The 288358-nt window shown below is 32.0% G+C and overlaps 2 protein-coding genes across 2 annotated transcripts; both read left to right on the top strand.

Moving 5' to 3' along the window:
- The first annotated feature begins 58638 nt into the window (after nt 1-58638).
- LOC129217283 (probable G-protein coupled receptor No9) lies at nt 58639-206326 on the top strand. Its single transcript, XM_054851556.1, has 3 exons — nt 58639-58927; nt 136003-136126; nt 202721-206326. Exon 3 carries the CDS (start codon nt 203421-203423, stop codon nt 205224-205226), a length of 1806 nt encoding a protein of 601 aa, XP_054707531.1. The 5' UTR covers nt 58639-58927; nt 136003-136126; nt 202721-203420; the 3' UTR covers nt 205227-206326.
- On the top strand, nt 66786-69482 carry LOC129216512 (uncharacterized). The gene has a single exon (XM_054850726.1). The coding sequence runs from the start codon at nt 66786-66788 to the stop codon at nt 69480-69482; it is 2697 nt and encodes an 898-aa protein (XP_054706701.1).
- Nucleotides 206327-288358: the final 82032 nt, after the last annotated feature.

Here is a 288358-nt window from a genome sequence, read left to right as displayed (position 1 = left end):
TTCTAAAGACGTCACGCATGCTTCGAAACTTGAATTATTCATTTAAAGACTCGTTACACATTCTCTCTTTGTAAAAGATTTAACTACGTTTCATTTAACCTATTCTACAGTGCCATTTGATAAAACGCAAAAGTCATTCTAATTTTGGAATCACATCCGGACACAGACTTCAATGATTGAAATTAAATTACAAACGGATCGGTCCGAGATTGAAGATTCGATTTCAAGTGAAATAACTGAGATGCGTCGCTTTTCATTAAAATCGTTTTAAATGAACAAGTTGCTTGTGGAAATGATTTATTACCGTAAAATTAGAAATGTCGTGCTTTGGATGCGTAATATGAATGAGATTTACTTTTTCTATAATTTAAGAATCGACAGAGTTGACATTAAATTGCAAAACTCGAATAAACTTTAAATGCAAATGTAGTTACATCAGTTCTGATGTAATTTATTTTATAGGAACTGCATCTTATTTATTTCCTTTGAACTTTTATGAATTGAATTATCTACTATATGCTAATGTTGCATATTATAAGTGTACTAGATAGACTGAAGAGGTATAAAATGTGACATCTAAAAAATCGTGTTTGATTACTTCAGCAATTAGTACTAAAGTTTGAGTTATTTTTTACGTATTCATTTTTTGAGTTTCAGCCATATATAAGCATCTAAGATATTTTGTCCCATAAAAGAGTTAACTATGGTCCATATCTCAAATGTTTTTTAAAAGGACATTTGATGTTTGGTGGATTAGTTTTGCGGTTTTTGTGAATTTAACTACCCTCACCAAATTATATTTTTCTTTCTATTTTATTCATAACAAGACAAAAAAATTTGACAAAACTTTCTTCACGTCTCTTCTTTAGTTTCATTAACATTGCAAAAAAAAAAAAAGTAAAAAAAATGTGTTTACGTCTGGACAGGGGGGGGGGGGAGTACTGCATCTTCGTTGCTTGAGGAGCAATCGTTGACGTTTCTTTTTCTACTTCTTCATGTATGAACAAAACTACGTACTGGTGTCAAGAAATGTATGTTATGAGTTCATTTGGAGTTCATTAATACGTATATACGTTCCCTTAACCACGTAGCACGTAATATGTCTTCATTGCATACGCAGTTTGTGCTGTTTACATAGCAAAAGTAAATAATTCAGCTTACAGTTTTTTGAGTAACGTGAATTGTTAAATTTTATGAAAGTGCTGCGAAAATCTTACATCACCCAGAAAAGGAATTATAATTATCATTCTTTTTAGCAATTAACGCTTCTGAAAATGGAAATTTGCCTTGTAATTAATGCACATATTTCTGATTTATAGTATAAATAATGCATGAATCTTTTTTCTTCTGATTGAAATGTGCAATTCATTGCAACTAACAACTGATGATTTTCAAAACTAGCAAAATATTACTGATAAATGCTATAATTTTTTAAACAATAGCGTTTTTAAAAAGCTTAAAAAGATGATTGATAATTTTTTTTCGCAGTAAAAGGGTAATGTGAAATTACTTGTAACAAGTCAAAATAATCAATCTTTACTGCGCTGACTTTTTACTCATGAAATTAGCTATTGATGTCAACAAGGCAATAATGTAAACATTTCCGGTGCCATTGGACTATTTGAGAAACTTCCTTAGTTTCCTTATTAGAAGCAACTTGTTGATGAGTTACCCTCCCAGGAATAACGTCCAGCATACCACTTCAGCTAATGAATATGAGCTTGCTCTAAGTTATTCTCCGAACACGCATAACTTCGAATAGCTCTCTGGTTTTCAATTATGATTCGATTAACCCTTAATATTGATGATCAGAATTGATTCACGTAATAATTTTCGGTGTTTCGTATAGCCTGATTTTAAATGTTGAAGACCCAGAAAGCAAAGTTTCACGTAAAGTAATAAACAATTCCACTATTCTATTTTACGATTGGATTCAAAATATTCCATGGAAAAGCCGCCATTTTGTCTCGCTTGCCTGGTAGTATGTTTAACTAAAAATAAATAAACAAATAAAAGACAATGAGCGCCATTTATTTCCGAAGAAATCACTCATAGGTTTGTGATTTCTTAAGCAACACATTTTTGTACATTTTTTAAAAAAAATATTTTATTTAATTAAATAAAAGTTGACAAAGATGGCCGTTTTTCAGTGGAATGACAAATCTTTTATTTACTCGTTGATTTGACAAGCGCTGTATTCGCTGTATTTGAATACATTATTCGATACATGAAAAAGTCTTAACCAGCTGTATATGATTTTTTTCCCTTTTTAAGCCGCATTGTCTTGTAAACTTATCAATAACATTAAAACTAATGAAAGTCAACGTGAGTTACAATCAGACGGTTCTTGATAATGGTTTTCTTGTTAAAACCAGGAATTAAAACATTAATTTTCACATGATGATTTGCAGTAACAATATAAAAAAATATTTTAACAAAACAAAGCATCGACTTTAATTTGTTTTGTTAACTTTTTGAGCTTTGTTTTTATGTATATCCTTCAAGGATGTAGGTCCACTAGTTCCATTTATTAGTGTGTTGTGATAATATTACTAAGGTCGTTGGATCGATTCTTCTCTCTACCATAAAATGTAGTTTTGACAAAATAATTTTCCTTAACTGAACTCTTAATTCTAACATGGTGAATCACAGTGCCATATATATTATTTATCAATGGGGTTTTTTCTTTGGCATGCCATAATTTTCTTTATCAAATAACTAACGAGTTGACTGTTCTATGAAAAACTAACCATAAAACGATCGTATTTTTCAATTATCGCCGATGAGTGCGAGTGCTTCGTAGGGGTCTGCTAGTTCTCTCTAAATTTCATTTTAGTGGATTCCTATTACAAATAGCAACTAAGATTACTTCTGTTTTCTCGAGTAATGTGCTTTGCTGTAACCTAGTTGAGTCTCGGAAGAAGATGTTTGTTTGTACGTGCATTGGATCCAGTTTTTAACTGCTGGAATTAGTATCTGCTCACGGTAAATTGGTGTCATGGGCGCAGATCAGTACTTCACTTGAGAAACGTGCTTCCTCTTGTGTTCTGTTTTCGGTACCAGCACTTAAATATCCACCAATGCCTGAAGCAAATAATCTGGAAGATTTTTGCTGTTGCGGAAAAAAATTCATAACGTTCATCAAACCTAGAAAGTGTTTAGCAGCCAGTTTGTTGGCACTCTCAGCTTCAATGAGATGACAACTGACTCCAGCTCGGTTATTAACTATTCCTGACTGAGCAGTTCTAATAAGAACGATTATGCAGTTTCAGAATGTGATAACCGGGCTGTCTGGTATATTGCATGTAGTTCTGCCCCAGCCCTCGCTTAGGGGTGGTAACTTACTGCTAAATACCCAAGCTTCAATTCACGAGTCGAACTGCACTATGCTGCGAACAATCGCTGGTGAGATTAATTCACTTTATCTACCAGTTTGTTGGCACTCTCAGCTTCAATCAGATGACATCTGCTTCCAGCTCGGTTATTCACCATTCCTGACTGAGGAGATCTAATAAGAACGAAACTACAGTCTCAGTATGTGATAACCTGAAAATATGTTCGAGTAATATAAAAGCCAGTAGCAAAGTAAAACAAGATATGGTTTGGTAGACTTGAATTTCAATAACAGTAGTAACAGACAAAATAATAATAAAAGAAAACAGCTGCATCTATACCGGTTACGGTGAATCAAGTATTCCGTACTCTACGGTACAAAAGCCGCAAACTATACTGCAGTGCTTAGCGCAAAATTCGTATAAGCATCTGAGTTCAAAATGAGAAACAGTCGTTTTAAGTTGTGTGCCTCCATGTATTTGATACAGATGCACCTATTTCAGAGTTTTTTAAAAAATATTTCTCGTTCACAAATGACCATAAAACATTCTATTCAGGTAAGACAAGGAATCATTTGGGGACCGTAACTCAATTTTGATAAAAAGTACAGATACAACTTTTGTGCTTAGTACAGCAGTATAGTTGCCTGCCCTCGTATTGGAAAATGGTGCATTCATGCACACAGTACTATATAAAAACCCTTAATTTAGTTTTGACTTTAAATTCGTGCATAGCACATATCCTGTTAAAAATTCAGGAAAATTTTCTGGTAATTGTTACTGTAAAATGGTGGACTTACAGCATCGCTGATTTTTACGATAATTTATACCGGAGAAATAAGCAATTCCAGCTCCAATTGGTTGCTGTGGCCTACCGAGGAAACCGTAAAATTTTACTGTAACATTTGATTTTTACGGTAATAGTTACTGGCAACATGGATGCCAGTAACAATTACCGTAAATTTTCCAGAAAATTTTTAAGAGTGTATATTGGGAATTTAATTGCAATCAATCTATAATTACAAGAAATTCAAGATGTGTGCCGTCTATCCCGGAAACCGTGCCTCTTCCGGATTTATCCGAAATAAAACTATCAAATACTTTTTAAACATAAATTTAAAAAAAAAAGAAAAAAAAAAGAACTAGGTAGCTGAGGATAATATTAAGAAACAAGTGTCTTCTTGAGTAGACTTTAGATTAATGTGTCTGGCTGTCTGCTCTCTCTGTTAAATTTTTAGATACATTTTATTCAATTTTTTTTGGACTTCAATCGCATGTCTTTTGGCTGAATGATTCTTCATTTAATTTTGAACTCTTCAGAAAATACAATACGCTGCTTTGGAAAAATTAAATCCCTTCTAATGAAACATACGCATTTGGATATGAGAAAATATACCTGTACTAAGTTTGATTTTTCTATCGATTTGTTTTTTCCCCTCTTATCACCTTGAGGATGTTTTTAAACTGTTCAAAAATAGTTCTATTATGAAATTATGATTGAATGAAATTCATGCTAAAGAACCATAACATGCCAAGCGATATTAGCAAAAATATTATTTGTTCTTTCCCATTAATAAAGGAGTTCAACAATAGCATAAAAACATAAATATATTTACTCCAAAATATTTGCAATATCCTAAGATTGTTGTGTTATAAGGTTATAGGCATGAACCCAAACATAGCTCTTTTTGATTGCTCATTATAAGAAATTGTCTTTTCTGTGAAATTGTAAGCATTAAACATTTAATAATGCTTTACAAGCGAACTGACATCCATTCTAAAATACAATAGTTCAACAGCTATATAAAGAAAATATTTTTCCCATTAAATTCAAATAGTGCACCACATTCTCTTTATTCCTTTATGGTTAAAAACGATGCTTAAATCCAACAGGTATTTTTGATTTTTCCAAGACCTTAATTTACATTTTTTCGTTGCGTAATCAGCATAACGTTCATTTCCATTAAAAAAAGGAGCATGATTAGCATTTATATTACTTACTGGTGAAAGCAAAGGCGAGTAGTTCTTTACTAATTTATGCAAAAATAATTTTAATCTATGTCATTTATACGCGATGAAAGACTGAGGTTTATAAACTTACTAAAACTTAATGTTTAAAGATCTCTCTATTTGTCAATTCAGTAAAATTTTTGCTTATACGTTAGCCGAGATGTTAAGTAAATGCTTGTTTTAATTGAAAGTAGTTGAGATTATTTAGATACGTTATTGGTGTATTAGTTAAAAGTCATTAGTTCAGATGGAGGGGGAAAAAAACTCAATATCTTCCAGTAGTAAAATTTAACATGTTAAAGAGCGTGGTCTTTATGATTAAAAAGATCATTAAAAAAAAAAATTTCAAAAAGAGGTTTAATAGCTACCGATAAAATATTATTCATAGTCTCTTCATGCATATTTGTGGTATATTTTTAATTCCGTAACGCTTTTAAAGTTTTAAGTAAAAAGCTTTCAATTTTACCTATAAACAATGACGTCAAGCACTTTTGAGGGTTAAATAACAATGTCAAATAATAGAATATTTTAGAGGGTATTTGTACAGGATGTTTTATATTGAATAAGACAAAAAGAATTGCGCAGAACAAATTCTGAAATTGATTAGTTTTTGCACAAAAAAAAAAAAAAAAAAAAAATTAAAGCTAAAATCATGCATGTTTCAATAAGTATTAGCAAAAAACATTGTATAACGAAATCATCACAAGAGGCATGTTCAATGAAAATCGCACCATCCTCGCAGGAGAAAAACGTTTTGTGTTTTTCTTAAGAATATATTAAAAGATCATCGCTTATTGTAGTTCAAAAAATTGTTTGCGCGAATATTTCTAAAATCTGCCCCGCAGTTAGAGCATCCAACAGTAGGTCAAACAGTGTTAGATTGATAATATACATTATGGCCTGCCTGGTCGTGCTGAGTCAAACAATGTGCCATTGTTGTGTTTGCCGTCAGGATTGCAATTTCGGAGAAAAAATGACCCACTCTGACTTTGGGAATTTGGCAGCCTTCGACTCCGACTTCGACTCCTTTACCCAAAAATCAGTCCGACTTCGACTCCTTTACCCAAAATTCAGTCCGACTTTGACTCCGACTCTGCAAGCACTGGCTGAGTAGCGGAGCTTGAAAGAAAATAACCGTTTATGACAGTTGGAATTGTAAAACTTCCACTCCCGATTCCAACTCAAAACTCCTTTACCCCAAAATCAGTTCGACTCCGACTTCATGACTCCTACTCCGACTCCACAGTCCTGCATCTAACTCCTTGTGGGTTTTTTAAATTAAATTTTGTTAAAGATAAAGTATCTATGCCTCAATTTCTAAAGGATTATCACCTGTGTGTCAGGGGGAATGAGTGCAACATGCCAGAGTACCGGATAAGTGAAGTGCTCACATCATTAGCTATAATCACTCTGTTATGAGTGGGGAAGGAACTGGAACATAGCTTAGAGATATTTGCCATCCCGTCAAAGGAGCACACTGCATATCTGATTAAAATAAATGTGTTAAATACAACGTTCAAAGAACTGCTTTCTTTTTGCCCCATTCAATGTGAAACACTCTATATGTCTCCGAAATTTTCTTATGAAGGTGTCTAAACTAAAGCTTCCCTTTTTATGCACCACATAAATACAGTCAAATTCATTTATAATGACCGGGAAAGGACTATAACATTGCGTCGTTATAACCGAGTGCTCATAAAACACGAGGTAATGAAAAAAATCGTCAAATTTCATGCACACTTGTAAGGCGTTTTTGTTTTTGTACAGTACCAAAGAAGTTGGATAATTAGTATTGAGCTGTCTTATAGTGTTTTTTCTACTGGAATATTTATTGTCCTAAAACATTGTTCATTTCCATCCCTAGCTTTAAAAAGGTTTAAGTTTATTTTGTTTTACAAATGGCATTAAGTATCTTGCAGATTGTCTTGCTTCAATTGTTCACATTAATATGTCGGTATCGTTTTTTTCATTATAATTATCATCCACATTTGCTTGATTTTGAGCTACTATATCCTGTTAAGTATATCCAAGTAGTGATAACATTGTCTTCGACTTTTACTTTTGTGTAATTTCCAAATACTTCTCTACTCCACAAATTAAAAATAAGGGCAGTAATCACTTTTTCTCAGGATGTATGAGTCGTCACTAACTTGCAACTGACTTCGGAGTGCTAAAGAAATTTTCCAAGAAAAGATAAGCTCAGTTGAAAGTCAATAGAAATATTATTTTCCAAAGAATTTTGCTTTTAGTTTTCTTATTAAAAGCACGTTATGCTCACATAGACTTATTTTTGTACCAACAAAATATTCCTAATTTTCTCACTAAATCCGGGCTCTTGTTAAATCAGGGCTCGTTATAAGTTAGTTCGACTGTATAAAAATTTTATTTTCCTTTGAAGTAAGATTAAAGTCTGTTAGAAAAAAATAAATAAAGAGAAAAAAAATGATTATAATTGCTCCAGGGGAAGTTTTAAGCTTTAGAAAGAGATATGTCGGATAAGAAATGTTTTGTTCAAACAGGGATTGGTCATAATAGGGATTGGTATCCGACTACGTTGAAAAGGCGATTTTCGACCAAAATTCACTTTTTCTCAAAATAGTTTTATTCAACAGCCCCATTCTTTAAGATTATGAAACATTTTGGTTTTATAATCTACGCGAATTAGAACTCACGTTATAAGCATTTAAATACTAAGCATCTGCAGTATAACGCGTGTTAAGTCGAATCTTTACTTACGTTTTTTGAAGAATGCAATTATTTCTCGATACTGGCTACGGAAAACATGATTTTGCAAATTCTATTCAGTATTCAAGCATGAAATTTGGCATGCCTGTCTTGTAAGTACTTGTGAGTGAAATAGACCACAGATTATGTAAATGATGAAATATTTTTTGATTTATAGCTTTTTTACCGAAAAAAGGTGACAAATTTTTGAGAAATTTCTGGATAAAGTCACTTAATTTGTCATAAATCTTAAAATTCTTGAAATATTTCTCAACCTGCGGTCTGTTTCATGTGTAATATTTATACATGTGAAAAAATCTAAGCAAATTGTTTATAGCTAGTTAATTTTTATTAATACAGTGTTTCTCCTAACTGGTAATTTTCAGTCATTTTTGCCCAAAAATCACCCATTTAAAAAAAATTATTGATATCATGGTTTATTTTTAAGCAAAATACATGTTTTAAGATCATTCTGCTTCTAAAAAAACATTAATATTATTTCATAATAGTGTTTTTAAAAAAAACTGCTCCGAACCTAGTCGGATACCTTTTAAGTATGTCGATGTGTAGAGAGAGATACCGATGAATATTTTTTTTTTCATCTCAAACTCTATTTTCAATTTTTTAATTTTTCTCTTCAATTCTGTAATAGTTATTTTTTTCAATAAAAAAAGTTTGTTAATAGTATTTAAAAAATATAATGAATTGTAAAGAATAGAGATAAATATTTTTTTTTCTGATTTTACTTTTTTTGGTTGTAATTTTTCTTTATTTAAATAAAATTTTAATTTCTTAATATTAATCTATATTCTATTGAATTATTATACAAGCAAGACATTTCACCAGTAATGTGATTAAAATGAAATAAATGTTCTTAGTTGTTTATTTATTTCTGCTTCCATGGGCATGAGATTAAATTAATTTTAGCAAATTGGTTTGTGTTAAAAATGTAACTTTCTAAACGTTCCTTAAACAAACATTTCGCAGCAGTCATTGAAACGAAAAGTCGAAATGACTCTTCAGAAAAGATACTTCAACCGTATTCCCAAGAGCGCTTCTGAAAGGTAAATGTTTCTAGATGTGATTCCTAAGAGGTTATTCTTATCGATTCGTTCATTTTTGCACCAAAATGGAGAACACAGAAAGTAAATTGAGTTGAATATTTTCCCTGACATTGAGCAGTTAGGTAAAGAATATCATTCTTGCAGGATGTTGACACAGACAGCTTGAGATATGATGGTTTTGGGTATTAATTTTGCTAAAGATTTTTTTCTTACAGTTTTATAAGATACTCGGTGTACTCGCACGGCTTTTCCAGTAGTGGAGAATAAAAAGGTCATTTGGTTCGCCTATATATTACAAATAAGGGATGATAAATTTCTCGCCAATTTGCTATGTTCATTTGCTCTACCATGTTACGGTTCCACGTTATGATAATCTGGTAATTTACTTGTCCACGTTATGATAATTTGCTCGGTAAAATGTTCTTAGAAGTGAAATAGAAAAAGAACAAAATCGAATTTTCGAAGAATCTCTTCAAGGTTAACACCCCCATGCTACAAACTAATTCTGTGCCGAATTTCGTGAAAATCGGCTGAATGGTTTAGGCGCAATGCACGTCACAGATAGACATCCCGACAGAGATCCAGACAGATATCCCGACAGAAACCCAGTCAAACTTTGAGCTTTATTATTAGTAAAAGTATACTTAAATTAACTTTGGGTATTTCGTTAAGTGACATAAGTTATTTGAAAGTTAACTTACACATCAAAATATTAAAATTCTGGTTTTTCTAATCCTTCACTCATGTGCAAATAATCGACACATTTTTCTTCATCAACCAGTTGCTTAATCTATTGGCTATTTTTATTCCCCTGCACCCTACCCCTTTTTGAGGAATAGATTGAGCACAAATGATGGACCTGATTTCAATGAAACAAAGTTAAAACACAGAGTGAGAACAAATAATGGACCTAATTTCAAAAAATCATAGATTCTAAAGTACTGCACGTATTACAATAAGTGATAAATTAATTTAAAGAGAAAGATACCAAATGTTTTTCTCCATACAGTTCAAATGCACAAATGCGCAATTCCAAAAGTTTAATCAAAAATGATCAGTGTTAGGGTCTTTTGTTACACAACAACATCAAATTTATAATTCAGTTCACATATTTTGGAGTATCACCCTGTCAATGGTTCTAATGCTGTACAAATGCGTTCTTAAAGTTTTTACAATGTTTTCAGCATTTGGGTTTATAAAAAGTCGTTCCCCGTAAAGTGTAACCCCATAATAAGCCCGAAATCACACGACGAGTGGAAGAACTTAACCCGGGAGCACGCGCGCTTCCTGGGGGAACGTTAAACGCGCAGGAGTCATTGAATGACCCCAAATTAAAATCTAGTCCAACGCTAATAAAAACATTATATATCTGTTTGTTTACTGTTAAAATTGTAACGTTTTATAAATTTCGACATTAAAGTTTACTTTTAGGCATGAGTGCGATTCATAAATGAGCTTTATATCGCAGTAATAATCAAAGGATTTCAAAATTTTTTCTCTAAATCAAGATCATAGACACGCTGCAGATTATGACGCTTTATGTGAGTTTACATATTTTATAACAAATATAATGCTTTTACTGGTATTTTTGATAAAGAAACTTAAAGAGTTATTCTAAAACTGCCTTTTTTTTTAATTAAAACTCAAAAAAAAAGAAATAATTTTTATATATTTAAGACAATCGCGTCTCATTTTACTCCGCTTTATATCATCTTTTTCAATTAAAAAAAATGGAGTTTTACACTTCATTTAAAGAATCTCCATTCTTTTCCATATACAATGACATTTTAATGATGTAAAAAATTAACTTCTAAGCAGTTTTGAGCTTTATTTTTTCATTGATAAAACAATCATCTGATTCAATTTCAGAAAAAAGTGTACGTAAACGACCTGTTTCTTCTTCGTATGGATTTGACATTGCTACAGTGGTGGACAAAATTATAGACTCAATTTTTTTAAATTTTGTTTCAATTGCAACATGACTCAGTTTAAATTATTTTCATTGAAGTAAAGATGAATAGTTGAAGAAATAGTTATAAAATTAGTATATCTTATCAATTAAATTAAAAAATTCATAAAATTAGAAAATTTGCAAATTTAATATTTTATCATTACGTGAAACCTGGACATAAGTATAAACTCAAAGGTAAAAAATCCAGGATTACGAGAAAGTTTGTTTCGAAAATGTTAATTTAACGCCATAGAATGAATAAATGTTGCCATCAGTGATTGCTAAAAGTTTTGTTTTTGGAAATTTATGAGAAACATATAAATGCATCACTGAACAAAATTATAAACTCATTTTTTTTTTCATTTTTTCAATCATAATTTAATTCAGTTAAAAAAATTTTTGTTCCAGTAAAGATAAATAACTCTCTCAGCGTGGTAAAGCAGGATTGGCATTTCTTAATGGAAGATAGAACGCTGAAGATTACCAATTAATACTGGAAGATCATCTCTTACTTTTTTGCTCATCTGATTCCTGGAGGTAACTGGCTATTTTAGCAAGATAACGCGAGTGTACACACAGCGAAAGGTAGAAAAGAATGGTTCAAGCGCTGGGGTATCAAAGTTACCAAATGGCCAGCTCGTAGTCCGGATCTTAATCCGATTGAAAATCTTTGGGGCTAGATTTAATGCAGTGTTAATTTTTAAAACATTTCAACTATTGATTTTTTTTCAATTTATCCATGTTAATAGCAAAATTACATTTTCCTAAATCTACGCTTTGTTTTACTGAAGTAATTACAAATGTAACTTAATTAAACTCAAAAAAATCAAAATTTTGTTAGCTTATAATTGTGTTTATACAGTATTGTAAGTTTGTAATTTTGTAATTCAGCATTGGTTAATTTTTGGACATTAAATGATTAAGTATTTGAATAAAATTCTACCAAACTTCAGAGTTTCTTACTTTTGTGAGTTGATACTTTTGTCCAGGTTTCATGTATTATAAAGATATTAAAGTTGAGATTTTTTTAATTAAATTTTTTATTTCATAAAGTTTATGAGTTATACTGAATTTAGGACTATTTAGTCAGTTATTTATCTTTACTGGAACAAAAAGTTTTTTAACTGAATTAAATTATGATTGAAAAAATTAAAAAAAAAGTGAGTTTATAATTTTGTCTAGCGGTGCATTTATATGTTTCTCATTAATTTCCAAAAACAAAACTTTTAGCAATCACTGATGGCAACATTTATTCATTCTATGGCGTTAAATTAACATTTTGGAACGACACTTTCTCGTAATCCTGGATTTTTTACCTCTAAGTTTATACTTTTGTCCAGGTTTCACATAATGATAAAATATTAAATTTGCAAATTTTCTAATTTTATGAAATTTTTAATTTAATTGGTAAGGTGTACTAATTTTAGAACTATTTCTTCAACTATTCATCTTTACTTCAATGAAAGTAATTTAAATTGAGTCATGTTGTAATTGAAACAAAAGAAAAAAAAATTGAGTCTATAATTTTGTCCACCACTGTATATACATGGAAAAACTTCGATGTAGAACTGATGGAAACAGTCCGCGCAAAATTTTTGGTCTGCGGAACAAATTGCAGGGTCATTCTATTACCCTAGTAACCAGAAGCGGACTGGTCCGCCGCGCCATTCCATCAGTCCGCAGGTCGATGCGCCCTCCCACCTGTGCGCCTTCAAGCGCCCTCTGCGCGCCTTCGTTTTTTTACGCCTTTGCTTTTTTTTTTTGCGCCTCGTTTTTTTTTCTTCCTTTCATTTTTACTTTGCTCCCTTGAACCTGAGCGCCTTCTTTTTTTAAACCCTCGAATCTGCGCCTTCGTTTTTTTAATTCTTTGTGCCCTCAAACTTATCCGCCCTCGGGTTTTTATGCGTCCTTGATCTTTTGCGCCTTTTTTTTTTGCGCACTCAAACCCGAGTGCCTCCGGTGTTTTGTGCGCTGGAACCTGTGCACCTTTTGAAAGTGTCAGATTTGGCAGTCAGGGAGTGATGATATGTACTGGCATCTCCAGTGATGGGCGCATCGATCTCCATATCATTCGAAATGGAGCTCTGACCGGTTGCCGATGCAGGGAAACAATCCTCAAACCCCTGGTAGTCCCTAACGCTGCTACAATTGGAGAAGAATTCATATTGATGGACATCGAACGCAAGTCGCTTCGGGCTAACTGGTAAGGAATCCTTTTGGAGGAAGGAAACATACGAATGGAATGACCAGCATGTTCTCTGGACATGCCCCTGGTTAAGCATGTTTGGGACATTCTGCGCAGTCGAGTTGTTAGACGCCTACTACTCCTACAAACTCTGCAAGAATTGAAAAGAACTCTTCTGGAGGAGAGGAACAGAAAGCAATTACCCCTCACACACACACACACACACACATTAATGGCCTCATTGACGTAATGTACAAAATATATTCAACGTTGCTGGTAGTCTGGGGAAACCAGAGCCTCTACTAAAAATGATTTTCTTTCAAGGAAATACCTTTTTTCATTTGTTTTTCTCCCTTAATGCACAAATTGTTTTGTTTACCTTTTTTACCCTGATGTTCGACAAAAGGCATTTTTTTTTCTACCAAACAGATGTCTGTTGACGATGAATGAACCATCCAAACAATTACCCAGGTGCAAAAATAATCTTCTACCTTAATATCCTTTTAATTTTGAGCGGCGTAGTATATCGACTCAGTATTAATGTACATTTTGTTTTCATAAAATTTAAACATCCATAAAAAAACGAATGGATTTAAAGTGTTATTCCTAGAAAATACATTTATCTTTTTTTCCAACAACTCATTCTTCTTGTAAATATTGACTTTAATGTTGTTATATGAATAATTCAATATGCATTTGAAGTTAAGGTGTACAGAAAATATTATTCTTTTTCGCAGGTATTTTACAAAAGAAAATTGTTTACGTACATAATAAACGTTTACCAAACATTTTCATAATTGATTAAGTTTTTTTTCGGATTTTTTTAAATGAATTTAAAAATATATTTTATTTTATCCTGGGATAATTTCCCACTAATTCAATGCTATGATTCTAACATTTATGCATCACTTGTGTTAATTAGAACACAATCATAAGGAAAAGGGTGGGTCGAAAAACATTTTTTTCCTAATTAATTTCTAATAGCGCGGAAAACTTGCGCATGGGCATCCTAATAACGGGTAAAATAATAAAAAAAATAAAATAATAATAATAAAATTTAAAAAAAAATGAAATCGCGCAAGAGCCTTCAAGTTGAGAAAAAATAGAAAAAATCGGCAATTTTTAAAGACGTGTATTTTTTTTTTTTTCAAAAAATAATCTATTTCGTATCTTATAGTATAAAAATACATTTTGTAGTTACCGAAATGTATAGAAAAAACTTGGGGGACTCATTGTCGATCATTTGAATTCGCGCAGAAAGCCTTAAAATGTCATTTTTAAAGTAAAAGTCATATCATTTCAAAAATTCTTAAGCTGACATAAAGCTATAAAAATATATTATTAAACATCCACTTTTCTTTTTTACATACATTTCTCGTATGCTGAAATAACTCAGGACTCACCACGGTGCAGGCCTGCCATTTCAAATTTTTCCGGGGGGGGGGGGGGTCAAAATGTGCAAATTCAATGGAAGTGTCAACGGAAAACAGAAATACTCACGCCCACCCAAATGTAAATAGATTTATTTCTCAAAGCCGTGGTGTGCGGGAGGGGAGGGCAATGAACCACTCACTCCCTGACCCCCTTAATGACGGGCCCAACCACGTGGCGGTGGCTGCAAGTCGAGTCCCACTCACCACCTTACCCAATAAAACAATCAATTTGGATGTCAATCAATGGTGAAGTTCTTTAAATTATAAATTCGTATCAAATGTTCTTGATCTGATTGTTATTTCCTATAAAAACCTTCTCGGTTTCACGTTTGTAATATTTTCTTTCATCATATGTCACAAGTTTTGCTCACCTCTCTACCGATTGAGAGTGGTATCAAATATTCAAGTTATGACAGGGCTTAGGCTTTCAATAAATATTAAGCATCCGTTTTAATGCTTTACCTAATTCTTCATTACGTTGAAATGAGTCAGGACTCACCACGTGGATCTAGCAGTAAGTCGAGTTCCCTCCTCCCCTCCCACACACAAACACCCTACCGAACCAACCAACCAATTTGTGTGTGATTTTTCTGTTTAAGTTAAGAAAAATTTGACTTAGTATCAATTTTTTCATCAAAGATCATCATCTGAAAGTTGTCTCCTTAGTAAAACCATCTGGGATTTCATGCTCACAAACTTTTTCACCAGCCTCTGTCACAAGTTTTATACATATCTCTACTTACTGAGTATGGCACGAAAATTTCACATTTTTACTGAAATTTCCATACTCCGAGCACAGAAATTTCAACAAATGATCCAGAATTAACTGTTAAAAATCTCATACTCCTCAGTTAGTCCCATCGGTTAACTGTGCTAACTGGGTTTTAGGACTTTAACGCTTCCCAAATTAGTTCAACAAGCGCAATGCAGATACTGGTAAATTATAGTAAAATTATAGTTAAGACCTACGGTCCTGTTTGGTTTGATACTAAGATGCATTACACCGTGAAAGATGGACCGAAGCATACACTGCAAGTTAATCAAACAACAAGACATTTACCGAATAACATTTAAAAAAATCCTTGATCCCGTCATTCATAGAAACTCGTTCTTTTGTCATCCAGAGAATATGATGTGGCGATGATATTGGACTACACACAGAACATTCGAGAATTCGGCTAAAGGAGAGTAGTGAAAGCCTGAAATGAGTCACCAGGATTCTTCAAGCTTTCTTTAATTAATTTTCAAGCCGCAGATTATCCTGAACTAATTGATCGGCTGAAGTGTAGTTGATATCACTACCATTGCTGTTAAATATGGCAAACAGAAGATTTTGAACTTCATTGAAAGTCAAAATCTTGCCATAGAATGAATATTTGATACCACACTCAAACGGTAGATAGAGGTGCAAAACTTGAGACAGAGGCTGCAAGAAACTATTGCAAACATGAAAACCCTGGAGGTTTTCATAGCAAATAGCAATCAGATCAAGAACATTTGATACGAAGTCAGAATTTAAAGAACTTGAGCATAATAAATCACACTCAAATTCGTTGCTGATTGGGTAGGGTGGTGAGCTGGACTCGACTTGCTGTCACCGGTACCGTATAAGGTCCGTCATTTAGAAGTTCCAGGGGTGGTTTCCCCCCCCCCCCACCACGGCTTTGGGGAAAAAATTACATTTGGGTTGTCATGAGTTTTACTGTTTTCCATTGAAACTTCCGTTGAATTTGCACATTTTGACCTCCCCCCCCCCTTTTGGAAAAAATTGAAATGGCGAGCCTGCACCGTGCTGACCCCTGAATTATTTCAGCATAACAGAAATGTATCTAAAACATTAAAGCGGATGTTTAATAGTATATTTTTATAGCTTTATGTCAGCTTAAGAATTTTTGAAATAATATGACTTTTACTTTAAAAATAGTATTTTAAGGCTTTCTGCGCGAATTCAAATGATCTACAATGTGCCCCCAAGTTTTTTATGTACATTTCGGAAACTATAAAGTGTATTTTTTATACTATTAGAAATTAAGTAAATTATTTTTTGAAAAAATATACGTCGTTAAAAATTGCCGACTTTTTTTCTATTTTTTCTGGAATTGAGGGCTTTTGCGGGATTTCAATTTTTTTAAATAATTTTTTTTTATTGTTTTTCCCGTGATTAGGATGTCAATGCGCAAGTTGTCCGCAATATTAAAAAATTGATTTAAAAAAAAAGTTTTTCGACCCACCCTGATAAGCAATAATTTTGGTTATGTTAAATTGAAAGAAATCAATTTAAAAAACATGACACGACTCTTAAACAAAAACTTGTTGGAAAAAACTAAGAAAATAAATGCTATAAAACTAAATGAATTCGGAAAACAATTAACTTTCATATCACTTTTTATTTATATTGCCAGTGGTACGTATTTTATTAGAAAAGAAAAATACAACTTGAAGTAAATCGATGTTTTTCTGTTCAATAATTTTTTGAATACTTGATCATGATATAATCTATCACGAACAGCAGTTGGGCCAATTCTGATTATAGATATGTAGATAAGGGTCCGTAAAGGTCCGGAACACATTTTGAACACATTTTTATTCAACAATTTAGAGTTTTGAAATTTTTTGCACAGATTCACTATCCATTTAATAAGCAAAATCATAACATAAATATTAAAAACAATTTTTTAAACTTAAGTTTAATTAATTAAAAAATGAAGTTGCTTTAAACCGCTAAAACTCAAAATATTCTTGGTCAATTTTTGTAATTAGTTCAAAAAAAAAAAAAAAAAAGCAAAAATGCACAAATATCTAAGCTTTAATTTTTATACTACAATTTAAATAATATTAATTCAATAAAAAATAGAAAATGATTGAAGAAAAATTTCGAAAAATTCTTAGATGCTTTAAAAAGTAAAAAAAAAATCACATTTTTTGCAGTAAAAGTTTTTTTTTCAATTTGCTGAATAAAAATTAAAGTAAACTGTTTGAAAAAGATATGCTCCAAATTTCTTTACTTTATCTTTATCAGTTCTTGACTTATAAGAGTTTGGATGCAAACAATCGGGAAAAATTGCAACATGGACAAAAACGTGTTTGAAGTTTTAAAGTTAAAAATAATTCAAATTAAATGCATGCAACAAAAATAATTATATCTTTTGTTCTAATTAAGATAGAAACAAGGTTTAAACGTCATTTTCAGCAGAAAAAAAATGAGAAGTTTTTTAAATGGTTAAAAAACTGCAAAATTTGACGATTTTTGTGTCTTGGATCCCTTTAAAAATATTTTTATATTGTCTTATCAAGTACATGGACGAAAGGGACAAAATTATTTTTGTTAGTATGTAGTACCCGTCACCGCAATCAATAATTTGATGACTAATTTTGACTTATTTTGAAATTAGTAAACCTCATTTAAGATTTTTTTTTAATTAACAAAGCAGAACATTATTATCCTTTCCTAGATAGGACATGCGAGTTTGCGTTAATTCTTGCGCGCAGTGTATGCATACACAGTTTTTCCTCCAATATTCATTCAAGTCCCTTTGAAATTTAACACAATCCCTGCATCTACAGTGCTGACCAAATTATTAGATTAAGACTGTTTTAAAAGCAAATTCCTTATTGATTACATAACTATAGGCACATTAACGAACAGTGAAATTTATCTAATATTTAGTATGCATCCCCTTATTCTTGATGAGCACTTCAAGTCTTTTTGGCATACTTTTCACAAGATTTACACCAGTTCTTAACTTTTTAAAAAGGGAGGTAAAAAATTGCTTATGCTCACTATTATATATACTCACATACACATACTAATTACCTAAAACTAACTTTAAATATAACATAACACACTAATAAAAAGAACCAATGAACTGTTTAAACTGACTGGGGATATGTTCCTGGTAGGTAGATAAACGAAGAACATAAACAAAGCAGACAGTGCTGCCAAATGCAGTTTAAATTATGCTAAAAAAACGTAATAATCAGTGTACAGTATGTACTGTACTTTAATAGTAAAATAAATAGTATTTTAGTACAAATAGTGTACAAAAAACAAAACAAACTCTTTAGTCTATTAATTTGGCCAGCACTGTAGTCTTCACCAATACTTCACATCAATACTGAATTCATTAAAACATAGAAATGATTTAATTTATCTCTTATAATACGAAGTGCATATCCTTCCTCACACACTTGACTCATTTCCGAAGTCATTACGAATCTTAATTACATTACGGCACATTTTCAAATCATTGAATTGTAGCAGCGCTAGCAAACGTAAAATTTAATAAGTTTTTCCATCAAAATTACATCATTAGTTTCATTTTTAAGTGCGTGTTGGCAGTAATTAAACAGTTTATAATCGAAATCTAAATTACTGGTTGTCTAATTTCATATTTATCTGATCAGAATTCAGCACTGTGAAATAACTTTATAATTTTCAAGCAATTGAAGTTAATTAGACATGCAATATTCAATGGATGAAAGAGAGCATTGTTATGAACATAATTTCAGTCCACCAATGTTTTATAAATCTTTATTCATTACCTATTTCGTTTTCAGTAGTTATGTGTGAAACTTGCTGTGACTGACCATAGTTCTTGTATGAGAATCAAACTCGGAAATTAAAAACTTAAATGAATCGGAACGAAAAGGTGTTTTTTTTTTCCTAAATTATTACTTTTATATTACCATAAATAGGAGTACAAAATAACAAAATAATATATGACTCATTTAACGGTTTTGTTCATTTTGCGGTAAAAAATTAAGAAGTTTGAAATAAGTCAGAACTGATGCGTTTCTTGTTTAGATCCTGAACAGAAAAAAAAAACGTGAAACAACAACAAGTACAGTAAAATAAAGATGATTGTTATGAATCTAGGGGAATATGGGTTAAAGTGAAATAATAATATAATTCAGCTTGCAGCACCAACCATTGAGCAGAACTTTAACTATGTTCGAAAACAGACAGTTTGTTTCAGTCACAAAATAAATTGCTGTAAAAACAAAGTATATGATTCACAGGGCAACAGTAATTTTGGTGCTGGGGTTCTTGGAACTGATTTCGTATAAATTTGTCACCCTGAGTTCAAATATGACATCAGTTTTTGCCCAGAAGCTCAATTTTCTAAGATATAACATTTAAATATACATACAACAGGTTGAAATTACATCTACAGATCAAATAAAACACAAAACAGGGATTTTTTTATTCCTATTATATTGTACAAATAATAAGAGATTGATTACCAAACAGTCCAATCAGGCTCTTGGACATGGGTCCCTAATTTTTAAGAGTCTCAAAATGACTAAAATTGTAGTAGTCTTACTTAAAAAACTTTACCTCAATTTTCTTTCATTTTCTTAAGTTTTCCCCTTTATTTATTTACCTTTTTTATGTGTACTTAAGTATAGGATACTCTGTATATAAATTTAGTCATTTTTAGTCATTTAGACTAAATTTATAACCATACAAAAATTCGTTCGTGCAGAAAAGAGTAATTTTATGACTCAAAATATGAAATTAAACCTCTTTGGGTCGTTTTATAATTCGAAAAACCCGCCTATATGAATTCCTGAGCAACAATTTACCTTTGTGCCAAATTTGGAAGAAATCCAACGAAAACTGTGGATTTGTATAAGGAACATACACACATACCCACAAACATACATCCATTTTTATATATATAGATTTACTAATTCATTTGCTTTCTTCATTTATTAATTCACTTATTTATTCGTTCATTTACTTACTGTTTTTGTTCAATCTTTCTTTTATTTTCACATTTGATTTCGCATTTTATTAATTACGTCATGAGTTCAATTACCTGATCATTTGTTTTCCATTAATTATCCATTTATTAACTCATTCTTTTTTTAAACTCATTTATTTGATGAAAAATATTTTTATTAATCAAATAGGAAATGTGTCTTTTGAAAAACATTTCATTTTTCATTTTGTCATATAAAAAAGAAAAATAACCCTTTTCCATTTTTTAAAGGAGAAATTCACCTTCAGAAAAAGAAAAAATAATAATATTTCAATTCAGTTTTATTGTGTAATGCAGTTTTCTTGTAAAGAATATTTTTCACAAATGTGAGAGAATGCATTCATGCAACTTGAAACAACTCAAGACACTGCTCTCAAATATACTTGTTCTGAAAGAAAATTGGTTGAAATCTGTGAAATCTTATAACGTTACCTAGAAATAATGTGAAACATTTCGGAATATTCTTACAGTGTAGGTCAAGTAGAGTAAAATGATAATAAATTTAGCTATTTTAAGCTTTGCTAAGCCAAAAATCTTTTTGGCTTAGCAAAGCCAAAAAGATTTTTGTTGAACTTAATTGAACTCATGACGTAATTAAGGCTTTGGCTTATCAATAGTTTTGGCTTATCAAAACTATTGATAAGCCAAAAAAAAAAAAAATCGGCTGGTATCAAATATTATACTGTCTGAGAGTAGCTGCAAATTTTTAATTTCTTCTTCTTTACTAATAATAAAGCTCAAAGTTTCTCTGTCTGGATGTCTGTAGAATGTCTGGATCTCTGTGACGCGCACAGCGCCCAGACCGTTCGACTGATTTTCATGAAATTTGGCACAAAGTTAGTTTTTAACTTGGGGGTGTGCAACTCGAAGCGATTTTTCGAAAATTCGATTTTGTTCTTCTTCTATTTCAATTTTAAGAACATTTTCTGGAGCAAAATTATCACAAGATGGACAAGTAAATTACGAAATTATCATGACGTGGAATGGGAGAGCGAATGAACATAGCCAATTGGCGAGAAATTAGTCATCCATTATTTGTAAATATACAGGCGATCCGAATGATCTTTTAATTTTCAACTACGGGCAAAGCCGTGCGGGTACCACTAGTTTTCACATAAAAACTGTTTATTCATTGCCTCTATTTGGCTTGTTTTTAGAATTATTTTGCCTCATAGTGTGTGGTATTATCTTTAATTAACTACGTAATTTTTCTTTTAGATTTTACGTTTTAAAAGCACTGAAGTTTAAAAGTCTAGCGTTATTAAAAGTCTAGCCTCGCAGTTTATATTAACTCTTCTCTATCTTTTCAGTAATCAATACTAGCTTACTAGTGTGAAAAAATAATCGTTATTAAAGAATTTCTATTTGATTCAATGAAATTCCCAGTGATGTGACGCAAAAACCAATTCAATGACCAATGATCTCGGACGCAGAATTGTGCCTTACAAACAATAGGATTATTATTAACCTACTCCATTTTCTTCCTGTTCCCAGAAATAGACCTAATATAAGCTTCTTTAACTTGTGTAACAAGCTTGCTTATTAGAATATCGGTTAAAAGTATGTCCCTCTTATTGTAATACATTTCCAAGAACCAAACCGTTGTAATCTGTTATTTGGATCCTGGATAATGGAATATCCCGCTTTTTAGAATAATTTACTGTGGCAAATTGACTATTCTATGAAGCAGGTTTGACTGTACTTACGGACTTCTTAGCAGATGATTATTTAATTATTGTAAACAGGTGATCATATCTACATAGTATAAAATGAAGTCTCCAAAAAGCGTCTGTTTGTTTGTACGTGCACAACTCGGGAACTACCAGACTGATTTCACTGGAATTTTCAGTTTGTTTCTTTAAACTCGGAAAAGGTTTGCAGAACAGTTTTAAAAAAGGCCGAGAAGGAGTTATTTTTTATTCCAATTTTACAGCGAATTTCCACATTTATTCCCGAATATGGGGGTAAAAAATTACTTGCATATACACAGTCCAGTCACATTAATGTGACCATCTGTCTAAAGCCAGAATAACCACCTTTCGCCGAGCGGACTGCTGCGAGACGTGCAGGAAGAGAGTCACTTAGGTCCCTGAAGGTGTTCTCTGTAATGTTGAGCCATGCCGACTCTAATGTCGTGCCCAGATGCGCTAGATTACGCGGTTGAGGATCCATGGCGCGAACAACTCGATCGAGATGGTCCCACACATGCTCGATTGGGTTTAAGTCAGGTGAGCTTGCTGGCCAGGGAGGACGGTAAACTCATCCGGGTGCTCTTCGAACCACGCACGTCCACTGGCAGCTGCATGGCACCTCACATTTTTCTGCTGGAAGATGCCATCATCCTGAGGAAAAACTGCGTATGTAGGGGTGGACATGGTCCGCAAGGACAGATGCGTACTTGTATTGATCCATCGTGCCTTCCACAATGATCAGTGAACCCAGAGAATGCCAGGAAAACATTCCCCAGATCATAATGCTCCCGCCTCCAGCTTGGACCGTTCCGGCAATGGTTGCAGGGTGGTTTCTTTCAGAGGTTTCACGCCTTATACGCCAACGTCCATCTGTCCGATGGATCATAAAACGCGATTCATCTGAAAACGCTACCTGTCGCCACTCAGTGGACGTCCAGCTGCTGTACTGGCATGCAAATTCTAGCCTTCGTCGTCGATGAACAGCATTCAGCATAGGTGCACGAACCAGGCGTCTGCTTCGGAGGCCCAGACGCAGCAATGTTCGCTGAATAGTAGTTTGGGAGACACTTTTGGTAGCCCCTTGGTTCATTTTGGTGGTCAGTTGCTCAACGGTAGCCCGTCCCGAACGCATCTCCGCAACCGTCGTTCGCCTCTGTCATCTATGGCCCGTGGTGCACCACATTTGCCATGTCGCTGATTTTGGATAGTCCCATTTTGCCATGCACGGTACACTTTTACTACGGCGGCACGCGAACAGTTCACAAACTCAGCCGTTTCGAAAATGCTTCCACCCTTGGCCCGAAAGCGAATGATCATGCCCTTTTGGACGTCGGATAAATAGCTTCGTTTCTGCATTACGCCAACGAATGAAATGTTTTCCGAAGCCCTCACACACCTTTTATATACGCTCAACTGCACTGTGCTGCCACCTGCCTTCTGTGATTGGTTATTTAACTCTGACGTGGAAAGTACGTGGTGGTTACATTAATGTGACTGCACTGTGTATATTAATATTATATATCGTTGGAAAAGGCAGATTTTCTTGAGCTCTGTGCAATTTGTTTCAATTCTCTAATTTAATTATAGCGGGAGTTATTCCTGTTTTTACCTCGAATTTTTCAAGGTTTCGCTGGATTTCAGAAACTATTTTCTTCCTTAAAACTATCAATAAAATAATAAACGAATTGTTCCACAGTTTTGTTTTTGACACCATTGGAAAGAGCGGCTTTTTATGCTGCAGATCCCTCTCGACACAGGGTCGAAGATTCAACCTTCTATCTCAATTAGAAAAAAAAGTGATACAAGCGAATTAACTGAAATTCCAAAATCTCTTCTCCATTCAAATTATGATCGGTTTTGTGCTACAATGGTTACGCGTTTTAAATCCTTCGTTTCTTTCTTTCTTTCGTATTTCAATTTCTTAAAAGTAATTTATTTCATAGCGATACACTCCCTTGCAATGTTAATTACAAAAGCGTCTTAAGGGAGGGAGGGGGGGGGGGTGCTAAAAGGGGAAAAAAATATTTCTTTTTATGTCAGAACGGGAAGGAAAATTTATATCTGCTCTAAGAGCTTTTTATTTATTTAACTTTACAGTACGAGCAGAGCTGTGCGAGTACAGCTAGTTTAGTCTTAAATAAACGATCGTTTATTGTTTCGCTAAAGTGGATCTTTTGGCTCAAAACTAATAACTATTTAATTCTATAGACATGACCTATGCATCAAAATAGATGATTAATCTCTCTTGCGATTTGAGGATTTACATAAATAGTCCTTCCGCATTGAGCCAATTATGCTTGTTAGTAAATGTATAATCATTTTGTTCTAAGAACATAATTTTATTTTTTTTGGATGTGATTATTTAGTTGTAAACTGAACATTTCTAATCAGTTGATTACTTGTATGATTCTCAATTCATTTTTTATCCTTCAGACGAATAATACTATTTAGTTTTTGCTTATGCCCATTAAATAGGGAAAAAATGTAAGGGAACATGGGGCAAAGTAAAATAGCGGGGCAAAGTGAATGGTGAAATAGTTACTCTGCTTTTAACTCAACCTATATGTTATTACTTTAAGTATATAGTACCATATGTAGTCTGTTCCAGTCAGGAAAGAAAATACCGCTGAATGTTAACGCATTTGGTACTACAGACAATTTATTTTATTTCACAAATGCCGGGTACATTGACCATTAGGCCATAAAACCGTGGACTCTCCAATATTTCTCGACAACACAATTAAAATTGGTTAGTGCAGAGCAGTCATCTAGATGAGTAGCGTCCATGACTTTTCCAGAGTTGCATAAAGTGCAGGTCAGGGAATCCTTCAGTTGAAAGCGGAACAAATAGGCATTGAGACAATCGTGTCCTGTTAAAAGTCATAAAACAGCCACAGCAGCAGCTGGAGGAGAATTTGGGATACAGTGGGACTCATTGCACAGTCTCCCCCAGGGTTTACCCTCAGCAGCCCGGGAAGCAACACCGCGAAACGCATCCCTATGCACCCTCTTGATCTCCAATCCAGCAGAGTGGAGCGACAAGGGTCCACGAGAGCTTTGGAGAATATTACATCCCTTCTTGGTCAAGAAGTCGGCTTTCTCATTTCCAGGCAGACCACAGTGGGATGGTACCCACTGAAAAGCCACAGTTTTCTTAATACCCCTCAGGAGTTTTTTACAGCTCTGAATACGAGATCCCTTACTTTCATGGTTATTACTACACAAAGCCTGTAAAGCGGAGGTCGAGTCTGAAATTATTACTGCTTTTTGGAATGGATACAGATGTGAAGCAAGTTGTTGTAATGCCGCATTAATGGCTTCAAGTTCTCCATCGAAATGGGTTGTGAAAGATCCAACATGTTGATAAAAAGAAAAATAGTCACAAAATATTCCAGCGCCGGCACCCTGGGAAAAATCCAACAGGGACTCATCAGTATAGATGTGAAGCCATTCGTCAGGAGGGAAACGAGTGTTAATTGTTTCCAAGGCAATAGCGCAAAGTTCAGTAGGATTTAGGTCGCGTTTTTTTGCGTCCAGAACCAAGTCTAATCTGACATCGAGTTCCAAATGGTTCAGTGGTTTCGCAAAAGACAGAAGTTCAATGGGAGCATTATAAATGTCATTGTATTGGGAGTTCTCACGAACACATTGAATGAAACCTCTCTGAGTCTTTATATTACGAATTCCTCAATGACTGTAATCTCTCCAGAAATAGTTTGGCAGTTTAGTTAATCTATTATATAGAATGGTTGCATTTCTCTGCATTAAATTAGTCATTGGTTGTTGGTTACAAAGTAATTGCATGGAAAGCACAGGAGTAGTTTTAATTCCTCCCGTAATCATGCGGAGCACTTGGTTTTGGAAGGTGTTAAGGGGTTTCATGACTTTTTCCGAGGCTGTGATTAAAACTTCATTGCAGTAATTCAGAACCGGCTGAATATAGGTCGTGTAAGTTGTATTCTAAGTTCCTCTACTACATCCCAATTTAACTCCCACTAGTCTTTTGAGAATGGAAGTCTCTTCCTTGATTTGAAATGACATGCTCAACATGTTTAGCCCAATTCAGTTTACTATCAAAGATGCATCCAAGATAAGTTGAAGCATCCTTATTTTGTAGGATAATACCATTACCATTTCAAACATTTCTTAGTGCTTACTTTTTATAAAAGTATATACAGATTAAACACAGTTTTCTTTACTAATAATAAAGTTGAAAATCTCTGTCCGGATCTCTGTCTGACAGGATCTCTGTGATCCGCATAGCGCCTAGACCGTTCCGCCAATTTTCATGAAATTTGGCACAAAGTTAGTTTGCAGCATGGGGGTTAGTTTGTAGCACTTCGAAGCGATTTTTTGAAAATTCGATGTGGTTCTTTTTCTATTCCAATTTTAAGAACAAAATTACCATAAGATGGACGAGTAAATTACGAAATTATCATAACGTGGAACCGTAACATGGGCACAAGCCAATTAACGAGATACGAAATTATCGTAACGTGGAACCGTAACATGGGTACAAGCCAGTTGGCGAGAAAATTCTCCATACATTATTTGTAATTATACAGGCGAACCAAAAGACCTTTCAATTTTTCTATTACGGGCAAAGCCGTGCTTGTACCACTAGAAATATATAAACCGAAAAGGGTGAGAACAAATGACTGACCTAAGTAAAATTATAAAACTAAGAAATTTATCATATAAAACAATAATAAAGAGCACATGAACAAATGAATAATTGATGAAAAACTATTTTATGAAGTAATTATCTACTATCGGCAAAATTATTTGAAAGTATTAACTTTTAAAATTGCATTTTTTTATTCCAAAAGAAATATTTTGTTAAAATGTTTACTAGCTGCAGAAATTAAAGCAAAAATATGTTTCTAAAGACAAATATTAATATCACAAGTGAACGCATTTTTTTTCAGAAAATTACTTAGTTATAAATTCTTCTGCCTTGACAACGCAGAAAACATTATACACTGGAAAGATGGGTATCACTAATTTGAAAGTGACATTCATTAGTTAAATTAGCATGCAAATTGTATTCTTGGCAAAATGTCATTACATATTATCTTTACAGAAGAACGTAAATGAAAGTGCAGGTTCAGCAACTTTGTTAACTGACAATATAGTTATTATATACGCTGGATAATTTTAGTTAAACTATTGTGAGAGTCAGCTGGTATGTGAGTCAGGAAAAGCTTACGTTCTTAGCATGTAGCACACTGTTGATGGAAATAGGATGATTTTAAACAATTGTCAGTTAGTATTATCAATTTAAACTAAAAACAGGGAGAACGGCATTTTCAACGGATTTCGACAAGCAAACATTTTTTGCAATGAAAAAAGTGTTCATTGATACCTTAAAACCCGTGTCTGCAATTTATTGCTAATTTGTGCTTAAATTTGTATTTACCACTGTTACTTTGCTTCACAAATGCATTTTTATTCATTTCTAGATACAGCATGAATCGAAACCCTTCAACCAAAAAAATATGTGGACAACAATAGAATGCTTAACTTTTACTATCTTTAGAATGTGTCTTTTTATCAGAATGTTTCTATTTTACCACTGACAGCTAATTGCAGTGAATTTCAAATATGACCTGCAACTCTTGCTACAATGGGGTCATTTCCGAAATTTTTTAAGTATTTTTTTTCTGGAAGAGCATGTTTTAAAACATAGGATTTGACCATTTTTTAAATGATTTGAAAAATTTACTATTTAAAGAAATATATTTAAACTGGTGTGCAGCCTCAATTTATTTTTTTACGCTTCTGCGCATGACATCACAAATGATGAACTGCCATTAATGCAGAACGTATTATTTAATCTGCATCTTTACTCACATGTAGTGGCAACGATATGGTTGATAGCAAGCGTAGAGCGCAATATTAAATTCGCTTCTGAATTATGATTACCTGGAAACGCAGTAGACAGCAAGTGTTAACATTCAGTGCGCAAGTGGAGTAGCGCCAAAGTACATCATTTGTGACGTCATAAAGACAACACCTTATTTGAAAAATCGGACATTTTGAAAAATTAATTAAAAATCATACGTTTTGAAAATAAAAGATTCTCCTTGCTCCATGTTATTCTTTTTTGCTCATTCTATCAACTTCAGTGACTAAAAGTAGTGCTTTTGACTAATGGAAACAACCCCATGGCTAATTTGTGCTTAAAATTGTATTTACTACTGTTACTTTGTTGCTTAATTCAATGTATTCATTTCTAGATACAGTATGTATAGAAACCGTTCAAGGAATAAAATATGCGGACATATATTAAATGCCTAACTTTTACTATCTTCAGAATGTCTCTCTTTATTAGAATGTTTTTATTTTTCCGCGGACAGAAAATTGCAGTGAATTTCAAAAATGACTCACAATTCTTGCTACAATTCTGCTCCAATGTACGTTGCGTGCTAGATACACCCAACCCGGTTTTTATGCGTTGGATAGGGACCGTATAAAAAAGTCTCACGTAAAAAAACCCAAAAAAATATCTTTAAACGAAATCAAAATAAACCAACTGATGATAATTTTGCCGAATAGTCGGACAAAATTTCCCAAATAAGGAAATTTTTATAGAGGCCACAGTGACTTCCCATCGGGATACCCCTGTCGTTACTCGGAGATACTATCTCGCACCAGTTTAAAAAAAAATCCCCAAGTGAATTCCAAACTAATTGAAAATTTTATACTCCGTACAAAAAAAAAAAAAAAAAAAAAAAAAAAAATGAATTTTGACATCTGGAATTTAAATTATGTTTTTCGCAATCACAAGTGTGTGTGTGTATGTGTTTATGTCTGTGTGCAGGCATGAGTGTGTGTATGTGTATTTGTGTGTGTGTGTAGGTGGGTGAGTGTGTAAGTGTATGTAGGTATGCTTGTGGGAGCATTGGAGTGTGTGTGTGTTTGGGTGTGTGTGTGCTAAGGTGTGTGTGTGTATGAAAGTATGTGTGTGTGTATGAAAGTATGTGTGTGCGTAGGTGCGTGTGTGTATGAAAGTATGTGTGTGCGTAGGTGCGTGTGTGTATGTATGTACGTGTGTGCGTAGGTGTGTGTATGTGTGCGCGTGTGAGTAGGATATGGACGCAACTTGGAGACGGTTTTCTCTAGAGGAGCAGCATCGGGAGGGGCTGGTCGACGGTGGTGCTGTAGGGAGAAAAGAAAATCATAGGAATTCAAAACAGTCAAGTAAGATCAATAAACAATGTAATTGCTCAAAAAAAAAAAAAAAAAAACCGCACAAAGGAAAAATTGCCCAGACAAAAATCGCACGAAAAAAAGACCGCTGGGTTGCGTGTATTTCTGAAATTCAATAAAAGTAAAATTTCTTTGAACGGTTGAGTCAGCAGTTGTCTCAAAGAGAAACGGGAAAGTATACTTTCTGTATGGCATCATAGAAAGTATTACGAGAGTAGTTACTGGAAGAATTTGGCGTTTTCATTCGTGTGTTCATGATTTGCAATGCAACGGTCCCCGCAGCAATCATTCTATAAATAGCTTTTCAGCTAATGACATTACTGGTAAATTGACAGCTGAATAATTAGCAGGTTGGAAGCAAGGTTTTCAGGCAAGAAAATATGGCAAAATCAGATTCAATTTGTTGATGAAAGAGATATGTATCGTGCGGCAGATTTACACTTATTGCTTTTTATTTTCCGTTGAAATGCAGTAAGCCATTTTTAATGTCCCATGTGTATGTACAATGTTTCTTTAAATTATGAAAAAGTGTTTGTTCTTATTTAACAATTATAAAAAAGAAACATTTTTCCACTGTTTTTGTGCACGCTCGTTCTCTTTAAATTCACTGACAGAATATGGTTCGTTCAAATTACACTGTGTTTATAAAGTCTTACACTGACAAAGGCAACAACAAAAACTATTTACAAAACAATAACAAAAACTATTTGAGATATGTATATAATGATTTTTATTTTGTCCTAATATTATCAAGTCCCTACCTATACTAGTACAATATGGGCTAAAGGCATCAGGTGGCGCTAAAGTGAAAAACTGAAAAAGTCGTCGACGAAACAAAAGAAAAAAAAACTTTCAGAGACACCTCAAGGGGTTTTGAGGGTCAACCGCACAGAGAAACCTTGGTTTTAGTACATATTGCCAATAATAATATGACAGTTTTTATCCATATTAGGACAGTTAAGACCAAAGCCTTACTTCAAAGACCTAAATTTGTGGCTGCGGTAGTACCTAGCTTGAACTTGAATATTGTCTAAATTGGGTTAAAGCTACGAACGTTACACACGTAGAAACGTAGAAGAGAATTAACGTAGTGATAAAACTTTTTAAGATGGCGGTAAAAATTTAAAAAACAAGGATTTTGGTTAAGTCTGGAGCAGTATTTTAAATAAATTTTCTTTATTAGTGCACAGCAAGACTTCATAAAAAATCTGCAGATTAAATATTGTATTTTTCAAACCGTCACCAATTTTCATATGAAAAATTTTTACGTTTCTTAAAAGTGATTGTCTTCTCTCCAATTTCCCCATTTGTATTGGCAATTGTGTCTATTTCTTTCTCATGATTTCTTTTGCACGTATCATTTAATTTTCCTTTTAAAACTAATGCAGAAACAAACTGAAAATATAAGAAATAATGTAGCCGGTTTTTCATAGTTGAAATTTTGAAATCTTACGTGAACAAATACGGTAGAAATGATTTTTTCAGAAACATCTTCCCAACGCGGTAACTGACAAAAGACGCAGTTGAATGCTTACCGAAAAATCATAGCTGTGGGACTGAATACTAAGCAAAAACCTAGCAAAAAGGTTTTGAAGTAAACATAACAGAATGTGCATCAAAAAGAAGTGGAATGTCTTCCGTGGGCAAACAAATTTTTGGATATCTTATGGGGTGAATTTATATCCCACTATTCTCCAGCTTGCTGAAGACACCTTTCACAGTGTTTTATTTTTGTAGTGTATGAAAGGAAAAAAAAAGTGTTAAAGTTTTTTCAAAGCATCTTACGTTGTTGTTTTTTATTGAATTAAACCTAAGTTTTATGATGTGCTTAAAAAATATGAATTGGACGAATAGGACTATGAGAGGGAGGGGGGGGGGGTACTGTGGTGAACTAAATGCGCCAAATGCTAGGTTGTATTGGTAATAGCTCCCATGAATTTCTTTTAAAAGCATGTATGCTGTATGAATCAATTAAACAATGTTTAGATGCACAAAAATTGCACATTGCTGCAGACGCGTGTTTCGGTGTTTCAAGGAACACCTTTTTCAATTGAAACAAGTGTGAGATTTTGGATGAAAAGTTCTTTCCTTGGATGATTCTTCATCCAGAAGCCCACTCTACCCTGCACAGAAAAAGGTGCTCCTAGTAACACCGAAACACGTGTCTGCAGCAATCTGCAACACTCCAGTGCCTGAATGCGCTGGGCCAATTCACTCATTAAAGTTTCACCACGAAGGTATTTATTCGTAAAATTTTTAATTGTTTTTGAGGTTACCAAAAAAAAACTGCAAAAATTATGAGTTATAGGGTCAGTCTCCCAGAAAACGTAACTTTTGAACGCAAATATTTTTCAATTTCAAAACATTTTCTTTTCTTTTTTTTTTTTTTTTCATTCTTTCATGAAAGTGTTACTTACTAGCAGTAACCATAAACAACGGCCCAGCTAAGTTCCAATTATTTTACTCACAAATTTAAAAAAATAAATAAATAATGCCTTGTTCATGGAAATAAAAAAAAGAAAAAAAAAACTTTTAATGTTTAAAAATCGAGGACAATTTAATATTAAAGTAGTAATTTTGTTAATTGTGCAAACAATCAGCTATTTTAATGATTAGTGGGAATAAAATATTAAGCTCTATTATTAAAAGTACGGCTTAATTAGTAGTTTCAAATGTATGTTAAAAAGAGTATTTAGTAAATTTGAGGATATACTGGCAATTTATAATTTTGGTTGAATGCCTATTATTGATGCATTTACCATCCATTTTTTCACTTGAGAAATAACGACATTGATAAGGTCTGTCACTGAGATGGGATTCACCGAGGTGAGGAATTTTCCATTAATATAGGCCTAATACATACATTTTTCAGGGAGTTTTTTTCTTCGTTGCTACAATCTGCACATGTTAAGCAAATGAAAACATGTTCACTTCTTTTTTACATTAATTTACATCCCTGAAATTCTAGTTCACGGAGGTGAGAAGTTAGGAGTACCCCACTAAGTCTTTTAGACCGGGATCTGAAGGGGGTTGAGCATGCATGGAGAGGCTGACGCAATATTATTTCTGATTATTGTTACAGGCACGATGGTGATTATGAAACCACATGTCGTCGCCCCCCTGGGTGGTCGACAACCCTGGGGGAGGGGGGAAAGCAGTGGGGGAGCCGTTTACTAAAACACTCATAACTCGCGAACCATTTGAGATAAAACACTGAAATAAGTGGCAATCGACGCAACAAAACAAGGGCTTCATAAAAGCTAAATATGATTATGGATCTATCTTTGTTGGTTTCTGAGCAAAATTCCATTTTTCGCAAGCAAGCAAAATTTTTTAATAAAATGCGCAAAGCAAACTTTTTTTCACCAAAATAAATTCCAAATAAAAATTGTTTGATTTTTTTTTTCAATTAAAGATCTAAATATCATTATTCAGTTTGTTAAAACTATTTAAGTACTGTTAACGCGTTGAAAAACAAAATGACAGTAGCAAGCTCGAACACGATTTGCAGTATAGTTCAGGATCTGAAGGGGGGTTTTGAGCATGCATGGAGACCTGGCGCAAAATTATTTCTGATTAATGTCACAGGCACTATAGTCATTATGAAACCACATGTTGTCGCCCCCCCCTGGGTGGTCGACAACCCCGGGGAAGGGGGAAAGAAGTGGGGGGAGCCGTTTGCTAAAACACTCATAACTCGCGAACTATTTGAAATAAAACACTGAAAATAGTGGCAATCGACGCAACAAAACAAGGCCTTCATAAAAGCTAAATATGACTGTGATCATATCTTTGTTAGTTTCTGAGTAAAATTCTATTTTTCATAAACAAGGAAAAATTTTGAATAAAATACGCATTTTTTGTTTTCAAATCATCAAAATTATTTAACTGCTTAGGGAACCAATAAAATCTAAAATATCATTATCCAGTTTGTTTAAAATTACTTAATTATTATAAAAGCGTTGAAAAGTGAAATAAAAGCAAGCCCAAAAAGCATTTGAGGTAATTCACAAAAAAAAAAAAAAGAAGTTTGCGGAATGTACCTTGAAAACTCGACATAAACCATAGAAAATTTTGTGGCTCTCCTGTTTTGGCGGTTTTATTTCGTAATATTATCAAAACAATGTCCCAGTTAAGTAATTACTTAATTATTTAACCTTTAACGCATTATAGCTGCTTAGTATGGGGTCACAAGGGCACTTTTTAAAAAATTAAAACATGCAAGTTTGCAAGTACGAAGTAATTACGGAAAGGATAAACTATCAGGATAAACCTTTTGCAGATTTTACACCTGAGTTATGAAACATAGTGAGCGAGCCTATTGCCACATAAGCAGCATCAAAATTTTAGTGGAACGTTAAAGAAAATGTGAATGGTCTCTTATCCAGAGAAGTCCTGCAATGACAATGTCTTCTATTAGCGACTGCAAAACAGCAAAAGAAAACCAAAAAAAAAAAAAAAACATTTAACCTGGGAAATGTTAGCTCAAAAGTGATGTTAGTACATCTAAAAATCATTCCCATACAATAAGCCCAATGCTAGGTTAGGTTTATCAGAATGGTTCACTGAAGCAAAGCGAGAGGTCCGATTTCGAGAATGTAATTGAAAATGATACTTCTTGCAGCAAAACTCTAGAAGAAGCACCCTATTTTAAGAACAAAGTTCACGTTATCGATGGAATGACTCTGGTCCATAATGTCCCAAACACTACTTTCGAATGCAGCAAAGATTTCGCAGGTCTCCAAATAAAAAATAATAAAATTTTCTCCCCAATAGTCAAATTACACGAGTGGACCTTAAACACGATCGGTACATCACACTCGTTTTCATAACTTGAAAACCAGAAGTTCATGAGAGTCTCCTTCGCTTATAAAAAAATCACTAGGTACCAAACCAGTGGTTTTGTGTCATAGCCATTCTTGAAAATAAAAAGAACCTTTAAAAGTACATTTCAGAGTATGTAATATGTAACATATCCGTTCCTGCATCCAATCAGCTTCTGGTGTCTGGTAACTCTGAAAACGAAAATGAATATTATTTAAAATCTGAGAACCAAGTAATACATTTCTCTGAAATGCCCGAATCCAACCAGGACGAAGCACGCAACAAAATCCATCTTCCTGCATATGATTCAGTGCAGAATAGGGGAAAAAGTAACTAATAGTTTATAGATCAGAAACTAATGAATTCTTATTGGCAATCTTTGTTAAAGGACAGAGGTTGCCATTTCATGTGCTGTTGTTGTGGATAGGAAAAGAGCTTTAGGATGACATCTATCTTCAGGAGCACTTACGGAAAAAAAACATCTAAAATTTAACAAGCTTCTGATGCATTTTCCAACTGCGATTCAACAAGTAAAACAGGAACAAAAAAGTATGCTTTCTCTTTACCAAAAAAGTCGGAAACTGTTTTTTGCACACTAGAGTTATCATTAAAACAATATCTGAGAGCTTCAGAATTTAAACTGTTAGAAGCTGTAATATAAAAAAAATTGTCAAGAAAATAGGTATTTCTTTGAGAATGCAACCATTACACACAATAATTTCTTGTCATTTCCATCAGAAATAAATATGATATCAGCTCTCTACCATGCTCCTGCAATTCTTTCCAACATGCGCTAAGAAGTATTGCTCAACTGTACTATTGAATCAATTCCCCTGTACCTTAGCAGTGCCTTTAGATGTAACCAAGTTTGGGTTTCACTTGAATGAAAATAAAACAATAAAGTCCCACACTTTATGATGCAGCCAGTGTTACCACATAGTTTAATTTCACCCTGCGCAGGCAAGAACTGTAAATAATCTTGTAAATGTTTTATTAATAATTCATCTTGCTGTAAATACTGTACTATTAAGACTAAAGCAAAAACCCATTAACTACAAAATACTCGGAAGAGAACGATTCAACAGAACAATTACAAGTCAACAAAAAAGAGTATCATCTAGCTTTCAGAATTTCTGATATATTAATGCTTTATGTATGCATATTGATATTCTGCAATTATTTTTTAATACACATTATTTTACTAATTTTATTTAATTAGTTTTTTTTAGAACTCTAGTGTATAATTATATATTTATATTCGTTTCCATAAAAGCTCAAAGATGCTTCTCATTTTTTATATTTATTTAGAACATATTATTTCTTGTATCATTGTTCTTTGTTGGGTAAATTATAAAAAACAATATCCGCAAAACAATACCCGCAATATTTTTTTGTGCAAATTAAAAATATAAATTAACAGAAATAAATAAAAATTACATTTGAATTGAAACTACTGTGGGCCTGGTTCCCTAGTTCCTCTCAAATTTAAAGCAGTATGTAACAAAATTAAAGCCATAATTGAATACTTTGCAATTAAGATAAGTTTGTAAACTGAAGAATGAATAGTTCGTCATAAGGATAATTAGGCTATTTTTTTCTCCTTAGCATACTGCCGTTTTATTCAATGCGCTAACTTAGGCAGGCTTGCATTTTCTATTTCGCTTTGTAACGCTCACGTTAGTAATAATTAAGTAGTTTCAAACAAACTGAATGACGAAGTTTCAGATTTTCTTGATTCCCTAAACGGTTAAATAATTTTAAAAAATAACTTATCTTTGGAAAAAAAAGCTTTTCGTATTTTATTCCAAATTTTTTCATGGCTGCTAAAAAAGGAATTTTACTTATAAACCAACAAAGATAGAACTATAAACATGTGTAGGTTTTTCAAGCCCTTGTTCTGTTGCAACTGTTGCCACATTTTTAGTGCTTTACCTCCTACGGTTCGCGAGTTATGAGTGTTTTAGTAAACTGCGTCCCCCTACTGCTTTCCCCCTCCCCCGGGGATGTCGACCGCCGAGGGGGAGACGATGACATGTGTTTTCATAATCACTATAGTGCCTGTAACAATAATCAAAAATAATTTTGCGTCAGGTCTTCCATGCATGCTCAAAACCCCCCTTCAGATCTTGAACTTTACTACGGATAGTGTTCGAGCTTGCTACTGTCATTTTGTTTTTCAACGCGTTAACAGTACTTAAATAGTTTTAACAAACTGAATAATGATATTTAGGACTTTATTTGAAAAAAAAAAATCAAACAATTTTGATTTGAAATTTATTTTGGTCAAAAAAAGTTTGTTTTGCGCATTTTATTCAAAAATTTGCTTGTTTGCGAAAAATGGAATTTTACTCAGAAACCAACAAAGATAGGTCCATAATCATATTTAGCTTTTATAAAGACCTTGTTTTGTTGCGTCGATTGACACTTTTTTCAGTGTTTTATCTCAAATAGTTCGCGAGTTATGAGTGTTTTAACAAACGGCTACCCCCACTGCTTTCCCCCTCCCCCGGGGTTGTCGACCACCCAGGGGGGCGACGACATGTGGTTTCATAATCACCATCGTGCCTGTAACAATAATCAGAAATAATATTGCGTCAGCCTTTCCATGTATGCTCAATCCCCTTCAGATCCTGGACTATTTAAAGCAAAATCTATCTTCTTGTTCTTCGACAAAAATCTCACAACTTCAACTATGGCTGAAAATTAACACCCTTACATCATTGAAAATAAAATTTGATGTCATTATTGCCACGTGTTAATGAGGAATGGCATTTTCTGTTCAGGTAACGGAGGTGAGAATTTATTGTGTGACATGACTCCTTATCCTACTAAAGCGAACTAAAACACAATAGTAAAAAAAATAAACATATAAAAAATTAATATTTAAGACACTTGTGTACTTTTAATTAAACAAGTTATTAAACAACATAAACAGTCACACAAGCCACGGAGGTAAGAATTTATATGTTGTGAATCAAAATAAACTAAAATAAAAATTGTTATAAAAATTGTTGGCATGTTTAAATAGATATATGTTTGATAAAATTAAAAATCATTATTAAATGAATTGTTCCTTAACGTTTTTGCATTAAATAGCGCGTGACACAAAAGTTATACTTTTTGAAGAATGATCCTATACCACGGGCACCCATATGCAAAGTTTTAAGGGGGGGGGGGGGGCTCAGATATTTCCCTCACGGAAACCGATTTCAGTAAAGATTACAATCATTAAAGTTTGACGTTTTTAATAACTTATTCATTAATGGCTGGAGAAGAAATGTTTTTACATTTTTGCAAAGAAAAAAGTAGTAAAAGCAAGGAAGTTCTAATTTCTAGGGGGGGGGGGATTGAGCTCCACTTGCACCCCTTTATGGGCACCCTTGTCCTATACCAAACTCAGGACTAATTTTTCTGTAATTTATCTTTACTTCAACGAAGTAACAGTAAACTGGTTTAATTCAGAAATAAGCAAATGTTAAAAGTTCTTGAGTTTATACTTTTATTCAGAGGTGTATTTTAATGGTGGTCATTAATTTCAAAAAATAAAATATTTAACGATCACTAATGACAACATTTATTTACTCTATGGATTTAACACTAGAAAGACGGAGGGGCCTGTGTGGCCCCTCGCGTTGTTTGTTGTTTAATAACTCGAATAATATCTAACGGAACTTAATGGAATTTTCTGACTTTTCATCATATGACACTATTTGAATGCTTGTTTAATCATTTAATCATTCGCCTCATAGTACTGTTAATCTTGATCCTTATACCAAGAAAGACGGGAGGGGCCACAGTGGCCCCTAAGCATTTTGACGATTAAAAAATTATTTTTTTTTCCTTTCTCCTAATTGTTGTAGCATAAAAAAAATTCCATTCACTCTAGTTTAACCTGTAACTTCCTCTTTATGCAGGCGATTGGATATCCAAATGCTATAAACAGTACCGACTGCTTACCATCCTAACGGTGGCCATTGCTCTTAGAAAGGAAAACTAATTCAACCTTTTGCCCAGTATAGAGAGAAAAACTAAAAATAATTAACTACTAAGTTTTTATTTAGTCATGAAAGAAGGTATATCAGACATGTGGACTCCCTCAGGAAGAATTTTTCAAAGAATTCACTCCAAAAATGGATAGGGGCCACACTGGCCCCTTCAGTTTTTCTAGGTATACAGAAAATGTCAGTCACGTTCTAGTGTTAAATTAAATTAGTCGATCAAAACTTTATCGTAATTAAGAAACTTTTACTTTGAAATTATACTTTTGATCAGGTTTTATGTAACAACAACATATTAAAGTTGCACATTTTTTAATTACGTCAGTTGTTTAAATTCATTGATAAGTCATACTGAATTTAAAACTTTTTTTTTATCCATTATTTATATTTAGTTTAATGAAAAGATGTTAAACTGAGTTAAGTTATGATTTATGAACTTTAGCCAGTGTAACAGAGGCGTGCGAAGAAAAAGGAAAATTTTAGTTCCGAGTTCAGAAAAGTAATGATTAGTGCTAATGAACTACCCCAAAAAATAATGATAAAATGAAATAAAAAAAAATGGATGATGCATTCCGATTGCGAAACAAACTTGTATGTTTAAAAAAAAAAAAAGAAAAAGAAAAAAAAGACAAATATTTACGGATGTTCTTTTTCTGCCTTTGTTTTCAAGATTTTGTGTGATCAAATGGTTTTTCTTTCTCTTTTCTCTTTTTCAAACGTTATTTGCCGAAAGCGTTAAAAAAGACTATTTTGCAAAACAGCTATTTAAGGGTTTTAGTTAGAGGACTGTTTAATTTAGATTTGGCGGATTACTTTGCTCTTAAATAGCTTAATTTAATTTTCCAACAAATTTCTCATTTCAATGTCACTTTTTATGTTACTGAATGGCTTTTTTTAAATTTATTTTTTAGCAAATAATTTATAAGTTTGTGGGGCTTTTCAAGTTTTTTAGTGACTTAATTTATTTATATGGCGAAATTTTTCCACATTAGTTTTCCTCATAATGTGTTCAATTTGTATACCGTTTACATTTTTAACAGGTTTGATTTTATATGCTTTAACTGTAATTATTATTTTTAGTTATTTATTTTTTAAACGTGCAAAAATTTTGTTCAAAAAAAAAATGGAGGGAATTTTTTAAATTATTTTTTTAAGTGTGAGTTGGAAATAGGTTTATAAAAATCTTTGTATGAAAAGCTGCCATATTTTCATTTTTTGAAGTTTATTATTGACATGCTTTTCTTGGTAAATTCATTATTGTTTCAATGTGATTTTAAATGATTTAAATTCTTGTTATTTAACATACAACGTACTTCTTAATGATTTAAATTGTAATGCATATTGATCAATACTAACGATCAGTTTCATTGCTAAAATTTTATTTGATATGTTTTCTACATATTTTTATTTCAAATAATTGTATCTCTAAGCTTTTTTTGAGCTTTTTATTAATTCTTATTGTGAAAAAATATAGACATCAAATTGAGCGATTCACCATTTTCAGAATATGTCTTTTTAAAAATAACTAATTTTGATTTCAACTTTAAAGTAAGAAAAAAGAAATTACTAAAAGCTTTTTGAATGTTTCCATAAATATATTTATGAATTAGCAAAAATACCCGGCGTTGACAGGGTCGATAATAATTATGAGAAAAGACCGCTACTTTTATTTGTTTTCTGCTGTAACTGATAAATATATATTTATCAGTTGTGCTTGATGAAACATATGCAATTAATTTTTGCATAATAAAATTTAAAAAAATCTATCTATCTATCTATCTATCTATCTATATATATATTATATATAAGATGTGATGCTTGATTTTATAATCTTACGCATAATTTAATCCATAACATAATTTTCAATGCTTTTTTTTTTGTTAATTGAAATCGGAAATTAAACCAACCTCCCCCTCCTCCCCCCCCCCAAAAAAAAAGAAAAAAAAAAAAAAACAGTATAACCAAAACATTTTCACATACGTTTTCAAACAACGAACTTTTAAAGCTCGTTTGAAAGTGTTATTTGATGTACAAATTGCAATAAACAAGAAACGATCAATATGCAATATCACTAACTGCTTTTTATATTTATGAAGGCTTGTAGTTGCATTACTCAAATAATTTAAAAAATGCTTCATTGCGAAATATTGGAATAGTTTATTACAATTTTTTTTATTAACAGAATTTTACATTGATTTAATTAGTACTAAATAAACATCTTCCTCAGCTTAGATTCATGTGATTTCGTTTTAAAATCTTAATATTTCTTGAAAAGGAAGTCATATTTTTTCACTTTTTACCTAAAATATCTTTTCACACACTTTTCTTTGGGAAGAAAAAAATCCGCTTTTAAATTAACTCGAACATTTTTGAACTCAATTTTGTTGTATATTCACTTAAAGATAAACTTATCTAATGTTTATATAGTTAAAAGTTGCCACAAAATCCAACAGATTTCGCTGGAGTCTGACCGTGTTTTTTGTTTGATTACTTGATTTCATACTACAACTATTGTTGAAATTACTGAGTCTGTTAAGACGCGTATCAAGTGAAGCCTTGGTTGAACGTATTTCGACATACTGCAATTTATAAGTTCAAGTCGTGAATGAATGCGTAGAACGTTCAACTGTTTTTTTTTTTTTAATAAAGTTAGAAGGATGATGCAATCTTTCGCAATAGCTTGCGTCATGTACCGATTCCAATCGTGTTATGTGATGCAAGAACCGTTAAATATTTCATAATTACTTATAAATGCTAAAAATATTTGGATTTCGCGGATGATGCATTTTTTTTTACCACTGTACATACATACAAGATAACATTACAAGAGAAATATTTTTAAACATGATCAGAGAGTTTGAAATAAAAAGTGAAATTCAACAACGTTAAATGAACAAAAGTTCCTTAAAAAAAATACTTGTTTCGTTCTACCATTGAAAGCCTGAAAATATACCACGAGCAATTTAATGCAGACGATCTTTTTACGGGGACATATTTTTAACAGCAGAACTTAAATGTCTGCTTGCATTAGAATAACTATTACTCTGTGCTATTAGGAGTGAGTTTTCCGTCTGATATTTGTAGTTTATGGCAAGTAAAAGACGCGACATGTGCTGGGTGTTGTAATTCACTTTCTAGACATTTTTTTTTTAAATCTTACTTGCGATTAATTTTAATTTCAGTTCTTAATATTTGTAGAAATTTATTACCAAAGCTTATTCCTAGGATTATGAAGTTTTTTTTTTAAAATTTGTTTAACTAAGATGTTTTGTTTCACTCATTTCGAAAGATTATAAACATAAAATTCATAACAGTCATTTCGTCATATCTGGTGGTGAATTGGTAGAAAAATATTAGCAACCCACAGTCTGAATCATTTATGTTACTAGGTTGATTAAGTTTTGAAACATCTTTTATGTTTTAGTCAACAGTAAAAAAATAGACGGTACTATAAATACGTATATATGCTTTAGTATTGCATAGAAAAAACGATTAAAATACAATTCCCGAAAACTTCTTTTCGGCAATTAATGCTTTGGAAACTTTCGCGACTGTGTTCCAGTTTCAATGCTTAAAATATTTTGATATTCCTTGAGAATTTAGTGATTATTTTTCGTGTAGATACATTTTAGACAAGGACTTATAGGCTTTAAAAGGTTAACTGATTAAACTGAGGAATAGCTAGATTATGATAAGAAAGTTTTGACGCCTGAGATTATGCAAAAAAATATTTATTCGTACAAAAATAAGTCTAAGATAAATCTATTGGATCGTAGATCAATGGAATTATTTAAACGATTATATTAGTTAGGGATTAGTAACCATGTAAGTGATTAAAAAAATCATGTAGTATTTAAGGGAGAAATGCAAAGTTGCCATACTATGTGATCCCAGCTATTGAAAATGTCTACATTGATGTAGATATTCAACAAGTTAAATGCGGTATCCATACACATGTACAAAACTTTGACAAATTTTTACTTTCCACATTGCAAAATTTAAATTTTTTGACTTTCATTGTTCACTTACTTACACTACACCATACATAATTGTTACATAAAATGTTTGTTCGTAAATACGTTTCAATTTTTACAATTAATGATGAAATTAAATGAAAAAGTTTGATTAACTTTTTTTAAGCACAAGTTTCTATAGAACTGCACTCACGTTTAAAATCCCAGAGAAAGAAACGTGTCCTCTAGTTCTAGAACTGAGCTTTCTTCTCTACATTTCTTCAGAACTTCGCTTTTAAAATTCAGAAGTCAAAGACGGCGACGGAAAAGTTTGGAAGAAAAAATGTACTTTATGAAACTTTGACACAGTTTCTTGGGTTCTCTTTAGCATTTCAAATTGAAATATCTAGCCCAGATTTAAAAAAGCTGCATAAAAGAGCAAAGGATATCCAGTTTTTCTGCTTTATGAATGAGTCAGGACGTTTTTGGAAGGTAAATAGCATTGTTCTGAGGTGGGAGTGAAGATTTCTCTCATTTTTAGTGTACTGTAGTAGATCTTGTACTATGTCCATTTCTTGATTTTTTTGAACACTCAAGATGTATAATTTAAAATTAAAGCTGCAGTTGGCATATCTTTTTATAAGAATTACGTACAATTTCAATAATGTCGTTTCACTCTAATTAAGACATTTGTAGAAGTGTATTTTTTTTATCATTCCAATTTAAACGACAAATGCTGTCTACACTTTATGTTCATTTAAAAATAAGTTTTTAATTAAAAAATAGTTCAGTGAATGCAAAATATTAATTTAAAGCTTATGTCGATTTAAAGCTCTATAAAAAATGGTAAATGAGTCAAAGGTGGCCACAATTAAGCGTGAAAGAGTTTTTTAATTTTCTCGTTGCGTGTATTTGCGCGGATTTTAAGACATATACACTTAAATGTAACGTATGTCACGCGTATTGTTTCGTTTGATAAAATTGTAAATATTTTTATAATACAACTTCAAAGTTGTAGATTGTGGGCCAAATTTGAAGCAAAATTTTCCAAAGGTAGCTAATGGGTTTAATTTACTTACAAAATGAAATAAAAAAAAAACATTATAGGCCACATATTTTTTATTTTATACAAAGGAAAAAAATAAAACAGAGAATTCTAGACGCAAAAACTTACGTGAATTTTGGAAAGCATGGCAAAAAATTGTGCAATGTTAAAAAATTATGTAATACACTACAGCAACGAAAATTGCCTTCCTGCATTAGTTTACAAATATTTTGAATACATGCAGATGGTCTTCTTTTTCAAAACGCAACATATATTGAATCATGGCCCCACTAGAACGTAAGTATTCAGTGGGTCCAAGATTTAATCTGTTGAATTTATGAAAGTTGAAGTGAAAATGATTAAAGAGGAAAAATAATCTTTTAGTAAACGCCTCCTACTCAAAGTTCTAAGAATTTACGTACATATAAATTGAAAAAAATTCTTACTTGGAAATTACAACTTTCCTCTTTAAAAGAGAAATCACTTTCTACAATGGTGACTGACCAAGATAATCTCTTTAAGTTCAGTCCTTTGCACTGCAGATAGGGGAAGAGGAGGATGGCCCAAAGCGGGAAGGTTAACGAAGAACGCTCAAAAGTTGCAGATTTTTGGATTTCCATCGGCACACTTTCGGTTTTATTTCCTAGCAATGTTCTTGAACTTCAAAATAAAAGGTGATGTTTGCATTATTTCAAACGCAATTTTTATTTCTTATTAAACATTACAAACTTTTAAAACACCCGCTTTGCCCTACCAGTAGGTCTAAAGTATGTAAGCCGTTCGGATAAAGAGGGTAAGCTTAACTAATTGTGGTTTGGTACATTTGCCAATCAAATATGAAGTTATAAATTATTAAATTAATTGCCTAGCTAACTGCTATTATAAAAAAAACGAAGTTATACTTTTCCAATTAAAATTGAAAATCTCAGTCATCACGTTTGTTAATAAAACAATAAAGAAATGACTGATTCAATAAATAGACTAACTAATTGCCGTCATAAAATCTAACTTTTTAAAGTTATACTTATCCTATTGAAATAGAAAATCTAAGTCAGCACATGTGTCAAAATATGTAATTAAATCTTATACCCAATTTACATTACCTGATTTGTCCAAAGACACGTTTGTTATTTCAATATTATAACTATAAATTAAAAAAAAACGATAGAAATGACCATCGTAGTTTGTAGGTGGGTGTATTAGAATAAAGAAATATTATTGATATTTAAAAACATAAACTGGCCTTCGACTAATCACAAGTTACATACCTTCAGTTGTTTTTAAAGATATGTGTCATTTAAATTTTTTTGACCCTAGTTGCGCCATGCCACTTCACTGCTGCTTCGCTGTGGCTGATTGAAACTCGGGGGGGTGTTCGGGTAAACACGACATACGCATGCGTCCTAGCTTGCACAACATGCGGTGGCACACGAAAGCCTACCCCTTTTTGGGCCACCCTCCCCTATATGTTTAACAATGCAGTTTTGCATATGTGTTAACAATGCAGTGATAAAACAATTATATTAGTACTATTTTTACGGGTGGTCCGCAAAACTAGAAGGCTAGTAACTACTAAAGGTGACCAGTGCTCCAATAATCTGCCATAAAAACACTGGCCGCTTTTGCCTCGCCTATCTTATAAGCTTGATTTTCGAAAACTACAACATGAAATCACAAGTATAGAAAAAAGTTCAGAATCATGGAAAGTTAGTAATAGTTAAAATTTAATTAAAAGTACTACTCACTTGAAATTATTGTTTGAATATTACGCTCTAGATTAGACCAAAGTAACCAAACGGAAGACTAATGTTTTGTTAATTGCAATAATTTGAAACAAAACTAGTTTTATGAAAATTTCACTCTGCTTCAGAATTCTAGAGAGACTGAGCCAGGGTGCCCCTTCCGATTTTTTGAGTGTATTATTTTAAAACTTCTTAACGAGCGAGTTCACATGCGCAACGTATCTTGTATAATTACTAAATAATATTTGATTGCATAAGAAATGAAACACTACAAAAATGGGTAAGTTTATCATTGCTAATGAATGCAACGTTACGCAACTTCTGCAGTGTGTTGTGTCGATTTTAAGAAAATTCTACACCAGTTATATCAGTTAAATTACTTCAAAACAGTAGAGGCAGCAATGCTGCCGTCGTTTTTTGGAGTAAGGTCACACCAAATTTTAAACAGGAATTAAGGTTATATTTACACGTCAAAACGTAGAGTCAGTTCCTTCTTCGAAGATCAATGGCTACTGTTAGGTGAGAAGTCGGTAGTGTTTTTGACTTTTTGAATCGCAACCAGCTGTAGTAAAAAGTAGAGTAAAAAGAACACTGTGATGCCATAAAAAATAGAATAAAGGAACAAACTACCAGTTTTTATTGTAAAATACCTTCGAAGACAATGTGGCACCTCTCGTCTTTTTAGGCATAAGGTTCAATATTTACTGCTGTGGAAGTAAATGACTAAATGAATAAATAATCTCTCAAATAGAGACAAATTATGAAAAATCTGATAGCTTCATTATGCTCATTTGATTTCTCTTTGATTTATTGAACAACGATCCATTGGAAGGGCCACATAGGCCCCCTCCATCTTTCTAGTGTTAAATCATCCATTAAATTCAATGCATACATGCCCAAACACTTATCTAAACTTTTAAGAAATTTCACGATTATTTAAAAGATCGAACTGTACTGTAAAACCAATGGGGTTGTTTCCTTCAGTCAAAAATAGCACTTTTCGTCACTGAAATTGATAGAATAAGCACAAAAAATAACATGGACAGAGAAAATACTTTCATTTTTCCAACAGTTATTTTTCAAATATTTTTTTTAAATGTCTGATTTTTCAAACAAAAGGCTTGGTCTTGATGACGTCACAAATGACGCTCTTTGGCGCATCTTTCTACCACGGATCCACGTTATGATAATCAAGAAGCGAATTAAAATTGCGCTCTACGCTTGCTATCAGCGATATCGTTGCCAATACACGTGAGTAAAGATGCGAATTAAATATTTTGCACTGTGAATGGCAACACTGAATGGCATTTTATCATTTGTGATGTCATCGGCGGAAGCTTAAACATAAAAGTGCAGCGATTTAAGTAATTTTTTTAAAAATATTAAACTTAAACAAATTATTTAAAAAATGGTCAGATCCTATGTTTTTAAGCATGCTCCTTCAGAAAAAAAAATACTTCTAAAATTTTAGAAACGACCCCATTGAATTTGAATGCCACTTTCAAACTTTCTTCATCGTTTGTTGCTGTTTATCTTCCTGACAAAGGTATTTTTTTGATTGAACATAGCTGGAGTACTTCAAGCATTTGTAATGGTATTACAGCTTACTTTTATAACGTTGTATTTAATATTTTGTCTCTAAAATCATCTTCAAATCTCTCATTACAATGACCACAAGTGTGATCACTTGTAATTGTTATGAATTCCAGTATTTTTATAAATAATTTTGAACCGTTCTTTTCCTCTATTTGCCTTTATCTCTCTCCCCTCTTCCCATTTAGCTCAGACTCTCAAAAGAAAATATATAGTCACTGAGCTCAGCTCAGTAAGACGTTCTTATAACAACTGAACCTATAAGAGAGCCAAACAAGAAATATAAACTTCATCAATTTGGATTTCGAAAGTTAAGTATTGTTAGTTAAAGTTTCCTTTAAACACATGAAAAAAAAAAAATACTCTGACTCCCAGCCATTTGCGAAAAGTGTCTCCTGATCAAATATCTACATTCAAAAACGTACAATTTAGAGCAGTGTTATACATCTTTTCCCAGCTGCACAAATATAAAAGCAGCTGGTTTTAGTAAGGAAAATACAGCAAGATTCAGATATGTTTATAGTTTTTCGTCGATTATATCAAATCAGTTTTTATTTTAACTTTTGTTTCGGGTAGGAAAAACAATTTTAAATATTAGTTTCATATATACTTTTGCATAACTGCACCAGGAAAAAGTTCACACAGAACGAGACTGAGTATTTTCGCGTAAAAACGTGCACATGACGTTAGCTATTTCATTTAAAACTTATTAATTAAAGAAATAACATGATAATTCTTACTCAATAAAACGAAATTTGAAAGCTTGAATATTTATTTAGTAGTAAAAAAGAAATGGGGCTATTAGGAGGACCACTTTTGGGCAGAACGAAGTAATATTCGTTATATTTTACTTTTCGGTAATAGTTTCGGCCAGCTAAATAGTTTGTCTTATTATTTATTAACAGTTAATAATGGGTCATTGTATGCATATTCTATATCATAAAGTCATTAAAATAGAAGGCAACTAAACGTTTTGAGTGAACTCAATTCAAAGTGATAATGTAATCTAACAAGTGAAAGACACTTTGGGGGAAAAAACATTTAAAGAATCATCTAAAGTATGTTTTACAGTAAAGTAACGTAAAGTAAGAACGTCTAAAAAACACAAATTCGTAGATTACTGCAGACATATGTTTCGGTGTTTCAGGGAACGCCTTTTTCAATGCAAAACATAGTGGCAGTAATCTGCGAATTAGTGCTTTTTAGACGTTGTTACTTTACGTTACTTTACTGTTCAGCACAAAGGTATTTATTTATCTTATCTTTTACAGTGTATTACATAAGAACTGATGCTGATGGCAATGCTTCCGAACTTTGCCACCGTTATGTTAGAATAATACATTTAATTCAGTTATACATATCCTGGAATTATACTTCGAAAATAATTTTTAAAATTTTCAAAAACAGTAGAAAATTTGACCACGGAAAATGCCTTGATGTAGTTTTTCGATTACCTAGCTCTATTCAAGACTAAGAAATAAATAACCTTAAGTGTTACTCTGTTAATATTCTTCCACGTACACATGAAACTTTTCGTGCGATCAATACATGTTCAAATCGAAAAAATAGTACTACATATTAATCATGAAAGAAATTAACTGTCAAACAAAATAAATTAGTATATTATGTATAGATCTACGTTCCTTAAGTAAATAAATAAAGCACAGGAAAACCTATTTTGTAAGAGACAGCAAAATTCCTTACCTGCATCACGCACTTGAAGATGCCATGAAAATTGCTGTAAAAAGTTGGTGAAAATCTAGAATGTTTATTTTTAACGGGAAACAGACACGTATATTTTGTATGCATAACCACGATAGGTTTCGTTTTTTCTTGTTTCGTTTTCTTCAAACATAGATTTTAAGATTTGTTGTTCAATACTCTAAAAAGAAATTTAAACTGAAAATGTTTTTTTTTGTTGTATTTGAAATTAATGTTGAAGAAATTAACAATTAATAAGTTGTTTTTTTAGACTCCTCTCCCACCCTCGCCGTTCAAAAATGATCCCCTTCAAAACCAGAAGCGGGATCTGCCCGTGGACCTAGCTGGTGGCTAGTTCCATGAGTGACTTATTGAAATAGTGAGCTAAACCTGAATATTAAAATGACCATGAAAATACTATAATGACAAAAAATTGAGATTTACTAGTTGTTTTACCTTGATTGATTTTTGATTATATATCCTATCCATTAAATTTGATCCATTTCATTGCCTATTCTGTGCACATGGATAAAACTCGGTTGTGACTCACAGTACACGAAAAGTTTGAGTTGCATTGTGATAAGTACAAAAACTCTTGTTTCCTACCCTGATGAGTAGATAAAAAATAGGTGGTTGTTTCTTAATGATAGTACTTCCCTTTTATATTGCTAATAGATTAATGAAACATATAATTAGTTTATAACATGACATTTTATATGTGACTCACCTACATGACCAATAAGACTTACACTACAATGCCCCTACATATTTTTATTAACTATAAAACTAAATACATAAAAAATAAATCGTTCTTAATGTTGCATAAATATTAGAGTTGAATCTATTATGTAAACAATTGTTTAAAAAAATGAATAGAAAAGTAAAACCACAATTGTGTTATGGTCTACTTTGTTATGGAATTAACCTGTTATCATCTCGATAAAAGAAACATTTCAATGATGGCAAAGACGACTACAATGATGTATCAAGTTCGTATTTCCGAATATATGTTTGTGAAACAATTAACACTTCCCTATTGCAAGCGGCTATTAACTATGTACGTAATGAAAACCAAACTAGGACAACGAAAAAAAATATTATTTTTTTCTGAATGATTACAAGGTTTATTATTATAAAAATAAAAGCTATTATTATTATTATTATTATTATTATTATTATTATTATTATTATTATTATTATTATTATTATTATTATTATTATTATTATTATTATTATTATTATTATTATTATTATTATTATTATTATTATTATTATCATTATTTTATCATCATCATCATCATTATTATGCGTAAAAAGGGAGTTTAAACTCTTGTGCTTTTTCCCTTGCTCGCCCTATAGATAATTGCTAAGTTCAGTTCGTTTCACAAGCATTATTTACTGTTGGAAGAATATTCAAACAATAATGGTTAATAAGGTTTGCTGAGATTGTGACACACGAAACATTACCTTTAAGAAAGGTTGTTGTTTGACATGGAAATTCAGAGCTTAATTTACACAAATTAGAGCACTCACCCAAAACAGAAATACAAGAATGACATTGAATGATATTAAAAAGAAAATTAAGGATTAAAGTTCATTGACATTTTTTTAATAAATGTATAATGTAATCTACAGTCTAGTAATAAAAAGGTTTTTTTTTCAGCCTATTTCAATTTTATTGTTTCATTTAAATGCTCTTAGGAACGAGTAGTTGTAGTTCGTAGCCTTTATTTATAATGCACTGTCTAGGCATCTCGCGTGCGTTTAGGCTATTATGCATATAAGCAGTTTTACCCTAAATTATGAAAACCAATACAAACTCTCTTATCACAATGAAACAAGTAACGAAACGGCTGATAAATACAATTGAAAGCAAAATATTTGTTAGACATTCGAAATATTTCATGGTTTAATATTGCGTTCAAAATTTACTTTTAAAACTTCTTTACTAATAATAAAGCTCAAAGTTTGTCTGGATATTTATCCGGATATCTTTCTGTGACGCGCATAGCGTTTAATCCGTTCGGCAAATTTTCATGAAATTTGGCGCAGAATTAGTTTGTAGCATGGGGGTGTGCACCTCTAAGCGATTTTTCAAAATTCAATTTTGTTCCTTTTCTTTTCCAATTTAAAAAACATTTTACCGAGCAAATTATCATAACGTGGGCGAATAAATTACCAAATTATCCTAACGTGAAACCGTAACATGGTCAAGCAAGTGAACACAGCAAATTGGCGAGAAATTCATCATCCTTTATTTGTAAATATACAGGTTAACCAAATGTTCTTTTAATTTTCTATTACCTGCAAAGTCGTGAGGGTACCGCTAGTTAACTATACAACTGAGAGAAAAATCATGAATGCATAATTATTGTTGTTATTTTGCAGAGACAAGCATCAGGAAGAATGATAACTCATTTTTGAGTCGGAAAAAATGGATTTTTCTGCTGCTCTTGTGTTTGTGGGTACATATGCACGTACTGTTAAATGCAGAAGTTAGCATTCATTCGGGGTTGAGTAAGTTGCAAATTTGCTAGGTTGAAAATCAAACTAAAAATTTCTCTTAATCACAATACTTAAAAAATGATTTTCAAAGGTTTGTGAGCACATTAAAAGAGTTTGACGTGATTATTTCACTTAAAAAGTAGTTTTATTTGTTTTTCTTCAAATTACTTTTTATAAGCTTTCAGCACAAATAAAAAAATAAATAAATAAATAAAACAGAAAAAGAAAAAAAAAATAATAAGTTTGGAAAAGAGAAAAAATAAAATAATAATAAAAGCTTCCCTTGTCTAAAAATGTAGTTTTCATTTCCATTTTTTCCCAATCTGTATTTATTTTACAGGTTTTCCGGAGAAAAAAAAATCCTTAAAAAGAAAATAATAATTATAAAAGCTTTATCAACAATGCTTCAAAATGCGTTACCTGACATTCTTAACTAAATCTAGCTTAACTAAAAAGCCAAAAGTGGTACAATTCAAATTCTTCATTTTTTAGCAAAATTGTAAAAAATGAAAAGTGTTGCAGAGAATCTGAAGCGTATCGGCATATTTTCATCGCAACAAGCTGGCTTAAGCTTTCAATTTTCCAATAGAAGAGAAAAATGTCATTTTCTTTTCCTGACAGTCGAACCAGATTTCTTTTCAAATTTATTAAAGATCGTTAGCTTTTTTACTTATGCGTTGCTTTTTGAAATTTCAAGAAAGACTCTCATTTTAATCTGATATTCACCTTTTTAAGGATACAATTTTTTTTCAAAACTTACTAAAGCTTCGCGGAATTTAATTTATGCATAATTTCAGCATTTACACGCATTCGTTATCCCCCCCCCCCCGCACTCGTTTTTATTTATTTTTTAATTATTTTTTTTCAAACTCTAAACGACCGAAAACCTTCTAATAAACAAAGCATTTTAAAATCTCAGTGGAGTGGCCATCTCAGGGATGTCCATCCACTAAAAAGCGATGGCTCATCCCTCTTGAATACCACGAAGCAACCCCCAACATCCCCCCCCCCCAAAAAGAAACAATCACGTAAAAACATTATCCCAATAAGTTGATTGGCGCAGTCCAGCCCCCTCTCATGAGCATCTTTACACATCCGAAGGCAAACTTATAATGTTGTTGAAACCAAATTTTTAAAACCTCAAAATTGAAAAATATTCTATCCATTATTTTCGGGGATATAGAGAGATCCTTTCTCAAAAACAAATTGCAAAAAACATTTTGAGATTCCAAAAGATTAAAACTTTCGATCTCTAAACCTAATAACTCTGAGAAACGTGTAAGCAACATTTTTGCAAATAACGAATAAAGACCTTTGTTGCTTGAAAATTAAATGAATCAACTAACCAATGTTTTGATGCCTTAAAATTGCAAAGTATTGCATACACGTGTTTCGGTGTTAGTGTTTCGGTGTTAAAAGGAACACCTTTTTCAATACAAAGAAGTGTGAGCTTTTGGATTAAAAGTCATCCGAGGAAAGTCCAAAGTCAGCTTTCCTCGGATGACTTTTCCACCAAAAGCTCACTTCTTTGCATTGAAAAGGGTGTTCCTTGTAACCCCGAAACACGTGCTGCAGCAATTTGCAATTTTTTTTTACATCAAAGCGTTGGTTGATTGATTCATTTAATTTTGCAAAAGTCTGATTTAATTACGTTACTTTTATTATGTGTATGGTTATCCATTTATGAAATGAATTTATTTTTATTACTAGAAAATCGCCCGTCAATGTATGCCGGGTGAAAATTGCTTCTACATTTGAACAAAGCAATGGCCTGTTTGGTGGTATTTTGATAGTTAAAATTTAAACTCTCACTCCAGTGAATAAACCCTAAACTGCAGTGGAGAGTGTAAACTGTTGACCACTTTTTCGTTTCTTCATCCTCCTAAAATTACAGTTTTACCAGTAAAACAGTTAAATTACCGGATGCAGTTCAGCCTTATCAAAATAAAGCATTTCCCTCCATGTAAAACATTACCAAAAAAAAAAAAAAAAATCAAATTATCATGCTATGGTGCGAGTTTCATTGTAGATGACTTTTGAGCATTACTCTATCTGTGAATTCTCTATTATTTATATACTAGTCGATCCGTGCGGAACTCCGCACTGTGCTTCGAATCGTTTCATAAGGCATTTCGCTCTTTAAAAATTTCAAAGGAAGAACATTATGAAGAAGAACCGAAAAAAAGTAAGCGCAGAAGAGAAGACATGCAATTAAAAGACATCAGTAACAAAACCTCGTTAAATACAACGTTGTGATAATTTGATCATCGCTCACCTTTTGGTCGTACATGTTTTCAATGCAAACATAAATATCATTAAAAGTGGCTGACTAATGACAGGTTGTGGCAAATACAGTCCTGCCCATGTGAGCATCTGACAGCAAAAAAAAAAAAAAAAGAAAAAAAAAACATTAAAGGGATATTTATTGCCACGGATTCGAATTGGCGCCATTCTGATTAACAGCCCGACACCCCAACAAACCTAGCAATTGCACCTTCCTTTTCGAAAGCTATTCATTGAAGGAATGCGTAGTAAAAAACAGCAAAAAAGCTTTTTGACAAAAAAAAATAATAATAAGATCATGCTCCTATATTTTGTCATTAACCAGCATGATACGATTTAAAATTATTCGTAAAGCATGGAATTTGATTAAAGAATGACGAAGATCTCACGTAGCGATTGAAATAAACATTCTAGAGAAGTAATAAATTAGATTAAAAATAAGTGTTTTTATCTTTGAATATTAAACTATTTCACATAGAAGGTTGCTTTAACCGTTAAGGCTTAAATGCCCGCACATGTTTCTCTTTTAATCGAACACTTAAAATTCAAAACCAAAACCAGTTGAACTGAGTCCGTTTTTTAAGTGTAATTTTTCGAACAAAGAAGACAAAATTTATTTTTTTTCAGCAGAAAGCAGAGGAGTAGAAAATGATTTCTTGCTAATGAAGTTGATAATAATTTTAATGCTTTATATCGTATTCGCGCGAATAAAAAATTAAAGGTTTACTGGGTGAAACTCGTAGTTTTAATTTGGCGTAGTATTTTTTCATTTGTACAAAAGGTTGAACACTGCTATTAGAAACATCTACATTTCAACATACAATGAAAATTTTTTTCTGCACAAAAAGGATTTCCTTCAGGTAAATCTAATACTTTTTTATGTTTACATTATGCTGAATGGTCTGAATGTAGTCAAAGCTTTAAAAAAAAAGGAAGAACACTCTTCTATTAACAGTCAACTTATCCGAATGATAACTGTAGCCTGCATAAAGGAGTCGAAACACCAAGTAGCATTCCCACTGTATTTATTTTATTACGTGTGTATGTTATGAGTACATGTAATGCGTAACACTAATATAAATTTGATATTATGTCGGACAGCCCAAGCTTGCCCGAAGTTCAGATAGTTTATAGCCGAACGCTCTACCGAAAAAAACTTATCAATTTAACCGAACAACTAAGTCCAGTGCTTTTAAGCTTTATTAAAATATGAACACACACACACACACACACACACACACACACACAGGCTATATATATATGTATATAAATATATATATATATATATATATATATATATATATATATATATATATTTTTTTTTTTTTTTTTTTTTTTCCGAAAGCGACGTAAAAAATAGGAAAACTGCATTAGAACTTTGCTTTAAAAAATGCATAAGAACTACAAGCTGCATCAAGGTTTTGAAACATCAAGGGGCGTTTTCGAAAGCTTGATTTTTCGACCGTAAGTCTAGTTTTCGTCATTAGCCAGCCTGATAAGTTTTAAAAGAGAGGGGAATAATATATAAGATAAGATATTAAAGAGAAATGTTTTTTTATTTTTTTTGAAAATTTTTACACTTTGTTACCGCAGGCTGCTTGAACCGTTATGGATTAGATGGCAGCACATGTTCATCATTTAACAGCACGGTTAAAATACAAAATAAGTTGAACTATGCTCTTTTTTAAGCGTAGCTTTTCGAATGTAGTAAAAATGTGATAAGCTATTTTTTTTTTTGCAAAAAGAAGAAGAAATACATATTTTACCCTTCAAATTGAGGTAGTATTTTTTTTATTTGTACAAAGAGTCAAAAACTCATTAGAAGAATATATATATTTCAATATAAGATTTATTATTTTTTTCTGAACAAAAAACAATTCTATTGTAGTCTAAAATCTTAAACCTGTTACTTATATTTTCGCTTAATTATTTTCGCTTTAATTTTCTTACCAGAGCCAAAGCTTGAAAAAAAAAAGAGTACAATTCAGAAGTAAGCTCGCACAAAGTCACATCAAGTTTTCATAACAGCAAGGAGCGTTTCCGCCTCATTTATTCTATTCCCTCACATTCGTTATTCACTTAATTAAGTGTTCATGCAATGCGCGATGTTTCTCTATTTTTTTGATGCAGATTGTCCGGATGTGGGTCCGAACACTCATTCTCCTGGTTACGAGAAGAACGCTCTGCCGATCAAGCTATTCAGCTTTGTCGGCCATACTGCAAGTTAAAGTTATAAGTTTAACCGAAAATCTCATTCTGGTCCTTTAAAACATGTTTTTCGGCTGAAAAAAACAATTTTTAGACCGTAGGTCTATTTTTCGTCAGTAGCCAGCACCATAAGCTTTAAAATAAGGTGTAAATCAAAGAAATCGATCAAGAATTGAGGAAAATCTGGCGTAGAGACCAAAAACAGGCTTCAGAAATAATATACAAGGATGATGATTGTTTATTCTGATACGCTTGGTCTAATGCTTCATAAATTCATTTAAACGATAAATTAGCATTTTCCCTGAAAGTTACAGCATATCCATCTAAAACATTTCGTAAAATATCTGTCAAAATTGAGATGCCTGTATTACGTGACATTATGCCATTTTTTTTCAAAACACCTGTTTTTTTTTCCATACATCAAAGCTGTGTAAGAAATGTGTCTATTTCTTGCTTAAAATTCTATTAAGTGGTTAAAAATGTAATAACAAACAAAAAATACTTGCATAAAAAGTTATACTCAATTTTGTCATAATTTTAGCTAGAGGTTATGTATAAAATTAGAATTAATTATTTTTCAATAACAAAGTGGTTTTTTTCTAAATTAAAAATGGTGTAAAAAACAGTTTCTACACTCATCTAAATGAAACTAATATAAACCGTATATAATTAACTATAAAGCATACAAACATGAAAAAATGAAAATGAAAAGCATCATAATTGTATCAATATATTGCATATAACTATTTTTAGCTCTTTTGCAGCAACAAATTCCGTTTTTTAACGGAAAAGGAGTTTAAAAAAATCATGTTTATAGAACCACGAAGCAATTCTTAAAATATCAAAAACAATTCTATAAGTTAATAATTAAACAAACTCAATTTTTTGTTTAAGGGATACACGTGTGTAATTTGTTCAAATATTAAGACGTTAACTTTCGTACATTTTTCTTTTGGTCAAACACAAATATACCTACGGATGGCAGAACTTATAATTTGAATTTAAATCGGAAGTGAGAAATATTGTGTAACGGTTGACAGTAAAGTTCATTTAACTTTCAATTGTGGTATTCTTGAAACGTATTTCTTCACGATGCCAAAAAATCGAAATTTTCGAATCACGTCAATCAACGTGTATTTTGTCCTACAGTCTCGTTCATTGTCTAGCATATAGAATTGTTACTTCAAAACGAAAAAAAAAAACTAAAAGGGAAGGAGACGATGATGGAAATAAGTAAAACAAGAAGTTCGTCCGATACTAAACAAGCGTATTATTCCGTAATGCAAAATCAAATAATGTATCACTATTTCCCTCTCTGTCGTTCAGTTTAATTGCAATCTAGATTAATCTTAATTGTACTTTTTAAGGGTTAAAGCATTTAATAGGAAAGCCAAATAAATCTATTTCAATAATTTAAGCGAAAAAAAAAAATGGTTATCTAATGTAATATAAGCGGTATTCTATGGTTTTGACAAAACGAACATGGCAACATCGTAATGTTGTAATTAAGTTCTATGTAGCCTTCACGATGCTTCCAAGTTAGGTTTTCCCCCAACTATAATCTTTCTTTAGTCCAAACAAGGTTTTGAAATGACATTCAATGTCCAAAATTTCGTAAAAATATATTGTATTAGGGATTTTGAGTTTTGGTCCAGAGATACTTTCACGCCTGTGGACATCCACATATGCTCAAAATTTTCAGAAGTTTAAATATTTATCAGTATAATTGTCAATATTATAGTTAAGACAAACCAGGAACATTTTCTAAAATGTATCAAGTAAGCCTTAACAGTTACCATATTTCTTATTAATGTGAATGCTTAAACAGTCGCATTAAAAAATAAAGTTGTAATTTTGTTTCACGGTGACAAAAACAAAAAGAAGGGAGAAAAAAATTTGTACCATTGCTTACTATCGATCAACGCTTCTGATGGCAACTTAAAAAAACTTCAGCAAACATATAAGAAGAGGAGGAAATTTCATATTATAAGATTGGTAATTTAACGAAATTAACAAATCCAAACAGTAATTTAGAAGCAGTAAGAATCATTTGCTGCATAGAAAATGAAGAGCGTGGGTTTGTTTAAACAATTCGTATAGCACGCCAATAATGTTCGCAGTTCGGATTGCCGCTTCCATTTCCTTCGCTTCAGGGTTTGAGTTGGCGAGCAAATCTAGTTTTAAATCCTACTCAGAAATAATTTATTAATCATACACAATTGCGTGGTCACTAATATATAAATGAAACTGGAAAATTAAAATTTCTTTTTTCTAGTTTCTATTCTTTTTCTGCAAATGACGGAAAATTTTATTATTTCTAAACTTTTTAAAAGATTTAAAAAGCAAATGTTTCCTTTTTATATCTTCTTAATTTAAAAAACTTTTAATTGTGTGCCATCATGTATTAGAGATGCGATGTCGATAGAACAACAACAACGTTTCAAAGCATCGACGTTAGAAATTAAAGCAACTATTGGGTCGATATTTTGATGCTCTGAACGCTAGGGATTTTTAAAGTATATTTGTACGTAGTAAACTCTAGCTTATGTTTTAACGGGATAATTATATGATTTTTCATATAATAATTATCACAGACTGAATTTATTTATTCATCTTTGAGATTGTTGAACTGGCAAAGAAAGTTAATTACAGTGATACTAATAGTAATACTGCTACTACTACTACTAACAATAATAATGCTAATAATATAATACTATTACGTATTATAATTCAAAATGTAAATAACAATGATGATAATAACAATAATAATAAAAGTAATAATAATAATTATTATTGTAGGTATTACTATTATTAATAACAATAATAATGAAAATTATAAGTATTAATACTATTATTAGGATAGGGAGGAATGATATCCAAACATCCCCATATTTTCCACATGAGTATTGTAAAAAGTAAAAAAAAGTTATGTAATGATTAATCTGAATCAGTTAGAGATGAAATATTTTCTCAAACTAGATAACTCAAAGAAAAAAAAAATACCCCCCCCCCCCAAAAAAAAGGAACAAATAATTGTTCTATTAAGCTTAATTCGAACGGTACTACGAAGAATAATTTTTAAAATCATGTTTAAAGCACAATTTATGTTCACAGATTATAAAATGGAAAAACAACTTGAAATATGTGCTACCAATAGTGTAGTATTCAAAGCAAAATTATAATTTAAGTATTTAAATAATCGACTTTTAGATTCTTCATACTGTCTTGTAAACTGACATTTTAAAATCTAAGCACCTGTTATTTGCTAGTGCCCAAAACCGTATTCGTAACGATTTCTAGCTCACAGACCTGACCTATGAATAACGTTGCGTATCTTCCCCTTCCCTCTCCCAATCTTTAGCGCGCAGGCGCGAAAAGCTCTCTCACTGAAAAGGTAGTCTTCGATTACTTGACAGTTTGGGGCCCGCTGTCGCACTTACTGAGCGGGACAGCGAAGTTTCGGCACAATATTTTATTTATTCGTAAGTTAAAAAAAATTTGGAAAAAAATAATAAATGTTTAAACTGAGCCAAGAATTTTTTTCTTTCGCTCCTAAGTTTTGGCATGGAAACATTTATTTTGCTTCAAAAATCAAAATGTCTCGTTTTGATAACTGTTGCTATTTGCTCCAGCAATGTCGTGGGACTTTTCGATGAGTGTTCCCGAATTTCGGACTTTCTCATAACTTTTTCAGTTACTTAAATAATGGTAAGTAGCATTTTTGTTAGTAGTTTTAGTTACTCTTGTACAATAGTAAACGTAAAATTTTACTTTTATCCCATACTTTTCCGTTTTTAATAAGCTATTTTTAAGTAACATATGTGTGACTTTAAGTAAAACATTTTTGAAATAATGTTTCCTTAATTATGTTTTTATTTGTACCATTTTGTTGGTACTAATCTTACTGTGATTGCGAAAAAAATATGTATATTTTATACAAATTACAAAGCACTTTATCTTTTCTATAGCAAAGCTGCAGTGAAACTAAATTAAAAAATTACTTGGTTGAGGTTGAAAATGTTAATATAGTTATACATTCGTGTTTGTTGTGTTGCTAATTTTGGGTTATTTTTGTGCGAGAGATATTACAGGTAAATAATTTTAAAATTATGTATAGTATGGTGCTGGGACTAGAAGGTGCAAAAAGGAGCCCTTGCCCCTAGTGAAAACTTCACGGGGTGGAAAAATCATCTTATTTCTTGGGGTTTTCCATTGATACTCGATATAAAAACTTAAAGAAAGATGGGAAATATCGGCAACTTCAAGTTTTTTCCCGGTTCGAAAAGGTTGTAGATCCGCCACTGGTAGAGTGCAAAAAAAGTATGAAAATGTTGTTTCAACTGTGCAGATTCATTATATATATATATATATATATATATATATATATATATATATATATATATATATATATATATATATATATATATAAGAAATATATATATATATATATATATATATATATATATATATATATATATATATATATATATATATATATATATATATATAAGAAAAAACAATGACTTATGGGATCATGAACATTTCATAGCATTTTTTTTTTTACAATATAATGCATTTTAACCTCAGTTTCGTATCTTAATCAAAGCGGTTGACCGCTAGTATGGTAGGTACGAAGGGCTTTTTTTGTAATTTGATGAAATGCATTGCAGCATTCAACCCTGAACTTGAACTTGAACCCCTGATCTTTCATTATTATTATTATTTTTTTTTTTGTAAACGAATTTCATTTCACCCACAACTAAAAATTAATTATTTTAATGACTCATGAAAATATCATTGAACAACAAAATTTCAATTGTTACAGAAAATCATTCAAAAATTGCTTTGAGAAACCCGTTTGAACCTAAAAGTTTGTTACATGAGATGTAAATCTGCTAATTCCTGAAATTTATTTCAAAATTTCATTAAAAGCCTTAGAATAAAAAAATTTTCAATCATAAAAGATCCTGCGCTGATTTTTTTTTAAAATATAAATCGAGCTTTGGATGATCGGGTTAGCTTTTTTATGGACTTTTACAGGTATATACCGTATTACCTCGAGTTAACCGGCACGCCGGAACTAACCGAGGTTGACCAACATTCCGAGAAATTCGAATTTTCCGCATAATGTTGGATAATTAAAGGTTTATTTTGCAAAGAAACAAAAGTAAATTTCCCTATTCAGTTAAAATCAGAAAGCAAACCACTGCAAGGAAAAAAATAAATAAATCCCTGAAGTAACCTTTTTTTTTTTTCAAAAAATGTGTATTGCATATAATATGTGCTTGTTATGCATGGTAGGTCATTGCAAACGGATTTAATTATATGCCAATAAAGTAATCAATTCAGAAACAATTACTGTTACTGCGATTCCTCTTTGAGAGGTAAGTTTAATTTTTATTTATTAAATTGCTATGGTAAATTCTTTAGCGGCAATTTTATTGGTTTAGAGGCGGTAACTTACTGCTAACATGTTTGCTTAATTTTAATTTAATTTCATGAAGTTATTCGTTCTTAAACAACATTTTTCCTGTAAAAAAAAAGACATTGTTAGTAAATATTTTTACGAAATTAAATTGTTTATTAATACTAATAAAATATATATAGAACTTATATTCATTTTTAAGCTGAACGTATATCTTTTTAATTTTTTTCCTTACCTCAATTTTTCCGGCATGCCGGAAAAGACCAGGCAAGTGTTATTGAAAATCTGGTGACCCCCGAATTTTGTGGCATGCCGGGTAATGCGGGGCAATAATACGGTTAGTCGTTTATTACGTTCACAGAACAATTGTTGCAATGAATTGGGCCACTTACATTTGAGAATTCAAGTTTTAAATTTAGGAGTCGCTAAAACTTTTGTAGTTCAAATCAGTTAGTTAGAAAAAATGTTCTACCAAAAATGTCTCAATTTGTAGCCCAAACATCTCTTGTAGTATGCTATCATTAAAATAATTTAGTAGTTGGAAGAGAGAGAGATCGGTACCGCCGCTGAGCCCGCACTCAAATGCGTTGTTAGGGCGATGCTGAAATTTCGGGACTTAACATACATGGAAAAATTAGACAGCTTTTTTCATGGAAGTTGTCCTTTGGTGCTCTTTCTTACTTTATCTACCAAAGAATCTTTGAATAAACGATAAACCCTGGAAAATTGCATGTTTAAGTCAGGTTCTAAAGTTGCCATATACAGATGTAAGCGAAGTGATAATTTAATATCTCAAAGACTGTTAATGAGCCAAATAAATCAAATGATTTTTACAATAAAATAACTTTAAAACACTAAACGAGTTTAATTTAAAATATTTTCACTTTTTTGGTGGGTAAGATGTTTTTAAATGCCGTAGTTAATACAAGATTAAACGTAAATATTCCTGAAACATGAAATGTGGTACACACATTTGATTACGAGGTATTACCATTCCAAAGGATTAAAGTATTCACAAAAAAAAAAAAAAAAAAAATGTACATGATAGGGTTATGTATAATACAGCAGTAAGAAGGCAAAATGGGGGAAAGTAATGAAGGTAAGAACAGTATCAAAAATTTTTCATTTAGCACATTTTTCATTTTTGTCTTGTTTGTTTTATGCTTTATTGTACCTTCTTGAACATTTTGTTTACGTTGAAAATAAAGCACGAAAAGTATGTCCAATTTCAATTTTTTTTCTATTGATTGTGGGGAATCAAAAGGGCAATTTCTCAGAAACTTATTTTTGTAGACGCTGCGGTTTACCTTCCCAAGGCACTAAATTACTCCCTGGCTTTACTGGTAAATAAGCACTTTTTGTCGACATTAATAATTATTTCGCATAATTGTGGTTGAACTTCACTGATGCAGTGAAATATCCTCCTTCAATGAGTAAGTAAGTGTGAGCTTACATACATTGACATTTGACTTTAAATAACCCCATATAGAGGAACCCGATAGTGTTGAATCAGCTGTTCTAGAGGGTCAATTCCGTTCACGAAAAAAAAGAGAGTGCGCAATCAGGAAATGCCTTTTTACAGTGATTGGATTGTTCAACGCTGAAAACGCCTTGTTCTTTCGTGCAGTGGTGCATTTTCTACTAACCGTGAACTGTCAGCTCTCTCTCTCTCTCTGTCAAAGGGTTTCATTTTTTCCTTTACTAACACAAAACTAATTAATTTTCTTTTTAGTGCAAATTTATCTCAAAGTTGGAAGACGGGATGATTTATTTCATAACTGCATTGAAAATGGTCTCTTAATGTTTTATGTGGCTTCGGCAAGAGTCAAATTACAATATTTAAAGTAAAGTTTTAGTGGAAAAATTGGCAAAGCATTTGACAGTCTATTTGAAATCATCACAGTTTACACAAATCAACATTTATCAAAAATATGATTTCAAAGCTTCATGTAGTAAGTGTAGCTAGTATTGCGGGTTACACTTCTAAAAATGTACATTGATACTAACAGGCGTTTTTTGGTTTTTAAACAAATTTATCCGAGATTAGGTTGTATTTAAAATTAACGTTTTAAACAGAGTTTTATAATATAGTAAACTATTTTTAAATTTATCAGAGAAAAATATTTATGTTTGATGAAAAAAGGGTATAGGCCATTCCATGTCAAGTGATCCTAAGTTTCTTTCCTCACATTTTCACATCGATTGTACCCTTCGTGGTTATTAAAAGTTTAAATTTTTAGATTTTTATCTCTTTAATTTTTTGATATGAGACTTTGAATTTGGCAAAAAAGCCGTGCGGATACCGCTAGTTACTTACATAAACAAAACATCATTACACCATTTCTAATGTATTTTTAAAATGTAATACTTTCATTTATTACCTGCTTTTAACTGAAAACTTTAACTTATTTTAATAGTATTTCTTCATTTAATAAACAACTTACAAATGTGATCATCATGTTCTTTGATGTAAAAGAAGAGCTTCTGTTCAGTGTAATTGACCTTGCCCACGTGACCAAAAAATGCGCCTCGCGTTCTTTCCAGAAAGCTTGAAAGCATTTGCATATTTAAGTGGATATTATCTAGTGTTCTTTACGAAGTAAGACAATTTATTGCTATGTGTTCTAGTAACTGACTGAAACTTATCCTTTACATAACCGAGAAACAGCAATTTTCATATCCAAAGGTTATGATCTCAGATACAAAAATAGATGTCATTAAAACTATTTCGTTGAAAAATGCTAGAACTTTTATGTTGTCCAAGTATTATGAGACACATAAGCTAACATAATTGGTCTCGGTAAATTTTTTCTTGTGTCTCTTCAGGTTAAATTTAACGCAACTAAAAAAAAAAAAAGAACCCTGATTTTTATTAAGCAAAATCTCAAAATATGGCCTCATAAGATCTTCTGTTAGAAGCTATATAAACACTCTGAGACATACACCGTGACCAAAACTGCTAATTTTTGTTTTTGTTCATGGATATAAAAATGCATGATTGCCTGACTCTTGCATTACACAAATAATTAAGTATATTAGAGAGAAATGAGAAAAAAAAAAGACTTGTCATACATAGGGAGCGGAAATATTGCATATTAGACAAAAATTAACGTGAGAAATATATTTTATTCAGTTTGGAGTTTGAGCTAAAGCAAATGAGCCCCAAATTAACCAAAGTTTGATGGAAATAATACATTTGGTGGGTTATTTTAAGATTTTCATCCAAAAAGCTAATAAGGGAAAACCATACAACGACATTGTGATTGTTTTTTTTTTTTTTTTTTTTGAAAGAGGAAGGAATACTATAACTAAATTGACAGAGAAATTGCTTGGTGTTTTTGCAATGTGTGGAAATGTTATTTGATATATTTCAGACAATTTTCTATCAGATGAAGTGAAAAAGATGAATATTGAAGACCTTAATAAAGAAAAATTCCATTAAAGAACTAACCTTCCAAGAATGTAATGAATGTGACAGATAAAAATGTCACGAGTTCTATTCATATTTTTAATGTTTAAAATGTGCTGTAATTTGTATTTAAAAATATAAAATTAAAATGATTTTTTTTTAAATTGCAATTTTTTTTTTGCCCAATTTAATCCTTCCAGTCTCCACGATGCCATTTTTTAAATTTGAAATAACGAAGCGTGAAGTCACACTTGTCTAAATTTTCGAGGCCTATTACTGAGTTTCAAAAAATATCTGGCAACAAATACCGGACGAAACTTATATCAGAGGAACATCACAAATTCGTTGACGAGTCAGGAACCAGATGCATTGTCCAACGGCCGCGCAATCCTTACAATTCCAGAATCTTGCTCTTAGAAATACAGCTGTAATCAGTTATAACTTTCCTGTAAAAAGGAGACCTTTTGAAACATAGTTACATAGTTAGCTCTCTGATGTTACGACACAATGCAATAATTAATACCGGCACAAAGAGTGGATGTTTTTTTTTTTTTTTTTTGTAAATAGATCTTGGTTTTGCAAGTACATAGGATAATTTTCTTTAACATAAATTTTATTCTTCTGTTTTTTCTAAAATTGATTTTTTAAATGCGTCATACCTTTTTGAGGCATCCCATAAATCATTAAAGATGTCATGTGTATAGAAACAAAATGTGTCCTTCTAGAATTAAAAAAAAAAAGTGCCTCTTGTCAGCATTTTAACTGATTTTTTTTTTTTTTGCTCTTGATTAAGTTCTCTTTGAAAGGTCAGTTTTTTCATAAATTTTTAATGAACTTAAACAGTTTAAATATTCAATGAAACTCATTACTAATAATAAAGCTGAAAGTCGGTCTGGATCCCTGTGACACGCATAGCCAATACCGTTCGGCCGACTTTCATGAAATTTCTTGCAAATTAGTTTGTAGCATAGGGGTGGGTACCTCGAATCGATTTTTCGAAAATTCGATTTTGTTTTTTCTATGTTCCAATTTTAAGAAAATTTTACCGAGCAAATTATCACAACGTGGACGAATAAATTACGGAATTATCATAACGTCGAACCGTAAGATGGGCAAGCAAATGAATACTCGTATAGCAAATTGGCAAGAAATTCATCATCCATTACTTGTAAATATACAAGCGAACAAAATGATCTTTTAATTTTCAACTACGGGCAAAGCCGTGCGGGTACCACTAGTATTTAATAAAGTTAGAAATATAAAAGATATTTTTACTGTCATGTATCAACATTACATTTGCAAAACTGAAATCATAGCAGTAATTCAAACTGCTAATTTACAAACGAATGTTTTGACATCATTCGGTTCAAGTTTCATCTATACAAATCGTTTCAAATTTCTACTCCTCTTTATCTCTTTTTAAATTCAGACATTAATGTATTTATTTTCTTCATCGGTTGCTGACACATATTTAATTATCTTCAAATGTATTTTATAAATTTTGAATTTATTTTGACTTATTGTGACGTTAATTTGAGACATATTATTCAATTTCGGAAACCTGATTTCTTTTCAATATTTGTCATATTTATCGTCGACGCATTTAATGTTCTATAATAGAAAAATTGTCAATTTAACCATAAATACCACTGTCTTTCTTCGTCCCAGAGGTAATTTGATCAACGTTAACTTTTGCGTTTCGTTTATCTGTTTTTCCAATAACTATTTCTTTCTATTCCCTTGCATTTATTCACTTGCTTTTTAAAATGTTTTTAACTATTTTTCATCTGTCGAAATTTTTTAACTAATAATAGGTGTGCATTTTTTCATTCACATTGCTTCAAGTGTATTTTTAGAACCATTTCCCGGAAAATGTTTAACGTTTAATTTTTAAAATTAATTTTCATTCATCCTTGTTTTTTTCTTCTGTTTTGTCAGAAATAATAGTATTAAGAATTGGAAATACATTTGTACTCAATATTTATTTATTAAAAAAAACTGTTAAGAAATGTCGATCGTTTCTCTGCTTGTTTTTGAAAAACAAAACAACAAATTTCATAGAATGTTTCTTAGTAAGCTAGTTGTCGAATGGGGCATTTGTGGGAAATTACATTTGTTTATTCATGAGTTTCGTTAAGGGGAGTCAGTACCCCCTATACCGTCAATGTTAAATTGAAAAGGTTCATGTACCTTTCTCTGAAAATCTATTTAAGATACATTTATGAAATTTTTTTCTGTACCTTAAGTAGACTGTTTTCTCTATACTGAAGTAATATTTTGCAGAAAGGAAGCTTAGTTTTTTTTAAAAAAATTCTAATGTGTAAGTCACTGTATTTTTTTCAAAAAATGCCATTTTGCAACCCGAAATCAGCTCTGTTTATGCAAATTAGCATAAAATGCTGTAACCGCCGCTACACGGCCCAATGTTATAGCTGATGGCTAATTCAGTCTGTTAAGTTCAGATCTGATCTTTGAGAGAGTAATGTGTTTGTGTTGCAGCGCCAGAGTGTCGCTAATAAAGGTGTTTTTTTTTGCACAAGGTGTTAAGTGCTTTTTTGGGTTAGAGCTATCGAAGTTGGTAAATTTGGCCAACAAATATGGTCCGTCTCACAGGAGCTGTGTGGATATACGCTCCTAAGAATCAGTGAAACTCGAGTGATACAGTGCATTTAGTTGCGAAAGTATTACGCGTATATCGTTATAAGATAAGTGAACGTATATACGATTGTACCATGTCTGAAACTCTTAAAGAACTATTATCGAGAAAGCGAGTTTTCAAAATACAACTTACGAAGTTCAAACAAAAGGTCTCTGTAACAGAGTTTGAAATTAGTGACTTTGAACTATTAGAACGTAAACATAAAGATTTAGAATTGGAATTAAAGGAGTGTTTTAAATCTATTTACGTTGCATGTAATGAAGATGCTACTGAGTCTTTTGAAAAAGAGCAAGAAGAAATTAACGATGTTTTAGATGAATTGGCATACGAACTACATCGAAAGCATTCAAAAGCGAAAAGTGACTTGAAGGTAAATTCGAGGGTTGAATCGAACTCTAATGCCGAGACAAATGTTAAGTTACCTAAAATGAACTTACCGCTGTTTTCAGGAAATTTGCACGAGTGGCTTTCCTTTAAAGACATATTTCTAGCAAGCATTCATCAGAACAAAAATTTATCTGATGCAATGAAATTACAGTATTTAAAATCATCGTTAAAAGGCGATGCTTTTCGGATTGTTCAATCGATTTCAATTGTAGATAGTAATTATGCAGTAGCTTTGTCTCTGTTAGAAGAACGTTATTCAAATTCCCGGGAACAAGTTTATGCTCATCTAAAGCGCTTTTTTAGAATTCCTGCAATTCAAAATGAATCTGCCGCAGCAATCTTAAATTTAATAGATATAAGCACTGAGTGTGTGAGGTCTTTAGAAATGTTAGATCAAAAGGTAGATGGTTTTTCGTCTGTAATTCTAACTTTTATTTTAAGTCAAAAGTTAGATTCAAACACTAAGCTATGGTGGGAAAGGAATCTGAAAAAAGATAATTTGCCGAAGGTATCGGAATTATTAGACTTTTTGAAAGATCATGCGCGTACGTTAAATGCTTCAAAAACAAATGTAAATGTTAAGCAAAACCAGGCTAAAACGGCCGCAATGGTTTCCGGTGTAGTAGATCAAGTTTTGCAAAAGTGCATAATTTGTGGTAAAGGGAATCATAACATTTCCTCTTGCTATCAATTTCTTAAATTAAGCGTAAGAGATAGAGTAAAAGCTCTTAAGAAGCACAATTTATGTTTTCTGTGTTTTGATAGAAATCATGCGTCAAGAAATTTCGTTTCAAAATCTATGTGTAATATTTGCAATAAAAAGCATAATACTTTTTTATGTTTTGATACAGGGAAAAAATCTAATTTGCTTACTGGTTCGCGAGGTCAGTTGAACGCAGTGGAAGTAAATACTAACGAAATTTCTCAGGGGGTCGTACTAGAATCAAACATAAATCTTTTGAACGTAGAGGCGAGTCCGTTTGAACCAATTAATGACAAGCAAAGTTTTGCAGGGTATTCCAACGAATCGTTTCAATCGAAGAGAGTTTTATTAAGTACAGCGATTGTTTATATCAAAAGTAAGGTTGGAAATTTCTTTCCTGCTAAGTGTTTGTTAGATTGTGGCTTGCAGAGCCAATTTATGAGTTGCGAATTAGCGGACAAATTAGAACTGAGAAAAGAAAAAGCAAATGTTTCCGTATCTTGTTTGACTGGGGTGTCAATGAATGTTAAATTTAAAACGTCAGCTGTGATTCGTAACAAGGGTGGAGGTTATTCTCGGGTTTTGGATTTTTTAATTGTTCCGAAAATAACTCAAATTACTCCTGTTAGTCATGTAACTATCTCGGAGATGGGAATATTTGAGAATGTTAACTTAGCTGATTCTGAGTTTAATAGGCCAGGGAAAACTGAATTGCTACTAGGAGCAGAAGTGTTCTTAGAGTTATTAAGATTTGGTCTATTGCATGTACCTAATTCAAATTTAGTATTGCAAAATACTGTGTTTGGCTTTATTGTGGGTGGTAGTACTAAAGATAATTTCCAGCCTAAAGACTTGCATTGCGGGTTAATTAATGAGGCCGAATTAAGTAGGGAAATTAAAAAATTCTGGGAAATAGAAAGTATTGACGAAACAGATCAATTTACAAGTTCCGAAGAAATTGAGTGCAATGAGCATTTCTTAAAAACTCACAAACGAGATCAATCGGGAAGGTTTGTAGTTCAAATGCCTTTTAAACAGGATCCGCGGTTATTAGGAGATTCGAAACAAATAGCCATAAAAAGGTTAAATTCTTTATGGAATCGATTGAACAAAAATCCAAAGCTCGCAGATTTGTATTGTAAATTTATGACTGAGTACGAACGTTTGGGTCACATGGAAAGAGTAATGGAAACTAAAGACCCTGCTCCATGTTATTATTTACCTCATCGCGGTGTCTATAGGCCTGAGAAAAACTCAACAAAACTTAGAGTAGTGTTTAATGACTCGCAGATAACTTCTACGGGGGAATCGTTAAATTCCTTGCAAATGAATGGCGGAGTTATCCAAGAGGATTTGTTTTCTATAATTTTAAGGTTCAGGACTCATCGCTATGCATTTACTGCAGATGTCCGAATGATGTGCAGAATGATTAATGTGGATGAAAGTCAACGTGACTTGCAAAGGATTGTATGGAAAATTTCTAAAAGTGAAGAGGTCAAGACTTATAGGTTATGTACGGTAACATATGGTACAACAAGCGCACCATACCTCGCCATGAGATGTCTCAAGCAGTTAAGTGTAGATGGGGAACAGCAATATCCAAAAGCTTCAACCATTGTGAAGTCAGACTTCTATATGGACGATGTTCTGACCGGAGCGGCGGATTTAGAGACTGCATAGGATCTTAAAAAGGGGAAATTATAGAACTGTTAGGAAGTTGTGGAATGCATCTTCACAAGTGGTGCGGCAATCATCCAGAGTTGATTGATACATCATCAGATGCAGATTGCTACGATTTTGATAAGTTGAGGGACACAAAAACTTCAGGACTGTTATGGAAATCACAGAATGATGTTTTTGCTTTTAATTTATCCTGCGAAGATCAACCTAAAGTTACGAAAAGAACTGTCTTATCTAAAATTGCGCGAATATTTGATCCATTGGGGCTGCTTGGCCCCATAGTAACAAAAGCTAAAATTATTCTTCAGCGCTTATGGAAGTTAAAAGTAGACTGGGATGAATCTCTACCTAAAAAAGAAACTGAAGAATGGCTTCGGTTTATTCATGCTCTGAAGAAAATTAGTTACGTTTACGTCGACAGATATGTTCTGACTGAAACTCCAGTTTTCAAGACAATTGTCGGCTTTTCCGATGCTTCAGAATGTGCGTATGGAGCTTGCGTTTATATGGTTTCGTCCAATGCAAGAAACTCATCCTGCTCCAAATTACTCTGCAGCAAAAGCAGAGTTGCTCCAATTAAAACCGTTACAGTTCCACGGCTGGAATTGTGTGCAGCAGTGCTATTAGCGAAGTTGGTGACAAAAGTGCTAAGAGTTCTCAAATTAAAGGATAATTTGATTTACTTATACTCTGACAGTACTATAGTGCTAGCGTGGCTTCAAAGATCACCATGTGAGTTAAAAACTTTTGTTGCTTCACGAGTAGCTATAATTCAGAGATTGACAGATATCAATCACTGGTTTCACGTAAAATCGAAGGAGAATGCGGCTGATTTGGTATCGCGTGGTTTGGACCCTGAACAATTGATAAATAATGACTTTTGGTTTAACGGTCCACCTTTTCTAAAGCAGGACACTCTTAACTTTCCTTTCGATCATGAAAATGTGGAACTTGGTGATGAATCTTATATAAAAGAGATTAAATGTTTGACTGTTGAAAACCAACCTACTGTAGAGTTAAAAAAGGACTGTGATTTTTCTTTTGTAAATGAATTTTTAAAATTAAGTAAAAATTATGACAAAATTCTTCGCATACTTTGTTATGTTCGTAGGTTTATTCATAATTTAAAAAGTAAAGATAATAGATTAACTGGAGTTATCACTTCAAAAGAAATATGTGATGCTGAAATTTTAGTTATTAAAGCAGCACAATTATCTTTAAATGATGGGTGTAAAACAAAAAGGGCAGGTAAGTTATGTAATTTAAATCCATTTATTGATGAAAATGGTGTCCATAGAGTAGGTGGTCGGCTTGAAAAAGCATCTTTGCCTTTTAATCATAAATGTCCTATTCTTTTACCAAAAAACTCCAAGTTAAGTGAAATTATATTTTACACCTATCATTTAAAATTATTGCATGCAGGTCCGCAAGCTTTATTAAATGTTGTTCGTACAAAATTTTGGCCTTTAGGAGGTAGAAATTTAGCTAGAAAATGTGTTCATTCCTGTGTTACTTGTTTTAAGTGTAAACCTATTTTAACATCTCAAATTATGAGTAACTTACCTAATCAAAGAGTAAATATTTCTTATGTCTTTAATTACACGGGTTTGGATCTATGCGGTCATTTCTACGTTAAATTTAAAAATCAACGAAAGGGTGTTCTGAATAAAGTTTACATTTGTGTATGTATATGTTTTGTAACCCGAGCAATTCATCTTGAATTGCTCTCAGATTTAACTACAGATGCCTTAATAGCAACTCTTAAAAGATTTTTTTGCTAGACGCGGAAAGTGTTCCAAAATATTTACAGATAATGCGACCAATTTCGTAGGAGCCAATGCTCAGTTAAAAAAGTGGTATAGTATGATTAATTTTCCAGATGAAAAATTAGCTTCATTCTTTAATTCTGAAGGTATTGATTGGTCGTACATCCCTCCTAAATCGCCCCATTTTGGTGGACTTTGGGAGGCTGGTGTAAAATCTGTTAAACACCATTTGAAACGGGTAATGTCAAATTTAAGACTCACTTATGAGGAATTTGAAACTGTTATTATTCAAATTGAAGGGGTTTTAAATTCGCGACCTCTTACTCCTTTGTCAAATGATGATGATGATTTTCAATGTTTAACCCCAGGTCACTTTTTAGTTGGTAGGCCAATTTCTGCAATAGCAGAGCCTCAACTAATTGATATAAATGATAATAGGTTAAGCCGCTGGCAAAGAACCACTAAGGTAGTCCAAACTATTTGGAGAAAATGGAAAACGGACTATTTAAGCACACTTCAACAACGCTCAAAATGGATGTTTGCAAAAGATAATGTCAAATTGGGCTCTTTAGTTTTGATAAAGGAAGACAGTTTGCCATGTTGCAAGTGGTTAATTGGTAGGATTGTACAACTGCATAAGGGTTCCGATGATAAAGTTAGAGTTGTGAAGATTCGAACTGCAAGAGATGAACTTAAAAGATCGGTAAACAAGATTGCTCTTTTACCAATTGAAAATTGATTTGTGCTTAGTGTTATTTTTGTATTAGTGCTATATTATTGTGTATTTTGTGAAGGACTTTCTTTTCATTGATTTCTTTATGAAGTTTTCTTTAATATGAATGATTAACTTTTTGAAAATTTTGTAAAATTTATCAAGGCCGGCGGTATGTTTATGCAAATTAGCATAAAATGCTGTAACCGCCGCTACACGGCCCAATGTTATAGCTGATGGCTAATTCAGTCTGTTAAGTTCAGTTCTGATCTTTGAGAGAGTAATGTGTTTGTGTTGCAGCGCCAGAGTGTCGCTAATAAAGGTGTTTTTTTTTTGCACAAGGTGTTAAGTGCTTTTTTGGGTTAGAGCTATCGAAGTTGGTAAATTTGGCCAACAAGCTCTATAAAAATATTTTTGGAATATGAGAAAGATTTTACTTACAGTATATGCAATTAGATGTATGGAATAGGTGGTAAAAATTTCAAAGCCCAACACAATTTAGTTTCTGAAAGAAAGGAACATTTAGTTTCAAAAATACCATTTCTAGATATTGCAATTTAAAGGGGAAAATCATACCTTATCAACATGCGTTTAATTTTTTTTAAAGCTTATTTTAACTTACTTCTAATATGAGCACGCTGAAGAAATTTGTATTATTAAAAATGTATTGAAATGGAGTTTCAAAACATATAAAAATCAAGAAATCAAATTTTTGAAAGTATTTAGGGTACTGACACCCCTTAAGACCCTTACTGTAATGATCGTACTAAGTCTTTTTTCACTCAATTAATTTAATTACAAAAAAAATTCCTTTTGGCTATAATTTCGGAATTAATAGCAATGTAAATACATTCATTAGAAAAATTTCATTCAACATTTTGGCAGAAACACAAGTGTTAAAAACTTTGTTCCATAAGTACTAATATTGTCTCAATGCTTTTTTCCGAGCATTGAAAATGATATAATCTAGTAAATGTTATGAACGTATCACTGAAAAATAATGGTTTGGTATTTCTCTGCATTCAAAAATGTTTGCAACGTACCATCGTATCTGTTTACCGTAAAACGTTTGGTACAAAAAAGAACAATTTAGAGTCATTTCGGAGCACATTTTAAAAAATTGTTTAGACATAATATAACTATATAAGTTTTTCAATAAACATTCAAATCAAAAAATGGCTAAACTAATTTTTGCATATAAATTTCTAATTAGAAAAATATTTATATAATTCGGACATTTACTGAGGAGAAAAAGTATAACTATGCAAAATTTGCGTACAAACAAAATAAAGAAATTGCGTAGTAAATAAACAAATACGTCGGAGCCACAAATATACTTTTCCGACAGCCCCTTTGTGACATCCAGATACTGAAATATCACCGTATCACCTTTAATTTGAACTTACCGGTTTGAAATGACCATTGCCGAGCTGGAGTCAATTGTCTCCAAGTAAGCAAAAATTACTTTTGTACAAGTAGCTAAAATTAGTTTAGCCCTCGAGTGAATTTCCACAAGCACGGTGTGGCCCAACACACGAAATAAATGTGAAAGTTTAGGTAATAAACTTACTATTAATTTATTACTTCATACTGGTAGCGAAACTTAATTTTAAACACCGCTGCGAAGGTAATTTTCGTTTCATTGAGAGGGCACGTACCTTCAGTTCGGTTGTAGCTATTACGGACTAATAAGCTCAAAACAAGAGTAAGCTGTAGGCTCAGGATGTTGTACCCGGGATACGGTATACATTCTTCTAGTTCTGTCTCAGCCCCGTCTTGAACGTATGTAACAGCGAATGAATAGAGCGTTCGAAACGTTTAAATTCCATAGACAGCATTCAAAACATTTTTAAATGCTCTACAACAGCGTTTCTTAATTTCTTTCATAAGTGGAACTCTTTTTAATGTGCACTTCTTTCGTGCAACTCCTGATAGTTCTTCTATAATATAGTTTAAATGCAATATTCTGAAATGACTTACTTTATCTTCTTTACCTTTACTAACAAGCAGTACCCGCACGGCTTTGCCAGAAGTAGAAACTTAAAAGGTCATTTGGTACGCCTGTATATTTATAAATAATGGATGATAAATTTCTCGCCAATTTGCTATGTTCATTTGCTCGCCTATGTTCCACGTTATGATAATTTGCTCGGTAAAATGTTCCTAAAATTGGAATAGAAAAAAAACAAAATCGAATTTTCGAAAAATCGCTTCAAGGTGCACACCCCTATGCTGCGAACTAATTTTGTGCCAAATTTCATGAAAATCGGCCGAACGGTCTAGGCACTATGCGCGTAACAGACATCTAGAGATCCAGAGACACAGACTTTCAGCTTTATTATTAGTAAAGAAAAAATAAAGCTAAAAGTCTGTGTCTCTGGATTTCTGGATGACTGTTACGCGCATAGCGCCTAGACCGTTCTACCGATTTTCATGAAAATTGGCACTGGTGAGCACTGCCAAGCTTTTTTTTTTTTGGAAAATTCGATTTTGTTCATTTTCTATTCCAATATTAAGAAAATTTTACTGAGCAGTTATCATAATGTGGACGAACAAATTACCATAACGGGGACTAGTCAATTACCATAACGTGAACGAGAAAACTACCATATGCGACCATGAGCGTGAAAATTAACATAGACTTGGCAAATTGACGAGAAATTTATCATCCATTATTTGTAAATATACTGGCAAACCAAATGATCTTTTGATTTTCTACTACGGGCAAAGCCGTGCTAGTATCGCTAGTTTGCAATGAAACGAAATTTATTTCAAATAACAATTTATTGCCGTCGAAATATGACTTCAAGACTTTGAAGTTTAAATTTTAATGAGATGTGTGCTACTTATTTTATTATTTTAGATAAATTAGTATTATTCTTTAAGGATGAAAGTTCAATTCTCGTATCAGGTTTAGCATAACGTCTGTTAAGGTTATTTTTTGCTGACCTATAAGTTGAAAACTCTGTTTAACACATATATGCAATTATTAGAAATGGTAAAAGCGCCAATATTGCTGTCGTGACAGTTGAGAAAATTTAACTTGATTAAAATCTCCAATTCAATAAAACCTCCTTGATCTCGATATTTTGTGTGACTAATTTGAATTTCCGAAGAAAAGAATACCAGGTTGCGGAACCCTGATGTGATTTCCGCGGAACCCTGGGGTTCCGCGGAACACAATTTAAGAAACGCTGCTCTAGAATTATACACATTAATAATTTAAATTTTTTTCTTTTTTGATGCAAAATTTTAGCATTTAATGAAATATGTTAACATTTTACAATGCAATCAAGGCAAGAAATTTAAAAAGCAAAATAAAATATATCATTTACAGCTGAGATTTACTAGTGTTTTTTTTTTCTTTTTAAAAGAAAAAACTGCAAACTTCAAAAACACAATTTTAAGAACACCGTTTACTAACACTATTTGAAAATATTCTTCGCGTGAGAGAAATTGACAGCCATGCATCCGCCCACACAATTCTTCAGCGCCTTTTGGATTCAATTTTTTTAAGGAAACAAAAGCAAAAGGAAATGAATAACCCTATCTTAAATGAATGCTTACTCGTGTTCTGTTTTCCAAACACTGGATTCGGTACTTTTGCAGAAGGTTACTTCCTTAAGTAGGGTCTTTTAGAATACAAAACGAGGCAAATTTAGCACTCGTCGACCTTTACAACCCCATATTCTTTTTCTTCTTTCTCGTTCATGCATGAGGAAATCCTCACAGGGTTTGAATTACAGTCACCATTGTGGCAATTTGTGAACCAAATTGTATACAGGGTTAGCATAAAACAATATCCCGGTTTTAAAAATTTATATTTCATAAACTATTATGCTTATCACTATAAATGATGAATAAACATAAAGACAAACGGGTACAGTTTTTTTTTCACTCGCTAATGTTCGATGTGTGCGCCATTCGTAACGCGATATACATCTATAACATACATTTTGGAGTGTTTCACTGTCCCTTTTTCGTAATGCTACACACATGCAATCTTCTAGTTCTTACAATGTTGTTGGCAATGATGGTGTACAAACACTGCTTTCGACGAAACCCCATAAAAAATCACATGGGGATAGGTTTGGGGATCTGGTTGGCCAAAGCATAAAATAGTAAATCATCATCACATACATGGCCAATCTAACGTTGCGGAACATCAGTGGCGCTGCCAAGTGAGGCGGTTTGACAGTACCCCCCCCCTTAAAAAAAGGTCTTGGTTTCAACATTATTGCCAATCCTGATACAGTGGTTAGTGCACGTGTAAGGACTGTTGCGACCAAAAAAAAAAAAAAACCCTTCCGGAAGGAATTTCCGACTGCGGCAGTGCGAAACGTGCACGTTTAAGTAGTTATGTACGTTCAAAAACACTTGGACAGTTTATCGTTATTTTTTTGTATAATTTATAGTGGTAAGTGTAATAGTTTACGAAATATAAATTTTTGAAACTGGAATATTATTTAATGCTAACCCTGCATTTTTAATTAAATTGTTCAATATATGGCTCAGATCTTTAAATAACATATTTTCGGTTTTTAGTTAATGTAAATGTTAAATTGTTTTTTGTGAATGAAATAAGAGATATGTGTACGAATTTGTAAACAACTTTGTTTACCTAGAAGAAGTTTTGTGTCCAACTGACTTGAATCATTATGACGCAATAGAACTTTTTATGGTGCTTTCTTCCATTTCACAGGAAAACAGGATACAATGAGGCTGTTTTAATGTTTTGAAATCATCGTACCAAAATTAATTGTGAGAAAAGTAATTTTTATAGACAATGGGTGTATTTTGCCACAATTTATGTCTTATTGAACCTGTTAAACTGGAAAGAAAAACTATAGCTCTTCAATTAGTATTTTGTTTATTTTCTTTTTTACATTTCTGTTTCAAATCACAATGGGGTTATTTCCTTCAGTCAAAAGTACTATTTCTAGTCACTGAAATTAATATAATAAGAAAAAAAAACATGGAGCGAGAAAAGACTTTCCTTTTCTCATCGCGTAATTTTTAATTAATTTGTTAAAATGTCCAATTTTGAAAATAAGGAGTGGTCTTTATGATGTCACAAATAATGTACTTTAGCGCATCTCCACTGCGGCCCTGAATGTTTACCCTTGTCGTCGACCGCGTTTCGAGATTATGATAATTCAGTAGCGAATGAAATATTGCCTTTTATTCTTCCTATCAACGGTATCGTTGCCAGTGCAGATGAGTAAAGAAGCGAAATAAATGTTTTGCATTGCGCTTATGGCATTAGTGAATGGCATTTTATCATTTGTGATGTCATGTACAGAAGAGTAAACAATGAAATAGAACCGTTTAAAATAATTGTTTCTTGTCAAATTGTTTAAAAAAGGGTTTAATACCATGTTTTTAAGCATGCTTTTACAGAAAAAAATGCACTTAAAATTTCGGAAACAACTCCATTGCATATACGATTTGCTTCTGAGGCATATTTCATTACACTAATAAATTTATTCATTGTAAACAATTCAAAGTAGGTAATAATTGAAACAATCCTAGAGAAAAGTGCGGAAAGTTAAATTTAAAAAAAAAAAAAAAAAACGTAGGTTCAGTTGGTTTATAAATTTGCTTCCTCTTTTAAATAAACTTCATTTTGAGCAAAGTTTTTTTGTTTTAAAGGTCTGTATCTTTTTGCAAACAGCAGTCAAATTGCTAAATTTTGAAGTGATGTAAGTTTGCCCAAATGAAAATGGACAAGTTGAATTAAAATAATACTTTTATTGTAAATCAAAAGAAATTGCCATGGGCATTGAAACACAGGTCCCAGCGTTGCGACAGACTTAGTTGTAGAAAGATTTGAGAAAGTTCTGCACGGCTTCATTTCATCGTCCGAACGGAAGCGTTTCCCCTATAATGTTCTCTAAAGTGGCCCAATAAAGTAGATATCACAGGATGACAAGTCCGGAATATGGGTGGGGGGGGGGGGGACAGGGTGCGCCAAAACTTCCCAAAGGAATTTGCTTAGGGTACCTGTTAGGGTATTTGATTAGGGTGTTGTACCACAGATGTTTGGATTATAATATGAACTGTTCTTTTACTCAGGTTGAATTCGTCACTGATTTCACGGGTCTTAATCCTTCGATCGCTTTGTATCATTTCATTAACGAAGGCAATGGAATCATTGGTGATAGCGACGTTTGGGTGGCCTGGTTTCTGCAGATCCGATGTCGTTTGCCGCCCTACTTGAAAACTGCTACACCACTTGTTTTCAGCCATACGAACTAAACAGTGGTCGCCATACACTGCTACCGTCCGCCGATAGATGTCCGTCCACGCTCACCTTCCGCAACCAGAAACCGTACTACCACGCGTTGTTCCGATCTGGACGCATCCATGAATAGCACGACTTTCCTTTTGTAAAAGAGGTTTCACCGCTGATTGGCATCTGAGATACATACCTCATACCACACTTTATATACTCGTTCAGATGCCCTTTAATCGAACCATTCATTCTGACGTAATCGCACTTGCCCACTTTTCATTTGGGCAACCCTTATACATTTTGCAGTACGATATAAATGCATTTTCAAGAAGTGGAGGTACTTATGCGATAACGTTTCAGCAATTTATAAAAATATGGCTAAGAAAAGCCCCTGAACATAAGCCTCGAAGATTATTTATTTCATATTCTTTCTAATATCTGTTTTATATTCTTTCTAATTTGTCCTTGTTAAAATAACATTAAATGCGATGATTTAATTAAAAAAAAAAAAGAAAAAAAAGTAAGTTTCTTTTTTATTATTTACAAACCTCAATTGGTGTCGTACGTTACGCGCACAACATTTGCTTCATATTATAATTACACTTGTATTTTAACTAAAACCTATTTAGTTAGGAAATGAATTAAAAAATCAAATGTTTAAGAAGTATTATTTATATCTCCATAACATATAAGGACGATTTATTTCTATTCATGCAACACTTTTTTAAACTTTCAAAAGTTTTAAAATTATAACTACGCTCTGAAAAAAAAACATAGTCCTTGACAAATTCGGATATTAAAGACCAGTGGGACTCAATCTATTTCCCGAGAGCTCCACGCGACCCGCAAAGTTCTCCGATGCAGCCCGTTGTTCTGTTCAATGCTACAAATAAAAAAAACTACAATTAGTCAGTGTGCCAAATTTGGATCCATGAATTCAGAATTTTGTTTCTGAAAAACATATACATAATTTGGCACTGTGAAAATAGACTTTGGGTAATGATAATAATAATTCTTGTTTTGTGATTTTCTATCAATTTCCATGTTTTTCCATGTTGCTTAGAAAAAAATACAAGTATATCACCATCTACGAGTATAGAAATTAAAATTAAGTATGAGTGCATTAAGGAATTTCCATTCCGTTATTTAGTTTTACGTTTTGTTATCCAAACGCTTATGAATTTCTAAGGAATACTGCTTGAACATTACAATTTTCGGATTGAAAACTCTGTTTACCTTGAATTCATATTAACATCCCGTCTAGAAGATTGGAAAGGCAACTTTATATCCCTTCAAAAATAAAAATATTTGTAACATAACCCTGAATATAACTTATGTTACTTAACACAATTTTGTGTGGCAGAAAATGCACTATTTTCTCTTCTGATAAAATTGTTACTAACTTAATTAATGGTGAAGTTAAAATTCTAGAATGTATGAACATATATATATATATATATATATATATATATATATATATATATATATATTAGGGTGGTCCTTATTTATATGGGAAATTTTTTTTTTTCGGAATTCAACAACTGACGCCCCCTAGTTTTGTGACACTATAATAAAAAGTAATCAGTGCAAAATTTGAACTCGATCGGTCAATAATAACACGTGCCCCTAGGAAGTTGAACTTGAACACTTTTGATAATTTTCCCACAAATCTTCGAGTTTTTACTTCAGACCACGTACATCGTTTCTCCTATGTTTGCAAAATATTTTTACAGAGAGGTAGCACTAAAATTAATCTTTTTAATTACTTCATATCGTCTAAAAATTTTACATTGAATAAGAATGAAATATTGCTTTAGAAACTTTACCTTAATCGTACGCTTTTCACAATGTATCTTAATCGTGTGCATTTTTTTTCCCGATAGTCTTGAAGTGTCAGTAAAATACTAAATTGCTTTTGTGACTCATATTTGGAGAATTGCTTGTGAAATTCTTCGATTAATTGTGCTCCTCTTTCAGTTGTATCATCCAGAACTTTCAGCATTTTAACGATATCTCTTCCCTTTAAATAGCTTCCTTCATTTTGCCATGAATCAGAATCAAATAGGAAAACATCTTTTGGTGTTTGTAACTTATCAAACAGTTTTATTGACTTGTAATTGATTCTAAAAGAGGAAGATCTTTACTAAAGTATTCCATCAAATCATCTACTGTTATTTGAAATTTTTTATACAGTCAGCAGACACGCTTTCCTAGTTAGCAAGCATTTTTTTTGAAGTAGTCTTTTCCTATCTTCAAAGTTAATTCCTTCGTCCAATACGGACAAAGCTACTAGTTTATCCCCTAATTACCATAAGAGATTTATGAATTTTTCAATCACTGCTTCTGCTGCATGTTTGTCATCATTTTGTACGCTGCAGGTTTTTTAGACACTAGACTTTATACTAATTTAAAAGGCCTGGAATGGATTGCTGCGAAAAACTATATCTTCATACAACATTTAACTGTAAAACAGCATTTACGGGCAATCTCTTTATGTAAGGTCAATTTAAATTGTTTCCTTAATATATAAATATTCAAACAATAAATTCCTTTGGCCACCCATCTGGTTCACAGATAAGCTCCAGGTTGCCGAAAACATATCCCTGTAGGAGGTTGGACTTCACCAAGAAATTTTATTACACGTTATGAGAATTCTCTGTAATACTTCTTAATTCCGCTTTCTATGAACAATAATATGTAATCAAAATCTTCTTTTAGAATTTAAGTGGTATGTGTAATTTTTGAATTTTTAAGCGCTTAAATAATAGAATATCGAGTGTAGAACTAAGAAAGGCAAGAACTCCTTTAAAGACACTCTGCAGTACGATTTAAAGTGCATGATGATAGCAATACAAATGCAATTATTCACCGTTCAGCTTTTGATCTAAAAAATTACAGGCACAATTTATACGGCTGGTATTGTAAGCCGCTGTATAAAACAATACAGCTTGAACAGTTAGCAATAAAGAGCAATCATCTAAGATATCATGTATGACTGAAGAAATATCTCAGAAATTCTGAGTAGCTGTTCAACATTGGAACCTGAAGCTATCATGGTAAGCCTATCGGCGTTTTTTTCCAGTTACATCTGGATGTAGCTTTGTATCCCAGGAAATAACTAAAAATCTAAATTTAAATTCATGAAATCTAATTTTACCTCTCGAAGATTTTCTCTTGCTCTCTTAAGGGATGTACAATTGATCATAAGTTTATTTGGATTTAAATTTACTGCACCTACATAGGCTGTTAATAAATGAGCATCATCTTTGTCCCTAATATGACATTTGTCTAACATTGATGAAATGCCAGCAGATCTCAATAGTTGTCAAGCTTTTTTGCGTTGTGGTAGACCAGATATAGAAAAAAGGTTCAACATGTTAGGATAGATACCCATTTCGGATTCTAAAATTTGTGAATTGCAAGAGGAATTTGATGATAATAAAGAACTATGTACTGAAATATAAAACAGTTTAAAGGATAGATTTTTACATTGTTCCGATCTGGATTTTTTTTAAATTTATATTTTAGATATTATTTATTTTTATGGTAGGGTAATCAAGGATTTTTCAAAATTTAAATTATAAGAATGCATAAACTTTTAAGTATATAACTAAAGAACAACGAATTAAAATATAATTGTCATTACTTATATTTATAGCATGGAAACCTAGTGACCCTATTTGCCACACCTATTACATACACAGAAAATTTTCTAAATCAACACCCCCAAAGCCTGAAGGAGACAATTTGTTGTTGTCAAAAATCATTCATTAATGGCCTAAGCCCTTCATTAATAGCCTTTAGAATCCCTTGTGTCCATCTTGGTGGAAAGAAATGTTCCCCTGCCGCTTGGTTTGAAACGAGCGCGAATAGCGGTATGCCTGTACCAAGACCATTGGTGTACATGTACCCTACACTGTAAAAAAAATTCGGAAACGTTTCTGAGTATATCGTGCATGCGGTTCATGAAATTTTCAAAAACGTTTCTGAGTAAATTCTCTTTCTGTAATGTCCGGAAACGTGTCTGAGTATTTCGGAATCCTCTTTCTGTAATGTCCAGAAACGTTCTGAGTATTTCGGAATCCTCTTTCTATAATTTCCAGAAATGTTTCTGAGTATTTTGGAATCCTCTTTCTGTAATAGAAACGTTTCTGAGTATTTCGGAATCCTCTTTCCATAATTTCCAGAAATGTTTCTGAGTATTCTGTGCAGCTGTGGTTCATGAAAGTTTCGAAAACGTTTCCGAGTATTTCGGAATTCTCCAAACAATTTCCAAAAACGTTTCTGAAAATTTCGGAATCCTTTTTCCGTGATTTTTTCTAAAAAATAATTCTTTACTATAGTAATGCCATATCAGTTTCAATTCTTTCATATCTAAGAGCAATGAAACAAGCAATTTTAGAATCATTTGTGGATTTTTTTTTTCTGAATTTCTAATGACAAATAGCATGGTTAACAGCATAACATATGCACAGTTATAAATTTTTGAAAATTTATGAAATAATATAGTAGTTTCATTCATAATCACAAAATCGTCGGGGGAGGGAAGGGGAGTACTTTCTCAAAAGTGGGATTGTTTGTTAAACAATATTAAACTTCAGTTTTTCTCTCAATATTTTCAAGACAAAATTATCAACATATTGTATTTTTAATGCAGAACTTAAAAACATATCTTGTATCAAACTTGATAGCTTTTATTTTCGGATAAAATTTGACAGAACTTACCTACACTTTGCGTTCCGAAATTCGTTCACGTCAAGTCAATTTCTTTGACGAACAAAGTGTACCGAAAAGTACCAACAGAGAAATTGATAATTTAAATATGACACCAAAGTTCCCCTGCTGGAACCATTCGGGTTTATTCTTCTGTTCTTGCCCTTTTCCAGTTTATCACAAATATAGTTACTTAATCAAAATAGGTTACTGATTTAGAGTGTGCGCAAAATGCATTATATATTTTATTTATTAAAACATTGAACTCTATTACATGATTATTCCATTTCATATATACGAGAGTCCTCCCCCCCCCACACCATTAGAGTGATGGTGCACCCATAAAATGATATAAAGCGTCCCTCACCTTAAAAGAAGCAACCCCTTGAAAATGTCAATGGCACAGTCTGCGTGGTGAACGCCCCTCGTCTTCTCACCATATGTGCATTGCATATTAATAACATAGTATTTAAAAACTGATCACTTTTAAAACGATGACATGAAATAATATTACTTTTTATTTCAGCATGTAAATGCAGCTGTTCCATTTTTGCCACTGACTTATTCCTCCTGAGTGTCCTACATTAAACTTGTATATCCACGAAGGAAATGTTATTTCCGGAACTAATGTCAAGGAATTTTTTTATTGTTAACCACATTTAACATAATGAATAAGCAGATGAATTAATTTCATAATTATGTTCTTACTAATAGATAACATGGTCATTTTATAATGGTATAAATATTTTTAAATGAATGAATAAATTATAATAAAAAAAGATAAATTATACCGGCACATTTTTTTGTGAAGCATATTACAATACTAGAAAATATTTGCATTACCATATTTCTAATGAATTAAACAATTGATTTTTTTTTTCTTTTTGAACCAAAATGTATGTACATCCAAGTATTTCGAAATAACTTTTCTGTGATTGCTTCTCAAATATAAATCTTACTTCTTTTGCGTAATTAATCAGTTTCAGTTGGTTACAACAAATAGTACACCGCGCACATAGGTATGTAGGATAACTTTAAATTAATTCGATAAACCCAAAAACAGTTACAATTGGAGCCTCATCAAATGCAAATCAACAAAAATATAAATGTATATAACAACATGTTTTAAAATATTCATTAATACTTACAAGTGAACATGAGCGGAAGAAAATCTAAGTACCTCCATTACAACTGAATAAGAGAATGGTTCGTCTGGAAGTAGCAACATCTATTGAGGTTCAAAATTACTTTAAATATGAAACCTAGGAATATTTTTACATAAAAATGAGAAAATCCGCAAATTTTTTTTCAAAACTCAAAAAAGGGGGCCCTAGGGGCACGTGTTAATATTCATGGATTTACTCAAAATTTTGCATGGATCATTTATTTGTATAATGGAACAAATTGAGGGGGCGTCGTGTAAAATATCTACAACTTCAAAAATAAGGACCACCCTAATATATATATACATATATATATATATATATATATATATATATATATATATATATATATATATATAACAAATATATATAAACTAAATATTGAGTATATTCTCTATTTTAAAATGTCATGCTTGTTATGTTCGACAAATATGTAAGATGTGTAAAATATATTTTTTAATTTCTCGTACATTAAATAGCTATGGTTTTTAAGAAATACTCTATTCAAATAGCCTTCTAAATCGGAATTCCAGTTATGCGCTATAATGCTTGAAGCATATTTTTTAAATATCCTTAAGTCCATAAAGGAATTTATTTCCAACATCCTAAACGGAGTAAAAGCACATCACTGTTGAAATATTCATTGGTGAAAGAAGTTCTTTAGAATAAGTACTTGTTCCCGCATTTTTAACCAAGAAACTAGTTCAAAACACGTCTTGTTGCATCTTTAACTTGATTCGTTCTAAAAAAGGACTAAACAGGCATTTTAAATAGATCATCAATCAAGAGAGATCTGACACTGACAGGAGAATTTAAGTGAACAGAAGGTTTTTGAGTCCCCTTTTTTTGTGTACATTACTGCGAATTCCAAGAGCAACAGCATAGCTTAAGCAACAGTGGCGTAAACGAACATAAAAAAAGAAAAATGGCATGATAAAATATTTTTATTCTGATATTTTGGTTCTATACCTTCAGTTACTTGAAATGATAAAAAAAAAAAATGTTCCAAGTAGCGACAAAAAGGAAAATTTTCAACTTGATGAATCCTAAATTTTCAATATATAATCAACAATTCAAAGATCTATTACAGTAATTATATCTGAGTAGGTTTGTTGTCTTCACTTATTTAAAAATTCTCCTATCAGTTGTAAATATTTTATATAATCGATGTTCTTAAAAATTGTTTAGCATTAAAACCATAATTTAGCTTAAATAACTGGAAATGGCTATATCGCAAAAAATATGCCATACCTTGAAAATAATCATCTATAATGTATGATATTTGTTAGAATCTTATTAACTATACCATTATCTCATATATTTCAAAAGGCGATCCGTTGTTTCATTTGCTAAAATACAATTCAAACCAAAGACTTGAAGTTTGAAATGGATTTCTTAAATTCTGAGTTTTAATGCTTTTACTGTTTTTGTATGCATATTTTATTTTTTTTTTTTTTTTTTTGCAATTTCGATCAACTGTTTGCAAAATTAATTGTCTCATTCTTGAGCGAATGAATAAGTCTTTGATTAAAAATAGAAATCCAATTGTGTTTAAGAAATAAATAAATACCTTTGAACGACAATGTAACAGTAGGAAAGAGCAACTTTTTTAAGTGCCCAAATTTGTAACCATGTTAAAATCTTTAACATCAATTCTCCTGCTGTTGTCAATTGCGACTGTTGATAATATTTGTTCAGGATTTTTTGGCAGAGGTTTTAAATATTAGGAACATCAATTCAAAAGTGACTAAGCATCTAAGTTTTTATTCGACGCCAAATAATTTTGATTTGCAAACAGGCGGTAGTAAAAATATGCATTTTTTGCATAGTTTTACCAAGCGTTTTATTTCAATTTTAAAAAAGGTACGAAAAAAAAAGAAGAGTTGAAGCCACATTTGAAACGGTTTAACATAATAATTATTTAAGCAATGTATTTTACTTAAAAAAAGTACTATTGCTTACGATAATATCTTTTCGCAAAAATTTTCGTATACATGTAGGTTTCCAAACGTGCTTCGAAAACGCTTTCTGTACATCATAATAACTAGTAAGTAAATGTATTCAAAACTGCTGAAAGCCAAGTCAGGCTCCTTGTCAGCTTTGGCGCCGGGCCCCTTCCCACCCATACAACTTCATATTACTCCAATTCTTAGTAGTGGGCTTGGAATTGGAGTAATAGTTTCCTCCTACAGTATAACCCATTTTTTCCGACTAGGCACGCATGACTTCTCGTCGGCACTGTGCATTTTGCAAATGGTATTCAAAATGATACACTACTCACGTAACTAATAAATTTCAATTTCATGGTACATAAGTTACCTAATTTGCCGTAAAAATTGTTTTTACTATTCCCCTTCAAAGAATAAATAATCTCTATGTAGTACTTTTTTTTATCCAGTGCTATTAAAAAATTAAAAAAAAAAACGCGTAATGACAGCAGACATTGAAATTATAAATTATTTCAAAAATCAAATGATGCGTTTCCATACAGAAGTGAAAAATAAAAACGTTTAGCTTATATGTGTCAAATGAATTCAGAGTCATGTAGCAGGGTCTCTGTTGTGGTAAGCATATGAAAAGAAAAAATCACCAACGTGAAAAATGAAAATACATTTTTTTTTTCATGAATTAAAAAAAAAATGTGTTATGCATCCTAGGTTTCTACATATTGTTTTTATTGCGAAAACAGTACTTCTCAAAAATTATAAACGTTAAATTTAATTTAATCAAAGAGCATATGTATTATATCGTAAATACAAACTGACTCCATAAATTTACACAATTAGTATCCCGAATCTCTCAAAAGTCTTCAAAAAGTGAAGAATTCAACTTATTGTAAATCAATTTGAAGCAAAGTTTTTTAAGTTAAGAATTAAAAAACTTTTTTTAAAACATTCATGCGCATATGTTTTTATTTATTTTTATTTCAAACAAATTAAATCAATGAAACTTATGCAGTACGATAATGCCAAAAACGACATTAATGATGAAATTAACATAAGTCAGGTGATATCAAGCATAAATGTTTACGAAGCAATTTATCTATCGATGCGTTTTTTTAAGGTGCACAATCGTTCAGAAGACTTGCATAAATTTACTTGCTTCAATACCCCTCAGTAATTTGATTCCTTTGAATTAAAGAAAATAATGCAACGCATTTTTTCCCACAGCTGGATGACCAAGAAAAGTTAAGCTCGCATTTTTTTTTTCTGTATTAAATCTAATGCCTGGTCCCACATGTACGTTTTATGACAGTGCTCGGGAAGTTTGGTTTGCTATTTTTTTTTTCGTTCTCCTTTACGTCAAAACATTTCGCTTTCATAAGTTTGAACCGCCCTCTCTTTCATGGTTCATTACTATTTTCTTCATTTTAATCAGATATAGGTCACGTTTCGGGATTTCTTTAATCTATGTTTTCCTTTTTTTGTTATTTATTTGGCTTCTTTATGTTTCAAGAAGAATATTTTGGGCCATTTTTTCGATGTTTGACGCTCAAAATTTAGTTATAGATTTAACATTTCGAGATTTTTATGAGTTTGTGCGTTTTAGACACGCACACTATTTTGTATTGCTGACAGTAAGACAAGGAGTGATACAAGGAAAGGGAGATGGGGGCGATCACCCCTCCCTTGAGGGGCCTAGAACATACGATTTTTCCGAATTTAAGCCCTAAAACGCTAGTATATGCCATTTTTGATGATGTTAAGAAAAAGAATCGGGGTTCGAATCTCCCTCCCTGACACTTTTCGGAATTGAAGTTTCAAAAAGGCAATTATAGACTATTTTTAGTGATGACAAAATGCCATCTCCCAGGCATTTTGCAAAATTTAAGTCTTAAAGACGCAGTTTTATACATCTGAGGCAGTGTTAGGGGAAACAATGGGTTCAGTGACTTTCCTCGAGTAATTTTTAAAAGTTGAAGTTCCATAAAGTGCAATTTTGCATCCATCGATGATGTCAAGGAGAGGGAGTTTCGATGCATTTAAATGTAGTTAGGACGAAATTGAAGTTCTAAAGCGCAATTTTAGAATACCTCGTTCAACAGAAAAGGAAAGGTATGTTTAATGTACCTCCATAGCTAAATCTTTACATTTGCTTTAGATAAAAATGTAGTGGCTGCTTCCCCCCCCCCTTAAGCGTTTGTAAATCAGATACGTAATAAGAGGTACGGTAAAAGAAACCAACCGCCCCTTTTTTGAAACATTTCTGGATCTGCTCTTACAGTAAGATCATAATGAAATTGAGGCAGTGAGAAGCAAAGGGATGTAAGTGAACATTTTCAATTTTTGAGTAAAACACGTTTAAAGTTCCAATCCTTCGTAGGCTTTCATTGAAAAGTTTTCTTTTTTTTTTTTTCAAAATCATGCTGTATAGCAGCACCTGCCAGGGCTAATAGAAATATCTCTTTCCCCGAGATTAAAGAGAGGTTCACCTACCATTTGTTCTGTTTACCTCCTATTTTTTATATTTTGGCAGTTACACCTCTTTGCTTCTCACTGCCTCAAGTGAGCATCACTGCATAAACTTCAAATCTAATCGGAAGTTTTCTCTTAATATATATTAGAGAAGTTGGGGCATCGGGTCAAGCCAGGTAAAGCGCCCCATAACTGCATTTTACGATTTCAGCAACAGAGTACCCTGTTGTAATTTTTTTCAAGAGCATTTTTGTATTAAGAATTTTTACGCATACACTACACCCATTTTCAGCGAATTTTTTGCGAGTAACTGAAAATAAAGAGATACACTTTTTTAAGAGTAACTTAAAAACTTTTATATATTTTTTCGAAGAATGAAATTGATTTTGATTTTTCATTTCTTTGCTCATGATTATGAGTTGCATTGATTTGTATTAATGTAGTTAACTTTAAATACTTTTTGCTTATTATAACAAGTTTGATGAGGTTACCACAAGGAGCGAATTGTCCTCACTGTCAAGGTAATATGCCATATATATATTTGACCTACCAAAAACCCCGTAAAATTTGAATGGGTCCAGATTGTTGACCGTTCATTTCTGCTTTTGAACTCAGGATTTGTCATATGTGTGTATCGATATTATCGTAAACAATTTCAATGGTGTAGTTATTAGGGTGGTCACAAGAAATCGATTTTCGAATTTCTTCCGCGGCATCCCCCTAAAATGTGCCAATGGATTAGAAAACATGATTTGCAAAGTTTCAGCTCAATCCGATAATATTAATACGTGCCGCAAAGAGGCTAAAGTTACGAAAAACAGTGATTTTTACCAAAAAATCGTAGTTTTTCTTCTTTAAAACCAAAACTCTTCATCCTAGAAACTTCGTTCCGGTCTCATTTTATAGGAAATTTTATTCTCGTAAAGAGTTATCTTACCCATTTTCAAACAAAATTTATAGAATGGTACTGGGCATTTTTCAGGTCAGGTCATGGAAGATACTATCAATAAGGAATTTTCATGCAAAGATCTAAAAGCATTACAATATTCAATTACATTTATTTGCTCTTTGTTGATTTTAATTTATCCATTAAAAAGGCTTTATTTGGAGGTAGTTTAAAAATTAAATGCAGAAAATTGTTGATTTAAAATAAAATAACTAAGCAGTTTAGAAGAGAAAGCAGAATTTAAAAATTACAAAAAAGAAAAGAAAAAATCTTATGCATTTTATTGCTTACACTGTTAAATTATACATCATTATGTTATTACTTTTCATTGAGAAGTTAAAGTGGTAATGGCTTCGATATGTTCGCTATGACAGACTTAGATGAATGTGGGAAAATGTGCCTGCGTTCGGACATAACTTGTAATAGAAGCTGTCATTAGTTAGAAATTAGTTTTATACCTGTTTGAGCCGTGTCACTGACAACCCTTAAACTGTTTACTATCTTTTTAGCTTTAATATAATATTGTTTTTCACACTGTTCATCAAGATCAGTATTTAAAAAGTTTGTATCGATTTCGAATCTCTGTAAAAAAATGTATCTCTTAAAAATTTTGAGGAGAAATGTAAAAATCAACTTCTTTGTCCAGTAAACTAAGCTTCTTTCAGATTGAGCTGTGCTTTTGCATCCCTATCATCACAATCATCTTCATTATCTCCTACTTCGGATTTCAGTTTTGCAGCCTTCTTTGTTTTGATCTTTTTTTTCTCATAAGTATCATCAAAAAAGGGAAATGCAACCTTCTCTAAGTTCAGGGACTACAAATGATTAATTATTTTAGTTAGTTCTGTTCCTACATCATCTTCATAAATACTCTTGTATTAAACCAAAGATTTTATTAACTGTAGATCTTGGTTGAGGGGCCAAAGCTGAATCGCAGACAATAAACCATACTTTTCCATAAATATTGTTGATAAACCATCAAATATCTTCAATAGAGCTCGACCGATGGCATTTTTTGGCCGATGGGCCGATGCCGATTGTTGGCTGATTGTTCAAAGATGGCCGATGGCCGATGGCCGATGCCGTTGGCCGATGGCAAAAAAAAAAAAATCTAACAGAAATAAATTGATAAGATTGTTAGGGATTTAAAGGATCATTGATTCAGTTCACTTTACTTCCTTTCTACGAATAAGGAACTGTAATCACAAAAAAAAAAAAAAAAATCAGATTTTGACCTAAATTTCTATTTTACGATCACCCAATTTAAACTTCACAATTTTTTTCGGCACATCTGTACATGCATATGTACCTAACAACATATAGATGACCGAAATATCTATCTCGAACGCCTCCTTAATTAATTATCGCAAATTCTCTTGTGATGTCTTCATGCGCGTAAACTTGCGTCACTCAAAAACGTTATGAAATAGTAAGTTGAAAACTCATACGTACGTAGTATGATCTAAAAGTTCGAGGACAAATTGTATATAACCTTACCCTGAATAGTTCACAATACCGAAGTACATCTATCTACAAAATAGTCACCTTGAACGACTAGGCACTTCTGCCAACGTTCGTACAGCTTTTAGGAGCACTCCTGGAAGACATTTATCGCAACCTCCTGTAAGATCTCTTGCGCTGCTGCTTTATATGATGGGAACGAAAATAACTTATTCATTGATTTTATATAAATACATAAAAATAGCTACTTACAACAGAAAAAAAATCGATCGCTATTAATGATGCAAAAAAGATGGCGCATTACGAAATGTAGTAGGTGAAACAAGTATAAGAAATATGCAAAATGATATTTCTTGACCAAAATAAATAATCGCTAAATATTTAAAAAATGCTTGAGACGACGAGGGCGGGTTAGGGGGTCACCCTCTGACTTTGGAGTTACTCACAACATTAAACTTCGACCCCAACTTCGGCCTCATTTTTTTAGTACAGAACCGCTACCACCAACGTCTCGGAAGAGTTTCTGAATCTACTTCAGCACTTCCGAAGAAAAAATTCAAAAGTCCTTTTGAATTCCGAATTATGTCACCTTTCAAAACGTCTTTAATCAATTTCTTACATTAATGCTCTAAATTCTTCCTAAACAATAGATTAAGTTTGAAAAAAAATCTCTTATTTTATGAATGGTGTTAGTTTTAAACAACTCAGAAGTACAACTAGAGTTTAATTTCAGAAATTGATGGATTTGGAGGAGGGGCACGCAAGTAATCTCGGAAATACAAAAAATGATCGTAAAAAATAGAGTTCAAAATAATCATAAACATTGAGCAGAAAAACCTTTTTAAAACTTGCACATGAGTTTGTTTTGACGTGCAGTGGCGGATTTAAAATATAGCAAATGTTCCAACTGCGCGAGAGGCCCCATAACCGTAGGAGTTACAAAAATGCCTATGATAAATGTTTTACAACTTTTGTGATAGAGAAATAGGGCCCTAAAATGTATTTCGACGGCCTCAAACTTTTAACTCCGCCGAAGCGATATGGAAAAGATTGCATTACTATGATTCATATTACAAATATCGAAAAATTAAAAATTACTATCGATTCAACGGAAATCTAACAAAATAAAACAAAACCGGTTTCGCCATCTCATATTTGTTTCCATAGTCTCCAATTCGGCGTTATATCACTAAATGATCGTCAGTCTGAGACGCTATATTAGTTTTGCATTGAAATAAGTAATTAATATCCACAAAAATGAGTAAATAGGCTTTTTAGAACACCCGATCGAATACAAAAAGGGAAGTGCACAACTGGAACGTACGCATACCCCACATGCGAAAATTTAGCCATCTACAGCTTACCATTTTTGAGTTATGACTTATTAGAGAAACTTACGTACATCCAGTCGCAAGAAACAACGCAACAATTAACTTGTTTGGTACCTGAATGCAGTATTAAAAACTCTTTCAGGGGTGACTAAAATAGAAATTCATACTGAAATTTAAGTAAACAATTTTATATGAAAACAGTAACTTCCTTTACTTTGTATTAAAAAGTAAAACAACAATTGTCCTTTTTTTTTTCAAAAACATCGGCCAATTCCATCGGCTTTTCCATGTTTTTTGAGGCCGATGGGCCGATGTTTCCTGCAAGTTAGCATCGGTCGCCGATGCCGATGCCGATGGCTAAATTATTGAACCATCGGCGCCGATGCATCGGTCGAGTCCTAATCTTCAACACCTTTTATCTTTAGATCAATTAAAGAAAGCTGATCCCTGAGAAGAATTATTTTTAAAGAGTAAATGAGGCAGTGAGAAGCAAAGGAATGTTATTGACAAAATTAAAATTTTCGAGATAATCATTACAAATATTAGGGGAACGTCTCCTCTGCTTAGGGGCAAGAGATGGTACTAGTAGCTCTGGTAGGGGCAGTTATATAGCATGATTTAGAAAAAAAAAGTTCAATGAAAGCCTACCTAGGATCTGTACTTTAAACGTATTTTATGAGGAACATTGAAAAGTCCACTTACATCCCTTTACTTCTCACTACGTCATATGAGTTAGTGAGAAGCAAAGGGATGCAAGTGCCAGAATTAAAAATTTGGAGATAACCATCACAAATGGTAGGTGAACCTCTCCTCGGTCTTGGGGCAAGAGATTGTACTAGTAGCCCTGGTAGTGATGCTGTACAGCATGACTGATAAATAATTTCAATGAAAGCCTACCTAAGATCTGATTTTTAAACGTGTTTTACTCGAAACCTAAAATAGTCCACTTGCATCCCTTTCTCCTCACTGTCTCATATGGCAATTGCCATCCATCTTGTGTGATGAATAGCACCAGATACTCGAAAAGTAACATTGTTTGGAGAAAGACTCCCTAAATAAGTTAAGCAAAGTGGAATGAACTTCTTATAGGCATCCCTAAGCTGCTACTGTTTTTATTTCTCAAAAAGAAAGCTTGAAATTTCACCTGTATTGCTTTTTTTTTAAATCTTTTATACTTGCTTTGAATTGCCTCTTATCTATACCATTCATCCAGAAATTCTTGAAAAATATCTGGCTGAGGACTAGTGGACGTACCTATTTTGCAAATAAAAACTGCTTTCAAACCAACTTCTAAGATATGGTAGCGACATGCTAAATACAAAACTTTTTCTGTAACTACTGTAATGACAAAACGCAGGTTTGTACAGTAGAAAGGAGCTATAAAATGACTGTCATTTTAACGAAAGCTCTAACAAGTCCTCGTCTAAGAACACAGGTCCCTTTTCTGGGAATCATAGTTTTTCCTTTCTCTGGGGAGGTCGAAAACCCTTACAAAACTGGGATTTTTAAGCTAGTTTTTAACGCTGACCACCGAGGAGGAAAGCATGGCCTCTACAGCTAGTTCCATAAGTTTTACATGCAGTTGTTCGTTTTAGTTTTGAGTTTTAGAAACATAACTATATTACAGTGAAATTCTGTTACAACGAACTTCAAATTACCAGAAATTTTCTTCGTTGTAACGAGGTTTTAGTAGCAATGAAATTCAAGCAACGTAATTGAAATCAAATCAGAGCTGAAAATTTATTTCGTTGAAACAGATATTTCGTTGTATCGGTATTCGTTGTAACAGGATTTCACTGCATATAATTCTGATAATATTGTTGTTTTTGCTCTGATAGCTAAACATTGTAAGGGGGTTACAACCATTAACTAAAAGAAGCAATACAATTTATATTATAATGATTCGTTCTTTTTACGCGATTTTGAGGATATTAGCTATGACCTGACTTGAAAAGTCCTCAATAATGTCCAATCAATTTTTACAAGAATTTAGATGACATTAGACTTAAAGGGAATAAAATTCCCTATCAATTGAGATCAGAACGAAGTTTCTAGGATGAATAGTTTTGATTTTACAGATGAAAAACTACGTTTTTTTTGCTAAAAGTTGCCATTTTTCGTAACTTTAGCCTCTTTGCGGCACGTGTTAATATCATCGAAAAGACTTGAAACTTTCCAAATCACATTTTCTAGTCTATTGGCACATTTTAGGGGGGTGCCGCAAAAGATTAGTTGAAAAAAGTTTTTCCCCATGTATCTTGTGACCACCCTAGTAGTTATTCAAAAGTACTCAATAACATTCTAAACCACCAGGCTTATTTTTTTCTTTTTAGTTTTTTTTTCGGTTTTTACGCAGTCGAAGTTTTGCTTTTTTTAAAAAAAATTATTTTTTATTTCACTTTTTTGCCAATTTTCATTGACTTAGTTTTTTTTTTTTTTTTTTTTTTTCCGGTAAATTTCGCAATTTTGTCATTCCATTGAGAGAGTTTATAATGTTGACAACTAGACTCTTCTGAAATAACGTTTGCCACAATTTTTTTGTTGATAAAAAAACTGCTTGTAAAAACTCTTTATCATCAGTTTGGCTCTCTGATGATAAAAGCACGGTCTAGCGAATGTTTGTTATTAAAAATGAAAAATGGAAGGATGTCTTTTTTGATCGGCATGTCATTTTTTTGCACCCACCTGAAATCTAACGTATATTACAACGCGAAAGTTTGATTCACGCGAGATGTCGCTGAACGCATTACACGCATAAGTACTTAACTGTGTATGACTTTTCTTGAGCAGGAAAGAAACAAGACATATTTCTCAGCTTTTGCTCTACCTTTGCTAATAAGAAAAACTATAGTTATCAAGGGTAACTATCTTGAACCGTGACTAAAGTCTGACCGCGAAGCGTTGATCCTTGGCTCCGCCTAGTTTCAGAATTGTATATTTTTGTGAAGGGGCGATATGAAGAGGAAAGTAGGAATGAAATTTGCAAGTGCGTTATTGGTTTTAGAGTTTGAATACGTCACCTTCGAATTTAAGAAGTTAGCCAATGAGGTGAAACATTTTAATTTTGTACAGTCCAGACAGATGTTTAAATGGACAGGTGACATCCTACGTAAGTGAGTGGGTCTTGGTTTTACTTCTTTCAGCAGACATTGGTCAGAGATAACAACGCCTCCTGTAATTTAGTTAAAATAAAAATTGGCGAGAGAAGGGTTACAATAAACAATGCAAACTTGCCATTTTTAAATCTTCGCCAACTGAAGTCAACTATTGCCGCAATTTAAACCTTTCAGGATTAAACAATCACATAACAAATAAATAATTTTTTTTTCACATCGCCAAAATTTTGCTGAACTCGAAAATAAGGTCCGCGTCCTCTTTTTATTATCTATCTTATTTTAAGGAATAGACTCGTTTTCTTAAATGATTGTCAAGGGTAATTTGTTCGCAGTCGGACTACATTAACTTTGTACTACGCCATTAAATGAAAAGAAAAGTGTTTTGGCGTAAATGAAGTCGAAAGAAACTGTCGAAGACCCATTTCTTCAGTCTAAAGGCAAAGCTATAAAATCTGTATTTTTCTCTTTATTATCAAAAATACGTTGACAACACTGTACGCAGTTAATTGTAGCATCCAATAGCTCTTTTTTGAATGCAGAATTTAAGTTTCAAAACTTTTATTTTTACACATAATATTTTATGCAATATTATACACTATAGAAATCTAGCGATGCAGCGAAATAAAATTTGGGAGACTGTAAATGTAGAAAAGTCTTATTTGTCTGGTTCAAAGCTGCACAGATAAAATACTTTTATTAAAATAATACATTTTTCATGACATGATTCTTACTTGATTTATTTCGTGTGTGAGGATTACTTTAACCGGATTAATAGTTCATTTAAAAGTGCATTAATTATTGTTGTTTCTTACCTTTACATAACTATGCAATACTTTAGACGTTTTTTTTTTTTCAATAGGAATAATAACATTATAAAAATATGAATCAGGCATTTAAAAAAAAAAAAATATGGAACAAAGTTACTCAATAGGATTGTGGTATCTGTCTCCAATGGTGACATGGATAGGCAAACTAGCATTCCTCCACAGTGTGCAAGGGGGCTAAATTAATCACTGAGTTGCAACTGAAATACGGGGTTTCTGCAAATGAATTAGCCAAAAAGATTTAATGTAATTCACAGCAAAGAATGAAGTTAGTATATAGTGTTGTAAGATGGAGAATGTCAAATTTTACCATTATCACAAATATCTCTCTTCCTTTAATATATATAGCTCCCGTTTCTTATTCTCTAAATATCCAATCGGTAAATCAGTTCTCGGAACAGATTTGTTAGCATGTTTCCGTCGATCATGTTTATTGCAATACAGCTTCTTGATTTTACTTAGGGAATGGATGTAGAAAGTTGCTGAATGTAATCTGTCTTGCTGGCGCCCAGTCAAAAGTTGTTTTTGTAAGCAAGAACTGATTTATTGGTGGGAGCAGCTTACCGGCACAGAGTAACGTAAGGAAGTCATACCGAATATTTCTGATAATGGTAAACTTGAATGATCTCGCTACCTCAGAAGCAGATTTTCCCTATGTAAATTACATTCAATTAACAATTATTTTTTGTCAACTAGTTTATGGACATCTTGTATTCAAATGATAATTCACGAAGAATTCTCTTCCTGCAGCACGGCAAAACGTGTGCAGCGTTTGTGGATTAGAAATGTACTACCGAAGATGCTTCGAAACTCTAGGCTATCCCCAAATAATTTTCAACTGTGCACACTCCCTCTCCTATGCTGGAAATGGCACAGCAGATGATTAAGTTACCTTAATATGCACAGGTAAATAAATAAATGTTCATAAATTTTTTTCCCCACTTGCTACGTTATTATATATATGTTTAAGATGAAAAAAATGCACAGTTTCAATACTGAAAGTACTTTTAGGTGGGTACTTAACTTCTTTAAAAAAATTAATGTGTTGGTAATTATGTTTTCACGTCAATAATTACAGCAGTAGACATTTTTCAAATTGATAATACATAAGATGCTTAACTTTTGAAAGTACTCTATTTGCGTGATATTCATATGGATCATTTTAAAGTATCGCTTTTAACGTTTTAAAATAGAACTTTTATCAGAATAAAAGCTTTAATTTCATAAACAACCTAATTAAAAAAATGTAACGTATCTTATGAAGACCTATGGACTTTTTACAGAATTATTTTACAAACGAGAAAAAAAAAAAAAAAAAAAAAAACACGTTTAGTCTTTTTTTCTCTCTGAAGCAACATGGATTACAATCTTAGCTAATATCGAGAACCTGTTTGTGATATCCAGAGACTGCTGTTTTGCCATTGTTTTGTTCTCATCAACTTGAAATAGTTCCGTTAATATACTTAGTGTTTATATACTTAGAGGTCATCTGGCATTAAGCTGGAGGCAGATGACATCCCATTGAAGATAAAATTACCTTCAGACGATTTTCTCGAATGTCTTATCTCGGCACATGGCCGTAACCTACGGCAGATTACAATATATTCTGGCTTTCAAGCTGCTGTTAACGGCAAACTTTTTTTCAATTTCTTCTACACTTCACATGTTCCCTTTGAATGAATAAATTTTCTTTTTTACTTCTTTATTAGAAAAACTAAAAGCTTATTCTTCGTTCGAAACACTCTCATCTGAAAGTAGCTTCAAGCAACTGATCCATTTATTTCAAAATAAATAAATAAATAAAAAATAAATGAAAAATAAATAAATAAATAAATAAATAAAAAATAAATGAAAAATAAATAAATAAATAAATAAATAAAAAATAAATGAAAAATAAATAAATAAATCAAGAACCATGTTCTACACTTTTGAAAAAGCTTTTTTATCCACAAAATTTAAAAAAAATGGATAGTGATTACAATATTTTGAGTTGTGTGGAATACACATTTAGGTATATATTTTTCAGTAAAAAACATCGTAATCCTTATTAAACAATTTAATATGATGATATAACATTTTCAGGATTATAGAAATGTTTGCATTTGACTGGTTTATGAAATAAGCGATTCAGTTATTTGTTTCAGTTTTCAGCAAATAATGTAATTCTACTGATTGATGCTACTTCAAAGAATACACGTAACAAATACCCCTGAGATAATTTGAACTTTTCTATTGTTCTCATGTTTTCAGATTGCATTTTCCCCTGTCAACAAGCTTAAGCTGACGCACTAATTGAACGACTTGAAAGTTTCGAAGTCAGTTTATTGTGAATGTGGGCCTCATTACGTTTATGTGTGGAACTAGACAACTGATAATTTTCTGAGAAGGCATTTCAGTTTAAGTCAGGCTAATTACACAAAAACACCATCCTCCAAAGAATCGTGATTTTGAGGAAGCCTTTTTTATTTTATGTAGTTGTTCTTAAATTTGGTGAATGATTTGCCTTATGTTTTGTGATTTCAAAGTTAAGCACTAGTTAGTTAAACTGTAACGTGTTACGTTTCTTTCATCTATGGTACTGTAAGCTTAGCGAGATCTGGTAAATTCTTTGCTGAAAAATTTAAAATAAAAACATACCGGTTAAAGGTCTTTACGATATATTTGTGCAACAGATGCGTTTCATTTCCCGTTAGTTTTTTTTAGCTTTGCAAATCCACTTGTTTCGCTTTTTACGTTAGTTCTCATTCATTATTATGACTCCTGGTAAATATTAGTTTTATTTTCAACATGTAAATTTTTATTTCTACTTATCTACAGGTTTGTATGTTTAGAGAGACCTAGTACATTTTTTCTCAGAAATTATAAATAAAAACATACCGGTTGAAGTCATTAACGATATATTTGTGCAACAGTTGCTTTTTCTTTTTCGTGAGTTTCTTAGTTTTGAAAGTCCACTTGTTTCACATTTTCCAGTAGTTCTCATTCATCGTTATGACTTATTCTGTAACGGCTTACTGGGTACAGATGTTTTATCTCTTTTTTATGCTGTGATGTTAAAAATAATCTTTGGATTAAAGAAATGTGTTTAACTTTTTACCATAGTTCTCATTTATCGTTTTAAGTTGTATCGTTTAAAACCCTTTGGATTAAACAAATGTCGGTTAGTGTTTAGTAAGAATACTTATTCATCATCTTTGTATTATTCTGCATTGGTGTGAACAACAACGAAAAAAAGTTTAATATTACTATTTTTACATTAATGTTTCTGAATTAATACAAAATATATCTAAAATATAGATCTTGAAAATTGAAAATTGATACTGTTAAAGAAAAAAAAACATACTGGTTAAAGAACCTATATTAATATCAGAACAAGCACAAACACTTTTCAGAGGAAAAGAAATACATTCGTCGAAGACTTCGACTTTTTGACACTAAAAACAAAGCAACATCTGTGATATTAGTTTGTCAAACTGTCACTTTTAAGAGGAAAGAGAAAACTTTCCTACAATAAAAATCTTTTTCATCGAGCTAATAGAGGCAGAATATAAAGAAATACTAATAAAAGTTCCATCACCAAGTTGGCGCAGTGATTAGTTCTGGAGCAAAGTTTTACAGCTTCTAATGGGAAATATAAATCATTCCTCGATGTAAAATCAATTCTTGTTTTAGGCTCTTAAACTGTAGAGTTCTCGTTGAAGTGTTGACAGAGTCGCTTGTAGTGTGTACTTTTGCTCTTAAAATACTTCATCAACTCTCGCTCGGATCGAAATTCAGTTTTCAGCTGAAAATAAAAAACAGTTCTGAGAGTTCAAACCGTAATTCATAGTTAATTATTAGTTAGTTTAATAATTGCTTGGTACTCGTCCTCCATCTTTATGCGCTTAGCGAGATGGAATACAAAATTGTTTTAAAAAATGTTAAAAAACAAAACACTCCAATAGGTTCATTCATAAAGAAGTTTTTTTCAGAAACATGCGTTGTTGGAAATTATGTAAACGTTGTCAAAATTAGATAGTTTCCTAGAGAGATTATCAATTTTAATTATACTATATACACATTTAAGTATGTAAATATGTACTACTCTAAACATACTTGTAAATGTGAACACACACACACACACACACACACATATATATATATATATATATATATATATATATATATACACATATATATATATATATATATATATATATATATATATATATATATATATATATATATATATATATATATATATATATAGAGAGAGAGAGAGAGAGAGAGAGAGAGAGAGAGAGAGAGAGAGAGAGAGAGAGAGTCCGGCGATCTTGCCCCACCTAAGCAGAAACTTAAAAAAAAAAATATATATATGTTAACGAAAATTAAAAGATAATACCTCCCGCCTCTCTTAATGTAGGTTCAGATGCTGTGTAAAATTTATCGTGGCTAAAAACTACGAATAAAAGTGTTTTATTGCAAAAGAACAAAACTGCAGCTTTGGGGCATATTACCTTGACAGTCAGACAATTCGCCCCACTACACCAGGTAAAATGCCCCACTTGACCAGCATTGCAAAACTTGCTGCTATTAGTAAGAAAGTGTATTAATCGACTAAATTAGTTGAAATAAATAAATTATAATGTGGGCAACTAAATGAAAAATCAAAATTAAATTAATTCTAAACTGCAAATATAGGTTAAACTTAAGATTTATGCGTAATAATATTTGTTTCTCACAATCTAATTCACTGTTATTTTTCACATATATTTCAAAACCGAGTAAAAACTTTTCTTGAGTTATTGATTTTCTAATTTACCATGCATTTGTGGTAAATGCAAGACATACAAAATTGAATTTCATAAAGCTACAAAAAGTAACATAATGTAATTCACTGTTTATATATATATATAATATATATATATATATATATATATATATATATATATATATATATATATATATATATATATATATATATATATATATATATATATATATATATATATATATATATATATATATATATATATATATATATATATATATATATATATATATATATATAAACTTAATAACAACTTTTCAGATACAAATTTATATTGCACATTTTTATCAAAAAGATTAGCCGCAATTACCCTTGCTACAAAGGAAAATAATGTTTTTCTCCCTTACTTAAAAGGTTTTAAACTGTAATAAGTAATTTCCCTACTTAAGCTTCGCCAAAATACACGGTCTCGGAGTAACGTGGTTTCTTATTTTTTTTATCTTGTAGCTAAGGAATAATTCATTATTTCCTTAAATGCACATATATATATTTAACTCACAATATCGCCAAATATTTGCCTCAATCCTCCATTCATTATTTAATTGATTTGTTTCCATTTAATCTTTATATAACCAATAATAATGGAAAATAAAATAACACCCCTCGACTTACGCGAATTCGAATTAGAATCTCCTAATTTTATACCATCAACGCGTAACTTTTAGGCATTGCGGCATTGTACATCTGAAAGGTAAGAATAAAGTAACGACCCCACCTGCGGTCGCGACTCAATGGTTGGAAAATACAGTAATTTGAAGCAACGTTTTTAGCAATTAAATAAGAGAAATTTCATTGCACAGAAGAAATATAAATATATTTTAATGTTATGCAATTACAATCAGAAAATAATCTTCAAATGTCACTAAAATTTCACCCTATTTGACGAAATGACTTTGAGAATAATTCTCAGATTGATGTTGTTGTCAAATTGCGTAAATGTTCCGTCAAATTGAAAAAAAAATCGTGATTGGTTTCTGACTCAGCTAAAAATGAATCGTAAATGACGCAAGTGGTCTAAATATTAAAGAATCCATGAAAGGGAGCGATGCATTTCTCCCAGAGTATGGTGTTTTTCTGTAATAGTCAAACAGTAAATTTTTATAAAGAACGTTAAATTAGTGCCATATTAATCAAATTTTTGCAAAGGCTTGTTTCTCTTCTTCAGTTTTTATAACATTTTCTAAACTTTTGACAAAACTGTCCCAGTTCCCAACTAAAAATGAGTATGCTAGGAACAGATTATTCTTTTCTTTGTACATACACCCCCCCCCCCCGTCCAAATGCAGTCACGTACCTAAATAATACATAGCTATATTAGTTTTTGTCATAATAAATAATGCTTCAGCCAAAGTAAAACATGTTAAATGTGCGGCATATTAACCGCCAAGTCATCAGTCAGGCAAATAAACTTCATTCAGGTGGGGCATATTACCTTTTTGGCAAGGTTAATTGCCTCAACACCTCTTCTTCAAACAGCAAGCCAATATGACTGCAATTAATAGTAACAGCCTTCTTTATGATACTATTTTACTGTATAAACCGATACTTGAACATAATAGTTCAACACTAGTTAATTAAACAAAAGTTCTTTAAAGTAAAATCTGAGATCAAGCGTTAAGAAATGTCACTCTTACCTTTCACTTTGCTCTGAAGCTGTAATGACCTTTGAAAAATCGCTGAAAATGGCTTTAGTATATGCGTGTAGCTTCTTTATACACAAATCCCCTTGAAAAAGTCGACACAGGCGCACTCTGTTGTTACAATTGTGAAATACAGTTACTGGGGCAATTTATCAGACGGGTATATATATATATATATATATATATATATATATATATATATATATATATATATATATATATATATATATACAATGGAATCCTCTTAATTGCACAACCGTTTAATGGGACCAACCGCTTATTCGGACCAAATCTTAAAGAACCGAAACCAATCCCATTGCCTAAGCATAATATTATTCGCTGATCGGGACCAAAGATCCATTTAATAGGAACATGTCATATAAACACAAATGGGTAGAAACCTACAAATCACAAACTGGGTTTAAAGTCGGTCATTGAGCTGAAAAACTAGGGCATTAAAATCAATGTTTCCTCTAACTTTCAATTAAACCTAGCAATAACTGAAGAGGAAGCGTTTAACTTAACTTCAACTCCATGACGTAACGTTTAGAGAAAAAAATCCCTGAAATTCCAAATGGGTTTGTTAAGTTAGCACAGACAATAAAATCATCGATATAAGCTCTATAAATAAATTATAATTTTTTACAAAAAAAAAAAAAAAAAAAAAATGTTGTAAAAAGCGTAGTTTTACACTTAATTAGATTTTTTATAGCTCTTAAGTTCTTTTATAGAACTTATTTTTTCACTCTCTAATTTTCACTTCTGGTTCTTGAATTGAATCGTTAGTGACTGAAAGGAATTTAACTAAAATCGTATCAATATGTACACGTTGTTTAATGAGGGCAAAAACGATGCTTAGGTTAGGTTAATGTATTTTTCAATGAAAAGAAATGTCGTAAACAACAACATTTTTCCTTGAATGCTCCCCATACATGTCGGCCTCACTATAATCATAATAGCATTTAATGTATCATGTATAGCCCATTCAGACATGCAACACATCTCCTGCTCGCTTAATCGGACCAGCCGGTTATTGGGACCAAAATTATCCCCTCCCGAAGTGATCCAATAAACCGGAATCGACTGTATATAATTTTCATTTAAGTATGCATAAAGTATACATTCTTCTCCTTTATTTTCTAACAACACAATGCAACAGTTATGCTCTAATTTAAACTATATCTCGAGTTTGAATTATAAAACAATATTGCACTTCAGGAACGTTTAAAGTTTTTTTGCTGCAAAACTTTATAAAAAAAACGATGCATTTGCCATTTTGTTTTCAACTTTACGAGAAACAGAGACTTGTATGGATTAAATGTTTTCATTGGACAAAAAAAAAAAAAACATGAGTATAACTTATTTATGTAATTATTTAATGCAAGAAGCGAATCAAAACTTTACGTAGGACAAAGGCTGGTCAAATTGAAACTTTAAACATATTTCCCTTCAAATGTTCAGTCTCCGAAATTTCACTTAATTTTAATATTTAAAGTTTATTATGAAGTAAATGAAACAAAATTTAATATCACATTCTTAACTTGGAGATGAGAAATAGCGATATTGGAACTGCCTATCATAAACTTCGATGCCTAGATTAAGAATTTCTTATGCAAATGCAAGTTGAGGCTGCGCGCTATAAAAGATTTTAAAAGATAAAGAATGGGAAGGTTTCGATTCGATTCGCATTCAACGAGCTTATATTCAGAATTGTAGATGAAAACTCAACTGAATTCAAAACTGCATGAATATTTTTGAATTGCGCAAAATATTGAGTTACATTAGCTAAATGTTTTCTTTTCCATTCGAGTCTCAAATTTAATGGATATATTTGAATATAAATGTTTTCCGCACTTTGAAACTTCACTAATTCTTAAATTTTATGCAACTAAAACTCTTTCAAACTCCAAAATGGAATAATGAGTCGTCCTTTTATATGCATCCATTATCCGAAAAAATATTGGACATGATTAGTGCTTTCTTTAAGTTTGACATCTTTTTCGAAATAAGTAGTCTCAAACTTAAATTCCCCATAATTAACGTTTTTAAACTTACCGTAAGTTGATAGTAAAAACTCATAAACATAATAATAATAATAATAATAATAATAATAATAATAATAATAATAATAATAATAATAAAAAAAAATTGTTGTAATTGCGCTTTGGCTATACACCGTGTTAAATAGCTGAAAACAAACTTATCTTCAATAAAAATATTGTAATTTTATTTTTTGGCAATTCTGTTGCCAATTTTTAAAGTGTAATTTTTGAAGTATTTCTATTCCGTACAAATAGTTAAAGTTTTTCAATCCATGTTTTATTCTAATTTTTATTGAAGACACTGACAATTTTCTTTCTGTAGTTTTTTGAAAGTTTCAGTTTAATGTCAATGTTAAATGTTTACATAAATTTTACCTTTCATCTAGCTTTATCTCGCAATCTTCTACTTTGCCATTAAATTGACTTTAATTACACATACCAGACTTTAGTAGTGAAAAAGTGTTTATCAATTGTCTCATACAAGTGAGAATTTTTCTAATTGGAGCTTTAGCATATTTGTAAATTTGCAATAGCGGCTGATTCGATATTTGTAATTGAAAGTTAATCAAGACATTTTACTTCAATGAACACTTTATCACAACTTCAGACAAATAATTGACAACGTCAATCGGACAATTGACAGACAACGTCAGAGAATTGACAGACAACGTCAATCAATTGAACAGACACACAATTATTTAAAAAAAAAAAAAAAAACCGCAGGAAAAATTAGAAGTTAATTTGGACTTATTTCTTTCTTTTTCTTTTTTAAAAACATTTGGGCTCTAGCTTGGTCAATTACAGCGGCTAATAACCTTTTTCTGCAGCAATAGTTTTTTTGAAAACTTTTTTTTTTTTTTTTTTTGCTTTTATATTTGCTCTTTATTTAAGTTAATCTCGAAAACCCCTTTTCGCGGAAGTAAACTGTCATAAACCACAAAATGGCACTACCCATCAGTTTTTCCAAACTCTTTGCGGTCTTTTTTTTCAATACCTGTACAAAAGGGAATCAAACTATTTCAATACTTTTGTTTCAATGTAGGATGACATGATATTACACAAACTTTTCTCACAATTAAATTTTAGCGATACCAATGCTATTTTGCATGCTTTTTGAGCTTTAACCGTGTACCCATTACAAGTTTCTGCACACTGCGTGTCGAGAAACACTGCCATAGAATAGAGGAATCAACATCTGACAAAATCTTTTTTTTAAGCATGAAACTTGCGTTTGGAAATCATTTATTTAATTTTCTGCTGCTTTTGATTTTTAATACTATTAGAGTCCAAAGAAAAAGTTATATTGTTCAGATGCTTTTCTGTCAATTCCTGGATCCTGTTCTACATATCTGTACCTCAGAGCCTAGGGGCGTAAGTCACATTATGATAATTTTACAGGAGAGAGGAAAAACGTTTTTCTGGCATATGCAAAGGATGTGGCGCGCGCGCTCTTGTAACCTTGGTAAAAAATTAAAAAAGGATTTTTCTTTTAAAGTTACGTTCACATGGCTTGATGCGGAATAGGCTTCTACATGCAGTGCACCAATAAATGGAAAATCGCAATTTTTGGACTTACATCCGTCTGGCTCTGAAGTACAGATATTTAAACTCCATCTTAAGATGACCCATTGTTATATCAATTAATTGTACTGTATTTTTTCCGTATAAAACGAAAAAATAAACTTTCCTAAACTATTGTTTACTTATCCAAATTTAGAAAATATTAATTTCTAGCCTGATTTTTTTTTTAAATTTAATTTTGGTTTTGGTAACTTTCTGCCGAAGCAGAAACTGGAGTGGATACAGACCTGCATTTTAGGAGGGCAGAGGGGAGGGACCATGCTGGAAAATATAGACTTTTGGATGTAAAACATTTCTGGACCGGTTTCGGTGTTAGTAAACAACCCCGAATCGGCTGCGAATAAAAAGCCAGTGGGGGCACTATTCATTGGTTCTATCCATCTTGCACGGAATTAAGAATTTATGATCAAATAAAATAATGCTGGATGTATAATATCATTGATGGCTTGCGAGGAGGAGAGTGGGGAGGGGGAGAGGATCAAAAATATCTTCTAAGCAGTAACTTCAGAATTATTGAATGATGCAAATCGCTGGGCTCATGCCATTTTTTTTTTCTTTTTGTACAATACAGAATAAGAACTTATTATAAACATCACTTGACATGCTAATTTTGTACAAATTTAGACACTCAGAAAAATTTTGAGATGGCGCAAATTTAACCGGAGAGGCTCAAAGTAATCTGAATTACTATAAATCTGTCATTTCTAAAGTTTTGCCGAAGACATATTTCTCTCACATCACCCATGTCCTTAAACAGTAAACGTCAATTCCAAGTTCCCATAAATTTCGGATAAATCAAAAGCGCCTTTTATACTCAATATAACCATGTTTATTCCGCGGGACCCAAAAGTAGCGGAATGTCAAAGCGTGGTTGTCACGTTGATTAGATAACTGGCTGATTCCGAACAGAAACTAAATCCCCCTTTCTTTGACCAACAAGCGTCCCTTTTATGGAAGTGTCTCAAGGATTGACCCTGAGTTGGGATAGTTTATGATGCACTTTGGGAGGTATTTACGGAATGCAGTTTGCAATTTCTTTCCGATAATACTTCGTGTCGACATCGGGTTGAATGTTCCTGACTACTCGACTGAGTGGAAATGAATGCTATCCTGATGATGAGTTGTGTCAAAGTAATTAATGCGTGGATGGAATAAGTTCACTTCTTTTGTTTGTCTCTGTTTCCGAGGCTGTCATTCTAGCGAAGTTTTTGTTAGGTTTTGTTTACGTAAAGATCTTCCCGGGATTTTATTATCTTATAATACAGTAGTAGTCGCTTGTTCTTTTTAGTTTGATACAAAGAAAACTCCTTTTGTGCGTCAGATGTACAGTTTTACGTTTACTTGTAAATTTATATATTTTATATGTTACTCATACACTTCGTTTGTGCATAAAACTTATCTTTTAGAAGTTTTAATTTTTTTTTGATATTAATTTCTAATTTTCTTTATATATATATATATATATTATATATATTTTTATTCGGAAAGAAATTGCAAGCTTGCTTGTTCTTTTCAGTTTGATTTAACTAAAACTCTTTGTGTTTGTCAAAATGTATACCTTTGCGTTTACTTTGTATTTTTTTAAAGGATGAACAAAAACATATGTTATATATTATTCATACCAATTATTTGTAAACAAAACTTGTCTTTTAGAAATTTTAATTTTTTTCATATTGATATACAATTTTCTTTGTACTACTGCGCTTACTACGTAAATTTGAAAAGCAGGTATTACAAACATTTTACATGTTATTCACATTTTTTAATTTGCATTAAATGTCCATGTTTGGTGATTTTTCTTTTACACATTAATATTAAATTATTTTGTACATTAATGCATGTTTTTATGTTTACTAAATACCTTTTGAAAGGTGAACATCCAAAGAATATTACATGTTAAACGTAGATACTTTTGAATTTTGTTTTTATTATTATTTTTTAATATTTTACTGTAAAACTCGTTTGTTACAATGTATAGTTTTTTTAAGTAAAAAAAATTTATACCAATTTAATACAAATAGTTTTAACTTCTCTCTCATGAATTCAGATTATCTTTTATAAAAATGTTAATAAAAACTTTTTTTCTTAAATATTTTTGCTAGTCTTGAAACGTACCTCTTATGAAATATTTAAAAAATTTAGTTTAATATATCCACTTATCCAGTTCACCTTCTTTTTTCACATAGAGTACATTATATTGCAAAGGAAAAAAGTTTTTTTTTTTTTTAAATCCAAGAGTGGATAGTCAAAATATAGAATGAAGAAGAAGGGGAAAAAAACTTGTGAGAAATGTCCAATTTTGTGACACTTCATGTTTAACAAAACGACGCATTCTGTGCTGTCTTTTGTGTAAAGTATAACAGAAGTCAATTCTTTACTTTTTATGTTCTGAGGAAAAAGTACATTTTGGAAATATAAATTGATAGGCAACTTTGCCGAATACGCCGGTGTTCCGAGTGAAAAGGAAAGAAAAAAAAAAAGAAACTGAATGGATAGCGTTAAGGTATTACCTGTCATTTCCATTCTTATACTCTTTCCATATCAAACTTGAAAAAAAAATTCTTATGTAATGGAAAGAAATAAATGACAGACATTTCATTTTAGTTCGAGTTTTGTCACTAACACTTTACAGAGTAGAGAGCTCATTATTAAAATTAAATATTTTTCTTAGTAAAGTGAAAGTATTTTCTTTGATTTGGTTCTGTTTCAAGACGTTCTTTTCCGTTTTTTCTTTCCGGTGTAAAAAAATATTCGCATTGAAAAAAATGAACTAAAATGTAATCAGTCACCGATTACAAAAACTCGGTTGCTTGAACATTATCTTACTTGACATTACTGTTTAAATCTTGAGACAATACCGAAAAAGGATTAAGTTCAAAAACAAACTGATGGGCGATGACATGGCTGCATTAACAAAGTATATATAAGTTGTATGTTACAAGTTTGTAATTACTTCAAACGGAATTCGCATATCATTTCAAATACAGTGTCAAAAATTTTCTTCTAGCTTGAAAAACATTCAACTAATAATTAATCTAAAATATTTACATTCTGCATAAGGCAAAATAAATAATAATTTCCCGTGTAACTTGCTCTTAACGAAATTCAAAAGTTAGCATTATCATGATTTCTTTACCTGCAAACAATAGATGCTTCTAATTTCCAATGAAACATAGTATGAATTTAATAATATATTTCCGATAGAATGGAGAGGAATAATCCATTTGAAGTTGTTTGTATGAATGTAGAGCATCTTCTTTAGACACAAATGTGTCTATTTTTTCTAAATATGAACTGTGAAATGCATCGAAGAGTATGAAAGTAGCGAGGAACATTTTCGATGCACTACAAAAGAGAGAAAAAAATATAAATTAAAAGAATGAAGTGGACATTTTTGTATATTGAATTTTTTAGAACAAACATTTAAAAGATTTTATAATTTCTCTTAATATAAGTCTTTCACACACCAATAATCAATTACTTTTAAAATTCTTTACCAGATGAATGCACCAACTTTTATTTTAAGAGCAATAAATGTTAATTAGTTGTTCTATACTTCAAGGAAGACAACACATATACGTGAAAAAACCATGCATTGTTTTATTGAACGTATATTTATCTGGCGACCCATAAAAAATTACAACATCTGATATGAGTATCTGCTTCCGCAGCAACAGAAGTATTACTTGTAAATTGTATATTATTTTTGGTTATATGCTGGCATTATTTCGGAATGGTGAGATTTTGACCTGTTCTGCTTACGGTAGCCCCCCGGTTAACTCCGTTCACTTATTTTCAATATACAGAAAATCATCAGCCTCCACCTCATACCATTTTATGCCATGTTAAATATCATTTGAGTACCATGTTCTCTTGGATTCTCTCGGGTACAATAAACTCTTAATACAGGGGCAAGAATCTTAATAGTCAAGGTGTATCCATCTGATGGGAATTATAGCGTCAAAATTCTCAATTTGTAATGGTTATTCGTCAACAGTGGTATCACATGATGGAATGAATTTCAGTTCATGGAGAATGTATTAGATTAGCAAATGATGAGGTAACAATAAGCAGCCCCATTACAAACAGACAAATTTTTAGTTATGTAAAATGCATATAAAATTTAAGTTAAATGCGTTCAATTAGAGTTAAGTTCAATTTCATTATTTTATTGCGGGGCGGCACTATGAGTCGTCATACCATCCTTGCCAAAAAAAAGAATAAAAACCTTGTTATATTTTATGTAAGCACTAGAAAAAAAACCCGGCGTTGCCTGGGTCAGTTATAATTGTGAGAAACAATCGCTACTTTTTTTCATTTTCTGTTTTAACTGAAAGAAATCAAAACACACCGCTTTGACATGATTAAAAATCGAGCTTCTTCCTTACCCATAAGAGTAAAATAGCAATAAGTATAAAGAATGAACGAGTATTCATTTAGAAATGAAAGCACGAATTGAAACATATAAAAATTTGAAGGATTTCCAAAATATGAACTAACAAAACTAAAGATCCCTAAAAAAACTTGTACAGTTAATTTAATTAATTAGTACACACACACACACAAAAAAAAAAAAAAAAAAAAGCTCTCTATGTTTCCCTAGGTGTGCAAAAAGTAGAGTTTCCAAATGTTTAAATGATTTTAAACTCATGTTTGCTCCGGAGAAGCCTTGATTCAAATTTTCATTATGGTTACTTTCAATATTGCTGTTGTAAAGCAACGAATTTTCGTTACAATGGGTTTTATATTTAATCATTTAATGGGGAAATTACATGACGTTTACTGTTTTCCATCATAACATTTTTAAACTAAGCTTTTAGGAATAAATTACAGCCTAAGTTGCTCCCTGATAATTTAGCTATATTGAAAAAATGATTGAAATCGGTCCAGTAGTTTTGAAGATTACCCCGGACGTACATACATACACACAGAAGTAGCCATTTATGCATAAAGATGAAGCTAGTACAATTTTCAGGAGCAACTTGTTCTTATTTTTGTGGGGTAACTAAAGTTCAAATTAAAAGAAAAATATAAATTATGAGTACATTTTATGCATAATTTGCTCTTGACGCCTATGTAACCACGCCCTCCCCTCCATATTGTGAGTCATTGTCGTCAAAATTTGATAAATTAAAGTATAATTTAAAATACATTGGAGATAAATTTCAAAATTATACGACTCATATATTTTTTGATCTTTTGAAACCTCTTTTGGGTGGATGGATGTCCTCCAAAGCAAAATAAAAGTTTTTAAAATTAATGAATTTCGCAACACACGTTTACCTAAATTAAAATTACAGTTGCACGTCAAAGTATACTTTAAAAAAAACTTCAAAAATATTTCTACAAAAAATATTATTAGATCTTTTTTACAACTACCGCAAGTACGTTCCCATCTAAAAGAGAAACTTTTATGTGTTTTTCCTCGAGTCATACTAAATTATAACGAAATTTAATGATTAAGTGAAACGTCTAAAAGTCTCTAAAAAATCTCATTTAAAGAAAAACACCTACTGCAAAAATGTTGCAAACATCTGCTACGGAAGCTTTGTCCTTGACGCCATTTCATAATTTTATTGTGTTACTTTTAACGAAAAAAAAAGAAAAAAACACGTTATTCGAGAGCACATATTCTTACTGAATTTGCATGCAGAAATATAATTTTAGAAACCAAGTTAACTCGTGCTTATAACATTTCTTCTTTGTTAGAACTGCGAAGTTCGTTGAAAAGAAGTCACAGACGTGTAATTTTTTTTTCATTAAATTAATATCACAATGCCACTTTATGTAGCATTTCTCCCTGAGGGAAAATGTTTCGTACTGTTTAAAATTTGAAGTTATAAAAAAGTAAAGCCGCAATTTTTCTAGTATTTCAAACTATATTTAAGAATATATATCAGAATATATTTATCACAAAATAATTTATGTTACGCAAACTTTACAGACATGTTTAAATTGATTATTCTAGCCTTACAATCTGTATTTTCTTGAACGTATATCCGTCGCCTCGGTACTACAGCTACGTAACCACAAATTTGGCAAAATCGAAGTCATGAATTTTGTTGTTAGTTTTTATTCGAAAAAAGACTTCTTTCTTCTAGTGAAATAAAATTTAATTATGATAGATTAATACCATTTAAATCAAATCTTCGCATTCACTAAAAAGTGCAAGAACATTAATGCGTTTAATTTTTCTGGAAACCGAAAAAAAAAGAGAAGACAGAATTGCAGTTACCTACTTGTAGATTTTTCACGTGATTTATTTCTACCGCTTATTTTTTTTTTAACTTACGGTGGTTATGCGTGTTACTTCAAGCATTCAAGTATAAACTTGTAGCTTTCAACATTTCCTTTGTTTAGCGCAAAAAAACCTTTCGCGTAGATAGACAAGGCGTTTAACGTTATGTGAAACCCTGTTTTGCAAAAAGAGAACAAAAAAAAAAAAAAAAGGACACTAATAACCATTTAATAATTCCATGATTAAATTGTAGCGCAGCAATTAATAAATTTCGTTAACACTTTTGCAGTAACTACTAAAGTAATATTTTTTTAAAGTGAAAAATTCGTTTTAGACTTTTACTTGGAACAGTGTACATTTACTCTGCAAACATTCTTTGAAATAATAAGCATTTTTAAACACAATTTTCTTTGCTTTATTTTTTTAATAGTAAGGTTTTTGAGCTATAATTCTAAAGCAACTACATGCAATGAAAATGTTTTGACCCACAATGCTGCACTTATGGATGCATTCATACTTAATGGTCTACGAATTGTGCAAGTTGCTGAATATCTTTTATTAAATACATAATAATAAAAAGATTTTACACACCACATTAATTTTTCATACGAAGGAAATTTTAAAACATTTTCAGAAGTACGCATATCTAATGCATGACACCTTTTGTTACTTGAAGGGAGGTATTATAAAGAGAACCATAAACCCTAAAATAAAGAAAAATAGCAAATGTAAACATCCGTAAGTGCTAATTACTTTTGGACTTTAATATTATTAAAAACAGATTTGTTGTGTACTTTATCATGTTATTATCATATATGTGCGCTTGCCTCCGCGTATATTCAAAGTGTTGAAAGGTTTCTGCTTAGTGTTTTCCTTGATGTTCATGTCAACAACTTCATACCTGATCTAAAACGTGCATAATCTAAAATTTTGAACTCTAGTATGCAAAATTTGAATCTGCGCATGTTGCTTAACTAATATTTTTGGGCTTTATGCAAAAATTAATTAAACAACGAAAATAATTCATTTTAGACTTTAATGTTTGTTAAAACACATTTGTTGTGTACAGTATCATAGTCTTCTCATATATATGCGTTTAATTCTGCGCTTATTCAAAGTATTGAAAGGTGTCTGCTAATTGTTGTCCTTGATTTTCATGTTCCCAATTCCATATCTGATGTAAAATTTGCATTTTGGGAAATTTTAAACTCTCTGGAAGGCCAAATTTTAATCTGCTCAAAATGCTTAAATATAATTTGAGCACTACACTCATTTTAAATTATGAGATTTGCAAAAATTAATTAATTAATGACAATACAACTGAATATGTCTCTGAAGAAAGGATCATCGTCGGATGTTTTATCCATATGCTCAGTTCTTTTGAAGTAAGAAAGGATTCCACAAAACTTTAAATTTGACGTATCTGAAATGTCTTTTATTGATTTTTATTTTTACGATGTTTTTGAAATTTATACGCATCGCACGTAGAATTTGATTTTTTAACTTAGAGCTAGTTTTTTCAGATTGCAAAGGAAAATACTCTTGTGGTCTTACATTATGTATTAAAAGTATGTAATCAAAGAAACCAACAGGAAATATTATAGTAGGTGAGAATCTTTACTAATAATAAAGCTGAAAATCTCTCTGTCCGGATCTCTCTCTGTCCATCAGGATCTCTGTGACGCGCATAGCGCCTAGACCATTCGGCCGATTTTCATGACATTTGGCAGAAAGTTAGTTTGTAGCATGGGGGTGTGCACCTCGAGGCGATTTTTCGAAAACTCGATGTGGTTCTTTTTCCATTCCAATTTTAAGAACAAAGTTATTATAAGATGGACTAGTAAATTACGAAATTATCATAACGTGGAACCGTAACATGTGTACAAGCCAATTGGCGAGAAAATTCACCATACATTATTTGTAAATGTACAGGCGAACCAAAATACCTTTTAATTTTTCTATTACGGGCAAAGCCGTGCGGGTACCACTAGTGTTTTATATAATAATATATATTCAGTTATGTTTACATTATCTCTATGGCATTGGTGCGGAACAGCAGTTTTCATTGTCACTTACTGCCCATGCGTTAACACTTTTTTTGTAAACTTTAGAACGTTTTTTGAATGCATCAAATACGTACTAACTATTAGATGTATGATAGAAATGAAAAGAAACATGTGTACCTCAGTTATGTAACTACACATCAATTATTAAAAAAAAAAAAAAAAAAAAAAAAAATGAACTACGTGAAGAAATAAAAAGTTTAATTTTATGATCATAAACAATGTTTAATTAGCCAACATCCATATTTAATTACTTTCCATGCTGTTTTTAAAGAACAAAGACACGAATAAATGAACAACACTAAGTATCATTCTCTTGAAGTTATCCTTCTCTTCCAAGTTTTACTACATGATGGGGAAAACATTGTATTTTTCCCCAACCGACCATAAATTACCAACCTGGAAACAAAAATATCCTTCCCACGAGAAAAATTATACTTCAAGTGTAAAAATTTTGAGGCAAACATGTTCCATATATTACAAAATATCCTCTAACCTGTGGCATAAACAACGCTAAAGAAAGAACTACTTTCGGTTTCCATTCGAAAAAAGAGCAGCATCGTGGGTAAAAGTGATGACGCGATGGCATTCCCAAGAGACTGTACATATCTGTCTGAGCATTGACGTTTCAGTCCGTCACATTCACCTGCCGGTTATCTAATACGTTGATTTAATAATATTCTGCTACTTTTTTTGCGTCGTCTAATGATATTAATGATACTGGATTTAAGAGATATTTTTAGTGCTCATACAAGATTATTTCTAGCTCTATACGCCGCAAAAAACTAAATCTGATGAATTTTCCCGATTTATACTATTAAATAAAAATTAAGTGTCGTAAAAAATGAACAAGAATAATTATTCAATTAAATTTTAAAACCCGTGAAACTAGTTTGAAACAAATACCCCTCAACTTTACTGATTTTTTTTATAATTCAGACTTGTATATTTAACTGCTACACCCTGTTCTTTTTAACCCACAAAAACTTGAAATAAAAGCAAATATTTTTATAAGTTATTAAAAATTTTTACATTTATCAATACAAAGGCTTTTAATCTCATGTACTGAATGCTAGTTTATAATGGTATTTTGGGTTTCGAGAATAAAATTCTTACTCAGCGATCATTTTATGGTCAGATAAGTTCTCTTAGTCCTCAGATATTTATGATAAAATTAATGAATGTAATTGATGTATAACCCAGAATGGATCATGGTATATTTAAAGCTGAATTTGCAAAAAAACGAAAGAAAAAAACGAAAATTAAAAGTGTACGACGATTATTAGAAAAAAAAATGATATTTTTTTTTTTTTTTTTTTAGTTAGTGAAGAGCGTTACTTTTAATTAACAGCAAAAATTGAGGATTAAAATTTCGTTTATTTCACAACTATTAAATTTTAAATCTTCATAATGTAGTAATTAAAAACGAAAAAAAAAATTAAAAGGAAAATGATGAAAGCCATGAAAAAATGTCTTTTAAAGTAAACAACGCATGCATTATAACTCCAAAACACGAGTCTCCCATTTTTGGCAAAGTTTCTACTTCTTCAACGTTACTGATTATATAACTCTTATTTTTCATCACGACTTGACTCATTTATTTCAAACTCGAGGGTGCTTGACTTATGGAATGCATGTGGGCTTCTTAATACTTAGTATGAACGAACAAACTGATATTTTAAATTATGAAGTGGTTACCTGCAGCAGATACATAACCACCCACATGAAATAATTAATCTTAATGATATTCAGTGTTTTGAAATTTTACATTAACAGTGCAAACTTAATGTGAAAGCTAGTTAGAATGCTTAATCGTACGAATTTAAATTGAGTAGAAGAGAAAAATGCTATTAAGTGCAATGAATATGGACCTTACTGGAAATAGTTGTCCTATGTTATAAATATTATTGAATAATTCTGTAAAAAACCTTAATTATTTAGATTTTTTTTTCATGCTTGAGTTATTTTTTTCCGAGTTGGCTGAAAAGACTTGAGAATTAAATTGTCTTTATAAATAATGAGGTTTTTTTAAATTGAAATTGTCACACATTATTAGCATTTAGTGAATAGGGCCGTAGCAATTACCAAATTGTGTTCTGGCATCATCTGTGTTTTATATAGTGAGCTATAAAACGATTTCATGAATTATAATATTAATTATGTTTAATTTAGTGTAAAATGCCTTAGTTCAGTTGCGCCCAACCTTTTTTTTTATCCCATGGGCCGCGCCTCATGTTATAAAGGTTCTTGCAGGCAAGAGTACTTTTAAAATGCTAAAAAGTTTAAAATAACATCGAAAAACTTGGAACCGAAAAGAATATTCCATGTTATTAATTGTTGTTATTATTCGTAGATGCTTGTTCTATTAAAGTGAAAATTGAACCTGTGCTTCAGAAACCAATATTTGATTGTTATTTTTCACAAACTGTGATTTTTTGTTTGTTGCCCAAAACCAATGGGCCGCAATGGTCAGCCAAACAGGATGGATGTGTCCCACGGACCGTAGGTTAGGCAGTACTGCATCTATCGTATGGTTTTATCACCGTTTAACAACTGCAATGCAGAATTTACGTCTTTAGAGAGTAACACTTCCACCAGCACAGCTTAAAAGTGGTAATAGTAGCAATCATTAATAATGCAACACTTTTCACTATCATGAATTACATTTTCTGTGAGTATTCAATTTAACACCATTGACTCAAATTTTACTTCGATACTTTCCATTAATTGATTTCAATTAATGTCGTTTTTTACTTCCTTTTACAAAAAAAAAAAATTATTGTAAAAAAAGTATTGTATTCACGAAAATATTTTCGCTCAAAAATCGACCTTAATTTCCATTTTACTAACCCCCGAATGAATATTGAGTTTTTTTTTTCCACTCGACCGACTCGATAAGTGCCTAAGAACGTATAGACACGCGAAATATCCGTAATGACGATTCCCGAGTTAACTCGTGACGTCTGTATGTACGTATGTAGGTATGTATGTGCGTATGTCCGTATGTATGTCGCATGACTCAAGAACGGTAGTCCTAGAAAGTTGAAATTTGGTACGTAGACGCCTAGCGAGTTCCAGTTGTGAACCTCCCCTTTTGGTTGCATTCGGGTGTTTCTAAAGGGGTCTTTTGCCCCTTTTTGGGGTGAAATAATTGTTAATTTCGGTGTAAACGCAAGTGGTGTTATAATTTGGCGGACACTTCGTGATATATCGCCATTTATTTGTCGCCAACTTGGCGACAAATTTGGCGATATTTTTTTTCTTTTAATCTTTTAATTTGGCCACTGTTGGTGATATTTAGAGAGTAAACTATTGAATCACATTAAAAATGCCACAAATGGGGAAATTACATTAAATTGGAGTAAAAGGAAGTCATGTGATGCACACATCAGCTCGTTTCTTTAAAAATTAAAACATAGTCACGTTTTCGAAAGAGACATTAGTCTAGTTCTTATGTTTTACTCGTGTATCAGTTATTTAAGCTATTTGATATCCAATCTAAAGCTCTTGAAATACTCTAGTACTAAATACACCCACTTTTAATTCAAAAATTTATTCTCCTCCCCCCACTTTAATCTGAACCATGTCTTTAGACAACATTTCCTATAACTATGTCATGCTCTTTGAAAATTACTCATAAAACAATTTTATGATATCATAATGAGTATTTAAAGCCGTAACGTGCTTGAACGGAAATTCATAGGAATAAGAATGCGTTTCAACACATACATAAAAAAGAAAATAAAACTTGTTTTTTGCATGCAGTTTTTTAACATGCTTTTCTTATTTACTCGCCGTAAATTATCTTTCCGTGCTTATGTAAAGCAATTTAAATTCTATTTAGCTTTACAACTATTTCATTAAATTGTTATCTCTCTTTTTATGCTCAAAATTTTTACATATACTGTACTTAGGATGTGATTTTATGCGTAAGGCGTCGTAAAAGGCAAGGAAACGCGTTTTTGTTTCTGTAAATTTCGTATGTGTTTATGTAATCTTGTTGAATGAACTCATGATAAAATTTAGACTATGAATGTTATGATTTTAATTTGTATATCGTCATCATAAGACAATATGTATGACAACATACTATTTGTTTTGAAAAGATCATCTTGTCAAAATTATGAACAAAAAGTTGCTTGTAACTTTGAAATCGTGAAAAAAATCATGGTGTAGTTCTCGTATTAAAGTAAAATGCGTATAATATGCTCTTAGTAATTGAGCGTCTAGCTTCGGATACGAAACATCATTTACTTTTGGGTAAGCAAACATTTTCTTTGTACTTCATATTTTTCGCTTTGTAAAACAAACTTCAATGAATTGAAAAAAAGTTTTCCTAATTTGAACTTATTTAGAGCTTTAAATGTTATTTTACTCAAAACAGTGTTTTATGAATGGATAAAAGTACATTACATACACCGCCAGCTCAGTCATTCGAGTCGAGGACTGCAGTTTCGTGCTTATTAGAACTCATCAGCCCGGCATAAGAAGTGACTGAGCCCTGGCTATAGGACGGCCAACTTACTGAAAATATGAAATTAGTATTTTACATTTTCTTTTAAATTTCATGAAATACTGTTTTATCGCAATTGAATATTTCTTGAAAGCTATTGAAAAAATAATAAAGAAAAGATGCATTAGTGCAGTTTTAGGGTTCAGCAAAATAAATAAATAAATAAATGAATAAAATTAAAATATGTTTATAGATATTGACCATAATTTAACTTTAAAATTAAAAATATTATATTTTTCGTTTTACTATTGTTAAGTTTAATAATTGTAAAACAACAGTGTTTATAAACTTATGATGCAGTCTAGCGTTAAGTGCAAAAATTACTGCACAGATTTAAACTTTTCAAAGTCTTATCTATTTTGCTAAAATCGATCAAAGAAAAAATAATATTATATTTATATATTAATCTGAAAGTTCAGGGCATAGGATTGAATACACGATTGGTATTTTTCTTATTTCATTTTCAAAACATGCTTCAAAACTTTTTCTTTTCATTTGTTTCTGTTCGTTTGTTTCCTTAATGCAAAAACATTTTGAAAATCTACTGTGTTAGAATTTATATAATGCCTATTTAAACTGTTTTTTGTTTCCTTAGAATCGAATAACTTTAAGAAAATACTATGAAAAAAAGAAACGAAATGTAGTTGGGTCAATATGTTTTACGAATGTTTGGTGATTTTGGTTTTATGTACGAAGCACTTCTTGAACGGAAGAAAATGTAAAAGAAGAAAGAAAAACTTCGTATTTTAATGTTTGAGTAAATGAATAAAGTGAGAAAAAGTGTAGCAATTGGGAAAAAACGCGTATAACATGCGATTCATCATATAAAATAAAATTTTGGCAAGTATTTCAAACAGAATTTATGTTCAACATTCATATTGTTAGAATTATATTTCTCAACAAAAAAGTATACATTGATTCATGCAAAAAATGCTAGACATCCGAAAAAATATAGGGGAAACCCGGCTAAAGGGGATACCCCGGGCAAAGCGAATTTAGCCTATAACTCCCAAATAATTAGTTGGCCGGCTGCCGCGTTGTCATAGAAACGGTTGCCTGTTGCCGCTCCGTGTGGGGCAAACACGTCGGGACGAGTTCCCCTCACGCGACGCCAGTGAGCGAACAAAATATGTTTTGGGGAAAATAATATTAGTTAACAGAGGTTAGTGTTTCATTTATAACTTTAATACTATTTGTGACATGTTCTTTGTTATGAGTAGGATTTGATGTACGATTATGTAGCTTTTAACTATCCGTAGACGACTAGTTTAGATGCTCTGATTTGTTAGTAATTTTTAGTAACCTCAAAAATGTGCCTGAAGGGCAAAGCGGATTGGGCAAAGTGAATACCATATTCACTTTGCCCGGTCATAATAAGTCACTTCATCCGAACCTGGAAGTTCCTCAATATTAAGATCCCAAGACAATACTACCATTGAAAACCGTCCTTATACTTCCATGGGATCTGAAACAACAGAATAAATCCAAGGCAATGATGTTCCCGCAGTTCACCCAAACCTGGATGTTCCACGAACTGCTACAGTCATTTAGTTTTACTACCTATTCCTCAGCCTGTTAAAACAATAACAACACGTAAACAAAAACTACAAATATCTACACTCCAGGCAAGTACTCCAGTAAAGGACAGTCAGAGACAAAAATTTAAAAAATCCAAAAAGACTGTCATGAAGTACCTAGATGAAGTTTCGACTAAAGCTTCTCAGAAGACTATTAAAAAGACCAAGTACCAAAAAGACTAATCAAAAATCTCTGCTACAAAACATAGGACTGCATAAGAGAATGATAAGAATAAGGAAGTATAGAAATTTGATGATGTAAGGTGATTTTTCGGTGATAAAAGGTTCATTGAAGAAAATGATCAGCCAATGGAAAACAGGATACAATGTGTTTGTACTCAGTGGTGTCATGAAGAGTGTTCAGCATTCGAATATGGTAATGATTTTGTTTGTGATAACTGCAATGATTAGTATTGTAGAAGAAAGATGTTTTTTTTTCTTTTTTATATGTTCCTAAGTTTTAGATATTGACTTTTTCAAAAAATTTCTTTGCTTGTTACAATAATTACTGCAATAATTAGTATTGTAGAAAAATACTTTTTAATATGAGACTTTAATTTTCAATGCTTATTTTATTCTTAAGAATAGTTTCTTTGTAATAACAACAATAATTAGCACTGCAGCAAAAAAATGTTTTTAAATATGTTCCTTTTATTTTCGGCGTTTATTTTATTTTTAAATTTAATTTCTTTGTTTGCAATAATTACAATAATTACCATTGTAGCAAAAAAATGGTTTTCGGATATGTTCCTTTAATTTTCGATGGTTATTTTATTTTTAATGTTTAGTTTCATGACAAATATTGTTGCTGTTCACTTTGCCCTAGTAACGAATCCACTTTACCCGGGGTGTTGGGCAAAGTGGATATTTATGCCATCGTTGAAAACTGGCCTTATATCTAATAGTGTAATTAATATTAAGGACAACTGTTATTGCATTACGCAAGTTCATTAAATGAAGACTGATTAAAAACATTCGTTTCAATTTCTACAGTTATAAATAAACGACAATAATCAAGAAAAGCTTAAGGTATTCATGTTGCCCGGGTTTCCCCTACATTATTGTTGTGAAAATGCTGAATGCAATAATGATTATTTTACTAGGAGTATGTGATTTTTTTTACAACATTTTACAAAACTAATTGAATCTTTTTAGTATTTTACCTACTGTTTGACATAAGGTAAACACACTAGTAGTGGTTACAGTTAAGCATATTTTGTGTCTTTTTTAAACTGTGAGTCTACAATACCAATTGCAATTTTAAAACTCACACCGCCACTCGCCAATGAATTTCCCAACTTTTTTGGTACTAGTAGTGGCCAGATAAACTTTCATCCAAGAAAGCAACTATTTCGAGTTGAAAACGTTCCAAATATGATCTTTCACATTTCATAAAATGATTACAGCTCTAAAAATGTTATTTTTGAGCATTGTTCTATTCATAGTACAACACAATGTTTATATACCTCGTTTTGGAGAAGTGTTAGAAGACAGCTGAAAAAAACATGGACAATCTAGACGACCATACTGAATAGTTGATACCATTTTTCCATGATGCTCTACATACACCTCCTTGAACTGCTCTCTACAATATAGTCTGTGCTCTACGCTCTACCTCCTGCAAGTTTTAATCCATTGGGAGACCTGGAATCCTTATTTATCAAATATAAACCTTAAAGTGGCTACTACTGGTGCGTTTACCTTACGTTATTACTCAGATAAGTTTTAATCATTATTCATATTGCTCTTGTTACATGTATATTTCTAGAATCGCTAGATTGTAATCATTAAATATTTATAGTTCAGGATCATTTTGTTTGGTTGTTACCTAAAACCGTAAGAAATATTGTGCTGAACCTAACTGGCTTACGCTCATTTAATCTTGACAAACAGCGAGGGAAAACATTTCATTTCACAGTTTTCCCTTTTGAATTAAATTTACCCGCAACGCGAGGCTTCGAATAGTTTCTCTCTCACAAATCATTCTACGATCGCATCTTTCACGATTTAATCACACATATTGAAAATTATCGAAGCGCTTTCAAATTTTACTTAAATCTGACAATACAGGTATCTAGCTGTGAGAAATTGATTAAATGTTGCGAGGTAAATGCCACATGTTACTTTAATGAATACCAATGCATTTTGAGAAATTAATCAAAGGTTGAAACTCTAAATTGCTCATAAATCTGATAAATCAAGGTTAAAACGTCAACGTATTATTTGACATTGAAATCAGTTTTATTCTTTTAACTTACAGTAATAAAAAGCATATTTCAAGAGAAAACTCATTTTTTTAAAAAATGGTTCGCTTCAGCATTTTTTGAAAACTATTATTTTGTATTAAAAAAATCGCACAAATTTCTTTTACAAAGATAAAATATAATCAGAGAGAGATTACACACAAGTATTATTTTAAAAGTTTTCCAGGCATTTATTTTGCAAACGAGAAAACTTGAAATTTTACATTCGCTGTTTTCAAGAGGCTTAATGCTTCAAAATCTACAACCTAATTAAATTGTTTGCTCAGACGTAATCAATTACCTCCGTAATTACTTTAAGTTTCGCTGGAGAAATTTTGCCTTATTTTTCAGAAAAATTTGAATGGGACGCAATCCGTAGTTATTAAAAGTCTGAAGAGTGTTATACATGTCTTGTTTCTACGCTTGACATTTGTATTTAATTGCATAAGAAGATGAATATAAAACTAAAAGAATAGACAACACTCGGCATTAGACTAGTGTTTTTAACGCAATCGTAGAAGCGGCATCAATAACAGTTTTAAAGTTTTATTATAGATCCCAAAATTTACACACTAAACGTAAAAAAATGAAGGGTTTTCATTCACTATACTCCATTTAAGAGTTCAAGCCACAGTATAAAATGTATGAAACATTTACAGCAGCTGTTTTCAACTTTTTTTAAATGAGGGACTTCGATGATGTTAAGTAATAAGTTTTCAATTAGTTAAAAAACTATATAGTGAAAATTGATGTCCGATGCATAGTGTACTTAAAATAGAAAAACATGATATAAAAAAATACTGAAGCTTGTTACAAAGCAGAAAAATAAATTAAAATGATCAAAATGGTGATTTTTTTTAGTTCAATGAGAAATTTGAAATTACTCTACTTTTATTAATCTGTCAACTTTGATTTTTTGTGTGATGAAGCAGTTTGGTGAGAATTTTCGAGATGAGTGTTTTACATTCTTCGTTTGGGAGAATAGTTGCGAAGAGCATAAGATTTGAATGCTGAACACTGATCGTTTTTAATGTACTATAAATAAGAGCCTAACAGTCCATTTTTTTTTAAATTTCGCCTTTAAATCGGTACTACATCGAAGCACAATAAGTTTCATTTAATACACTAGCGGTCATCGAAATGCTAGCAAATATGAGAGAACAGTACTGAAACTAAATCGCGCGGCGGGACATTGAAATCTATACAGCGGCCCACGGGCTGTGGGTTGAAGTACACTGATTTAAAATTATCCTTGTATTTCTAGGTAAAAATAAAACACAAGATGACTAAAAAAAAAGAGGAGAAAGATTGTGTTTGAAAAATATTGAAAGCAACTCCAGAAGAGTACTTCTGGAGTTGTTGGCATTGGAGTGGCAGTTTCAGGACACAATAGACTAGTAGGGGAACATGAGGCAAAGTAAAATAGCGGGGCAAAGTGAAATGGTGAACTAATTACTCTGTTTTTAGCTCCACCTATATCGTATTGTTTTAAGTATAATGTACCATATGTAGTCTATTCCAATTAGGAAAAAAATACCCGCCGACGATTAAAGCATCTGTTAATACAGGCAATTTTCAAAATTTGATACTCATATTGTAATATTTTGCTGTAAATCAAAAATTATTTTTGGTTACTATAAAATTACAAATGTCTTGTTATTAAGACTTAAATATTAATTGAGACCTCCCAAATTCAATGCAGTGTTAATCTAGTTAATATTAAGCTTATTTGTATTATGTTTTTTGTATGTTGTATTATATTTGTATTATGTTACTTGTGTTAATTTTCCAAAAGTGAAATAGTTTGTTTCGTTTACCTCACTCAATCATTTAATATTTCATTTATTAATTTTGTTAATATTTTAAATTTTCATTAATGATTTAATTCATTTACATTCCATCATTTATTAATTCACTAATTTATTGATTTTTTACTTATTTTCGTACATATCGAATTTTTTCCCCCGCTCATTTATTTTTCCTTATATATTAATTGATTTATTCATTTAAATATTCTTTTATTGTTTCATTCAATTTTCATTTATTCATTTAAACCTTTTACTAACTCATTCTTTTGATCAAAAATAGGTTTTATAATCGGATAGAAAATACTTCATTAGAAACATTTTAATTTTGCCTCATAAAAAAAGGTGAACATTTTGCACTTTTCTTTTTGAAAACTCAAGTTTACTTCCAAAAATAAAATATATTGTTTCAACGCAAGTTTTATTATAAAATGAAATGTACTTTCTTCTTTATGTACTGTAATTTTCAAAACAAATTTCTGATTTGTTGATTTTGAAAAAAACTCAGTCATCTTAACCACATTCCCCCACTACTAATAACACTCCAGGGTTCCCTTAAACACCACAACAAGTAATTTAACCGATCGGAATCGGTCGAAAGATCAGTTTTGTTTTTGATAAAGACCGAAAGACAAGAAACTACTGATAGACCACTATACGTATGGATATGAGACACCACTATAGGTATGGATTTAGAATAGGTACTTGAAAGATTTTCTGATCACAAACAATTTAACTTGAAACAGTCACCAATAGCTTGCACAGAGGGTCTTCGTTTGGGATTCAGCAAACCTACCGTTCTTCAGTTACGAGGTCAACGCTTTTAATGATGAGCTCTAGATCGCAGCTTAAGTAGCGACTCGTCCGCTATCTTGGGGCTAAACGTACCTTTCTTCCTATGTTTGCTACCATGATCTAGCCTGGTTTGCATCTTGACTGTGGTGTCTCTTCATTGTAGATTAGCAATCATGCTAATATACAGAAACTCTATATTTACTCCATGCTAATCTACAGAGTTTCTGTAGATTAGCGTGGAGTAAATAAGAAACCACAATTAAGAAGCAAAGTTCATCATAGTAGACATATGAAGAAAGCCTTGTTTAGCTTATGGCCGACTTGTCGCTACTTACGTTACGATTTAGGATTTTAGTTTTAACCACGGCCACTGACAACATAAGCAAGAAAACAGTTTGCAATGAAACTATTTCCTGAGAACCGAAAATATACGATTTTTTTAAAAACAAATGTTCGGTTTTCTCAGTTGTACTTCTATTTATTATTAATGCCATTGAAAGAAATTATTCATTTAATGATTGTTTACCTAAAGCTGCGCAAAGAAATTAACGTATCACACCGATTTTTTAGCAGACCACCAGCATATTTTAGAAGGGAAATATATGGATTTTTGTTAAACTGCAAAATTTACAAAGTATCTTCATTAATTTTAGAGATATTGAGTGTTAATTTTTTTAAAGCTGACAAAAATTGTAATTATACATTTTTTTCCTTGTATAATGACAATTTATTTCTTTAATTTTTATTTATGAATCAATTGATTAATGATTACTTCATTGAGTTTATCATCAAAAATCAAATATACATACCAAAAATGCGAAATTATTGAACTTTCTGTCGATGATAATCGGCAAATTTGTCTAATAAAATTCAACTCTACTTATCTTATAATCACTAGTTTAAAAATTAACTTAATCAAAATGAACCATCTAAAATATTAGAAATAATGCACTTAGTATCATGTTACCCTCAACTATCATAAATTACCATAATTAAATAACTTTTCGATAAATGATAATGACATTTTAAAGTATTTTGAACAACTAATCATAAAATATGTCTATCAGGTAAATTTAAAAGTTTAGTAAAATATTCTGCTCTGCAGTTTACTGGAACGCATTCCAGGATTGTGTGGCTCACCGTTTTACATTTAGTACATTTAATGTTTTCATGAAGAACCTAAATTTTTCTTTCAAACTTTTTTATGTTCACAGCCAGATCAAGTAGTTGCATTTGTTTAAATTTTTACTATGCTAAAAACAAATGGAAGTGTTGAAACATGCAGCAATAAAATAAGAATTGAGAAGAAATATATTTTTAAAATGTATCTATTGCTTATTATCTACCTCTATCTAGTTCAGTTTTCAAGTGACAATAGTAAGAATTTTAAACTCTACTTCAAACAACAAAAAATCTAGTTGTGAAAATCAGGTTGATAAATATGCTTTGATTTAAATTGTTACAGAAACATTTTTTACTTCCTTTTACAAAAAAGGAAGTACTGTATTCGCGAAAAAAGCTTCACTCAAAAATCGACCTTAATTTCCATTTTACTCACCCCCGAATGAATATTGAATTCTTTTTTCGATTCGATCACACGTAGATAAGAGCCTAAGAACGTATAGACACGTTCTTAGGCTCTTATCCACGATTGATGACGATTCCCGAGTTAATTACAACGAATTTTCTCGTGACGTCTGTATGTACGTATGAATGTGCGTATGTATGTCACATCTCAAGAACGGTAAGTCCTAGAAAGCTGAAATTTGGTACGTAGACTGATAGTGGGGTCTAGTTGAGGAGCAAACATTCAAACCATGTTTTCTCCTTCGGATACAGTTTTTCAGGAAACACAAAAAACTAATATATTTAAAAAAAACTTGTATTAGACCCCAATTATCATTTTTTTAGTTGTATTACTGATTACTAGTAAGACTTGTTGGCGTACTTTACCTAATAAACTTAAAATGAATTAGAAAAATGCATTTGAAATTTGGAGAAATCATGTTTTGACCGAATTCAAAGGAGGAAACGTGTTTTGAATGTTTTCAATGTGGATAAAACACTTTTTGAATGAAAAAGATAGTAACTTAAATTGCTACGATTACATTTTTTAATGGAATAAAACTAATTAATGACATAATAAAACTGATTGTTATAAAATAAAGCTAGAAATTTATATGTGAAAAAAAAATGTCCTGCATAATCCTCATCCAAACAATCGCACACTACTTCCTCCGTTTCATCATTGCGTGCAGGTAAATTATAAATAATGTCTTTGTACCAATTAAAATCAGGTTGATTTTGCCACTCTTCGCCATACAATTAAGTTTAAAAGTTTGTCTACGTCTCTTTTCTTTTCAACTGATACTCCATGGCTAAGAGGAAGAGATTGTAAGACAACACTTTTCACAATGTGCATCTATTATTCCTTCCATCCCTAAATTAATAATAAAAATTTAGGTAAAAGCACACCGCTCTAAAATAAACAAACAAACCCCCCCCCCCCCCCCAACATAGTACCAAGCAAACAATAACATAACCTCTGAAACACTAGACACATTGGGAAATAACTGGGTCACGTGATCAGTAAGAACAGCTCTGATTGGTTGACTGGAGGAATCACTGTTTGACTGGAAACTGGCTCTGGAGGAAACACTTTTTGAATGAAACCTGAATTTTATAAATTGGTTTATACTGGGAAAAAATATGTTTTGGTTGAAAACAATAGCATATTTTTGTACCATTTAATGTTGAGTTCAAAGAAAAATCACTAACTCATTTTTTTTTATTTTTGGAGAAAACACTGTTTGAATGTTTGCTCTTCAGTTGTGTTCCTTCCGTTTTGGTTGTATTCGGGTGTATCTAAAGGGGTCTTTTGCCCCTTTTTGGGGGGAAATCATTGTTAATTTCGATGTAAACTCAAGTGGTCTTTTTTAATTTGGCGGGCACTTGGCGACATATCGCCAGTCTTTTGGTCGCCAAGTTTTGTCGCAAACTTGGCGACAACTTTGACATTTTTTTAGATCTGTTTTTATTTGGCCACTGTTGATGATATTTAGAGAGTAAACTATTGAATCAATTTAAAATTGCCAGTATTTGGGAAATTACATTAAATTGGAGTAAAAGGATGTCATGTGATGCACATATCAGCTCGTTTTTTTTTAAGAGTACGTTAAAATATGGTTACTAAAGCCAAGGTTTGTTTTCCAAAAACAGAAAATAAGAATTTTAGCATCAAAGAAAATGGTATGCACTAAATTTAATAACTAAAACATGAAAGAAAGAGTGAGATTGATAATAGTGTCTTACAAATTATTTTGAAAATCATATAGTTCATCAAAAAGGCAGATATGAAGCAAATTGTTAAGAAACTAACAGAAGATGCTCCAAAATCCAATCTCGATCCACGAATTTCTTCTAGGGCTCAGTATAATCTGGAAATTCACTTTCAACTTCAAACATTCGAAAACTTTCTCTCGTGGTTTAATTTAGTCTCCAACCGAAATGAAGTGAAATCACAGTATTGGAACGTATGAATGAGTTTACGTCGAAGTCTAACATTTAATCTGGAGGTGCAATCATCTGAATGTTATGAATTCTCCAGTCTAATAATCATCGCAGCGTTGATGGAGAAAGGCACTGCAACGTATTCATTTCGAACATAGGGAAACTAATTGATGCCCGTCACATGTTCGCAGATCATTCACCATTGCTTCCTCTTTCGGAATTGTTGATATTGTGCTCGCCTTTGGAAAGGATTTATGTAAATTTCGTGTTGATACATCGAAATAAAACTCGGAATTGAAATTTCAAAGTTAGGAAATGGTAAGTCACTACTGTTTGATAATTGCTGATGATTAAAATAAAATTTGTTTTCTACACTTTTGATGTAACGTAATTATAATTATAAGTCCATGCGTATTTGAAATGCTTTAATTACAAATGAATAACGTTTCTGAAGTGAAACTTTTTATGCGACGGCTTTGAAATTCTGATTCGCAACCTTTTTGTGTGACGGAAGTGACGTACCTGTTTTATAAGTTTCCAAAAACAATAAAAAATAATAGTAATTATAAAGTCAAAACGCTTCTGGTTTTTAATTACTACCGAAAACAATGAAACATAGTGGTAATAATTAAGTTAGTTTTGTTAATAAATTTAAATTTAACAAGTTAATTTCAAGACTGGACTTCAGTAACATATGTTTAGGGATTTTGGGCATTTTAAACTTTTCAATTTATGCAGGTTTTTAAAGACATATTTGATTTAAGTGAAGTAATCAGTTTAAAAGTGCAATCCAAATCGCTTAAGTTCAGCATTGAAATTAGTTTTAACTTTTGTTAGGTAATAATCGTTGTAATAAACTTCATTACTTTTTATTGTTTTTGGCAACAATTATAAAGCTTTGGACAATTTTGTTGTGAATATTCATATGCCAGGCTTAGAAAGAACATGAGCGAGGCGTGAGAGATAATGTGCGGATCAAGTGGAAATTCAGAAAGTAAAAACAAGAAAAGACACGTTTCACTGCTACCGTGTTTTTTAACGACACACATTTTTGTAGAGAGAAATGTTAGTTTCAGTTCGCCTAGTAATTGAGCATACTGATCATTTTAATACAAAAATAAATAGGTAATTGAAGGTTGGATAATAGTTAAACATTACAAGGCACGAGTGTCTAATGTGTGTCTTAGGAGAGTCATTTCCCAAATACTGGCAATTTTATTAGCAAAGACGAAAGTTGAGCAATTGATTTTAATTAAGGTTTCTGAAGAGTTGGAATTATAAAGGGCACTTTTGTTTATCTATAAATAATGTAATTATAAGTACTTATTGAATCATCTAGTGAAAGTCGACTCAAAAGTAGAAGGATCAAATTGGTTTTATTAACACTTTGTATAAGATGTACACTCATTAAATTCCAAAATTACTTTTAATTTGATTTTCAAATTTTTTTTTTACGAAAACAGTTTTAAAGTTTTGTCATCTTTTAACCAAATGTATAAAAAGAAACAAAACCCTCATATAAATCGTGTAAATCTCATAAGATATTTGGTTACTGTGAGATAATTTCTTTATTTCTCAAGCACCAAGAAGAATACATACTAAAGGGAGAAAAAATTTTATTTGTATGCTTTCCATAAATACAAAATTGTTTCAAGAAATTTCAAACTCACCATTGCTAAAAGAAATAATTTTTAAATTATCGATAAAAATGTAAAAATACTATTATCTGATGGAAATTTAAAACGTTTTTGATTTGAATGTTAATCTTTTTTTTTTAAACAAAGAAGCAAGAACCGACGAAATATATATATTTAAATCTTGCATGGCTCCAGAGTTATTCGTAGAATACTTCCCGCGGAAAGTTTAAAAAGAGGTTATAAAACAAGTAAAAATATTTCTCGCTTTACTCATGTCATCCCAGCTGAAACTGATTTTGTTTTGAATTATTTTGAAGCAGTTATTTTTTTTTTCTTAGGCAGGTGGTTTTAAAGTTTTAAAATAAGTATTTTTAAACTGACTTATTTAAGGGGGGGGGAGGGAAATAAACTTGGTTTTTTATTTGTTCGATGGACTGAGAATTATTAATAGTTTGGGCTGATTTTCATTTATCATCAGATTATACTGATGGTATTTTTTTTAAACAAAAGATTCAAATTTTTATTTATTCACTCTACAAGATTGAGTTAGAAGTATCAACGTTAGATCATGAAAGAGAAGGGTAAATATGCCATATAAAGCGAAATAGCCACAAAATCTATGAGGTAGGCCATCTACATTAATCACGGAGACCTGCGAGATCAAGCAACAGCCATTTCGATTTTTGAGAATCGGTTTCCAAAACGAAGTTTTAATCACATCATTTTTAACCTAAATCACTTACCAATCCAGACCTAATTAAATTCGTACTATGATACCTCCTCTGACGAGACTAATTTCAAACTGTGTTTCTGTATTGAAATTAAGAAAAATAATTAAACAATTAATAAAATATGTTTATTGACGTTTAGTATAAATCAATGCAAAAATATCGATGTTTTGATCAAACTGATACAAAAACGCAAAAGGAAAAAAAAAACTGCTTTTTTTTGTATTTAAATGAAACAAAAAAACAGGTTTTATTAATAAAACAAGTTTTATTTTATTTTTAGTATCGATCACAAAAAACACTTGACAGACATTGATTAAACGATATACAAAACGCAAAAATCAAACTGCGTTTTTTTTTAAATGGAATTATATTTTATTACTGAAACAAGTTTATTCAGTCTCAGTGTCAATGACTGAAATGATTGATCAAACGTATGCTGTTTTTTCTTTGATTTTTTTTGAGCAATCACGATTGTTTATTGCTTTTATTTGACTTTTTGATGTGCTATCATTTTATTTTCCCACCAGCACCCTTTGAAGCATCACCGTCGACCGGCTCCTCACGATGCTGCTCCTATAGCGAAAGCCATCTCCAGGTTGCGTCAATATCCTACATTTAAACGCATACATACACGCACCTACACAGACACAAGCATATACACCTACACACACACAAACACATACACACACGCATACATACAGACACCTACACATACACACCTACACACAACTACCCACACACTCATGCCTGCACACAGACACAAACACATATGCCTACACACACATACACATCCCCCCCCACAAACACTCATATACACAGCTACCCACACACTCATACCTGCACACAGACACAAATACATATGCCTACACACACATACACATAACCCAAACACACAAACACACATACCTCTCACACACACATAAACACACATGCCTACATACACACACACACTCGTGATTGCGAAAAGCATAATATGAATTCAAGATGTCAAAATTCAAATTTTTCTTTTTTTTTCTTTTTGGTGAAACGAATCTCGTCGTACAGACTTCTTAGTCGAAGCAACATGTTTTGACACTGAAAACGAAACTCAAGCACTGTTTTCTCAACTTAAAGTGGTTTCGTGGCAGCTATTCCAGCAGTCACAAAAATAATTCCGAAACTCATTTCTTCTTTTCTATATCAAGACGGCAATGTGTTTTTACGTTATGGACATTGTAGTAATTTACATCATGCAACAGTACGGTTCCTGGAAATTTTCTTTTTTGATTGTTAATTTCTTACCAACAAGAAAATTCGTTTTCGTTTTGTAGTATTTGGCGTATAATGATCATTTATGTATTATAAGGTGTCCAAAATAAGGAATAAATACAAATAGATAACTTTATAATTTCTCTTTCAAAATATGACTATTTTGTTTCCTGTAGATTTTCCCATGCGTTTTTGTTCTAAGCTGTTTTGTTTGTTGCCCATGATATCATTTAGAGAAAAACGGATCTTGCAGAGTATAGAAAGTATAATACCTTTGAAAAATTCTATAAATATTTTTTATAAGTTAGAAGTTGGCCTTCTGAAAAATTCACGTTATGGGGCATATCACGTTCTCGCCCCGAGTTTTTCAATTGAAACTTATTGCGAGATATTTTATTACTTTCAATTTTTAACTGAACACCACCAATTACAAAAACAAGAAATCTATCTTAAAATATCGCAGAAAGACGAGTAGTTTTCAACGTTTATTATTACTGGTAAGAAATATGAGTTACTAGATTTGTGATAATTTTTAAATTGCCTTAATATCCTCATTCGCTATCACATAAAATAAATTTGAAATGCCTTAAAAACATGAGTTGTTGCCTTTTTAAAATCACTCATTGTCAAGTTAAGTTTTATAAAAATAACAGAAAAGAAAGTATACAGAAAAGAAAGTTTGAAGTTAAATGAGATTTTGTAAATAGTTGTGAATGTCGAGAGTCGAGTTGAGAGAATTAAGGTACGAATGCTTCCACTCGACCTGCAGCATATTAATTTAATTCTTAAAGTGTGTCAACAGGAAATTTTGTTTTGAGAAGTGTAAGTGACGAGGTTTGTTTTCTTATGTGTTCTATGCAAAAGCCTTACCCAAAAGGGGCTGATCCAAAAGTGTGTTCTTCGGAGCAATATGGATAAAAGTTTAATTTTTCAGTTGAGCACATTAGAAAATTTTGCTCCTCAAACGAGCACAGAAAAAAAGTTAGTCGTCTTTATATAAATATCAAAGGAAATTAGTTAACCCAAAGAGCCTGAAATACCTGAACCTATTTAACAGTAAATTGTGTTTCTTTAGGGTTCGTTGTTGTTTCTAATCCTCTGATTGTCTGACGGAGTTACGCAAGATCCAGTAAATCATTGATCCTTAAGAAATCGAAAGAAGATATCCTTCTTTGGTCCTTAAGAAAGAAGAAGCATATAAGTCTTCTTTGGTAAGATCCAAGCAGTCCAGGATGTGTCTGGGTGAGGCCTGCCAAACCCTGCACTTGGAGCAGACCGCAAAAGCTTTTCTGTCCTCAAAGAATGAAAAAATCTTCGTATGTCCGCTTGCCACTCTAGAAATTGCCAATTTAGACGCTCTTTGACAGCTGAGATCGAAAGAAGAGCCCGATACGGGTGCATATCGGTGGTCGGAGGGAGGGATCTTCCATTCCTTTCATAAGTGACGATTAATTTTGAACTGGTTCACTGCAGTTTATTAGTATAAAAATGTTGTTAATAGTTTTTTTTTTTGCCAAAGGCGAGGCAATAACCAAATGGGGATCAAAAACACAGGAACACAAACATGAGAACATACAAAGAACAAAACAAAACTCAAAAACGAGAAAGATCGAAGTCATTGCCCAATAGATGCCTTGCATGCCATGTTTCGGCTCATAAGTTCGTTTAAATCATAAACTCGGCAGTAGGGAACATCATAAGCCCCTATTTTATATAAATATTTACCCATTGATAATTGTTCTAGAAAGTCATTGTAGTTGACGATTTCAAAAAGAAAAATGACACCGTGCTTTCAAAACTCTCCCACGACATCCATCAAAAGCTTTTTGATTACAACACTCAAAAATTGCATTTGTTCTTAAAGTCTTTGCATTTATGTTAGTTCTAAACAACATAATTGTCTAGTCATAACATGTTAGTCTAGTCTCTAAAAACTAAAGAAGAAATATAGACGGAATATTAAACTCGATTCGTACAAAGCTGTATACCACCTATTTATTTTTTTCTCAAAATTTTAATGTTTTAATTTTTTTTGGCTGCTATTATTTATTCTGTGAATATACAGATTACAATTGTGTTGCGTGTTAAAATCAATTAGTTATGTTTATTTCAGTTTTTAGTGTGGACAAATTGATAGAAAAAGCAATTTTGATTTTTGAAAGAATAATAACAATACTTATACTGAAAATGAATATAAAAATTGTAATCACAATGAAGAAAAAATCCGAAAGGTATTGCTTTTGAAGAACGGCACCTGTCACACCGTTTGAAAATGACCTTCTAAGTTGTCATTTACGCTGTTATGTAAAATCTCAAAGGCATCGCTTCAAATAAGCCCAAAACTGCGATTTTCCCCCTGGATTAAAAAAAAATAAATAACAACAATATTTTTATGGAAAGTTAATATAAAAATTATGCTCATAAGAAAGAAAAAAGTCCACATTGTATTGCTTTTGAAGAACGGCACTTGTAACACCTTTAGAAAATGACCCTATAAGTGGTTACGCTGTTACAGAAAATCTAAGGGCATCGCTTCAAATAAGCCAAAAACTGCGATTTCCCTCTAGGGAAAGCTCAAAAATCATGACATTAGGATCTAGACGCCTCGGGTCGCGAAAACGTCGAGTCTAATTGTCACGTCTTTTTTTTTCTTTCCGTTCTTTACCAACCAAAGTGATGAACCCGAAGCTCTCCACGACATCCATTTCCTTCCCCAAACAAGTCGTAAATTCTCTCGTTTAGAGGGGCTGCTTCGTATTTCTTTATTTATTTTCCAAATGTTCGTCTCTAGGATCACTTTAAGAATGATTTACGTGACAAATTTTGTTTTTGATGTATTTTTATCTTCCGTTGCTTGCTCCTTCCAGAAGTAGTGTTCAAAGATTTACCGGATTGTAATTCACGAGTGGTCTTGATCGAGTGAAGTGTTTTTCGATACGGTTTCAAGATAGATTGCAAACAAGATTTTCAAGACGTAGGAATTGATTAATGTTCTGTAAAAATATTAGCGAATTTCCTTTTTTCACCTGCATTGATCTGTCTTATCAAATTTTTGAAAGACATGTGTGAAACGTATTGTGATTGGCTGTTTGTGGCTGTGATTGATTCAACAAAGAGCTATTAATGTATATCTTGTGTAAAATTAATGTGTGATTGACATCCGATTGAATCCAATTTCTTTAAGCCAATTATCATATAGTTGTTGATAAATTTACAATATGTTAACGAGAAATCAAAGTTTAAAAGTGTTAGAGGGTAGTTAGTGGTCGGCTGGCTAATTTAGAAGCACTTTTAACTTAAATTAAAAAAAATATTTTTGTCAGAAATTTAATCTTTATTCTTTAAAACATTATGAGGTTGTGTGTGCGTGTTTGACTAAAACCCCCTTTTTTTTCATCATTTTAGATTCCTTTAAACTGAACATAACTGGAACAAGCAAAGGTGCAACATGTATCTTTTGTGTCTCATTTCAAGATTCAAGATTCAATATCCAAAATATTTATCATCATATTTTTTGAATAAAATTGAGGTATGTATTAATACTGGGATTTAGATTAACATTACTATTTTTGACCTGCTATTTGTTTCCATTGAAATATTTTATCTATCAAACTCATGCCATCGTTAAAAACTCCAACAATTTCAATGCAATTTCATAGTATGTGAAAAATACTAACAATTAAGATTAAATACTATTCAACATCTAAGTCTATTACTTGCAAAATAAAAATCTTCATTTGTTACATGTATTCTTCTGATGTCATATAATTTACGATACAGTACACTGTAAGCCACAGTGTGATCACATTTCAAGTTTTCTACACAAAGTTTGCCATGGACATAGTACATAAAACGGAGCTGAGCCCATATAAACTAAATACTGAAATGCAAAAAAAAACAAAAAAAACATGAGTGTAGTCCTAGGAAATAATACATATCTGTTTTTTGCATGTAATTTCTAAGCAAGTTTTTGACAGTTAATTTTATGACAAAAAATGAGCCTTGTATTCCAATAAATTCGTTACGAGAGAAATCCCGTTACAGAAAATACCAATACAACGAAATATCCATTTCAACGAAATACATTTTCAGTCTCGTTTTAATTTCCATTACATTGCTTCAATTTCATTACAACGGAATTCCCGTTGCAACGAACAAAATTTTCAGACCTTTGAAGTTCGTTGCAACGGGATATAAATGTATTTTCTTAGCAGATACTCATTATTACTTTCTTTTACAAAAAATGAAGTATTGTATTCGTGAAAAATTTTCACTCAAAAATCAACCATAATTTTTATTTTGCTCACCTCCGAATGAATGTTAAGTTTCTTTTTCGACTTGATCACACGTGGATAAGTGCCTAGGAACGTATAGACATGCGAAATATCACTTTTGACGATTCCCGAGTTAGTTACAACGAGTTTTCTCGTGATGTCTGTATGTACGTATGTATGTATGTGAGTATGTGCGGATGTGCGTATGTATGTCGCATAACTAAGGAACAGTATGTCCTAGAAAGTTGAAATTTGGTACTTAGACTATTAGTGGGGTCTAGTTGTGCACGTTTCCTTTTGGTTGCATTCGGGTATTTTTAAGGAGGTCTTTTGCTCCTTTTTGGGGGGAAATCATTGTTAATTTTGATGTAAACTCAAGTGGTGTTACAATTTGGCGGACACTTGGCGATATATCGCCAGTCTTTTGGTCGCCAAGTTTTGTCGCCATTTTTTTTTCAATCTGGTTTCAGTTTGGCCACTGTTGGTGATATTTAGAAGGTAGACCATTGAATCACATTAAAATTACCAATAATGGGAAAATGACATTAAATTGGAGTAAAAGGAAGTCATGTGAGGCACAGCTCGTTTTTTGTATGTTTTCATTGTGAATGCCCCTTACACAGACTGTCCCTCAATGCGATTAGATCCCAAATTGTATTTGAAAATATCTGAAGGGCCATTCCACCTTCATGTGCGGGACAATTCGACTCGATAATTCCATCTACATTTTGTTATAAGTCTTAACAAGTAATACACATGTGCTTATCTTAACATTTAATACAAATATACTCCTGACACAGTATGATTTTTTAAAAATAACTTCGTTGCTAAAATTTGATTTATTTACATGTGTCAAGTGCAGAACAACCAAAGTCAACTAATCGTAGTTTGATGCATGCATTACTCAATAATTTTGCTTTGTTAATGTAGCAATGACAAAACAAATTATAAGTTTTGAAAGCTTAGGCTAAAGGAAGCATATCTCATTTGTTGAAAAATAATAATTATTTGCATAAATCGCTGAAAAGCGGTATGTATATAGCTGTACCACTGAAAACCGTCATTTTGTTTCGAACGTGAAAATTCCCACATTTCATAAAAACGAAATAATTTCAAAAAGTAATGACGATTTTTTTTCCTGAGGAAATCCCACATACGTCTGGGAATTCTTAATCAACAAATTTTGTCCATTACCCTTTTAAATTGTTATTCTTTCAAAATTGTATGAAACGTCACGTGCGGGCTAAAATGGCCGTTTTTCCGTGGAATGGCCATTACAGGAAGACGTGCAGAGCTGCAAGCATGAAGAACTGCAAGCATTTAGCATTATTGACAATAATTGGACGCTTTTGTATCACACTGCAACTACTTTTAACAGAAAAAACGAGCTGATGTGTGCATCACAGGACTTCCTTTTACACCAATTTAATATTATTTCCCCATTGTTGGCAATTTTAATGTGATTCACTAGTTAAATCTGTAAATATACCAACAGTGGCCAAATTAAAACCAGATTTAAAATTAAAAATGAAAAAACGCCTGATTTGTCAGCAAGTTGGAGACAAAACTTGGCGACCTAAAGACTGGCGATATATCGTCAAGTGTCTCTCCAAATTATAACACCACTTGAGTTTGCATCGAAATTAACAATGATTTCCTCCAAAAATGTGCAAAAGACTCCTTCAGAAACACCCGAAGGCAACCAAAAGGGGAGGTGCACAACTAGACCCCACTAGGAGTCTACGTACCAAATTTAAACTTTCTAGTACGTACCGTTCTTGAGTTATGCGACATACATACGCACATACATATGTACATACAGACGTCATGAGAAAAGTCGTTGGAATTAACTTGGGGATTGTCAAAATGGATATTTCGTGTGTCTATACGTTTTTAGGCACTTATCCACGTGTGGTTGGGTTGAAAAAAAAACTCAACATTCATTCAGGGGTGAGCAAAATGAAAATTAAGATTGATTTTTGAGTGAAAATTTTTTCGCGAATACAATACTCTCTTTTTTGTAAAAGGAGGTAAAATTTGAAAAATTTGGTTATTAGTGCATACTTGTAAGCTTTTTCATCTTGGTCGTTAAAGTGTATGTGCGGTAGACCAGGGTACATTTACGAGGATTTTTTTTAATGAATTTTCCAATTTTTATGTTTGAACTAAGGAAATCTTAGACATGGTGATTTTATGATGCAGTAAATGGAGTCAAAATTGTTATATTCAATTGTTGCTCAGTTTGTGTTTTTAACAGTTAAAATAATTACTTTTGAGTGTAAGTCGTTATCGTAAACTTGACCCAGACACGGGGCACGTTTACGCATATTTTTCTTTGACATCTAACGTGGTTCTGTTAGTGTTTAGATTATAATGTTTTACCATCGTTAAAATAAAGCAAATTTATTGCAGAATGAATAGTGTATACAGTAAAAGCTGAATGGGCATGAAGACATCTCTATATGATTGTAACCAATAAGACATGAATTTGTTACTCAATTATAAAACAAATGGTGATTTTCAAAACTAAATAACCTGAAAATACTAAAAAGGTTTTAGACAGTTTGGAGCGAAAAAAGTACACTGTAAGAACGTGCGTAAAGGTGCTTCGACGTCAACGCGTAAACTTGCCCCGTTGCCAAGTTTGGATTTATTTTTAACGAGGAAAAAATTAATATTTCAGTTTATACAAGAAAAATTCCCAAAAAAAGGATAAAATTCTGCAAATTTTTTATACATTTGTTCATTCTTAACTAAGTATTATTAATTCACAATAAGCTTCCAAACGTTCAATACTAAACTTACTCAACTTGGTAGAAAACAGATGATTTTTTCTGCATGTTAGACCAAAGCTCGACTGATGCTCAAAAACTTGTGAGAATATGTGCTAGAGAGCAGCATCAATCTGTCATGACTGTTGGCTCTCAAGTTATAATTCGTTTTGGAAAAAAAGGTACACGTGCCCCTTGCATAAACGTGTCCCGGTCTACCCTACTGTTTTCAATGTTTACATACTCATTAACTCACATTGTGTTGCAATACTACTGCCGAAGTTGACGCAATCTACGTTTCTAAGTTTTTTACTTGTAGTTATTTAACTTAATTTTTTCTTGTGCAATATCCAAAATTTATTCGCGCAACATTGAGCTTTTAAAAGAAAATATCATCTAATTCCTAAATTTTTACTTCCTTTTACAAAAAAAGAAGTATTGTTTTCGCGAAAAAAATTTCACTCAAAAATCGACCTTAATTTCAATTTTGCTCGACCCCGAAATGAATGTTGAGTTTTTTTTTTCGACTCGACCGCACGTGGATAAGTGCCTAAGAACGTATAGACACGCGAAATATCCATTTTGACGATTCCCGAGTTAGTTACAACGAGTTTTCTCGTGACGTCTGTATGCACGTATGTATGTATGTGCGTATGTACATATAAGCGGATGTGCGTACGTGCGGATGTGCCGATGTGCATATGTATGTCGCATAACTCAAGGGCGATATGTCCTAGAAAGTTGAAATTTAGTACCTAGACTCCTAGAGGGGTCTAGTTGTGCACCTCCCCTTTTGGTCTTTTGGTTGCATTCGAGTGTTTCTAAGGGGGTCTTTTGCCCCTTTTTGGGGGGAAATCATTGTTAATTTTGATGTAAACTCAAGTGGTGTTACAATTTGGCGGACACTTGGCGATATATTGTCAGTCTTTTGGTCGCGAAGTTTTGTCACCAACTTGGAGATAAATTTGGCAATTGTTTTAATCTTTTTTTAAATCTGGTTTCAATTTGGCCACTGTTGGTGATATTTAGAGAGTAAACTATTGAATCACATTAAAATTACCAATAATGGGAAAATTACATTAAGTTCGAGTAAAAGGAAGTCATTCGAGGCACACATTAACTCGTTTCATATTTAACTTACAGCAATCTAACTTTTTTCTCCATTTCCTACTGCACTTCAGTTCAATTCAATTAAATTTTAAAGTTATTTAGAAACAATATTTAAGTAATATTTTTTGGCTCAGGACGTAACTCATGACATAACGTCCGTTACTAAGCCAACAATTTCCAATTAACCATTGTTTTTGGAAATCTTTTAAATTGGATTGTATTATATAAGAGTGGAGTTCATGCTCTTTATAAAGATTGCGCAATGAATTAAGAATCTGACTTATTCGGACTTTTTGTAGAGTGTTTTGTTCAATACTTTAATCATCTGATAAAAATGAATTTTCCATAAGTGCTGTAGCCAAAACGTAAATAACAGAATATACATTCATAGCTTTAATGGGATACTGTAACCAATTTCAATTTTAAGTATCTTTAAGGAAGAAACTATCTCTAATCAGAAATATGAAAATTAGATTGCTATTACAGTTTAAGAAATTCATTGTAGTGCGTGAAAAAATATGCATTAATATCAATATTTTTTGTCAACGAAAGTTGAACTAAATTATATAAACGCTGATAATTATCCTCATATATATATATATAAGAGCGAATGATCGAGTAACGCTGACGTCATCAACAATACAAGTCGCGTCATGGCATGATAAGTGGAAAATATTTTTTGAAAATTTTTTACATGAAGGGAAACACTTTATTTCGACAAGACTGAACTGGATCCGATAACTTAACTTTTCTACTGGTAAGACTGTCATTTTAGGAGATTAAGGAGACGCAAAACTGGTCCACAATGAACGCTATCTATTGGAGTTTATTGTTAATCCTCTGAAGTTAGAGTTAAAGTTTTTACTATCAAAACGCTGATGCTAAAATCGAATACGTAAATATTTATGTAAGATGTTTTTAAAATTATTGTCAGCATTTTGTTGTTTTAAATTTATTTCAATACGATAATCAGTTTAAACCCTTCCCACAATAATAGAGGCATTACTTTCTTTGTAAGTTTCAGAATCACTGAAAATTTTTTCTTTGGAAATTCAAAAAAGTGGATTATGAGATTAATAGTTTCCAATCAGATTATCTTAACGCTGTCGGCATATTTGTCGAATGAAAATACATTTTTACATAAGCTTGAACCAAAGTTCTAAAATCTCTGTCGAAAAGAAGCTTATGTTTTGAATTTAATTTAATCTTGTAATGTCATGGGAGTGCTATACAACGATACAATTTCTCTTCTGTTGTTGTAATGACAGTCGTATTTTTATTGAAAACTCACTAGAAGTTAAATTAGAACTAGAAGCTAAATTAGTTTCATACTTGTTACATAGTGATGAAAAGAAAATACATTATATAAAACCGTTGCCTGAGAAAATTCGAAATAAGATAAAGCTACAAATTTCAGTAGTGATGCGATACGTTTGCACTGTTAAATTAGGAATACATTTTCTTTCGCAAGAAAGATTCAATTTGGCAGTGCGACAATTCAGAAGGAAAATTCCCAGCTTATAGTGTTCAAAAATATTTGTATAGATATGGACGCAGTTTCTTCTTTGAAGTTTTAATTTTCTTTTAGAAAATTCATGCTTAAACAAGATGTATAGTTTTTAAATGTAGTGTGTTTTAAATGATGTTTATAATGGTGTCTTTGAGTTTTTGTTACTGAGTTATGAAGGAAAAAATAGTTATTCAGAGAATTTTTTAAAAAGCTATTTTATTTATTTATTTTTGTGGAGAAGGTGAAGCTTTGTTAGAAGTTGGTCTCTTTCAGCCAGAAGAACAAGTGGCCAAGGGAAATGGGCGCACCTATTAGTTTTCAGGGATGTCAGCTTTTGCAGAAGTTTGTTAGCCTCGTAATTAAGCAGAGTTACATCCAAATAAGCTCCACACGTTCATTGAATTTTTACTTTTTCCTCTCATTCAGATAGACTCGTCTTAACTGGACGTTTTTTAATTCTATATAGTCCGTGGGCAGAGAGTACATTTAATATTTACAAGAGTATTTATATAAGCAATGACAGACCAAAATATTTTCACACACCCAGACGAAACAAACAAGTATAATTTCAGCAATCAGTTTTCAAGTTGACAATAGCGCTCACACGAACCCGAGGATTATGTGAATAAGAGGCACAAGCAGGCAGAATTATCGTCATGTTCACAATTCAAAATCCCCCCCCCCCCCCCGATATTTTTCGTCATTTTCAGCGTAATGCTGTTTTTAGTTTTTTCTGTAGTCTATTTGGGTTAACTTAAGGTCTTTATAGTAATTCTAGGGATCTAAACAATGACACCTTAGCCAAAGTCCCAGTCAATTTTGGTTTTACGCTACAGTGGTTTTAATTTTTGCACAACCTTAAATTTAAACAAACTGTATATTCGCTCACACAAATCCAATGACGCCGCATAAGAAACAAATGCCGTCTGACAAATACGTTCCTTCTCTTTTCATCCATTGCAAACACAGACATTATTAATGTGTTTTAGTCGCATTATTAGTCACGCAATTCAGTTTAGCACTGCAATATTAGTTTATTTATTTGCAAAATGTATGACAATATTTTATTAACCACAATTAGTCTGGCCGGCTATCTCTGTCGGAACAAGAAAATAGAGGTTTCCCCGTTAAAATGTGTTTTGTTATTTGCTACTTCGTTATTTGCTGTTGAAGATAAAAACTTTTTACTGCAAAAACCGGACTAATTTAATTCTTCTGTTTTTGTTACGAAAAATTTGAAGGTAAGTTTTAATGTAAAAAAGAAGGGTTCTTTTATTTGGAAAAAGTTTGTTTTACTGTCTGTTTTCTATGTCACTCTTACAACAATTTTCGATGAACTAGTTCGGTTAAAGAAAAACAAAAAATCTTTTTTATTTTATTCCTTTTTCTATTTTTTTACAAACATATCGGATAGAACAAATTATTACCATAGATTTAATCAATATTTTTAAATGTAAATAATGTATTTCATGTTAACGGAAATGAGACTGATTATTTTTTTTCTTATAAGCCTTATAATTTATAGATAGATTAATTTTTGTTTAAAGTTGATTTATAATTCAATTAATGCAGAGGCAGTAAGTTAACCATTGATTCACTTTTAAGTATCTAATGCAAAAAAATAATGCCACATTTTTATTTAAAAAATTAAAATTTCGTCATTTAGATGCTTTTCAACACCCAAAATAAATCTTTTAATATCCTTTTGAAAACAAAGGTCCATTAAGAATTGTCTTAGGCAACACTATTTCCTCCATACCGATTAAATGTTTGAACAAAGCCATTTCCCCCAAAGCTGATAACTGATGCCACTTTAGAATCAGTGTGGGTGATATTGTCTTCGGACTAAACATCCGTCGTGCAATTTAAAACCTTATCTCCTGCAATATTTCCTTTTTCCTCCACAAAATTAATTTCCTTTCTCACTAAAAGAAAGAGTTTGATTGCAATTCGTAGAATGAAGCCCGTCCTGTGATGCACGGAAGTCGTTCCGCAATTAATTCTTGCACCTTCATGATAAAATAAGAAGTAAGATGGTACATAAGAATGTCAGAGACAGTTATGCACACTTTTTGCAAAGCAATTTTGAGCTGTATCGCTGAGTAAATTCAAAGTTATCTATAGATGAATGACAAGATTTTACTTTGAAAAATTAATTTATGTTATTGTTCTCTTCTATAAAATATTTATAGGAAAACGCACTAAACGTTAAGAAGTAAGATCCAAAATTCTGCACGATTGGTTTGAAATAAACAAAACATTGCACAATGTCATAGCAGAAGCGATTTTACCACGATTGCCGGAACTCAGTATTTTTAATTCTGAGAGTAAGAACGACCTCCCAGGTTCTAAGAAAAGGGTTTCCACTGACAAATTTGGCAGCAAAGTTCTTGTTCAAGCGGGAATTTTTCAGCGTGACGATAGAGGGACAATTAATTCCACTATGTATCTCTATGGCCACCGACAGAAACATTTTTTGCCATTTGTACAAGAAAACAAAGGCTCTGTACGCTTCTGGCCTAATTTACCTGTTTCACATTTCTCAAAATAGGAATTTTTTTTAAAGCTAAAATGACTGAAAGGAAATCCAATCATCCTATTTCCAAGGATTTTCGCCCATTGTATGTTTTTGGGTTCTTGCTAAACACATGCTTGTTAAATGGGTGGGGGGGGGAGGCTTAACACTTCGCAACTTTCAGAGAATTATGGTTGTAAGTTAAAAAAATAATAAATAAAACTAACTGCGAAAAAATGATGTGTGACTTTTTCCTTATCAAGCAAAATGTACGACTATTTACTTAAAAATATTTCATAAAATCAATTTTTTTTTAAATTTTATAAAACAAGCCTATCATCTTAACAAGAACATTTTTTATTCGTAATTATCTGCGATTTTATGCGTTATTTTCCTTTAAAAATGTTCAAACCTATTTGGAAAAATATTTACTTTCCTGCACAAACGCAGACGTGATTAAAATAAAATACTGCTCATAACAGTTAATATTCGTACATACATAGTACAGGTTTAAAAAAAAACATTAGTTTGGAATTGTTTTTATGTAATTTACATGTTAATATTAAATATCAATTTAAATGATGAAATTAGTAAAAAAAAAGTGGTTTCGACGAAAACAGGGTATTTTTGAAACTAATTTACCAAAAAATAAATAAATAAATAAATAATAATTATAATAAATAAATTAACAGTAATAAAGCGAAGCAAACGTAAAAAAATATCTGATGGAGACCCAATACTACTTCCTCTCAAAAGTAGTAAAAAAGAGATGATTTTTAGTAACTCGAAAAAAAATAGGCTTGTGTATTCATGCACGCACCTCACTAAAAGTAATACTTGTTAATGCGTGACTTTTTGGACACATTCCTACAACTATAAAAAAGGGGTAAACATACGGAATGTCACTTTCAAATGCGAAAAAAAAAAGACTTTTTTTTTGGCGATAAAAAAAAGAAAAAAAGCGGAAACTACGTATAAAACATGTATAAATAAATAAAATGACATGATAGTGTATTAAACTGAGCACAAAAATATTTTTATCCGTCAGATAGTTTGCCACAAATCAGAAGAGAAAAATCTATTACAGAGGTTAATTTTCCAAGTATGTATTGACGTTGAATAAATGGATATCTCCCTAAATATTACTGATAGTATCCAAGTGACCATAGACTCTAAACCTCAGGTTTGCTTTTTAATCTGGCGATGTATTGATATGTTAGTGACAGAACATTAACGACCAGACGCTTGGCGATATTTAGCCAGGATGTCTCGAATTTATAAGATTTAATTAGTTTAATCTGCATTGAAGTTAGCAGCTATTTTCCTGAAATAACGTGCTAGCATCACTTTAGGTGACTCCGAATGCAACTAAAAGCGGTGATGCACAACTAGACCATTCTTAGTTCTACATACACAATTTAAACCTTCTGCGACATACTGTTTCTGAGATATGCGAGATAAGTACGTACATTCGAACGTACATGCACACGTTGTTAGGAAATTCGTAATAATGAACTCGGGAATGGTCGAAATGGATATTTTGGTTGTCTTTATATTCGTAGGTATATATGCACTCACGGGCGTACCAATGAAACTGATTGACATTTATTCGGGTTTAAGAAAAATGGAAATTGAGGCCGAAATTTGAGAGCATTTTTTTTCGCGAATACATTGTTTCATGTACTTTGTACTAGGAATTTAAAAGTGTTATATTTCTCAACTATAGACCCCTTGATAAATTTAAGGAATATGTAAAGGATATTTAAAGTCAAATCAGTCCTCAAAATCCACTAGAAAAATCTTTTTGAAATTAAAGAAAATTGTTCGTGTTTCATAAATGTAAGGGATTTTTCATATGTAAATAAGTACGAGCATGTTTCCAAATCTCGTATTTTAGTTCCACTAGTTTCCTCCTTTCGTTCTTCAAATATTTCAAATACGTATTACACAAAATTCAACTAAATCATGGCTTAATTATTATGTGTTTGAGATTTAAATGAAATGCACTAAAGAGGACACAAAAACGCAATAAAAAAATCATTTCTGACAAATTGAAAAATTTAATGTTTATTCAATCAAAGATTGCAGCCAGGCAATTACTATGTGTTTCTCACAGTTGTAATTTTTAATAAATTACTTGACATGTTAAGGGCATATCAGCTTGAAAGGATACTAAGTATATTTCTTAATGGTAAAAATATATACCTATATAGTAGAGAAAATCTAGGGAATGAGTGCATACCAATAAAACTGTGATTTTTTAAGAAACAGCACTGTCTGGTGCTTGAAAAGGAAACCCTTCAAAAACCTGAATGAAAAAAAAATTAAAAATTACCCTTTTAGATTTTTTTTACATGCATGAACCAAATGCTTGATAAAAATGTGCCGGGCACGTTCAAAAGAGATGCTGTTTTGTGAATACAGTGATGATGTTCCTGGAATATCAATTACGAATTTGATATTGACAATACAAGGCAGATCTGCTGATTAATGGTTGGGCGCCCATAACATGTCATTTATCCTCATTAATATTTTGTATAATGCATTCTCTGGTCTCTAACATTAGCAATAATGTCATGTTTGTAACAGGAAATATTTTTGTGTGTTACGACAAAGACTTCCCTACATGAAACTAAAATTGTTAAAAAAGTCATTTCATTAGATTATGAAAAAAATAAATAAATAAATAAAAAATTGCCTTTGAATTTGAAAGAAATATTTATAGTTTAATGATAAAAAAGAGCACTTTTCATATTGCCTTAACATAATCATTATTAAGAGATGAAGTACATCCTAACAAGCAAAAAAAACTCCACTTTCTTATAATAAATTCCTAAAAATACGTTATTTTTGCAAAAGAAATTCAAAAAAGCCATACCTTTGTTAACTTGTTTTGCAAACACATTCATGCACGTAAATCATAAAATATGTCTTGTACTAAAAATGAGAACAACATTTTTTTTTTCTTTGATATGATAGAATAGTTTCTTAAATAAAAAAAATCTTAGTTTTTCGAAAAATGAAATGGAAATGTAAAGTTTTGCTCTTTTTTTTTCAATTTTACTTTCTGCAAGAAAAAAAAAAACCTTTTTTTTTTACAATAACAAAAAAAAAAAATGAAATGATCTTTCGCGAAAAAGAGAAGTTTTAACAGGATTTATTAGAACGGGGGAGAAAAAGTAACGATGATTTTTAGAAGATAATTAAAACCAATGAAATCTTATCTGTTCTTTTTTTTCAACACTGGAAGATCTATAATCTCGTCATTACTCAAGAAAAATTGAACTTGATAAAAAAAAAATGTAGTCTCTTTTTGTCTATCTGCGTTTTATTTATAGTTTTTTTAAAACTTTGATTACACTACTAAATAAACAAATAAAAATATATTCGCAATCATTAGAAAACAAATAACTTGAGTTAGATACTATAAAATATATAATTCATATTTATAATTAGTTTTAAGCATGAATGGAGCAAGCAAACTAATAAATTGAATTAAAAACCTCTTATTTTTAGTGTAAATTTAAATTTCCTATCAATAATTAAATGTAAAGAAACACGTTGAAAATTTATTATTAAGACGACTTGTGTTCTTTTCAATTTTGCTTTAAAAAATTTATTTTTTAGTATATCTAACCTTTAACGTGTTATCTTAGTAACAAAGATATTGTTGGTAATACGAGCTACAATTTTACTTGATGCCCACAGTTAACAAAAATAGTTTCTAGCAATACTAGCTATTCTTTTACACCTTGATACATATTCATGTTGTTAATTATGAGTCGATAAAAGTAACAGAATAATATTACTGTAATTGAACATTTTAATGAAAATAAAATTGTCAAAGGAAAATAATAATAATATTAAGAGTAATAATATTTTTTTTTACGATCTATAGTGTTAAGTAATAATTAGCTACTGCTTAGCCTCAAAAACTTATAACCATAACTGAAGCCGATAATAATAAAAAAACTCATGCATGTCATTAAAAAAAAAGTATACATTGCTCGCAAATGCACACAGAAGAAAGAAAAAAAATCTGTATTTGATATATGTTAAGTATTTTTTTTTCCTTTCTTTTCTTTCTTTATTTTTTTGTTTGGTCGTCTACAAATAATAGATCAGATCATTTTATACTGACATTAATTAGTCGGTATAGTAAAAGAATAATCTAATGTATTAGTACTAGTTACTAAACAAATGAGTGTTTGCAGGGTTTTTCGCACTATTCCGACAACCGAATTGCTGCGTCATTCAGGATGTCACGGGCAAAAGGCTAGAACTCTCCGCATTTAATTTCAATATTAAGTGATTTCTGAGATCACGTCAGTATAAGGTGACATGCCATCTCCGGTTACCACGACTTTTCCTTCCTTTCAGACAGGATAGAATTTTCCTTTAATTCTAAGAATCTTCTGCTAACCTAATGAAACCATCTGGGAAAGTTTACTGTATAAGAAGATCCGACAAGATATGTTCTTTTTGAATTAAAGCAGGATGGGTTTAGAAAGGATTGCTGGAAATAAGGCATATATATTGACTGTTCAAACTGAAATCGAATGGTAATTGTAAACTTTCTCGATAAATTCATTCTTGTAAAATAGATATGCAGGGGTTCCGTTTTAACATGCAAGACCTTTATTTCCGCTTTCGTTAATCCTAGATAAATACTTCCAATTGCATAAAAATCAAAATCAGATGCAGAGTTAAAATATTGAAAGTTTAAAGCAAAAACAAAAATGAGTCAAAAGATACGAAATTTAACTTTTTATACGCGCCCTAGATCCCCCTAACTAATATTTAGAGGAATAATCTCCATCGAAAATTATTAATAACACAAAAAATTTGACATTTGTGCGACCAATACTCAAAGAGATTTTCCAGTTTAAAGTTTCAAGGACCGTACAGAAGATGAGATTGGAACTTATCGCTCTTTCAGAAGAATGACGGTCGTCAAAAAAAAAAAAAAAAAGGTATTTATATTTTTCATTGCTATTCAAAAAAAAAAAAAAAATATGCAAATGTTATGCGTTATACGCATAAACACATTAAAAAACCTCGAATAATTTGAAAAATCACACTCTATGCACATATGCAATTTTAAACACTTGTTAATCACTATATATTCCCCCAAAAGGTATTACTGACGGCGAGTGAAAAGTTGTGTAAGTCACAAAACGCTGCGTTTCATATCTCGGTGAATACTGGTCGTACTAATTTCAAACTTGTGGTGTTGGAATTATTTTTCAATGGAGATTATTTCTCTAAATATAAGTTAGAGTATTTGGGGCCCGTATGGAAAGTTTAATTTTTTATTTTTGGACTCATTTTTATTTTTACCTTAAACTTTCAATATCTTAACTCTGCATCTGATTTTGAACACTTTCGCAATTAGAAGAATACATCTAGGACTAACGGTTGAGAAAATAAAGGTCTTGCAGGTTAAAACGGAACACCCTGAATAGTCCAGATCCTTTAGACCAACTATGTGATAAAAATATCTTATAACGTTATTTTCTCCCTGTTTAATAGCAGTTGCATCAAAATGTGATTTGAAATTTTAGCATACATTTTTGATTTTGCCATCTAATATAATTAAAAACTGAGCGTATGTATCTATGCATGTATGTATGTATGTATCTCCAAGTTTCTTCTCCCGAACGACAGTGAACTGACCAGCGAACCAGGTATCGATGGATCCGCAATCTTCTCGTCTTTATGTTTGGCCATTTAAAACAATACGCCGATAATAATTAGCGGAGATATCACGTAAAAACTATTAATTATGACGCTTAGATTTCGACATAAAATCCATATTTTTCGAAGGCTTTCCTCCATTCAAATTAATATTCAGTGCTTCATCTCAACTTTCCGCAACAATGCTTTTATTAAAATTTATAGCGTGAAGGAAATCATATTGAAAAGTAATATCTGTGGCAATTTTTTTTTCGAATATGAACAAATAAAGTTCTGGTTTTTGTTTTAAGGCTTTTTCAGTAATCGGGAGATTTAAAATGTTTATTTTTTTGGTTATTATTCAGCAATCTGCCGCAAGATTTTACTGATTTTTTTTTTTTTTGTTCAAGCCTGAGTGTTGAACACGAATCACTTGACACAACTTTTTTTTCCAGGTCGGTCGTGCAAAACCGGGCGACGCAGCTATTACTGTTCATTTTTAGTTCTTAAGATTTTTGAGTAGAAAAGCTACTACTTACGATTACGTAACGTTGGGTAAGAAAGTTATAAAATATGTTCCGATATTCCTCTTTTAGACATACGCATCATTACCAAGCATTTGTACATATTCTCATCTGTAAATATACATTCAAATTCATTTTTTTGTTTTCAGTACTCAACAATCATATTGCGATGTATTTCCGCCAAGGTAGGAAATAATAATTTCATATTATAAAAAATGACTTTTCTTGAGTTCTAAAGAGGTATATTGCAAAGTGTTTTCGCCAAGACAGACAGTCATTTTGTCGCCAAAGTGATATATTTTGCTGAAAACAAATGCATGTGTCTGGTACAAACTGCTTTTTACACCTTAAAAGGATTAATTTATTGTCTTGCATTAAACAAATGCAATATAATTAAGGATTGAATCGCAACCGTTTTGGAAAATGTAAATCTCCTTAAAAAAAAAAAAAAAAAGGTTGCTAAGTTTGTCTTGCACCACATTCATAGTTATTGACGGAAATTTCTTTACAAGAGCAGAACAATCCTATTATTTAAGCGCTTTAAAGAAGGGAAGGTCTTCAGCTTACGTTTATATTACACTTAAAAAAAAAAATACGTATACACATACAGGGTGTTCCGTTTTAACCTGCAAAAACCTCTATTTTCACAACCGTTAATCTTACTTCCACGTGCAAAAATGTTCAAAATTAGATGTATTGAGACATTAAAAGTTTGAAGCGAAAATGAAAATGAATCAAAAAATACAAAATTTAACTTTTTATACGGATTCTATAGGTCCCCTAACTTATATTTAGGAAAATAATATTCATTGAAAAACATTTTCCAACACAAAAAATATTTTCACATTAGTACGACCGATATTCACCGAGATATGAAACGCAGAGTTTTGTGACTTACATCACTTAACTCTCGCTGTCAATAACATCTTTTGGGGAAAAATATAGCAGTAACAAGGATTTAAATTTATATGTGTGCATAGAGTGTGGTTTCTCAAACTGTTTGTGGTTTTGTCGTGTGCTTTTGCGTATCACGGCATAGCATAGGCAAAATTTTTTTGAATAGCAATGAAAAATATAAATATTATGCTTTTTGACTTCGACAACCTGTCATTCTTCTAAAAGGGCGATAAATTCCAATCTCATCTTCTGTATGGTCCCTAAAACATTTGAACTCGAATATCTCCTTGAGTTTTGATAGCACAAATGTCAAGTTTTTTGTGTTAGTAATATTTTTCAATGGAGATTATTTCTCTAACTATAAGTTATGAGACCTAGGGTCCGTATAAAAAAATAAATTTTGTATTTTTTGACTCTTTTTTTTTTTGCTTCAAACTTTCAATATCTTAACTTTTCATCTGATTTTGAACATTTTTGCAATTGGAATTTTGCATCTAAGACTAACGGTAGCGAAAATAGAGGTATTGCAGCTTAAAACGGAACACCCAATATATATATATATATATATATATATATATATATATATATATATATATATATATATATATATATATATATATATATATATATATATATATATATATATATATATATATATATATATATATATATATATCAGCCCCTATTACTTCTAGGCCGTTACGCATTACTCAGCCAACCCTGAACTTCGGCCGGAAGATTTCAAATACTCTTAGAAATATTTCCAATTGTCGCCAAGTTTTTCGACCTTAATCATCAATGCATCAAAAAAAAAAAAAAAAATCATATCATTGTGCTTAATTCGCCAACTAAAGTCTCTAATATTGAAATACACTCCAGAACTTTCAAAAGAAATGAGATGATGTGTGCATCACATGACTTCCTTTTACTCCAATTTTATTGTCATTTTCCCATTATTGACAATTTTAATGTGATTGAATAGTTTACTCACTAAATATCATCATCAGTGGTCAAATCGAAACCAGATTAAAAAAAAAAAAAAATCGCCAAATTTGTCGCCAACTTGGTGACAGAACTTGGTGACCAAAAGACTGGCGTTTTATCGCCAAGTGTTCGCAAATTATAACACCACTTGAGTATACATCGAAATTAACAATGATTTCCCCCCAAAAGGGGCAAAAGTCCGCTTTAGAAACAACGGAATGCAACCTAAAGGGGAGGTGCGCAACTAGACCCCACTAGGAGTTTACGTACCAAATTGGAACTTTCTAGAACATACAGTTCTTGAGTTATACGACATACATATGCACATACATACATACCTACATACGGACGTCACGAGAAAAGTCGTTGTAATTAACTCGGAGAATGTCAAATATTCCAGGCCCCACAATGTATGCCCGTAAAAATTTTTAGGTCCAGAGATTTTCACTTTAGAATCTTGATCTGTAGGTGTTCTAATGTGAGAATATCTTGGGTAGACATGTTGAATCCTGCGCAAAATAATTTTACAGGCCATCAAAGATAGCGGCCATTTTGGTTCACTTGCACATTACGTTTTTCGCAACGTGCGTACCTATAAATTTAATTTTAGTTTTGAACTTAGATCTTTGGAGCTTAGAAAGTCAATTAGCGTAATAGTTACGTCATAAAAGCGGTTCTGGCTATTTCCACAATTTTTACGTGATATATCTCTGGCGTTTTTTGTTTAACATTCTAGTTACTAAAAAGTGTACAAAAATTAATAACTCTGAATGAAACCAAGCGATTTTGAAGTGTAAAATGTTTTGAGTAAATCAATATTTTTCAAAGTTACTAGCGCAGCCAGAAATATCTTCTGGAGGAGGTTTTTTGATCAAAAATATGGTCTGAAGTGGGTTTTTTTATTTAAAAAAACCCCTTCTGATCAGGTTTTTCGATTAAAAATAACCTTCTGGAGTGATTTTTTTATCAAAAATACCTCCCTCAGGGGATTTTTTGATCAAAAATACCTTACGAAGAGGTTTTTTTTATCAGCCCTTTCATATCTTAGTAGCTTATGCATATGAAACAGCCTTTCATATCCATGAGCTACTATATTAGAATTTGCATTTATGTTAAAACCAATGGCTCTGGGGGCTGTATTCACCTCCAACCCCTCCCTTCGCAGCGCCATTGTTCAAGATTATTTATCGTCTGCTATGAAAGTAATTGTTTATGAGTTAAATTATTCCAGTTATAAAAAAAATTTTCATGTTTTTCTGTGACAATAACTATTTAAGCAATGGCTGATATTTCTAAACTGAGTTCAGAAAGTTTGGGTTTGCATTTGAAGACATCTGAAGACAGTTTTGACAAACGAAAATGTGTTATATATCAAAAGGAATCAAGAGAAAAATTATATTCTCTGGACAAAAACGAGTTCGTGATGCTGCTGAAATACGCAAAGACGCAATATTGAAATGCGATGCCAGAAAATATGGTGTGTCATTACAGCAACCAGTGCTACATGTAAGAAATACACGCGAGGAAAAATGGTAGAAAAAATGCACATACAAGTTATTTTGAAAGTGAAAACAAAGTTTTAGAAAAATCAGAAAGTAATGAAGGAGGTCCAAATCAAGACGAAGTTTGTGACAGAGAAGCAGATCTAGCGATTGAATGTTTCTGCTGCGAATTTATATGTACATCCAAGCTGTATAAGTTCTTATATTCGAAAGTATGAGCAAGAAACCAATACATAATCTGCGCAACATCTATCCTCAAAATTTGAACTGTTTAAAAAGTCAAATGAAATATTAAAGCCTCTTTTAAATGCTGGGCATGGATTTATTCTTTTAGAAATCAAAGAACTGATGCTCAATGCTCAATGTAGATGAAAATGCATTGGTTTATATTAATGAAATAAAACTATTCCTCGTAACAACGCATAATAAAAGGATTATTTTCTGTGCTTCCGAAAGAATGAATGAACCTTTGTTGGTTTTTTCTAATTATTTTTCTCCAAACGTACTTGATGCTGCTATCCGCTCACAAGGAGCTGTAAAGACTGTAGAATGCATCTTGAGAAAATCATTATAAGATGTTGATTTTAGACTACAAGAGAAGTACTGCGATGTGAGTAAAGATGGTTCAGGATGCTCTTGGCTCAAAGGATGAGGGAAAAGTCAAATAATGATTCAATCGCTACGCACAAATGTTGAAAGCTTGAAAACAGAGTTTGTAGTTTTTGTTAAGGAATGTAGTGACAAATCGGAACTGTGCAGCTATAGTGAAGTTTTTCGTTCACTGGTATCACTTGTAAAACACTGGATTATTGCTGATAGCGAAGAAAATTACAAATTATACGTTCAAACTGTTGAGTTACTGTTTCCGGTCTTTCGTGAATTTCACTGCATCAATTATCTACTATATATGCAACATGGTACATACAGAGGATAAGGGCGCTAGAAAATGAGTCTCCCTACCTGTAGGAAAAATTCATTCAAGGTAAATTTGTTGTTAAAAAAAAAAGAAAAGAATTGTAAATTCAATGCTGTGAAGTCAGACATGAAGTTGGAACAAACGATTCAACGGTCCCAGAAAAGTGCCATAGGAATTACTGGACAGACGAGAAAAAGTATGTCGCCGAGTGGCATTTAGAGTATAATGAAATTTGAATGCTATGCAATGTGTTTCCTGGTCTTACTAATTCTCATTTAATGGATCACTGTGAGAGTGTCCCGCATCATTATCTTTATAGGCAATCGTAGCCAGTATTTTGATAAAAATGTCAAAAGACTTGTTTATTTTATGTATCAACATATAAATTCCTATGAGGTTTCTGAAACAGTGCAGCTTGACAGCTTTCTTACTAAACAACCTGTGAATGGTAGTGTCAAGACACGCCTACTCAGTATCATAAACCATTGATCAGAACAGTACCGCCAGTTTCGATAGGAGACATTTGTTTCAACAATTATCTGATTTACTTTCAAAAGCCAACCTACCATACTTTGATGCACACAGTTCTTCACAAAATATTACTTCTAAGCTAATGGGGAAGAATCAACTTTAACAAGTGTACAGAGACGTGGAAATAGCGAAAGAAAGGGGAGAATGCATTAAAAATATTTTAGCTCATGACTTGTTTCCAACGGTACACATTATGTGATGGTGATTCGTTGCACAGTTGCGGAAATATCTGTTCCCAAAACATTTTCTATTTAGCAAAGTGTTCCAGCTGAAAACTGTCCTCGTTATCTATTTTATGTCACAAGTCCGCTAGAGGGAGGAGATTTTTGGAGAAGTTATCAGCAATGTTCTGCACGGATCCATTTCTGTATGCTCTTTTCATGAAGTTCAAGTTTTGTTCGATACTTATTTGCAGCATTCTGTGAAATGATCTGAAAGGAAAGAGAATCAACTCAGGGCAAAATAAACCTTGCTGTAATGGACAGAAAAACACTGTCACCTATTCAGGTAGAAAAATTCTGGTCTTCAGTATCAAATAAGGAAAGTTTACAGTAACTAGCATGCAAGGAAATAGACGAAATGTCTAAAAATGCTATATTTTCAGCGATGGCTAGCGGTTTAACAATTAATGAAGAAGTAAACTGCAATACTTTTCATAGGAGATTTGAGACAGATTTTTGAAGTACTTAATTAGAATAACTCATTAGAAGAAGCGGATCTACGAATTGTTCCACGCGTAGACTGGGCTGATAGAAAAGGTTCAAAAAGAGTGGTTGCGGCATCAAATGATACAGACGGCGTAGTGCATTAACATACAATGCAAAAACAGATCGTAACCTTTTCTAAATGTAATTAATCTTGTATTTTTCGTTTATTTTGTTGTTAAAGAAACATGTATGTGATAAAAACGAGTTTAAAATGAGCACTCTGAATTATTTATTAGTTTTTGTACACTTTTTAGTAACTAGAATATTCAACAAAATATGTCAGAGATATCTCCACGTCAAATTGTGGAAACAGCCAGGACGGCTTTTATGACATAAATAATACATTACTTGACTTCCTAGACTCCAAAAACTGCAATTCAAAACTAAAAATAAATTTGTAGCTACGCAAGTTGTGAAAAACGTAATGAGCAAGTGAACCAAAATGGCCGCTTTCTTTGCTGGCCTGTAAAATTATTTCGCGCAGGATTCAACATGTCTACCCAAGATATTCTCACATTAGAACACCTACAGATCAAGATTGTGAAGAGACATTCTCTGGACCTAAAAATTTTTACGGGACTACATTGTGGGGCCAGGACTAAAAATGGATACTTCGAGTTTTTATATGTTCTTCTGCACTTATCTGCGTGTGATCGGGTTGGAAAAAAAAAAAAAAAAACTCAGCATTAATTCGGGGGTGAGCAAAATGGAAATTAAGGACGAATTTTGAGTAAAATTTTTTTTCGCGAATAAAATACTTCCTTTTTTGTAATTGGAAATAAAAAGACTGTTTGGTAAAGATGATTTAAAACTTTCAATGGATTTTAAAAGCCGCAAGAGGACAAGCTTGAAAATTTCGATAAAATGTACTATAATCTGGTAACTAAATATTTATAACTAAATAAAAAAGCCATTAAATCGAGCCTGCCCCCCCTTCCCCCAATCACCGTCGAAGAAAGATTTATTTCTCGCCAGAAACGGTCAAATTAGTGCAGAAAATTTTCTTATAATTTACCATCTTCTGTTTGGAATTAAAAATCATATCTTATGAATTAGAATAAGCAAATATTTTACGCAGTTACATTATCTTGGCCATTCTCTGGCGAATGTTTTATAATGTGATCCTTTTGCGATAAATAATGGATTTTGATTTATTACTTTACATTCGAACGCTGCTTTCAATTGCAAATATAAAAAAGGAATTTAAATAAAGTGATTTTTAGAACTTATTTGATGGGTAGTGTTACGATAACGTGACCATGACGAGTGTTAAAAAATCTTGGCGCTATAGCCATTACAAAACTTGACTTAAAATGTAAAAATTCCGCCAAATTAATTTTGGTAAAAAAATCATTAAATACTATAAGATATTAAAGTTAAAATTAATCCGCAAAACTAGTAAAACAACACTTTCAAATAACATTAAAGCTACTATTAATGCGTAAATTAATTCGCCAAATCCATTTTTTTAAATCTCCAGTCTCGCCAGACGACTACATTAGCGCATTCGTGAATTATTTTAAATTTTTTTGAAACCTTTAATTTTCATTTTCCTTTTTCGTGTGCGTCGTTTTAAGCATTAATGATTATAATTAGAATCTTGTGAAATTAAAGTCCGTATTTTAATGTCAACAATGGAGAATATTGTTCTTTTTTTTAATTTGTTTTTTATGCTATCTGATCTTTTACTAATGAAGATTTTTGGAATTAATCATGGCGGAGAGTTTCAGAGGGAGGTCGATGTTATATGAAAACGTTGATATCACCATTCTAATAGAAATTATGGGATATGTTTTTTTCCGAAATGTGAAGTTTTTTGTACTATCGTCCTCTTTGAAATTTGAACTTAAAAGAAAAAAAAAACTGTTGTGTTTACTCTGATTTTAATGCTATATTTTTACTCTGAACTTTTTGGTATTTTAAACAATACCGTTGACGTTATTTAGAAACAGTGGATTTCCTTCCGATCTGGATTTCAAAGATTTGATGTTCTCACTCTAAAGGAACATTATTAGAAAATTAGGATTTGTAGTGACTGTTGATCGTATTTTGGGACGATTGCCATTTTAGGCGTATTTCTCCTTATTTATTCATGAGGGACATGCGTCACCTGAGCTCCGTTCCTTTCTCCGGCAAGAAGCATATGGAATAATTTAGGTAGTCGGTGTAGCGCTGGACACTTTCACGGGAGTCGGAACTATAAGGAAAATGTTTGACTTTATTTAAGAATAGTTGATCTCACTCGAAGTGGAGTTTTTAAGAATTACCCTTACTAACTTCTTTACTGCTGCTATACTTTTTCCTGACTTGTATTCCGGAATTGTTTGGACGTCTCCCCAGTTTCACCAACATTTCATTTATACCCCCCCCCCCTTGGTTATCAGTTTTATTCATACTTTTTAATATATTAAAGGGGGAAGGAGAAAATTGTCGGCGAAACTTGGGGCAAACCAATTTTTAGTCATTATTTGACCCCTGCCTGTGTTGACCATTAACCTGAATCGATTGAAAAAATCTACATCAACGAGAGCGAAGCTGCGGGTAAAAGCTGTATTTATTTATTTTTTTTTTTTTTTCAGGACTCGCTCAGAGGTCACTGAGTACATTCATACAAGTTTGAAAGATATTTTTCAAAATTCCTTAGCGAGGCAACTGATGGATCAGAAAATTTCTTTCTGTTATTTTTGATAAACTTTTAATCCTCAAAAAGTACGTCTTAGAATATTCGAATGCATATACATGACGGTATCAACAACTAAAGCAGTGATTACGGTTTATCTTTCAGAGATGTGGAGGCGTTGACTAAACTATTGTCTTGTCATTTGAAAAAGTATTTGGAATGGAAGGAGAATTTCCTACTAACGGAATTAAGGGCATTGTAATGGCTTAATATTATAAAAAGTACCTTTTTAAAAGGAAAGTAAGTTGCACAATTTTGACGTCACATATCAAAAAAAAAGAAAGAATTAATTTTTATTAGAACTGTAGATTAACACCAAAATAGAATCATCACATGTCCGTTCTGAGATCTAACTGAGGATCAAGTTATGTCTGAATCATTTCATTAACTCTTCAGCCAAACAGTCTCGTTTAGCAAAATAGAAAATATTTGTGTAAACGATCCTCCTTATACGATTAGAGTCAAGTAAAAATAATCAGCACCAATTCCCATGAATACGTTATACAGTTTTCGCTCAAATCCAAGCATTATGTTTTGAGTTTGAGTGGCCACAAGCAATTTCGTATTCATTCAGACACACAGATATTTTTTTTGAACTATCAAAATGGGTTCATCACGCCTCAGAACTTGTAAATCCGTCAAAAATAAAAAATAAAATTATTTTACGAAAAAAAAAATTTCTCTACATATTAAATTTAGAAAACATAACAAAGAATACTAATGCATTTATGTTTTAGAATTGATAGTAAGACTTTAAAAAATCAACGGAAACAAAAAATATATAAACTATAATTAAAACTCCCCGTGACATAAAGCAAATATTCATGTGTTAAATATTTAATTTTGCGTGAAATGGATCTTTACTTCTTCAGGAAAAATAAGAAAAAAAAATTATATTTCCAAAACTATCTTGGGTAGTTAAATAAAAACCTTACTTTTGTTTAAAAATGAACTCAGGAAAAGTCAATTCTCAAGCAACTTTTTACTTTTAATTAAGAAATTGTTTTTGGAAGCCATCAATTGTCAATCTATAGAAGAAAAAAAAGTCATTTAGAAAAAAGAAATTTAATATGAAAGAACGAAGAACTATTTTTGAAGCATTTTTCATTGTTTAGATACCCTAGAGCTTATTGAAAACCTATCTTTTCGTTGTGCTATTTAAATTTAGTTATCTTTCTTTATTTTCTATTTTTTACTATAACTCATTTTGGCATTTCAACGAAAATAGTTTTAGGCTTGAAGCTGAATATGGACTTAAATATTTTGAAAAAATAATTTTATGACTGAAAAATGCTTTATTTTTAAACACTAAAATTTAAAAGAATAATGATAAATAATTATTAATAGAGATAATGTAATGGAATTCCAAAAAGGTTAACAATTTACTTTATGGCATTAATGATGAAAGTGAATCGAAGAATGAATTAAGTTTTAGTTGATATTTTCGCTATATTTCAAAAGAGTATATATATATATATATATATATATATATATATATATATATATATATATATATATATATATATATATATATATATATATATATATATATATATATATATATATATATATATATATATATATATATATATATATATATGTATATATATATATATATATATATATATATGCATATTTTTTCATATAATTTCATATGCAATTTAATTATATTCTCAATAACATTTTTAAAAAGAGAAAAATCATAAGACAGTAAACCTTCAAAAATTATAAAACAGGCATTATTATTATTTTCTCCAAAATAATTTTCAATTTTTGTTCCAGGGCATATAAAATTCGAACTATGTATCATGTTCTGTCATCTTTGCATAGAACATTTACCTACTTCTGCTCTCATCCGGCATCACTAAAGATTAAAAGATAGCCGGATGCAACTATCAGCATCAATCTCAGCCGGTTTCAATCAGTGTCATGCTCATTACCGCTCTTGTAATCACAAAAAAAAATGCTAACACGCCCAGTAAATACATTAAAAAAAAAAGAAGACGTTAGTTAAATGTTTATTAAAACCCAAGATATTAGTTTAAAACCCCAGTTTTAATCTATTTTAATAGTAAAGCAAGCATGTATTATCTTCTTATGTATACTTTTACTTTGAGTTTATTTTTAAAAAAATGCAGATATACAAAAAAAAAAAAGAAAAGAAAAGAAAAGAAAAAAACCAAGGTTATAAAATTTTGACTATCAGCATTTTTTTGCAACTTATCTAACATTACTCTCAATCCCAAAATACGGTTTACACTTTTCTCAAGTTATAGGAATAGAAGTTAAGCAGCAAAATTCGTACTTAATACATCTTGTAACTCAGATGCATTGCATTGTAAGTCATACTATTTTACGAGTCATACTTGCCTCGTATGTCTTAAGCCCTAGCCAATGAAAGTAACAGATCTCATACCTGACCCCGTTTGTATTTATGCTGGATAGCTAAAACAATTTAAAATGAAATTTAACTGAATTAAATGAAATTTTAAATTATTCATATTATTTACATCACTGACTATACCATGGGCTCTTTTTTAAATTGTAATTACATTTATAAATTTTCATCAGAAATTTCCCACTAAAGCTCATATAACTCTGTAAAAACCGTAAAAATAACGTTCCAAAACTGCACAAAAGTTTTTTTGAATAACAGTTACATAATTAATCGGGAACAATGAAAATTTAAGCGAAAAAAGTGTTTGTGCTTTATAAAATACCAAATTTTGCAACATAGCAAACACGGAAACAAAAAAGCAAACCAACATTTAGCTACAGAATTACTAAAAAAAACCACCAAATGCGAATCTACATCTCGCCTGTCTGTTACCTCTTCCATCATGTGCCAAGTATCGTTCTTGGCAAGCGTTAATACAGGTAATATGAGCTCCACATTATGCAAGATTCGGGCCGGTCTTCCGTCTCCGGAAGTGGGAAGGAGATCCGTGGAGGACACACGGAACCCTAGCCAAGACGGTGGGGTCAGCGGGGGGCGGGGGCGGAAAGAGAAGCAGGCAGAAATGAAATTTCGATACGGCATATACATGCATTATGCATTAGTCTCAGTCTTTCTTAAGTCACGACAAGGCGTACTGTTTCTTTCAGAGTCCAGGAAAGAGTTGGAATGTAATTACTTTGTAGGTAGATATTATTGTATCTTTTCAAGAACTTCTTTTTCGTTCTACTTGGTACCAATAAGTATTTAGCGAAAATGAATTATAAAAGTATTGTTTTATTGCAGTGGTTCTTTTTTTCTCCTTTACGGGCAGTATACTTATGGCCTAAGATAATTTTTCATGCTTCAATAAGCGAGTTTCCTGCATTGAAAAGCGGAACTATTCCTTTCTTTTAAGTGGGGGGGGGGAGGAATTTTTTTAAATATTATATTTAAATATATGTTAATCATTTCAATACAAAATATCAAACATTCTGAACATTCTCTTCTTTACCGACCATCTTCCATTTCATCGCAATAAAGTGTTTTTTTTTTTCTAATTGAGCTCCACTATGGTTTTCACTGTGTTTGTATAATAATTTCAATCCACTAAAATTAACTCCATTCTTCTAAAAATAACGCGAAGTACTTGCAGCTCTTAAAATTAAAAAAGAAAAGAAATGTAAAAAACAAATTTGCGTCACGGGACGCTCGGCAGAAGTGATAACTTTCATAGGACTAAATCATTATCATTATTCAATTCTATGTAAGTAACAATAGGCTTATGGTAGCTATAAAAAGCAACAAAATTTTTGCATTGTATGTTATCTAAAAATCTTGCAAAGACTGCATCAAGTACAGTTCCGTGACTTGTAGCGGCTTCTTATGGCTTATTAATCATTTGTAATTGTGATTTGAATTGTAGAAACGCTACTAAATTCTTAGCTCCATCAGAAGCAAAATTAACATTAAAATCTCCGGTTAAAATTATTGAACGTTAGAATACGTAAGAGGAAGAGAAAGGTGCTTGCTGGTTAGATTTTTATTTAAAAATTTGAAAAAAAAAACGACTTAAAAATTGCTCTAAATGAAAAATGATTTTATCCTTTGATCACCATTCAGACTACTTTTAAACATAAGTTTTGATGTGGAGGCAAAAACAATAGATTAAATGATGCGTCGTTTCTAAATACATTTCGTTTATCGAAAAACCACTCAAACTTACGAAACATTTTAGATTTTACTCTGTGATGAACAAATTAAATGTTTAAAAATTATTTTTGTTTTCTCGGCCGTCCCCTACCTTCGCGTTGCGGAGTCTGCGGGGGTGTACCTTATTACCCCGCATTAGCCGACATGTCGGAAAAAAGCAACGTTGACCAGCGTGCCGGGAAATTCGAATTTTCCGGCATGCCTCTTAATCCAAGGTTTATTTTGAAACCACACAAAAATGAATTTTCCTCTCTGTTTCAACCGTAGTAGTTAATAAATATTTGTACGAAATTAAACTGTTTATTAATAATAATAAATTAATCTGTACTGCCGGGCTAAGCACAAAATCGCAATCTGCAGCTGAGCTCAAAATGAGAAATCTTAAATCACTTTTCAAATTTTTATGCCTCCATGTATTTTATTTAGATGCCACTTTTCAGGAATTTCATTTTATTTTTTCCCATTTACAAATATTCAAAAAACAGGTAGTATATGTTAGAAAGAATCACCTTGTGACAATAATTTGGATAAAAAGAGTACATACGAATTATACTCATGTGCTTAGCACACCAAAACAGCAGACAAAAAAAAAAAGGAATATATATTTGTTATAGTATTAAATTAGGATGATCTTTTTAACCTTGTTTTTCCCAGCATGCCGGAAAGTACCAAAACAAAGTTGTTTAAAATCTGGTGACCCTCATATTTTGCGGCGTGCCGGCAAATGCGGGGTAATAGGGTAGTTTGTTCTAATTACGTACACCTTTTCACAGTTCAAAGCCCTAAATGAAGCGAGATATTTTTAGTATAACTAATCGCAAAAATGTTTTTGTTTTGAAAATAAATTTAAATATTTAATACTGCTTTAAAATGTTAATTGTACATAAATGTTATCACCATAAACAAACCACAAGGTTAAGTTTAAATCTGAAACGATGAAATTGCCGTATTATTACGACCAGGCTAGGATCTATATTTTGCCTTCCCCCCACCCTGCAGAAATCACCAGGGACCCTTAACCGCACACTTTATTGGATCCCCCCCCCCCCCCAAATAACTAACTTTTTAACGAGTGATCGTTTTAAAGTTAAAGTCAGTTTAGATTTTATTCTGTGATGCACAAATTAAATGTTAGGGGCCGTGGTAGCCTGATCGGTAAGGCATTGGACTCGGGACCGGAGGGCCTCGGGTTCGATCCTCGCTGGTCGAAGACCCACCGTCGTCATTAATGGGGACTGGGCGACGTTAAATATGCTCGTGGTCTCAATGTCCTCCAAGTGAAACGATACCTCTGGGGGTGCTAGTACTAGGTAGCTATTAGCTCCTATGCTAGTTCAAAATTCTCACTAACTGTTCGATCCGGTGATGGTGCTGCCATCTATCGGTATATAAAATAATAGAGGCAAGGCACATAGTATGCAGTCCTCGACATAAATACAGTTGAAGTCAGTTGTGACTCTTGAATAGAATAGAATAGAAATTAAATGTTAAAGAATTATTTTTTGCTTTCTCGGCCGTCCCCAAACCCCGCGTTGCGGAGTCTGCGGAGATGAAGTTCGTTTAAAATATGTGCACCTTATCACAGTTCAAAACCATAAATGAAGAGAGATATTTTTAGTATAACTAATCGCAAAAATGTTTTTGTTTTGGAAATAAATTTAAAGATTAAATGCTGTTTTGAATATATATTGTTTACAATGTTATTGGTATTATATTGTATTGTTAAACTCACTTTTCGTTAGGAGATTGCGTTATGTTGAGACGATCATTCATCTTTTGTTAGTTTCATTACTTTTTCTACTATCACTTAACGCTTAAAGCTGACCCAAAGAGTAAAGAAACTGAATTTTCCCGAGCATGCGCGCTTTTTTCGCATGCGCGAACGAAAGGAGTGCCAGACGAGAGTTGCGCCATTACGCGTTATGTAACAAATCGGTTTTCCTCCCATAAGAAGCAAAAAACAAGTCCATGATAGTCATTTCGTAAGTGCCTCTAAAAATCCAATTCTTAAAAAATGCTACTGAATTAATCTTATAAACTTATCATAGGCAAAACAAAGATTCAATTTCAATGAAAGGAGACAATTTTATTTTAGAGGGGGAGGGGGTGCCTGCTCTGAAAAAGGTTTCGATTTCGATTTCGAGTCACAACTGACTACAACTGTATTTATGTCGAGGACTGCATACTAAGTGCCTTGCCTCCATTATTTTTTTATACCGATAGATGGCAGCACCATCACCGGATCGAACAGTTAATGAGAATTTAGAACTAGTCCAGGAGCTAATAGCTACCTAGTGCTAGCACCCCCACAGGTATCGTTTCACTTGGAGGACATTGAGACCACGAGCATATTTAATGTCGCCCAGTCCCCTTTAATGGGTCTTCGACTCTCGAGGTTCGAACTCAGGACCCTCCGGCCCCGAATCCGACACTCTACCGATCGGGCTACCACGGCCCCAAAAAGATTTCAGTGAATTTTGAGAGCTCGTATTGGGAAGACTACGAGTATGCTGTCGGATCGGCAGTATGTAACTTAATTTCCGTTCGAATCATAGAGAAACTTCTAGTGCGCTGATTGGATGTTTGCAAAATGTCACCAAATGTTGTCATTGTCACCTTCTTTTCATGTTTAATTAGATACTTTGAGCTCAATTTCTAAAATTTATAATGAACACATATTATGATTTGAATGTAGACCCCGTAATTACGCCCAATTGAAAAAGTATACATGTTTTTAACTGTTATTTTTAAAAAAAATTTACGATGAAAATATAAACCATATTGCGAATTCAAATTTTTCCTCCATAAATTTTTCTTTTGAAGCACTATATTTAAAGAAAAGCATTGATATGTTTACAAAGGATGAAGTTTATTCGAATGAACTGACAAATTTTGCATTCAATTAAATGTCTTATTAAAGCTTTAAGTAAATTTATTTTCATATTTTAAAAAACAAATGCTGGATTTTAGATATTATACGGTCATTTAAAGCAGAATTAAAAGTACCGTCATTTTTAATCATCTTAATAAAATATTGAAACTCAAATAGACCGCCAATTCAATTTTTCTCAATGTAAGTATACGTTAGATTGCGAATTCAATGTTCCTCTATAAATTTTTTTTAAACGAAATGATTACAATTAAGCATCACTTCGTTTTATCAAGAATGAAATTTATTTGAAACAACTAAGATATAATACAATCATGTCTTGTTCGTAAATTCTAATTTCAATTAATTAGAACACTAGCTTGGAATAAACTTTTACAAATGTGAATAATATAACAATGCTAAAAATATCATACACTGACCCTGTGCAAGCAACCAATCAGCGCACAAAGACTTAAAATATGTTCTGAACTCGAGAAAATATTGCTTTTAAGCCTTCCGACCCAAGAGTGGCAATGGATGCTGGAGTGTGCTAAATATGACCTAAGCGCGATGTGGTTAGAGCGCATGAAGGTTTTTACGGGTACTAAACTTCAATATGCATTTCTTGTCGTGCTTAGAACTAAATTTGGATGATTTCAAAGAAATCAAACCTTATGACGTAGTTACACTACCTCTTTTCATGAATAGATGCATCTATGGACACGACAACAGCTACATTCTGTTTTAAAATGATATCGAAACTTCTCAGTTTTTACCCGACTGCGCGTGCGCGACGTAAAGGAGGGTAACGTGTTTATCAGTCTACGTATGTATGTCCGTTTCTATGTGGCGTTCTACAAGCTAAACGCCTTGGCCAATTTTGGTAATTCGTACGTCAACCGATTTGTCTTAACTTTGGGAGTATCACTAAACACATGACAGGAATCAAAAGTACCATTTTAAAAACCAGTTGCCATTTTGTCAATTTGGTATCGGCGCACGTTGGATGTCGCACGTTACCTGCGTGCGACAATGCAGGTAGTTTTCACTGTCTGAATTTTTTGTTTACTAAGTCTGCTAATTGGGGTCTCAGTGGCCGAGTGATCTAAGCGATTGCGTCTCCCACTTGAGGCGGTGGGTCAAGACACCCTCGCTTCGGATGTACTTTCCCCTCTTTCTGATGTAAATTCTTTCATGTGTTCCTTATTTGTATTCTGTACTGCAATAAAAAGTATATTATGCGTAACGAAGGCAAGACACTCAGATTGTAGTACTCATCAAAATAAACCCGTGCAATAAGCACCAAAAGAAAGAAAGCATACTAATTCGATTTTCATCTCTAATATGTTGCATTTGTTTTTGCCTTGATTCAAGGGATTGAGTTTCGCGACGTGTACTTTCTTGACCAGGCTTTTTTAGTTTTGTGAGAAAGCTCTGATTGACGGTGGCCTCAGTGGCCGAGCGGTCGGAGTGATTGCTTGACATTGACACACTTGAGGCGGTGAATTCGACTTCCACCCTCGCTCCGGTTGTACTTGCCCTTCTTTGTGATGTAAATTCTTTCATGTGTTGTTTCTATGTGTTATAAAAATATATGTCATGCGTAAGGGAGAGAAGGCACACAGATCGGTGTTCTCATCAAAATATACCTGTGCAATTCAGCACCAAAAGAAAGAAAAGATTAAACTGACGACGTTTCCGATTTCGCGTCATCATGAGTTATACATGTTGTTTATATAGCTGTGCTGTGGTTGACTTAAGTTCGCGCATTTTTGCCGAAAATAAAGCACATGTAGCTTTAAGCCAAGTTAGGTCCCTAGAGGGACTAATTATCAGTAGTTTAGACCACCGATAGTTACTTAATAAACCTCACGATACAAACAACCTCTCTTAATGAAATGACAAGATAGCGAAATATACCGTCTAATAATCATAATAACTAAGTCAATGAAAATGAACTAAAAAGTGTAAAATAAAACATTATTAAATAAAAACAAAAAACCCGACTTCGTAAAAACTAAAAAAGAAAAAAAAAAAACTAAAAAGAAAAATGTATAAGCCTAGTAATTTAGAATATTATTAAGTCTACTGAATAACTACACCGTTGAAATAATTTTATAACCGTACACAGATAAGACAAATCATAAATTCAAAAGCAGAATAGAAGGATCAACAGTCGGGGCCCATTCAAATTTTACGGGATTCCTTGAATCAGAAACAAGTGGGCCCTGACTGTTGATCCTTCTATTCTGCTTTTGAATTTATGATTTGTCTTATCTGTGTACGGTTATAAAATTATTTCAACGGTGTAGTTATTCAGTAGTACTTAATAACATTATAAATTACTGAGCTTATACATTTTCATTTTTAGTTTTTTTTTGGTTTTTACGCAGTCGGGTGTTTTGTTTTTATTTAATGTTTTTTTATTTACGTGCAAGTTTTTCATTAGTCATGTTATACTGTCATTTACAAAAGCTGATAGCAAATAGCATACGAATTCATAAAAGGAGTTTACAGTACATGTATACATATAAATTTCTGCGAGAGTGTATGTAAGCATGTTAAACTTGCATTCATATTCATTATTCAGGAGGAAAATGAGAAATGTTTACAAAAAAATCCTATCTACAGCAGACAATTGCAACAAATCATTTTTTTCACCAAGTTGGTTTTGGAAATAGAAAAAGAGAAATAGTCATAAAAGCGACAATAAAATGTTGAAAGAGTTCATAAAAAAGCTGTTAAACATAACTGACTTGAGAAAACATTTGTTCGCAAAAAAAAAAAAAAAGAATTTTTTGTTGTGCTTAAAAAAATCCAAAAACAAAAGGAGTACAAGCCAAAACGTTTCTGTAACTCTTACCGAAAAATTTTGCATTGTTTTCGAAAACAAGACATTTTCGACTCTTAAAGACCTTTTTGGACCATAATATTTCTGTCTTTCACGGTGCTTGGCTGCAGTAGGAGTGACGGTAAACTTGTCCGAATCATCATAAATCATTGCATTTAGCCAAGCGTTTCGGGTTGACTTGCTTTGCTTAGGAATGATGAAGACGAAACCGTAAAAGCACAACGCCTCTCATTCAATTTATTAAACGTATATCAGAAAGTTATTGGACGGTTCTAGTAGACAGCAGACTTGGTAGTAGTTTTTTTTTTCTAGTTACAGGGATGAAAATAAGGGACCGTCACTGGAATAAACACTGGAATTATATCGAGCGTTTCGTCAGAAAAAAATTTCATTTAAAAAAAAAAAAGCGTCAAAAATATGTTTTAGAGGTGTAATTTTTAAATTTCGTTCAATGAGACTCTAAAAGCTTTTTTGAAAATTTTACCTTTACCGAGTTTGAAAATATTAGTTAAGACGCATAAAATAAACATTTTTCTCGATTTAATATATTTCAAATCTATTTTTTTAAAAAAAATATACGTTGATAAAATTATCTGTTTGTTTATTTATTCCTAATTTTTGTGCATTTTGGTTTCTCACTATTTGCACACTTAGTGCATTCCTCGGTGTCTGGCATCCATTTATTTAAGTGGCACCTCAATTATGGATAACCATTGCACTTTGGGTATTTCGACGACCAGTTTCCACCACATGGAGGCACATGAGCTCTCAATTTTCCCGAGAGAGTTCAATGTAGACCATTAATAAAGGCGTGTTTAGCATGTCGCATAATCGCACAACAACAACGCTGAAAACTTTTTAAGTCTAAAATACCCACTGACTGGATCCGAGTGTGAGCAAGCAACTTCTATGCTGCCGTTGGAAAGTAAAGGGCAGTAACAACAAATTTTTAATTTATTTTTCATTTTTGTCATCTATTGTATTTTAGCTTTAATGTACAAGCTTTCTTGTTTGGTTTCCGCTGCAAATTAAAGCACGAAAAAAGCATCAAATTCCAACGTTTATCTAGTGTTATTACGGAATTCAACCGCATTTCTCGACGTCTCTCAAAAATCATCTCTGCAGATACCACCGTTTACTTTCTCATGGCAATATGCTACTCTGTTGGCACAGAAAATACCTTAAATTTATTTAAATATGTAGGCCTTCCAATTTAACGATTTTTTTTTAGATCTTGAAATTGAACTGTACACAAAATGAATACAATCACTGGCCATTTAAAAAACATATAACTAATATAATGATGTAGTTTTATCGTATTGATTTTTTCCTTAATAAAATCACGTTTAGAACAACTCACACACAAAACATTGCTCCTTTACAGTAATTTATTCCATGCTTCTTGAAAGCCATGAATAAAATTCTCTGGTTGCATTGACGAAACAAGTTCAACTCCATTGCAATGCACCACGAGCTGTCAGATTTTTACTACAGAATCACGCAAGAGCTTTCATTACTTATCGCAATCAGGTAAATTACAACGGAAGCAGTCAACTCAAACAATAAAAGCGCACTGCGTTCCTACGTCTGAACATTCCTTTCCATACTTAAGCATCCAGCTTAAAAATAACCCACTTTCTCGGGCGTATTATGTACTTACACCCTGGATCTAAATATACTACCCCCATGAACAGTCACGCGAACGCATGTTAAGCATGTGATTTGCAGGTTGGTTGGATACTTTGTTGCCGTATTAGAATCGTGCTTCATTCCATTATCAAATACTTCACGTGACTTCAGCGGAAAGGCTAAATAAATGTAATGCATATTTAAACACAAACCAAGTGAGAATTATTTGTCCGTGAAAATACTTTCAGCTTTCTCATTTCGGCAAATACACAACGCCTGTTTATACTGTTTATACTCAGTATATTTTTATTCCACGTTTAATATATTATTTTATTTGTGGGGGGGGGGGGGTATGAAAAAATGATTTTGTGAAATATCAAGTGTTAAGCAATTCTAAAGCAAAAATGCAAACTGGGATGCATTTCTTTAAAGAAAAAAAAACAAAATTATTTTTTTTTTAAAGATAAGAACTCTTGCATTTAAACGATGTATTGTTCAATATTTAATGCTACCATAATTTTCCGGGAGGATAAAATCGGTTTTTAAATGTCAACAGATCTTAGGTTCACAAAGTGTCAAAAACATGTTTATTGCATTAATCAATATTTCATTATTGCATTTTCTGCTCTAAGCATAAGTTTAGGTAAGTGCGGTTACGTAAAGTTTGGCAATCCTAACATAGCAGCATTGCGAAGGCTATGCATATTCTAATCACAATGTTATGACACTGCCAGGATAGATTTTCTCGACTATAGGTAATTTGTTCAAACCAATTACAGCATTTTGAAATATTAGTTGCAATTTGATTCTTGTTTTAACTATAAAAGCATTTGCTATTCAGTCAACTTCTTAAATGGGCAACAACTACAATTAAGTGTTTTATTTAAGCATGTCTGGCAAAAAAAAGTATTGTATTTTAACAATTTTTGTAATATAATTTTTCACTGTCTAATTTTAGGAGAGCTGCCCCCCCCCCCCCCCCGTTTTCCTTTTTTTTATAGGTTCAATCGATGCGAAATGCAAGTGAAAATAAAAAATTTTCATTTTGAATATTTAGATATGTAATTCAGCTACCTCTCTACGTACTCATCGTTGTAAAAAAAAATGTTGTAGCGTGGCACAAACGTTCTCAAAATTCTCAGCATAGAAAGCAGCCACTTTGTCTTACATCCAATGCGCTAAGCTGCCCTTGTACAAGGGGACAGTAATGCTTCGATAAATTGACAATGTTTCCTGAACAATAAAACAACGTGAGCAAATTTTAAGCACTTACCTCTGGACAACTGTACTACCTAACATATAACAATGAACGGTCAAATTTGTTCATCATGTAAAACATATGACACTCAAAATTTGCTTCAAAAAGCATCTACAGTGATCTCTCGCTTATACGCGACCTTTGTTATACGCGTTTTTCACTTATACGCGTTTTTCTTACGGGCCCGGCCAGCGATATAGGGAAACAATGTTAACTCTTGTTCATTTATACGCGAAACCTAAAATGCACCTTTCACTTATGCGCGATAAATTTTTTTCAAGTTTTAGTTAAATCGCATGTTTGCGCATTGCTTATCAGAACATTTGTACCCTTCTTGTTCGGTCTCTTGGAATGTATCGCACGCCTTTATTCAATTGCTCGAATTTTTTCAAACACGCGTTCTTTTTTGCACAAGTGAGCAATTGGGAGTGGAATTAGTCTTGTGATTGACATCGAGAGGGGAGAACGGGTTACATACGAAAAGGTTGTCATCATTAAAAGTCGTGGTCAAGCGGTAAGCATTGACGTTGCCTTTTGAGGATCTTTTGCATCCTCGTAAACTATAGCTCTGATCACGCGATTTTTTAGGTTTTGGGAAATTCGCTTACGTGCTGTACAGTGTATAAAAATCAGAGAACGTACAACTTCATTTCTTTTTATTACAATGCATAAACCGAAATTATGTGCATATTTATTCATTAGTATTAGTAGTGCACTATTAGTATTACTATAACTGATGTAATTTTATTGCATTTAAGCTTCTTTTTGGGTTTCTCGCTTATGGTTTGCCCTTTGGTCGTGTATAAGTGAGAGGTCACTGTAATTAAATTTTAAATCTTTAAAATAAATTAAGAATACAAAAACCGAAAATTTGTCTTGCGCAGATTAACCTTACCCAATCAGGAAATTCTACGTATCCCACCCATTTGTTAAAAAACGATGCGAAACCGAAATTCAATTGCAATTATCAACTAATGCATACCAGATCTAAATCTGTAGTGTTTTAGAAGATCAATAGCGCTGTTTAACATATTATACAAATTACAAGACTAGTCCTCATATATATCCCGGTATATATATATAATAGCGACTGATCGAGTAACGCTACTGACGTCATCTACTATGAAACTCGCTGAAGTCCTTGATACTTTGATGATGTTTTTTGGTAACGTTTGAAATGCTGGGAAATGCTTTATTTTAACGAGGTTGAATTTTATCCGATATCTTAACTGTTTTACTGGTAGTACTGTAATTATAGGAGAATAAAGAAACAAAATAGTGGGGTCAACAATGAGCGCTTTCTACTGGAGTTTAGGGTGAATCACCTGGAATTGGAGTTAAAATGTCAACTATCAAATATCAACTAACTGGCAATTGCTTCGTTCAAATGTAGAAGCATTTTTACCCGTCATAACTTAACGGGCGATTTTCTAGTTCCTGTTAAGTTGTTTCATTCGCTTCATTTAAGAATAATGCCTTCAGGGGACCAAAAAAATGAATCCAAAATTCTTATCCATATATATGTTTAAAACGAAATAGGTCAACTGAGATCTAACTCCTCATATGATCTGTATTCGACGTACAAAGAACATATTTATAACAGGAAATACGCACTAGAATTACTTCGATTGCAATTTAAATAAAAGCAAAAACCAGAACGCTTGTTTGACAAAACACGTAGTCAAAGCCCATTACAGTCTCTATAACAATTATTTTATGACCTTTTACTTTCCACTACAATTTAAGAAATCTTAAAGTTGTTCTTTAAAAAAAAAATTACATCATGGAAATTTACATTATTTATAACTAGCGGTACCCACACGGCTTTTCCCGTAGTAGAAAATTAAAAGGTCATTTGGTCACTTGTATATTTACAAATAATGGATGATGAATTTCTCGCCAATATGCTCTGTTAATTTGCTCGCCCATGTTATGATACTTTGTTCGTCCATGTAATGGTAATTCGTTCGGTGTAGAAGAATTAAATCCACCAATGGTGGTACAAATAAAATCATTGAAAAAGAGCAAAATCGAATTTTCGAAAAATCGCTTCAATGTGCTCACCCCTATGCTACGAACTAATTTTGTGCCAAATTTCATGAAAATCGGCCGAGCGGTCTAGGCGCTATGCGTGTAACAGAGATCCAGACATAGCTTTATTGTAGTAAAGGTACTGCGGTTTCCTCTTGTTTTTAGATTTTTCTTTAAACTGAAAAGAATTTTCTTAAAACTTTCTTAAGGTTATAAAGATACTTTCTTCTTCAAAAAAATGAAGTTAAATGTAGAAATGAGAATCTCTAACAAAAAAGAACCTTCTGGCACCTATTGTAATTTATATTACATTTGGTTCACCTGTATATCTTATTACTATTATGTGCGAAAGTCTGTATAGATGTATGTGGATGTTTGTTACTCTTTCAAGCAAAAACTACTGAATGGATTTTGATGAAACTTTACAATAATATAATTTATGTATCAGAATAACATATAGGGTAGTTTTCATCCCGTTATGGGGGGCAAACCCCCAATAAGGGGCCCATAAAACACAATTTTCGTATAAATTCTCTAATATGGGGATGAAAAAATTCTTGCACATATTAACATTATATGTGCATCGAAAGCTCTGATTTTTCCGCTGAAGAATTTCACCTGTTCGAAATTTCTAAGTAGAATAAAAAACGAGTTGTGAGCTTTTTAGTTCCATACTCGAAGTCTTCTTCAATTCCATACAGTATTTAGTGAATCATCTCAACTCCCTGTCGATAGCGACAATTGTTGTATTGTTGAATATTTTTGCTTCTGACTGTTCAAGTCAGTTTTGTCTGACTGTTCAAGGCTTTCTCAAGTAAAATTTTAAAGTAAGACTTTTGCACAAGATTTCCAAATAATGCATGAATCTGGCTGATTATTTTCCAATTTAACTCAACTTTGAGGCAATTAATGGGTTTTTGTTTTATTTATTTGTGTTGACTGGGTGTTTGATCGACCAGCAGGAATCTCGCCAAACTTTTTTTGCGGAATCATTTCAATAGCTTAAGCATGTGGCAATTTTTTCAATTGTCGCTACTTTAAAGCTAAAGACTACGCTTATACTGTTTCTCGGTTTTCACCATGTAACCAAAATATCGCAATTTCTTTAGTATTTCTTTCTTTAAATCATTTGTTAACATGTAAAATAATCCGCCAACTAAATTAAGCAAATCCATAAACAGCACAAATTTGAGCACAATATCAAACAATTGCCAAACTTTACTACTTAGTTCAGAAACATTACGGGTAGGATCATTTTATGGTCACCAGAAGTATCTCAGTATTTGGCGACACTATCTCTTCGATGAAAATTAGTAACACACAGTTTTACAAAGTAGGGAGGAGGAGCCTTATCCAAGCTATCCCAAAACGATTATCGCAAATTTGGTAACATTTTAAATCGCAGTAAGGGATTACAGGAAGCAACATTTTTTAAAAATTTGTACTTCAATAGCAATATAGAGACGATTTTAGAATATGTTCAAAAAAAAAGGTAAATCGCTTTAAACTAGTGAAGTTTAAATTCATATTTTGGAAATTCCTCAAATTTGTATGCGCTTAAATGTCGTTTTTTTTTTGTTTCTAAAAGAGTGCTATTTTGTTCTTCATATTTATTGCCATTTTACTTTTATGGGTAAGGAAAATTCTCGATTTTTAATCATGCCAAAGCGGTGTGTTTTGAGGAATTTCAGGTACAGAAGAAAACGAATAAAAGTAACGATTGTTTTTCACAATTATTACACACCCAAACAACGCTGAGTATTTTTTCTATGTACAGGGTGGTTATAAAATAACGTGAGGTGTTCAGAGCCCTCTATCAAGTAAAGTATTGGACGAAAAATTGCCAAATTTCATGGGAATGCATAGCAGACCATGGGATTTCGATTTCAACTATAAAAATAGTACCAAAAATCACCATCAGGGGGACTTTTGGCGCTGCAAAAGTGTATTACTTTAGAATACCGAAGAATTAAATGCTAAAAAATGCAGCACACATCAAGATTTTTCTTCAAATGTTTGTTGTTTACCAATGAGGTTCAATAAAATCAACACGGAATTTCAATTTTTAACAAGAGAAGAATTATACCAAAAATCGTCACGAAGAAAGTTCGGCACGGCACCAAGGATTTCTTTCTTAGATAACATTCATATAGGTTAGTGCACCACTCCACGTTAGACTTTAAGTCTGAGTGTATAGCGACAACATTTCTTTGATAGTTTTATTAGTCATACATTTCCCACAGTCTGGCCACCGTGGTCGCAAAAACTTTTACCTTGTGACATTTGGGCATGGGAAGTAATCACGATGTGGTGTACCTACGACATGTTCTCGATATCTCAACTTTAAAAACTTATTTTACAGAATTATTTTACTGGTAGGAGATTTTAACCCCTCCCCCCCTCCCGGATGTGTGGAAAATATTGTGCATTGTGCATTGTATGCAGAACCTGGAAAATTTTGATGTTGGTCATATTGAATCTCATTTGTACGTAAAAATCATATTTTGTGAATAAAATAAACGCATATTTTGTCCGTGACAAAAACTGGTGTGCTTATACTCTGATTTTAATAATATTTTTTTCTGAGCCTTTTGGTATTTTAATCAGGACCGTTTACGTTATTTAAAAACAGTTGATTTCCTTCTGATGGGGATTTTAAAAGCTTGATGTTCTCACTCTAAATTGACATTATTAGAATCAGGATTTGTAGTGACGTTTGACCCTATTTTTAGACGATTTCTCCGGTAAGAAGCTACACAATAATTTAGATAGCCGGTGTATCGCTGGACATCATTTGACGGGGATCGGGATTATAAGGGAGATGTTTGACTTTATTTAAGAATTGTTGACCTCACTCGAATTGGAATTCTTGAGAATTACCCAAACTAACTTCTTTACATCTCCTGAAAGTTTTCCTGATTTTATGCTGTATATTTTTTCCGATGTCTTCCCAGTTTCGCCGGCATTTCATTCCCCCCCCCCCTTCCCTATTTTCAGTTTTCATCATATCTTTCGGAGGCAATTTTAAATGTTATAAAAACTGGGGACAAGCCATTTTTTGGTAACTGTTTAACCTCTGCCTGTGTTGACCATTAACTTGAATCGATAAAAAAATCTGCATCAACGTGAGCGAAGCCGCCTGTAAAAGCTAGTTTACAAATAATGGATGAAGAATTTCTCACCAATTTGCTATGTTAATATGCTTGCCAATGTTATGGTAATTTGCACGTCCACGTTATGGTAATTTCTCGTCCCTGTTATGGTAATTTACTCGTCCATGTTATGATAATTTGTTCGGTAAAATTTTCTGAAAATTAGAATAGAAAAAGAAAATAAATTTTCAAAAAATAGCTTTGAGGTGCACACTCCTCTGCTATAAACTAATTTTGTGTCAAATTTCATGAAAATTGGCCGAACGGTCTAGAAGCTATGCGCGTCACAGAGATCTAGACAACTAGACATCCAGAGATCCAGACTTATTATCAGTAAAGATAAAGGTATACAAATGGAATACAAAAAGGTTATGATATTTTTTTTTCCTAACATTTATTTTTAAAAAATGTATTTTTGACCTCGCTAATGAATATAAAAGCAGTATATTTTGTAAGTACCAGAACAATTGTTTTACTTAAGTACCGTCCATTTATAAAGTGGTATTAATGCAAAATTATTTTTGTTATTCTTTAAATGAACTTTGGTAATATGAATAAAAACTAAGACACCTACTCGATAAGCATTTTTATCATTTTCTTAGTCTCACTTCAGAATTTTTCCGATGGGTACAAAAACATTTTTTCTACATGTTTTTGAAATTATACATGTCGTAATATGTGCATTTCACTAGGCGGAGGGACTTGAAAATTACTGCTAGCACTATATAATTAAAATTTTAGATCCAAACTCTCTTCTTGTTAAATAAGTGCAGCGTAAATGCTCTGAAAGACTTTAAAAATGTTTTATTTATAGTGTTTTGAAGATAAAATAAATATTTTTGAGAAAGCAAAATATCCGTTATTTTATATAATGTGCGACTAATTTATTTTATTTTTTTAAAGAACAAATATTATTTTTAAAAGAATTTTAACATATATATGTATTTTTAATATGGGGAATTCTTCTTTATTTCAAAGTATCTATAAATATCTAAATATTTTAAAGAAAAATAATGAAAGTGAATGCACATCTTTTAAAACTGTCTTTAATTTAGTGTAAAACCCAATATAAATCTCTCTTAAACTCTAATTTTTTTATTTATTTGGATTAAATCAGACCTATTTTCCAAAAAAACCACTCTCTTATTAGGGACTTAACTTCTCATAGAGGTTAATTTTCTTGCAATTGTAGCATTATGCGTTTGAAAATATAGCAAATAAATAATCGAAAGGATTTACTTTTATAATACAACATAATGCTCTCCTTGCCTGAAATAAACTTCTTTGTTAACGTAGAAACATTTATTTTAAAAAACGAAAAAACACTTTATTTCCCAAGTTGCACGAAGTACAATTTGAAAATAAGTAATTAAATAAAAAATAAATGAAGAAGTTTAAGTTATATATTTAACTTTCAGCGTAAATCCTTATTTGGTAATACGAGGTATAGTGTTTCGTGAGTTTTTACACAAGCAGCTGCATTTTTACTATCTCACATAGCACCATGGCAAAAGGCATTACAGTCGAGTCCCGACTTACGCGAGGGATGCGTTCCAAGACACCTCGCGTAAGTCGGAATTTCGCGTTGTGGAACAAGGTATGTTTAATAATTTTTTATAAGCATACCCAATTGTTTCATATGTTTGTAAACACCCCTCATATTGTTTCAAACTATTTATTAACTATATATTGCAGTATCTTTTACAAAGAACCGACTTTTTCTGTATTTTAGAAAAAACATTATTATTTGACATAAAATTTTGTAATTTAGCACAAAATCAATGATTAATGGGGGAGAGAAACTTAAAATAAAGCAGTATGGTACTTACAGTATGTACACTACAGCATTATTATAGCACTTAAAAATATAGATATAGTAAATATATTTATAATTTAAAAAATGAAGAAGGTTTATGCAGCGCGATAAGAATGCTATCAGAATGTATTTTATCAACGTTCATATGTAAAAAGAAAAAAAAAATGTTTAGAATCGGAGAGGTTATTTGTATAAACTAAAGCAAAGCGTTGTTTAGACTAATACAGTGGGTGAACTTCCGCTTTCAGTGATGCTAAATAGATGAAAGTCCGTTCACAAAACCAATATTTAGTGTCAACGAAACCCACTCTAACTCTCCGCCGCTCTTTTCCGAAAAAATTCATGTTGCAAGCGAGTAATTTGTGTCCGCACTAAAAAATTCATTACTCATGGAAAACTCGCGTTATAGCCATTTCGCGTAAGTCGGATCGCGTTGTAACAGGATCCGACTGTAGATGGTACTCAGATTAGCTGATGTAATTATTTATATCTATACTAATAATATAATGTTGAAGAGTTTGTTTGTTTGTTTGAACACGCTAATCTCTGGAACTACTGGTTCGAATTGAAAAATTATTTTTATGTTTAATAGTCCATTCCTTGAGGAAGACTATAAGCTATAATTTACATTGATATTTTAATTAGAAAAATAGTTATTCAGTGTTTCATGTGATTTTTAATAGTTTTTAGTACTTTTTACCCCACAGACGCCGAACCAATTGTGCCAGAAAAATATTTTTTGTACTAAAATATAGGATATTTATTTTTAAGTATGATGAAAAAAAAAAAGTTTTTTTTTTTGCAGATAGAGGAAATTTTGTATTTTTTTATGAATTTTTGAAACCCCCCCCCCCTTTTTTTTCGCATTTTTTCCTGGGTTTAATATTTTCTAAACTCATTCAGCAAAAAGTATAAAGGCCTATTTTCTGAAATTTGCTTATGTAATAGTAAAGCCATTTCACCTTCTTTAGAAAAAAGAAGTTACAAAAATACGCATAATTTATTTTTTACAGTTTTTTTAATGCGGAGCACGGCACGACTTCCAAGCATAGCCGACGTTTTGTCAATCTTCAATTTAGGTTGGCACTACTTGCTTCATTTGTTTGTTGTCATTTTACTTATTCTTTCATTTTAAAAACTGCTGCTTTTACAACAAAATGCTGTGATCCGAATATACCTTCTGCCGAAAACAGAAAAATAGAATCATCGGATATCATGTGACGAGGAGTCAAGAAAGGAGGAGCCAAGTGCCTTCTCGTGGAAAATGTACAGTAAGAGATATGTCGGCCCATATTTACTAAACTTCAACGGGTGATCAATGCACTCACTTCCCCGAATTTGAAAAATTAAAGCATTCACATAAAAGTGGACGTGCTTCTTGTTTTTTTCTGACAAAATGGGCATTGAGAGTACACCTCCCCCCCCCTCCACCTTTAGGGCTGCTTGCATAGAAAGGCGAACCAGCTGGTCGCAGCAGGCGGCTATCTTTTTATTTATTTTGGCGAATAGTTTTAAATTCCTATTAAAAAAAAGACTTTAATAGGTTTTTTTTTTTTTGAAAAGGTGTGTACTGTACGCATTATAGATGAAGAAAAATGATCGTTTCTCATCAGAAGGGGGGCTGGGGCATGGATTTTTATTTAACGGACTTCTTTTACATTCTTAGCACAAGCAATGCCGTGCAGATACTGCTAGTTAATGATAAAGCAGTTAAAAAACAACGGGAAAACAACCGGTCATATAAAGTGGTGTTTTAAAATAGTCAAACTAATGATAATTTTCAAATCTTTTCATTGGCTGGCAAGATCGTTAACTAAATCTGGTTTATTTTCAGTCTTTCATATATTTGCTGACGGCAGGGGGAAAACAGAACCACATGGACTTCACTTGCGTAAAAGGACGGTAAAAGAGATACCGTGGCTGTTGCTACCAATGTGAAAGCAATATTAATATTCCACGGAATATTTTGTTGTTTCTGGTAATTTAGGAGTTCTGTCATTAGACAAGATGGTCGGTAACCCAGACCATATAATAAGAAGTGCTCATAGGAGCCAACATACCTAATATTTTTTTTTATAAAGTTTTTTTTTTTTTTTTGGTTTTTTCTTTCGTTATGAAACTAAAGCAAAAATTGATATTTGTTTCACACGTGTTGGTTATTATTTTAGTCATAAAAGAAAGATAAATATTAAATGAGATAAACAAAGTAATGAGAAGGAGGACAGATATTATTAGCTGCAATATACTCAAGAAGATATAAGGACAAGAAAAAAACATAAAAAAACGCTTTCTTTTTTTCTGTCCCAACTTTAAATGTACTAAGATTATATTTTTTCTTTACAACTGGAGTAATAACATATCCTAGTATCACTAACAGTCGAAATTCAACCAATTGGACTTTTGTAACTCTCAAACCTTCCCATTTCGATTTTTCTGAAAATTAAAGAACACATAAATTTATAGGAAAAAAACTACACTTTTACTTTTAAAATGATATCAGATTAAAACACTGATATATATCATTTTACATATAACATTTTAAACAATTTTTTCTGCAGTAAATCTAAAACAGATTAACTTATAATTATGTTTCAAAACAAAAAAAAAAAAGGTTACTGTGCGAGGAAGCAGAATCGTTGTTGTGTTTTTGCTATTGAACGGTGTCAATGAACAAACATTCAAATAAATGTTAATTTTAATAGTTAACCCCTTTTGTACCGAAAAAAAGATGTGACTTAGATAAAAAAAAAGCACATTGAATCTACGAAAACAAAGTCTTAAAATTACATAGCAATAACACAAATTTAATTTGCAATGAAAGAGTAGGGAGAATTTTAATTCTTTGAGCAATAATTCAAGCAGTTGAAATTGACTTAGTAGTTTCAAACACTTAGGCTATAATGCTTTTTTTAAGTTATCGACAGAACTAAACATTTGAATGTCGTAAGAGATGTGTTTTGTTCCAAACAGGGAACTCATGTGGATATTTTCACTCAAAAAGAAAATACAACGGGAAAAAATCGATGTGTTTGATACATACCCCCAAACTATTACGCCTTTGGTTCCAAATATTATGACTCTAATTATAGAAAAGAAATGTGAGCCAAAATGATAGATGAATTATAATTAAAATTTCTCTAAGATGTTTCGAACAAAATTTTAAAAAGTGATAAATGACAGGAATAACTTCTCCTTAAAAAAACAGTTGAAACAACTACTTTTTAAAAGTAATAAAAGTGAGCAAAACACACACACAACAAGACTGTTAAGTATTAACTTTTTAAAATTTGTACACTTTAACTAAAGAGAATCTAACTAATAAAAGACACACTATTTAGTAAGTTACGCCCTTACTGAAGGGCGTAACCTCAGGCTAACTTACTGCAAATACCTGCCTTGCCTACAAAATTCGAGTCGAACCGAACCATTGCTTCGGTCACTCGTCTGGTCAGTGCTAATTCTGTATTAGCTACCAGTTTGTTTGGCACTCTTGGCTTTCTTAAGAGGTTTTCCATCTCCAGCTCAGTCACTTTCCTGTGCCGGGCTGATGAGTGCTAATAAGCACGAAACTGCAGTCCTCGGCTGGAAATGAATGAGCTGGCGGTGTATTTCACGTAAAAGACACACTAGTTTTCTTCAAAAATTTGCTCAAAATTTACTTTGATCTCGATTTTTAAATCAGATTATGTGATTCGTAAAAAAAATTATAACTTCTACGTAACTTTTGCACCTATGGTAGGAAACTTATGTGAACTCTTTAGTTCAAATAGACTTAAGAGCACTTATTTTGTGTACATCAATGGCAATGCATATTTCAAGCCTAATTTTCGTTACCTTATAATCATTACTAAAAAAATATACGAGAACATTTTGATTCCATTTTGTATAAATAAAACGCTAACACATTAGAAATTTCACCCTTCTACTTTTTCAACTAATTCAGAAGTTTCGCTCATTATTTTCCAAATTTTGAAATATGCATTATTTATTTAATTCTAAGTAAAATATTGTGTCGTCAAAACTTTGTTTCTTTTAAAATTTAAAAATATATCCCTATTTTTTACATTCTTAAAATTTGAAATTAATGGTAGAAAAATCCGTTTTCGTATTTGTATTTAAAAACATGTGACTTACTACTTTGAAAGGATCATAAAAGGTTGTTTTTTCTGTAACTAGTTTAGTGTTGTGATTGATATAACTTTGAAAAAATGAGCAAACAAAATCAAATTAAACGAGCTGATGTGTGCATCACATGACTTCCTTTTCATCCAATTTAATGTCATTTTTTCTTTATAGGCAGTTTTAATGTGATTCAATAGTTTACTCTCTAAATATCACCAATAGTGACCAAATTGAAACCAGATTAAAGAAAAAAAGAAAGAAAAAAAGGTTAAAATAATCGCTAAATTTGTCGCCAAGTTGGCGACAAAACTTGGCGACCAAAAAACTGGCGATATATCGCCAAGTGTCCGCCAAATTGGAACACCACTTGAGTTTAAATCGAAATTAACAATGATTTCCCCCCAAAAAGGGGCAAAAGACCCCCTTTGGTGCATCTGAATGCAACCAAAAAGGGAGGTGCACAACTAGACCCCACTAGGAGTCTACGTACCAAATTTCAACTTTCTAGGCCATTCCGCTCTTGAGTTATGCGGCGATATACATACGCAGATACGCACGTACGCCTATACGCAAATACATACGTACATACAGAGGTCACGAGAAAACTCCTTTTTTCTCGGGAATAGTCAATACGGTTATTTAGCGTGTCTGTTTAGACACGCTAAGTATCCGTATTGACATTCTAAGGCACTTTTCCACGTGTGATCGAATCGAAAAAAAAAAAAAAAAAACTCAACATTCATTCGGGGGTGAGCAAAATGGAAGTTAAGGTCATTTTTTGAGTGAAAATTTTTTCACGAATACAATACTGCAAGTTTTGTAAAAGGAAGTGAAAAGTTATTGAAAAAAATATTGAACGAAGGCTAAACTATTTATTGAGTTACATTAATTACCTTTTTTTTTTTTTGCAATTTTATTTTACACGAAATGTTTTAATTGAGAGGAAAAAATTATCCAAAGAATGTAAGATTAAAAGAAAAAAAAAATCACAACACAACATCACAAATTTGATGTACCTGTAAAAAACTAAGAATAGTTTCCTTCAAATAGGTTATTAGGCTTTGGTGATGACTATGAAGGTAATAAATAATGCAATGAGTAAATAAAGCAAATCTTTTTATTTCTCCAGATAACTTGTTCTAATACAGAATCACATTTTCGCTCGCTGCTTTGATAAAATATACTCTTAGCCAGCTGAGTTTCATTTTCTTGGCATTTTTTTTTTTGTACGAGTAACAAGCTATAGTTTTATCAGAATCAGAAAGACCATTTCTTATGAAGACGGAATATGTTGTTTCACAATAACCAATCTGGAAAAGGAAACACAACTGCTAACGACATCTATTTCTAAATGTTTCCTTTGCATGAGCCAAAGATCCTAGGAGTTTAAATCTAAGAATCAATATTAGGCGCGACATTAAATACTCACTAACATGTTTTATGTAATAATGTATGTAAGTGAGCATAACTTCACTTTTCCAAAGTAACTTATTGAAAAAAATCTATTACAATTTAATTATTTGTTTTCGAAATATTTTTCCATCTATCCATCAATGTGCAAATGTAACATAATTTTAAAAATGTTACGTTTTTTAAAAATTAACATTAAAAAAACGTAACATGAAAAAAAAAGTTTAAGGCCAGTTATATTAACAGTATAAGTGCCATACAGTGTAAGATCATTTTTAGGCATGATACTTTTGAACAATGAACGAAAATTAAAAAAGATTAATTCTTGAGTTCAAAATGTCTAAAGATTTTAAATACTTTCAGTTCGAATAAACAAGCACATTTTACAAGTATTTTTACAATGATGTTAAGTTTCCCAATAACATTACCAGCGTTAAGAATCTTATAACATTTATACTCAGATTTGATTCTTGCTTTAGAGATTTTGGAACTAAAAGAAGTAACATTTGTAACGATGTTATTATTTCTTAGTTAACTAAAGATATGAATGTTCAGAAAAGGAAGACACGTTTTGGCTATTTTACTTACTAGTTATTCAATTCAAAGTTTAAAAAAAAAAAAAAAAAAAAAAAAAAAAAAACTTTTTTTAACATATATGACCGTAAATGTTTTCGACTGTTAATAATTTGGTTTTCATGAAATTATCTCTTCACAAGAGGTACTATTTATAGATATTTCAATAGGTTCTGGAAGAAAGTTAAGCTCAAAATCTTTTTTTATTGGACACTTTGTTTGTTATAAAAACTTGTCCACGGTTTTGGGTTTGGCTTAATGGTCAGCCTGATAATACCTATTAGTACGATTTATTTTATTTTTCTTAAACGGGCATTTTTAATTAATGCTATTTTGTCCTTTTGTTTCACATTACGTTTACCAAAACATTCATTGGTTTGAATAACCCCACTTGATACAGTAAAATTATTTTAAGCACGTAAAGAAAATCACTTAAACCGAATAACACATACTATTGTGCAAGCCTACCATGGATCTTCTGAAAGGAAAATTTGTGAGGAAGTATGATAAATACATAATACGAAACCGAAACATTAATTTCAGGCTCTTATTTCAATTAACTTACATACAGAAATCCAACTAACGATTTCCATGTGGAATACTTGTTGAGAATCTAATGCAATGAAATTTCTTCGCTTGCCGAGGAAATGAATACGTGCTCATTAGACATTGGACCTCCACTTGTTGCAGTGCAGCTCTCTCTTGGGGTGAATCTAGTTTGACTTCTATGTGTATTCTCGTCATACACCGAAAGAAGTTTAGAAAGTTGGTGTTAATGAGAATACTTTTGTTATAGAATAAAGCAAGATTCTCAAAGTAGTGTTGAGTGTATTAGCTATTTCACGGTTTTCTGACTTCTATAGAAAGTTTGCCGATGTAATTTTTAAATTGAATAATTGGTTCTGATCAAGAAATAACTATTTGATTTCCTTTTGTGAAAAAGTAATTTTGCTTGAAATATTCCATGGACATATTTTTAAATATTTATTAATCTATTTCTATGTTTGTTAAGTGTTTTACCTTCAGTGGAATAACTGTTACATTGGTGAATATTTTAGTTTCTTCTCAGTAAGCAAATGTTTCCATTCTTTCTGGTCTTTTGTTTTTAATAAGTTTGCACAGAGAAAGAGAGAGAGAGAGTAATTTCTATTCATCTGTTTCTTTCCTTTGTGTGGTTACGCATTCAATATTAACTTTATTTTTATTCGGGATATTGAAAATTTAGGCTCGTCTATTGAAGGCCCTTATTGTTAACGTTGATTCGTGACGTACCCAAAATTTGGGGAATATTTGTCTTTTTTGACTTACTTTATATTCACGAGCATTATTTAAAATATAAAGTGACGAGTTATACCGCAACTGGTCAGTCCAATCACCAATACTAAAATTATGGGTGACTAAATTTTTGACTTTAAAGATATCCCATAAATATATTTCTGAAGCAGAGAAGATAAAATTACTAAGCTTAGGGCCGGTTGTTTCGGTGAGTCCACTGTTAGATCACTGTGTTGGTCGTGGTTGCCTGATCAGTAAGGCGTCGACTCACAATCTGAAATGTCCCGGGTTTGATGAAGTTGATCGAAAATCCTCTGTGTTCGCTAATGGTGATTAGGGCACGTTAAATATATCGCGGTCACAAAGTCTTCGCAATGAATTAATACCTCTGGTTGCTGGACCAGGAAGTGCTCGAATTCTAATCTTGATCAAAAAAACAGAGCTGTCTTCGGGGCCTTATCCAACCTGTTGAACCACAAATGGTAGTAGATATGGGATATCCTGGAGTGTGATATGATATGGTGTCAAGTCACTGAGTAAGTACGATAAAAAAAAAGGTTATATGAACTTAATCGCAACTATTATGCCTCTAAGAGCTGAAGAAAGAGAAATGGGTGATGTCGTCTTAAAAACAATACCGTGTAGTACGCTAGAACATATTTCATTAAAAAGGAAAACATTCTTGGTAAAGGAAACTTAAATAAGTTTTGTTGACGACTTGCTGCACTATTGAGAAAATGAGTGTTGTGTCGTCTAGAGCTTAGTGTTAAAGAAATTATGTGTTAGTTACGCTTGGATTTCTTAATTTCAGAATGTGGTCCATCGATGGAAACTCGGTGGCCCATCCATAGCAACCGGTACCCATGAATGAGTCATATGCTAAAATATTTATTTTTGATTTTCATTCTTTATTGCGTATATTTATCATAAAAGTGATTATTATTATTAAAAGAGAAATATATACTGAGAAATTGTTCCTATAATTATATTGCAATTTGAGATGGAATCCCTTTTTAAAAAAACCGAAAACTGTTATGTGGTTCATTGACGGCAACCTTCCCCTATAAACATGCATTAGAGTCTTATTATATCATTCTTTGCCCCTTTGTTTAGACTATGAAATTTCTAATTGTCTTAAAAACAAGTTTTGTCTTATTCCTTCAAAAATCAAGTTTTCCAAAAATGTGTTTGCTTTGCGATTGTAAAATAATTATTGAGGCGGAAGACTTCATTACTGGCTTAAATGAAAGCCAATTAAATTTATTGTAAATGTCTATCCAGTTTAATTAATGTAGAGTAGGAATTTATATCGATATTTGGCCTGAAATGTGATCGAATCAATTTTTTTTTTTTTTAATGCCAAATTTTTGAAGTACGATATCTCCTAAACTATTGGTCGTACAGAGTACCACTTGAGCTTAAATTGTTCAAAGTTTAATGTACTTTCAAATGGGGTTTCACACTTCGCATCAGAAGTTGGATAGTTTAGGAGTTATAAAAAAAAAAAAAACTAAAAAAAGCCGATAACTTCGCAGTTTCTCGCGAATTACGCAGCGATCACAGGTTTTTGAAAACTGCAAACTTAAACAAACACTACCCTAACTGACCCAAACAACATATTAAAAAATCAGAACTACATCGCACTTTGCGATTTTAATGTCTAATATGACTGGACTTTGAAGACAAAATGAGCTGAAGAACGTAGTTGCATCCGTCTGCCATCCACAAAACAAAATGATTACATTAGTTGAGAAATAATGACAAATAAAAAAAAAACTTAACCAAAATAGCAGAATAGAACAAAATAATGGAAACATAGAAGCCTAACAGAAAAATATTTGATTTGGCATTCAACAGCTGTATTATAAACCCTTAAAGGTTTATTTAAAAAGTTTCCTGCGTTTCAATTCCAAACCACCTTAAGAGTTATTGTATATTGAGCCAGAGTCAAATATAAAGTGTCATACCCTAAGGCGGAAATTGAGTCTATTTTTATGTTCTGCTAACAGCCTCCAACGATCAATATTTCGAAACCAAGTAAGACTGGGGCAATAAATAAATGAACCTGTTATCGCTTTTCCGCGAAAAGATTTTCTAAGCCACTTTTCTACTCCTTTTTCAGCAAAATGGGATTATTTGAGTACAGCTTCTTTCTTGATTTTAAGTTAAGCCGAAAGTGGTGTGACGTTATTTGAAAATAGAAACTTTAAAACGCATTTTATATTACTTTTATTTCCTTCTGCAGGTTCCGTGAATGAAGTGCCGCATGGAAATGCGTTTATTCGTAGCAAAGACAAATTGAGAATATATTTTTGCTTGTTTGTTTTTAGGCTGTGTATGACGCTATAAAACAAAAAGCGCTTATGGTTCTAGAAATAGAAACCTGAAAATATTTTTGGTTTTACGCCTCTTTTCTACCTTGAGTGAATTTAATATTTTAAAATATTCTCGTGGACTAGTTTAGCTTGGATTTGCATCTTATTTTGCAAAAACTACTACAAAAAATACATAATAGCCAAAAATATAAATAGTTATAAATAGTTTTAACATTGTGTTTTAAGTCTTTTATTTCCTTTTGAATGTTTTTTGATGTACGAAAACAATTAAATAAAAAGTTAAAATAATACTTTTAATCAAGCAAAAAAAAAAAAAAAAAAGCAGTTTAATTTAGTATATAACGCTTTTGAGAACTTGATTTAACATTAATTTAAAAATTGTTCCCATTTATTTTGTACAATATTTGATAAAAAATACCAGTAAATATTTGTTGAAAGAGGAAATGAGCCAACTTTCATTATATTTTGTGAGAAAGTTATTGTATTCAGTTGGAAGCATAGACACTGACTGTGAGGAAAGTTTTGACTACAGAGGGTTTTATTCTTAAGTACTAGATATTCATTCACCTGTAATACAATTAAGAGATGTCGACAGTATTCGGAAAATAAGATCAGGGTATCTTTAAGCAAGATTGGATAATTTTGCGCCACCTCATATTTTTTAATTTATTTGACTTAGAAAAAAAAACTGGAAGTCCCTGTAATATATTCCTTAAAAAAGAAAGAAAGAAAGAAAGAAAGAAAGAAGAAAATGTGGTAGCATTACAACAAACTAACTTTTGGAAAATCCACCAAGCTATTTGGTTTTAGTCGGACACCTGTACCCTAGATTTGAGCCTTCTTATTAGTTGAAGAAGCCTGGGACCGGTGGTTTGGATGTCTGACCGAGGATCAAGTCTTCTGATAAATTTGTCATCAAGAAACAAAACCAATTCGCAACTCCAGAGCTCGAATACGCTACCTTGCTGTGATTAACAATACTAAAGGAGAAGGTAAAGCATTCCATTCCACGTGTTTTCTTTGAGGAAATTACAAGCTTCAGACAGTTTATGGTGTAATGTAATTTCAGAAGAATAGAAAATAAAGCTTCCCACAAACACGATGAATAATTACTGTCATTCACTAAGCGTCAGAGCAAGTTATAAGTTACGGCATTTGTTTTACCTTTTTCATCCGCCATTAGACAGGGGCTGCAGCGCCCCTGTCCTATAGTTTATAGGAGTCTCCTATAGTTTATAGGAGTTGCGAATATAAAGCTACAACGGCGGTTTTAATTTCTGCCGATTTTAGTTGACAATAACATAACAATACTTTCTTGTGCAGATAAACGGCAGTATCTGCAGAAATGAGCTTTCGAGAAATTTGAAGAAATGTGTGTCAGATTCAATATTAATAATGGAGAAATCTTAGAATTTGACGTTTTTTTCGCGCCTTTTTTCAAGAGGAAACCAAATCAGCAAGCTTCTACAGTGAAGTTAACGTACAACAGATGACAAAAATGCAAAAAAGAGAAAAATGAAAAGTTTGCAGTAACTAACATTCACCTGGTCGAAAACTATTTATCAGGCAGGTTTCACTCATTGGAAAATCCATTAGCAAGAATCAATACCCGTATTGGTTCATGTCGAAATCATATTGCAAATAATGCGAATTGCCCAATTGAAATCGTTTTCTCAAAGTTTTGGGCACATTTTGCAATCAGTAACGTCATAAATGTCAATAGTTATCACATATTCATTATTCCTCGTATTATTTGATTGTAGTATAATCCCTTATTGACAAAGTTCCGCAAATTAAATCCAAATATGATTACGTTTTCAACTATTTGGATGCGCAGTTTTGGTTTGTCATAAATTTTGACTGTGCCTTGCTTTACTCTGTATTGATTATTTTAAAAAGACTGCTAAAAAATGTTATCATGTAGTCAGGCGAATTGCAATTTTAAAGTTTGGGATCAACAATTTGCGGAAAATAAGAAACACTTGATAACGTATGCCCATAAACGCATAACCATAAAACTAAGCTATTGCATAAATCCAATGTACCGTGAAAGTGAATTTAATATGAAACTCAGGCCATCAGAAAGCACGAAAAGCATCAATAAGAGGGTTTTTTTCAACAAACTCCTCACGGATAGAGCGTAACTGGGGAAGCGATAAAATTCAATTTATGGCAAATCTCGTGGGTATCATTAGGCTGGGAGCTGGAGCCGGAACTATTGATTTCCTATCAACAAGAACCTGGGCTTGCTTATCAACAAGTCATTTACATAGGCAAAGTCTCGTTTTATTAATAGGAAGCATTACGGCTGCTGAATAAAGTTAGAGAGAACACTTTCGGACTGTAAGTTTTGGGGAAAAAAAAGGTGTTTGTACTCATTATGTGGAAGTGTGAATGTCATGGAATGTCTCTTTGGCAATAAATTTCCATATAAAACGTATACATTTGCATATATGTATAGAATATCGAAAACTTTGCATTGTAAGTTACAAAATGAACAATTAAAGTGTAGAAAGTATAGATTTTAACATAATTACCCCGAATGGCTGTTTCCACTACTACATTGAATCCTCTTCATTAGCTCAACACATATTAGCAGGTACTTAAAGTTATGAACGAACCTCAGTTTTGCGCTTTATATCCGCTAAAAGCTAAACAGTTACGTAATATTTTAGCACTAAAATATTATTTAATTTTCTTCGTACCAGTGAGGGATGTGGTTTGTTACCAGCTCTGGTTTGCCATCCAGCATATTATAAAATAAACTAATAAAAAATAATCAAGACACACAGCAGACGGTTATACAAAGAGTCAAAATCAAAGTTACTTTTTATTTTGGAGTGGGGTAACATGCCTTTTAATGAAACAATTGAACAGTACATTAAGCTTAAAAAAGGGGCAACCATTTAAATACTATAACAAGTTTATTTTATGATATAAAACATTTCTTACAAATTAATTATTATTTTCTGAGTTTTAAAACGCAATAAAATAAAATAGTTACATGTATTTTCAGCAAAATAACATCAAGAAGAAAAACTTACCTCTTAAAAAAATTTCCTATTATCTTATATGCTAGAAAAAGCTGTTTCTAGCACTACTTGCTAGTAGAAACATTTACTTAGCTCAATATAATTTTTTATTTTTTAAAAAATTTGTAAATAAAAAAGTTCTCTACGAATCAACTATTTTATTCCGTTAGTTCCGAAGGTTACTTTTCATCCATCAAATAAGGTAGGCCATTGTAGTAGTATTCGTATGTTTACATCGTATATACAGGGGAAGCTGCTGTATCCACGGACGGTTGTACCTGCGGATGTTGGTCTGGAAATTCCGGGTATCGTTGTGAGAGATCCTAAATGGGGATCAACGTGTGTGTTTTTTCGGTTTTAGTAGAATCTAAGTATAAAAAAAAACATAAGTAATTTCTTTTTTTTTCGTCCTTCGTGGATTGTATTACTTATTTTTGTTGTAGGTACCATGATGCCTTATATTTTGAAGGTTTTGTTTCTGATTTTTAATGTTGTAAAACTGTGGTCTTGGCGATATGATATTTGGCTTGCAAAACCAAAATGGCGTACCTTTGTACACAAGGACACATAACCATATGTACCCACGGAGAGCAATTTTTAATCTCCTTGGGTCACACATAAGTCTTCTTACAATGTGAAGTATCTCAAAATAGTGCCTTGTCATCAACGTCCGAAATTTGCTTTCAACAATGATGATGAATTTGAAGTAGGGCTTGAAGATATAGTGTTGAAGTAACCCCCACCTGTTGAAGGATATAGACCGTCAATCCTACCTGTTTTCATTTGAAGTCGACTTTACTAGATTTTTGTTGACTAAGTTTTTTTTTTGTAATGGGTTAATTTTGGTTAAAGGTTTCAATTTGCATATAAATTGAGGTTATTTTATTAGGTACATAGAGAGCCATTGTATCATGAATCTAATTATTTTTTGTTTAAAAAATATTAATTATTCATAACATCATTAACTCTCTTAAGAGTAATAACTTTTTTAAAGAGCTTACTGATGTTAAAAATTAAGGAAAATAAAAAAAAGGGAAAACCTTCGACTAATTTTCAAAGTTTAATTTCTGTTGGATATTTTATTTAATGTTATTTTCAATGGATGTTTGAAGTATTTCAATATAAAATGGCTTATAAAAATGTATTGAGTATAACTGAGTTCCTCAGACCTATTTATATATTACTTTTTTGTATGTCCATAAGTACAAAGGCACCTGTTCGCGGGGTGAACGGGGTGTTGTACCGTCGGACAAAAAAGATGGTTTGCAAGAAAAAATTTTTTAAAGTTCAATTCCTTGAAATTTTCACGTGACAAAAATTGCCAAATTAGATGATAAGTTGCAGATTCTGCCAGAAAATTTTTCCGATCGATTATCCATTCCCAGAGACCAGCAAAAATTGAAAAGTAAATTTTGTCCGTGGGTACAGCAGCTTCCTCAATTATATCAACTTTATCAAGATCAATTTTGTAGTTTCAGTACCATTGCAGGCAGTCAACCCCAAATTTAATTAATAAACATCATCAAATATACTAGCTGTACTTCGTGAAGAAACTTTACCATATAATATTCAAGGAGTATTTATAAAACAAAACCACTAAATAATTACTATAAACAACGTTACGTTAGAAATTGTCTTCTAAAGAGAAAAGTTTAACTCGATCTTAAATGAACAGTCGATTCGCGTTGCAGTAAAACAGAATTAGTGAAGGTAAAGGATAAATTAAAACCATTATAAGAGTAGCTTAATCTAAAAAATATATATATATATTATTATGCGCACCTAAATAAAAAATAGTGAACAAATTCTGTTACAGACATAAATGCCATTATTTGGATAAATTATATTATTACTATTATCATTATTCCGTTTTTATCTATTAACTAGAAAGTCAACCGTCACCCGACGGGTGAGCATTTGCTTCGACATTTGAACGAAGCAATTGCCTGTTTGGTAATATTTTTTGGTAGTTGAAGTTTTAACCCCAATTCCAGTGAATTAACCCTAACTCCAGTAGATAGCATTCATTGTTGACCACTTTTTCGTTTCTTCATTCGCCTAAAATGACAGTCTTACCAGTAAAACAGTTAAGTTACCAGATTCAGTTTAGCCTTGTGAAAAAAAAAGCATTTTCCTGCATGTCAAACATTACCGTGGCGTGAGTTTCATTGTTGATGACGTCAGGGTTACTCGAACATTCGCTATTATATATGCGAAGATTCCTACAAATTAAAATAACACTTTATTTGGCCTGCTATAAATATTTCCTAACACGTCTCTATATAATTTTATATAGTTCATTAAATGTTTGACACTCAACATGAAATAATTGAAAGCATGTGAACATTTCATTGAAAATTTTCCCTTTCTATAAGTAATCTTACTTTGAAGTTTCTATATTGAATTCACGCGTGCATACACAAAACAATGTAGGTATTAAGCAATTTTGAACAATATTTCATTCACAGTACAAAATTCTGTCATTCGCAATGTAGTCTCAAGAAATATAAATATTGTATGCTGCTTTGAATTGAAAATTAACGTAGATGTTCTGGTTTGTTTTAAAATTTGCAAGGAATGTCAATGCATAGCATAAATTGAATAAGACTTGCTCGCATGGAAACTCCACGGATCCTTAAAGAGAAATGTTTACATTTAAAGTTGCAAATGTTGAGATTCGCACGCTTAAGAGTACATATTTTATTCTTGTAAGACAAAATTTCTGAAACCTGCGTAGAGCATTGGGCATGACTATTTCTTCTGTTAATATCAAATACATTGAAATATCTAACACACGTAATCATTTAACTAATTAATGCTTTTTAAATTATACATATGTATTATTCATTTCTTTATATTTAACTGTCAAACATATGAATTCTAGTTAAAATCTTCAAGATACTAATAAGGTCCTGCAGTGATAAAAAAATAAATGAAAAAATCTATTTCCGATTTATACACAACTAGCTGCGTTGCCCGGCTTTACCCGGTCTACCTTTGAAAATAAAAATTGTGTCAAGTGACGTATATTCAACAATCAAGCTTAAATGAAAGAGAAAAAAAACTTCATGCAACATTTCACTTCCAAACAATAGCGACAGATTTTAAAACTCTTTTAAGGAATCAAAATGAGAAAAATGGATTAAAAAAGCGTAACCATGTAAACACAAAATAAAATAAGTTTTAAAATGAGAAAGATGGAAAGAAACACTGGATTCAAAAAGCGTAACCGTGGAAACGCGAAAATAAACTGGTTAACAACTTGAATGAAGATTACATTTTTCGAACTTAATTAAAAACGCTTCTAACTTTTTTTCCTTAGAGTACAGAAGCTTAGTTTTTCTACCATAGGTCGAGATCTGGATTTAAAAATGTCACTTTCTCCAATGGTGTCAAAAAGAAAACTGTGGAACAATTTTTTCACTTTTTATTGATGTTTTTAATGAAGAAAGTAGTGCCTAAATTTCAGTTAAGCCTAAAAAAATTCGAGCTAAAAACGCAAAATAATCCCGTCGTAATTAAGTTAGAGCATTGAAACAAATTGCGTAAAACGCGGCAAATTCTACCTTTTCCAACGATATGTAATATTAATATGTGGAAGTAATTTTTTACCCCCATATTTGGGAATTTGTGTGAAAATTGTGTCTAAATTGAAATAAAAAAAGAACTACTCATCGATTTTTTTCGAACCGGTCCACAAACCTTTCCGGTGCTAAAAAAAAGATACTGTGAAAATTTCAGCGAAATCGGCCGGGTAGTTCTCGAGTTTTGCGCGTTCGCACAAACAAGCGCTTTTTAGAGACTTCATTTTATACTATGTACAGATATTCTTTTTTTTATGTAAGCAAATTTTTTTCTCACAATAACTTTTGAAGGAATAAAATTGCAAAAAAAAAAAAAAAAACTTTTTCAGTTGAACAGTGTTCCCTAGAACACCTCAGCCATACGTATCATTTCGTGAATAAAAGAATTATCTGTTAATTTTGAGCAAATAAATAAATCAGAAAATATAACACTACAGTAAAACGGGGGAACATTACTCCAAAAAGTGTAAAAGTTTTTTTTTCTGATTTTCGAGAACTTCAGTAATGAAGTGGTTGACAATGTAGAATTTTTTTCAACCAGGTAGAAGATGCCCAACAGTAAACTGGTGGGCATGTTGCCAATTCGAGACCGAAAATCAGTAAAAAAACTTTTACACTTTTTGGAGTAATGTTATCCCTAGAGGAACAATTTTCCTCCGTTTTACGGTATGTTCTACTCAGCAGTGGTGTTCCTATAGGGACTCCATATCCCCCGTATACTCTCACGTCATATACTTTTTTTTAGTCACATAGCGTATACCTTTAAGCCCCAAAAATGTCATATTGTGACATATTATGTATATGATAGCATACACATATTGCATTTAATGTATTACTGGGAGTATACCCTCAGAAAACCGCCCTGCTACTCAGTAACTTGAACTTATGTGAGTCCTTATCTGAGAAATAGATTAGTGGTGTAGAGTCTTTAGCGATAGATTTTTTTTTGAAGTCAAAGATGCACATAAAACTACATGTAAAAAACGCAACGTTAAAACTATTTACAAATATAAATTTAACATAACATTCTATAAAAGAAATTCAAATAGATGTTTATCAAAACAAGAGATCATTCATGCCACAAGAAAGCACTTTGTTAATGATAAGAATTTGAAAAAATGGCATGAATTCCGAAAACATGTTATCGGATTTATTTTTTTACTTTAAGAAAAAGAAAACAAGGAAGAAGAAAAAATGCCGTAGAGTCACCAAATAGTAATTGGCGAATTAAGAAAATTAAACTTAAGAATTGATTATATTTAAAGCATTTGTTCATTGCATATAATAAAATGGACTCAACAGATTTTTCTTTTCCGTGCGAAGTTTTAATTAAGGATTATATTTTGTTTTATTTCATCAATGTTAACAACTTTTTTTTTTTGCTTTGCTTTGCAACAAATAGCTATAAGTGAAAACAGTTTCTGTCATGTAGAACAATAGATAGTTTTATTCTCATAAAACTTGCGAACAACATTGCTCTAAGTAGTTTCCTCTTTTATTATCGTAAACTATTCCATCTTACTTATATTGATGATGGGGTTACTTTTCTTGCCGTTTGCCTTGTCTAGTGGTCAGAGAAGTCTGACTGCGACAGGAAGGTCCGGATTCGTATCCCGGCTCGGACATGGAAGTACTTTCTCTCTCCTGTCCTTGTCCTTTCTTTGCGTGAATGTGTAGCTGTGCTGTGAATGTATGCCTACACTATAAACAGGTCCTTGTGGCACACTGTTAAAACCAGGAGTGCCACAGGGGTAAAGAATTTTTTACTCTAGGGTGAAAAAACGGTGCCTCATGGTGCAACGGAGGCTAGGGAGTGTCGTTAAGGTGCTTTTGGTTCCTCAGTGGGTGAAAGACGTTAACAAAAGTGCTAAGAGACCATTCAATAGGACAGCGACTCCTTGCGCATGCGCTCTGACTTATCGTCCAACGACAATTTCAGTTTGAATGGCGAACGAAGGAAGTTGCAACGAAATTTACTTTCACATTGAATGAAGCGCAAAACTGAAAAATTCATAGATTAATCTTCGAAATCTCGCGTAAATTCATTTGATCATATTGTAGCTCTTAGAGCTTTCGAACATATTTAAAGTAATTAAAGTATGTTGACAACTGCTTATTGTTCCGTTTACCTTAGTAAATATTTAATATCTTGCTATTTATATCCTGCAAAACTGTTACATAAAACTATCTATCAGTACTATCTTGAACAACAACATTAAAAATGAAAAGGTTTAAATCAGCTGATAATTGAAAAGCTAATTCCGGAATAAAAATACATCGACGTGATTACCTATAGCAATGTCTATTTACCAATGTCTATTTCTTTTCAATGAAATAACTACGTAGTGGAAACGAACAGAGCAGCAAAGGCGGGGGAAAAAAAACGCGTGAAAAAAATTTCTCTCACTCAGTGTTTGACTCATGAGTTTCCCATCGTGTTTTGGTTAACGTATCTTTCTTAGGCATTATTGCATTAAGCGAATGTTGTTATCTATTCGTTTTTATTTTTTTCTGGCGGAAAACTTGGCATTGAGAAAAAGGGCTTTTAAATTAGTATTTATCTTGTACGCATAGGGATACTCAAATATCGAATCTTATAATAAGTATTGATATGTTACGCTCGATTGAAATTTTAAACGTTTATGAAACGTTTTTATTTTCCTGTGATTCTAATCTAATGTTACCTAATATTTCTGGTTGTTCCGGCAAATGATTGATAAGTACCTTCCCTGTTCATTTTCGGTATGGATCATGCAGTAAAAGATGTCAACAACATATTAATAACTGAGCTATCCAAGTGTGAATATAAGAAAGTTAGTGCACGAACAGACAAATTAAAGTCATGAACACTTCTAAACTATGTTCGAAAGTTGAAATGTGATGAAATGCCTTCGTATATATAAATCAGAATAAATAAAACACAATTGTATTCGAAAACGCACACAACACGGGGGGGGGGGGATCCTTATAGAAAGCAATAAAGGTGCCATTTTTCTCACCTAGGGTACCATCTTTCACCTACGGTGCACGTTGGGTGAAGGGAACCTGTTTTTCACCCTTGATAATTTTACAATTTCGGCTCTCTATCGGGTGCCGCTGGTGAACAGGCGTCTCACCCCTGACAGGTGCCAAACGCAACCTTTAGTTTTAACAGTGCATGTGTGTTCTGTAGAAGTCGGACTTCACACCAAATTACGGTACAGTTGGAAAAGTGGAGCAGCGCACCCCAAATTGCCAATCTAGCTGGCACACGAATTACTTTTCTTACATTTGCGTGCTGTTGAAGCACTGTGCTTGAAAATTTTAATTTGTCTTCACTATAATTTATGGTTGAATTATTTTAAAACATGATAAGTAACAATTAAAATGAGTGGATTAGAGTTTGTTTTTATTTTAATTGTTAACGATGCTTTTTCATGATATATGTCACTATGGGTTTATATATCCCCAGTTTCGCCGACATTTAAAATTTGCTATCTCCTTTAATGTATCAGAAGGTATGATAGAAAAGGAAAAACTGGGAGACGGGGCTGGAAGAAATTTTGTGTTGGCAAAACACGGAAGGCACCGTCACTATGAAATACATTTTTTGACCAATAAAAAGTATATTTGGAATAGGTTTGTGCCAAAAATCAGTAAAGCTAATATTGTAAAATCATTGTTGATACACAGGACACCTTTTTATTGCTGAAGATGTTCCTCTGTTATATTTAAACTCTTATCGACAATATCTGTTCCCTAAAAAATATACTAAATTTTTACTTTAAAAATTTCGTCATTTTTCTAAATTCTATCGTGTTTTAGTTCAATGAAATCTAACTTGGATCCAAATGTTTGCTAATGCAAAAATAAAAAATAAAAAACTGCTTCTTGATGTGGGGGAATGTGGGGCAAAGTGAAATAGTTAAGACAACTTACTTTTCAAAACAAACAAATTGGAAATTTGCTCTGAAAATTACGGTACATAAAAAATGAGCAATATATTTTGCAATAACACTTGCGTTAAGATATTATTTTATTTTTTTAGCAGTAAATTTGGACCTTCAAAAAAAAAAAGGTGGAAATATTTCATTTCTTTTTTCTTTGGGGCAGAGTGAAAAATAAAATATTTTTCTAATATAATATTTTTATTCTATTATTAAAAATATATTTTTTAATCATATAAATGAGTAAATAAAAGAATGAATCAATAAATGAAAAGAAAATGAGACAATACACGAATTAATAAATAAATAAATGAGTGAATATAGGAAAAAATTAAAAGAGTGAATAAAATAGTGAATGAATATGAAAATAAGTGAATTAATGACAAAATAGATATATGAGAGAATTTTGAAATAAAAGAATGTAAATGAGGTTATTAATACGTGAGTGATTTGATAAAGGATTGAATAAGTAAATGAAATGAACTATTTTACTTTGCCCCATCCACTTCGCCCCACACGTTGTACTTTATTAACTGCACAAGGAATTTAAAATACAGATTAACTTAACATTAAAGAAATAAGCAGTGCACCGAATATTAGAAGGCCTTCATTAATATTAAAAATGTTAATAACTAGAACTTAATCATTTAATAATAACAAAAATAATTATTGACTTAAATTAAAATATTACAGTATGAGCATCTATTTTTGAAAATTGTTTGTGCTATAATATTCTTTGATTCTCAGAGGTAATTTTTTCCTGACTTCAATGGACTTAATATGTTACTACATAGTTAAAATACTACTCAATAGGTGGCTTTAAAAGCGGAGTATATATTTAACCATTTCACTTTGCCCCACATTGCCCTATATATGAAAAGTGATCTACCTGGTTTGTACTTAGTAAAGATATTCCGGGACAAATTTCCATTATTTAACCCGTACAACACACCGATTTTTCATCTTTTATGCAAAAATAAAGCATTTCTTCTAACAGAGAGCAAACTAGACCAGTGTTGTCTTAACTGAATTCGTGTTAAGCCACTGTCCTTTTCTCCATTTCCGATGGAATGGCAACCGGAGTTTAAGTTTATGCAAATGAAGCGTTTTACCTAGCAACTCAGAATAATAATGAGGTTTAACGACGGAGGTCAAAGAGAAGATTGTTTGCAACTGGCAGCAGATTCTGAAGGCGGAAGTTTAGATATTTTTAAAATAATTTCACACTTTGGAATTATTTAACGATGGAATACATTAGAATTGTCAGCAAATTTGTTTCAATCACTTGTCTTATTTGTGTTTTTCTTCTATGGCTCCTTGAGACTTGCTCTCATTATGATGAAATTTGCTCGTTATTTGTTAATTAAGTGTAGGTTGTCTTCTTAGAAAAAGGTAAAATTTCCGCAAAAAAAATTTAAAAAAAAAATTAACATCAATTTAAAGTGTTTAGTTCGGACAATTTTACTTTAAAAGAGACGTGAGATGAGTTTATGTGATTACAATTCACACGAAATACTGATTGTAACTTTGAGTTTTAAATATTTAATATAAAACTCAGTCATAAAAAATGATAGAAGGTTTTTAAACTTTTTAATGTATATTTGTAATAAACAAAAAAAAACCAAAAAAAAAAACGCATTATTTTTGTAATGTTATGCACCACCAAAGTAATATTAACGCACAATACAATTGAACTCATACATTGATAAACGAAAGAAAAAAATCAAGTACGCAAAAATTTTAACAAAATTAACAATCAATTACGAGGTAAATTTCGACCGTTTTCCTAAGAGTCACTTCTCGGAATTAGTTTATTGCTTATATTACTAATAGCTTCTTCAATTACATTTCTTAAGAAACTCTCAATGAACGTAAATCACTTCCCCCCGTAAAATGAAAAAAAAAAAAGAAAACAGCATCTTGGGTTTCGAATCAAAAATAGAAAACCACGTAAAGTGGAAGCACGAGTTACCAGCTTATCTACTTGAGTAAGAAAATTCTCGAAAACACACAAGTGGCAGTTAATAAAGGAACGAATGCTTTTCAGCTAGAGTTACGGAATGACCATAAAAAAGAACCGCGTGCACTTGGAGACATTTGCCTGGAAAACTACTTTTAGAACAACCTTATTGGTACTATAAATTCTGTCATTCATGTTTTCTATACTATATAGTTAAGTTTCGCCGTTTCTAGAGCGTTAATAAAACAAGGCAGAGGTTTTGGACGCCCGAAACTGGTTTTGAACTGCATAGATGGTTTTTTACCGCCCAAAAATGTCTAAAACTGTTTTAAAGTGTGTCCAACGGTATACTTATAGATTGTTTCATTCAGAAAAAAAACTTAGTAAGTGCAACCTTATCAGTAAAAGAATGTAGTTTTAATAGGAGGTTTGTGGGTTTGCAAATTTCATATTACTTCGTACAAATCTCATTCCAAAATTTTAAATGACTTGGAAAGTGACACTTTCATACAGGGTGTTCATTAAAGGACTTCCTGATTTTAAAATTAAATATCTCAGAACCGAAGGAAGATATTGGAATGAGATAAACGATTTGTTTATTGTGAAACCCATGAAAATTATGTACAGAAACTTGGAAATTAGTAACGAAAATTGCCAACAGGGGCGCTGCACGATGTAATCTCAACAGAAATCCCCATAAATAGTGCTGCGAAGGGATTAGGAACTTCAGCAGTAGTTTTGCTTCAAAGAGATACTGACACTTACGCTAGAAATTATCGTCCAACCCCTTCGCAGCAGTATTTATGGGGACATCTATTGCAATTACAGCGGGCAGTCCCCACCCCCCGGCCTGTTGGCAATTTTTGTTGCTGATTTTTAAGTTCCTGTACATGATTTTTATGGGTTTCACAATACACATACCGTTTATTTTATTCTAATATCTGCCTTTGTTTTCAAGATACTTGATTATGAAATCAGGGAGTCCTTTTTTGGACACCCTGTATTTTTCACAATGAGGATTATTCATTATTATTGAGTAAAGTCATATTGAAAAAAAAACCTTTATTAAGAACTTGATCTTGTAACCATCATTTAACTCTGTTGATTTTTGTACAAATTAAACTTGGAAGAAGTCATTTCCTCTGTTGTTTTGGAGATTACTTCAACATGTTTTTAAATTACATCTAACTAGTATTTTTTGCTTTTAGATAATTTTAAGCTTCCTAAGCAATAAGCATATATCAAACAATGCAGCCAAACATGAACGAATTCGATTTTTGATTGCAATGGACTTCAAATACAACTCTGACAGCTTCAGTTGGTGTAAATGTAAAATATGCAATTCAGAATGTTTCGCATAGTGGTGCGAATTGATTTCAGACTCTAAAACTTTTTTTTTAGAATCCAACTGTATTCAGTTTTTTCTGCAAGTATTCGTGATACAATATACATATATTATAATTGCAAAATGTTTTAATTGATGGTTTTTAACTAACTGATTATTTCGAATTGCTTTTCTTATTTATCCTTTAACTTAATTTTCTTTTTATTTCAGATGTATTTTACGAAATTTCTTCAAGCCATCAGAAATTCTTCTCATTTTCACTTGAAAAATAAAGACATGCTGCACAACAAAATTTCCTATGAAAAGGAAATGACGAAGACACAAATAAATAGCTAACAGATTGAATTCAAAGAGTTCACCCGAATTACGATTCTTTTATCAAAGTAACTATCCAACCAACCACGACTAGTCATATATAGAAAAATACAAATTTATGTTTCTTAATAATGTTGGTGTTATTTTCTCGCATTTACGATAATCTTAAAAATCTCCTACATCCTTGCATATTGTATATTTATTATTCACTTTGCATTTGGAACTATCTGCTCTTCAACAAAAAATACCGGTGTACTTTAAGTGCTAACACAAGAGCATTTCCACATTTCCTACCTGGGATTTCTTAGAAAACAGAATATAATGTGTCTGAACAATATTTTTTCAAAATGATCTCTATATATTATCCGTTATATGTTGTTTAAATGTTGATGTTGGCAGAAGTTTACGTACAAGATGCTTCTTATACACATACGTTTTGCTATAAACTCAATCTCTTGCGAAAAACATGGTTGAGTTATTTACACAAAACTGAAAATCTGCTGAAATTTTAGAAAAATGCTATAGCTATATGTTTTGTAAAAAAAGATAACGTTGAAAAAATCAGTTAAATATTGCCTGAAAAGAGCTTCAAATTATGATTACTCCAACCGAGAGCATAACACTCAAGTATACCATGTCGACAACAGCAAGTTCTATTTACGTTCAAGATTTTGCTACAATTGCTATACAAACATGTCCATCTTGGTTCAAGCAAGAAACCTTCGAGAATGTCAAAAATATCTCAATTATTGTAATTTTAGGCTTGATGAATGCTATAATAATTTTAGGAAATCTGCTTGTTGTTATGGCAGTGTTCGCTTCAGCTAAATTGCGAACTGTAACTAATTTTTTAATTGTCTCTTTGGCTATCTCCGATCTGCTTGTAGGACTAGCTGTCCTTCCGTATTCAATAACCTTAGAAGTTCTCGAGTTATGGATTTTCGGCGAACTATGGTGCCAAATGTGGTTAGCAGTGGACGTATGGCTTTGTACGGCGTCCATACTAAATTTATGTGCTATTAGCATTGATAGATACTTAGCGATCACTAGACCTGTTCATTATAGGACTATAATGTCAAATCGTCGAGTAAAGCTACTCATAGCAGTCGTATGGGTTTTGTCTTTCATCATTTGCTTCCCGCCTTTAGTAGGCTGGAATGACAGGGTTAAGGACGGTGAAGAACTGACGTCATTCAACAATGTTACTATGTACACTGATGTAAGTAGAAGTCACTTCTTAAATGAATATACAGTAGAAAATAAGAGCAGCGAGGAGTACTTGCTTGGAAATATAACGGTGTTTCACTATCCTGATGACATGTTTAGTTTAAATTCAAATAATTTTTCAGATGAAATCAAGTACGTATTTCGAAATGGTACATCCAGAAGATGTCCTAAACCACAGTGTGCTCTAATTACTAATCCAGGTTACGTTATATATTCAGCCCTTGGATCATTTTACATCCCAATGCTAGTCATGCTGTTCTTTTACTACCGAATCTATGTGGTCGCCCTTAAGACTAGCCGTGCCTTAGATCGTGGTTTTCGAACAGCAAAATCAGGCAAAGCTAAATCCTCATCAGGAACGAACGATGGCAGTGGAAGTGCGGACGTTACCTTACGAATTCATAGAGGAAGACCTGCGAATGAATCCATTTCATCAACGCGCAGTTCCAGTGCAGGACCACCACCTAGGAGATCAGGTGATATATTAGTTCCTCGACGCATTCCAACCGTTGTGTATCATCATACTAAGGAATATTCCAGCCCGCGCTGTTTCCGGGAAGAAAACAGTAAACATTTTTACACAACGCGTGCAGCTACTAAGAATGACTCCTCCACACCATTAAATCGAGTCCGCCGAACCAAATCGGCGAATTCCGCAACTTCTAGTTTGAGCTTCGACAATGGCGGATCGCCTTCAACTTCCACAGACCAACACTCTAGCACCATGGACAATTTAGGTCCTAGTGGCAATGGGCACAAAAATGGTAAGGCTAATCGCCATCTTTTTACTAGAATGAGTAAGCGTAATGCTCGTTGGCATGCGAAACGCTTTCGTACCGAAGCCAAGGCAACAAAAACTGTTGGGATTATTGTTGGTGGATTTATTATGTGCTGGCTTCCTTTCTTTACTGTATACCTCATAATGGGATTTTGTGAGGACTGTATTCCTGAGTTACTGTTCAAAGTGTTTTTCTATCTTGGGTATTGCAACTCCGCTCTAAATCCAATAATATATGGTATGGTTAGCAAAGATTTCAGATTTGCTTTCAAGAAAATTCTTTGCCGATGCAAGCTCAAAGACGACGGAGTAACATCACTTATTCGTCAAATCCACATGCCAACATTTTTTGAAGAAGAAACACTTACGGGTGTTGATTCTTTAAGCCAAAATTAATGTACACCTGATCCATGTTTCATTCTTTTCTTTGGCATTGCTTTTTGAGGAAGAGTTTAACACGAAGTATCATTATTAGGTCAAATATTTTTAATTTCCGTGACCATTTTATTTAATAAAATCATTGCATTTTTGTGTCATTATATCCTTATTAGTGAAAATCATATGATTTTTCAATTAATAGTTTGTTTTCTAACATTCAAGAATTACTCAAGTCCTATCTTGGTCGTATAAACATATTAGTAAATTAGAGGCTCATAGCATATATTTCATGCTAATTATACACATTATACATAGAATTTTATGCCTATATTTTTTATAATATATACGCTCACATGCATAAGAAATATTATTGCCGACATTAAAAACCATCAATTTAAGGACATTAAAAAATTGGTATGGCAGTACAATGTGACTGTATAAGTGTATAAGATATTAATTTTCTGCAATGTTACTTTATCATCCATTACACCAAGCGTATAATAGAAATTTTATTACAATATTTCCCTCGTTACTAACCATTTACCGAGATAATAAGATTTTTTGCCCAAAACTTTTAGTTACAGCTAGATATTGTTCTGCGCTCTTCAGCAAACTTCTCGTCATACAACTACTTGCTCCAGAGCTCTGAAAATTATAGTAGCATTTATGTTCAGCTGGCATGTTTGTATAGCTACAACACGTCTCTCAGACGCATAATATTAAAATTAAATTTTAATCATAAATATGAATTTAAAATGGCTTTCATGGTGTTACATTTACCGTGAAGATAAAAATGGAAATTACTATATATTTTTTTAATTTTAAAAGGAAAAAAAAAAGATAAACAACCTTTAAATTTTACTTTGCCTAAAGAGTGCAACAAGACTAACGCTAATATTAAGCAGTTAACCGTTAGTTAAAACTCTTAAAGTTTAAGTCATTGTGACGTCATATCAAGTGCTATAGATTTGTCGCCGAATTACTTTGAACACAACTTTTCCTCTTAACTCCCATTCAAACGGGTAAATTGTATTTCCTTTGCTAGGTTAAAGTTGTTTTACGTTCTTGGCCGACATCGATTTGTATTTTTTTTCACACTATTACCATATTATCCATTTAAACAAACAAAAAAAAAATCGAATTTATAAAGTTAATTTGAATTCTGAAATTTTGAACTCAAATTATGTTTTTCGCAATCACGAGTTGCGACAGGACCCTACTCATTGATTACTACCCCACTCACTTGTTTCTAGAAACGGTTCCTGTCCCTTCAAACCTGCCCCTGCTCTTGGGTGGTTGCGTGTGTATAGTTGTGTATGTGCGTAGACCTGTGTGTATGTGTGTAAAGGAACGTATGTCTATATGTATGAGTGTGTATGTGTGTATATGTGTATGAGTATGTATGTATATGAGTGTGCGGGTGTCTGGGACACAAGGACGCCACCGACCAGGAGAAGCGGCTACTGGGGGGTCAGTGCTTAGAATCAGCGGAGTCGCGCCGGAGCCGCGCCCGCAGAAGACAGTGGAGGAAGGAAAAAAGGAACCGGACATCAAGGACGGTCAAATAAAAACAATTAGCAATCCTGATTGCTCAAAAAAAAAGGAGGCGCTAGTTTGAACAACCTTATTGTGTTGTAGTTTACTTTCCATTTAAATCTAAAATTTGACACTTTCATGTTCTAGAGGGGCTAAGTTAAAAAATATCAATGTTTCAAAGCAATGTATTACAGTTCACTCTCGAGAAACAAGCTAGTTTCGATCAATTGAACACTATTAAAATTAAAATCAAGAACTGAAGAGCAAAATTTATTTTCCACATTAACAATAGTTTTCCATTAAAACGATCAAAGTGTAAGATTGTGTTTATATGATTATATTACTGATTATACTAGAATGAAGTCATTTAATTTACAGTATTTTACTGTGCAAAGAATGCTTAAAAATGTCGCCTTTTCCGAAAAACTCTTCCTTTTTAACTGGCATGTCAAAGGAAAATTATTTATTTTCATAAATCAAACATCAACTTGTTAATAGAGGTGATGAGCATACTCACTATTCAAGTATAGTATCTTTAAATTATTCACTAAACAAATTCCTTGTGGTAATTACTCAAGAAACCTATGAAAACATAATTTATAATACTGCTGTAAATAAATACAAAAGTGTTTAAAAAAAAGGTCAAAAATATTTTCATATTACGCTTTTTATTGACTTAATGTGTAAAATCTACTCTTAATAATATTTTATATCTAAAAGGCATATAGGTTTGAAAAAAACATATTAACGTGAATTTGTTATGAGCAATCTTGAAAAGTGATCTTGAAAAGTAACTCTCAGAAAGAAATGCAAACATATATGTATGTTTATCTCTGAAAATAATTAAATATGCAATGATTGTAATGTTTTCACAATGCATTCCTGTATAAAAACTACGTTCAACTGAATGTATGAGAATTTTTCCTATGTGGTTTTAGTCCTCTTTTTTGTAAAAAAATTATATTTATATGTTTTGACAAATCCGTATTTGACTTAACTTTAAAAGTATAACTCAAGAAAGGGTTCGTGATGTTACCAAAACTTGCGTTTGCTACATTTTAAGCCAAACGTAAATCAAATTACTAACCTTAAATTTATTTGCTGAAAATAATGTTTAATTTAAGTTATAAAGTGATTTACTAGTTTGTTTTAATAAATGCATATTTAAAACTGTTTACACACAGCTAGATTTTTAAAACTTAATATAATAAAATGTATTTACGTTATCATAATTACTCTTATTTTTTCCTGAAAATCTGTAAACATTGATCTGCTATCTTACACGAAAGAAACTTAATTTACTTTACCTATCTAAAAATCTTAAATATACTATGTGCAGCTAAATGCCTACAAGTTGTTATTTATGAAAAAAAAAACCCTCATTTTTCTTTTTTCTTCTTCTTATTTTTTTTAATGATTTGAAGTGTAGTAATAATTTTAACGATTACATTTTTAGTTCTAATGTTTCTAAATATTTTTGCTGTTAACGTTTTGCTAATACACGCAGATAATTCAATGTTTCTTTCTTTTTTCACGCGTGTAAAAAAGCTGTTATGTTAAATTTGGTTGCATAGTTTTAACATATTTTTTCCGATAGTTCAAAAGGCAAGAATATTTCCCTCTTCGGTACATGTACACCCCTTCTCTGTCAAAATGTGGAGCCCATTCATAATATTTCTGTGAGTCTTAAAAACGAGATAAAAATAAATCTTTCCCTTGATTAGCAATATTCCTTGCATCTTTTGTAAAAAAACTCTGCTATACATTTATATTATTTTAAAGAGTTCTGAAAGACATTTCTATAACAAGTGTTTCCCGCTGTTAGCTCCACGGACTCCCATTTTTCTGTTGTTCAAATTGTGTTACGCATTTATTGAATTTTTTTCACCAGTTCAAAAAGCAAAGCATCTATTCCCAGAAGCTTATCGTTTACATGCATACTGCTGTAATACAATAAGATTTGCATAAGGTACATATTTTCAGGTATAAATATTGCTAATCACCTATTCGTTAACAAGTTACCATGCTACCCTGACGGATGTTTGCAATGGCCATGTTCACTGTTTGTATGGGTTTTTCCTCTACATCATCTGTTCACAAATGTCATAATTGTACATACAATGTAAAGTTCAGAGATGCATGTCGACGTACAGTGGAAATATGATTATTGGGTATTTCCTGTTGAGCTGTTGCTGTGAAGCGAGTCCAGTTTAAGTTAGATTTGGGCATAGAAGACAGAGAATTCATAGGATAAATTTCTTGGTACTTACTTTTCGCACCGAAAACTTGGATGTTTTTCTTTTTTTGCAAAATTTACTTGATTTGTCAAACCAATGCGTTTATTTTTAAGTTTCACACTAGCTCAATATGTATAGCAATGTATTTATGTTTGAGATTGACTTAGTGTTTCTCGTACTGTTATATCGACTGGCCACAAATATTTTATTTACTTTACAGAATTTTGTAGTGTCTGTGGCACACATATAAACCTTTAAAATAATTACATTTTTTAACATTTTAGTCGTGAAATGATTTTCAAAGTTTTACAGCGTTATACTTAAAAATAAAATGAATTTTTCATAATAAAACTAGAAAATTGGTATGCGCAAATTCTAAACAAAATTTGTTGAAAATGCTTGCACGTTGTTTTGAGCTTAAAATTTCATTTAAGTGACTTAAATCACAATTTCGTTCATATTTTTAAATCTATTTCAGTAGTCCTACTTTACTAAAAAGCAGAAAACATCCAGAATTTGCAGATCTGTTGGAACTACGAAAAATGCTGTTGTAAATTTAATTTTTAAGCAATGAAGTTACATAAAAATTTCACACAACCTCTGATAGTTCTTCATTCTATAATATTCACAGAAGCTAGTAAGACAACCATTTTAAAATCTGTTAAAAAACTAACTATGCTTCTATTCTATAGTGCGCTGTAACCTCAAGTATGTAAAAATATACATACACGTATTAAGTGACCTTGAGGTCTATTAACAAATAAAATAATGGAAGTAATCTCTTTTGCCTTTACGAACAGTGTATGAAAAATCTGCGAGAAAAAATCTACTTGCCTGTGCCGCTTCACAGCTTTACTGTGTTATTGTTTATATGTTCTATATGATGTACTCATCAGTGTAATTTTTTATTGCAAGAAGACAATCTAGATTATCTTAAAACTTGTTAATTGTTTTAAATTATAAAACTGTTAAATTCAAAGACATTAATTTTTTAATAAGTTTAATGGTCTATTTTCTATTTGTAATTTTTTTGCTATATTTCATAAAATTGTATGAACTGTACAATATCATTTATGTGTAAGATTATATTATTTAGAGCTTTATCAATGAGTTAAATCACTTATTAGCAAGTTATTTACTCCTTTCTACTTCTTTTAAAACTGCAAAACAAATTTGTAAGAGCAATTGTGGTACTAAATCGGCTGAACTGCTGGTATTTTCACCATCGAATTTTATTCTTAGGATTCTTTAAAAAAAAATAATAAAGACGCATATCTACTAACTCTCTCTTTTTATGTACCCTTCTTAAAAATTGTCTTAATTAATTAGCCAAGAAAGGCCAGACGTCTTAGAGAATATCGCAGTTTGATTATTTTTGAATAACAATGTGTAAGAAATTTGTAAAATTACAATAAAACCTGATGGCAAACATTGTAGAATAGTAAAAATATAAATATTTCTAATTGATACTATATTTAAGCAATTTTGTTTTCAAAGCACAGTAGAATTAATTTGATCCAAAACTTTGAAAGCAACAATGAACATTAAGCTTGATATGAAAAGTTAAAAGTAAAACTTTATCCCCAGTTTCGCCAACATTTCAAATTTCCTCCCCCCCCCCCTTCAATGCATTAAACGGTATAATTGAAACTGAAAAACAGGGGGGGGGGATTTTGTGCTGGCGAAAATGAGGAGACACAAACACATACATTTCATTTGTTTAGAGAACCGTTTTTTTACCCCAACGTGCATATTGAATTTATAGAATATCTATTACAACTTTAATGATCTACATTCTGTTAACTAAAAGGATAAAAGGAATATATACTATACATACAATTCATGAACTAATGTTATATCTCTCATATAATTTCACACATGGGCAATAATAGATCCATGCCCATAAAGGACAAGCTTCAGGAATGAGAGTAATTTGTTGTACAAATGAGAGTAATTTGCTGGTCTTTCTGAAATCTGTTGACATCAAGGTTTATCCCCAGTTTCGTCGACATTTCAAATTTCCTCTCCCCTTCAATATATTAAAAAGTATAGCCGAAACTGAAAAACATGGAAGGGGGGAGGGATTTCGTCTCGGTAAAACTGGGGTGACACCGACAACAATACAGTAATATTTTATGTCTTTCTAAACTTGATTGGCTTCCATTTTAGCTGTGTTTGGGCTAAAAGAAAACATTGACGCAAGGTGGACAAATTTAATTGGTAACTGGATGCACTAACTTTACAACCAGCCCAACCGAGTCAATATTATTATTATTTTATAGTTTTTTGGTTTATGAATGCAAAGCTAGAAATTTTAAATGTATGCATTAGTCAATTATAACAGTTTTCCTTGAGTTTATGATTTTTAAAAGTTATTTTATGGATTTCAATTTTGCTTAAGTACCAAATATACATAATAAATTTTAATTAAGCACATTTTTAAATCAATAGCGGTTTTTTTTCTGAAAGTTAACATACACAACAACAACACGTGACATGAAGATTTATTTTGTAACAAAATTTGCACATTAATGTATTTTTTATTTTAACTAATTGTGATCCAATATATATTTATTTGATAACCTATGTAGAAAACTTCATAATGGGAAAAAATCTAAAAGAAAGATCATTACAACTGAGGAAAATGTGACTGAAGACATTTGAAAGCATTCTGTAATTATAATAACCCAACACAATATATTATTGAATAAAGCAACTCTTCAAATGGTATTTACAATTTAGAAACATACGTCCATTGAAATACTAGTAATGGTCAATTATGAATAAATGCTTAAAAGTGCTCAGAAATTTGTACATACGTAATCCATAAAACTTAGTTCTTCCAACTATGATATACATTAATAAAAAAGGATGAGTAAAAATATTAATCTACAGAAAACTTCACATAACTCAAACAATATTCGAAGCATTTGCGTACATTAATAATGTACTAATGCCAGCATTGCATTGTTTGCTGCACAAATATGTTGTTTTCGCTAACTCTCATCTTAGCTCAATATTTGTAATGAATCTCATATTTTTATTCGTATACCTTGGAATGGTATAAATAAATGTTATTTTGCTCGCTGTTGAATATCTTCAAACGCTCACTGTCTACTTAATATTTTTTAAATGTAACAATATCGATTGACCAATACCTTATGGTAAAAGCAATATATGTATAAAGTGTACGGTTGAAAGGTTTGCAAAACAATGTAGAGCATTGGAAAGGCAAAAAGCTATACATTACAATTTTAATTTATATTCAGTTTATATTTGGGGTTTTTTTGACTTCAATTCTGTGATGAAAATACTTGCCATTCCAACACGACGGCGGACTTTAATTTATGGAGACTGTAATTTAACTACATCACAAACGCATTTTGCATTTTTTTAAAATTTTAATATAAATAAGTGTTTTTTGCTTAAAATCATTTCGTAGATTTTATTTTAAGCAAAATCTTAACTTTCGCACTTAACGCTATTGTTATTGAATTAGAAAATAGAAAAAAAAGATGTGTTTTTAGGTAATGCTTGTGAGACGACATCGTAAATCGTGTGTTTTCCCTCATTTTCTTTATATCCCCTCTCGGATGAGGTGCAATTCATTCTATTTTATTTTTGTTACAAAATATGTATAAAAACTAATTAAAAAGTGTGAACATACAACATAAAGGTGTAAAAAAAATAACTTGTTTATTGGGGTGGTTAAATTTTTTTTCATTCCTAGACTCCAAGAAACCTCCTTTTTTTAGACTTACTAATAGTATTATGCTGTAAATGTTTTAGCTTCTTACTCAAATTTTAAGACGGTACTCAAATAATTATCTCATTGAAATGTATATGCATATTACTCGTGTATATTATAATATGCAGCATTGTTTTTTTAATTCAATGTATTTTTAACCCCCCTTCCTATAGGTATGAAGTTTGGGGGAGGGGGTTGAGCATCCTCTTTCAGTTGAAATAGGAAGTTAAAATTCTTCCAGTATATTACTATCCACAAGTCTAAAAATATTGAGGGGTGTCCTGTTATCTAGGAGAAACTTCTTTTTTTTTACATGTGTTTTGGAACCACCCTATTGTTTAGTTACTTCTAAAAATAATCTGTTTATTGAGTAGTTCATATACCTAGGTGTTTTTTTCTTCGCAGACAAATAGCTCCAATAGTTTGTGGGTAAGATATTGACATTTTTGGAACTATTAAAGGATGCTTTTTATAGTCATTTTTATGTTTCATATGCTTTCACTTGAATAAACTCTATCATAAAACAAAGAAAAAAGAGTAGTAATTTCGTGGATATTTTGAAACCGAAGCACTACTTGTTTTGTAGTTGGATTCTTTTGTTAAGTTCAGACCTGAATAAATTGTATCATAAAACGAAGAAAAAAGAGTAATTCTGTCGATATTTTGAAAACTGAATATTCTCTCCTAATTTTAGAGGGATGTATTCATCAGGGTCAGAAAGATCACAGGCTTTGGCATAATGCGACAGTAAAACCATTGCATCCTTCACTGAAACTGCACTTGCACATAAATTCACTTTAACAACGCATCCTTTTCCAACCTCTCCCAATGCAATTAAAAAAAGAAAAAACTGGTAATTATACATAATATCTGAGTTCTTAACCGATACAAATACATATGTGTTTTCCTACTACTAAAAAATAAATTAACGTATTATGCAATACATTAATTATTACGAAACGGCAAAGTTGAAAACATTTAAAATAATTTACTAATTTTCCTTTTTTCTTTTGTTATTTTTTTTTTAGGTTCAAAAAAAGAAAAGTATCATTCTCATTTAAAATAGTTGGACGTTTTACACAGCATATTTCCGCCACAATGTATCAACAACAGTGTTGAACAGAAAAAACTCAGTTTTTTGCCCATCATATTTAAATTTTGTTTCCTAAAAAATAATATTGAAAATTGAATAATTATTATACATATATAGCGAAATATGGCGCACGACGGTGGTAGTTGGAATTTCTAGCTATGATTCACGAGAACTGTTCGCGTTATTAATGATTTTTTTTTAGAAAAATCGTATTAAATGTTTTTTAGAAAAAATTAAGAGCACCGAAGGTACAAACTTCATAAGACTAGATCACTTTCGAGGTACTGCTTAGAATAGCTCAGTTACTAAAGTGCAAAGTTGGGTTTTAAGAGAGCTCCATAGTATTTTTCTTTTTTTGTTTCCTATGTAATGATTTAAAAACAAATAACATGGACAAAACACATTTAAATAAGAGAGATAATATAATTCGTAAAATATAATGATAATATTTAATCAACGCTGCATAGTATTACTCCAAATCCTTACCTTTATGTTGTAATTTTATTGCATATATGGAAATTTATTGCTTTTAAAATAGGTTCCATTACCCTTTACAAATCTATTATATGTGTTGAATATATATTGATTTTTTTTTCCTCCGTGCGTGGACTTAAATTTTTATACTGTCACAGCCAGCCTCTTGAGTAATATATGAGCGTATTTTTTAAGTAAACAATGTTTGAACTGCAATGCTATATCTGTACCTCAGGGCCAAAAAGACGTAAGTCACATCTTGATAATTTTATAGGGGAGTGGAAAAACATCTATCTGGCCCATGCAAAGGATGGGACGCACGCTCTTTTAACCCAGGTAAAAAATTGAAAATACAATGCAATCGCAATTTTTGGACTTACGTCACTCTGGCTCTGAGTTACAGAAATTATCTGGCGAGGGGGGGGGGTTGCAAGCTGGAGTCACAAAAAGACCTGAATTTATCCACTTGCAATCGAGATAGGTGAGTGAAAGACAGCAGGTGTATGTAACACCATACGACAGCTAATAGTAACGTGTATTCATTCGTGTATCAAAAACCCAATGGTTAACTGAATCGTCAAGTATAGACTAATACGTTCAGATTAAAATGCTAAGTTGGAAGTACATCATCCGAAAATACATTACTGGTGTACGATATCTGTTAAAATAGTTCTAGATATGACACATTGTTTCAGTTTTCTATAAATCCTTATGAATTAATGAAAAGAACTTCTTTACCATACTTGCAATTGATAGAGGGCCAGAAAAATGCGTAACTTAGCAAAGGTACTTAGCAAAGGTTTTAATGTGTTTAAAATGGTCAACAAAAATTACTCGACATTTTAAAAGCGTTTGAAATTCAAAACTTCGAAAAATTTTCTTTGGTGTCTCAAAAATATGCTGTCGTTTCATTTTGGTTTCCGCATTTGCTAGAAATAAAACCATCACCCCCTTAGTTATATGTTTTATAATATTTTTATATTTTATGTATCACAAAGTTTTATGACTGATGATTAAACATGTAAAGATTGAGAATGAATAAAAGTCAGCTTTGCATTTTTTTGTGCAACAAAGAAAATACGAAACTACAAATTAGAGGATAGTATCATTTTATACAACGATTGCTTTTACCATAAAACATGTTATATATTTTATAGCATGTAAAGCATGATCTGTACTGTTAAATGGATTTATAAATATAAAACAACGTCTTGCCACGCGTTACTGACAAAACAAACTGTCGAAGAACACATTCTAGTCTGAAAATGTATTGTAATTATTGTTATAAATAAATGTTTTATGTTATATGTTTATAATTTCTTTGCTTCTTTCTTCTCTTCAGCAGACAAAATGAGATACTTCAAGAAAATTCTTATTGTAAAATAAAATCATTAATAGAGAGCTACAATTATATAAACTCTGATTGTTTTAAATGCTAAAAGAAGAAAAGTTGAAATTTATGTAAAATATAACGTTTTCTTCAGTTTTTCATATTACCCCTTAACCCGGGAGAATGCGCGCTTCCTGGCCAAACGTTAACACGCACGGAGGTCATTGAATGACCCCAGATCAAAAACCAGTCCTACCCAATAAAAAATATTATTTTTCTACTTGTTTACGGTTCAAACCGAGCAATAAATATGCGTATTTTATACTTTTGACAGTGAAATTCACTTTTAGACATAAGTTTGGTTGATAAATGAGCCTTAAATCGCACTTACAATGAAAGCATTTCTACATTTGAGACAGTAAAAAGTAAAGAGATGCAAGTGGCAAAATTAAAAATTTGGAACTAATCAGTACATATGGTAGGTGAACCTGTCATCTTTCTTGGGGCAAAGAGATAGTAGGGGAAGATGCTGTACCCACGGACGGTTGTACCTACGGACGTTGGTCGAAAATTTCCGGGTATCGTCGAGAGAGATCCTAATTGGTGTTCAACGTGTGTGTCATAGCCTTCTAGAGTACCGCAGGAAGTTTCAACGCCATCAAACGAACATTTAAGATTTTATCACATTTTTTTTGGTTTTAGTAGGGTCTAAGTAAAAAAAATAAAAACATGAGCAATTTTTTTTTTCGTCCGTTGTGGATTGTATTATTCATTTTTGTTGTAGGTATCATGATTCCATTTACTTCGAAGGTTTTGTTTTGATTTTTAATGTTGTAAATCTGTGGTCCTGTCGATGAGACTGCCTTGAAAAACCAAAACGTCATACCTTTTTACCCAAGGACACACAACCATGTGTACCCACGGAGAGCAATTTTTAATCTCCTTGGGTCACACATAAGTCTTCTTACAATGTGAAGTATCTCAAAATAGTGCCTTGTCATCAACGTCCGAAATTTGCTTTCAACAATGATGAGGAATTTGAAGTAGGGCTTGAAGTTATAGTGCTGATGTAACCCCCACCCAGTTGTAGGATCTATAGGCCGTCAATCCCACCTGTTTTCATTTGAAGTCAACTTTTTTAGATTTTTGTTTGTTTAATCTAAACTGAGTTTTTGTGGTGGGTTAATTTTGGTTAAAGGTTTCAATTTACATATAAATTAAAGTTGTTATGTAGATACATAGAGAGCCATACTATCATGAATCTAGTTATTTTTTTTTTGTTTAAAAACACATTAATTATTCATAACATCATCAACCCTTTTAAGACTAATAACTTTTTTAAAGAGTTCACTGGTGTTAAAAATTAAGGAAAATTAAAAAAAGGGAAAAAAACCTTCGATTAATTTTCAAAGTTTAATTCACGTTGGAAATTTTATTAAATGTTATTTTCAATGGATGTTTGAAGTATTTCAATATAAAATGGCTTATGAAACTGTATTGAGTATAATTAAGTTCCTCAGACCTATTTATATATTTTTTTTATATGTCCATGGGCACAAAGGCACCTGTCCGCGGGGTGAATGGGTTATTGAACCCAAAGACAAAAAAGTTGGTTTTTAAGAAATTTTTATTGAGGTTGAAAGCTTTGAAATTTTTACCTGTCGAAAATTGCCAAATTAGATGATAAGTTGTAGATTCTGACAGAATTTTTTTCCGATTAATTATCCATTCCAGAGACCAGCAAAATTTAAAAGAAAATTTTGTCTGCAGGTACAGCAGCTTCCCCTACTAGTAGCCTTAGTGGATGCTGCTATACAGCATTATTTTGAAAAAAAAATCAATAAAAGTCTACCTAGGATGTTATCTTTAAACGCGTTTTACTCAAAACTTGAAAATGTCCACTTTCATCCCTTTGCTTCTCACTGCCTCATTTGTTCCCTAAACAAATTCAGACACACTGAAAAATATGCTGTTATTAATATTTTTCATTCAAAAACCTGCAGAATTTTGGCTAAAATGTTTCATCTTTAATATAAACTCAAAAAAAAAAAAGAAAAAAAATATTTAAATTCAAGACAATCTCGATTCACTTTACTCCTTTTTATATCATCTTTTGGCAGAAAAAATCGGAGTTATTCTCTTTATTTTAAAAATGTCCACCCCCTTTCGATTGTGTCATATTCACTGAAATTTTCTTTATCTAAAAACATTCAGCTCCATTTTCTAAATTGATTAAAAATAAAAATATCTGATTCAATTTCAGCAACTGTAGAAAACGACCCATTTCTTTCTCGTATGGATTTGGCATTACTTTCAGAATGAAATAACTTCAATGTTGCAGAGATAGAAATAAATTATCCGTATTGACCACGCAAAATAGTTTGTCTGTGGAACAAACGAAAAGACGCGCGGGGTTATTCAATGACCCCAGTAGCTGGCTAAACTTGTATTAGCAGAGCACAAATGTCTGAAATACCTTCAAACTACTAACAAAATGGAGGTAGAGGGACCAAACTCAGCTACTGATACAAAAAGAAGGATCTAGTGGCTAGTTTTTTGGCAGTTATAATTTACAAAAGGCTTGGGGCCATAAAATGACCCCCGCGGGTCCTTCTGGGTTAACTTTTTCTCCTTGTGCTGACTAAGTAAAATTTCATTTCTGACTGAATGTACCTTACAAGTTTTGACAAACAATGAAAAAAGTATCCTTTATTTTCTGTATGACTCACATAATTGTGCATTCAGGACAAAAATACTTTTAAGAGCAATGCGAACTTAAGTCATGAGAAAATAAAATCGTTTACCGTTTACAGCAGAAACAGTAGTTAAAACTGCATTAAGATCAGTGGTTTCACAAATTGTACTGATTTCGAATCTAAAGGGAGCGATGAATGGAATTATTTTAAAATCTTTGTTGATGTGGACAGGGCGAAAGTGAAAGCTTACTTGAATATTGAGTAAAATGCGTGTGAATTCTTATTCTACGACGAGAGTGTGCATACTGTTCGCGAATAGTCTGCTTGTGATAATTCCAAAGAAGATAATGATGAAGAATCTTTACATCATCCAACTAATCAGCAAGTATCATATTTTGCAAATATTTGTCTGCCGAACCTGGAAAGATCAGAAAACGTGAATAGGTCAAATTGTGTTTGCAAATTTAGTTTGGGTTCCAGATGCGAAAAAAGGTAAAGGGTCAAAAATACTTCCTTTTTCGTAGTGCCTTAAGTAAATGTATTTTCTGTCAAGCTATTTTTATTTGATACTAATAATTAATTCAATCCAAAATATAAGTTTTGCAATGTATCGATTTTGCACTACTCCTGAAGTGGAAAATATTTTTTTTTCTTGAAACGGCAGGGAGGGGAGCTTTCAATTACTTGAACAACCGTTAAGTCTATGATTTAAGTCGATCTCTTGGGACTTCTAGTTGCTGTGAGCTAACTAAAAATAAGTTATGTATCAAAATAATCTAAAAAGTAAATTCGGAAAAGTAAAACTATGTATATTTTTCACACAAAGAAAATGCTTAAAAACTAAATCATAATTTAAGTAATATTAAAGAAATAAACAAAATAAGTCCTTTCCATTTTTTAAACTTGAAATAAAAGTGGATAACTCAGCAATCCAGTTTTATATCTGAATTAAAGAAATTATAACAAATTTGTGAGAATTACCAAATACATTGCAGTTGTTATATAAAGTGATGTTTTTGCATAGACTTAGTAGGGAAAAATAAATAAACATATTATTTCATCAATTATAAAAAAAAAAAAAAAATGGCTCAATGTTTTAAAAGCAAATCAGTTCATATTGACTTACCACACTAGGCGAAATCGCACAGTAACGTAGATAGAAAACATTTGATTTTCATGACTTGAAAAGCATAGAAGACTGAAAAACATAGCTTTAATATAGCAAAAATAAATATATATATATATATATATATATATATATATATATATATATATATATTTTTTTAAATTAGGAAGACATTTTCTGATTTGTCACAAGTGCGTAGTAACGTTAAGTAAAATTTTCAGAAATAAAAGGGACATTTTCACTCAAACTTGAAAATGACGTTTTTTTGAATACAGAACGAATCCTCAGACATTTTTTTTTTAAATTTTCAAAGACTTTAGTTACCCTTTTGTACAATTTGATAGTTTTACTTTATCATTGGACTTTTATTAGCTTTACCTGTAGCTATGCATGCATATAATGGAATCCTTTCGTTTAATTTTCAACAAATTTCCACGATCCTACTATTGTACTTATTAATACTGCTAATAGAGATTTTATTTTAATTTTAAGTAAAATTTTCGCATGAATCTTCTTGTATAAGGATAAAAAAACACTCGTACATATGAATATTATGTATCAATAGAAAGCCTTATGTTTTTAATTAGATTGGAATGCCTACGATTTTTCCTAATATTGTTTGAATTTTTCAACGTAATTAGACGGCGCATGATATTTGTATTTCACTAATTTTAAGCTGAGATGTAGGTGAGGGTTAAATTTTAAACAGCGGTCGTTGTTGAACAATACCTTTATTATTTAACAACGCATCTCAAAACATGCAAACAACATGCATCTAAAAATTTTCAAAGTAATATAAATATGATTCTAGAAAGCGAGGAATATATCTAAATTTGCTTTCAAATTCGCGTTAGTTTTTAATCTCGTTCCAGCGCTTTTTTAAAATGTCATAATTTAAACACTTTGACGTGTCATTGAAAATAAATTTTAAAATAAGAAGGGCTATAAATAGGAAAAAAAATAATAGTTTAAAAAAAGCTAAGAAAAAACACGTTTTTGTAGTAATATGAACTGAAAAGAAATAAATAATATTTTATTTAAACATAAAATACTGCGCTGGCCAAATTATTAGACTAAGACTGTTTTAAAAGCAAATTCTTTATTGGTTTACATAACTATAGACACATTAATGAACAGTGAAATAATTATCTAATATTTAGTATTCATTCTCTTGTTCTTGATGACCATTTTGAGTCTTTTTGGCATACCTTTAACAAGGTTTGCCCCATTTCTTAACTTTTTAAAAAAGGAGGTAAAAATTTGTTTATACTCTCTATTATATATACTCACATACACATACTCACTAATTACCTAAAACCAAATTTAAATATAACAGAACACATTAATAAAAAGAAATAGTGAACTGTTTAAGCTGATTGAGGTTATGTTCCTGTAAGGAAGATAAACTAAGAACATAAACAAAGCAGACAGTGCTGCCACCTGCAAACATTAAGTTATGCTAAAATAACGTAATAATCAGTGTACAGTATGTACTGTACTTTAACAGTAAAATAAATAGTATTTTAGTACAAATAGTGTACAAAAACAAAAAAAAAAAACTCTTTAGTCTAATAATTTGGCCAGCACTGTATGATCAGAAGCAAGTGTATGTCCCCCAAATGAGTTTAACTAATTTTTCAAATGAGTTCAAATTAAAATAAATGAAATATTTGACTAAATGACACATTTTCAGGAAAATAAACCTCGTAGGATGCCCTTCATTTACATTTTCTTTAGGATTCTACATCATCTAGCTAGTGATAAGAAATTAAAAAAAAAACTGATATCAAGCTCTGTATGCTTTTTTTTTTTCATATTACAGTCGATCGATTGGTCAATCATTTCGTTCCTAAATTTTATCCCATTTAAAATATTAAAGAGAAAATTTATTTTTAAAGATACAAAGTCAAGAAGCGAAGCCCTGTTAAAAAAGTAGAACAATCATTCGTTACAATTCGTGTGAAGTTAATAAATCGGTAACATTATGCATAGATTAATAATATGTCTCATATCCGCTGTAAATTAAAATCATCTCTCAAAACTTAGTTTCTTTTACAAAACTTGTTCAACATCAACTTTAAAAAAACAATTGTTTAGAAAAGATTTCTCGTTTAAACAATTATAATTGATTAAAACAAATTGTCTTTAAAGAAAATGGTTGCTTAGCTCTTCATAAAGTCATTTTCGTTTCTTTTCCAAAGTACTCATTTGAGATCTTCTACTAACATTAACATCGTTTAAAATTAATGAATTCTCTCCGATTTGTCCATCCGTTATAATTGCAAAGAATAAAATGTGTAGTGAGTTTTAAAGGAAACAATTAATCAAGTTAAACCATGAAAGAATGAATTGCCGAGAGATACTTAATGTGCAAAAGTTGGTCTTCATGGTATCATTAAATGCATGATATCTATACTCGTATTTAGCATATTTATATTTTTATCTTCAAAATGTTTGTTGCTTTAAACATCCATACGTATTTTGAATATTTTTGGACAAATGTAAGTTTGTGCTTTGAAGGATTAGTGCCTTTATGTTGGTTAAAATATTTTATGTATTTCCTTTACTTTTTCATTCCATTTACATATATATACCTTTGTTCATTTTTTGTAGTTTCAACATATAGTTGTTAGAATTTAAGGACACCATCAACTGCAGCATCTGAAAGAAATAGCAAAACAATATTTAATAACATAGTAATGAAATTTCCTAATGTTTCCGTCCATTGGTAAAATGAAAGATTTTTTTTTTTGTCTAATGGAGTTTGCATCATTATTTAATACTGATGTCTAGCAAATACGTTTTTGGACTTTTTATTGTATTTATAAACCTATCCCTAACATTACGTTAAAAGCATTTTCAAATCGAAATGAACAACGGATGCTGGAACATTTTAAATTTCTACAGTGGTTCGATTTGTTTTTACTTAAAAGAAGAAAAGAAATTGAAATAAAACAGCAATTTAAAACGTGTAAATGAATATTTAATTAAAAAGAAATGCATAAATTAACAAAATGATAATATGGAAAAAAGAAAACCTTTATGAATTCTTTAGATCACCAAAAACGTCGTAATTCTTGGTTTATTTGTGTTTATATTTCAGTACACATTATTAAAGGTTTGGTTAAATGTTCCTTTGAACGGAAGTATCGAAAAATTATTCTACTGTTATAGATTTTTGTCTTCGAAGTCGATACCTATGGTAAAAAATCAATAAGTAATACTGGGTGCAAGAAAAGTCCTTGACACATTTGAAAAATTCATAGAAAACAAACAAATTGTCGTATGAATTTGCGGTTTGCACCATAATACTTCACAGGTTCAAGAGTTTTTATGACATCGAAAAAAAAAAAGAAAGGGGAAAAAAGAAGAAGAAAAAAGGTATTTCGCAGCCATGGTGTCAGTATATGCTATGCTTGTAATTCTTCGTTTAGTAATTTTCATTCCTTTTTTTGCGTTTTCCCATGTCAACAATAACGATTTCAAAGTTACTTTTAAATCGTTTTTCCCCTGACTTTTTTCCCCCTCTTCATTTTTTTTTTTTTTTTTTGATGTCATAAAAGCTCTTTAACCTGTGAAGTATTATGGTGCAAACCGCGAATTCATACGACAATTTGTTGCTTTTCTATGAATTTTTTAAATGTGTCAAGGACTTTTCGGACACCTTGTATTTTTTCAAATCAAAAATATGTAGCAATTACTTCTGAAAAATACAAAGAAACCACTTTAAATTCATACGTCACTAAAATCATTACTCACATACTTACACACGACGAGTAAACGCACCTTGGCTTTTCAAGACCTCAAGCAGGAGAAAAATTCAAATTATTTATTCATGAATTTATTTATTAATTTATTTATTAAACACCGGAATTAAAATTACAAATTATAGCTTAGAACTTCTTTTCTATATAAATGAAATAAAGATTTTTCTATATGCATATCGATCGTCTATTGTACCGTTGAAAAGCTTTTAACTTAGATTCAGTTTAAATGCACCTTGAAAGGAATTTAAGTTTTTTATACATTTTGATGTGTTATTTCTTTGCAAGAGAAAAAAGTTTTGAGCATGATAAACCTCAAAAAGGAAAAAAAAAAGGTGAAAAAAAAAGAGAGAAAATATTATTTATTGTACTCTAAATTCTCATAAAAAGTTCGCCATTCTACTTCATATTTATAGAACATACTTTGAGGTTTATTATTTTTTTTAATTAATAATGTTAATCTAATAGTCATCGCTTCATTTTAACTAAATTAGACTAAATAACTGACTAAATAACTTAGATTCAGTTTAGATGCACCTTGAAACCAATTTGTTTTTTATACATTTTAATATGTTTGCGAAAGAAAAAAGTTTTGAGCATGATAAACCTCAAAAATAAAAAAAGAAAGAAAACATTATGTAAAGCACTCTTGATTCTCGTAAAATGTTCGCTAGTCTACTTCATATTTGTCGAAAAGACTAAAAGCTTAATTTATTTACTTTCTTAATCATGTTTATCTAATAGTCCTCGCATCGTTTTACCTAAATTTACAGATCATTCATTACTGAATCAAAACATGTCGTCTGGTTGTGTAAGCAAGTTCGTTTTTCCACTTTAAACTGGAACTGAATTATTTTTCTATCGGTTTTGACTAAAAAAGTTAACGTTGCAAATTCGTGATTTTTAATTTATTTCTTTTTAATTTCCTATTGATAGAAAACGTAAAACTTTAGATAATAATATAGTAAATAAATTCTATAGGCTTTAAAATTTTATCCTTTTTAATCGTTTTTATGGAATTTTAGTTTGTTACACACTACTTCTTTAGACTTATCATTAAAAACATCTCATTTTTCTAATACTATTCTTGAATTTCTTTTGTGCTGTAAATATTATTGACATTAAGTAAGCACGATTTAAATAGATGACGTTTAAAGACACATTACAAGTTCAAACATTAAAAAAGAAGGTTTGAATATCACAATACAAAAAGCGGTTTTAAACATTAAAACTTCGCAATACATTAGAATAACTCATAAAAATGTTTGTTCTTGTTCAAAAAATCTATTCTTATTAAAATATAACTGAATGAAAATTGCAGAAAAATGACATTTTAAGCTTATTTTGCTGCAAAAGCAGCATAAAAAATAATAATACATTTTTTTATCTTAGAATTATTTGCAGATGCTCTGTTAACGTTAAAATCTGGTCAGACTTTTTCTGAAATAATATTTTTGAGATTATTAGGGAAACATGTTTCGATTTTTCGCAGCCGTTTCGTCTTAAACACCCGATTAAAAAAAAAAGAATTTTGGTGTTTAAAAATACACAAAGGCTGGCCAGAAAAATTAAACAACAATTTTAACTGAAATTGCATTTTTATTGTTATACTTATTGTGATTGTAAAGTGATTAAAAATTCTGCTGTTTTGCTCAAAGTAAACTTTTAATCAAAGTTTTCGATCAAAAGTGCGTAACATGAAAATTAAAAGTTTTCGATCAAATATTAAATCATGAGTTTAAAAATTGAGACATAAGACCGTATTTCGTATTGCATCCCGGCAATTAAAAATTAATTAATCATACAATGTATCCATTTTTAGAAAAGCTTATTTCAGTCAAAGGTATTATACTTTACAAAAATTGCCTCTTTAATCAATGGAAGAGCTTTTGCTGCAATCGAGATCAGAGTGGCTTCCTTTATGGCAGTACTCTTAAGTCAATTAAAAAGATTTTTTTCTTCTTTTACTAGGTTCGGATGCGTGCACTCGGTCAAAGTGATTGTTTCAAGTGTTCGACAAAACTGTTGCACCGATTGTTTCAGAAATATGCTTCCCTCGTATTTGTTTATTTTTATCACCAGCCAAAAACTGCTCTTCTCTTCAGCAATATAAGCTTCAAACTTCTTATTCGTGTTCATATTCGCATTTTTTTTTATTGCTCACGTTCCAATATACAATTACTTAAAGTGTGTTTATAAAAGATTTCATTAAATGTAATGGACTACAGTTAAAATAACCTAAAAATCTCCCGTCAAGTAATGACGGGTAAAAATTGCTTCTACATTTGAAAGAAGCAATTGCACGCTTGATGATATTTTGTTAGTTGAAGTTGTAACCCTAACTCCAGTGGATTGACCCTAAGCTCCAGTAGATAACATTCATTGTTGACCGCTTTTTTGCTTCTTCATTCCTCTGAAATGAGAGTGTTACCAGTAAAACAGTTAAGTTACCGGATCCAGATCAGTCCTGTTAAAATAAAGCATTTCTCAACATGTCAAATATTATAGAAAACCATTATTAAATTATCATGCTATGGCGCGAGTAGTATTGTTGATGACGTCAGCGTTACTCGATCACATTTACTATTGTATGGGGTGTCAATAAATGATGGACCCGATTTTAAAAAATCATATTTTCAAAACTTCTCGATGGAATAAAATAATTAATGCGTAAAATTAAAGAGAAAGGTATTCATTTCATTTATCAGGACATGTTAATCGTCACAATGTGAAAGTGTTGGGAAGTCAAAATCCTCATGAATTTCAAGTTCATGAGAGATTCACCAAAAGTGAACGTTTCCTGTGCAATGTCACGTGAAAAAATTTATGGGCGGTTTTTCTTCGCAGAACAAACTGTAAAAGGTGACAATTATCTCGACATGCTGGAAATTTGGTTATTTCCCCAACTGCTTGAAGACATCCCGATCTTATCTTCCATCAAGATGGAGCACCTCCGCATTGTTCTTTCTCGGTTCGTAGTTACATAAACAATGTGCTTCCACACAGATGGATAGGCCGTGCGGGTGACGATGATTTAACGTTATTCACATGGCCACCAAGATCTCCAGACTTAACCCCATGCGATTTCTTTCTATGGGGTTACGTAAAAGACCATGTTTTCGTACAGCCAATGCCAAAAACGCTCCCAGAATTGAAAAAATGCATTTCTGCAGCATTACAAACCATTAACAGAGACATGTTAGAAAATGTGTGGAATGAACTAGATTATCGAATGGACGTATGCCGTGTGACAAGAGGGTCCCTTATTGAACATTTATAAGGTAAAAAATTTGGTACTTTACTCCTTAATTTTACGCATTTATTATTTTATTCCGTCTAGAACTTTTGAAAATACGATTTTTTAAAATCGGGTCCATCATTTATAGACACCCTGTATATGAGGATAATTATAATTTCACAGCTTGAATAGTGACGCAACACAAAAAAGCATTTTTTTAGAAGACTTTTTTTTTTAATGTTGCGATTTGTAACTTATTGTTGTGTCATTCATAACAATTCCTAATTGTTGAAATGTCCTTTAAAAATGGTTATTACTATTCTTTTTGTTCTTTTTGTGCTAGCCTTTAAGAGTTCTTAGAAAACTTAATCAAGTTAAGGTGAAATTATATTTTAATCGAAGTTGCCATCGACCGGCAACTTTGCTATCTACGACTTCTTCTTTTTCTTCTTCTTGCTATTCTCTCTGTTCTGAATCAGATCAGATCCATGAGGTTGCTCGCCTTAATCAACGTCAAGACAGAAGCAGGTCTCTTCAGTAGATCCTCGCGTACCAAACCAACACAAAAAATCAGATGTTGTGCAGTGGCCTCTTCAGTATGACATTTGGTGCAAATTGGGAAAGTCCTATTACCATGGGAAAATCTGAGAGTTTTTAGATGACCTGTGCTCAGGAGAACCAAAGCAGTTTGATCTCTCCTGTCACCCTCAAATCCAAGGGAAGCACCAGGACCCTCGCAAAAATACCATGGATGCTCAGGAGGACGTCTCTAAGAGTTGTTTATAGTAGCCTTACATCTGGAGTATAGTTCAAGGTACGTAAGAGCTGTTTATAGTAGCCTTACATCTGGAGTATAGTTCAAGGTATGTCAGAGGATCGCCACTATCTGAGTCATAGTAGAGCCCTCTTTCGCCAGTCCATCCGCAATATCGTTATATCTCAAATTCACATAAGATGGAATCTATTGTAAATGGAGGTCACAAGAACAGGACAGACTCTTGAGTTTTTTAACAATTCTTATTCCCTTTTTATCTGCAATGATTCTCCAATTTTGCAAGTATTGGATTGAACTGCGGCTGTCTGATAGGATCCATGTCTCTCCAGGGAAAAGTTGCTCAGCAATATAATCCGGAGCCATGTAAATGGCGATCAATTCGGAGCAAAACACAGAGCAGTAATCAGTGTTTCTACGTTTAAGATATATTTCTTCATCTCCAGACTTAACAACAACTCCACTTTCAGTGTTTCCTTCAATTCTGCTGCCGTCTGTGTAAATCAGAACAGCCTCAGTAGGAATGCTATTAATCACTTCTAAAGCAACCTGCCTTAAGTATTCAGGATGTTGAGTTGTCTTATTTGTGCGGCTAAATAACTCTGTATGAAAATAAACCCCAGGCATCTGGTCCGTTATTTAGACTGGACTCCAGCATGTTAATGTCAGATCCACTGCTCCAAAGCATAATGTCATCAGCAAACAAACCTATTTTACAGTCACTAGTAGTTGCAGATTCTATTCCAGAGATAAATAGACTAAATAGTAGAGGATTCAATATAGAGTCCTGAGGTATGCCCTGTTTTGAGCGGAAAGTGCCAGAAATAGTTCCGTTGTAATTGACATTAAAAACTCTATTTCTGACAAAATCGTAAATCCACAAGAGGACCTTTCCATCAATAGAAAAGTTTTCGTATATCTTAGTTATTAGTCTATTTTTTCATACTCTTAAAAGTTTTCGTCAAATCAAGTAGAGTCACAATGGCATGTTTGGTTGGATACTCGTTTAAGCATCCCTCACATGTTAAGTAAAATATAGTATCTGGTCTTGGGTAGTATGTCCCTTTCAAAGTCCATATTGCTCTGTTGGTAGTAGATTGTTGATTTCAATATGATAAGTAATGTGATTTAGTACAAGTTTCTCAAGTGTTTTGCAAATGAAGCTTGTCAAGACAACTGGTCTGTAGCTGTCGGGAGATTCATCAGGTTTATTACTTTTTCGAATAGGGATCACGGTGGCTCTCTTCCAGTCTTTTGGTATTCTACCGGCATTCCATGATTTATTACATATGTTAAGTGACTGTTCTCTACCATAGGAACCAATGTTCGTTATCATCAGTCCATGCAATCCATCAGGCCCAGGAGTACGCTTAGGATCAATCTGCTTTAAGGCAATATCAAGTTCTTCCAATTTGAATGGTTCCCTGAACAGCGGATTCGTAGATTCAACATTACGACAACGATGAACAGTTTTCTAGCCCTAACGGCTACGTTTCTGTCTTTTCTCGTGAATGCAAGTTCACTCTCTCGACTATAAAAACCACCAAGTATATGAGCTGATTCCTGCTCATTTAATGGTAAATTCGAGTCATTAGTAAAAACACAATTAGATTTCTCAATTTGAGGTTGTTCTCTGTTGAAAGCTCTTGCCAATTTCCAATTTTGTGTCTGAAGCTCTGGCATCAATGTCTTCACAAATATCAGCCCATTTCTTCCTTTTGTGTTGGGCATAGGTGCGCTTAATTTCAGCGGTCACCCTATTAAGATCAGTTCTAATAGATCCATTATCATTTTTAAACAATTCCTTGGTCAGTCTGTCTCTTTTATCAACTAGGGGTTGAAGTATAGGTGCTATATTAGTGTAATAAGGTTGGTATATATATATTTATATAAATCTTTAATATTACCTCTCAGAATAGCCACCTTAGCTGCTTTTAGTATAATTTCTCTAAGACAAGACCAATGTTGGTTTAAATCATCGGAAAAAGTCGTTCAGTTTCAGATATAGTAGTACGATAAGTCTCCCAGTTAGCTTTTTTGAAATTCCAAAATTTTCTTTTGACATCACTCGTTCGTGAAAATGATTTGTATTCAATTAATATAGGCAAGTGATCGCTCCCTATGTTTTTCAAAATCTTCCATTTGCATTTAGGAAATAACTCAGGACTGACAATAGTCACATCTAAGGCCTCTCTAGTAGAGTAGCTAAAAGAGGAATGAGTAGGAGAATTGTCGTTTAAAAACAAGTAAGCATTATCATCAACTATATTCAATAATTCATTGCCATTCTCATTATTAGTAGTGCAACCCCTTGAGGTGTGTTTGGCATTTAGATCTCCCAAGAGTATAGACCTCACATCAGGGTCGAGTGGAAGGCCGTCACAAAGGCCTCTTCCATTAGGCGACATGTAAGCACGATGATGTTTATAGTATCAGCATTCTAGTTTATTGAAATACCCTGTATATCAAGGGAATTGTCGTTTTGATATTGTTCCACTACAAATTCTCTGTAATTTACTTGATGTATTAAAAAAGCAAGACCTCTTCCTCCTCTATTGTTTCGATCTTTACGAAATATATGAAAGCCCTTTATTTTTAGTTGAAAGGTGGGTCTAAGTTTAGTTTCTTGTACTGCAATTACTTGTACTTTATGTAAATCAGCCAATTCTAAGATTTGATCCAGTTTCACTCTTGTGGCACAGGTACTAAGTCCGTTGATATTACATTGTATTATTCTCAGAGGTTTAGCACGGTTAACTCTAGTCGGAGACTGTAGCAAATTTTTCGAACTGGGTCCTCTTCCTAAACCCATAGCGCGTCCCTTGTTAACCCGCGCGACGGACGATGCGGTATCTGAAGAAGTAGGCGAACTTACCATGGTCAAGGAGTATTTGTGCATCTTCTGAAAATACAAAGTACCTGGAGCACAAAAAGGTTGAAGTCTGACTTTGCTCCTGTGCCTGCAGACCTTAGCTGAGCATAATGGAACGGCCTTCACGTCTTGGGTGACCCTACCAGGAGAAAACTCTCCCGACGTACTTTGCCCGTTCCGCCCACGTACACCCCCTCGCCGCGTTGAGGCGGCCTGCAGGACTTGTGGGGGAGGAAATTATATTTTAATCGAAGTTGCCATCGACCGGCAACTTTGCTATCTACGACTATTTATTCCATTTAAAAGATCAGTTTTGTACAATTATTATAAATTAAAAATCTCATGTTCGGTATTTTTTTAGTTGTGTCACTATTATTTTCAAGCGACGATTTACTAAAATCATTCTGTGAGATCAAATTTAGGTAATAAAAATTTGTAAATGTTCTAAATTAAGACAGTGGTGTTAATTAAAAAAATACGTGAAGGTTTTTTTTCTTTTTTTTATCAATTATTCCCCGAATAATGAAGATAACTTGTTGTGAGTTGAAACTGCAGTTTTCAGATATATTTATTTTTTTCAGTGCTTTTTTGATTTTTATTGATATTTCAGCAAGACAGATTTATGTGGATTTTTCTGTTCAAAGTTCATGAGCTTCATTTTGAAACAAACTGTGTGCTGGATTCAGGAAAATCTCAAAGTTGTGAAATCAACAATTGGCAAAATTTTATACTTTCAAAATGTATGTTTAAATTTGAAATATTTAAAACTCATTTCATTAAAAGTGTTTAACCAAATATCACTTAATTAAATTGAATTATTTAAAACTCTTATGTTTTTCTTCTGCTAATGGCGTTGAGTTAGATGCTTTTTCTTCAGACGTAGTGTTGTCCCCCTATATGGCATTCGGTGTTTCATGTGCCACGGCGGGATATCAGTGGCACAGAGAATTTTGACACCCAGTTTCTTTCCTAGGCTCTCTTCAATGCGAAACTGCACTGCCGATTTACTTTTGCCGAGAATACTCTAAGCCAAACGAATATCCAAGGGACCTTTTGGGCTCTGCATAAACATACGACACGCACGTTGACGATTTTATGCCCCTTAAAAATCCAACAGCTGGTGTGACTGTATGGACACAATCGCAATACAATAATTTTTTTTAAATAATTTTAATGCAAAAAGGTTTCATAGTAAGAACATTACGGCCTAGATGAAAGATCTTAACATTTCCAGAATAAAGTGTAAATATATACGTAAAAATACCAGATCCTAGTTGGTACCAAAAATACCGGAAATGATCAGTTTAAATGTTGGGATAGTGCACGTATCAAAGTTCGTGCTTAAAATAACTACTTAATTTTCTTAGGTGCAGAAAGAACTTTTATTTTCACTTAAAGCAGAACGTTATAGTACTATTGAATCGTTGTGAAAACAAATAGTGAATTGTTTCGTGGAGCCAATTCTCTCCCCCCTTCCACTTGAAATTGCTCTTTTATATGCATTTTTAAAGTTGTAGTTGGCATAACTAATAGTTTTAAGTTGTTAGATAAAGGATCGTGTTTGCCTTAAGCTAGCGAGCTTGAGTATCTAAATATCAAATGCACATTCAGTTATTGACTTTAGAATTTCAATAACGGAATACATTAAATGGCAAATGTTGCAAGGATAAAGTGGTATTAGAATGGTTTAGCGAGCGCTTTAATAAACATTACCTGAAACGCTAGAACACGATATAATAGGATGAAGCGAGGTCATGTCGATCATTTTGAATTGATTCGATACGTATAACAGGGATATTTGAGTTCAAGGGATCCCTTTACGTTTAATGAAAAAAAAAAATTAAAATCAGTGAATAACTTTTACATATATTTTTTTTAAACTAGTAGAACTTAAACTGGTGAACTTGCAAAAAATATATTTATACTATACAAAAATATTTATAATTATACATATACTTGTAAATTTCACGCGGCCACTTGTAAGTCACGTGGTGTATCAATTGGCGCTGCAACCCTTCTTTCTTTTCGGTTCAACTCACTGTAATTTTTTTCTGTACCGTAAATCCTCCATTTTACAACAATATTTACCATAAAAGTTTGATGAATTTTTAACAGTGTGCAAGTGCAAAGAGATGCACTTTCACACCTAGCTTTTAAATTAGAAAAATAATAATAAAAAAGGACTAACTGCAAAATGCTTTAAAAACTGAAAAATACACTACAAAAATTATAATAACATGTTTATGTCCCTGAGTGCCCAAGGGATGGTGAAACGGTGCACTTTCATCCCCTAGGTTCAAAAAATAAAACTTAAGTAGAAAAGAAAATCGTGAAAATTACTTTAAAAAATTTAATATACAATCCCAAAATATTTTAATCGTTGTTTATGTCCCTTAGTTTCTCCAAAGATTCCCTGCTTTTAAACAATTAAATTAATTTTAAAAAGTTGTCATTGTAAATTTGTAGGGGAGAAACCCATGTATTTTTTAAAACCGAAACATGATTTCTATTTCAGTGTGTTTAGGTTTAGGTGAGAAAACCTTACTTTTTTAAACTTAACTTTTAAATTTTGTATCGTGAAATGTTCGATTCCTTAAAATCTGCCCAAATAACAGGTGGCACATGGCGATTGCTTCAGAAGCAGGTCGAACACAAACGTAACAATGTTTAATAAAAATCGTCTTTTTTATTTTTATTAAAAAAAAAGAAAAAACGATTTGTGTAGACGTTAGCAACTGTTTTTAATACACATGTTTCAGTTCAATCCCATTAAAATTGCGTGCGCATCGGACTCTGTAATATCATTAAAGACTGTGTAAAGAGATGAGAGACCCTTGCCTTTCACCGCCGAATTATCTGACCTTTGGTTCGGAAGTTACGACTTGTTCTTTAAGGAAGTCCGAAACACAAAAATCGTCAAATTTTGCATTTTTTTTTCATTCAAAAAACTTCCCCGTTGTTTTTCGCTTAAAAAGAAGTTCAATTCTTGATTAGAAGGTGAATTAATTATAACAAGAGATATAACTATTTTTGTTACATGTATTTAACTAACATTACATTTAATTTCAAAACTTTAAACACGTTTTTCTCCATGACGCAATTTTTGAAGATTTTTTGCATTCAAACTTTTATAAGTCAAGAACAGATAAAGATAATATAATGAAATTTGGAGTATATCTTTTTCAAACAGTTTACTTAAATTTTTATTCCGCAAATTCGAAGAAAGGAAGAAAAAAAAATTATACCAAAAAAATCTGATTAAAAAAAGTATCTTCAAATATTTTCAATTTTTTATTGAATTAATACATTTTAAATCGTCGAATAAAAATTAAAACTTAGATATTTGGCATAATTTTCTGGAAAAATTGAAAATTTACCAAGAATATTTTGAGTTGTAGCGATTTTAAACAACCCCATTAGAAAAAATAAATAAAAAAAGAAACAGTTATAATAATATTTATGATATGATTTTTCTTATTAAATAGATTTTGAATCAGCCCAAAAAATTTCAAAACTCTAAACTGTTTATTTTTTTTTTTTCAAAATGTGTCCCGGACCCCCTTAAAAGAAGAATAGTAAACCAATTTAAATTACACTGGAAAACATACGTTCTTATTGCGTCTTACCACTCTGTCTTACTTCTAAACGGACGCTGGACGCTTTTTTCGATTTGTACTGTCTCAAACTTTTAGTATTTCAGGTTACATCACCATTTTTGAAAATCACCATTCATTTTTAATTAAGTCACAGTTTCGTATGGTATAGCTTACAATCATATAGTGTTGTCTTCATGCCTGTTCAGCTTTAACTTTATACACTTTTCAGCCTGTAATACTTTTTCTTTATTTTAAAAATGGTAAGACATTACGTTCAAAACACTAACATAATGTCAAAATAATGAAAAGGCTTATCGATAATCCAAGTACTTCTCGCTCTAGGCTTTCCATATCGTCACATATGGACTACCCACAACTGAGACCTTTGAAAATGTAGGACCGAAGTTCTGGTACCAGGAAAGGATTGTGATATTCCTCTCCCCCCCCCCCTAACTGATACTCCGATTAAAGAAGCCCTCAGACAATAAGAACTAATTATTAAATAAAAATAAAAAACCCGACTGCGTAAAAATAAATAAAAAAAACTAAAAAAATATAAGCCCAGTAGTTTAGAATTTTATCAAGTACTACTGAATAAATACTCCATTGAAATAGTTTTATAATCGATGCACAAATAAAACAAATCATAAATTCAAAAGCAGAAGAGAAGGATCAACAGTCGGGGTCCATTCATTTTTGACCTGTCAAGGAACCACGTAAAATTTGGATCTGCCCCCGACTGTTGATCTTTCTATCAGGCAACCAATTCGCTACCTGCATTTGTCGCACAATCCCGAACTGACAATATGGAGACTGGTTGTTGGTATGGTGAATTTTGATTACTGTCGTTTGTTTAGTGATACTCCCAAGGTTAAGACAAATCGACTGATGTAAGATTTATCAAAATCGGCCAAGGGGTTTAGCCTGTACAACGCCACATGGGAACAAACATACATACAGAGACTTAAAAAACACATTACCCTCCTTTGCGTCCCACACGCGCAGTCGGGTAAAAACAGTTAGAAGCTACCAAGAGAAAAACAAAATGGGTAGAACAATAACAAAAGGAGAAATTACTTTAAAATTTACAAGTTTCTATTGAAGCAGAGATAGAAGACATCAAAGAAAAAAGTATGAAACCAAAACCTGCAACAGGGAAAAATTTAGCACACTCCAAAAAGGATATTAATGAGCAATTATGTTTACGAAGTAGAAAATTGTGCTTGGATCTATTGTTTGAAAGCACACAACCAATCGAAATAAGGACAAGACAGGGTTCATTGTCTTAGATGTCAAAACGCAGTTCATGACAAGTATGCGAAAGGAAATACTTTATTTTTTTAAAATAAAATCTAACAGTGATGAAGAATATGACTAAATAGTCTCTTTTTTTAATCAGCAATAACACCTATCATTTTAGTTTAGCCTGTAAAATGTTCTTTAATTAATTATTTGCGATTTTCTTATTTTCAAGTGTTTTAAGAGAAATAAAACATTTAAATTTGATTAAATATCAATATCACTTACTCCTTGGTATCATTTCTATTATGCGTAAACGTGCCCATCTTGACGCGTAAACACGTGCCCCATGTTTGAGGCAAGTTTACGCAACCGACTTGAACTCAAAAAAAAAAAAAAAAAAACTGTTAAAAACACAAGCTGAGCAACAATTGAATATACAAATTTTGACTTCATTCACATGTGTCTAGGGAACGTTATATAAAGAGCCCTCATAGTTTTTATTTGTCTTTTATACATTATCCCACTTAAAATTTCGTAAAATACAAATGTAGTTGTTTCTGAAAATTGTATGAATTTCATGTTACATATAATAGTAAAATCTTTTTCTTTTGCATTTGTAGGGAACGAGGGGGGGAGGGGGACCCAAATTACCGCCCGGGTATCACCATGCTAAGTACGCCAAAGAACACATGAATAAACTCATATCAGAAAACCATTCCTTGACACTTCATTTTTTTTTTTTTTTTTGTCACATTTAAAATGTAGGTTCCTCAAAACTGCTTTCAATCTTAAAATAGCGCAGAAAAAAATAATAAAATAAATAAGTGCGATAGAAGAAAACGCTTATTGATAGAGTAATCCACTTTCACTCCTGCTATGAATTCCGAATATTTTAATTTGATCGAGAGTCTAAAACCTGGATTATGTTGACAAAGAGCTTTAATTGGCTAAAATGCCCTAAAGTTAAACCCACATCATTCCGTGATACACATTTTTTAAAAGCCTTTTAAGTTGATTAAGGAGCACTTGATTTGAACATTGCAAGCGCTTCTTAAAATATCATTATATTTGAAGTGAATCAATAACAGGAGTTATCAGTTTGCGTAAGTTACACTTTTTCTTTATTTGACACTTTTTAGAAGTTTACGATATTTTCCAGAAGCTAACCATTAGGTTTAGACAGTCGCTATACACTGGATTTTAATGGATGGCTTAAGGGGGAAACCAGTTTAGGAGGCAGAAACTTTAGTGTTTTTCGTGATTTTTTTCAACAAGGAAGGAATAATCAGAATTCGTTCAAACTTCAAGGTTATTTTATAAATATTTTGAAGCACACTTAGTAATATTTTCTACTCATTTCTGCCAGAAATAGAAGAGTTAAAAGCTGATGTCCATGGATGGTTGCCATCAGAGCTTGTTGCTAGCGTGCATTCTTGAAGTCACAATTTTTATCTGTAATTATTACATTTTTTAAATCGTTAACAACATATTTCCTCAGAACATGAACCTAATTCGGGTAAAAAAAAAAGAACATTTCATGCTTTGAGATGTTTGATCACAAATTTTACGTTTCTCTATCCTTTTTGTTCATCTTTTTTGCATTAAAGATATTTTTAATAATAATATCATCCCAGAATTATGTTCAGATAGAGTGTAATTGAATAAAGAATATTCACACAAAATTTCAGAACGATTGGCCTATAACGTTTTGTGCTAGGATTCACACCAGTTTAAAAAAGTCATTTCGAGAAAACGCGATTGCAAAAAACTGATGTAAACATTTTAGAATCTTCACAGATTTCAAGTGCTCATTGTATTAGTACTAAATAAAATTTTGAATTGAAATTTTGGCAACATATTGTTGAATAGTTCTACGAACATTTTATGACTTAAAAAATGTATTTTTTGATCCGTCTAAGCTGGTTTCCCCCTTTAAATTACATTTTAATAAGTACATTTTCTTAACTTATTGTATTAAGCTTTTAAAAAGGATTTTTGTATGATATATTTACGTTTTTCAATAGTAACCAAAACAAAACAATTATCTTAATTATATTCGAAGTTGAAACCGTATTTTGAAGTTTTGAAGAAAAACAATATTTTTTTATGAAACTGAAATTAAATGCGCGAAAAAGAAAAAAAAAGGTTTTTATTAAGGGAAATATTTATACATTGCTGAAAAACATTGAAAGAGCTTTTGACGTAAGACAGGCACTTCAAAGATTTTTTTTCTAAATTCTATTTTTTCTTTGAACCGATGAAAACTATTTACCTTTAGCGTCGAAGGAGCTAACTCCAAGAGCGTTATCTAAAATAAAATTCAATTGTGCTGTAAGTAAACTTTGTGCAGAAAGACGTCAGAATAAATTATTTTGATCCATAGAATAATGTTTAAAAAAAAAGAAAAGGCAGAACTATGATCTTGCTAAACAGATCTATTTCAGATCAACCTATTCGTTGATACGTATGTCCGGTGTCCTTAGTTTTTGCTTGTACTGAAGACTAGTTGACTGGAGTACAGATTTTTTTTCCTGATTTCGATGCAACGACACAACTGTGATTTAGAATCCTACCACCATTGAACTAAGATTGTACATTAATGGAAATTTGGATCAGGGTTCTGCTGAGGAATATTAGTCATTCAAAAATGACATTATCTGACGCATGGGAGAATCGGTTCCACGACCTTCGCGTTATTGGTAAAACATTCTTACCAGCTTAGCTACTGGGTCTCCATCTCAGAATACTATACTCTGAAGCAATGCTTATTAAAAAGACAAAATTAATTTGAATTAAAGCCTCTACTTTGTTAAAATATTTTGTTTTAAAGTTAGAATGCGAGTTACTAGTTTAGAATCAATGTCTTGCATTCCGTATTTTACAAAAACAGAACAACAGGATGAGTTTAGATTACATGTTAGCGGAAATTTAGATTGGGATTTTAATGAAGAAAGTAAATTATTAAAACAATTTTTTTTGTCCATGCGGGGGTTCGAACTCTCGCCCTTAGTAGCATGACGCTTTAACCAACCGGGTATATATGTCACCATCAGGGAATGCTATGCACTGAAGAACGGCGTGATAAGAGAAAAACAGAATGCTTCGGTATTTTGACAAAGCAACCGAAATGTGCACAGTCTTTTCATTTTTCTCTAGAAGTAGTGAAAACATTCTTTTAAATATTGCTTACTTATGACGTTTGATCAAGTATTGTAGGAGTTAAGGCGCTGTCAGAAAAAACATCTTCGAGAAAGAATATATACATAGCTGTCCCTTGCAAAGCATTCGAACTTGACAACAGTAATTCAGAAAACGGTTTTTTAAGGGTTTTTTTTTTTCAAAAAAAAGTCCCTACGTGAACTGTGTATTTATTTTTCACCGATGGTGGTGAGAAATAAGATAAAATACTGCCTTAGTTTTGTAGTTTTATGAAGTATTAAGAAATCCCCCCTCCAACCAAAAAAAAAAAAAAAGCATGAAATGTCATGACAACAGTTAGTTTTCTGAGATAGCGCTATTATTATTTTTCAAAATAAGCTATACACACGAAATAACACATAATCCATTGAAACTAAATGGTTAAATGAATTTGATCTCAACCTTTAAAACCTTATAATTTTAAAGTGATAGAGTGAACAAAAGAAATGGGAAAAAATATTTAACACTTAGAGTTTGTTGGGTAAAATGATCATTCATCAACTTAAAGGCAATATAAGATTTTAATAAATATCTTCATGCTTAAAAATCAAAATAAGATATAAAAATTTTTCATTGCACGAAATGTTTTGATAAAAAGTTTTGTATGTTTTATATGCATATAGGATATCAACGATTACGATAATAAAAGGTTATATTGCACCAAATGTGTAAATAGAACCTTTTTTTACATCTTACTTTCAAAAGATGTAATGTAAACCGAGATTAAATACTCGTACAACTGCATGCAACTGAGATTAAATTCTGCATATGGATGGATATTAGTTTATGATTGCTTTCTTATAATGTTTAACAACATTTTAGCTTTTTTTCCGCAATTACAGTTTTTAATTTATTCTAGTAGAATAATTTATGTCCCAAAGAAGATCCAGTTAAATATTATTACAAAATAGAAGCTCAGATTTAGAAGAATTTTGTACGCATAGAAGAACTAGATAAAGATTGACCAAAAATGCTTTATTTTGTCTTGTATTTTTATAAAGTTTTTTTTTTCTTTTTTCAGAACTCTCTTCAGGAAAAATATTACGTAATATACAATTTAAGTAATTTAGACATTGCAGACGCTATCTTTAATATATTTCTGGAAAAAATTGCGAAATTATAATTTTGCAAATATTGGAAACAATCGCGACTTCCCAAATGACATTGATGGGACCGGGCTGTCAAATTTAATAAAAACTTCCAGTGAATGGGCTTTTGACCTTCGTTAAATAGCATAAATTTGTAATTTATCTAAAGAAAAAGTAAATTTCTTTAAAAAAAATCCAAAGAATGTTGACCATAAAAAATGGTTGTTTTTGGTGGTCTTGCTTCGATATCTTTAACTTCGAATACTTTACTCCTCCAAAATTCATAAATTGAAAAAAAAAAAAAAAAATGTGTTTTTTCTCATCCTAAGTTGGAAAACCTAGATTTCAGAACTACTCTAACCCACCAGACCGTACTGAAAGCAATTATAAATTTCCACATTTTTAACATCTTAATTGTATAAAAATCATTAATGAAATCGATATTAGTTCCATTAGACCGGTAGAAGTTAATACTTTAAGTAATATCATAATGTAGGTTTTCTGACCGATATTTAAGCGAATGAGATCATAAAATACGTTTTTATCAATAACAATGGGGCTCCTTCCCCTGCTCGTTGACGCTCACCAACCTCCGAAGAATACTTCGCAATCTTATTCGATTCGAAATGATTTAAATATTCAATTAGAAAGAAACATTAAAAACGCACTCCCTTTGGAACAAAAAGCACCCCTTCCCCGGGTTTCAAAATAACGTGTACCAGCTGGCAGACCCGTGAGGGCTAATGGGGCTCCTGAACATTGCAAAACAGTTCAATACGTTTGAAAAATCGCTTTCATATTCGTGGTCTCTAGTAAGATATTTTGCGCTTTATCTCAGGACTTGAGTTGAGCCTAAAATTTTCTGTTATAAAATTGAAACCCTTAAAACTTGTGAAAAAGAAAGAAAAACGAATCGAAAAGACGTAACTATGGCAGCGCCAAATAAAACATCAATAATTTGAATGGACATAAGAATAGTCGAACTTGATAGCGCTAGTAACTTTTTTCTCTTTGGAGATAGAAGCTTAATTTTACGACCTTAGATGGAGTTAGATCCGGAGTATAAAAAGCCGTTCTTTCCAGTGGTGTCAAAAAAAAAAAAAAAAAAAAAACTGTGGGACAATTCCTTAACTTTTACTGACTGAGGTAATGAAGAAAGTAGTGCCTAAATTTCAGCTTAAGCCTGAAAAAATTCGAGCTAAAAACGCAAATAACTCCCGCCGTAATTAAGTTGGAGCATTGAAACAAACTGCTTAGAACGCGGAAAATTCCGCCCTTTCCAATGATACTTTATTATTAATATGTGCAAGTTAATCTTATCCCTTTAATAGGCAGTTTATGCCAGATTTGAGCTTAAAGAATTAGTTACAAAAAACTAACTCGAAATTTAAAGAACAAAACACCAGGTGCAAACCACCGGAGCTCGAAGTAATTTTGTTCAAAATTTCAAGGCTGTAGGTGCTATGGGTCCTCCTGGAAGTAGGCCCACCACAGACTTTCTTTCGGTGACCTTACTTTTTTTTAATATAAAGAGAAAAAAAATTCATACCGGTAACAATCTTCATTGCTTTGATAATTGAATATACACTCCCACTCGCTTTTCGTTGGCATTCCTGTAAAAGTCTTGAGAGACTGTAATTTAAGTTTTAAAAAACGACCGCCCTTCGCAGACGTATCCAAATGCATTCTTAATTGAAAATGAGGTTTGCGTATAATACTAATTGAATTAAATGATGCTTTCAAATTCATAGCATAAAATAAATTAGCTTTTGACGTATTTTAACAAAATAGAAATACATGGAAGTTTCATGAGCGTTAAAATGCGCATTAAAATTTTACTGACCCGTAATATGCTAATTATCCTTGGAACGCTAAGCCATTTCGTAGAGTGAAGCAAACTGGAAGAAAACGTAATAATATCAGAGGAACGAAGCCGACAGTCAAAAAGCATAAATAATAATCCCTTAACACTCAAATTATTCCCCATAAATTTTGTTTTTGATAAATCTTTCAGGTACAAGCTATTATGCCACTCTCAGAATAATGAATGTCAAGAAGAGTATTTCTTGACTTAGTTTTCAAACTTTCGCCAGTATAAATTTGGGAACGAAGGACTTTTCAAGGACTTTCGAAGCTCTTCGAAGGACTTTCAGCAGTAAAACAAATATATTTGTCTTTTCTATAAAGTCAGAAAACTTTCTAAAGCACATTAAAATCGTAGAAAATTTTTAGATTAGTATATTGAATTTGTAAACAAAAGGATTAATATCTTTAATCGTATATTCGATGTCTTTAGACTCAAGATATTTTTTGCTCGTACATTAAAAAAAAATCTAAAACAAAAACATTGCAATAACTATAACAAAAAAAAAAGGTTCTAAGCACGCATAAAATATGCATTTATTTTACGCAATTTTGAAATATGTGTGGGAAAACAAGAAATGCGCAATGTCACATCACACATCTTACAGACTATGCGTGGTTTCGAAATGCAGTTTTGCAAAACTACTAGTGAACGGGGCCAGTTGTTAGACAGGGAAAGTTGTTACTTTCAAATATAAAATGAACCACGGCAAGGAGACTAGTTTTTCTCATTTCTAGATGACACCTTTTCTTCTTGTGGCTTTATTCCCGGTTCTAGAATTTCTTGTAATCAGTAGCAGATATTGCATTAAAGCATTGTATTCGCTAGTAATCTTTCAGCTAAATTGAAGGGTAGACCGGGGCATATTTACGCATTGGACACGTTTACGCAGTGCCCTTTTTCCAAAACGAGTTAGGGTAGACCCACCAGTGAGTGAACACCACCCAGTGAATGAACAGCGTGTCATTTTTTTAAAAAAAATAAGCTTCCAAAAATTTTTCTCTGAATAAATTCACTACAAAAGCGTTCTTTATTGATATTCTAAGCTATCTGACATCTGATTGGTTACTTTGGATACGTATTTTTTTCCTGGAAAAAATTTGAAATTTTTACTGCCGTGAATCGTTCTTTCTCTCTTTCAAAATAACAAGGCTGGTTTCGTGATAGCAATTATTTTGATACATATTATTTTTAACGATAAGTTTTATTTTTTAACTCTACGAAAGAAAAATTAAGTATACATATTTAGGCTATGGATTTAAATTGTTTCTGTCAATGCAGAATGCGTACATTTTCAGGTAGAGGGGGTGTTCAGTCCACTGGGTACGAAAAATTACGAAAACCCAGTGAATGAACAATGGCAAAATTTCTTTTGATTTAAAAAGAAATTTGAAGTTTCTTTGAGATATATTTTCATTTTCGTACTTTTTTGTAATGCAGATAGTTTTATATGCTTATTTATTTTTGTATTTTATTATGTATTTTATAATTTCTTTATTTTTGTCTTTGTAAACAATGTACTTTTTACTGAGTTTTATCTTTTATCTATCTCTATCTCTATCTGTATATTAACCTACCTACCTATATCTATCTTTCTATATTTTATCTCTCTTAATAGATAGACAGGTAGATAGAGAGATAGAAATATACAGTCGAACCTTGATATCTCGAACCTCCTTATCTCGAAACCCTTGATGTCTCGAAAAAATATTTTCTTCCTGCATTTTCCATAAAACCCCCCTATGTATTTTCCATAGTTACTCGAAATTTATTTTAGAAACCCTTGATAAGACGAAATTTTTGCACAGAAGCAAGTTTCAGTTGTCGTTTCTTTTTTTTTTCTTTGTCAATTTTTGTAGTAAAACCTGTTCCAGGGACCAGTTTTCACCTCTCTTCTTAGAAAGTTTGTGATTACGGAATTGAAACAAGATAATAGGGGAGTGTTGGTATGAAAGGGGTGCTGTGTTTTCCCCAGAGTTTAGAATCTTTGTGCATTTTTCTCGAACATGTTGTCCACTTTGAAGAAAGGGAGTCGATTTTTTGCCGTCAGTTTCAAGTGAAAACGGAAAAATGCGTTCCTAATTTTCATCATTCTGCTTTTTTAACTCCTATAAAATGGCTGCAGAAAACATTTTGAATGTGGGAAGCTACTAGTTGAAGATAAGAATTTTTAAATATTTAGGTGAAAAACCAAGTTGAAGTTATTGTTCATTTCAAAATCTCATTCTGTGCACTTTCGACAATTATAAAATTTCAAATCTAGTAAAATATTGAAGACTACTTTATTGATCGTAATTCAAAGTGGTCTTATAGTACATTTATCAATGCATATAGCGTACGTATGTGTAATTGGGATAGTTTCTAGTGTAATTTTTTAAAACCTTAGTAACTCAAAAACTCGGTATTTCGAATTTGTTTCCCATCCCAAGAGATTTGAGATGTCGAGGTTATATTGTATATACAAAGAGAGAGAATAGATAGGTAGATATGTATGAATGTTTGTATATAGATAGATAGATAAATAGATAGAGGAAGATATAGAGATAGATATATAAAAAATAAGAGGCAAATAGATATATAGGTAGGTAGATAGATAGATCGATAGATTTATTGATAGATGAATAGATATGTAGTGGTTAATAGATAGATAGGAAGATAAAGAGACTAACATAGAGATAGATAGCTAGGTAGAGAGACTGATACAGAGATAGATAGTAGGTAGATATATAAACAGGTAGATAGATAAGTAGATAAGTGGACAGACGAGTAAATATATATATATATATATATATATATATATATATATATATATATATATATATATATATATATATATATATATATATATATATATATATATATATATATATATATATATATATATATATATATATATATATATATATATATATATATATATATATATATATATATATATATATATATATATATTATATATATATATATATATATATATATATATATATATATATATATATATATATATATAGATAGATAGATAGATAGATAGATAGATAGATAGATAGATATAGATAGTTATATAAATAGATAAATAGATATAGATAGTTATACAGATAGATAGGTAGATAGATAGATAGATCTCAAAGAAACTTAGTTTCTTTTTGAATCAAAATTTATCATGTTCATTCACTGGACCAATTTGTGTTCATTTATTGGTTCGAGGTGTTGAATGAAATTGTGCTTAACTGTTCATTCACTGGTCGGTCTACCCTATAACTGGAAAGCCAAAAGTCATATCAGATTAATGCTGCTCTCTAGCCAATATTCTCACAAGTTTTTGAGCATCAGTCGAGCTTCGGTTTAGTATGCGGATAGAAAAATCTGTTTTCTACCAAGTTAAGTAAATTGTGTGTTGAAAGTTCTGAAGTTAATTGTGAGTAAATTATACACAGTTAAGAACAAATAAATACATTAAAAAAAAAGAATTTTATCCTTTTCTGAGAATTGTAATTGCACGGACAGAAAAACTCTTTCATTTTCTTGCACGTTAAAAATAAATCCAAACTTGCCGACGGGACACGCTTACGCATTTTCATTGGGGCACATTTACTCATGTTCTTACTACATCTTACTACTCTGCCTTACTTCTAAACGGGCCTCGGACGCTTTTTTTGCTCTTTACTGTTTCAAATCTTTAGTATTTACAGATTACTTAGTTTTGAAAATCACCATTCATTTTAAATTGAGTAAATTTTCGTATCTTATAGCTTACAATCATATAGTGTTGTCTTCATGATTGTTCAGTTTTAACTTTATACACTATTCAGCCTGTAATACATTTTTTTTATTTTCAAGGTAGTAAGACATTAAGTTCAAAACACTTATAGAACCACGTTAGATGTCAAAATAATGAAAAGGTTTAGCGATAATCCAAGTATTTTTCGCAGTAGGCCTTCCACATCGTCACATATGTACTACCCCAAATGAGAACATTTGAAAAGTAGGACCAAAGCTTAAGAAACAGGAAAGAAAAAAAAAACAAGGAGGCTCAGAATCTTAACTGAAACTCCGATTAAAGAAACCCTCAGACAAGAGCAGTTAGAAACTAAAAAGAAAAAAACAAAAACAAAAGGGGCAGAACAAACAAAAACGAGAAATTTCTTTAAAATTTACAAGTTTCTATTGAATATAGAAGACATCAAAAAAAAAAAAAAATATGAAACTAAAACCTGCGACAGGAAAAAAGTTAGTGCACTTTGTAAAATGGGAAATCATGAACGATTCTGTTTACAAAGTAGAAAATTGTGCTTGCATCTATTGTTTGAAAGTACACAACCGATCGAAAAAAGGACAAGACAGAGTTCCATGTCTTAGATATCAAAACGCAGTCCCATGACAAGTATGCGAAAAGAAATACTTTGTTTTTGTTATTAAAATCTAACAGTGATGAAGAAGATGAATAAATAGTTTCTGTTTTTAATTAGCAATAAGTCCTATGATTTTAGGACCATAAAATGTTCTTTGTTTTGAGATTTTCTTGTTTTAAAGTGTTCTTAATATCAATACTAATATGCTTAAACTTGCCCCGGTCTACCCTATTTTTTTCCAATGTCCCAAAACCTACTTCCCACGTTCAAGCCGCACTACAGTAACATGATTACATACTTAAAAGTTCTGTGAATCTTCATTATACTCTTCAGGCGGAATAAGACATAAATGGCACTACAGTGTAACAGTGAGCAGAAATAAGGGCCTGTCCTAAATCATGAGAAAGAAAAGTTATACTTCAGTGGTTATCATTAAGACATGTAATTTTAGAAGATTATCAGGAAAAATGTTTTGATATTTGAATTGAGAAAATGACGAGTAGAAAACTTTTTTAAAAAAATCTAAGGTATTGAACTCATTTACTGTTTAATTACAATTATGCATTTTTAGCTGAACTGGCGAAACATTTGCTCTTGAAAGCGGTGATTCAAAAATTTGAATCTTTCAAGGATAATTTTTCAAAAAAGAGTCACTATGGGAATCTTTTATTTTTCGCCGATGGCGATGAAAAATATAAGAAAATGATGCCCTACTCTTGCAGTGTTAGGAAGTATAAAGGAAGCATTAAAACTAAAATTTTTTTTATGAAATATTATTTATGATACTGTGATTTACCACGGTAAAATAATTGCTATCTTGTCTGTTTTTAATGCAACAGTACAATTGCTGTTCGTAACCTTGTAGTGAGTTTCGATTATATGTTCTTGGAACTTTGGCTCAAAAGCAACTTGAGGGAAAAACGCTATTCAAAACCGACAAAACCCACGATGTTCATGTTTCTAGCACGGGGCTTTGAGCACCTGAGCCACATGGGTTTATTGGCTGTGCGTTATACATTAATATTAAAAAAATACTTACTTAAAAAAAAAAACAGAATAAACCATTTTTTTAAACCACTACAGTGTGTGATTTTTTTTTTCGCCGAAAGCGGTAAAAGAAATCTTTTAAGTGATGCTTTATGTGTCACGTCTGATGGATTATTCACGAAGTTATGACATCATCATCAGAAAACAATTAACCACGGTCAGTGTAACAACGTATCCCATTGAGGGACACGTTGTTATTAAGTAAATAGACGTAAATAAATTTTCCAAGATAGAATTAACATTAAGAAAACATAATCTCCCCTATGTCATATGACATCATACCGAGTTTCATCAAAAAATTAAGAATATGAAAATGGTTTTGAAAATCGTCGACTTTTTGACAACGCTTTCGCATTATTGTATAAGTGTACAATCAAAAAAATCAAGAACAGAATAATATAAATTGCTGAAATAAATTTTATTACTCTTTTAAACTTATTCAAATATCATTATTCTAATCGTGAGCATATTTCCACGAAATACTTATTTTTTCTCATCCCAAATTTTAAGTATTTTAACTTTTTCAGCCCCTTTAAAATACTAAACGATTTTTAAAAATTCAAACGTTCCTGAAATGTCTTTTGAAATTTATTCAGCTACGTAAAACGCATATCACTCTTGTTATGTTCTGGATGTTTTGATCTTTCTATAATTTAATCATGTTTATTTCGTAACAATATCACTTAATTAATCATAAAAATAGGATTAAAAATAAGGAAATTACTGCATTTGAAACATTTAAGATTCTGACAAATAACCTCTCCAAGTATTTTTTGTCACATTTAGAATGGAAAAAAGGAACATCTGTCAACATTACTGGTTTTACATTCTTAAAATAAATTAGAATGAGAAAATTATTAATTAATTCAAAAAATTGAGAATGAAGAGAAAACATTTGGGGATTAATTATTTTGAAAACATCCAACCACTTTTTATTGCGGCTTAATTGACAAGTCAATTAAATTTGCAACCCCAACATGTTTTTTTTTTCTTTTTCTTAGATAATAAACGGGAAACAATGAGTATCAGCTACGATAATTGAGAATAAATTATACATAACAAATGTAAGAGAAGAAAATACGAATTTTAAACGACGAATATTGTTTACTTGATTTAATAATAAATAAAATGAAGTATAAGATGGTATTCAAACAATTCCTTCTAGAGGGGTGGAAGAGCGCTTAACTTCTGAAAAAAGAAAGACAGAGAGAAAAGGAAAGATTTTTGTTTTTTTTGGTTTCAGTTCAAGCTATCTCTCTTATGTGCTGAAGGTAAAAGTGGGTACAATGTGTCGTCAATAATTGTTTTCCGTGTAATCAAATTTATTTAGATACTTAAACTAAATTTATTCAATGTGAAAATAAGCACATTTTTACTTCCTTTTAAAAAGTTAAGGAAGTATTGTAATCGAGAAAATAAATATGGAGTAGACACCACACTATTTATTTTTACGCCTATTAAATGTTCGTAGCCTTTGCATCGTTTCAAATAATGGGTGCGTATTTTCGTGTATGGGCGTCAAAAAAAAAAAAAAAAAAAATGAATTCTGAAATTTTGAATTCAAACTATGTTTTTCGCAATCACGAACTGCTACAGGACTCTACTCATTGGAGTTATTGTTTCTAGAAACGGCTCCTGCCCCTTCTCCTGGGCGGATACGTGTGCATAGTTATGTGTGTGTGTAGGCTTGGGTGTGTGCGTAGACCTGTGTGTATGCACGTAGGCGTGAGTGAGTGTATGTGTGTGAAGTCGTTTGTGTGTATATGTGTGAGTGTATGTGTGTGAAGTCGTTTGTGTGTATATGTGTGAGTGTATGTGTGTGAAGTCGTTTGTGTGTATATGTGTGAGTGTATGTGTGTGAAGTCTTGTGTGTGTATGTGTGTGAGTGTGTGAGCGTGTGTGTAGGACATGGACGCCTCCGACCAAGAGAGCGGATAGCTCGGGACCAGAGGAGCCGCGCCTGCAGAGGACGGTGGGCGGTGGTACTGCTGAAAAAGGTCCAAGCTGAAAAAGGAACCAGACGCCAAAGACGGTCAAGTGAGAACAATAAGCAATCGTGATTGCTCAAAAAAAAAAAAAATAAATAAATAAAAAATAAAAATAAATAAATAAAAAATAAAAATAAATAAAACCTTTTTAAATGCATAGCTTTTTAGATATTTTCCTACACATATAAAAGTATGTAAAACAGATACAGTCGAGCCCGCATATTGGAACATCGGATAATAGAATATCTCGCTTAATGTAATAAAATTTCAGTGCATTACGCCGTTTATGCGTGTTATTTTTATCCCGAATATCCCACTTATTTGAATAAGTTTTCATGGAAAATTGTACATTTCATTAAGCGGCCTCAATCGTAACTGAACATTTTTTTAGTAATTAGATACATCATTCAAACTTGGCAAATTTTTTTTATTTTACTCATTGCTGCCATGTTTGATTAAAATTACATAGAAACTAATTTGTGTCGATATCATATTTTCCCCCCTATTAATGGGCTTTTAAGCGAAGTCATTTTTGAACAAAATCATAAATTCCATTAAAATCATTGAAAAATACCGCATATAATCAAAATATCGGTTAAAATGTAAAATAAGCCGCTAAGTAACGAACAAGCCATTAAATAGCAAGAATCGTTCGATTCAAATAATTCGCTAACTAAATAAAAATGAATTAAAACATTAAAGGCAAATCGTTAAGCCAATCGCTATACATATTCGTAGAGGAATCAGATAACATCGAAAATTGCATTAAAATATTAAATGAGAAAAAGAGGAACAAATGTAGTGACGACGCAAACGTTAGTTTTCCATCTGCACTAAGTCAGAGAAAGTAACGAATTTTCAAAGTCGAGTAGCATACCTACAGTGTAAAAGTTCCGAGAATGATGTAATTATTCTCGTCTGCAATCTCAGATTGCATAAAAAAGTTATGAAACGATTAAATGAAAACAGCGATCTTGGCGATGATTTTAGCGATAAATCACCCAGCTGGCGACAATTTCTTTGCATCCGAAATGAAAACAAAAAGGAATGTGCACAACTAGACTAAACTTATAGTCTACATATTAAAAGATTGAACCTTCTATGGCTTACCGTTTCTGAGTTATGCGAAATAAATACAAACGCACGTACATGCGAACTTACATACGTACATACAGACGTCACTGGATACTAAGAAGGTGAAGGTCATGTGATCTGTCCACGCATAAGTCTGAAAATGTAGTTTTTGAACGACTGAATTCAGATCAAAATTTCCTACTATCCTTGAGTTTGTAATCTAACCATTGAGGACAGGATTCTAAATCAGAACTCTGTTGCATTGAAATTAGGAAAAATAAACGTTTAGTTTGACATGGTATATTGCAGTATCAAAAATATCATTTTTCATTTATTTGGGGGGGGGGGATGATAGAGGGGAGTTCGCACCATAACTCTAGAAACACTTAATCAAACTTTAAAAGTACGAGTAAGACCTCATTTTAAAGATTTCAAAAATAAACAAGTCAAATTTTTGCTAGGTAAGAAAAAAGAAAAGAAAAATCCCGCAAAATACGGTTTTGAATTCCGTCCGTCGAATTAATACAATTATTTTCTTTTTTTTAATTTAAAACCGAAAAAAAAAGAATGAAAATAAAAATTCACCGGTCAGTCAAAATGAAAAAAAGTAATACAATTTATTTCGTGGGAAAAAATAGTTATTTCTTCTTACTATAAAATAAAAAACACTTATGTTAGTTGTTTTGACGATTTGGAAGAGAAAATAAACAAAATTTCCTTTATGATTAACTGCAACGTACTTCCAAACGAACGTCCATTAGACGTTTTGCTTGCACAACGGGCATTTGGAATGACGTTAATAAAGAAAAACTTCTGTTCATTACGCATCCAAAGAGCTATGGGGGGACTGAACAGCATTACTTTAAAATACATTTCTGTGTCATACTTAGGGAAGCCATTATCAACATCTGGCTCATCACTATTTGTGGAAAGTGCACAAACAAAGCTGGCATATAATTTATGATGTGAAGTACGGTATTAATCTTTAGACCTTTCAAGAGGGTCTGCTACTTGCAGAGACGCGTAAAAATACATAAATATGATGTTAATAAGGCATGTTAGGAGTAAAATATTTGCAAATCGATAGTGTTATTTTTAAATTCTACTTATATACACTATGCCGAGAAGAAAAAAAATATTTTTGTAAACTCTATTTTTGAAGAAAAATTTGTGAGAATGAACTTTTTTATATTTTCTTTTTATTTATCTGAAAATGTTCTATAACGTTAGAAAGTACTTCACGCATTTTAAACATTAAGTTTGATATGTTTCTGAATTTGTATTAACCAATTTATAATCAGTAAAAATTAATATTTTGCGAAAAAAGTGATTTTTGCATATAAAATCTTATTTGTGCACTACTTTCATTGGCAGGTTGTAGTGTACTAAACAGAAATCAATTAATCTTTGAGAACTACAAGCTTTGAGGAAAGGACACCCTGGTCTAAAAATATAGACATAGGCACAAAATGCAATTGATAGTAAAAATAAGAATAGGGATTTTTTTTCATATTTATAAAATCATAAACCGTACATGAAACACAATTTAAGGTTAATTTATTTTTAAAAAATGTGATGAATTTATTCCAGAAATGAGAAATAAGGGTGTTCTGTAATAATGCAACATTTTTAATCAAAAAATTAAAACTACGGTTGAGAAACACTTTTACAAATGTAAATATTTGAATATGTTTCGATTACCTCCAATTATTTCAAACACCTGGCTTTCCTTCGGAAGTATCAAGTTTTGTATTAACTCTTTGAGTACTGCATACCATGCTTGTGTTGTTTCAGGATGCTTGGCAGAAAAATATTGATTCCCATTTTCGCAAAAATTTCGTTCTAGATGTTCTCATTCGTTTTTGCATACGTTTTTTAAGTCTACAAATCCTGTATTACAATGAAATAGTCTTTTGATATTTTCTAATAAATGTGAAAGTTCATTTTTCTTCTGCAAATTGCCAAAGGTGTTTATCCTTTGAATCCAAAACAACCAATAGTCATTACTGAGTCCACCGTATCCGGCATGTCCATCCAAGTTCCTCCACTTTTTATCGTTACCTAATATTGATGAAAGCCATTTCTCACAAGTATGCATAATTTCAATTTTCCAATTTAAATCTAAACGGTTTTGGCAGTTTTGGATCCTAAGGAGAAACAATTTTTGGCAATTCGTAGTAAAAAATGAACTTTCATGATAATAAGCAAATATTGTAGAACTATTTCGATCCAATATAAGATTGGACGAAAATGCGTACTTCAGTGAGAGAAAACGCTTATTCTCGTGTTTAACTTAACAAATATGTGGTATATTTTTACCTACGCCCATGAAAAAATATCTTTATGTAAATAATAATAATAATCTCAATTAAAACTTTTTATTTCACTTATTTTTCTATCATAAACAATCAACAAAAGAAATAAATACGTTGTATTTCAAAGAAATATCTGTCATCAATATATGAAATGAATATGCAATGCTTCAAATATTTTTTTTTTCCTCGTGCTTTCTTTCAACCTTTCTACCTACATATTTCTAGATTAAAATTCATTACTAGCTTGTCAAACAATTTTGTGCTCAATGGTACATGATCGCTATGTTCGGCTAAAAGATTGTAAACTGTTTTTTTTTAACCTTTTCTGCAAAAAAAAAAAAAAAAAAAGCACAAAAATTGAATTCTGACATTTTGAATTCAATTTATGTGTTTCTCAACCACGAGGTGCAGCAGGACCCCACTATGTTTTTAGAAACCGTTCGTGCTCCCCCCTCCTCCTGGGAAGTTACGTATGTATAGTTGTATCTGTAGGCATGTGTGTGTAGGTTTGCGTGCGTGTGTAGATGTCTGTGTGCACATAGGCGTGTGCGTAGGTGTGTAAAAAAGCATTTGTGTGTATGTGTATCAGCATGCGTGTGTATAGGACATGAACGCCCCAGCCCAGGAGAAGCGGATTCTGGGGGACAGTGCTCAGCACCAGAGGACCTGCACCTGCAGAGGCCCCTGATCTAAGCTGAAAAAGGAACAAAATGTCAAGGACGATCAAATAAAAGCAATTAGTATTTGAGATTGCTCAAAAAATTTTTCGTTTACTATAAAATAAAATGGCTTGATTCTGCATATTTTATACATATCTCAATTTAAATCAATCAAAAAAAAAAAAAAAAAATGCTTTCCCTAAAATGTGTTAAAAGAATTAATTTCAACTGTCTCTTCTATTTTTGCAGCTCTTGCAACGCGAAAGAAAACAACATATCTTTAAATGTAATTTAGTAAAACATTTAAAAATAATGTTCATTCTAAGCATCAAAGATGATATTTAGATTTAAAAATGTTCGCCCGTTTGTAATAATGACCTAATTAGCACATAGGTGTGGAAATGATAATTATGCAGTTTGTTTCAAATATTCTTATTTATTTTAATGTTTGCCCATTACATGCGTTAGCAAAGCAATTAACTGAATTTAAGATTTATCTTCTCAGCTGATATTGAGTTTTGCGACATTGAGTACAGTTAATTTCTACCTACATCACCATTATCTACCTCTACTACCACAATACGCGTAAATGTCCCGTTTCTTCTTCTTCTTTTTTTTTTTTTACATTATTATGTATAAGACTCATAAGTATTTATTTTTTTAAAATATTGACACAACATGTTAAATTATTTCATAGTTTATTATTATTTTATATGCAACATTAGGTGACTTTTGTTCTATAACCTCAGAACAAATTGAATTTTTTTTGAAAGACTTTATATAAAAATCTAAATTTTGTATAAAAAAGAAAAAAAAATTTCAAGAATTTCCAAACTTAAGGAGTTGTATTTAAACAATTTACGTATTGATTACCAATTAGTCTCATGAAAACTGCACTGAATTTAGCTTTTTTAATAAAGTACCTAGCATATGTTGTGTCTAACCAATTTATCTGTGCTTGCAGTTTTAGCAATACTAGTGGCTTCCCTTACTTTTAAGTGAAAGCGATAATACGAAAATTTGTAAGAATTTTCTATTGCAGTTACTGACTAAAAGTACTGAACGCAATTGAAAACGATATAGTATACTGATGTATTTGGTGTTGATGTATAAATTTCAAAGAGATATCTAACATTGTGAAATTTTATCGTAGTTGGGTTTTTAGAGTATACTATTTGAAAATTTTTCGGTTGTTATTTTTGTCTTGTTTAGCTCGAATGTAAATACTAAAATGGCTTGCAATATTTGGGAAATTTAATTATTTTACTCCGTTAACTAAAAATTAGTTAAATAAATGTTTAATATGTTAGCAATAATTTTTTACGCGCTTCTTATCGGCTGTATAAATATTTTACATTACTTACATTATTTCAAAAGTTCAGCTGATTCAGTTAAGATTTAAAAATAAAATATTTTTAAGCCCAGCAATCTAACAACAAGAATTTCCGTCTAAACCTAAGCGAGCCTACTTTCCCGTATACCCATATCTACTTTCTAGTACCTGATAAATATTCTCAAAAACAGCTAAAATCGCAAATTTGTTTTCAAACATAATTCTTTTATATTTTTAGCTGATTTCTAGGAATAAAATATTCCTCACTCATCTAAAAAATTGGATGTGTAAAAAAAACAAAAAAAAAACTAAGAAATAAAATAGCAGCACATTAAAAAAAATAGCTAATACACTTTTCTTCATTAAAAAAAATCTTTAACCGCTTTCAAAACGAAAAAATAATAATTAAACTTAAATTTCACATACCAAAAAAAAATGTTCCTTTTTCCCCTGTTGCCAAAAATATTTTTTTAATGAATTAATGCACTTACTGATACCGAAAGAAATAAAAACAATAAAATGTCAACATAAAGAACTAATTTTCATTGTATATATATATATATATATATATATATATATATATATATATATATATATATATATATATATATATATATATAAGTAAAACATAATTAGTAGAGATGTTAGGAATGAGAAAAACTTCAAAAAATATAAACAAGGAGTCAATGAATATATACAAAATAACGACCTTCTATCAATAATAAAGTTTTAGCTGATAAAATATACGGACTTGCCAACCGGGGGTGATTTTGTATTGTATTTTTTATAAAATGTTTCAATGCGAGTTATTGTGTTTTTTCTCCTGGAGTCAAATTATTGTCCTGTGTGAAATATTTACTACTTGTGTATAAATAATTTGTATTTAATATATTGTTTAATACATATTTATGTGTTTGTACTCCAAATTAACCCGATTTAATTGCACTGCGAACAGTGCCTTTAGTGCTCTTTAGTGTTGAATTTTTACTACGAACTCCTGTTGAAATATAATCAAGAATTGCGTAATGTTTTGTGATTTACGTTTGTAATTTATGTTTTATAAATCACGTTGTATGTTTTTACTTTATTTTATTTTGCTTACTGTTTGTTATGTATGTGTGTTTCTGTTAATAAATACTATCTTATCTAAAAATAATAATAATAATAATCTAAAAGCTGTCTCATAAAAAAATCAAACTCAATATTTTTATTTTGATTTGTATCTTTATACCCTCTGCTTAACTTATGTTCAAAGTAACATTTCACGAAAAAGCGAGGAATTCCCTCCGTACTTCTTTTTCCTCCTTTTTGAAATATCTTCCAAAGAACAAAATAATTCATTCCGAATGCTAGAGAAACGAATACACATTAAACAATGAAAAGGAGGACTAGTGAAATAAATAGATCTTAGAGATTGATGTAAATCATAAAAAAAAGAACTAAGATAATATGTATGTCTTTCACAAGGGCGTGAAAGATACATTGTTGCTTTTAGAGCATCAATCGTTGTTCTATTCCAATAAATTGACTCATATAAAAGGTTGTCACATTATTTACTTTTAAATGCAAAGATTGATTTCAGAGTGCTAGTTTTAGAAAATTAACATTGTAGTATAGTTAAGATATGCAATGCAGGGTAGAATGTTGTACTTTGGGACACTGCTAATTTCTAACAACCTAATTTAACAGCCATGTTTTTTGAAATCTCTAATAGTAACCTTCACTACTAAACGGTGCAATAGTAAAAATCAGCATCAAATGAGTAAAATTGACGATTTTGAGAGAAAAAAAAAAATTTCATGATTCCAAAGAAAATATTTTTTTTTTCATTTTTATTTCACATTCTGTCTTTGTATTTGTAAAATTAATCAACTGAATTTTATTTTTTTATAAAAGAGAAGTACTTTCAATATTTTGGCATTGAGAAAATAATGATTGCCCATCGTTATAGATGGACCATCATTTTGGTTTTTCTTAAACTACGTAATGATTGTACCTCGGGACAGCTAACTATAGTATACCTTACTACTCGTTCCAAGGTTTAACAAATGCATGGTTCTTAATAATTAAGACATGTTTAGGAATATTGAAAAATGTGCTTATCTGATGTAGTTTTTAAACACATTTAATATAAGATAAACATTCATTAATTCATATCTATGATTCATCATTCATTATTCATAATTTAAGTCAATAGCATGAAAAAACTATTCCTTTTTTGGTGCAAAATTGGTTCAAGTATATAGCTGTTTCCTGAAGCATTAAGAGTTTTCCATGGTACAACAGGATGAGAACCAAGGTACAATAGGATGTTTTACCTTGGGACGGTTTGGAACTCATATTTTAAATGGCTGGCAATATTTTATTTTAAAACTGACTGAATTAAAAATATATATGTTTCAGGGAAATATGTTGTGTTATTTTAATGTGACTTTTATATTTTAATTTTGATTTAAATAATAAACGTTAAAAATTGAAATATGAAAAGAGTCCTCAGGTATTACACTCTCCCCTGACAATATACATAAGTATTAAATAATCCATAGAGTGATTGCAGGACGTGCTAATTTTATGAAAGTAACATTGTAGTACACTCAAACCTGTTTTTGTGAGGTGGATAGGGACCGCATAAAAAATCTCATTGAAAAAACCGTTCATTTTATAAAGAATTTCTTCAGTTGAGTCCCAGTTTGATTGACATTTTCATATACCGCACACAAAAAGTTCGCACAGAAAAATTGCACAAAATAAGACTGCACGAAAACAGGTTTGAGTGTATAGGTAAAATATGCAAAGTATATCTTAACTATATGCATAAAGAAATTCGGGGTCTAAAAATTAAGTTTAAAAGCGTTGCAATAATTTATTTGTAAATTATCACTTAACTGCTAGATTTTTTTTTCCATTTTCAGCTGAATTTTAAGTAAATGTAAACGAAAATTATTTCTAGCACTAAAACTTTTCTGTTATTAAAAGAAGATGATTTAATACTTTCATCAATAACTGTCTAATACAGTCTTGGCCTGAGGGTGCCATAACAATTAAAAACTTAGTCGGTTCTTTTCAAAAACAGTGTTCGCTCCTTCCTTCTTGAGAATTTAAAGTCGAGTAAACTCCCGAGACTTTCCACTAGTGGATTGTCCACGAGCGTCACAGAAAAAAAAAACTGTTGTACTGAATTAAGTGACAAATTAGGCAATCGCAACTCAAGCATTAGAGAACGGAGAAGAGCAAAGGGAAAGTAAAGAAGAGCCCAACGTACAGGCGTGAATAAAACCCATGAAACGGCTTTATAACACATTGACTTAAAAACATACTATTTACAGCGTCAAGATGGGGCCTAGTTGGCTGATAACCTATTGTTGAAAAATAGTTAAGAGCTAAATGTGTTTTTGCTGCAAAAAGAAAAACAAATGACAGATTTTTTTTCAAACAATCATAAATTTTAAAGTTTGTTGCTTTTGTTTCGAAGTTCATGCAGAGGGGGGAATTTAGTTACCTGGGTGTTCTGGCAAGTACACTTCTGGACCATTCCATGGAAAACGGGAAAACGGTCATATTGTCCCGCGCGTGTCGCCTCATATATTTAATTAAAAATAACACTTTAAAATATTAATAAAGAATTTTTTTCTGCTTAACAAATTACAAACTTAAGTGTGATTTTTTAAGCATAAAATTTCGTTATTGCCCTTTAAAATTATTACTTTGTAATGAAATATATAATCCGTCACGTGCGAGACCAAGGGTTGACATTTCGTGGAATTTCCCTTACATGGTGTCCTAAAATAGACTGGCTGTTTTCAAAACTGTATACCAGAAAAACGGGTAATGGTAAAATAAAAAATAAATAATTCGTACAGAAAATTCATGTGGCGGGCCGTTAATCTCTCCCCCCCCCACGAATATCAAATTTTTGTTCAAAAATTTAACAATAGATGGCGCATGGAATTTTTCGAAAATTGTTATAATGAACAAAATTACGTATTTCGTTTTAAAAATGTCTACCGTCGGCTGCAATCACATGTCGCAAGTGGAGTAAAAAATCGGTGAATTTCTACTCTTCTTTTTGATTACAGGCTTAGTGTGCAGCGCCATGTATTGAAAAACAATTTGAACCAAAATTTGGAACTCTGGTGGAACAATTAACTGCCCATCACATTATTTTTTTCAAAAATTTGTTCTTTATCATTAACCGTTTTTATGTTATAAATTTTTGAAAACAGTCACCGGTGCGTAAAGCACATATATTTGCTGTGTGTATACAGTTTTATTAAAAGTGCAATCATTTTTACTTAAAGATAATTTTTATCTAGTTTTATTCACACTTTAAGCGCTTCTCGGGGTATCCACGATTTTCATCATCCTCGGTAGCCGTGTCACCAAATTCCGTGTGTAATCGGCAGTGTACTTGTACATGGAGAAAATCTTTAGCTGTTAATTTAGTGTTATCTTCTACCCTCTCCTTATTGCAGCAGCTCCGCAGCAATAATAAGACACCGTAAAACTTTTTCAAAAAAAACCCCTAAAAAATTTTATTCTTTTTTTTTTCTCTTTTGTATTTCGTTCATTGCAATAAAAGCAAAAATGAGTTTTGAATTAAGAGTCTGAACCTTTCGCAATATTTTCATAGCTATAATTAAAACTGTCATTCCTAAGTTTTCATTTTTTTTTCATACCATTCAAAATACGTTGTGATAATAAGGAAGAGTTCAGTTTTTTTCAAAACTCTTTTTCCAGCGCAGTAGTAATGGGAAAAAGAAGGTGCCTTGTGGGACTATTTCCAGTGCTATTACCTTTTTGTTTTTCATACTCTGTCAATATAACCACCTGAAATTAATATCATTTTTACAAATAATAATTTAATATTTTCAACCAAAATCAAACGGAAACCCGCCACTTTCTAAGTATTTATTTTAATTAAAAAGGAACTTATTTCAACGAGAGAAGTGTCATGATTAATAAAATTAAAAATTGGGTTATTTGGTGTTAAATTTAAATTTGAAAATGAATTTCAAAGAGTGTTCGTATAATGAAACACAATTGAAAACATAGTTTCGGTTTAATCTGCAGTCAATAATGAAGCTAGGAGTGGAGCGATAAGATATTTACTTTGAAAGCATTATATAGAATGTAACTAGGCACTATTTCTTTTATTTTTTCATACGCTTTTCATTTTTGTTCACTTGTATTGCATTCGAGGAAAAAAAATAATTGATCAAATTGTAAACCAGGCAGTCAAATAAATAATAATAATAATAAAAATAATAATAATAATAATAATAATAATAATAATAATAATAATAATAATAATAATAATAATAAATAAAGTGTAATTAGAAATGTAAGTGGAATACAACAGAAAGTTTTAATCGTAATTTTTATCGCGCTTGGTGAAAAATTGCTTAGGTAATATTATACTGTAAAATATACATTCTTGGTCCAAGTGTACTTATTCCGCCCAAATCGAGAAAATAATGCAACGTTCACTTTAAAACATCAGAAAGCAATTTTTATCAGCTAAGACTTTGCACCTATTTATGAGTACTATTCAATATTTTATGTAGTAATATAGTTGTACTTCTCATTTATGTTAAGATTTTTATTTCACAACTACAGTATATCTCCTCACCAAAATTTACGACCTACTTTGGCCCAGGATAAAAACTTCAATAAAATCGTCAGAGAGATTTGAAAAAGAAAAGAAAAGCTAAAAGTAGAACTCTTAACATTAAAAACACAAGAAAGAAACAGGAATTCTCAGTAACGGATTAAGAGAGCGATTATAGACTCAACTTCTCATGGCTGAGTTGCATGGATTTTAATATGGAAGATGAAGATGAACTATAAGTTGCATGAGGTTTACAAAACGTCGACCTAGTTGCATCTACTTCTTGTAAATTTTGTTAAATTTGTTGGAAATTTTATGGAATTTCATTATTGTAGAATGGAATGAGCTCAGTTTCCCAGGGATAGCTGTTTATGCAACAGGAGAAAGAGCTAGTGTTGAGAGCAAGAAACGGAACAAAAAGTTTTGGAAGTGACCGAAAATGTAAGATTCTGTGTTTTACGAATGGTATTATATTAATGAAATTAAACTGATGAAAAGAAGACTGTCCTCGGTCGGTAATTTCAGAAAAAATAACTAAATATGCACAGACAGTCTTAAAAAGATCAATTTTCCATAAAGAATAGTGTGTGACTCAAACTTCTTGAAAAATGTATTTTTCTTTTAAATAAATTGTTTTCCTCATGAATACTCGTGTTTCTTTGGTTCTGAATAGAGTTACAATGGTTTTAAATAGGGAAAGCCATTTTGGGCCAAAGCAACCCAAACGTAAGGGTAACATTTGCCCAAATAAAAAACAATTAAAAACGGTAATAATGAGTAAAAAAAGGTTTCCACAGCTTGGAAATATGAAAATTTACAAAATTATTGAGAAAAAATGAGAAGTTTTCCAAAATCTGAGCCAAAGTAGCCCGCGTTTACGGCAATAAGAAATTTTTACCCTAAAAAGCAAAAATGCTCCCACTTTTTTATTATTGAAAGTGACAGTAAGATATATTCATAAGTAATTTATAGTTTGCAACCAGTTGTATAACAAATTTTTGTAATACTTTTATTTTACATATACATAAAAATGTTTCTCTCAAATAACTCGCAGATGGATTTCAGGAATAAAAGATCGAAATCAAAAGTGTGACTTATACGCTCGTAAACACGGTAGGTTTAACATGCATCACTTTTAAAGATGTCAAATTCTTTTTGTGCTATATATTTTCCGTTATTCTCTTATTCGTTTCACATTTGATGTATTATATAACTTAGAATAGTGACAAGAAAGTTTGGACTTGTAGAGATAAAAAGCAATAAACTTTTCAAATTCAGAGCAGAAGCAAATATTTGTGTAAGAAAATACCGTTTCTGACATTGCAACAAGAAAATATGCAGTGAAAGATGTCTTGAAGGTGAAATGTAAAACATACTTTAAATATTTAATAATAGCGAAACTATTTTTTACATAAAAACAACAGAGAAAAATGACGTGTAGTTTGTGCAGAGTCTATATCTTTGAAGTATGTAACAGTAGAAAACACAACATTGAAAATGCAGAAATTAGCAACTGGTTGCAGACACGGGTTTGGGGTTTCAAAGAACTCCCTTTTTAATGAAAAAAAAGTGATTTTTTGGATGTGAAGACATTCTAGAAAAACGAATGACTCTACTCTACACAAAGTTATTTGTTAGTTTCATTTCTTACATTGTCTGTTTCATTATGTTTTAGCAAAAAATTACTTTTCTATTGCAAACGTATCGTACGTAAAGGTTGTAAATGAAAATTCTCCCTTCAGACCTCTATCTCTTTCAAATCGCTGGATGAATAAGAAAGCTTCTAAACGAATTAAAGCGATGATAAAATATTTTATGTTTTAAATAATATTTTATTCAAATTGCGCGGGATGAATAACAAAGCTTCTGTACGAATAAAAGCGATGATAAAATATTTTATGTTTTAAATAATATTTTAAAAAGACAAGCAATTCACTCTGATGTGGATTTTATTAGGGCTGCGGAGTCGGAGGGAACATGACCGACTCGGACTCAGACTCCGACTCCGGAAATTCTATAACCTACGGTGCCGACTCCGACTCTTTAACTACAAAATCAATTCAACTCCGACTTTGCAAGCACTGGCAGAGTTGCGAACTCGAAGGAAAAATGATCGACTCCGACTCTTAATTTAGACCTTCGACTCCCGACTCCGACTCCTTTACCACAACATCAATCCGACTCCGACTTCAAAACCTTGGATTTTATCCATAATGTTGTTTTCAAGAGAAAAATAAATGTGATTTTTGCTAAGCATACTTATTATCAGAAACTTTTGTAAGTATTGCACCGCTCTTTGTGCCTCTAAATGTCAACTGTTAAATGAACCATTTGTCTTGACTTCATCATTGCTGATCAAACAAATGGATATAGACAGCGATTATGCTCTCATGGGGTTAATTTACTTTGTTAATGGCTTTCGCGTGTTTTAGAATGCAATTTAATTGAAATGTATTATGCATGAACTTCAAATATACAAATCGTTTTAGTCGCGGGTAAGTGAAAATAGCATATTGAAAGTTTGTTGTTCGTCACAAACATTGAAACTTGGGAAAATTAAATAATGTTTCGAGAACATTGTATAGCTGTTTAGTGTACGATGACATCTAAAAATTAATATGCTTCTAATTTTAAAGGCTTTTGTATAGGTTTTGAAATGTTGTTTATGTTTATAACTTTCAAAAGAGGGTTTTTTACTAGAATGATACACAAAATATCTTTTGGAAAAAAACTCCTTATTATAACTATTAAATAAAATTAAACTGTGGCTTAGACTTTTAATATAAACTGTTAAAATAGTATAAGTTGATAATATAATAACATTCTAGCTATTGTAATTACTAAGGAACTTCGTTTTTATTTAGGTTCTTTTAATGAAATATATGGAAAAAATTAAGGATTTTGTTTAAAAAAAATGATTATGAATAGGAAATTGTATTTTTTCATTTTTCTTTAACAAACGTTTCATTGCCTGTAACATATTCATATGCCATTCTCATAAATTTGATATTTTAAGTAATATACCGCATGATATATACTGCATGATATGATAATCTTTAAGTATGAATGAGTTGTGTACCATGTGCAACTAGTAGAGTCAAGCATCGTCTGTAGTTATGATAGCTATATTGCTCAAGTCTAGTTCAAATTTAACCAAGGTTTCGGTCAGATTCGAATACAAACCTGGTTCCTACGTTGTATATGTAAGTGCAATTACGCTGGATACATCCTCAATAATTGTAAAGTTTATGTCAACGCCACAAATAAATATAGATACTTGTGCAGTATCCGGTGATTACGCGATTTATACATTGCTACAAAATGAAGAACAAAATCTTTGATTTTAACTTATTAAATACATCTCCTGTCATTTCAACCACTTATCTCACTACCGTCAAACCAGACAAACTGAAATACATGAAATACACCGCTATAGGGCTCCAACTTACTGAAAACAGACAAACTGAAGTGCAACTCACCCTGAGCCTAAGATGATCAAATCGTTTTAACTGGAAATTTAAGACTTTCTTTTACAAATTCTTAATCAGCGAAGGGTTTCTGTTTATCCAACTCTCCCATGCCTTACGACTTAAAGTTTTGTTTTCTTTTAAGCAAATTTTGGAACCGATTTCAGCCGTTTTCTTTTCTTTCCTTATTGTTTTCTTTTATTTTCTAAAGTACTTTTTATCTGAGTATCAGCCATCTTAGCAACAGTTTGAACCCATAATATGCCAACAATTTTTATTCGAGATGTACCCCAGTCCAATCCAAAACATCAATGCAAAACGTTTTCATGTGACATTACTCATAACGGAAGAAAAGTGTAGGAAAAATACGTCTCCAATGTGTGCAATGTTTTGAAGGTAAAATCTTGTAAATTATGCAACAAAAAATATTTATGGACAATTTGGATTATACTTACCAATTTTTCTGTAGGACAATGAAAATTCAACGGGATAAATTACTTCAGGGACTTTGTTGAATAATGCCTTTTTCGTATTATTTCAAGCGATTCTGAATAGCTGACTTTGGACATTTTCACAAGAGCTCCTTATAAGAGATCTTATAAATTCACTATTTCAGTTGTTAATTTCGAATGTTCAACCCCTGTGCTGTATTAGCTAAGAAATTGCATTTTTAACTGCTTTCGGCAAATATCTATCTACAATCCAATACTTGCATGTTGCCTAGTTTACAATTTTTCTCATAAAAAGATTACGAACATTAAGAAAGTCATTTGTTCAAAACTTCTTTTCTTCTGCTGAAGTCCATTACTAAAAAATCTGGCATAAAGTTTTGGAAAATACTGGGAATATTCCTACGCTGCGAAAAAAAAAAAATGTGTAAGGTTACCAGTAATAAAGGGTGCAACGTTACACGATTTCTGAAGTGTGAAGCATCACTGTTTTAAAAACTCAAGTTGTTGAAAGAACCTTGCACTATGGTTTCAGAAGAATTCAATACCCATGCGTCAAGATCGGAATCGGTGCAGAGCAAGTAAACTCTTATTAGCTCAACGAAATCCGTCCTTAGTGGCCGAGAGGTAAAAGCTCTTGCTCTACGCCCTCTCTGTGATTCGTGTTCTGGGCTCGAACACCGCTAATATCATTTCCTCTCCTACTGCAATAGAAATGTCTTTTTTGTACATTTAAATAATCTAAAAAATAATCGGTAATATTGGAGGTTAAAAAGCTTGAACTTGATAAATTGTTCAAGAAAGCTGGATGAAAGTTTAATTTTCTCTAATGTATTAGCTTTCAAGCAATTTGTTAACATAGAGAAAATACTGGAGTAACCTTACGCAGAAATGAGTGAGACGTTATGCTATCGTTGCATTACACATGGTGTAACTTTCCACAAGCGATGTATAACTTTCCACCAGTTATATCAGTTAACTTACTGCAGAGTAGTTGAAATAGCTAAGTTGCCATTGATTTATGTAGTAAAAATACACATTTTTTTTTTTTTACAGTTTAAGTTGATTTTTTTTCCATATAATGGGTGTAATATTGCTTCTAAGAAACCTGTTGTTAAGGATAAAACTGCAGGAAGGTAGGTATTCATTTTATTAAATTAATGAGGAGCACATTCATAAATCGATATCTTCCATGTGGGACCGTTACAAAGCTCTCATCGTAGCACGTAGAGGACCTACTTTATAATGGAGTGTTAATCATGGCGGCATGCACTTCTAAGTACATGTAATATGGTTGCAGTAATGTAACAGTTCCATGGACTAAATAATTTGTGCATTTATTGCTTTGTTTCATGTTTTTTTTTTTTTTTTTCGTTTTTTTTCCATTTTCTATTTTTTACCCTTTTTTTTCTTCATTTTATAAAAAAATTAACAGGAAACAGTTTATTACAAATCTTAACCAAGTTTGCTGAATTTAATCCTACAACTATGTTTTATCGAAAGAATGCCAATATTGCGTAAATCATACATATATAAAACACGCGCGTACATTTCTTTACGAAGAAAACTCCCTTCCAACGAAATAATAGTTCCTTGAAATTTGAGGATTGCTTTCAGCATTTAAATCGCATCGCATGATGCGATTTAAAAAAATTTCAATGCAAGATTTAAACCCCATAATGGTTGGCATCAAGGAGGATCGCTCAACTTTTTTCGTTCTTTTAGAGACTTCCTAATCAATCGATATTGCCTTACATAAGAAGGGCACTGTTTTTTTTTTTTCTTTAGCAAAGAACTCCCAAAATGCAATTTATTTTGAGCAGCAGATGCAGTAACCAGATAAGAGGAGCGATTTTCCAAAGTCTTCTGTTATGGCATACAATCTGTAGGAAAAAAAAGAAAGAAAAAAACGTCGCAGTATATCTTGACAAAAGAAATGGTTAGTTTTAATCCGAAAAATATACCTAATTTTATTTGGAACTATCGAATACTAAAAATCAATGGCAGTTAATTATCATTTATTGCATATTAATCAAAATATTAAATCCGTAATGTGGATAAGGTGAAGTCACTTGTGAGTCAGAAACTGCATAACAAAAAAGCGGACGCCTCAGGTCAAAAGGTGACTAAATGAAATACTGATGAAAGTTCAAGAACCCTAATTTCCACCCTATCGCTACCTAAAAACGAGCTGATGTGTGCATCACATGACTTCCTTTTACACCAATTTAATGTTATTTCCCTATTATTTGCAATTTTAATGTGATTAAATATTTAACCCTCTAAATATCACCAACAGTGGCCAAATTGAAACCAGATTAAAAAAAAAAAATAATTTGAATTTTGTCATCTTGAATTCAAATTATGTTTTTCGCAATCACGAGTGTGTGTTTGTATGTGTGTGTGGGGGGGGGGATGTGTATGTGTGTAGGCATGTGTGTTTGTGTCTGTGTGCAGTCATGAGTGTGTGGGTAGTTGTGTGAATGAGTGTTTGTGTGCGTGGGGGCTGGGTATGTGTATGTGTGTGTGTGTGTAAGCATATGTGTTTGTGTTTGTGTGCAGGCATGAATGTGTGGGCAGTTGTGTGTATGTGTAGGTGTCTGTATGCATGCGTGTGTGTATGTGTTTGTGTATGTGTGTAGGGGTATGTGTGTGTATGGTGGTGTTTGTGTACGTGTGTGTATGTGTTTGTGTGTGCGTGTGTGTTGGTGCGTGTATGTATGCGTGTGTGTGTAGGATATGGACGCAACCTGGAGACGGTTTTCGCTAGAGGAGCAGCATCGTGAGATCGGACGACGCGACAGGTGGTGCTGGCAGAGGGTGGTGCTGTGCTGGTGGGAAAAATGATAGCACGCCAAAAACAGTCAAATAAAAGCAATAAGCAATCGTGATTGCTCAAAAAAAAAAAAAAAAAAAAAACATCGCCAAATTTGCCGCCAAGTTGGCGAAAAAACTTGGCGACCAAAAGACTGGCAATGTATCGCCAAGTGTCCGCCAAATTATAACACCGCTTGAGTTTGCATCGAAATTAACAATGATTTCCCCCCCCCCCCCAAAAGTGCAAAAGACCCCTTTAGAAACACCTGAATGCAACCAAAAAAGGAGGTGCACAACTAGACCCCACTAGGAGTCTACGTACCAAATTTCAACTTTCTAGGACATACCGTCATACCGTTCTTGAGTTATACGACATACATACGCACTACGCACATATGCACGTACACACATATATACACACGGACGTCACGAGAAAACTCGTTGTAACTAACTCGGGGATTGTCAAAATGGATATATCGGGGGCTATACGTTCTTAGACACTTATCCACGTGTGGTTGGATTGAAAAAAAAAATCAACATTCATTAAGGGGTCAGCAAAATTGAAATTAAGGTCGACTTTTGAGTGATTTTTGTTTCGCGAATACAATACTTCCTTTTCTGCAAAAGGACGTTATAATTAATTAACCACTATAAATTGCACAAAAGTCATAAATCCATTGGTAAACTATTTTCCACCAAAATCAAAATGCAGTGTTTATGATTTACCTTATTTAAAATATATTTGACACATTAAATAGTTTATTTTGACAAATTCATTAAATTTAAAAAATGCATCGTTATGCACTTTGAGCAAATTAGTAGCTGCTATTGCAATAAATTGGTTACAAATAAAATTGATATTATCGACCATTGCACTGTAGGTTAAAAATAATTCCTCTAGTTTTGCCCTGAATCTGTTGTAAGAGTGTTAACTGCTATAGATGGGGAAAGCCTAACCTGGAAGCATTCTGAATGCTGGGCAAATCATAACCGTAACATTACAACGCTGCCAGGTTAAGTTTGCCCCAATTAAAGCGAAAATTTCTTGTATATGAATTTATAGTTATTAAATGCTTCTCACATAAATAACACCTGTTCTGCTAAAAATTCATTTTTTGAATACTTAGTTAAGTGCTTTTTAGTTAAATATATTATTTTTAGATCTGGTTTTAAGTGTGAAATACCGCGTATTAACTCTTCATCAATTGTGGGTTGATTTTTTTTTCATTTTTGTAAATAAGTACTCATTAGGAAATTGGTTTTGTATTAACAACCTCCAGGTATTAACCAGCCTAACCAGGTATTATTGCCAGAACTCACCAGCGTGCTCCTCCATGCGGTGATTTTAGAAAGTAAATAAAGAGGTAAAGAATATCAATTTCGCAACAAGGCGGGATGTCTTATTTGAAAGCTCATATGCTACGCATGTGGATCTGGCCTGTCTTAATGATAAAACTGGCGGATGGAGAGGGTCTTGGTTTAACTTTTTTCGGTCACCATTTTCCAGAGACTGCATTGCCTCCTACAGTTTATTTGTATCACGAATTTAAGCTTATAAACGGACTAGAAAATATGAGTTAGTCTTCTTTATGCATCTAAATGTAATCCAGCACTGAAACATTAAACAGTTTCTAGTAATTTTTTATTTCTCATTTATTCACCAATTTTTCAGTTATGCCGCAAAATATATCAGATAAGGAAATATTTGAAAAAAAAAAAAGATAGAAGGAAAAGAAAATGCTTCTAGTTGTTGCGCAGTATTTCAAGTGTCAGAAAGTGGCCAGATTGAAAGAACGAAAACTCTCCAGAAATAAAAGACTATGATTCCCCAAAGTCGTTACCTAGCAAAGTGAAAACGTTTGCCATTTAATCGCATGGCTGCCTGAGAAGTTCGCGTTATTTGAGTTTGAACCCACTTTCTTCTCTAAGGATTTAAGATAGGTATTCATTAAATGGAGCGTAACTCTTACTCTAACTCAACCGCTTTTTCGCTAAAAGTTTTTGTACCCTTATTGCACAAAAAGATTTAGTGTATGCCATAAAAATGGTGTGTGTGTATTGTTTGTATATTTATATAAATATATATACATAAGTGTGGGTGTGTGTGTATATATATATATATCTAAAGAGATATAGGATGATTAAAAAGTATCTCGATACCCTGAGCAATTCTTGATTTTTCTAGAAAATGTGTGGTGTAAATAATAATATAACGTTAAGAAAAATTTACTTCTATGCCTATACTGTGTTTGTATTAATAGTGATTCATTTGTTTTGCAGGTTATTTGAGAGCAATTGCTGGGATCATATATTTTAATTGCGGCTGCAGTTGGAATCTGTGAGAGATAAACAATATCTAAGCATGATGATAAGGCACTTCATTTCACACGAATTGCTGGAGATAACCTCAGAAAACCCAATTCCCAGACAGGTGGATGGATCACGGTTCACACAAAAAGTGGTCGCCGCGGTCTCCAGCTTTAACACCCTTAGCCTTTTTTTTTTTGCAGATAATCAATAAGTCAATCACAGTAATTGTACAAAGTGAAACTGTGAACTACGTATCGTCACCTCAGATCAACAGTAGGACATCTAATTGTTATTTCCGGGATTCTGTACTTTACATCTGCCCTGATGCGAAAATATCCATTATCACAAATAACAGTACATATGCTTGCAGAGTTGTCTTGCCCCAAGCAAGAAAAGTGGATTATATAGTTAGAATTATAAAGCCATCACTTTGAACTGTATTAACTATGTTTTGTGTACCTTCTATACATATAATAAAATAAGATGTTTGTGTGTGTGTGTGTGGCGCGCATCCCGGGAAAACGGTAAGGCCTAGAAAGATGAAATTTGGTATACAGGTGCAGTTTTTGCTGAAGATGTGCACCTCGGGCTTCGATTTTTGATATTTCAATTAGAAAAAAAGTTATTTAATGTTTTATGTGATTTTTAGCACTTTTTAGAACTTTTAACCTCACAGTCCCCGAAAAAACCACGCCAGACGAATATTTTTTGTACTATAATGTAGGAAATTTAATTTTAAATATGATAAATGAAAAAATTTTGAAGGCAGAGCAATTTTTGTATTTTTTTATAGATTTTTGAAAAAACCTTTAATTTGCATTTTTTTCTGGGTTTAGTTTTTTTCGAAACCTATCCTGCGAATAGTATTGAACCCTCAATTCTAAAATTTTATTTGGTAATAATAAAAACACTCTGCCCCCTTCAGAAGAAAAAAGTTGTTAAAAATACGCAATAGTTTTTTTTTTTTTTTTAAATTTTTTTAATGCAGAACGCAACGCGAGCTGTTCGCTTGCCGGCTGAGTTCCGAATTTACCTCATCAGGTGATCCATCTGAAATAGTTTGCCTTTTCTTCACCTTTTTTTAATTTTTTTTTTTTTTTTTTGCAAGCGTTACTTTTTGCCACACTACGGGAAACATAGAGCCTTTTTTTTTTTTTTTTTTTGCGGGCTATTTTGATTAAATAAATAAAGTCCGCGATTTTTTGCATGATCTGTGTTTTTGTTACGGATTGGCGGTTATGTTAGGTAGATACAGAGATAGAGATTGAGTGGACAAAAAATGCTTTTTTTTTCGAATTAATACTTATATAAATAAAAAAAGATTGTTAATTACTGTCAGAGGTAGATATGCATAAATCGTATAGATAGATAGATAGACAAATATAGAGGTCGATATAGAGATGGACAGCAAGAAAGAGACATGCCCGTCATTTAAAAACTTCAACGGGGTGTCAATGCCCCCTCCCCCACACACCATGACTTTGAAAAAACAATGCTTTCACATAAAAGTGGGAGTGCTTTTTATTATTTTTCGACAAAATTTGCATGAAGAGTACGCCGTTTGTGTCTCCCCTCCCCTCCTTTAAAAGTATTCCAAACGACGGAACTGGAGATAGGTCTAGAAAATATTTTATTCAAACTACCAATGATATAGACAGATATAGATTGATTGATAGCGCCACGAAATTTATTTAAGCAGCCGCCGAAGGCGGCAACATTGGCGTAAAAAGGCGAATGATAATATCGATACATAAAGAAAAACATTAATACCGTCGCTAAAATGTCTAAGCAGCCGCCGAAGGCGGCAACCCTGGCGCAAAATGGCGAATGGCGTAAAAAGGCGGACCAGCTGGTCGCCGAAGGCGGCTAGTATTTTATAAAAATTAGAATAAAATAAAAAATTTATTTTTATTTTTTTGTCTTTTTTGCCTAGGATTTTTTTCTTTATTTAAAGAAAGTTTAGGCATTTAAAGGAAAATAATACTAAACTTTAACATTATATTAAACATTTATGCATGAACCTTGCTCTGGTAGAAGAAAATGCTATCCTAAGGATGTCAGTGGCAGTATCGAGAAAATAGAAAGAAAAAAAAAATTGTGGAGACATTCGAAGAAACGCGTTTAAAAATTTAGTTACAAAATACTTTATTAAGTACTAGCCGCCTGCGGCGACCAGCTGGTCCGCCTTTTTACGCCATTCGCCTTTTTGTGCCAGGGTTGCCGCCTTCGGCGGCTGCTTAGACAATTTAGCGACGGTATTAATCAATATTTTTCTTTATGTATCAATGTTATCATTCGCTTTTTAAGCCAATGTTGCCGCCTTCGGCGGCTGCTTAAAAAAATTTCGTGGCGGTATCAATCAAACTATATCTATCTATATCATTAGTAGTTTGAATAAAATATTTTCTAAACCTATCTCCAGTTCCGACGTTTGGAATGCTTTTAAAGGAGGGGAAGGGAGACACAAACGCCGTACTCTTCATGCGAATTTTGTCGAAAAATAACAAAAAGCACTCCCACTTTTATGTGAAAGTATTGTTTTTTCAAAGTCATGGTGTGGGGTGGGGGGGGGGGGTCATTGACACCCCTTGAAGTTCCTTATATGACGGGCATGTTTCTTTCTTGCAGTCCATCTACTATATCGACCTCTATATTTGTCTATCTATCTATCTATCTATACGATCGATGCATATCTACCTCTGACAGTAATTAACAATCTTCTTTCGAAAAAAAAAGCATTTTTTGTCCACTCAATCTCTATCTATCTCTGTATCTACCTAACCTAACCACCAATCCGTAGCAGAAACACAGATCATGCAAAAAATCGCGGGTTTTATTTATTTCATCAAAATAGCCCGCAAAAAAAAAAAAAAAAAAAAAAAGGCACTATGTTCCCCGTAGTGCGCAAAAAGTAACGCTTGCAAAAAGATAAAAAACTAAAAAAAGAAGGTGAAGAGAAGGCAAACGATTTCAGTTGGATCACGTGACGAGGCAAGTTCGGAACTCAGCCGGCTAGCGAACAGCTCACGTCGCGTTCTGCATTAAAAAAATTGTAAAAAAAAAAAAAAAAAAAACTATTTCGTATTTTTAAAAACTTTTTTCTTCTGAAGGGGGCAGAGTGTTTTTACTATTACCAACTAAAATTTTAGAATTGAGGGTTCAATATTTAACCCAGGATGGGCTTCGAAAAAAACTAAACCCTGAAAAAAGTGCAAATTAAAGATTTTTTCAAAAATCTATAAAAAATACAAAAATTGCTCTATTTTCAAAATTTTTTTGTTCATCATATTTAAAATTAAATTTCCGAGACTATAGTACAAAAAATATTTGTCTGGCGCGATTGGTTCGGGGTCTGTGAGGTTAAAAGTACTAAAAAGTGCTAAAAATCCAATAAAACATTAAATAACTTTTTTTCTAATTAAAATATCAAAAATCGAAGCCCGAGGTGCACAACTTCAGCAAAAACTACACCTGTATACCAAATTTCATCTTTCTAAACCTTACCGTTTTCCCGGGATGCGCGCCACACACACACACACAAACATCTTATTTTATTATATGTATAGATAAATCTAAGTTAATGTATTATTTTTTGACTGCCTTCTAATGTCTAGCTACATATTAATTAGTTTAAAGATGTTTAAGCAAAAAAAAAAAAAAGACAGATCGCTTGCTTAATATCCATCAGCCAACAGTGTCTGGAGCTATCAGCAATTTCAAAGAGCTTGGCGATAATGATCGTCATCCAGGAAACGGAAAGAAATGTATGGAAAATGTTTCCAATAATTAAAATGCAATCAGAAATCAAGTTTAACGAAATCCAGAAGAAAATTCGCTCATGGAATGAGAATAAGTGAATGATCGGGATGGCACATGGCACAAACAAAGCTTCGACTCAAGGCTTGCCTAAAAGACTTGCTTAACAAGTTTCAAAAAGTTCTGTTTTTTAATGAAAAAAAAAACTTGTGCGGCTCCAAAGATGCCGCAAACTTTTGAAACTGTCCTCAAGTCAGTGCTGGATGAGATTCCTTTTCAATGATGAGAAGCCCTTTACCGTCTAATTAGATAAGAAAACAAATTAAGCACCTCAGCAATAATAGAACGTTGCAAATATCCAAATTAGGTCATGGTCTGTTACGGAATTTTCGCTGTCTGCAAAACACTACTGGTTTTCTGTATGAGGGTATTAAAACAGATCAAAAAGTGCATCAATGGGACATTCTAAAAAATGTTCTCCTTCCGCGTTCGAAAGAAAAAAAACGCTTCGTCTATGTGAACAGGGCATTTCAATAAGACTCACAGGATATGCTCACAAGACAGGCTCAAAGACATACGTAGGTAGTGCTAGAAGAATTTTTCGAACATAATAACATCCAGAAGTTATAACCACCCTACTCGCCAGATTTAAATCCCAATGACTAACTACACTGTATGATCTATTTAGGAGTCTCGGAGCACTAAACGACTCTCAAGTTCGAACTTTCTAAAGCAATCGATTCGGCGGGAATGGGGGGGGGGGATTATGGGTAAAAGACTTGCTTATTGCTGAAAATTTCAAAAAGCATTTACACCTCTGTAGCCCCAAAAAATGCAGCCACTTTGAAACCAATTAAATTTGTCCATTGTCTAAAATCCACTCTCTATACCCAAGGATTATAATTTGTTTTTACTATGATAAATGTCTGCATTTTGCGCAAGGCAGAATGCAGATCGAAATTGGAAACTCTGGGTTCGAATCTTTGAGTTTCAAGCGTTCGTGTAAAAGAGGATAAATCGAAACGACTATGAGACCTAAAATTTAAACTAAAATATTCACATTTACTAATCTAATCGAAACCTTCTAAAGATGTCAGAAAAAATAAGTTGTCTCTCTCTGTAAAAACGTTAGAGGGAGAAGTCACATCTCCGTGGGGTTCCTAAATTTAGAGATTCCCGTTGCATGAGCAATATAATTTAATCACACAAATTCAATATCAACAGTGCTGAAATCTTTTTTGTTTTCTTTCTTTTATTTATTAATAACTAGCCGCCTGCGGCGACCAGCTGGTTCACCTTCTTACGCCATTCACCTTTTTGTGCAAGCAGCCACCTACGGCGGCTGTTTGCCTAACTTGTCATTTACCTTTTTACTTCAAGTTTGCCGCCTTCGGCGGCTGTTTAGATAAATTTGGCAGCAGTATTAATTAATCCATCTCTATCTTTTTATTGTGACATTCACATTTTTCCGCCAAGATTGCCGCCTTCGGAAGCTATCTACCTTTACGATCTATCTCTAAATTTTCTTATCCATCTCTATTTATTTTAACCTCCCCGCCCATTTCCTAATAAAAACAAAGATCACTCAAAAAACCGCTTTTTTATTATTTAAGTAGAGCAAAAAAAAAAAAAATGTTATCTCCAAAATTCCCCGTAGTGTGCAAAAAGTAGCGTGTTTGATAAAGATAAAATAAAACTCGCTGTTTTTATTGAATTAAATGCGCACAACTATGAAATGTAACGTAATATAGATACAGCAAAAGGTTCAGTTTGGGGTGGGGGGGGGGATGGAAAAAGAAATAAATGCTATCCCTAAATAAAACAAAAAAGGAAAGAAAAAAAGCAAGCGCTGCCGGAAAAACATGTGGTCATCACGTCATAAAATGTAGAAGTAAGCTATATAGTAAAAAAAAAAAAAAAGATTAACATTGCTTGCGATTAAGATTCCATCGTAAATATCGAATCGAAATCCAAGTAGTGACGTCAAAGGCATAAAAGATTGAAGAACACTTTTTTCGACCGATGCGTGAAAAGGCATAATGTGTTCAGCATTAAAAAAATTGTAAAAAAAAAAAAAAAAACTATTGCGTGTTTTTAAGAACTTTTTTTTCTGAAGAGGGCGAAATGTTTTTACTATTACCAACTTAAATTTTAGAAATGAGACTTTGATACTTCTCGCAGGATGATATTAGAAAAAAATAAAACCCAGGAAAAAATGCAAATTAAAGGTTTTTTCAAAAATTCATAAAAAATATAAAAATTGCCCAATCTGCAAAATGTTTTCATTCATCATGTTTAAAATTAAATTTTTTACACTATAGTACAAAAAATATTTGTGTGGTGCGATTGGTTCGGGGTCTGTGAGGTAAAAAGTGCAAAAAAACACATAAAACATTAAATAACTTTTTTCTAATTAAAATATCAAAAATCGAAGCCCGAGGTGCACATCTTTGGCAAAAACTGTACCTGTATACCAAATTTCATCTTTCTAGGCCTTACCGTTTTCCCGGGAAGCGCGCCACACACACACACACACAAACATCTTATTTTATTATATGTATAGAAGACTAGCCGCCTGCGGCGACCAGCTGGTCCGCCTTTTTACGCCATTCGCCTTTTTGTGCCAGGGTTGCCGCCTTCGGCGGCTGCTTAGACAATTTAGCGACGGTATTAATCAATATTTTTCTTTATGTATCAATGTTATCATTCGCTTTTTAAGCCAATGTTGCCGCCTTCGGCGGCTGCTTAAAAAAATTTCGTGGCGGTATCAATCAAACTATATCTATCTATATCATTAGTAGTTTGAATAAAATATTTTCTAAACCTATCTCCAGTTCCGACGTTTGGAATGCTTTTAAAGGAGGGGAAGGGAGACACAAACGCCGTACTCTTCATGCGAATTTTGTCGAAAAATAACAAAAAGCACTCCCACTTTTATGTGAAAGTATTGTTTTTTCAAATTCAAGGTGTGGGGTGGGGGGGTGGGTCATTGACACCCCTTGAAGTTCCTTATATGACGGGCATGTTTCTTTCTTGCAGTCCATCTACTATATCGACCTCTATATTTGTCTATCTATCTATCTATCTATACGATCGATGCATATCTACCTCTGACAGTAATTAACAATCTTTTTTCGAAAAAAAAGCATTTTTTGTCCACTCAATCTCTATCTATCTCTGTATCTACCTAACCTAACCACCAATCCGTAGCAGAAACACAGATCATGCAAAAAATCGCGGGTTTTATTTATTTCATCAAAATAGCCCGCAAAAAAAAAAAAAAAAGGCTCTATGTTCCCCGTAGTGCGCAAAAAGTAACGCTTGCAAAAAGATAAAAAACTAAAAAAAGAAGGTGAAGAGAAGGGAAACGATTTCAGTTGGATCACGTGACGAGGCAAGTTCGGAACTCAGCCGGCTAGCGAACAGCTCACGTTGCGTTCTGCATTAAAAAAATTGTAAAAAAAAAAAAAAAAAAAAAAAAAAAAAAACTATTTCGTATTTTTAAAAACTTTTTTCTTCTGAAGGGGGCAGAGTGTTTTTACTATTACCAACTAAAATTTTAGAATTAAGGGTTCAATATTTAATCCAGGATGGGCTTCGAAAAAAACTAAACCCTGAAAAAAGTGCAAATTAAAGATTTTTTCAAAAATCTATAAAAAATACAAAAATTGCTCTATTTTCAAAATTTTTTTGTTCATCATATTTAAAATTAAATTTCCGAGACTATAGTACAAAAAATATTTGTCTGGCGCGATTGGTTCGGGGTCTGTGAGGTTAAAAGTACTAAAAAGTGCTAAAAATCCAATAAAACATTAAATAACTTTTTTTCTAATTAAAATATCAAAAATCGAAGCCCGAGGTGCACAACTTCAGCAAAAACTACACCTGTATACCAAATTTCATCTTTCTAAACCTTACCGTTTTCCCGGGATGCGCGCCACACACACACACACACAAACATCTTATTTTATTATATGTATAGATGATATTAACTCAACGGTGTCGTTTTTTTATGACCACATTGAATTAAGTGGATAAAAAATAGAACGCAAAAATAAATTATTTGAAATGCACGATCTGTCACTAAAGTGCGTATAAATGCTTAAATATTATTTTCGATATTGTATTCTTTTAAGGTTAATTGTGAGAGCAACTTTTTATTTTGTCATTTTTTGCACAAAAAAAAAAAGAAGGTATTCCAACAATCACATGACTTCTTTTTTTATTTCTTTTCAAACCAATGAATCTTTTCTTTTGCTTCACTTGGCAGAATGGAATACGAAACTTGGGAAAAGAAATTCTGAAGTCAAGCGAATTGTTTCCAATGCAAATAGCAAGCTCCTCTGACACACGCTTCAAGACGTCTGGTTCGATTCAATTATTTTCCAACAATTTTATTTTACCATATTCTGATACAAAATTCCGCGGTTCGTAGCATCTTATTGGTTTTAACATTGGGGAATATTTTATGATAAGTGAAATTGCAATTGAATTTTGAAATACAAAATGGGTTTGGCAGCAACGTTTCACGAATGGATATTGCACATTTGTTTATTTTTTTGTTGAAACACATTGCTGTTTCTAAAGTTGAATAAATGCTTAGGAAAAAAAATGTGGTAGACACACGTAAAGTTATTTTACATTTTCTTTCTGATGTGTTACCAATATTTGTTTAGTCAATTACAAATTAGTTTTAGATAAAAGAAAAGACAGAAAATTCGTCATTCGATTGCTTCTCATGATGACTAGGGCACTATTTGTAAACAAAACAATACATATAATACTTCGATGATGATACTCGATAAATAAGGTAGGTAAGCCCTAGGTGAGCAGTGTTCTAAATATTATTAATTTAATTTTTTTTATCCCAAAATGGCGATACTGCACTGCAAAACATGTAATTGTAGTGCAGCAGGCTGAATTTGAAGAGATTACCTTGATGGGTCGCCATTGTGGACAGTAATTTCCCTTTTTAGATGGAATAGTTCTAATTTCTAGGTTAGAATATATACTTCAATTTATGCGTGTTTAAATTTATAGAAATTTGAATTTAAATGCGCTTTCTGAAACATCATTGTTTACGTTTTAGCTATATTCACTTTAATTAGCTTTAATTTCAATAAATTTAATAGGTTAATAATTTTACATCGTGCAAATGATGATGATATGCATTTTCCTAAGACGGCCATCTTAAGAAAAAACGAGCTAATTTGTGCCTCACATGACTTCCTTTTACTCCAATTTAATGTCATTTTCCCATTATTGGTAATTTTAATGTGATTCAATAGTTTACTCTCTAAATATCACCAACAGGGGCCAATTTGAAACCAGATTTAGAAAAAATAAAATAAATAAATAAATCGCCAAATTTTTCGCCAAGTTGGTGACAAAACATGGCGACCAAAAGACTGGCGATATATCGCCAAGTGTCTGCCAAATTGTAACACAACTTCAGTTTACATCGAAAATAACAATGATTCCCCCCCCCCCCCAAAAGGGGCAAAAGACCCCCTTCGAAACTTCCGAGTGCAACCAAAAGGGGAGGGTGCACAACTAGACTCCACTGGGAGTCTACGAACCAAATTTCAACTTTCCAGGACATACCGTTCTTGAGTTATGCAACATACATACGCACATACGTACATACAGACGTTACGAGAAATCTTTTTATAACTGTCTCGGGAATCGTCAAAATGGATATTTCGCGTGTCCTATACGTTCTTCGGCACTCATCCACGTGTGGTCGAGTCGAAAAAAAAAACGCAACATTCATTCGTGGTTGAGCAAAATGGAAATTAAGGTCGATTTTTGAGTGAAACTTTTTTTGCGAATACATTACTTCCTTTTTTGTAAAAGGAAGTAAAAATAGCTATTGCAGAAAGGTAATTTCGGTGCTTCTCTGTATTATATTATTTTTCACATGGCACATTGGTCTGCTGTTATTTAAAAAAAAAAAAAAATGAACACGTAATGTCATGACAGTGTTGAACCAAAAAAAAAAAAAATTATTCAGCTTTTTTTTTTCTTATGTATTTCCTATTTATTAGATTTTCTTCGGTTTTAATATTACGTTGCATTACTCTTGTAGAAGCAAAACGTTTAGTCGATAATAATATTCATATTTTACAAATGATTTCAAAACATGAATCATGTTACACTGTCGAAAGACCGGCCACAAGCTACAGTTTTGAAATTGACTGAATTTTTTTATTTTCAATTTTACACTTATCTATAACACATATCCAGTGCAATTGCTTTAAAAAAAATAAATGTTTTCTAGTTTTAAAATACCGAAAACGAGGGTTTATATTAGTTCGCAGTGAGGACATTTTTTTCTCATATACACTGGAGTGCAAAAATTAAGGACGAAGTCGAAAAATTAGCATATCAGCTGAACGAAGAGGCAGAGCGGACAGAAAGACCAATCAGGAGATTAAGTAAGGTGATGTACGGTAGCACATGCGCAAATATGCAGGCAGACGTAATGGGGGAGTGTCTGAGTAGTATTCAGCATGTTGTCGGTGTAAGATCAGTATTTCTGGCAAAGAGATTGCACGCCGTATAGCAGTTAAAATCACACCGAGTTACTGCCTCAGCGAGAAATGGCGAATAATCAATCTGTTAGACGACATCTGGATGCTTTTACCCGAGGTCGAATCATTGGGAAGTTGGAGGATGGCCGCAGTGTGGCTGCAGAGTTCGGAATTGCTCACAGCATCGTTTCACGACTTTGGAGACAATTTCAAACTACAGGAACAGCTATCCGGGGATTCAGTAGTGGTTGTCCACGAGGAACCCCACCCGCAGATGATCGGTATATTGTCTTACAGGTCAGAAGAAACAGGCGGCAAACAGCGGGAGAAATCGCTAGACACACGACACAGGCGACTGGACGACCGATATCGCGTTTTACCGTGGCCAGAAGACTGCACGGTGGTGGTCTGTTTGCACGACGCCCTATACGGTGTGTACCTCTAACGCCTGCCCATCGGAGAAGGCGTTCTCTGTGGTGCCGGGAACACCGGAATTGGAGAGACAATGAATGGGGACGAGTACTTTTTACAGATGAGAGCAGATTCCGTCTGAGTAGCGATTCTCATCCCATACTCATCTGGAGAGAGCGGGGAAGCCGCAATCATCCCTCGAACATCATTGAAAGGGACAGGTATGGAGGTCGCGGTGTTCTCGTTTGGGGAGGCATCATGCTTGGTAGTAGTACAGACCTTCACATCTTCGACGCAGGTTCAGTCAACGGGACCCGTTATTGTAACGAGATTCTTCTTCCATATGTGCGTCTTTTTAGAGGCGCTATGGGTCCGCAGTTCCTTTTCATGGACGACAATGCACCATGTCATCGCACAGTAGTTGCCGAACAGCTCTTAGGAAGTGAGGATATTGAACGTATGGATTGGCCGGCACGATCTCCGGATCTCAATCCCATCGAGCATGTATGGGATTTTCTAGGCAGACGCTTGGCAGCTTGTACCTTACCACCAGTAACGATTCGGGAGCTTCGATTGGCGCTGCAAGACGAATGGGCAGCAATGCCTCAACAACTCATTGACACCCTCATGGGCAGACGCTGTGAAACCTGCCTAGCAGTCGGGGGAGATCATATCCCCTACTAAAGACCGGATGTTTCTTGCTGGACACCCATCACAGGGATGTTTCGGCCTTCAGTCGCATTGCGCTCCATGCTAATTTTTCAATAAAGCTTCTTTTTATCCCTCTGATTTCTCTTTTAGTAAGTGTTGCTTACATTACACATGTCCTTACGTACTGGGGATCTTACGGTATTAAATGTGTTGATTTGGAAAACTTTTGTACAAAGTTATATTGAAAAAACCGCCTCGTCCTTAATTTTTGCACACCAGTGTACATATATGGGTTTTGAGCACATCCATGCGAAAATGAACGAAACACTGGCACACACAATTTTTCATTCGTCCTTCAGTCAGACATTATCGTCTTAACTAGCCATTTTCCAATTCCATGGTAAACGTGGTCAAACAGAACAAACTTATTGCATGAGAGAATGTAAGAAAATAAATGTTGACTTTTATCTATACAGCATTTAGTTACAATTGGAGATGCTTACATTTATACAGAAATTATCTGTTTATATAGTGTATGATATGAATTCTAGTGCAGTGTATTATGATAGTGTCCTTTGTAAAAACAATTTACACATTTAAAAATTTCAAAAAAAAAAAAAATGCGCTCGGCAAAAAAAAACCTAATTTAAGCTCTTTAACGGTTGACACTCTTCAATAAATCTTTAAAAATATTTAACGCCACACTTTTATTAAAATCGGTGCCTTGGCCCTCTGTAGTGTGCACTAAAGGAAAAAAAAATCCCTGAAAAAAACTGGTGCAACAAACCTAAGGAAAAAATGATCTTTACTCGATAAAATTCATTTCAAAAAGGTATGAAAAGGCAATATATATTAAGGTTTCAGAAAAATGAAAAACTTTTCTTATAGTAAAGTCCGTGATAAAATGACAAATTTCATCTTGTTTTACACGGAATTATTGTTTAAATCTACAGCGAAAGCTAAGATAATTCTTTACATATAACAACACCGAACTGCTATTACTTGACATAGCTTCTAAAGAGTTTTTTTTTTTTCTTTCTTTTTTTTTCTGACGTATTTCGTTTTTTCAAAAAGAAACAGTTTAGAGGATCAGAATCTCTGAAAGGAGTATGCGAAAATTAAACTTGTGAAATTTTATAGCGTACACGAACGTCACTCAAAATAAGGAATTTTGATGCGAGCAAAGTAATCTGTTCTATTAGTACAAAAAAATCTCCCGTCCAGATATGACGGGTGAAAATTGCTCCTACATTTGAGTGAAGCAATTGCCTGTTTAGTGATATTTTGATAGTTGAAATTTTAACCCTAACTCCAGTTGATGAATCCTAAACTCCAGTTGACCACTTTTTCGTTTCTTCATTACAATCAAATGACACAATCTTACCAGTAAATCAGTTAAATCGATTATTTCAGAAAGGGCTTAAGTCCTACGGGAATCCATTGGACTTACGCCCTTTCTGAAATAATCGATTCAGTCAAGTTACCGGATCCAGTTCAGCCTTGTCAAAATCAAGCCTTTCCCCACATTTTAAACATTACCAAAACATATTATCAAATTATCATGCCATGACGTGAGTTTCGTTGTTGATGACGATAGGAGCGTTACTCGATCATTGGCTATTATGCATATGAGGATATTACAAAATTTTCCCAAAATTGTTTACCTTTGAGTCAATTAGGATGATATTTTCGCTGAAATCGAAATGCACGTATTTTGGAGCATCAAGGCACTTCAGTGCCATAAATGCAGAATACGAGAAAATTATTCCTCACTATTTTTCCCACAAAGTTCTAGCTTATTCCTCCGAAAGTTCTCCTTCACTACAAATCTTCAAGCATTTTTGAGCACGTTTTAAACGCTTTCTGAACGCAGACACATATCCTCTTTTTTGAGTACATTTAAAGACACTTTTTGGAGCACTTGGCAGGAAATTTCTGATATCGCTTTTCAGAACACTTATTTGGTTCAGCCATTTTTGAGAACGCATTTGAGAAGGATCACTAGTTTGTCCTAACTTTTAGAACTTTTCGTAGCACAGAAGTTTTAAGTTGTTGTTTCGGGAAATTTTCCGCAACATTTGAGGAATACTCATATTTTTTTCAAAGCTGTTTATTTTAAAATAGTTTTTACTCTTTGCGCTCAATCAATCGCAGCTTGCAAAGGTGGCCACTGTCAGCCGTTGGAGCACCATTCTTTATAAAGTTATTCGTAACGCCAATTAGTAGTGATGAATGGTAAAGTGATGTCTACTCATTGAGAAAAAATAAAATGGAGGATGTGAAGAGACTTTCAACCGTAAAGGAAAGATCCCAAGTCACGTAATAGATTTTAAAGAAAAGCATTGGAAGAGATCAGGTCTCCTTTGCTAGTTTCACGCAAAACTTGTCAACCATTTGTTGTTGTTGAGTCACGGGAATTGAGCTCTTTGCCTAAGCTTTTGCTCAGCCAATGATTGGACTAGCTAATAAGCTTTTGCTTAGCCAATGATTGGACTAGCTTCTAAGCTTTTGCTTAGCCAATGATTGGACTAGCTCCTAAGCTTTTGCTTAGCCAATGATTGGACTAGCTCCTAAGCTTTTGCTTAGCCAATGATTGGACTAGCTCCCTCCATTTACTAATTCCCGCTCTAAGTGTCTACTAGTATTATACAGAAGGATTCTATTGACATGTATCGTATTTACGTAAAGCTCTTATTATTACTTGCTTTAAGATCAAGAAAAATAGTTATCAGTCTTTTTTTACACGGATAGTCATCAAACATAAAAATGGCAATAAATTGTGCATATTTTTCTTTTTTTTTTCCAATTTTTAATGACGAACCAAAACCTGGGTCCAAAGGGACTAAAGAACCAAAGGAGGATGCATCACTTTGCTTCCCACCTTAACTATGGTATTTCCTGATGCCACTGTACTTTCCTTACACTCAATATTTAAATGCGGAATGAAATACGAGAAAATTTTTCTGCTTTGAGGCTACCCTCTACCTCAACTAGTTTTAAAAAATAAATAATAAGCACACCATATCCTTTTATAAGCACACCATATCTTGCCAGCATTCCTAATCTATTCTCAAATTAGTTCTCAAATTTTAATTTTACAACTATCTTAAACAAAACATATTCAGACCACAGATTTGAAACATGTTTAAAAATACTTTATTTCTGATGAAGCTTAATTTGGTTATATAGTTTAGTACACATTCTGGCAATCGTAACAATATTTTTGAATTCAAGGGTTCTAAATACGTTTACATTGTGCTGAAAATTGGCAGTGTTTCCTTAACACTACCGGAAAAAAGACGCAATTTTCGTATTCGGTATTTTTAATTGTCATACCTCAATACCGGTATTAACACCAATATAAGAATTTTTTTAGAAAACAGGAGAAAAAAAACCCTCAAACTTGCTGCTATGTTTTAAAGTAAAAAAAAGTATAAATTATTTTATTGTAAATAAACATTAATTATAAATAATAATAGCAGCATAATAATAATCGTTAGAGTATATAATTACATAAGAAGTAAAAAAAAAAAAAAAAACCCTTAGAAATGAACCACTACAGAAATGCAATACTATAAAGGAACGAAATTGTTTAGCAATATTGGTGAAAAAGAGAAGATAATATCATACTAAAGGATATTTTTTTTCTATTCATTTGCACAAAAATGTGATTCATCACAGCATCTATAGTGATGAAAATATCCGAAACTTTTATTTATCGGTACTCTCTTAATGTTTTTAAATCCAAGTTTTGACATAAAGTGATTGATTTTGGCACTCTCTCGTAGATGAAAAAAATACTCATTGAAAGAAATAATGTATATCTAGTAAGTTAAATTGAAAACAATTACTATAAAACATGTGTATTGTTTTCGGTGAACCTTACTAACGTTCGGTTTATTTTATGCGGCACAAAGGTATATAGTAGAAAATTATCTAAATAAATTTATTTTCCCTAAAAAAGTATAACGTTATATTTCTCATTATATTTCAAAGATGTGATTCATTAAACAAAAAAACAATAATTTTGTTGCATGCATATATTGAAAACAGTATACTGTTATCCTTGCTCCAGTGTTTTACTACACCTGTTAGATTATCACACTTGAAGACCACCTCTAAGTTCAGAGATGTTCCTTTCTCCAGACATAACGAACTGCTCTACTAGTCCTTAGAAACTAACTCAAATTCTATTTGAATACCCATTTTTGTGAAATTTTCTGAACCTGAAAAAAAGTAATTTTTCTTAACTTCGGAATTATAAGTTCACATTTCAAATCGAAAAACTTATTTTAAGTAATGCATACATCTTTGCTAACGATAATTTTATTTTAGTCTTGTGGCACCCGCACGGCTTTGCCCGTAATAGATAATTAAAAGGTCATTTGGTTCGCCTGTATATTTAAATAATGGATGATGAATTTCTCGCCAATGTGCTATGTTAATTTGCACGTCCATAGTATGGTAATTTGCTCGGTAAATTGGGCTTAAAGTTGAAATAGAAAAAAAAAAACAAAATTGAGTTTTCGAAAAATCGCTTCGAGTTGCTCCGTCCTAGTCTACGAACTAATTTTGTGCCAAATTTCAAGAAAATCGGCCGAACGGTCTAGGCACTATACGCGTAACAGGCATCCAGACGTCCAAAGACACAGACTTTCAGCTTAATTATAAGAAACTAGCGGTACCCGCCCGTAGTAGAAAATTAAAAGGTCATGTGGACAGGAAGCTGAGACTGTTGAGCATATTTTATTATATTGTAATATTTACTCATGTATAAGACAAATTTTAAAGAAAGATTCAAAGCAGGTGGGGTGTTGACCACCTTATTTGTCTTTATTTGTTGAAAGCTTTCATAACCTTAATGCTTTTCGTAATTTTATCCTGTCATTTAAATTTGTAAACTGTTTCTTTCTTGTTTGGGATTCTTTCGTACGTTTATGTTTTCTTTTTGTTCATTTCATTTATGTGTGTTGGTACTTGCTGGTTTATCTTTGTTGAAGTTATTTTAAAAGCCGTAATTCTATTAGTTTCGCTGGTTTGTTATTACTTAAATTTGAAAATTGTTTATTTATATTTCATTCATCTTTTTATCTTATGTTTTTGCAATGTTGCAATTACTGTTTATCACTTACATCTGTAAGCCTCATGATATACTGTGAAGCATGAGGAGCTTTTTGTGAATCTTTTAAATATATAAAAAAAATAGTTTGCCTGTATATTTACAAATAATGGATGATGAATTTCTAGCCAATTTGCTGTGTTAATTTGTTCGCCCACGTTACGGTTCCACGTTATGAAAATTTGATAATTTACTCGTCCAAGTTATGATAATTTGTGCAGTAAAATGTTCTTAAAATTGGAATAGAAAAAGAACAAAATCGAATTTTTGAAAAATCGCTTCAAGGTGCACACCCCCATGTTAGAAACTAATTCTGTGCCACATTTCATGAAAATCGGCCGGACGGTCTAGGCGCTATGCGCGTCACAGAGATCACGACAGATACCCTGACAGTTATCGGGACAGAGATCCAGACATTCAGCTTGATTAATAGTAGAGAAAATAAGAACCTTTATATTTAGTTGTCATTCATATTTGTAATGTCTAAAATTTTCATAAATCTTTTTTCTTTCAATCCAATTTTATATATTCAGCAATACAGAAAATATTATTGTTTTAGAAATAAATGTCATATAAAGATTTGATACTTGTTTGAATTTTTCTGTGACTGAAATATTTTATTCATATTTTAGTTACTTTCAAAAGTTAAGGCACGGATCGGTAAACGCATCATTCACTCTATAGTTGGGCAAACCTAACCTGGCAGCATTGTTAAAACTATGCAGATCCTAATCGCAGCATTACTAGACTTCTATGTTAGGTTTGCCCCAACTATACCTGTGCTGTAAAATACAGCTTCTCCACCATTGGCAGATCAGTCCCAATGCATCTTTGGGGGCAGATCCATGACCCCCGCATGGGGGAGTGTATGGATAGAAAATTAATAGGGGCCAGGCGGTATGAGAAAAAATGACATTAAACTTATTAGTAAATGTAAAATTCACAAAACATCAAGGGGGATGGCAGCATGAACTGGCTAAAATGTGGACTGTGAAAAATATACGGGCCGTAGGGGACCTCTTTGTCTATCCCTCCTACAATATGAATTTGAGAAATAGGCCATTTTCTGAGCCAATTTGTTTCCAATTTAGTTTGACTTATGGAATTGACAATTTTCTCTCCGTGCTTAACTTTTGGCAGTGAGTACAGTTAAGTCTCGAAAATTCTATGTAATTAGGGCTCACGCCCTTTCAGATTAATGAAAACATGGATTATCCGAAAAACTCCTCCAGATTAAAATTTTATTCTTTTCTGATGACAGGAGCGAGCACGGGAAGAAAGGGAAGTATTGTCATCACAAAAAAAAATATCCCTGAAATATCAACAAAAATTTCAATGTTTAAATACCTTTAAAAGAATTTTTTCACTATGTCTGTACGTATTTATGTGTGATAATTTGTAGGAAACAAACATGTATTTTAACAGTGCCCGAATCCATTTCGATGAGTTTGTCCTTACATCTCTATGTGCTTGCTCGCTTATGTATCTCCTACAACACAAAAACGGTTAGTTCTAGAAGGTTTAAATGTCATATACGACTTGTGTGGTGTCAGACATGAACTTTCTTTTTTGAATAAAATTGGATATTCCAAATGGTATGTTTAAAGTGCTGGCCAAGTAATTAGACTAAAGAGTTTTTTTTGTTTGTTTTTTGTACAATATTTGTATGAAAATACTATTTATTTTACTGTTAAAGTACAGTACACACTGTATACTGAGTATTACGTTATTTTAGAGTAATTTAATCTTTGCAGGTGGCAGCACTGTCTGCTTTGTTTATGTTCTTTGTTTTTCTACCTACCAGGAATCCTTATATATTATTTCTGTAGCCTGTTTTTGGTTTCTACGCCAGATTTTCCTCAATTCTTGATCGATTTCTTTGATTTACGCCTTATTTTAAAGCTTATGGTGCTGGCTACTGACGAAAAATAGACCCACGGTCTAAAAATTGTTTTTTTCAGCCAAAAACCTGTTTTAAAGAACCAGAATGAGGTTTTCGGTTAAACTTATAACTTTAATTTGCGCTATGACCGACAGAGCTGAATAGCTTGATCGGCAGAGCGTTCTCTTCGTAACCAGGAGAATCCGTGTTCGGGCTCACGTCCGGACAATCTGCAACAAAAAATTAAGAGAAATATCGCATGAACTCTTAATGAAGTGAATAACGACTATGAAAAAATAAAATAAATGTGAAGGAAACGCTCCTTTCTGATATGAAAACTTGACGTGACGTTGTGCTAAATTACTTCGGAATTGTACGTTTTTTTTTTCTTTTTAAGCTTTGGCTCTGGTAAGAAAATTAAAGCATAATGTGAGCGAAAATATAAGTAACAGGTTTAAGATTTCAGACTACAATAGAATTGTTTTTTGTTCAGAAAAAAAATAATAAATCGTATATTGAAATATATATTCTTCTAATGAGTTTTTGACTCTTTGTACAAATAAAAAAATTACTACCTCAATTTGAAGGGTAAAATATATATTTTTTCTTCTTTTTGCAAAAAAACAAATAGCTTATCACATTTTTACTACATTCGAAAAGCTACGCTTAAAAAAAGAGCATAGTTCAATTTATTTTGTATTTTAACCGTTCTGTTAAATGATGAACAGGTGCTGCCATCTAAGTCATAAAGGTTCAAGCAGCCTGCGGTAACAAATTGTAAAAATTTTCAAGAATAAAAAAATGTTTCTTCAATATCTTATCTTATATATTATTCCCTTCTCATTTTAAAACTTATCAGGCTGGCTAATGAAGAAAAATAGACTTACGGTCGAAAAATCAAGTTTTCGAAAACGCCCCTTGCTGTTTCAAAACCTTGATGCTGCCTGTAGTTCTTATGCATTTTTTAAAAGCAACGTTCTAATGCAGTTTTCCATTTTTTACGTCGCTTTCAGCAAAAAAAAAAAAAAAGCCTGTGTGTGTGTTCATATTTTAATAAAGCTTAAAAGCACTGGACTTAGTTGTTCGGTTAAATTGATAAGTTTTTTTCGGTAGAGCGTTCGGCTATAAACTATTCGAACTTCGGGCAAGTTTGGGCTGTCCGAAAGAATATCAAATTTATATAAGTATTACGCATTACATGTACTCATAACATACACACGTAATAAAATAAATGCAGTGGGATTGCTACTTGGTGTTTCGACTCCTTTATGCAGGCTACAGTTATCATTCGGATAAGTTGACTGTTAATCGAAGAGTGTTCTCTCTTTTTTTAAGCTTTGACTACATCCAGACCACTCAGCATAATGTAAGCATAAAAAAGTATTAGATTTACCAAAAGGAAATCCTTTTTGTGCAGAAAAACATTTTCATTGTATGCTGAAATGTAGATATTTCTAATAGCAGTGTTCGACCTTTTGTACAAATGAAAAAATACTACGCCAAATTAA

This window comes from Uloborus diversus, chromosome 2 (genome assembly GCF_026930045.1).
Source record: "Uloborus diversus isolate 005 chromosome 2, Udiv.v.3.1, whole genome shotgun sequence".
Taxonomy (NCBI): Eukaryota; Metazoa; Arthropoda; class Arachnida; order Araneae; family Uloboridae; genus Uloborus; species Uloborus diversus.
This window is presented reverse-complemented; position numbering and strand designations above follow the sequence as displayed.

Coding starts and splice junctions, on each gene's coding strand:
- LOC129217283 (XM_054851556.1), top strand. CDS start 203,421: ATGATTACTCCAACCGAGAGCATAACACTCAAGTATACCATGTCGACA.
- LOC129216512 (XM_054850726.1), top strand. CDS start 66,786: ATGTCTGAAACTCTTAAAGAACTATTATCGAGAAAGCGAGTTTTCAAA.